General features: G+C 40.7%; 2 protein-coding genes, 2 long non-coding RNA genes and 1 other non-coding gene across 12 annotated transcripts; 2 read left to right on the top strand and 3 right to left on the bottom strand.

Annotated features, from left to right (window-relative positions):
- Positions 1 to 19770: 19770 nt before the first annotated feature.
- Positions 19771 to 35344, bottom strand: LOC114233402 (uncharacterized). Of its 3 annotated transcripts, none has more exons than XR_008555583.1 (3): positions 34614 to 35344; positions 29920 to 29981; positions 19771 to 20156 (listed from the first exon to the last, which is right to left on the bottom strand). It is a non-coding gene; the product is annotated as an uncharacterized LOC114233402 (long non-coding RNA). The 3 variants fall into 3 exon arrangements; XR_008555582.1 differs by having other exon boundaries at positions 29905 to 29981; XR_003619550.2 differs by lacking the exon at positions 29920 to 29981.
- Positions 35345 to 35958: 614 nt separating this feature from the next.
- On the top strand, positions 35959 to 217307 carry GSK3B (glycogen synthase kinase 3 beta). Of its 6 annotated transcripts, none has more exons than XR_008555580.1 (14): positions 35959 to 37170; positions 60763 to 60813; positions 98749 to 98942; positions 125316 to 125399; positions 145026 to 145136; positions 151386 to 151516; positions 153943 to 154049; positions 163657 to 163754; positions 182806 to 182901; positions 192043 to 192081; positions 195159 to 195345; positions 203862 to 203960; positions 204573 to 204659; positions 217130 to 217193. XR_008555580.1 is itself a non-coding variant. In XM_028153352.2 (14 exons), exons 1-13 carry the CDS (start codon positions 37083 to 37085, stop codon positions 208791 to 208793), a joined length of 1290 nt encoding a protein of 429 aa, XP_028009153.1. In that variant the 5' UTR covers positions 35960 to 37082; the 3' UTR covers positions 208794 to 208838; positions 217130 to 217208. The 6 variants fall into 6 exon arrangements, 5 of the variants coding, with proteins under 5 accessions (XP_028009153.1, XP_028009148.1, XP_008144863.1 ...); XM_028153352.2 differs by lacking the exon at positions 204573 to 204659 and adding an exon at positions 208789 to 208838 and having other exon boundaries at positions 35960 to 37170; positions 217130 to 217208; XM_028153347.2 differs by lacking the exon at positions 204573 to 204659 and having other exon boundaries at positions 35962 to 37170; positions 217130 to 217307.
- On the bottom strand, positions 109793 to 109899 carry LOC114233426 (U6 spliceosomal RNA). The gene has a single exon (XR_003619569.1). It is a non-coding gene; the product is annotated as a U6 spliceosomal RNA (small nuclear RNA).
- A 120-nt stretch (positions 217308 to 217427) lies between the features above and the next one.
- Positions 217428 to 221952, top strand: LOC129148588 (uncharacterized). The gene is made up of 2 exons (XR_008555581.1): positions 217428 to 217593; positions 218520 to 221952. It is a non-coding gene; the product is annotated as an uncharacterized LOC129148588 (long non-coding RNA).
- Positions 221953 to 226688: 4736 nt separating this feature from the next.
- NR1I2 (nuclear receptor subfamily 1 group I member 2) lies at positions 226689 to 236164 on the bottom strand. The gene is made up of 8 exons (XM_054711815.1): positions 235988 to 236164; positions 234332 to 234465; positions 231910 to 232094; positions 230706 to 230983; positions 228835 to 228977; positions 228562 to 228678; positions 228122 to 228227; positions 226689 to 226833 (listed from the first exon to the last, which is right to left on the bottom strand). Exons 1-8 carry the CDS (start codon positions 236017 to 236019, stop codon positions 226689 to 226691), a joined length of 1140 nt encoding a protein of 379 aa, XP_054567790.1. The 5' UTR covers positions 236020 to 236164.
- Between the last annotated feature and the right edge of the window lie 20019 nt (positions 236165 to 256183).

The following is a 256183-nucleotide window of genomic DNA, read 5'->3' on the forward strand; positions in this document are numbered from 1 at the left end:
GCCCGGGTTGTGGGCTCGATCCCCAGTCAGGGGCATGCAGGAGGCAGCCGATTGATGTTTCTCTCTTATCAATGTTTCTATCTCTCTCTCCCTCTCCCTTCACCTCTCTCTAAAAATCAATAAAAACATAAAAAACTATGTTGGAACAGACTGTCCAACCTCAGAGGGAAGGCAGGGGATGGGGGGTGGGAAGAGATCAACCGATGAACTTGTATGCATATATGCAAAACCCGTGGACACAGACAAGGGGGTGGTGAGGGCCTGGGGTAGGGGGCGTGTGGAGGCCTGGAAGAGATTACTGGGGGTAAAAAGGGAACTTATGTAATACTTTCAACAACAAAGATTTTTTTAAATCCATGTATAAATGGAATATATATATATATTTATATATATATATATATATTTCCTTCTTTTCCTACTTGAGAAAAATCTGCTTATCTGACCTGCTCTGCTCTTCAAATCCTGGTCACATCGTTTTGCATTTAAATTATTTACCTAACATGATCTTCTCACTGGTCCTGAGTCAAATACCAAGGAGAGGAGTTATGATTTCAGCTGGATTTCATATAGGAGTCATGGAATCTTTCTTCTTGATTATTTCCTGGCTCCCTGCTTGCCCCTGCACTTTCAGCTGTAGGTTGGATGCACCTAATCTATATGCTTAGGGTTACCTTGCTCCTGAGCTGATCTTGACTAAAGTAGGAGCCTAGCCCGACCAGCTGGTGGGACCTCGACACACTCTTGTCATTTGTTGTGGGTCTCAGGTGTCCCTTAGCAACCCAAGTGTCACGATGCAATTGCACACCCCAGTATACCATGGTTATCCATCTGTACTGGACCTCCTTCTGCTTGCCCAGAGTTCTGCACAGAATTATGATCCATTTGGCCAGAGCCCCAACTCTTTACCTGGATCCTAGCGGCACTTTTCCATTTTCCCCTGCACCTCTAAACTCAGACTAGTCAGGGATTTGAATAAAGAAAACTTTGAAAAATGTATGATCCTGTCCCTTCCTGATGTTAAGTGCTAGCATTGTCTGGAAACAGTTACCATTCTACAGAGTGACCTCTTGGAAGTATCAGCATGGAAGTGAGCCAACAGTCTTAAAATGATATCCCTGTTTATCTAGGCAGATGGGGTGTAAGTGGGGCTAATATCAATCTGGTGACAAGACAAGGCAGAGACAGTGACATTCAAAGTCAGATGTTACCATCTGCAGCAGAAGTTGGATTTGAGACCATCTGTTCATCCTCGGCAGGTATGAAGGCTGGGTCTCAACTCTTGGGAAAAAATGAATAAGAGTTAGACCTTACTTAATTGGGCTGGGTTCAAGGGAGATCTCCAGTTCCAATAGGCTAACAGCTGCCCAGACAGGAAAACACAAATGGGTACATTCTTCTATAAACTAGTTCAACATAGGATAAGGGAGAGGAGAGCAGAGCTTTTCGAACTGTGGGTCTCGATGAACTAGGGATTGTGAAATTAATTTAAAGGGTTTCTGCAAGCACTTTGTAATGAAATAAAATCAATCGAATAGAAAAGAACTGAAAGTATCAAAGGACATTGACTATAGTAAAGAGAATTACATTTCATGAACATTTTTCTTCAGTCCCATCAGCTTGCATAGGCACTAATTATCTCTGAGGTGATATGTGAGAAACAACCGGAGCTGGGGGATGAAGAGGGAGATTTATTTTCATTTTCAGTTTGGAGCTTTTACCACATACAGAAGATGAAAATGGAAGCAGTAGAAAAACAGTTGCAATAAATACATGAACAAAATCTTGATACCCAAAATAAATAAGTCTTACAAGAAAACCACAATTGCACTAAGATAGATATGTTGTTTATTACAGCACTAGTGGCATGGTGCACAAAATTCATACATGGGGGGGGTTGTCCCTCAGCCCAGCCTGCACCCTCTCCAATCTGGGACCCCCTCAGGGGATGTCCAACAGCTGGTTTAGGCCCGATCCCGGCAGTTGGACATCCCTCTCACAATCTGGGACTGCTGGCTCCTAACCGCTCACCTGCCTGCCTGCCTGATCACCCCTAACCACTCTGCTTGCCAGCCTGCTCGCCCCCCAACTGCCCTCCCCTGCCGGCCTGCTCACCCTCAACTGCCTCCTTGCTGGCCTGCTCACCCCCAACTCCCCCCCCCCCCCTGGCCTGATCACCCCCAACTGCCCTCCCCTCTTGGCCTGATCACCTCTAACCGCCTCTGCCTCGGCCCCACCACCATGACTTTGTCCAGAAGGTCTCCCAGAAGGTCTCCCGGTCTAATTAGCATATTACCCTTTTATTAGCATAGATTGTTTGTGATAGCAAGAAATTGGAAAAAAATGTCTATTAATGAAAAACAAAATGGTTCATACTACTTTGAACAACTACACAGTTGTTAAAAAGAATGAAGAACCTCTATATTTACCTACATGAAAAAATATCTAAGCTGTATCCTTCAACTAGAAAGTAAGTCTCAGAATGATAGGTATGCCATAGTATCAATTCTGTATAAATGACGATTTACTTATTCAGTAAATACTTATTGAGCTCCTACTAAGTGCCTGACACTATTTTAACTATTGGGAGTCTAACAAACAATAACATAGACAACACTCCTGACTCCGTGAGCCATGTGTTTTAATGATGGAGAGTGAAAATTAACAAAATAAGTTTTCTAGTATAGAGGTGAAATGTACAGTGAAGAAAAATAAATTAGGGAAGGAGAGTAGAGAGTTCTGGCAATGAAGCTCACAATTTTAAATAGAGCCACAGGGAAGACCTCCCGCAGAAGGTGACATCTGAGCGGCTGGAAGGAGCAGGGGGAACAAGCCGTTTGGGAGAAGAGCTTTCCAGGCAGAGGGAACAGCTGATCAATGGCCCTGAGGAAGGAGTATGCCTCGGTTTTTCACGGAACAGCAGAGGCCAGTGTGACTGGAACAGAATGAGCATTGCTTTTACAAACTGAAAAATATAAATACTAATATACACACATACAATAAATACTTAGACTCCATGGGTAAGTGGATAATGGCTGTGACTAAATAGTCTACATGAGAAGAAATATAACCTAAAATCAACATTTAGAGCATTTATGTAGCATCTCCAATGCAATCAAATATTCACGTCAGGCATTCTTCCCAACATGTTCCCTTGTCACAAGCCTGCCATTCAGTATGGAAGTGCCTGTATCACCTGTGAGCTTGGTGGTGTAGGAACTGTGTCTGTGTCTGCTGTGTTTACTGTTCTCTCTGTGGAGCCTAACACTGTTCCCGGCACTCATGGGCACTCATAATGGCCTGTCGTACTGAGTACTGAGGCTCAAAGAAAGGAAGTAAGTTACTGAAAGTCATATTTCAAGAAGAATTGGAACCCAGGCAGTCTGGTGCCAGAGTCCTTGACTTAAACCATTATAATGCCTTTTAATAAATATGCTCAATAAATCCATGAGGCATGAGATAAGGCTTCATATTTACCCGAATAATTAAAATAAAAGGAATAAAACTCCTTGCTGGAGAGGATAAGATCCATTCCTCAGAGCACAGTGACTTAGAATCTTCCTGTAGAGCAGTCAGTCTATACAGGCAAAAGTATGAAATCTGTTTATCTCTTTGATGTACAACTTCTTTTATTAATGCGTAAGGAAATATTTTAAAACAAAACAAACAAACAAAATGTTGTTTAAAAGTGGTATTTATAATCTGCACCATTTATAATAGGGGAAAACCAGGCACAGCCCAAAAAGCCCTGATTTAAGGAGTGGTTTTTGCAAAATGTGAAGTAAAATGTTTGCATATAACTATTAAAATGATAACTTTGTGATCTATATTTGTGTATCTAGATGTGCATGTGAAATAAAGCCAAGTGGGAAAACAGCCAAATTAGTATGTACACAGGCATTAAAGCTATGTATATTTTTGCAATGATAAGTAAGGATCAATGATAGTTAGTTGTGTAATATAATAACAATGATAGTTGTGTAATACAATCAACTCTTTGTGCTTTTTTCATTATAAATGCTAAAATGTGTAATAACAGGATGACAGTGAGATATGCCATCCCTTAATAAAGTTTAATTCATAAGGCAAGTAAAAGGCCATTTCCTCTAAGAACTAACTGAAGTTTTGGTAGCTGCCAGTATGTGCACATCCAAGCTTGAGGTTGGGATGGGAGAGCAGTTCGTTCAGCCTTGCTCCTAGGTGTAGAGAACTCGATTCAGTCTTTCTCTATCAGAATCTCCAGGAAAGTCACTCAAGCATCTGTATTTTGAGAAAAGACAACTCTAAGAAAATTATGATACACAGTTAGGTTTGAGAATAATTGCAATTATACTAGGACAAATTTATGTGTATAATATATTATTAGAACCATTCAGTGTGCCTGTTTTTCCATAGCCCTTTTAATAAAGGATTTAAGCCTTTTATTTTAGTTGATTTGATAGATATGAAGTGTTATTTCCTAGCTGATACAGTTATTGAGCATATTCATTAAAAGATACCATTAAGGGGCATACTTTTCAAAAAAGCAGTAGGAAAATGCTAGCAAAAGATTAGAAACAAACTAAATATCCATAATTTTCAAACTGGTCAAATAAATAATTGCACTTCCACACCATGGAAAACTACGCTGTTATTTAAAAAAAAAAACAAAACAACTTTATGTACAAATAGGAAATGTCTCAAAAACATATTGTTAAAAAATAAATCTTAAGTATAGAACAGTGTGTCCATTGTGTTACATTTATGATCCCACCCCCCACCTTGTATATTCATAGACTATCTCTAGATGGTAACACCAGAAACTGGTAACAGTAGTTGTTCTGGACTTGATTTATTAAAGTTACAGTGATTAGTCAAAAGGGTAGGTTGACTTTTTTTAAAAATTTCTTTATTGATTAAGGTATCACATATTTGTCCTCATCCCCCCATTCCCATCCCACACCCCTCCCCACGCATGCCCCCACCCCTCTGTTGTCCTTACCCACTGGTTAGGCTCATATGCATGCACACAAGTCCTTTGGTTGATCTCTCCCCTTTATCCCCACCCTTCCCTACCCTCCCTCTGAGGCCCAACAGTCTGATCCATGCCTCCTTGTTTCTGGGTCTGTTCTTGTTCATCAGTCTATGTTGTTCATCATTTCCCCTAGATGAGTGAGATCATGTGCTACTAGAAATACACTTATAAGAACCGAAAATGAGACAAGCAATAGTGGTTATGCTGAAAGGCAAATGAATCAGTCTGTAGTGAGTTTCTTTCTGGGCCAACAGTTCTTTTTGAGACCCAATTTCAATGTCAAACAGTTCCTTATGTGCACATGTCAGCAATGATATTTCAGTTCTGGATGGTGGACAAATGGTGGTAATGCAGGTCCGACCCTCTCTGGTTTGGTCCTGGGCAACCTGCAGTGATGCACAGCTGGTAGGTTGACTTTTTAATATACACCTCTGCATGTATTAATTCTTAACCCTTTGCACTCGCTTGCTTTTTTCTCGATTCCTTTATTCTAATGCTAACTGTGTCGAGTCACACTCGACATCCGAGTGCAAAAGGTTAAATAATAAAATATGAGCAATTAGGTACAAATGAAGTCCTACCCTACCTCAGTTTCATCCATTGTTAATTATTGTTAAACTAGTGGCCCAGTGCATGAAATTCGTGCATGGGGGGCGGGGAGGGTGTCCCTCAGCCCAGCCTGCACCCTCTCCAATCTGGGACCCCTTGGGGGGTGTCCGCCTGCCGGTTTAGGCTTGATCCCTCTCACAACTCGGCACTGCTGGCTCCTAACCGCTCACCTACCTGCCTGCTGATCGCCCCTAACCACTCTGCCTGCCGGCCTGCTCGCCCCCATCTGTCCTTCCCCAATCCCCCGCCAACCTGATCATCCCCAACTGCCCTCACCTCCTGGCCTAATCACCCCTAACCACCTCTGCCTCAGCCCCGCCACCATGGCTTTGTCCAGAAGGATGTCCGGAAGGTCTCCTGGTCTAATTAGCATATTACCCTTTTATTAGTATAGATTATCTGAATGTCAACCCAGATCTAAGTTTGATACTCACTACAGACCTTTTTCAGGCTTCATTTACTTTACCAGTTTGTTTTCCAGGCTATTATGTTGGCCTTTCTTCCAGTGTTCAGCTCTTAATTAGCTGTTTGTCCTATTTTCTCTCTGGGAATGTGCCTGTCCCTGTATTTGAAGCATTCTCATTTCAGCTACCTGGGGCTTCCTGGTGGTGTAATCAGGAAGAGGAGAGGCCTTTGTTCTCTTTCCAGGGACCTGAGGAGGTCAGAGAGACATCCCCCAAAGCAAATAAACAAACACACCCAGAGGTCAGTGCCCTCAGAATAGTCAGGACCTTCTTTTCTTATGGTCTCATCCAATCAGGGATTTCCTTTAACCACCAGAATTTCTTCTAGCAGGCTTCACAAATTCTAACAGGTACAAACACTTCTGTGCAATGGAATTTCTTTATTGAGCAGTGACGTGCTGAGGATTTGCAATGATGGGCTGCTAAAGATTCCCTGAATATTTCAAGAGGGCATCTTAAACACAATTTGAACATAAAATATTTCTGTAAAAATATAGTGGTATATCCAAACCCACAGAATGTACAACTTTGGGTGATAATGATGTCAATGTAGGCTCATCAATTGTATCAAACATACTATACTGTTGGGGGGTGTTGAGAATGGGGAAGCTAAGCGTGTATGGGGGTCAGGGAGTATATGGGAAATCTCAATACCTTCCTTGTCAATTTTTCTGTGAACCTAAAACTGCTCTTTAAAAAGGGGGTCTTTTTAAAAAAGATGGAATCCTGTTAATAAGCTAAGGAGCAAAACTACAGAAATTTTGGGTTTTAATGAACTATAGAACTTAAAACTGTCCATGCCCCTGTACCCCTTGGAAATTCTTCACATACCTGCAGGGAGAGCCCTTGTGTGTGTGTGTGAAAAGGGTTCTGGCCTGGAAGTCAGAAGACCTGGGTTTGCTTTGAGTTTTGTTTCTGTCACATTAGCTCTGGGACCTTATACCAAAGGGAGGGAATCAACATTTTTTTGAGTTTCTATCACGTGCTAGGCACGGACTAGATGCTTCACATATTATTCAATTAATACACACAGCAACTACATGAGGCAGGTGTGATGATCTTTAGCCCCATTTTCCAACAGGAAAAAGGAGGTGAAGAGCCTTAGCCTAATGTCATACAATAAGGTCTTAATGAATCTGGGATTCAAACTCAGCTCTGCCCCTAAAGACCATGCTGCAATCACTCTGTAACAACGCCTCCTTGAACAAGTCATTTTCCGGCTGTGGGCCTCAGCTCAGTCACCTCTGAGGTTGAGAGAGATGAGCTGGAAGAACCATAAAATCACTTCCAAAGTTGACATCCTATGAGTCTATGTGGGATAAAGGCCAGGGTTAGGGGTGGAAGGATCTTCCCAGAAGTTCACAACCTAGGGGATTAGAAGACAATATAGAAGAGTTCCAGATATTCACCAGACCTAGTGTAATTCCTGTAAAATCTATGTTGGCTTGAAGTTTAAAGGGCTCACCCAGTCCAGGCAGAATTAGGTGAGAACTGATCTCAAAGAAAATTGTTGGGCATGTAATAATTAGACACTTAAAAGGGAACAAGGAAAAAAAAAAACACAAGAAAATACAAGTAGCCTTATTTAGGTTCAATGAAATTTATCCATAAAAATATATTTCCATTTTTCTCTTTTATATAGTGACATCTGCTGAATACCTAGTGCAGTCATCAGGCCTATCAAGTGTCTAATTCTAAAGTCAGAACTTACAGAGAAGTGGTAATTAACCTCATATTATATTTTAGAAGATGTGGGTCATATGAATCTCATATGGATTTGTTTTTTACTTTATATGCAGTGTATAATAGCTTCTCACAATAGCAGTCTGCATTTACTGCTTTGACTCCATTGCTACTATTTACTCCTTTTTTTAAAATTGTTGACATTGTTACAGATGTCCCCTATTTCCCCCACCTCTTTGTCCCCCTCTCCCCATCCCCACCCTCACCTTTGCCACATTACTGTGTCCATGGGTTATGTATGTATGTTCTCTGGTTAATCTCTTCCAGTCCCACCCCCCCTCACCTCCACACCAGCCTCCCCTCTGAGATCTGTCAGTCTGTTTCATGCATCCATGTCTCTGGTCTTATTTTGTTCATTAGATTCCATGATTAAGTGAGATCATTGATATTTCTCCAACTGGTTTATTTCCCTTATCATAATAATCTCCAGGTCCATCCATGCTGTTGCAAAGGGTAAGAGTTCCTTCTTTTTTATAGTCATATAGTATTCCATGGTGTAGTACCACAGCTTTTTTTATCCACTCATCTACTGATGGGCACTTGGGCTTTTTCCAGGATCTTGGCTACTGTAAATAAGGCGGCAATGAACATAGGGGTGCATATATTAACAGTTTGAAACCTGGCTCCAACTTTATATTGAATTATTTTCTTCAAGATTATCAGACTACCTCCTCACTGATAAACTCAGTAACCTCTTAAGAATTTTTTGTTCTCCAGGAGCTGTGTGCTACATTTGATGTGACTGATTTTATCTTCTCCTTTCTGCAATGATGCCCAGCTTTGGCAGACCTAATATTAACCGCATCAAGCTTTCCTCATACCTCTGAGCACTTTTTCTGGGAGATTCCTCCTCCAAATACCCATTATATGTAGCCATTGTTAAAAGTTTTGTTCTTAGGATGTCTTTTTTTGGTCTAGATGATTTTCAACATTCTCATTCTTTGGGGAAAGCTTCAAGAATATCTGTTGATGACTAACAAATCTTCATTTTCATCTTTGCACTCCAAGTCCAAAGTACTAAAAAATGTTAACTTGCTTCTAGATATCCTCAGGTTTTCAAATTCAACATGTCTCAAACCAAATGCTTCATTATCACCTTTAAGTTGGTCCTTAAATTTCCTGACTCTGTTAACAGAACCACCATTCTCTTAATCATCTAGACTAGAAATCTTGCTGCCTTTAGCTTTTTCTAATATGTTTCTATACTGTAACCAGAAAAAATACATATAAAGACTTAAAAAGAGCTGTATGCTTACCTTGGAGACAGTGAGGTAGGGAAAAGCTGGGACTTAATTCTTGTGTTTTTTTTTTAATCCTCACCCTAGGATATTTTTCCATTGATTTTTAGAGAGAATTGAAGAGAGAGGGAAAGACAGAGAGAAATATCGATGTGAGAGAAACACATCGATTGGTTGCCTCCTGCACTCGGCCCAGGCTGGGGAGGAGCCTGCAACGGAGGTACATGCCCTTGACTGGAATCGAACCTGGGACTCTTTAGTCAGCAGGCCACTGCTCTATCCACTGAGCCAACCCAGCTAGGGCTGAGATTTAGCTCTTAATTCCTAAGTGGTCTGGAGGGAGAGGGACCATTGAGAAAGCGTGCCAGCAGTCATTAAATCAGTAGATTGCAAGTCCCATTGTTCATGCGTGAGGGGTGTTTCTCCCTTTGTTTCTTCCTTTCTGGCCACACTGCACTAGTTCAGCACCTTGTGTCTTTGTCCTGGACTATTGTAACAGCCTCCCAAATGTAAGGCCTTGGGCTAGGTTTTCAAAATCTACCTGCACAAGTCAAGACAGGAGAGATGTGAGCTGGCAGTAGAAACCAGCGGGCAGTGGAGGCTGTGGGGAAGGAGGGCAGTTAGCTGACAATTAGAGAAACATGAGGTGAAGGGGACCTCAACCAGCTGCCATCTTGGGTCACTCTGTAACCCAAGAGAGGTGATCTCACCTCTTTAGTTGGACGGTGTCACAAAGTTAGGGGTACTGCTTTCCATTCTTGCAACAACACGTTAAAAGAAATTGTGACAAAATGGAATTTATAGGAGAGAATAATCTGAATAGTGAAGTTATATCTCATGAGAAATTGTTGACCAACAGGAGATACTGAACTTGGAGAAAATACAAGGGGGATGGTATAGTTGTCTTCATATATGTAAAAGACTATCTTGTGGAAATCACCTAAAAATTTTATAAACGTCAGAGTTGTCCTGAGATGGAATGCATTCATTTCCACAAATATTTATTGTATGTCCGTTCCATGCTAGGCACTGATGATACATGATAGGCAAGACAATCCTTATCCTTGTGGAACTTGTGTTTTAATCTGACAGACAGAAAGACAATAAGCAACTAAACAAATAAATAAATAATTTCAGAAAGTGATGAGCTCAGCTGCTTAGGAGCTAATAATGCATCTGTTCTGGGGACTATATGAAACCTGCTTTGGTGACCACTTGGTAGGAGGTTTTAGAAGAGATTTAGGCATTGGATGAGTTATTAGATTAGATGACCTTAGGGGACCCTTCAATCCCAAGATTTTATGATTCTGCTTTTCTGCTATCATGTACCAAATTAGGATTTTCTCAAAGAAACACAAAGGCTTAGAAATACCAAACTCCTTGCTCTTCCAGGAACAAGCCTTGCACTGAGGTTAGTGAGTCAACAGTGACTCAGTTTATTTGCCTATGTGGTTCCTTTGCCTGGAATTTCTTTCTCTCACTTCTCTGCCTCTTAGAGTCCTCCTTGTCCATCAAAAGCAACTCAAAGGTAAACTTTTTAGCCAGTGTTTCTGGATACCACTGATGTGCTGTTTCCCCCGTCTGGGCCCAGTGGCACTTAGCTTGTAGCACTCTTAAAACACTTACTGTATTTTACTTGTATTGGAATTCACTATTTGTCTGTCTGCTTCCCTATCAGCTTCTGGTTTTCTTGAGAACAGGGACCATATTATCCTTCTTTTATAATGCTCCATAGTGCAACTTCTCACCATTGCTTTGCAACCAGAAGATATTCAACAAATAAAGCAATGCATTTACTCATTATTATCTGTAGTGAATTAGACATGAGCACTGCTTGAAGTAGGAAAAAGAATAACTTAGTGGTTTTACTAAGAACTCTATCTCCCAATCTCTATTGTTAGCCTCTTTAACTAGCTATATAGCCCTCAGTTTCTTTCTCTATACAATGGCAATGATATTAGTACCTACTTCATAAGATTGTTGCAAGGCCAAATACAACAATCCATGTCAAGTGCCTAGGTCAGTACCTACCCATAATGAACCCTCACTAAATATTAGCTGCTATTATTGTTATTATTATTATTATTATTACTAGAGGCCCAGTGCATGAAATTCATGCGGGGGTGGGGGGGGAGGGTGTCTCTCAGCCCAGCCTTCACCCTCTCCAATCTGGGACCCCTCGAGGGATGTCTGACTTCCCATTTAGGCCCGATCCCACCGGGGTAGGGCCTAAATGAGCAGTCAGACAACCCTCTCACAATCCAGGACTGCTGGCTCCCAAATGCTTACCTGTCTGCCTTCCTGATTGCCCCTAACCACTTCTGCCTGCCAACCTGATCACCCCTAACCACTCCCCTGCCAGCCTGATTGATGCCTAACTGCTCCCCTGCCAGCCTGTTTGCCCCTAACTGCCCTCTCCTGCAGGTTTGATCGCCCCCAACTGCCCTCCCTTGCAGGCCTGGTCCCTCCCAACTGCTCTCCCCTGCTGGCCATCTTGTGGTGGCCATCTTGTGTCCACATGAGGGCAGGATCTTTGACCACATGGGTGCAGCTATCTTGTGTGTTGGAGTGATGGTCAATCTGCATATTACTCTTTTATTAGATAGGATTATTACTAATTAGGCATTCCTGTCCTCTAATAGCTTTATGGCCTAAAAGTATGGTTTAAGAATATGAAAAGGCAAGAAATTTTGAACAGAAATTACAAAAGAAGGCAGGTGATTGACTTTCTATTAGGTAAAGTTTCCATCATCCTACCAGGCAAAGATAATTTGAGATATAAAATTAAGAAGGAAGCCTCTATTTCTTGAATTGGGAAAGAGTGTAATAAAAGACTAAATATAGTTACCAGCAAGAGCCCCTGCAGGGGATGGGCATTGGACACAACCTCCCCTTTATGGATAAAGAACTAGATGGTTCAGAAAGATTCACTGACTTGCCCAAGGTCACATAGCTAAGAGCCAGGATGGGGACACTAACCTTAATCACCCAGGTCTGGCTCCTTAGCTGCTGCTCTTTCCACTGCATCCTGCTGCCTTCCAGCTGTATGGCTGATTGGAGATGCTGCTGCTCTGAAACCTCACAGGCCCCAGTTCTTCATTGCTAACGTTCTATGCACAAGAAGCCTAATTTCAGACTGTTGGGGCTGAGGCTGCTGATCCTCATCCAGCCTTTGGGAGAGCTGACTCAGAGCCTTGGGTAGGCTGGGGCCTGCAGGTGGAGGTTATGTGGGGCTCCATCTGTGAAAGGCTGGGGGCATGACAAAGGTAGGCTCTGAGGCCTGTCACATGTGCATTTCACCCAGGAGAAGTAAGAAGACACTACGTGGTTCTGCATCTTGTGTGTCAGGAAGACAAGCTCTGAAATGAATCAAGACTCACCTAGAAATGCCAAGCCAAGCATAAAGGATTTTCAATCTATGTTAGGAACAAGAAGCAAAAATCAGGAAGGGATAGCGCTTGCCCCCTGGCTCTTTGAGAAGGGGTGTGTTGTCAGTAAAGAAATGAAAGAAATCAGTTACTTTGGTCTCATGAGAGGGGATAGTGTTCACTGCAGAGGTTAGCATAAACAGAGAGAAGAAGCCGAAGCTGTAAGAAGGAGGCTGTGAAAGCACATCTTGCTGCTTTTCTGGAGTCTTGGGCTTAAATGAACTATATACCAAGGGACTGATTGCCTAATATTGATCTCTACATTATTAGTACATTAACCTATATAATAAAAAGCTAACATGCAAATTGACCAAATGGCGGAATGACTGGTTGCTAAGATGTGTACTGACCACTAGGGGGAAGATGCTCAATGCAGGAGCTACCCACTGGTGGTCAGAGTGCTCCCACAGGGGGAGTGCCGCTCAACCAGAAGCCCTGAGCCTGAGCTGGGCTCACGGCTGGCGAGTGCAGTGGCGGTGGCGGGAGCCTCTCCCACCTCCGATGCAGCACTAAGGATGTTCCCTGAGGGCTCCCAGACTGTAAGGGGGCATAGGCTGGGCTGAGGGGAACCCCCCCCCCCAGGTGCACAAATTTTGTGCACTGGGCCTCTAGTATTTACATAGAACTCTTTAGTTACAAAGAGTTCTCATTTCAATAGTCAACAAATTCAATATAACAAACTTTTTATCAGGCTTTTGCTTATGCAAAGTGCAACCACTTTTCCTCATCGGGTGACAGGACCTCTAAAGTCTTTCCTAAATAATATAGTACAAGCAAACACTGCTTCGCACCCGGGTAATGGAAGGCTCTTGCTAAATCTCTGCCAGGTGTAGGAGAAAGGGAAGCCACGGATAAAATGAAGCACCTTCCTGAAAAGTCAGTTACTTGAGGATTTTTTTGTGTGTGCACATGTGTGTGTGGAGGGGAGTGCAAGTTTGTATTAAAACAACCATTTTCCATTTTGTGGAGCAGAGGACAAAGTCTGCTCCTTTGACCTTTGTTTGGGGCAGCTCCTAGTGCAAAAGGGGAGTGTGTGTGTGTGTGTGTGTGTGTGTGTGTGTGTGTGAGATAAAGTCTGAAAAGTACTAAATCTGAACCTGTACACTTAGACTAATGCATTTCTTTGTTGATACATTAAAACTTCATTAATTCAGGCTCTATTTATTTGGAATTTTTAATAATCTGAATAAGTACTATAGTCTATGTATTTGTAAAAATAATAATGAGAGATATTTTTAAGTTCCATGGTGATGATTTTAAAACTAAAGGAAACATAAAAACACCCTCAAATATTTTATAAGGAGTCATTTATCTTCAAATACTTAATACATACATTATAAGTATTGTTATCTACTCATCAAAGCAGATGTGGAAAGTTGATCAGTTCCATTTTGTATTACATTATATATTTGAACATTTATAAAACTTCCTTTAATTTTCTTTAACAATATTATTGTAATCAAGGCTTTTCTTCCACTTTTTCCTGCCATTCGTGATAATCAGCAAGATTTAAATTACTAACTCCCTCCCATTTTCTGCCATATAAACCTTCTGAAGAAGGTGTGGTTTCCTAGCTTCTAGTTGGGCAAGTTATAACAGGGTCATTGTACTGAGCTTCCCTAATAGTTACCCTTGGAATGACCTTGTTAACTTCAATTCAGAGGAAAAAAGTTGGCAAATAGTAATAACTCCATGGGCCATTCCCCTGAGAAACCCTGACATAACTGTTAATCATTTCTTGTCCTGAACCACTCATTCTATTTAGATAGACCACAATTGTTACAAAATTCCCTTCCAAAGCCAGTAGAACAAAAGTTTGCAGATTAATTCCCAGCTTTAGAAAATTCCCTGTTAAGAGGGTGACAAATTCTATATAAAGGTCATTTGTTGCAAACACAGTATGTTGCAAGCACATTGAGTTTTAAATTCTCAATATTGCTTCATGCATCATTTTATCCCATGCCATGCTGTTCCCTAGGTACCAGTTCTGTTCATCCTATCCCAGTGCTTAGGTCCAGAGGGACAAGTTGTGTGGGGAATGAAAAGCATGTTGTCTTGGCCACTGTGGAAGGACTGACTATGTGTGGCCTTGGAAGTGTCACAACACCTCACCTCTCTGGGTTTTAGGTTCCCCAACTATGAAATACAGGAATTGGATGAACCATCTTTTTGATGACTACCAGCTCCAACAGTACCTGCTTCTATAATGTGAAGCAAGGAAGAGATGAGATTAGGAAGGTGGTGGAGGCTGGTGGGTGAGTGGCAGGGGTAGGAAGCTGAAGGAGGACTTTGAATGAAAGACTGAAGAGCTTAGATTTTCTACAGTAGACAAGGAAATCAATTTAGGTTACTGAACAGCTGGGTGAAATGATGTCAGTGGTATGAAAGTTAGATCAATCTGGCAAGTATGTAGGATACGCTGGAGTGGATTTTGGGGCGTCACACGTATACAATAATAGCAAAGTTAAGGCAAACATCTCATTATTTTTACCTCCCAGAAGGCAAAAGATTCTACTTCTGTCATATTGAAAAGAACCAATTAAATAAGAAATTGTAAGCCTAAGGAAAATTTCAGGGCTTAACTTTTTATTTCCCATTAATCACCCACACCTATATCTCCTATATGAGTATAGGCCTTTAAAGCTTTCAAACAATTTCCACAGGTGCTGCCTCATTTCATCCCCTTAAATATCAAGTATTTTCCAAGAAATACTAGAAATAGTCCTAAACCAAGACCAAGAAGCAACTGACCACAGACTCTTTTAGGCAACCTGGCCACATTAGCATTTCATTATGGAAAGGTTTGCTCAACTGATGGCTACTCAGAGAAGGTATTCTTGGGCTGTGCGACATGAGTAATGAATGAAACATGGAAGTCCACCTCCTGGGGTTAGCCGAATGGCAAGTGGGTCCCTGACTTCCTGGACATCCTCATGAGTCTACATTGACTCAGTTTTGCTCCCAGCCTCTTGGGAGGTGAAAGCCCTCCCACAGTCAAGTGCTTTTTAAAACCATTATCCTCTCACCTGAAGGTAGACTAGGCCTCTGTCACATGGGAGCAATCCACAGGCAAAGAAATAGGTTTTATGTGCCAACATGGATGGACCTTGAGAGCACTATGCTAAGTGAAATAAGCCAATCTGAGAAAGACAAATACTATATGATGTCACTTATATATGGAATCTAGTAATCAAAATAAACAAACAAACAAAATAGCAACAGACTCATAAATACAGAGAATAGACTGAACAGCTGTCAGAGGGGAGGAGGGTTGGTGGGCTGGGTGAAAAAAAGTAAAGGGATTAAGCAAAAACACACACACACACACACCTCATAGATGGTGATTACCAGAGAGAGAGAGAGAGTAAGGGGAGACAGAAGAGGGTAAAGAGGGGATAAATGTTGATGGAAGGAGACTTCACTTTGGTGAATACACAATACACAATATAATATACAGATGATGTATTATAGAATTGTACACCTGAAAGCCATATCATTTTATTAACCAATGTCACCCAAATAAATTCAATTAAAAATTTTTAAAAATAGCTTTTAAATGACCTAACAATTCCCAATAATAAGTGGTGCCTACTTAAAGTTCCCTGTTGACTGAGGAAGACCCTGAGACTGAGTTATTGTACATATATGCCATGGATACAGAAATGGAGTACATGGTGCCACAGGTTCTCATTTTTGCTATGCCTACACTAGGCCTTAACACTTAGGGCCTAAAACCCCCACTCAAGGATTTACCTCTACCATGGTGGGTTCTGATTTGCCAGGTAACTAAGTTAGTGCAATACCAGTTCCTACTATTTTGCCTTCAGCACAGCCTTCAGCAGGTCCCTAGGGCATCAACTGCCTGGAAGGCCATCTCCCTTCTGGATTATATGAGGCTCCTTTGCTATCCACGATGGATATGTTTGGCAAATCATCATTTGGTTGTCAGCATAGTATACATCTTCTTCGTAAAGCAAGGTAATCCTAATTTTGGCAGGGAACAAATTGTTTCTTTAGGGAGCATCATGAGGCCTCTTTTGTAAGTTTTCATTTGGATGCCAATTAGTTTTGGCCTCAACATTAAAGTTCAAGGCAAGGGACCAATCATCTAAATGGGCACCTGGCCAAAGCACTGAAGTTTGTCTCAAGATTCACTGGGTCTTGGGCCAATTTCCAAAGGGGGAAAAAATCTACTAGATTGCTTGATGAGGTTTTAGCCAGTCTTTAAAATTTGCAACTTTTGAGTCATTCACCTTGGAGATAAACTTTTAGTGTGTCTTTGGTAAAATCCTATAGATTACCAATGCCCTGAAAATGTACAAAATATCAATATGAATAACATCAATTTAATTTGTACTTTTCCCATGAGGGATTTTCCAAATGACAGCATGTTTTTCCACTGTACTAGCAAGTAATGCAAATCTTCCCTTAGATAGAATTCCTGTCTTTATGCCAACTCTTAGCTTCTACCATACTGACCTGAGGTTTTTCCTCCAAGACACTATTGGGGATCAGTCAGGACAGTTTCTGTTTTGCCTCCCTCCAAAACATTAATATCTCCATATCTTCTCAGTGTACTCTTCCCTACTTCTAAACCTCTATGTTATTATCTTACATTTTCTTTTATTTATTCCAAATTGCTATGCAACCTGAACTCACCTTCATAATTTAGACTCTACATAGTTATAGAGGACTCTAATGAGTTTCTAATGTTAAATATATCATTTTGCAGTCTTCTTTTAAAATGATATAATGGTCTACTGCTTACCCTCTTGAACCATTCTTTCTACTATTTCCACATCTTCATAACCCTTGAAAGTGAGAGGGAGTCAACATCTCAACTCTCTGTTCTGTAACCCCACCATTTCTCAGATGCTTCATTCATCCTTGCAGAGTTAGTCTCACGGATAATCCTTGTCTCTTGAAACAGTTCCAGATTTCCTTTTAGGCACTGGCCATGTACCTCCTGCTGCTTTCTGGGTGTGGCAAATATCTCATTGAAATTTATTACCTAAACAGACCTCTAGTTGCTTAGGGTAACTGAAGTTTTGGTCTTCCCAGTGTGCTGTCCCAGCACTCCACCCCCCACCCCACCCCCCCGCCACCCCCCTTTTTTTTCTTTCTTACTTTTGCAACAGAATTCCTCTTTCTTGTGGGGACACTACTCTGTCCACAGGAGTAGGTGTGCAAAATGAGTATGGCCAGTACAGCATTCCATTCTCAAGTTTATCAGCTATCCCCTGAACACACACACACACACACACACACACACACACACACACACACACTCTAGTTGCAACAATACTTCATATCTGGTGGGATTCTATATGTACTATCTTTCCTTTAAAAAACACACCCTGTGATTCATATGTCAGATGCCATTGACATTGTTCTATACTCCAAGTATTGTTTTCCGAGGCATCTATCTATTTTTATACAATTATTGAACACCAATCACTATAACACATAAAGGGAGTAAATAAACTAATGAGAAAAAGAAGGTCCATGAAAATTTTATTTAAAAAAGGATGTCAGGTTATAAACTATTCTCATTTTATGAGACTTCTCTTACCTGCTCACTTTCATGCATTTTTAAAAATATTATTCCAAGAACATAATGAAATGCCATATACCTGTGGCTGCTCAATGAATATATTTGATCAGCGTGGTAAAATTGAGCCAGAAAAGCTAATTATAGTTCTTTTTGCCTCCAATTAAAAATCTATAAAATGAAGTAATATTACCTGTCTAGTCTACCTCACTGGTTTCAGTATGTGTTCAATACTATAATGTTCATTATAAACTACTAGAGGCCCAGTGCACAAAATTCGTGCATGGAGGGGGGTTGTCCCTCAGCCCAGCCTGTACCCTCTCCAATATGGGACCCCTCAACGGATGTCCAACTGCCTTCTCACAATCCAGGACTGCTGGCTCCCAACTGCTTGCCTGCCTGCCTTCCTGATTGCCCCTAACCGCTTCTGCCTGCCAGACTGATCACCCCGTAACCACTCTGCTGCCAGCCTGTTTGCCCCCAACTTCCCTCCTCTGCCTGGCCTGGTCACCCCTAACTGCCCTCTCCTGCAGGGTTGATCACCTCCAACTGCCCTCCCTTGCAGGCCTGGTCCTTCTCAACTGCCTCCCTTGCAGGCTGGGTGCCTCCCAACTGCCCTCTCCTGCTGGCTATCTTGTGGTGGCCATCTTGTGTCCACATGGGGGCAGGATTTTTGAGCACATGGGGGCAGCTATATTGTGTGTTGCAGTGATGATTAATCTGCATATTACTCTTTTGTTAGATAGGATAGAGGCCTGGTATAGGGGTGGGGGCCAGCTGGTTTGCCCTGAAGGGTGTCCCTGATCAGGGTGGGGTTCCCTTGGGGCATGGGGTGGCCTGAGCGAGGGGCCTGTGGTGGTTTGCAGGCCGACCACGCCCCCTGGCAACCCAAGTGGAGGCCCTGGTATCTGGAATTTATTTTCCTTCTAGAATTGAAACTTTGTAGCCTGGAGCAGAGCCAAGCCTGGGGCTCCCTCCTAAGCCGGCAGCCATTTCTGTTGGGGTTATAATTGAAACTTTGTAGCCTTAAGTGGGTGAACCCGGCCAGGGTGTGTGGAAAGCTTTGCTTCCCCTGTTGCCGGGGACAACCCTGGCCTGCTCCCTCAAGCTCCATTCTGCCGCCATTTCTGTTTGAATTTGTTTACCTTCTATAATTGAAACTTTGTAGCTTGAGTGGAGGCTTAGGCCTGGCAAGGGCAGGCGGAAAGCTTGACTTCCTCTGTTACCTAGGAAACCTTGCTCTCTGTGGCTGTAGCCATCTTGGTTGAGTTAATTTGCATACTCCCTCTGATTGGATGGTGGGCGTGGCTTGTGGGCATGGCTTGTGGGTGTGTCGGAGGTATGGTCAATTTGCATATTTGTCTATTATTAGGTAGGATTAAGCATTATAGGAAAAGTAAAACCCTGGAGTTTCCTCTTCGACAAGGTTTAGGGTCTAAAAACAGCATTTTAGGTGCAAATCACACACATTCAAACATAACCCTATAAAGGACCTAAAATATCAATAAATTCAGTTCAGCTAGTTTTTCTTCCAGTGTTGGAACATACCACTGTTTCTTTGGTTGAACACCAGATGAAGAATTGTATTTAACTCACATTAATGGGTCATGTTATAAAAAATATGCCTTGTATTTCAAAACAATCATCAGAGTACCCTCAGTTTTGTGAAATGCTCACACAAATAAGTGTGTGGAAATGGGAACCATTGAAGTAAGGGAATAGCAGATTCAATTCTTACATTTTATTCTTTATGAACTAAAAGCCATAATTATCAATTTATTAAAAATGGTTTAATAACCCACATTCCAATGCCTCCTGCCTTTGCCTGCTTGCTGTTGCAGGACCTCCAGCTCCTTGCAAGGTTCCATTATTTCTAAGATTCTTTAGACAGTGTTTTACATGGGCTCAAAACCAAGTCTTAGCTGCAGCCACACGGATGTCAGCTGTTGAGATGTTTTGTCTTTAAACACTTCTAGTTGATCCAGCCCCAGTAAGCCAGGTCACCTCCACCTTCTACTGGAAATTTTCATGATCTCCATCATGGCCCTCAAGGAATCAAAATGCTTATGTGTTTTCTGGAGTCTCAAATACTGCAAAATTACGTTGTATTTCCTGCAGAAGTAAAAACAAGCCCCAATCACTCATTTTTGAATTATAATTTGTGATGTAATAAAAATTTTAGGGCACTTCTATTTCTGCTTACACTGCTTTCCAAGAGGAGTCTATGAGGCTACATTAGAGTATGAATCTTCAAGACAGGTAAGGCAATGTCCTCTCAATGCAGGAGTGACATCCCAAAGGTTAATAGCTGGCATGGCATGGGCACTGACCAATCGGAACACTGGTTGATGCATTGTAGCAGTGCAAACTGACTGAAAAGTAGTCTGGCCAACCCCCCTCCTCAATGGTAGTCACACTTCTTGGCAGTCTTTCTGTAAATCACCCATGGCAGCCCAAAACCACCAATTTGTAAATGTAAAATGTCAACCCTTATGTAAATCACCTCTTGGTAGCCCAATCCCACCAATTTGCCAGATATGTCAAGACATGTTTGAACCCCAGTGGTGGACAGAGTCCATCCCAAGTTGTGATTGTGTTATATTTAAAAGCAGCTAATTTGAAAAATTTGATACCCAAATAATATTGTAGAAATAATGGAAACGTTTTAAATGTAAGAAAAAACATTCAGAAAACCAACAAATGAATAAAACAACTGTATTTTTGGACATTTCCTTATCTATATGCAAATATTTTATAAAGTTGTAATTGTAATGGTTTTAATTAGGTTTTTGCTGTTTCAGTTGCAATTACATTGTTCATTTTGCCAACATTTACTGAGTTCCTACTATGTGCCCTGCATCAACTGAGATCAAGAGAAACACTTTATATCTCCATGTAATTCCATGTAAGCAGGAAGAAAATTAGAGATAAAGGCAAACTTTGTGTATGTCCTCTTTTGGCGACACCTGTTGATATATGTATTTTTTTCACTCAATGATTTCTCTGGTGCTTAGATGTACTTCACCTTAACTCCTCTCATGCTAGATTAAAAGCTTAACCTCCTTAGAATAGTTCACTTAGAGTTCCAGTTGATTTGGCTCTGTTGGAGATTTGTTTTTAATTCTAAAAGGGTCCATAATCCTTTGACCTTGAAAATATTTTAAAATGCAGCTGAACAGGCCATAGTTAGGTTTTAAAACAAATACAGTAGTTTTTGCAATTTGCTATAAGCAAATGAGTTTCCCATCATATCTGGCACAGGTCTGGGCACATAGTAGATACACAATAAACATATCCTAGTGCAATTAGGATTATGTCTTTTCATGGATTTTCCAAAACAGTCTAATAAAATTTATGAAATTTATAGAACCATAGCCAAAGCATTTAGTGATAAAAAAAAAAAAAACACAGAATAACTAGATCACTTTTGTTATTGTTAATCCTCATCTGAGGATATTTCTCCATTGATTTTTAGAGAGAGTGTAAGGGAGGGGGAGAGAAACATTGATACTTGCAACTAAGTACATGCCCTTGACTGGAATCCAACCCAGATCTTTCAGCCAGGAAGCCGACACTCTATCCACTGAGCCAAACTGGCTAGGGCTTATTGGATCACGTTTGATAACAAGACTAAATGTGAAAACTGTATTCAAAGAGTAAAAAAAATGGCTAGAGAAAGTGGCAGAGTATATGCAGACAGGAGGATATGTTCAACTGTCTCAGACATGTTGATTCCAAGAGAAAGAAAATCTGTATGTTACATAGACTCTTGAATGCTCCTAAAATAGTAACAGTTATTTAGAGAAATGATGGTTTTCCTAAATTATTTTCATATTCAAGTACTGGACATAACTAATGCATATGCAATCCTAATATACAAAAAGCCAGGGCCGTCATGACCAAAACAACTGGATGGATGACAGAACAGCAGGCTAAGGAGCTGAGGGAGCGGGACGAACAGTCACCATGAGGGGACCCCCGCTTGGATCGGGGCGTGGCTGGCTTTCAAACTGCCGATGGCCCCTAGCCCAGGTCGGCCAGCATCCCAGAGGGGACCCTTGCCACCATCGGGGGCCTGGCCAGCCTTCAAACTGTGGGTGGCCTCTATTCCAGGCCAGCCAGCACCCCAGAGGGGACCCCCGCCATAATCGGGGGCATGGCCAGCCTTCAAACCACGGGCGGCCCCTAGCCCAGGCCAATCGGGGGCATGGCCGGCCTTCAAACCTCAGGCAGCCTCTAGCCCAGGCTGGCCAGCCCCCAGAGGGAACCCCCGCCACGATCGGGGGCATGGCCGGCCTTCAAACCACCAGCGGCCGCTAGCTAGCCCGGGGAGGCCTCCTAGCCAAGGATGCCCGAGTCTGCTCTGGACCTAGGGCCACACTCTCCCTGAGAGCGACTTGGAAGCCACCAGTGTCTAACTGCCAGTCTCCGGGAGGTGGGAGTAAGTCCACCGTCCACCAAAAAGTAGGACCATTGAACCATTCACTGTCTCAGTGCAGGCACGGGTCCATGGATGACGGGGTGGAGGCCAGACCAAAACAAAACAGCAGAAACACCCTGCCCACCTGGGCGGGTGCAGCTGCAGTCCACGTGGCCTGGGCAGTGTAGAAAGCGCTACCTTCTCCCAGGGCCTGTGCTGGCACCACTGCCTCGCTCACCCTCAAGCCCCCCTGAGTCCTGACAGGGAAGTGTGTAGGGCATCCTGAAGGAGTTGTACCATTCTGGGTTCTTTTGCCCAAAGACACCCTTTGGGATGAATTCAGAGCCACGTATCACTTCCCATGAGACTGGAAGAACCATGTAAAAGAAATTTGACAAAAGCTTTCCACATCTCTGTTTATTCTTTTGAATCCATAAAACGACCTTAAAAAAAAGCATTCTGGTCACCTAAGAGAGAATGTACTTTCTGGCCAGAGCATGCAGGATTCTTTTGCCCAATAGGTTAAAGGAAGCAGAGAGCTGGCACAGTGGAAATGGCCCTGGTGCCCTATGAGGAGACCACGGGAATGGGGTTGCAGAAATTCCACAAGCCTCTTGCCACCTTCTCCTTTGCAAACCACACCATCTAGATCCACCAGGACTGGAGGCAATTGGGAGTCACAGCCGTGGTTTGGGATGTGGTAAGCAAATCCTGGGGGGGGGGGGGGGGGGGCTCTAAAAACATCTGCAATTGATTATGAGACTGGTCTTTATTTAAAAAGAAATAAAAGGAGGAGGAACCAAGATGGCGGCATAGTTAAACAACTAATCTGCTGCCTCACACAACAATTTCAAAACACAACTAAAAGACAAAAACGTCTACCACCCAGAACCACGGGAAAGCTGGCTGAGTGGAAGATTTACAGCTGAGAAGAGAAAGGAGCACAATCGCTGAAAAGCTGAGGTACGGAGGCACGCGAATCGGGCCGGCGGGCGGCTGGGTGCGCGGCTTTTCTTCAACCCGCAGGGAGACAAGCTCCCGATCACTCTGAAATCCAGTTTCTGGGGACACTCGGGGGACCCAGACGCCTACGGGGAGAGGCTGGACTCTCGGCCATCGGGTCGGAAAGTGAGAGTGACTTTTTTGCAGTGGTGCGCCCAGCAATCATTGTTTACTGCGCTGGAGCGCGGGGCGCAGGGACTTGGAAACGTGGAAAGGCAGAGACGGCTGAGGGCAGCCATCGCCGTTGGCCACGCCCCAGCCTAGTGACGCCCTGAGACCCCGCCCCGCCCTGAGGCCCCGCCCCACACATTCTACAAACCCGCCCAGGCTCCACACAGCGGCTTTTGCATATAAATGGCCTGTTCTGTGGCAGCTTAACCAACTGCAGCTCCAGACTGCTCCAAAACCGCCCAAGCAAAGGAGGAGAAAACTAGCCCTTGCTGTAGCTCCTGCTGGGGGACACGCAGTACACAAGGGTACACCAAGAGTGTCCACCTCAAGTAACTGGGAGGCTGACCCGTTGAACCAATAGGACACCTAGTACACAAAACTACCCTACCAACTCAGGGAAGCAGAGAATATGAGAAGGCAAGGAAACAGATCACAAACCAAAGAAATGGAGGAGAATAAGCGACTGGACATAGAGTTCAAAACCACGGTTATAAGGTTTTTTAAGAATTTCATGGAAAAGGCCGATAAATTCAATGAGACCCTTGAGGATATGAAAAAGGACCAACTAGAAATTAAACATACACTGACTGAGATAAAAAATATTATACAGAGACCCAAAAGCAGACTAGAGGATTGCAAGAATCAACTCAAAGATTTGGAATACAAAGAGGCCAAGGACACTCCTCCAGAGAAGCATGAAGTGAAGAGAATTCAGAAAGTTGAAGATAGTGTAAGAAGCCTCTGGGACAACTTCAAGCGAACCAACATCAGAATTATGGGGGTACCAGAAGAAGAGAGAGAGCAAGATGCTGAAAACCTATTTGAAGAAATAATGAACGAAAACTTCCCCCACCTGATGAAAGAAATAGACTTACGAGTCCAGGAAGCACACAGAACCCCAAACAAAAGGGATCCAAAGAGGATCACACCAAGACACATCATAATTAAAATGTCAAGAGCAAAAGACAAAGAGAGAATCTTACAAGCAGCAAGAGAAAAACAGTTCGTTACCTACAAGGGAGCTCCCATACGATTATCAGCTAATTTCTCAACAGAAACCATGCAGGCCAGACGGGAGTGGCAAGAAATATTCAAAGTGATGAATAGCAGGAACCTACAACCAAGACTACTCTACCCAGCAAAGTTATCATTCAGAATTGAAGGGCAGATAAAGAGCTTCACAGATAAGAAAAAGCTAAAGGAGTTCATCACCACCAAACCAGCATTATATGAAATGCTGAAAGGTATTCTTTAAAAAGAGGAAAAAGAAGAAGAAAGATAAAAATTATGAACAACAATTACATATATATCAACAAGTGAATCTAAAAGTCAAGTGAATTAAAAATCTGAGGAACAGAATAAACTGGTGAACTTAATAGAATCAGAGGCATAGAATGGGAGTGGATTGATAATTCTCAGGGGGAAAGGGGTATCTGTGTGGGGAGTATGGGAAGAGACTGGACAAAAATCATACACCTATGGATAAGGACAGCGGGGGGGGGGAGGTAAGGGAAGAGGGGGGGTAGGAACTGGGTGGTGGGGAGATATGTGGGGAAAAAGGAGAAACAATTGTAATCTGAACAATAAAGATTCATTAAAAAAAAAAAAAAGAAATAAAAGAACAGCTTTGTTGAGATATAATTCATATACTGTACATGCCACCTAAAGTGTACAATGAACTGGTTTTTTAAAGTAAATTCAGAATGGTACAACCTTCACCATGCTCAATTTTTAAATATTTTCATGACCCCATCCCCTCCAAAAAAAAAAACACACAACTTCTACCCACTAGAATCACTTTCCTGATCATCTTTCCCAAAATAGATTGCATTTTAAGGGTGGGTAAAGGAAAGTTGAGGGAATTTAAAATACTGCACAAAGGATATTGTAAAATGACAAAGCCCAAAGTGAAGATCATGTTTTTTCTTTTTTCATTGATTTCAGAGAGAAAGGGAGAAGGAGAGAGAGATAGAAACATTAATGATAAGAATCACTGAGCAGCTGCCTCCCGCAGGCCCCCTACTGGGGACTGAGCCTGCAACCCAGGCATGTGCTCCTGACCAGAATCAAACCTGGGACCCTTCAGTCCACAGGCTGATGCTCTCTCCATTAAGCCAAACCAGCCAAGGCCATGTGTTTTCTTTAAGTTCTGCGTGGTTGTAATGGTCCCCAAATCTATACTAATAAAAGGGTAATATGCTAATTAGAGTGGACCTCTTCCGGACATCCTTCCAGACAAAGCCACAGCGGCTGCGAGGGCCAAGGCTCAGGCAGCCATGGGCAGCTGTGAAGGGCTGAGGCTCAGGCCAGTGGTAGCAGCAGCAGCGAGGTAATGGGGGCGGTGCCTTCCCCTGAACCACCAGGTCGCCTTCCACAGAGGGAGGCCAGACTGGGGGCCAAGGCAGAGGCAGTTAGGGGTGATCAGGACAGCAGGGGGCAAATTAGGGGCAATCAGGCTGGCAGGGAGGCAAGTTAGGGTTGATTAGGCAGGCAGGGGGACAAGGTAGGGGCGATCAGGCCGGCAGGGGGGGGGGGGCAAGGTAGGGGTGATCAGGCCAGCAGGCAGAGGGGTTAAAGGCGATCAGGCAGGCAGGCAAACTGGCAGTCAGACATCTCCTGCGGGGTCCCAGATTGGAGAGGATGCAGGCTGGGCTGAGGACCGCCCCTTCCGTGTACAAATTTTGTGCACTGGGGCTCTAGTATCTATATATATAAAAGCCTAAGCAACCAAATGACCGTACAAGTGGTCGACCAGTTGCTATGACACACACTGACCTCCAGGGGGCAGATGCTCAATGCAGGAGTTGCCCCCCTGGTGGTCAGTACGCTCCCACAGCGGGAGCTCCACTCAGCTGACTGACCCATCCTAGTGGCCCACCAGCCTGGCGGCAGCCACTCCCTCCCTCAGTAGTCCTGCAGGTCCAATCTCCAGAGACAGACCAGCGCCACCTGTATGATCCCAACAGTGCTGCTGGCCTCCTGGAAGTCGGTCTCGGGCACTGTGGCTGCTTTCCCTCCCTAGATGCTCTGCAAGGAAGAAATGATATTAAAGTGGCACGACCTGCCCAGAGGGCCAATCATGTCCCAGGCCCGTGCACCCCCCTCCCCCCCCATCCCCTGATGGGCACCAGACGCAGGGCTCATGGCTGGTGAGCACTGCTAGGGCATCCCGAGCCTCTCCTAATCAGGACTGACTGGGTGTGAGCCCGCAGCAGATGCAGTGGGGTCGGAATGAGTGGGAGTGGCAGGCAGGAGTGGCAGGCGGCGTTGGACTGCCGGTTTCGGCCCTATCCCCGCAGGCCATGCCGACCCACCAGTGCACGAATCTGTGCACAGCACCTCTAGTAAATTATAAAATTAAGGAACAGATGTGGTGAAATATTAATGGGCTTATGAAACTGAGCTATAAACCCTCTCCCACAAGAATCCTTTCTGGTCTGATATCTGGCACTTCCTACAACTGTCTGATCTAGATACTACACAAGAACACACATTCCTCAGGGTTTCCTGCCTTCTCTCCCATTGACTTTCAGAATTCCATGCAGAGGGCACAGAAATGAAGTCAGAGCAATCATGCATCTTTTTTTTTTTTTTTTTTTAATATATTTTATTGATTTTTTACAGAGAGGAAGAGAGAGGGACAGAGAGTTAGAAACATCGATGTGAGAGAAACATCGATCAGCTGCCTCCTGCACACCCCCCACCGGGGATGTGCCCGCAACCAAGGTACATGCCCCTGACCGGAATCGAACCTGGGACCCTTGAGTCCGCAGGCTGACGCTCCATCCACTGAGCCAAACCAGCCTCGGCGCAATCATGCATCTTGATGGCCACAAGCCAAATGAAACTGGCCTGCCTGCGGGAGACAGGCCTTCTCTGCATTCTGGAATTCCTTCTTGGATAATCCACGGGAGATCTGAAATTTTTTTTTTTCACGTTTTTTTTCTCCTCCAAGTCAAGATATTCAAGAGCCAAGAAACAGAATGCCAGTTTTCTTATATGTTCACATTCGCCATCAACATGATACAGATTAAAGACCTAAAGACTTTTGTTCTATTCTGAGAGATATGTATGAGTCCTACTTCCATGTGAAGAAAATACACTACTTCTGATTAAAATATGACTATTTCTGATTTGCTGCTGGCTAATGAGGTCCTAAAGTATCTGTTCCAATTGAGAATTTCTTAAGCACACATTAATTACATTTTAATGCACATAAAACAAGACACAAGGATCTAAAATTTGTTGTTACAAAGTATGCTTAAGTCAAAGTATATTGACTGTTTTCAACATATACTTACTGTTTTCAATTCATGTGAATTCATGTATTCAATTTAATGTGAACACATTTACACACATCTAAAAATGCCTTTTTCAAAAATGCAAATAGAAACAGTAAAAGAAACAGCTTGAGCCGAAACCGGTTGGGCTCAGTGGATAGAGCGTCGGCCTGCGGACTCAAGGGTCCCAGGTTCGATTCCGGTCAAGGGCATGTACCTTGGTTGCAGGCACATCCCCAGTAGGGGGTGTGCAGGAGGCAGCTGATCGATGTTTCTCTCTCATTGATGTTTCTAACTCTCTATCCCTCTCTCTTCCTCTCTGTAAAAAAATCAATAAAATATATTAAAATAAATAAATAAATAAATAAAAGAAACAGCTTGAAATAATCTAATCAATAGTAATACTATATTAACCTCATCTTTATACACACTTAGAAGCAAAAATATGATAAGCATAAAATACAGGATATGTCAAGCATTTGTTTTCTTTTTATCTTAGACTAGAGGCCCAATGCACGAAATTCATGCAAGGGTAGGTCCTCAGAGTCCTAGCTGCTGCCTTGGCCTTCACAGCTCCGGCTTCATCCGGAAGGTTGTCCGGACAGTCATTCTGCTGTTCAGTCTAATTAGCTTATTAGCTCTTTATTATATAGGATAAGTAGCCCTGTGCACAAATCCGTGCACCAGTAGCTCTCTGCGGGGACTGGCCGCTCTGCCCCCACTGCCCAGAGGCCAATCCGCAGCCAGGTGGGGAACGCTTGCCTTGTTGCCGCAGAGACGAAGCAAGCATTCCACCAGGCCGCTCACGTGGCCTGCTCTCAGCAGCCCCTTGCCCCCCCGCCCCGGGACTGGGGGACTCTGGTGGGGCTGAGAGGACTGGGCTCCGCCATCTTGTGGCTATGGGCGCCACCATCTTTGTGACGGAGTGACAGTTAATTTGCATATTACCCTTTTATTAGATAGGATAGTATGCTCCTTTAGATGTTAGAGTAATTAAGTGATTTGTCAACGACTTGATATGAAGCTTGTAATACAAAGTTCATTGTACACTGTCCCTCTTCTTTTTGGGTAGTCATCCATTACTTTCCCATTTGGGCACACCTTACTGGTTATAAAAAGCATGACCAAGTATGCTGTGTCTTGTTACCCTGGACACATTTTCAGCAATAGGAAAAAATACACAGCATATGTTACCTCAGAGGCTTTTCTGGGGGTTCAGAATGAGTCACCCCAAACTGCTTCTGCAGTTTTGAACTAAAGGCAATTTTAGCTTCAGGCTCAAAACAAACTTCTGCCCTTCCTTGTAACTGCCTAGAAGGACTTGAATTAGGGGCCTTGCCCATAATAAGAGATGATCAGCAATAACCTTTTGACCTATATGGCAGGGCAATCTTTTATTTACTAAATATCTGTTCTTTTCATCCTGCCCCCTGAAAGCCCTCAATGTGCATTAGCTCGTCCCTAGCTCAGAATGTCGTATGTAACTAGACTCCCTTTTCTATATTTGAACCTCTACTGCATGTGGCATCTCTGACTCTCACCTGTGCTGGGGTCCCATATGTATATATGTATTAAATTTGGTTCTTTACTCTTGCTAATCCATCTTATGTCTATTTGACTATTAGACCAGTCAGAAAAACCTTGAATGCAGAGAAAAGTTCGTTCCTCCTCCACACTTGCCTACAGTGACAATGCCTTACATCTATTAAAATACCTCCCATAATTCTCCTCTGTCTAGAAGACAAAACCCAGATTTCTTGGTGAAACATTCAAAGCTCTGTCAAATCTGGCCTCACACTACATTTTAAATCTTATATCCATTAGTCTCCTCTATCAGTTTTTGTTCTAGCCAAGCTGGTTTTCCTGAAGTTAGATGAACAGACTCACACTGTTCTTAATTGCTCTGACAGCTCCACCCACCTAAGAGTTTATGAAGAGTGGGGGTTTGTGTGATGGGTTAGAAATGAAGTGGTGGAAGATAATTTACCTCCTCTGTCCTAACTTCATCTCCAAATCCTACTACTTCTTTAAGATCCACTTTAGATTGAAGTGTCCTCTATTCACCTATTAAAAATAGGACAGCATGAGCAATTCATTTGATCATATTAACAAACGATGTTCTGCCTCACAACTTGTTTATGGATTCAAAATGTGATTGTTAATAATTATTCATTTAACTTTTCATGTGTTTATTTCCCCAAATGATAAGCTCCCCAAGGGCACAAAGCCACTCATGTTGTTCATATACTTCTTTATATCAGATAGATGTCTTGCATATGGTATGGACTCAATAAATATTGGCTAGTCTTATTAACTAATATTACAAAGGATTATCAATAAAGTGCTAGTGTTGAAAAGCTTTGCTGAGAAATTTGTTTTTATTAAGAAGTACATCTAATCAGAGGCTTTCTGAGGAATATGTGAACCACGATATAAAAATGAATTATTTGGGGAGTCAATTTTCTTTAAAATCAAACAAACAAATTTATTGTAGAAATATTAACAACATTTAAAGTGAATATTTTCATCTATAATTAAATATACCAATATATTAACAAAATTACTCTAATTTCTGCCATCCTTTTCAATCTTTTTTTAAAAATCCTCACCTGAGGATATTTTTCCACTGATTTTCAGAGAGTGGAAGAGAGAGGGAAAGACAGAAAGAAATATTGATGTGAGAGAAACACATGGATTGGTTGCCTCCTGCACATGCCCTGACCAGGGTTCAGGCTGGGGAGGAGCTTGCAACCAAGGTACATGCCCTCGACTGGAACTGAAAACGGGACCCTTCAGTCCGCAGGCTGACACTCTATCCACTGAGCCAAACCAGCTAGGGCACAATCTTTTTTTAAAATGTTTTTATTGATTTCAGAGAGTAAGGGAGAGTGGGAGAGAGATAAAAACATCAATGATGAGAGAGAATCATCGATCGGCTGCCTCCTCCATGCCTCTTACTGGGGATTGAGCCCAAAACCCAGGCATGTGCCCTGACTGGGAATCTAACATTGACCTCCTGGTTCTTGGGTGGATGCTCAACCACTGAGCCACACTGGCTGGGCAATCCTTTTCAATTTGATCCAAATGTGTGTGTGTGTGTGTGTGTGTGTGTGTGTGTGTGTGTGTGTATATATATATATATGTATATATATATATTTTTTTTTACAGACTTGGAAATATACAATCTGAAGTTCTATATTATTAAATTAGTATTATTTCTGAGTTGCTATTAGTCTTTGGCTACATAATATGGACTTAATGCAACATAATTTACTTAACTACACTTCTATTATCCAATACTGTTTTTCTTTACTTTCTCTAGGTCCAGATCTTATATGCTACATAATTTCAAACTACCCCCAGCAGTCAGAATACATTGTTACATACATTTTGCCATTGTATAACCTGTTCTCTTTGCCAGGAATGGTCTTTCCTTCAAGCATCTGGGAAATTAATCTTTATTTAAAGTAGTAGTCTATGAAATATTTTTATCTCATACCCTACTAGTAAAAAATCTTCAATATCTAGCTCCAACATGCTCTGCATATTTATAAAACATCTAGTCTTGAACAGTATGATATGCATACGAGACATACACAAGAATAAAAATGAATAAGAGGTATAATATTTTTAAAATAATATTTAATTATCTAAGACCCCAAACTTGTTTTTCTTGTCACCGCTCCCCATTATTAACAGTCACAGATGCATAGTCACATTCTGGTGTTGTCTCTTTACATGTTTCCATTCTATGAGAGTTCCTCTAAGATTGGAGCAAGGCAGTAGTTATTTCTGAATAGTTTTTTATCTTTGTGCTTCTGTATTCCTATGGCGTGGCACACTGTCCAACAAAGAGATCAGGAGATGCATAAATGCTCACTAAGTGGATTTGAGTAGTTTTTTTTATTACATCTTTTGAATGATTTTTGAAGGATAAGTTTCAATTGCTAGGGTACAAGAGTTAAGCTACAGGTTTGAACACCACATTCTAGCTGTGTAAATGTGAGCAACTTACTTCTCTTGTCTCTCAATTTATTCACCAGTAAAATAGGGAAAAATTTAATCTACTATATAGGGGGGTTATATGGCCCAAACACCTACCACAGTACCTGGGTGAGTTAACTTTTATTATTGATCAACAGATACAATTTTTAAAATGGCTCTTGATACCATTGACAAATTAAAAACAAAGCTCGTGCTGATGATTTCTATTTCTAGTACAGTCAATGGGTCACTTCATCTCCTTTACTTTGACATAATTTGACCCCTTTATATGATATACTGCATGTCAGTAACAGCCAACCTCTTTTTGGTATCAAAGCTTACCTAGGGAGGAGGAAATTTCTGCTGCTGCTTCAGAGCTTTTAAAGATGCCCTGTTTTTCTATTCTCCCTTCTGCTCAGCCCTGAAATTGCCTCCTCGAATTTTTCTGAAAGTGCCTGTTTGGCTTCAAGTTATTGACAAAGGGTGCCTCTGTAAGTTTCAGTTGTTAACTCATAATCAAATTGAGCAATTTTACAATGCTACTTTTCTTTTGGTTTTTCTAATGTCTTACTTTTTTTAAGTGTTTTGTTTATTTTTTAATTGATTTTAGAAAGGGGGGGGGGAGAGAGAGACACACACAGAGAGAGACAGAGACAGAGACAGAGACAGAGAGATACACCGATCCATTCCTCCCCGTATGAACTCTGACCAGGGATCGAACCTGCAATCTAGGTGTTATCTTACCAACAAAAAGGTTAGGTCTCACGTTATTGTGATGGTCAGGGACCTTCAAATTTTCTGAGGTATGTCAGTCCTTGTTATTACTACGTAAGCTAGTTCACGGTTCATTTTAATTTATCACTATTATCTTGTGGACACCCTCTCTTACTTTTCCCTACTATATATACTACTTACCTATTCTGTACCACTCAGCTTTCCTACATTTATCTTTTTCTAATCCTTTGGCTTATTATTACTGTGGCTCTGAATCAGTGATCTTTGCAAGGGACCATCTGGTAAATCCTGAAGGAAACCAAACTAGGGGATATATTCACATCCAGGAACACAGTTCAAGACAGAAGGCTTAGACTTTAAGATAAAGTAAAGTTCCCAGGAGAGGTGGGAACTGTGTTCATGAGAAGTATGGAGTAGAGGCTAAGACCAGAGAATATGAATCCTGGTTCTGCTCCCTTAGCTCTGTGGACCTAGTAAGTTCCTAAGTAAAGCTTCCTGGCCCTCAGTTTCTTAATCTGAAAAGCAGAGGTGATAACAGTACTTGCACCATAAGGTTATCAATTTGAGATAATAGCATGTGTGAAACACTTAAGAACAGTGTCTGGCACATTGTAAACACTCAGTAAATATTAACTACTGAAATTATTATAAACAGATAAGTGGTTGACAGCAGGTGGGAAGGTAGAGCAAGAATTTGAAAGTTTAGAGAAACAATCATTGAATGTTAATTTCATTACTTCTGTATTTTCTCATAAACTTTAAGGAAGTCCTAATTCTAGACTGAGATACATTTTCTTCCTATAAAATTTCCCAGTCTTGGTGAGATTTTTTTAAAAACAGCATCAGTTCAAAATATTTGAAGGCAGCAACAGTAAAACTACTAATCCTAGCCTTATGGTAGACTATTTTTGTACTTTATTATTTACAAAATAGCCATGTTTCCAATTTGTATAACCTAAACATGATATTCACTTTCCTGCTGGTATAATTGGGAGTAAGGATGGGGAATAAAAAGGAAGGCAGGATGTAAAGCCTTGCCTCACCAGCATTTTAAAGACCAGTGACAAAGGGCTTTCATAATAATAGTTTGGATGGAGAGGCAACATTCAATCTGATCAAGTTGCCACGTACTGTGTGTGTTTGCTTCTAACATTCTTTACTCCCCTGCATGATACTCAGAGACCTCATGCTCTCTCTTAATTCCGAGCCTCTACTGCTCTTGGGATATAAAAACCCATGTTCAGGTTTGAAATTACAAATGGATTGCACGTTGGCCACATTTGCCCCAGGATGTTTTTAGTTTGGCCTTCACTGGTTGGCAAAATGTAAAAATCAAGAGAGTTCACACAAAAATCCAGCTTTAGGGTTTCTCTTAGAGGAAAAAACACACACACAAAAACATAGACTATCTCAGAACACAAGACCCACATTCCTGAGGGCAACATTGTGCTAGAGCTGAACAGCTGCTCCCTTCAGTTACAGCATGGACACTCCAGTTTGCAACATGACTTCTCCCTCCCCATTGTCTTCCACCCGACCAGTTTCACTCAGTTGTTGTACTTTCTCACCCCTGTAGACCTCGGTCTGCAAACTCTAGCTAGACCTTTCCTGCCTCCCACCACAGCTTCCTTTCTTCTATCCCTCACCAGTTTTTCCAACCATATAGCCAGGCGATCTGACCCGCTGTAGGTATTGTCACATGTGCGTTCTGGAGATGGTACCCTCAACAGAAAGAGATGACTGTGCCGGTGGAAATTACAGGCACTACGGGATCACAATCTGGGTGGCAACTGTCCATTTTACTTTTTCTGCTATCCTGTTCCCAGGCAAACCAAAGGAGTTGGGTTTTCTGTAGAACAATAAGCACCGGCCTTACATCACCCTCGTTCCAAAAGGACCAAAAGCTATTAAGGGATATTCGGACCCCCGTTTCCTCGGAGGCTTCAGGATATCCGAGCTGAAAGAATTTCCCCTCACCTGATTTCGGGGCCCGTTTAGCGCCCGGCGGCAGTGCCCTAGGAGCGCGCGCGTGCAGCATGAGCTCATTTCTCAGGGGCGTTCCCCGAAGGCCCGCCCGGCCGCGCGCGCCCGGCCTCCGTCTAATCAATGGCCCCCGCGGCGGGGAGGGCGGGGCGCGGCCGCCCAGGGGCGCTGCTGCCTTTCGGAAAGCTTTGTTCCCCCTTTAGCGTCCGAGAACTCGCTCCCGGCCGGGGAGGCATTCTAGCATTGATCTGGACTTCTCAGGGAAGACACTGGCCCTCGGGACGCACTATCCCAGGCGGAGGGAAGTCTCGGGCGCGCAGAATTAGCCGCGCCCAGCCGGGAGCCTCCAGTGCGTGGGGAGGGGCCCTAAACCCTCCGCTCGCCTGAGCACTCCGAGCCCGGCCCCGCCGACCACAACAGTTTCGGACCGGCAGTGCGGAGAGCCCGCACTCCCTCTTTGTGGTTTCCATACGGTGTGGGAGCGGCCGCAGGCGAGCCCGTCACACCGTCCGCCGCGGCCCCAAGTCTAGCTGCAGCCGCAGGCGAGCCCGTCTCACCGTCCGCCGCGGCCCCGGTCGAGCTGCTCGGGACTCCGGGGACCGCCGGCGGAGCCTGAGGGCCAATCACAGTGCAGCTAGGTCTTGCGATTGGACGGCAGTGAGTGCCGATTGGCTACCGTAGCGGTTTCGGCCTCCCTCCCTTTCCCTTTAGCCCCAACTCCAGCTTCAAAGCTTCCAGCCAATGAGAAGGCACTTTATAGGCGCCCTCCCACTGCTTTCTTCTTTGCCCCACCTTGGCGAGGGAGGAGGCGTTCTGACTGGCCAGACTGTCCTCGGAAGCCCCCTTCCATTCACCAATCAGCGAGGGAGGCACACTCCCAGCGGAGTTTTTGGCCAATTACAAGGCGGCCACGGGCCCAGCCGAGCTGTTTCACCCAGAACCCCGGGTTTCACCGTTCTTAACTCTTGAAGCGTTTTTCTGGAGGGCCGGCGGGCTCTGATTGGCCGCTGTGGCCATTATCGAATTTCTCCTCCGAACAAGGCGAACCCACCTTCTTCTCGTTCGGGTATCTTCGGTATTTTTCGCTCTTTGGGCGTGGATTCCCAGCGACAGATTCTAATTGGTTCCTTAGGCCTATCGGCTTTTTCCGGGAGAAGCAGCTAAAAAAAAAAACGACGTCCGTGATTGGCTCTGTTCCGGCTTCGGCTCCGCTACCGAAGCGGGCGGGCGCGGGGCTCGGCCGGCGATTCCCAGACGCCTGTTACGCGGGCGTCGGGGCGCTGGGCGGTGTAAGACTGGGTGGGGGAGGAAGGAGGCGGAGGACGAGGTGGACGGGGGAGGGGTAGCGGGGAAGAGCTAGGCGGCTGCGCAGACGGCGCTCCTCACACAGAGCAGCCCCTGACCCGGGCGAATGCGGGCTTGTGTTGCCGCCGCCGCCGCCGCCGCCGCCGCCGCCCGGGCCGAGTGACAAAGGAAGGAAGGCAGGAAGGAAGGAAGGAAGCCAGGAGGAGCCGGTCCCACAGCCGCTGACAGGGCTCCGGACTGGGAGCAAAGCGCGGACACTTCCTGAGCAGGCACAGAGCAGAGGCGAGGGGCGGGAGGGCGGCCGCGCTGGTGCCGTGGACGGGGGAGGGGGCCCCGAGGGACAGAAGCGGTTGCTGGGTTCCCATGTCCCCGGCGTATGGGGAGCAGTCGAGGAGCCGCTGCCTGGGATCTGAAGGGAGCTGCCTCCGCCACCGCCGCCACCGCCGCCGCCATGGCCGCTGGATCCAGCCGCCGCCCGCAGCTGCTCCTGGCGCAATGAGGAGAGGAGCCGCCGACACCGCCCGCCTCTGACCGACTCGCGCCGCCGCCGCCGCCCTCCAGGTCGCCGGGCCCCAGCCGTCAGCCCGCCGGATCCCGCCGCTGCCCGAGCCGCAGCGTTTCCCGTCGCATCTCCGAGCCACCCCCTCCCTCTCCCTCCCTCCTTCCCATCCCCCTTCTTTTCAAGCGTGAGACTCGTGATCCTTCCGCCGCTTCCCTTCTTCATTGACTCGGAAAAAAAAAAATCCCCGAGGAAAATATAATATTCAAAGTACTTATTTTCAATCAAGTATTTGTCCCCGTTTCGCGTGATATATATACATATATATATATATTTTTAGGATTCCCCCCCCCCTTCCTTTTCTCCCCTCCAAGGAAAGGGAGGGGGATGAATTGTATTTTTTTCCCCCTAGTCCCAAATCATCTATGTTAAATACCCATACTGATCTGTCTTGAAGGAGAAATACATCGCTCGTTTTTTTTAATAGCTATACAAAAGGAGTGGAAAAAAAAAAAAAAACCCAAGAGAACGAAGTCTTTTTCTTTTTCTTGTGGGAGAACTTAATGCTGCATTTGTCATTAACCTAACATCCCAACATACAACAAAAGGAAGAAAAGGAGGAAGGAAGGAAAAGAAGGTGATTCGGGAAGAGAGTGATCATGTCCGGGCGGCCCAGAACCACCTCCTTTGCGGAGAGCTGCAAGCCAGTGCAGCAGCCTTCAGCGTTTGGCAGCATGAAAGTTAGCAGTAAGTATTGATTTTCCTTTACACCCTTCGCCACTTCATCCTTAAAATAGGAAACCTGGAGATACCAGGGTCTTCGAGTCTCAGACCTCCCGATACAGCCATCAGATGGAAGGGAAATGGGCAAAAACGTGTCTTCGAGGATGAGGCAGCTCCCTCTTTTCTCCTCCCATACCCCCTCCCCCGGTCTCATTAACCTTGAATGGAGAGAATTATGATTTTTGTTTGGATGATTTGATTTGAAACTTATTTTTCTTATACTTTCCTTGCTGTTGGTAGTCAGCTGTATTCAGTGCTGGAGGATTCCCGCGTTAAAATAGCGATGGTGGTGTTGACTTGCTCATCCTTTTGGATAAAGAGGACAAGACTTGATTCATAAAACATTCTGTATGTCGCTCATTTTATGTCTTTCGGAAGGAGGGGTATTTCAGTTAGATCAGGTCTCCGGGGGTTCCACCGTTCTGTATACTTAATAGAGAGGCTGAGTGTTAGAGTTGCCTAACCTTTCTTTCTTGCTTGTGTGTGACTATACAAAGTATTTGTTCTAAATCCTGAGATGAACTTGGTCAGTAACCGCCCTTCACGTTGGGAGGCGAGTCTTGATTCCTTCCTTTGCGAGGGGCTAGTGGGAGCTGCTGATACCCCGTAGCAGTAGTATCTCTATTTGCATTGTTTTAAATTGGACAAGTGGTTTAATATGTTACCTTTGATCCTTCCCATTTTGACGTTACCTGTCTACTACTATATAATTTATGTTTAGTCAAAAGGTAATTTGGGAGTAGGTCCAATTTTTGATGGAGGTTTGTATTGTCATGTTGCCAAATACTAAGTTGAATGTTAATTGTTACTGACTTGTCATTTAAGTTCAATTTTGGGTGCCATTGCATTTGTACTTGTTAAATGATCTAGAGGTCAGGGGTCCCCTTAGGATTATTTAAAATGCGCTTGCATTGGTTTTCTGTCACATTTAGATAAAACTATGGGTTTAGTTGTGAGAATATGGATTTAGACCTTTCCATCATAGGTTTTGCAGAACGCTGTGGTCCTGCATATAATAGGGATATTTGGGCTGTGCTCAGGGTGGCTGCTAGAGTATACTCTTGTCCCAGATTTGTGCTGAAAGTCTGTGTTCTTGAGGTGTTTGGTATACTAAGTATCCAGTGTTCTGATGTACTAGTATCTCTACTTGTGGATCTGTTTATGTGCTATTTAATGACAGCGTATTTAAAAATATTTCTAGAATTTGGCAAAAATTACAGTTTCTTATCCTACGAGGGCAAAGAAAAACTATTTTGTTGCCTAGAAGGAGAGAACTGAAGAACTGAGATTTTTTTTTAGAAGCATATGCTATTATGTGAAATTGATATATCTTTAAGCAACATAAAATGATTTTTGTTGAATTCAGGATTTCAATTCATGTTGGCTTTTGGAACTTACCTGAAACAGGGTAGCCTAAGGTAAATAGCTAAATGGAAGGTTATTTTTCAAAGTTAATTTGGGGTGGGGGTTGTGGGGTGGTGACTAGCTAGTGCAGAATGCAGGGTATGTGAAGAGAGAAGCTGATGATGCATCTTCAGGGAAGGGTCAAGCTTTCTAAGCACTTCATGGGCTCATTTGAAAGGAATATTTAAACATTCTAGGGTAATTTTCAGCTATGATGAAGCAAATCTTATAATAGCTACTTAAGAGCCTCTTGTGCTACGGGGGTGTTTGTTTTTTCATCTTGGTAATATAGTTTAAAAACCACTCAAAATCAATTTTAGGTAATTAATATATTAGATCTATTTCAGAAAGCAAAATAGAATAGCTTATAATGTTAAAACTTTGGACTTTTCATTTTATCCCCAGGATTTTCTTTGAAAATGACTTAATTCTTGATAATGTGGATGTTGACTGATGAGGTCATTCTTGTAAAGTGTAGGTTAAAATGTTTAATTTTCTGTTATTATATAGATCAACTTAACATTTAAAAAGTTGGAGTTCAATGCTAATTGTTTTTGACAGCCTTGACTTTAAGGACATTTTAGAAGAAAGGGAAATCATTAAACATTAGAGTGCTAGTGTTCAAGGAACCCTGTTCAGAAGGGAGATACATAAGAAAATGCAGTCCTTGTCCTCAAAAGCTTACCATTTAGTAGTAGAGGCAGATTATGGGACAAAATATGAAGATAATACCCAGATGACTGTAAGATTGTAAATACAAATAGAATGCTTTGTTCAGAGGGACAGAGAAGAAAGGGGTGAGGCAGATGGGATAGAGAGGGAAGACTTCTGCAGAAGTGTGTTTTAAGACAGGTGGTAAAGGAGGCAATAACCTCAATTGATACAGAAGCATAAAGGATTCTCGATGGAAAGATTGGACAGAGGCACAGAGATGGTGGTTTTTGTATGACAGGTAAATGATTTTTGTATTTACTAAGCAAGTTGGTAAATCTGAATTAATGTAGTCTAAATAAGAAAATGAGAGGTGGAATCTGATGGAGGGTAGAGGGGGCCTGTAAGAGTTTGGTTGAGCTTCAAGAGATACTGGAATTTACTTTAGATGGCTGAACCAAGATATTCAAAGATGATTTGGGCAGCTGAGTTGATGGATTAGAGTAAAGTCATTAGAGCCCTTTTAGGGATACTATAGTAAGGGTGTGTTGTGAATCATGAGGGAGTATAAAGTAAAATGTGAAAATGGGATGAAAAGAACACATTTGAGAGAACAGTGTGATTGAAGAACTGGCAGGACTTTGTATTGGATTGAAGGAATATTTGGGAAGGAGTCAGGAGTTAAAAATAAATTCTGATGTTACTGGTCTGGAAGGGTTGACTGCGAGTTAAATTGTTGGTTGTAATGGGAAAGTTGAGAAAGTTCTGAGATGAGAGGGTAGATGAGTTCACTTTTTAAAAATTTAATATACAATAGGTTCCCTTGAAATTCAGCAGACACAATTGGTTACTGGCAATGATATTTAACTTAACAGCCTATTAATTGCAGTTTCTAATTTTTCTACACTTAAAAATGTCGATTTATTTTTGAAAGTAGTAAGTAAACTAAGGGTTTTCATTTAAATGCTTTTCATTAAATTTCTAAAAACAGTTTTTAAAATGTAGATTCAAGAGCTTTGCACTTGAAAAACCTAGTTATGATAGTTCCATGGTTATTTATTTGAAAACAGTGAAAATATTTTTGGCACTAAACTGTGATTTTAAAATTTCAGATATTTTATATAGCCTTTAACCTTTGGTACAACTTAAAAACTTTTCATAAATATGATTATTTTCAGGTAAACCTCACATTTAAAATAGTGGTAATAATAATAGCAGCCTTCACTTGGTTTGTGAAGGGTCCAGCAGACATTAAAAGTTGATTTTATAACAAGTTGTTTTTGACTTTTTTGTTGAGCTAAGCATTCATTGCAAGTTTAAATCAGTATTTTAAAAACATTTCTTTTTATTTACTATGGTGAAGCCAACATTTCTTTTTGTTTACATCCAGATTCAAATGTTATTAAGTAAATGTTAATAGCTATACAGTTCCTATTGTAGAATCACTTGATACTATACTCAAAATAGAGAAAATAAGGACCCTGTCTATGGTGATTTTCGTTAAAATATTAATAATAAATCTCTTTGGTATACTATTGGTGAAAATTTAGCTAGTTGCCTAGGTTTAAAAAGAAGATTTGGAAAGAGGGAAATAAGTTGAGTATTATTTCCTCATATAAAATGTTTTTAGATTAAAGTTGTTTTTAGTAATGAGAGAATGATTAATAATACTTGTGTATTTAGTTATGGTGATTAAAACCAAAGAGTAGATGGCAACTTAGAGTTCCTGTATTCCCAAGGGAGAATAATCTCTTTGTGACACCCAAAAATTAGGTTATTAGAATTTAGCAAATTTCTAGATTATCCATGTTGATGTTGGAAAAGAGCTCATGTGAGACTGAAAACTAGAACCTTATTTTCATTTCTTTTCCAATCAAACCTTTCCAGAGTTCTTAAAACACTAAGACCTTCATATGAGAATTTCATATTATCATGTTGCATGCACTGGTAGAAATGGCTAATTGTGAAATGAGGCACAGGTACTGGGGGAAAACTTGAAGGGAACACAGAGATTTCCAAATCAATTTATGGCTGATTGGGAATTGCATTTAGAAAATGAGGTGACATCTCATTTCACTGGCATGGTTCAACTGAAAGTTAGTACTTGCATCCTGTGTTGTTTGCCCCCTGTTTTGAACTTGACTTGCAGGTATGAGATACTGGTTTGGAGAAGTTTGCAGTTTTTGGAAGTGTCAGCAAATTCTTAGGCTGAGGAGCTCTGTTTTTGCATGTGCTTAATGTATAGAGAAGGCTGTGAAACATGCATGTGCTGACACTGTTGCCACAGTTCCATACTTTTAAAAGATGAATTTGTTAGAGTGCTAGTGTGTTTATTTTTAATAAGACTCATGGAACTGTGAGACAGGGATGGGGATGGGCAGGCTGTGAGATTGTAGTATCTCTTATGCTCCACCCTACAATGGAGAATGGAGGGGCAGAGCACGTGGGTGTGACAGGAGTAGATGCTAGTACTAACAGGACCAACCTGATTTCCCTGATACTGTACTACCAAGAACATAATCACTATGAATAAGTGAATTTGTTGTAATGTTTAGCATCGTTTTCTAGCATTTTTTTTTTTTAGGGGGTTTGTGCAAAGGGAATCTTTCATGATTTTAAGTACAGAATATTTTCATGGTTTATTGATTTTAAAAAAGAGGTTGCAATCTTTGTTCCTATCTTGGGTCATACAAATTTTTCTTGATTATATAAATATCTTTGAAGTTGGTTGAATGTGATATAGGAATGTACATTTATATAAAGGCCTGTGTGAATAGAACAGCAAAGAAAAATTGACAGTAGAGTTAAAGAACAATTTGTTTTCCCAAAAGTTTGCTACCACTACTAAGTTGAAACCATAAAGTGATTTTCTATTTATTATTGAGTTTTTATTTTTGTTTTTTAAAAATGAGTTATTACTCAGCAAATAATGAACATTCAGTAAATTATGTCAATATATACATGTGTCTGTAATTTACTTGGTCTGGTACAAGGTATAAAGATAAAACTTCGTTGATTTGGAATCTAGTTTACAGTTCCCCTTCCCACTTTGCTTATGTTTTGGGGAGAAAGGTTTACTTTCAAAGGGTATGCAAGTAAAAAATTTGTAAATGGTTGAATCTTACATTCTATTTGTACTTAAAATCTTACAGTCGTCTTACAGTTTTCTTAGAAGCATTTTGGTTTGATCAGATTGAGGAAAAATGATGAATTTTTTAAAAACTAATTCTGCCAAACCAACTTTTTCTTTTTAAAAAAAATCCTCACCCAAGGATATGTTTTTCATTGATTCTGGAGAGAGGAAGGGAGAGGGAGAGGGAGAGGGAGGAAGAGAAACATCAATGTTGAGAGAGAAACATCAATTGGTTGCTCACATAAGGGCCCCAACCAGGGATCAAACCTGAAACCTGGAAATGTACCCTGATCAGAACCCTTCGATGCATGGAGTGACACTCTAACCACTGAGCAACACTGGCCAGAGCCCAGCTTTTCCTTTGGTCTCCAGGGTACCATTCCCAACAGTGGCACAAATATGAATCATTAATATGTTCCCGTATTAACATAGTCTAGAGTTGTTAATTTCTTAATTGTCCTTTCAAATCAATCTATACTAATAAAAGGGTAATATGCTAATTAGACCGGATAGACCAGACGTCTTTCAGACGTCCTTCTGTACAATGCCACAGTGGTGGGTCCCTTCTGTACAATGCCACAGTGGTGGGTCCCGAGGCAGAAGCGGTTAGGGGTGATCAGGCAGGCAGGCAGGCAGTGATTAGGGGCAATTAGGCCGGAAGTGGAGAGCAGTTAGGGTCGATCAGGCCAGCAGGGGAGAGCAGTTAGGGGCGATCAGGCCAGCAGGGGAGAGCCATTAGGGGCGATCAGGCGGGCAGGGGAGAGTGGTTAGGGGGTGATCAGGCTGGCAGGGGAGAGTGGTTAGGGGCATCAGGCCAGTAGGCAGAGGCGGTTAGGGGTGATCAGGCTGGCAGGGGAGAGCAGTTAGGGGTGATTAGGCAGGTAGGCAGGCAGGCAGAGGAGGTAAGGGGCAATCAGGCAGGCAGGCAGGCAGAGGGGTTAGGGGTGATCAGGCAGGCAGGCAGGCAGAGGGGTTAGGGGCGACCAGGCAGGCAGGCAGGCAGAGTGGTTAGGGGCAATCAGGCAGGCAGGCAGGTGAGTGATTAGGAGCCAGCGGTCCCGGATTGTGAGAGAGATGTCCCGGATTGGAGAGGGTACAGGCCGGCTGAGGGGGACCACCCCTCCACCCTTGCCCTCTGTGCATGAATTTAATGCACCTGGCCTTTAGTTTAATAATAAAAAGTGAACATTTCTGACAAAGGAGTAACTATTTTTCTAGTAACTTGTATTTCAGATGATGGTATAATTTAGATAAATTTACAGGTTTAAGATTTTTCTAGGCATGCCCTAAAGCCAGAGAGGTGGTAGGTAGTCAGGCAGGCAAATATAATAGTAACATTGGTATAAAGCAGTAACGTTAGTACTACATTTTTTCATTATCATTAATTGTAGCATGTTGAAATCGCAAAAAATAAATAGGTTACCCTAATAGTATTAATTAAAGTACATTAATTAAAGTACATTAATAATTGATTGACATGGGATATGCCTATTGAATGCTTACTATGTACTAAGTACTCTACCAAATTCTTCACTTGCATTACAACAGTTAATCATTACAATATTTCTATAGAGTAACTAATACTGTTATCCCCATTTTATAGATGAGGTAAATGAGATTCAGAGAGGTAAAGCAACTTGTCCACGATTACCTGGCTAGTAAGTTGCTGTGTTAGAATTTAAACCCAGGCATTCTGATTCTAGAGCCCTTGTTTTTTATTTGTATGTTATAGAGAATGGATTGCTGTTACCTTAACACTACGATTCCAGAGATAAGCTAAAATGCTTTTTGCTTTTAGGATAATTTAGCAATGACTTTCATTATTAGTACTGCTTTTGAAATTAGTTTCAGGAATGCCTGTTAGCAGATACAGTAATTAAATACTTATAATTACATTGGAAAAATCCTCAATTATTTTAAGATTTCAGGGAAAACTTATTAAGACAAACATTGAAAATGAAATATTAGGGCTTATGACAGCACACACACACAAAAGTAATATATACTATTTTTTTTGTTTAATGTTTATTCAGAGCATTGGTTTTTATTGAAAAATACTGATTATAAATAAATCTTGTATATATATGTATTTATATTTCTAGGTGATACTAGAATGTGATTCTCCAAATTAGCCATTATTAAGGATTATTATTTATCGCCATCTTTTCTTATATATTGTACAATGTTCTAAGTGTTCTTTTTCTTCTTTTTTGCTTATATGTACACAACCAATGAATAAGTTAGTTAAGTGGTTACTACATATAATATAAACATGACAATTACATTTAATATTGAAACCATACCAACTTAAAGCATCCCTTTCCTTTAAGAGTTGAAATAATGTGTATAGTGTCAATCTTTTGGACATTTGTTAGGTCTGGAACTGTAAACCTGCAGGGTTTTTTAAAAAATAACAGGTATGCATCAATGTGGAGTTGGAACTGGGTTATTTGAAATATCACCTTTTGGGAATCAGGAAATAAAACAAGAAAGCTTCCGAGCAGCTGAAATCCCCGGACAAATAAATGATGCATACAGTTTGCTCATAGGTTGGTTTTTAGGCTTTTATTTAAACTTCTTTATTATTATTTAACACAGTTCTAATTCATTCAGTTGTCTGGTTTTCTAAAATTGGAAATTAGAAGAGACTGAATAGATACTGATATTAAGTATCACACCTGCGAAAAAGAATAGACAGACAATTCAGGAAAACAGCATATTGGGATTACTTAGTGTAGGTTTACACAACTCCAAGGGAAATCACCGTGATAATTGTTCAAAATGTTGATCTAGAGAAGGTTAATTTATATTACCTCCACTCTCTTTTAAAATAGTAGGAGTCAGGAAAGTCTCTTTTGGATAGATGGGGTTCTGTAATAACTCTTCATTACATCAAACATTCTCTAAATTTGTTGGTCACTGAAATAATGAGGAAGAGAACTGGGTCATCTCATCTCTGTCTGGTTGACCAAGTCTAGTTGAATTTCAGTGATATGGATAAAGGTACTTAAACTCTTCAGTATGCTAGCTCATAGTATTGTTTCCAATTCTTTCTTCCATTTTCCATCTACATTTAAAAAAAAACATTTAATTGGGCTGTTGTTTTTAACATGTTTCTATTGATTTTTTTAGAGAGAGAGGAAGGAAGAGAGATTGAGAAATAGAAACATCAATGAGAGAGAAACTTCAATCAGCTGCCTCTTATATGCTCCCCACTGGGGACTGAGCCCGCAACCTGGGCATATGTCCTGAGCAGGAATCAAACCAGTGACCTCTTGGTTCATGGGTCAACATTCAACCACTGAGCCACACCAGCCTGACTGTCTATCTATATTTATTACTCAGACACAGCATTTTATCTGATTTAAGGTTTATTGTCCTAGTTTTTTTTTTTTTCTGTGGCAAAAATGGAGTTGCTGTTTAGATATTCACCTGCCCATATTTTCGGTTTGTGGAATACTTGAAGGCTCTGCATGGAGTTATTTAAGCTTTCATATGAATTATGATTGGTTATTAGAGAGTAACTTTACCAAATACATGTTGTATGGCCTATGCAATGAGAATTGAAAAGGGTAGGTATCTTTTTTTTTTTTTTTTTTTAATTGATTGGTTGCCTCCTGTACCTGCCTGATAGGGGATTAAATCCACAACCTGGGTATGTGCTGCCCTGACCAGCAGTCGAACCGCCACCTTTTGGTGTATGGGATGACACTCTAGTACCAATTGAGTCAAACTGGCCAGGGCAGAAAAGTGGGTATCTTAATTGTTGATCTGAAGAAAAAGGACAGTCTTGGCAAAGTACTTTTTTCTTTTCTGAATGTCTAAGAAATTCTTAGGGGCTTAATTGGCTAATTTAATTTAAAAGGTTGTTTTTTATTTCTTTCTAAAGAAAGCTAACCTATCTTTTAAAAATGTGATTCTCTCTACTCATTATTTCTTAAAATCAGTTAAATCATTTAAATTAATAACCACTTTTTTCATGACTTGTGTTGAAGTTACTGAGCTGCGTCAAATTACTACTCTTAGACTTCGGAGTTTGTAGAGGCAGCACCTGAATGTTTGGAGGTACTAAAGTTAATGCTTGTCATCAGATTGGTAGTATTACATTTCATCTGCTGTTCTATTGGAATTTCAGAGCTTTGACACTGTACACATTATTTCAACTCTTAAAGGAAAGGGATGCTTTAAGTTGGTATGGTTTCAATATTAAATGTAATTGTTATATTATATGTAGTAACCACCAAAATATTATTAATTGGATGTTGTATGATAAACAGTTACATGCTTACTTACATATTTTGCTTTAAAAAATAGAATTTACTCACACGATTCAGAATTTAAAAGGTATTCAGGGACGTTTTCCTTTTGCTCCTGCTCTGTAACTACCAGTTTCCTTTCCTGGAGACAGCCAGCATTCCAATTTCTTCCTTTTTCTTTTCTTTTCTTTTTTTTTTTTTTTTAAGAATAATTTATTGGTTTTTAGGGAGAGAGGAAGGGAGAAGAGAGAAATATTGATGTGAGAACCCAACATCAATGGGCTTGCCTCCTGCACGCCCCCACTGGGAATTAAGCCAGCCACCTGGCCTGACCGGAATTGAACCAGCAATCTTTCAGTGCACAGGACAATGCCCAACAAACTGAGCCAGGGCCCAATTTCTTATGTATCCATCCATAGATAATCTGAATGTTTGTAAGTTAGTTCTAGTATGGAATTATGTTTTGTGCATACATACCTAAATTGACACTGGCTTTAGCATAAGAGTGTTAGAATTAAGACAAAATTTAAATCAGTTACTCTAGAAAATTGCTGTTGTTTGTCATCACTAAATCTAAATGTTTTAGATTATTAAATCCTTATTTTTCTGAATGTGCATTAGATGGGGAGTAAGGGTGAAGTTGAGAGAATGCTTGTCATGGCAATAAGAGGTAAAATGCATTCAATGAACACTTACTAGCACGTTTAAATACTTCTCACTGTGTTTGAAAAATGATCTATAGTGTCAGGTAGATATTATCTCTGTGTTTTTTTTTCTTCTGGAAATAATTGCTTATTTTATGGTAAAGAAAAAGACAAAGGGTAATTTTTCCCTCTAACTTTCCATTTTTCTAACATCTTAGATGAAAAAACCTGTTCTCTTGAGAGATCAGAGGCGCAGAGTGCGTCAGTGTCAATGAAGCCTGTGCCTTTTACCTCTTTAAGAGCGCACGGTTTCATTCTGCTCATAAACCAAGCACTTTTTTGTCATTTAAAAATTTTATTTTTATTTTTATAAAGTAATATATTAATATTATTTAAATAAATCAAATAGTGCAAAAAGTCTTATTATGGAAGCCAGTCTCCTGTCCCCCATTTTTATTTCTCAGAGGCTGTTTCCTCTAGTAGTTTTTATCATATTTTTAATTAGTATACTCTTTGTCTATTTCTTAAAATTATTTTTATATATTTATTGTCTTTTCATTATGGTAGGTACTATTTATTGTCATTCTCGTTTCCCTTTTGCTATCATGCTAATATAATTATACCACTATTTTTAGTTATATCATTATTCATGTAAGTTATAACTTAAATGATTAATATTCAATACCTAGATAATAAGCAATATTCTTAGCAGAAGGAAGTAGTGTACAATGATCACATTTCCTTTTATAAAACAGCTTTATTGATATATAACTCACATATCATAAAATTCATTCAAAAAAGTTGTGGTTTTTAGTGTATTCACAGAGTCATGTAACTATTACAACATTTTAATTTGAGAACAGTTTTTATTACCCCTAAAAGAAACCCTGTACCAATTAGCAGTCACTCCCCACAATCCCCTTCTTCCCAGCTTTAGGCAACCACTAATTACTCTGTATGGATTTTCCTATTCTTGACATTTTATATAAATGGAATCATATAATATGTGACATTTTGTGACTGGCTTCTTTTATTTTCCATAATGTCTTATAGGTTCATTTATGGCATAGCATTTATCAGCAGTACTTTGTTCCTTTTTATTGATGAATAATATTTCATTGTATGGATATGCCATCATTTGTTTATCCATTCATTAATTGATGGAGATTTGGATTGCTATCCCTTTTTGGCTAGGATGAATAATGAACATTTGTAAACATGTTTTTGTGTGGACACATTTTCCGATCTTTTGGATATATACTTAGTAGTGGAATTGGTAGGTTGTATGGTAATTCTGTTTAATATATATTTTTAAAAATATATTTTTATTGATTTCAGAGAGGAAGGGAGAGAGAGAGAGAGAGAGATAGGATTATTGATTGGCTGCCTCATGCACGCCCTCTACTGGGGATCGAGCCTGCAACCTGGGCATGTGCCCTTGACCGGAATCGAACTTAGGGACCTTTCAGTCCATAGGCCAATGCTCTATCCACTGAGCCAAACCAGCTAGGGCCTGTTTAATATTTTAAGGAACTATGAAACTTTTCAAAGTGACAATCGCATTTCTTTGCTTTTAATTTTTTTTAAATACGTTATTGTTGCCATTTATCTTTTCTTGCACTGTTTGCAATTATCATAATCTTGGTTTTTCCCCCTCAAGTTTTATCAGGCATTCTGTAGATTCTGCCCCACCCTCTCTACTTTTTTTTTTTCCTAGAGTCCTCGTCTTACTACTGGGATCTGGCCCAGCTGTTCTGCAGGTCTCACTGTACAGCTGTCATCTTCTGATTTCTCTCATTGTTCTTTAGTGCCCACTCTCCTATTTTCCTAGATCCCATGTCTTTGTATCACTAAGTAGTTCTTACCTAACATAATCTCATGACGTCAGCCACCAGTGCCCAGAGTATTAACTACTTGGTAAATGCATCTGGAAAAGTTGTTAGTTGGTTGTTTTTTCTATATTTCCTCCGCAATGCTAGTTAAGAAGCTGACAAATTTTTTTGGTGGGTTTCTCACCTTTCAGTATCTAGATACTGAGGCATAGATGTTTTGAGATGTTACATTGTATCACTATGACCAAGTGATTATAGTGATATCAACATGAAGAAACAATGTGAAGCAAGTACATAAATCTGAACAATATTAATATTAAGCAATTGTTTAAACCAGAGCTATTCAATAGAAATATAATGCAAGCCACAAATGTGAGTCACGTGTAATTTTAAATAATATTTTGTTTAATCCAGTGTATTCAAAATATTATTTCAACATGTAATCAAGTTGAAATTTACTGAGATATTTTACTTTTTTGGTACTAAATCTTTACAACCTATTGCATATTTTACACTTACAGTCCTTCCTAATTTGGAGTAGCCACATTATAAGTGCTCAATAGTCACATGTCACTAGTGGTTATTGTATTGGACAGTGCAGGTTTAAAATACTGTCCAGGAATTATGTTACTCTGTAATACTGTTGTCTGTCTGATCATATAGTCTGTTATAAAGTGTATGTGGTTTAAAAACACTTTATTGATTTGTCTCATTGCTTTGTCATGTGCTTGCTGTAGAAGGTAATAATTTTTCTCCCATATTTTAGCACAACTGTTAACATGTACATTGAAATTCTTATTGGTATACTTGTTAGATGTTGTCATTGTCATGATTGTCCTGGTTCTGAAGAAATTTTATTAGTCTATTCTTTGTCATATGTTCTCTCCCCTTGCTGTTTCAAAGACATATCCAGCTCTTACAGTCCCAAAGGCAACCTCAGCCACTTAGTCTTCAATGCCTTACCCCAAGGCCATTGCATGGGACTCTTGTAGCACCCCCTATCCTCCTCTTTCTGTTCTACTGTGTATTCTAGTTAACTTGTTTTTGTCTCTCTCTAGGGCAGTGGTTCTCAACCTTCCTAATACCGCGACCCTTTAATACAGTTCCTCATGTTGTGGTGACCCCCAACCATAAAATTATTTTCATTGATACTTCATAACTGTAATTTTGCTACTGTTAATGAATCGTAATGTAAATATCTGTGTTTTCCAATGGTCTTAGGCTCTACAGCAGCGGTTTTCAACCTGTGGGTCGATTCATTAACAGTAGCAAAATTACAGTTATGAAGTAGCAACGAAAGTAATTTTATGGTTGGGGGTCACCACAACTTGAGGAACTGTATTAAAGGGTCGTGGCATTAGAAAGGTTGAGAACCACTGCTCTAGGGGATTATAAATTTCAATATGACAAAAAATAATATATTCAGCTTTGTATTTTTGTAGTGTGTAGCACAGTGCTTTCTGTATTGGGTCACTTAATACATATTTGAGTTAAAGGCAATTTGTTATGGTAGATGAATACTATATACTAGGTGTACCGGTTAATAATGTGGATTCTTTTTCAGTAGATGGAGTTACACATACATTGATATATATGCGATTTGATATGTATGCTATTTTGTTCTGACAACAAGCTTCAAAACTTCATATGTCAAATTTGCTGAAGGTGTTACCATCATAGATATTTTTACACTTAAAAATGTCGAATTTTGTGGTGCTCCATCTCAAGATACTTGTGAACGCTGGTTTAAATGCTTTTAAAGTAATGATTTCGATGTGAAAGACAAAGAACGTCCAGGTCAACCGAAAAAGTTTGAAGACCAACAATTACAAGCATTATTGGATGAAGATGTGTGTCAAACTCAAAAACAACTTGCAGAAAGATTAAACGTTGCTCAGCAAACAATTTCCGATCGTTTACAAGCAATGGGAAAGATTTTATTTATTTTTTATTTTATTTATTTATTTTATTTTTATATTTTATTTTTTATTTTTATTTTTTATTTAGGTATTATATGTGTACATATCTTACCATTACCCCCCCACCCCACACCCATACATGCCCTCACCCCCCAGAGTTTTGCGTCCATTGTTTATGCTTATATGCATGCATACAAGTCCTTCGTTTGATTTCTTATCTCCCCCACCTCTCCCAATGGGAAAGATTTTAAATGAAAGAAAATGGGTGCCACATCAACTGAATGAAAGACAAATGGAAAACCGAAAAGTCATCAGTAAAATGTTGTTTCAACGGCACGAAATAAAGTCTTTTTTGCATCGAATTGTGACTGGCAATGAAAAGTGGATTTATTTTGAGAATCCCAAATGCACAAAATCATGGGTTGATCAACATCGAATGCAAATTGCTTCGGAAAGAAGACAATGCTCTGCGTTGTGTTGTATTATGAGCTTCTAAAACCAGGTGAAACCGTTAATACTGATTGCTACCAACAACCAGTAATCAATTTGAACCACGCTTTGACCGTGAAAGGACCAGAATGTTCCAGAAGACACGGCAAAGTAATTTTGCTTCATGATGACGCACCATCACACACTTCAAAAGCAGTTAAAGACACGTTAAAAGATCTTGCCTGGGAAGTATTAACCCACCCGCCATATTCACCAGACCTTGCTCCTTCATATTACTACTTGTTCCAATCAATGGCACAAGCACTTTCTGAGCAGCACTTCAAAACGTACGAAGAAGTGGAAAATTGGGTCTCTGAATGGTTTGCCTCAAAACAAGCAAAGTTCTATTGGGAAGGTATCCACAAATTACCTGAAAGATGAGGAAATATGTAGCTAGCGATGGACATTACTTTGAATAAAGCACTTTTGATGTTTCTCTTGAAAATATCGTGTTTTCTTTGATTACAAAATCTGCATTATTAGCTAGTACATCTAGTACATGGTGGTTACATGGTATAGACTTGCTAGGTCATTAAGCTATCACAGATGTTTCTCGGAACATTTAAGTTTTGATATAAGAAATTATAAAGTTAAACCTAGGCTTTTGTTTAAGCATGAAAGAACAATAGTAGGAAAAGGAAAGAGACACACATATAGACACTTATACTATATGCTTAGTGCTGAGTAGTTCTGAACTCTTTGAATGTATAGCTGAATGAATGAAAGAACTTACATGCTAGGTTGCACTAGTTAATAAGCATAGTACCTTTGAAACTTTGAACCTGTCCAGCTACTACAATACCCCCAAGCCTTCCAGGATTTTATTTGGAGAGTATAGAAGAGAGATTTAGAACAGTGAAACCTGACAAATAAATTTCTTTATTTTTACTAAGTAGCTTATCCTGCAAGACATAATGTAAAGAGACAGTATTTAAATATGAACAGGCCCGGCTCCATCATTATGGATGTACTTAGACTTATAATTGTATTGTGGGGATTTATGAAGTTTTTAATTTTTACAGGACCTCTTTTTTGTGCCTCTGAGGTAATATCTACTTGATGTACAAGTGCATTTAAGTATATCAATTTAAGAGCTTTCCCATAGAGTGAGAAATATAAATAAGCAATATGGGTTCTTTTACTGAATACTCCAACCTCTTAAATAGCTTTAATTTTGCTGTTTGTATTTGTGTCTGGCTTCTTTCACTTAGTATAATGTTTTCAAGGTGCATCCATGTTGTAGCATGTATCACTATTTCATGGCTTTTTATGGCTGAATAAATACTCCATTGTGTGAATATACCACATTTTGTTTATCTGTTCAGTTGATGGGTTTTTAGCTGTTTTGAACAGTGCTGTTTTGACTATTTGTGTACAAGTTTTTGTTTGAATAATTTTTAGTTTTCTTGGGTATTTACCTAAGAATGGATTTGCTGGGTCATGGTAATTCTATGTTTAATTTACTGAGGAACTGAAAAACAGTTTTCCCAGTGATTGTACCATTTTACACTTCAGTGTATAAAGGTTCCAATTTTTCCACATCCTCTCCAAAACCTGTTCTTTTCCATTTTTTGGTAACGGATATCCTAGTTGGTGTGAACTGATATCGTGATTTTAAATTGCATTTCCATAATGACTCATGCTGTTGAGCATCTTTTCATGGGCATGTTGTATATCTCCTTTGGAGAAATGTCTTTTCAAGTCCTTTGGTCTTTTTTGAAGTGGGTTGTCTTTTTGTTGAGTTGTAAAGGTTCTTTATATAGTCTGAATACTAGACCCTTATCAGATATATGATATGAAAATACATTCTCCCATGTTGTGGGCTGTCTTTTTATTCTCTTGCTAGTGTTCTTTGATGCACAGAAGTTTTAAGTTTCAATGAAGTTGAATGTACCTACGGTACTTCTTTTTTCCTCCTTGTGTTTTTGGTGTTATGTCTGAAAAAGAATTCCCAAATCCAGTCATCAAGGTTTACCCATATGTTTTCTTCTAAGGATTTCATAGTCTTATTAGACGCCCGATGCACGAAATTCATGCAAGGGACTCAGCACTCGCAGCCACAGCAGCTTGCCTCGGCCCTTGCAGCCCTGGCTTCGTCTGGAAGGTCGTTCGGCTATCTGGTCTAATTAGCACATCACACTTTTATTATTATAGATTTCTCATATTTAGGTCCTGATCCATTTTGAGTTAATTTTTGTATGTGGTGTAAGGTGAGTAAGGGTCCAGTTGTCTAAGTTTCATTTGTGGAAGAGCCTATTCTTTTCCCATTGAATGATCTTGGCACCTTTGTTGGTAATCAGTTGACCATAGATGCATGAGCTTATTTGTGGACACTCAATTTTATTCCATTGACCTATATTTTTGTCTTTACACCAGTAGTACACTCTCTTGATTATTGTAGCTTTGTAGTAAGTTTTGAATTGGGGAAGTTTAAGTAGACCAACTTAGTTCTTATTAATGATATATTTATTGTTGTTATTATTATTATTCAGAATCCTTTGTAATGCCATACAAATTTTAGGATCCCATTTTTCATTTCTGCAAAAAAGGACTTTGGGGTTTTGATAGGGATTGTGTTGAATCTCTATACATTGTTTTGGGTAGTATTCACATCTTAACAATATTAAGCCTTCTGATCCATGAACAATGGATGTCTTTCTGTTTTTTTAAGTCTTCTTTAATTTCTTTCAGTAATGCTTTATAGTTTTCAAGTATTATACCTCCTTGATTAAATTTATTCCTAATTGATACTATTAAATTGAAAAATTTTAATGCTACCATAAACTGAATTATTTCTTAATATCCTTTTCAGAATATTGGTAGTGTATAAAAATATACGGCTGATTTTTGTTTTGATTTTATAATCTGTAACTGCTGAATTTATTGTATGAATATTTAAGTGAGAAACATCGTGAGTTCACACTAATATTTACAAATTTGATTTTAAGATTAGGGGTTTAGAATTTCTCTTTAATTTTTCAAGCTTTATATTTATAGCTCTTTTTTTTTATGCTGAAATCTTGAGAGTAGTGAATGTCTTGCTTTATTATTTACATATATCCATATGTATTATTTACATATATCTATTAGTAGTATTGCTACTTTGAAATTGTAGAAAATAGTTGCTGAAAACAATTTAAGAATTTTTGCAATTACTTTAAATTCTAGGGATTTACAGTCAAATTGCTGTCTTAAAATAATTTGAAATGATTTTTCTGAGGTTAAGTCAATTGATATATAGTTCATTTCGCTGTCAATTTTTGGCAGTAACCTATTTGCATTTTGATCTGATTTTGTTTTATAATTATTTAAAATATTTACATGGTTCCAAAATCAAAATATATGTATTTATTCACATTTCTCTCTCCTTCTTAGATAAAACTTATACTTTGTTTTTCACTTTGTGTTTTTTTTGCTAAACAAAAGTCCTGGAAATCACAGTGTATGGAGCTCTTCCTTACTGCTTTTTATACCTGTATAGCAATGATTTTTGTATTCATGCAATTCCATATAGATGGGACTTTAAGGTGCTATGTAGGGAAATTTTGATGGGCCCAATTGCCTGGTTCTTCTTTTGGCACTGAAACTTTAAGGTATTTTATTTCTCATTTTTATCATAAAGATGTTATTTTACCACAGATACTCAAACAGTATAGAAGCATACACAATAAAAAGTGTAAAGTTTTCTTGATTCCCATCTGTCCACTTTCTGCCTATGCCTATCTCCACAAATTTCTGCTAAGTTAGTTCAATACACTTTTTAGTAGTGTACAGCATTTATATATACTACTACAAATGGTTTTTAAACAAAATTGGGATCATATCAATATTCTGCAACTTAATATTTTAATGAAATATATTATCAATTGAACTTTAGATTTGGATAATGAAAAATAATTTGAGTATAAATAAGACAAAAATGATTTTGAGACTTTTTTCTTTCATTAATACTAGGTAATATATATTGTGTGTGTGTGTAACTTCCTAAATTTTCTGTATCATAATTCCTGCTCTAAAATCCAGAAAGTAGTGTGTTAGCTATATTCCTTTTTACTTTCCTTAAATTCAAAGTTATATTTGGGAAGCCATTGAGAAAAATTGTATTGTTGTAATATGTTGTGGCTTAATACTAAAAGTAAATCCAAATAAAGTCAGGATACCTATTAACAATCAGAATTCAATGTAAGCTCTAGGAAAACAGGAAAAGACCTTGCCTATCATGCTCACCACTGGGTTCCTAGCACCTAGGACAGCGACTGGTTCCCTCTTCTTCCCAATTCTGTATTAAATATTCACCATATAAATTATAACTAGATCATGCTATACAAACTGTTATGTGTTTCTTTTTCACTGTTAATATATTGTGAACGTTTTTTGTATCAATGCTCTATTCTTTTAAATAAATGTATTAATGGAGATGTTGTGTTGCATAATTAGGTAGTTTTAAAGACTTTAATTTGAACCCTACCTCCCTCTTAGACTTTGGCAGTCGTGTTTTTGTTTTTAAAATATTAGTGAAAGATGCTAACTTGAGAGTTATGGAATGAATGCATATAATTCTCTTTATAAAAGCATATTATGAAAGCAAATGTGTTTATGTAGAATGGTAGTGCATGCGCTTTAGTGAAATTTAATATATGACTCTTCTGACCATGAATATTGGAGTAATTTACTTTAAAAACATTTTTAAAATATATTTTTTATTGAGAAGAAGGAAGAGGTAGAGAGATACAGAAACATCAATGATGAGACAGAATGATGAGCCTCCTACAGGCCCACTTCTTGGGATTGAGCCTGCAACCTGGGCAGGTGCTCTGACCAGGAATTGAACCTTGACCTCCTGATTCATAGTTTGATGCTCAACTCCTGAGCCACACCAGCCGGGCCACTTTAAAATATTTTGACAATTCACATAAGGAGAAATAAAACTAGTCAACACGTGAAAGAAAGTGTTCACTTTAGTATAAATGATGAAACACAAGAATAAAATGAGATAAAAACACCCTTGCTCTCCAGTCACATTGGCAAAAATTAAAAATATAATAGTTGGTGACAGGGTTTTGGGACATGTGTTGCTGAAGGAAAATAAATTTATATATTCTTTCTGGAGGGTAGTTCAGCAGAGTTTGCGTTATACTTCTGGGGCTTTATTTTTAAAGAAGAAAAATTTAGGGTATGTGCACAAAATACATGAGTGTTTTATGAAAATTTTACCCTGGGATTAATAATAATAAAACTAATTAAGTAGTGCCTCCACCATGCCATACAGTATACTTATTTAATCTTTTCAACAATTCTATGGTATTTATGCAGTAGGATTAAAAATGATGTAGAAGACGATTTAAACATGGGAATAAATTCATAATAAGGATGAGTAAAACAGCACATTGTTAATAAGTGTGTGCAGTGTAATTGCATTGACTGCAACAATATAAAGATAAAAAAATTTCTTCAAAATATGTATATTTATACTTATCCTATTATTAAAATATATTAGTTTTATTATTATTTTATTTTTACTAAACATATATTGTCTATGAAGAAACCTAAGTTATTTTTTAAAATGTGTTTTGCAAAAGTATTTGTTTCTGGATTCTTGAACAGTAAATCCCCTAAGCACCTTTAAAATAGAATTCCAGTAGTAGCAATTTAAATTTAAAAGTAACTTGTGAACACATAAGAAAGGGATTAGCTCTGGCCAGTGTGGTTCTGTTGGATAGAATGTCATCCATTGCACATGAAGGAAGCAGGTTCGATTCCTGGTCAGGTCATATGCCTAGGTTTGTGGTTTGGTCTAAGGTTGGAGCTCTTGCTAGACACAACCAATTGATGTTATCTCTCTCACATTGATATTTCTCTCTCCTTCCCTCCATACCTCCCTTACTCCCCTCTTCCTCTCCCTAAAATCAATAAAATAGGGATTAAAATGAAGCATAGTGTTTGATTTAAATTGAAAGTGAGAATGATCCATTAACTATTGAAAAGTGTATAATCACAGCATGATTTTAATATCAATTTGCTATTGAGTTACAGTTTGTATGTATTTTTTTAAGAATTAGCATTTTTTATTATATTTTATACTCTGTACATGTTTTATCCTTTTAACATAATGCTTATCATAGCCCTGAGAAATAGGAATTGTTATAGTATCAGTATTTTACCAACAAGAAAGTTGAGTTTCAGAGAGGTTAAATAATTAAGGTTCATAAACGAGGTCTATTGATGCTAAAGTCCATAAACTTTTTGTGAAATTTCCCAAAGGAAGCTGATATTGTTATATGTTTTTAATTTGTCTGTAGAGATGTTAAGTAACAAGATGTACTGAATTTGGAAATTGTGCTGCAAAGTCCTCCCCCCTTCCCACAAGTTGAATCTTTGGCTTTTGGTATTTCAAAATAAAAATACTCTTTTTTAAAATTAAAAATACAAAGTGGGTTCATTATAGAAAGAAATACAAGATTAAATAGAAAAGAAAAGAAAAATAGGAAAAAGGTAGCTGGGGTGAGGAGATAGTTGTATTGACTTACTGTTAACCTTTCAGTGTATAGGTGGTATTTAACAAAATATAGTTTTGAGTGTGAGACCTAGAGTCAAATCTGGCCTCAATATCTAATGGTTTTGTGAGTTGAAGTTTTCATGATTTGGGGGCAAATTACTTATTTCAGTTTCGCAGATGAGAGAATGGAAGTTTAGAGAGAGCAGCCTATATCATAGAGTTTTGAAGGTTAAATGTGATAAGGCATATAAAATGCTTGGCATATAACTAAAATTCCTAGCACATCCTAGTTCTTTGCACATAGATGTGTTTTATTGAGATGAATCATCAAAATTTTAACTGCCTTTTTTTAACCTAATAAATCAAAGATGTCTTTTTATATACAACATTTAAAATCATCAGATAAGCAATCCACACAATGGAATGATATAATACATTCAGCCATCTCCTTGGTAGATATTTGTTTCTAGTTTTCTGTTTTGCAATTATAGATAATGTGTCAATGAATATTGTAGCATACTTTTGGGTATGTTTTTATCCCATCCGGATAAAATTGGAGGTTGTGGAGTAGGTACACTTTTAAGATTTCTGCTGCATGTTTCTGTAGTGCCTTCTAGAGAGGTTGTAACTATTTATCTAACAGTAATTTATTGGGACCCTTGTTTTCCTGCATTCTTACTGAATTTGGCAGTTTTTAAACACCATTGCTGATTTAATCAGATTTAATTTACATGGCTTTGATTGCTAATAAGTCCGAAATTTATTTTTCTACATGTATATTGGTCTTTGTGTATTACACTATTTTTCCATTAGTTTTCATGTCTTCGTTCCTACTTTGGTGCTTTGGTGGATGTTTGTCTTTTCCTTAGTGATACTATGAACCCATTGTTGTATGTTGTATTTCCCCCAACTTGTCAACTTTTCTTGTAATTTTGCTTATGTTTATTTTTGTATGTATAGAAGTTTAAAATATTTATGTCAACATATCTGTTGGTTGATCTTGCTTTGGGGTCATGCATACAGAATCTTGCCCTTTCCTCAAACTCTATAAATTGGCGGTCCTTGAATTTTTGGTCTCAGGATCCCTTTATACTCTTAAAAAACTATTGAGAATCCCAAAGAGCTCTTTTTCATGTGGGTTACATCTGTAGATATTTGCCACATTAGAAATGAAAACTGAGAAATGTATAAATATTTATTAACTTATTAAGAAACAATAAGTCCTTTATATGTTACAACAAGCATTTTTAATGAAAAAAATCATTATAGTTTCCCTAATGAAAAGATTATTGAGAATTTTTACAGTTTTGCAGATCTCTGGCTTAATTGAAGATAGCTGGATTCTCATATCTGCCTCTGCATTTAAACTCTTGCAGTATTTATCAGAGGACATGTTGCCTCTGGAAAACTCTATTGTATGAAATAGAAAATGTCATGTTATTATTATGAAAACTAGAGGCCCAGTGCACGAAATTTGTGCACGGGGGGTGGGGGAGGGTTTCCTCTCAGCCAGCCTGCACCCTCTCACAATCCGGGACCACTCACTGGCTCCTAACTGCTCACCTGCCTACCGGCCTGATCGCCCCCAACTGCCCCCCCGCCGGCCTGGTCTCCCCTTACTGCCCCCCTGCCAGACTGGTCGCCCGCAACTGTTCCCCTGCCCCACTGGCCTAGTCGCCCCCAACTGCCCCCCACACCGACCTGGTTGCCCCCAACTGACCCCGCCCCCCCGCCAGCCTGGTCACCCCTCACTGCCCCCCTCCACCAGCCTAGTTGCCCCTCACTGCCTACCCCCCCCCCCGGCAGCCTGGTCACCTTCAACTGTCCCCCCCCCCCCACCGGCCTGGTTGCCCCATGCAGCCTGCTGCTCGGTCGTTTGGTTGCCCCTTACTAACCCCCCTGCCAGCCTGGTCACCCCACACAGCCTGCTGCTCAGTCATTTGGTCGCCTCTCACTAACACCCCTGCCGGACTGGTCTCCCCACGCAGCCTGTTCGGTTGCCCGTTCTGTTGCGATGGTTGCTTAGGCTTTTATATATATAGATAATTTTGGCCTCATGGGCCCCCTAAAAGGGTCCAGAGATTCAGATAACACTTTGAAATGGTTAATACAGATATTCACTTAAATTCTCCTCTTGTGTTTTTATGACTGAATTTAAATCTGAAAAATGAATTTGAGATAAATTTTCATATATTCCCTGCCCCCCATTAGTAGCCAGCATCTTTTGTTGAAAGATCTATTTTCATATAAGTCATTGACTGGCTAAGATGAAACCGTACACCTATTTACAGTTACTGGGTGAGCTTAACTTCAGTTAAAGCAGTGCCTCTCTTTTGGTATTTTCTCTTAGATTCCTAATGGCTACACTCCACTCCAGCCTCCAGTTTCACAACATATTGTCCTAAAAACAAAAGATTTTTCATTCATGTTTGCTCTAAAAACACTGTTTTCTCATTGATTATGAAAGTGATATGTGATCATTATAGAAAATTTAAAATACACGTAGAAACATAAGAAAAGAATATTTTGTCACTGAATATGCAGAGTACTGCTGATATGTTATTATTGCTGTATTGTAACGGTACTTAATTATTGAAAAATGCTGGCAAGATGAACTACACATAAATTCCTACTCTACTGTTAATAAATTGTACATCTTTTGAGGTGTTACTTAGCTTCTTGGAATCACTCATTCACCAGATTTATGTTTATTACTCTTTATGTGTTCCTAGGTGCATTGGATAAAAAGAACAAGACACGGTTTCCTGTCACTAAGTTTGCAGGTTAATGAAGAAATATACATGTTATATGATAAGTATTATAGCCATAAGCAATTATAAATATTATGGGAAAGCCTAAACAAGCTAATGTTGAGGAATGATGAGGGAGTAAAAAGAAGGGAAGGGATTTGAAAATATTAATGTTTTATAACCTTACTTTAGTATTTGATGATTTATTAGGCTGTTTGGATCAAGAAAAGGAAGGAGTCAGGCATGACCCCCAGCTATTTGTCTTGAAAGACTGGGTGGATAATGATGTTAGGATAATAAAATCATTCACCCAGGGGATAATAGGGAACATCCCCCACTGCTAACAAAATAAAACTCCCTGTACATGTACTCTTCCCAACGCTCTATTCTTTGGCTTTCTAAGATCAGTTCAGTTGTGGCCATGTTGAGTTTGAGCAGCCTGGAGATGTGTGGGAGGCTTTGGAAAGTTGCCAGGGGAGTTGTGTGGGCAAGAGAGTTAGAGTTGTAGTATATAGCATGGTTGAATGGATGTTAAGATCATCTTTTGAGGATTCTTAACAGAAGAGAAGGCGGCCAGGGACCATCCAACATTTTAGGGACAGGCAGAGGAAAATGAGACCAGCAAAAAGTAGTAAGGTAGAGGGGAACAGAAGAGTGGCAATGTGGAAGACAACTGAGCAGAATTAAAAGATGAGGAGGGTAGGGGAAAAAGGGACCTGAAGTGTTAAACCCCTGCCTAAAAGGTCAAATAAGACCTGAAAACTGTTTATTAGATTTAGGAATAAGGAGACATTGATGACTTTAGCAAAAATAACATAACTGGAAAGCTGGATACAGAAGCTATAGCAAAGAGGATAGAGGTAAGGAAGTGGAAGATAATGAGTATTGGGTACTCTTTGAGAAGCTTGACTATTAAGTTGGGGTGTGAAAGTTAGAAGTTGACAGAAAACAGGGATTTGATAATGTTTATCTTCTAAGGAAGAAGAGAGAATAAGAGATTGAACTGAGAGATGGGGAAATACTATCATCCTGAGGTTTCTAGAAAAATGATTTCAAACTTTTGTAGGAATTGTTCTAAAATCTGTATTTTAGATAATGCTGAATATGATTTTTGATACCATTTTATGATACAGTGAGTTCTCAATGTTGATAGATTCTATAATTTTAAGCAAAATTCTGTATAAGGAAAGCAGTTTTACCATAGGACAATTGATATAAACAGCAGTTAAGTTCCTATAGCATCTCATTAATGTTATAATGAAATGATATTATTGGAGGAACTGCTGTACTTCAGTTGTCATGAGTATCAGGTACTTTACTGTTCTGAAAGATAGAAATAGCTGAGTTCTAAAATATAACAGCTTAGGACTATTTAATATGATAATGTAGTAGCTTTTTAATAATAAATGTCATCTTTCCTTGTGTGTATGTATCTCCCCTCCAATCTCCCCAACTCATTAATGTGGTTTGGTCCTAGCAGTAATGCCACCTGTTCCTACAAATGTGCTGCACCTGCCCCGGTTGTTGTGGCTCAGTGGTTGAGTATTGACCCATGAACCAGGAGGTCATGGTTCAGTTCCTCTTGAGGGCACATGCCCTGGTTGCAGGCTTGATCCCCGGTAGTGGGTGTGCAGGAGGTAACCGATAAGTGATTCTCTCTCATCATTGATATTTCTATCTCTTCTCTCTCTCTCTCTCTGAAAAAAAAAAACAAATGTATTAAAAAAAAGAAAAAGAAACTGTCAGATGTGCTGCACCTTAGTAACTGTGAACAGGGAAATCTATATCACCAAATTGTTAGACTTATGCTCTGAATGAGATTACTAATATTAATCAATACTGTAGATTGTAAGGAAGATCTGGGGGGTTGCTTCTTTAAAGCTTGGTCTGTAATATACCGTATTTTCCGGCATATAAGACGACTTTTTAACCCAGGAAAATCTTCTATACGCCTAGTCATCTTATATGCCGGAAAATACGGTATATGGTTTTGATTGCTTTTTCACTTAAAGAATGCAGAGCTCTGTATAGTTAGATTGCTTTAGAATCCCAATTTCAACAATTAGTAACCCTGAACTGAATAATTGACTTACTTTCAGAACTTGACTTTCTTCTAATGATAATAGTACTTACTTTACAGGGCCATTGTGGAGGTTAATGATGTAATGCATGAAAAACACAGCGTGGCACAGAGTAGGTAGAGTTAATACATGTTAGCTGTTAATAATTATTTTCTGTCTGTCTCCAGGGTTTTGATTTTCTAAGCTTGATGTTTCTAGAAGTCTTCCTTATTAGAGGAGTGTTACTGTTTTTGAGAAGGAAATAGATTAAAATAGTCATACTGTAGATTTTATGTGTCTGGGAGGGCAGTGAGAATTTGCACTATATACAGGATGGGGCTTAAGTAGATTTACAGTTGTGAGTACACAGAACACAGAGTTTATTCTTGTCTTATTATTTACTAGAGGCCCGGTGCATGAAATTCATGCATGAGTGGGGTCCTCCGCCTGACCAGCCATCAGGGCCATCTCGCCCAGTCCTGATCAGGGCCGATAGGGGCCAATAGGGGCCGGTGGCCAGGGAGGGGCCGCGGGAGGGCTCCAGGGCGTGTCTGGTCCTATCTCGCCCAGTCCTGATCGGCTGGACCCCAGCAGCAAGCTAACCTACCAGTCGAAGTGTCTGCCCCCTGGTGGTCAGTGCACGTCATAGTGACCAGTCGGTCGACCGCTCAGTCAGATACTTAGCATAGTAGGCTTTTATATATAGAGATTGTATTATTTTCCATACAAACAACTGTAAACCTTCCTTTGTCTCACGCTGTATAAACAAGGAGATTTATTTCCTGAGGTAGATTAGTTGATGGTTGTAGCTGTTTAGGAAAGGTTTTTCTTAGAGGTTTTAGAAAACACTATATTTCTTGAGGTGGTTCTGTAATCCCTTTATATTTGGATTGTATGCTAAAACATATTTAAAAAGAAGAGAGGGGTAAAAGATGAACTAGAATTATGGCATATGATTTTTACTTGTGGGGGCGGGGGGAGAGAGAGAGAGAAGGAAAAAGAAAAGGAGGGTAGGAGTTGTAGACTAGCTATTTTAGGGCAGGAAATTAATGTAACATGGTGAGGTTCATGAATATTGTATGCTTAGTATCAAAACGAGTGGGTAACCTGTAATTTAACCGAGGGAAGTACTTGGAAGGCAGGAAGTTAGGTTTTGTGCCATGGTCTGAGAAAGCCTATATTCACCTTTTTATATATGAGACTAGTGCTCTTAAAAGAGAGATAGAATGCAATTTTTCTAGAATATTTGTTAACCATAAATTTAGTCATTCTTTACTTCTTTCTATCAAATAAATTATGCTATTCTTTGAAATGTTTTAGAGTTCTATTAAGAATCTGTACCTTTTTGATATAGTAAAATGTTAATGGATGAAAAATCCTTTTTTGGTAGCTTTTATGACTGTACAAGTACATTTGTAAGATAGTCCTGGACATTGAACTTCTCTAACACACACAGACCTCATTTATAAAGGAGAAGAACATTTAGAATGTTTAAATATAATCAACTAAATTGTTTTCTTCTGAGAATTTCTCTGGATGTGTTAAATGTGTTTAAAATTTAATGCTGTTAAACCCACACAGGAATTTTCACTTGTTTTAAATGCTTTAAAAACAGATTTTACTTTTTGATAACTGGTTTAGTAGAAAGATCATGTGAAACTCAGAAATGATTTTAAAAATTAGTAAAGGTTACATTGCCTTTTTAAAAGAAGTGACTCCTATTTATGTCTGCAGTCATGAGTGCCTTGGTTCTTGCCTTGCATACAAAATTACCCTCTCAGCAATAGATAGAACTTGTTGATATTGGCAGTGATAGGTCAGTGACTTGACCATTAAAGCAGTGCTAGTTTTTCATTGAAGAGAAAAGAGATTTCTGTTGTCTATTGAAATATGTTAGATGCCTGCCAATTGAGAAAACTAGTGTACTTTTTGTGGGAGATATTGAATTAGTATTGTTTAGAATTTTTGACTTTTTGAAGTAATGTTTGATTGTTTTATATTAAAAAGTTGCTCTTATGGTCAAGTGCATCTGAAAATTAAGTCTCCATAGTAACACCTGGAACATTTAGAAGTCCCTGGAGAACTTTCTTACCTAAAAGGAAAAAAACCTAATAACTCCAATTTCAGTTGTCATAAAAATACTTCCCCTCTATGTACAGTCATTTGCTGTCATGTGATAGTTGTTTTCCAAAGGCCATGTTATAAAAAATTGCATTTATGTTTGTAATGGTTTTAAGTACTTTTAGTAAAAAGGGTGGTGGTGGCTCACCAATCACAAAGTAATGTAATAGTTAGGTTTTCTTTTTCTCTTTAGCTATGGTTGTATATTTATAAAACCTAAACCACACTGAACAAATTAGTATTTAATGCCTAGTTTTCATGCCAGATTAATGGCCCTTTTCTGTATCACTACTATCATTAGTATATGTTGGCTGTTGATATATATAACAAACCACTCCAAACCTCATTTGTTTGCTGCTGCTCTTGTGTCTTTAGATCAGCCTGGTACTAAAGCCATCTGGGCCAGGCTTAAGTGATTGTTTATGGGCTTGCTCATATTTCTCATGGCTTAGTTAGTAGATAGTCTAAGACTAGCTTATCTAGGGTGGTCTTACTCTCCTGTCTGGTGGTTGGCTGGGTGTCAGCCAGATAACAGGGTGACTGGGCCACGTGCTTCTAGGTATATAGCAGGCTGGTTTGAGATTGTTCCACAGTGTCAGAGCATATTTCCAAGAGAGGTATGCGAGCATGCAGACATTCTTGCGGCCTAGGCTCAAAACTGGCAAACTGGCATTTTCAGTGCTTTCTGTTGGCCAAAGCATGTTATCAGTCCAGTTCAGATTCAAGAGGTGGGAACGACTACAAAGTGACATTATGAAGGGTGTAAAATGTATGGAGACCAGGAAAATTGAGGGAATTTGTGCTATTTTCCAATTTTAACATTGTGCTTTTTTACATTACCCATTTATATGCTTTAAAAGACACAACCTATATCCACTCTACTGAGTAGCTGTGCTTATACCTGCACCAGCTTTTATATTTCCTTCACAGTTACACCTTCCCCACGTGATGCAAATTGGGTTCCCTAATTAAACAGTTAACTTATGTCCGATTTAATTAAGAAACCTAGAAGAGATGTCTAAAAATATCCTCTGTTATCTATTTGAATCTGATTAAATTTTTCTGCCCTTTTTAGAAGTTTTAATAATCTGGTTTCTTACAGTCTATTCTGGTTTATTTCCCAGTGTTCTCTTCTCTGGCTTGCCCACTGATTTTCTTCCTGTCACTTTTTAAAAAATTGAGATGAAATTGCGGTAACAAATTTAAGCTGTACAATCCAGTGGCATGTTTATATTCACAATGTGCAGCCACCACCTTTATAAAGTTCCAAAACCTTTTCATCACCTCAAAAGAAAAACTCTGTACACATCAGCTGTTACTCCCCATTCCCTCCTCCCACAAGTCCCTGGCAACTACCAATCCGCTTGCTGCCCCTATGGGTTTACCTATTCTGGTTGTAGATGTTTGTAACCACTGTACCCTGTTTATGTTCTTTATGCCTAGAGTATCCTAAGTCCTATTAGAACTTTTCAATGTTTGGCCCACTAATTTCTTCCTCCTCACAAAGATTGTATCCTGTAGTTTAAGTTAGCTACAGTAACCCTTAGCACTCCACTCCACTGAAACTGCTCTTCCCGCTCTCAGATTATTTCCTCTCATTCTTTCCTGCAGGGTGTTTCTTCCTTGCAAGGAGGGGTGTGTGGTGGGGTGATGGGCTCTTGGTCACTATGCTGGACTTTCTCTTGGATCATGGAATTGTTTGAGTTCACAGTTCTTGCATTTCTCTCTAAAACAGAAACTTTGGGAATTTGGTTCAGTGGGAAAAGGAAGCACTAACTAGTTAAATATAGGTGTTGTGGTGTTTTTTTTTTAAATAAGTTTTATTGATTTTAGAGAGAGGGAGAGAAAGATACAGAAATATCAATGAGAGAGAGAGAAACATCAGTCAGCTGCCTCCTACACGTCCCCTACAGGGAATTGAGCCCTAAATCCTGCCATGTGCTTTTCCTGGGAATCAAACTGGTGACCTCTTGGTGCATGGGACGGTGCATGGAACTGAGCCACACCGGCTGGGCTATTGGGTATTTTTAAAAAGACATATGTATTCCTTCTTATATTTATTGTGCACGACTAGTTATACAACTTCTTTTTAGAACCGTTCTGTTTTTATCTTTTATTGACAGTAGAGGCTAATAGTTTGTTTTTCTTTCACCCTAAATTGTGTGTATACCATAGGTGCTTATTAAATGATTGGCTTTAAGATTAGAACTATAGGGTAATAGAGGTTAATGTATTACAATTGTGAAGTTAAGTATCCTATATAATAAAAGGCTAATATGCAAGTTGTCCCCTCAACTGGGAGTTTGACCAGGGGGCGGGGCTGGCTGGCCAACCGCCTGTGGCCCCTCCCCTCGGCCGCCTCAGCCCCCAATTGGCCCCGCTATGTCGATTGGGGGCGGAGCTGGCCCACCAACTGCCTGCGGCCCCTATCCCTGGCTGGCCCCGCCCCCGTTCGGCCCCCCCACCCCTATTGGGGGCGGGGCCAGCCTGCCAACCTCCTGCATCCCCTCCCCCACAGCTTGATTTCACAGAGGAAAGGAGAGGGCGAGAGACAGAAACATCAGTGATGAGAGAGAATCATTGACCAGCTGTCTCCTGCATATACCCCACATTGGGGATCGAGCTGTAACTGGGCATGTGCCCTGACTGGGAATTGAACCTTGACCTCCTGGTTCATAGGTTGATGCTCAACCACTGAGCACAGGCAGTGGGGGGCGGGGGGGTAGGCTTTTATTTTTTAAAATTTTTGCTTTTTTAAATTTTTTCAATTATACTGTACTTTCAATATTATTTTGCATTGGTTTCAGTACAAGATAATGACTAGACAATTATATACTTTACAAAGTGTTCACCCTGATGTTTCCAGTACCCATCTGGCACCATTCATGGTTATCAGAGTATTATTGACTACTAGAGGTCCGATGCACAAAATTCGTACAAGAGTAGGCCTTACTTCCCCCGGCTGCCGGCACTGCTTCTCTCTGGCACCGGGACCCAGGCTTCCCTCGCAGCCCTGGCTTGATCCGGAAGGTTGTCTGGAAGGACGCTCACTATAATTAGCATGTTACACTTTTATTATTATATATATGTTGTACTCTACATCCCATGACTGTTTTGTAACTGCCACTTTGTAGCTCTTAATCTCTTCACGTCTTTCACCCAGTCCCCCAAGCCCTCTCCCCTTTGGCAACCACCAGTCTATGAGTCTATTTCAGTTTTATTTGTTCATTTATTTTGTTCTTTATATTCTAAGTGAAATCATATTGTATTTGTCTTTCTCTGACTGACATAATACTCTGTAGGTTCTTTCATGATATTGTAAAAGGTAAGATTTCTTTATTTTATGGCCGAGTAATACTACATCATATATATATACTAGCGTTTCCGTTGCAGGAAAAATCCTGCAATAGGGTTTCCTGCTGCACTCTACCCCACCCTGCCTGCTCTCCTCCCTTGTCCCCCCGCCCGCCTTCTCTGCCAGCCCGCCTGCTTTTCCCTTCTCCCCAGGCCCGCCTTCTCCGCCAGCCCATCTGCTTTTCCCTTCTCCCCCGGCCCCGCCTCCGCTCCTCCCTTCTCTCCCGGCCTGCCTTCTCCACCAGCCTGCCTGGTTTTCCCTTCTCCGCCGGCCTGCCTTCTCCGCCAGCCCGCCTGCTTTTCCCTTCTCCCCCGGCCCCGCCTCCGCTCCTCCCTTCTCTCCTGGCCTGCCTTCTCCACCAGCCCGCCTGGTTTTCCCTTCTCCCCCGGCCTGCCTTCTCCACCAGCCCGCCTGGTTTTCCCTTCTCCCCTGCCCCGCCTTCTCCGCCAGCCCTCCTTCCTTCTCCCCCGACCCCGCCTGCTCAACTTCCTTCTCCTCCAGCCCCGCTTCCGCTCCTCCCTTCTCCTCCCCCCGGCTTGCTTGCTTCTCCGCAGGTTTGCTCCCTTCTGCAGCTCTTGGCTTCTTTCTACGCTGTCTTGATATGCAAGTTAGCCGCCATCTTTGTTGGGGTAATTTGCATATTCGTCCTGATTGGTTGGCGGGCGTGGCTTGGGCGTAGCGAAGGTGCAGTCAATTTGCATATTTGTCTATTATTAGATAGGACTAGAGTCCCGGTGCATGAAAATTCATGCACTAGAGGTGGGGGCGTCCCTCAGCCCAGCCTGCCCCTCTCACAGTCCGGGTACCCTCAAGGGCGGGAGGTGACCCAGCGATCAGTGGAAGGCGACGCCCCCATCACACCTCTGCTGCTGCCACTGCTGGCAGCGCAAGCCTCGGCCAGCCCTGGTTACCTGAGCCTCGGGCGGCCCTGGGCAGCTAAGCAGCTGCCATCCGAGGCTTGCCTGCACCTTGGGCTGGCCCTGGGCGGCTGGGCAGCCACCATCCGAGGCTTGCCTGCGCCTCAGGCTGGGCCTGGGGGCGGGCCTAGCCATGGCGCTCACCTGCTGCCCCAGCAGGGCTGAGGGGACTGGGCGCTGCCATCTTGTGGCTGTGGGCGCCGCTATCTTTGAGGGTGTGACAGTCAGTTAGTATATTCCGTTCTTATATGCTGTGGGTACTGCCATATTTGTGAGGGTGTGATGGTTAATTAGCATATTCCCTCTTTATTAGAAAGGATGTACCAGAGCTTTTTTACCCACTTGTTTATTGATGGATTATTGGGTTGCTTCCGTAAATGGGCTACTGTATATAAAACACTGCAATGAACATTGGGGTGCAGGGGTCAGTCTTTTAGCCAACTTAAAAAACACTTAGAATTAGTATAATTTATATATAGCAGATTGCATAAAGCCTAAATCTAAAACTCAATGAACACACACTACCACTCAGATCAAGCTAAGAATAGAACATTTTTATCATTTCAGAAGGCTCTCTTGTGGCTCCTCCCAGTCAATAAATAACCCTACCTCTCATCTTGCTTTATTTTTTAAAATTGCATTTATTACTGTGTGGCATATATTAGTTTGTCTTCCCTACTAGAATGTAAACTTAATGAGAACAGGGACTTGGTTTTGCTCACTATTCTGTTACATTATTCAGCATACTACCTGACATACAGTAAATGCTCAACAACTATTTGAAACTATAAATTGAAAAAACTTGATTGTCTATTACACACAATGTTATATGGTACACAGGTGCTCTTTTATGTACTAGATGCTGAGGGTAGGTGATAATTTTTAGTTTTTTAGAATGAGACTTTTGACATTCAGCATGATATTTAAATCAATATTAAAATATGGAAATTGAACCCTGCTGGCATTGGATTTAGTATGTGCTTGTCTTTGCTCACGTGAGTGTTAGGAAATATGGGAAATTTGCTACCAGTAAGAGATAATGGCATCCTATCTATTGGATTGCCTTCTTGAGTGTATCTGATTTCTTACAGTTATCTCAGATTCTTAACTTACACTCTTTCTTTCTTTCTTTTTAAATATATTTTATTGACTTTTTACAGAGAGGAAGAGAGAGGGATAGAGAGTTAGAAACATCGATGAGAGAGAAACATCGATCAGCTGCCTCTTGTACACCCCCTACTGGGGATGTGCCCGCAACCAAGGTACATGCCCTTGACTGGAATCGAACCTGGGACCCTTGAGTCTGCAGGCTGACGCTCTATCCACTGAGCCAAACCGGTTTCGGCTTAACTTACACTCTTGCTGATCTTTTTGAATATCTCAAACAGCTGCAAAAGACTAAATGCTCTTGTTCTTGTGGGGATAAAATTTGATAGAAAAAGCATTGGTTTATTCTGTCAGATAAGACAGTTTAGCTGTCATTTGTATCACCTTAGTTAACACAATGAAAGTTCTGTTTCTATCTTGATTAGGTTTAAGATAAGTAAAGGAGTTTGTGCTTTAGAAATTATTTTAGTTCAAACTTATATTCCTATAGTTGAGAAAGAAATTTTGAGTCGAAAGTGACCTTAGTATTTGGTTCATGCTCTTATCTGTCAAGTTGGCAAGTTTGACCATCTCATTTTACATTTGAGGAAACTGGGGCACAAAGAAGTTACACTAATTTAGTACAAAGCAGCGACCAGACCAGTCTGTTTAACTCACAAGTTCCTGGCTCTTTTGCATCATGTTGACTGACAGTAGAGTCACTTGGGAACTTTTATAAATATATACTTGTTAGGGGCCTACTCCCAAATGTTTTTATTTGTATTAGATTTGGGATAGGGACCAAGAATGTATAATGACGAAGCAAAGCAGAATAAAAACTCAAACCATTCTGTTTCCTCATATCCTATATAATAAAGAGCCGATATGCAAATGATCATCACGCCCTCATGCTGTAACGACTTAGACACTCAACACTGGGGAAAGAGGAATGGGGAGCAGCCAGGCACAAATGAGCTTATGAGAGCGGAATGGGGACCAGCCAGGCTGCGGCCTGGGAGAGGGACAAGCTGCCCGCCCCACATTCCCAGGCGTCAGCGGCTGGGGCTGGGGCCTGGGAGAGGGACAAGCCTCCCTTCCTGTGGTCCTGGGTGCCAACGGCTGTGCCTGTGCTTGTGGCCCGGGAGAGGGATAGCTGCCCGCCCTGTAGTCCCAGTGCCAGCAGCTGGCACTGTGGTCCGGGAGAGGGACAAACTGCCCGTCCCACGGTCCTGGGCGCCAGCAGCTGTGCCTGCGGCCCGGGAGAGGTACAAGCTGTCTGCTCCGTGGTCCGGGATGCGAGTGCCTGTGGCTGCGGCCCAGGAGAGGGATAAGCCACCCTCCCATGGTCCCCTGCGGCTGCAGCCGGCCCAGGCGAAGCCAGCCTGGGTCCTGGGTGCCTGCGGCTGGCCAGAGAGAGGGAAGCCCGGGTCCTGGGTGCCTGCTACCAGCCGGAGGAGGGAATCCTGGGTCCCAGGGACGGGGCGAGGCAGAGACGGTTAGGGGCGATCAGGCCAGCAGGAGAGCAGTTAGGGGCGATCAGGCAGGCAGAGGTGGTTAGGGGCGATCAGGCAGGTGAGCGGTTAGGAGCCAGTGGTCCTGGATTGCGAGAGGCAGTTGGACGTCACCCGAGGGGTCCCAGATTGGAGAGGGTGCAGGCCGGGTTGAGGGACCCCCAAACTCCATTCACAAATTTTGTACACCAGGCCTCTAGTTTTTTAAAATGAATACATTTTCCAAGTAATCACACTCAATTGGCTTAGAATCGTTGTGCTGTAATGCCTTTCTTTTTTATTTACTTAATGCATTTATTTCGTAGAACAGTTTCAGGGTTACAGAAAAATTGAACAGAAAGTACAGAGAATTTTCACATACTCCCTCTTGCATTGTGTGGTACATTGGTTAAAATTGTTGAATTAATATTGATACATATTCATTAAAGTCCCTCCTTTATTATTCATAATTAGTATTAAGGCCCACTCTTTGTGTTGGATAGGTCTGTGGTTTTTTGATAAATGTATAATGTTATGTATCCATCATCATAATAGCATACATAATAGTTTCACTGCCCTAAAAATTCTCTGTGTTCCACCTGTTCATTCCTACTATTCTCCTATCCCTGGCAACCACAAATATTTTTATTACATATCTCTATAGTTTTGTCTTTTCCAGAGTGTCGTATAAGTGGAATTATGTAGTTTGTAAAGGCTTTTTTTTTTTAAGACTTCCTTCTTTGACTTACCAATCCTAATATATAAAAACCCATGGTTTGTAACATTCAAAACGACGGAAGGCTCGACTGACTGGAAGTCAGTCCTGTAGTCAGTGCTTGGTTGTCGTGGTGACACAGCACTGACTGTCGCCGGTGCGGGTGCGGCGACCCAGCACTAACTGCCAAGGGGGCTGTGGATCAGGCCCGAGAGCGGCAGGGTCTGATCCGCAGCCTCCATGGCAGCTGTTGATCAGCCATTGCCTCTCTCTTTTCGCCAGCAGCTGTGCCTCTGTTTCTCTCCGGGCCTCTGTGGGAGCTGCTAATCGGCCCCGCCTCTCTGATCAGGCCTGGAGATAGATCCCGAGATGCTGACTGGCATAGAAACTGACCAATCAGAACCAAATCTGAGTGAACTGTGAGGAGCCAATGGCTGCCTAGGAGGCGGAGCTTTTGACGCTGACTAGCATAGAAACTGACCAATCAGAACCAAATTGGTTGGCAGGGGAGGGCAATTGGGGGCAAGATCAGGCTGGCAGGGGAGGGCAGTTAGGGGTGATCAGGCAGGCAGAGGCAGTTAGGGGCGATCAGGTTGACAGGAGAGGGCTGTTGGGGGTGAGATCAGGCCAGCAAGGGAGGGCAGTTGGGGGCAACCAGGTTGGCTGGGGAGGGCAGTTGGGGGGCGAAATCAGGCTTGCAGGGGAAGGCAGTTGGGGGCGAGATCAGGTCAGCGGGGGGGGGGGGGCAGTTAGGGGCTATTAGGCAGGCAGAGGCAGTTAGGGGCAATCAGGCCGGCAGCGAGAGCAGTTAGGGGCAAGATCAGGCCGGTAGTGGAGGGCCATTGGGGGTGAGATCAGGCCAGCAGGGGAGGGCAGTTGGGGGCGAGATCAGGCTAGCAGGGGAGAGCAGTTGGAGACAAGATTAGGCCAGTAGGGGAGGGTAGTTAGGGGTGATCAGGCAGGTAGGCAGAGAGGTTAAGGGCATTCAGGCAGGCAGAGGGGTTAGGGGCAATCAGGCAGAGGCAGTTAGGGGTGATTAGGCAGGCAGGCGGGTGAGCAGTTAGGAGCCTGTGGTCCCAGATTGCGAGAGGGATGCAGGCTGGGATCGGGCCTAAACCGGCAGTCGGACATCCCCCAAGGGGTTCCTGATTGGAGAGGGTCCTGACTGGGCTGAGGGAATCCCCCTTCCGTGCACGAATTTCATGCACCAGGCCACTAGTCTATATATATTAAAGGCTAATATGCTGTCAGTCCGATTGGTTGCTATGCTGTGCACTGACCACAAGGGGGCAGACGCTTAATGCAGGAGCTGCTGTGACACGCACTGGCCATTTAAAGAGAATTGGCACCGTGGACCTGGTGTTCACAAAGCAGCACTCAGCTTCCCTAAGTGGGACAGAGGCCCTGCCACCACACCGGAGTGATAGCCCACCAAATTGCAGCCGACACTGCTGAGACCCCATGGTGCAAAACGCAGTCCACAGCCCAGCCCAGCTCAGAAATGGTCGCTGTGGGTGCCAGGTAATGACATCACGTAGCAACACCTGGCTTCCTCTCCCTAGCAACTAGCCTCCTTGCAGTTTCTTCAGCCCAGGAACACAACTTGCTTTATAGCCAGGTGGAAACATTTTACAATTTAACCAAATGTCTGTGAAGTGTTTTCCCGTGCTTCATCTCATTTCATCCTCACAGAAGTCCTGGAGTAGGTAGATAGTAGACTCAGTGGAATCCTATTTTCTTTTCATTAGCCGGAAAACGAAGATTTAGAAAGCTTAGAAACTTGACCCTGCTGAAAAGAAGTAAGAAATGGTGGACCTTGAAAATGACTTCAGGTTTTGCCACTGCAGAATATAGTCAAATGCTGCCAGAGTTAAATATTTTACCCTTTGTTCTTCTTGCATGATCTACAATAATAATCTGCCTCTTTGTTGATATTTACTGCTGTGTTGCTGAGAATTACCTGAAAGAGAAGTTGGGGTGCTTCACTGGGCTGGAGAAAGTTTAGCTACATCAGAAAGCAGGTCTAATTAAGAAGTATATTCTATATACTAGAGGCCCGGTGCACAAAATTTGTGCACGGGGGCGAGGGGTGTGTGTGTCCCACAGCCCAGCCTGCACCCTCTCCAATCTGGGACCCCTCAAGGGATGTCCGACTGCCCTCTCACAATTCAAGACTGCTGGCTCCCAACCGCTCACCTGCCTGCATGCCTGATTGCCCCTAACTGCTTCTGCCTGCCAGCCTGATCAACCCGTAACCACTCCCTTGCCAGCCTGATCGACGCCTAACTGCTCCCCTGCTGGCCCGAGTGCTCCTAACTGCCCTCCCCTGATGGCCTGGTCACCCCTAACTACCCTCCCCTGCAGGCCTGATTGACCCCAACTGCCCTCCCCTGCTGGTCCGGTCACCCCTAACTGCCTTCCCTTGCCAGCCTGGTCGCCCCTAAATGCCCTCCTTTGCCAGCCTGGTTGCCCCAACTGCCCTTCCCTGCAGGCCTGGTCCCTCCCAACTGCCCTCCCTGCTGGCCTGATCACCCACAACTGCCCTCCCCTGCTGGCCATCTTGTGGTGGCCATCTTGTGTCCACATGGGGCAGCCATCTTATGTGCTGGTGTGACAGTCAATTTGCATATTACCTCTTTATTATATAGGATGTAAAAGGCTAAGTTGACTCATGCATGCACAATACATTTAAAGCTCTCACTGGCGCTAATCGCCCGTGTGTGTTTTGATCTGTCATTGTCAATTGTGAATTTGGTTGACACTTCTATTATAGAGAAAGGGCGAATAGCAATATTAAAATATTTCTTCTAATTAATTCCTTTCAATGTGCATGAATTTGTGCACTGGGCCACTAGTATGCATGTAAGGTTCCTCCATGTCTTTTTTGTGGCTTGATAGTTCTTCTCTTTGTTTTGCTGAATATTATTCCTTTGTACGCATATACCAGGACTTGTTTTATCCTTTCACCTATTGAAGGACATCTGGGTTGCTTCCACAGTTTGTCAAATATCAGCGAAGCTCCTATAAACATTTGTGTGCAGGTTTTTGAGTGGACATGTTTTAACTAATTTGAGTCTATATCCATGAGTGCCATTGTTGGGTTGTATGCTAAGAGTGTTTAGTTTTGTAGGAAACTGCCAAACTGCCTTTCAATGTGGCTATACAATTTTGCATTCCCACCAGCAATTAGCGAGAGTTCCTGTTGCTCCAAATCCTCATCAGCTTTTGGTGTTGTCATTATTTGGATTTTTGCCATCCAAATAGGGTTGTGGTGGTATCTTATTGTTTTAATTTGTAGTTCTCTAATGACATATGATGTTGAGCATCTTTTCATATGCTTATTTGCCATCTTGTATATATTCTTTGGTGAATTGTCCAAGTCTTTTGCCTTTGATAAATGGGGTTGTTTTCTTAGTGTTGAGTTTTGAGTTCTTTGCATATTTTGGATACAAGTCATTTATGAGATAGGTGTTTAAGTCCAACTTATCAATTTTTCTTTCATGGATTGTGATTTGGTATTGTATCTAAAAAGTCATCACCAAACTCAGTTCACCTAAATTTTTTCTTGTTATCTTTTAGATGTTTTATAGTTTTGCATTTTGCTTTAGGTCTCTGATCCATTTTGAGTTAATTTTTTGTGAAATGTGGAAGCTCTGTTTCTATTCTTTTTTTTTTCTTTTGCATGTGGATGTCCAGTTGATCTAACATAAGTTTTTAAAGACTGTCATGCTCTTTTGGTGTCCTCTTTCTTTCTTTTTTTAAACTGATTTTTAGAGAGAGGAAAGGAGAGGATAGAGAGGTAGAAACATTGATGAGAGAGGAACATCGTCAATCGGCTGCCTCCTGCACACCCACTACTGGGGATGGAGCCTGCAGCCTGGGCATGTGCCCTGACTAGTAATTGAAGCGGCGATCACTTGGTTTCTGTGTTGATGCTCAGCAGCTCATTGGCCAGTCTGGTGTCCTCTTTCAATGGAGCGTGCTCAAGTGTGAATTAATTATTTATTTTTAAAAATAATTTTTATTGATTTCAGAGAGGAAGGGAGAGAGAGAGAAACATCAATGATGAGAGTGAATCATTGATCGACTGCCTCCTGCACACCTCACACTGGGGATCGAGTCTACAATCTGGGCATGTGTCCCTGACTGGGAATCGAACTGTGACCTCCTGGTTCATAGGTAGATGCTCAACCACTGAGCCACGCCAGCTGGCTGAATTATGATTAACATGAGATAAGAAACCTGAGATTGCCGAAACCGGTTTGGCTCAGTGGATAGAGCGTCGGCCTGCGGACTCAGGGGTCCCAGGTTTGATTCCGGTCAAGGGCATGTGCCTTGGTTGCGGGCACATCCCCGGTGGGGGGTGTGCAGGAGGTGGCTGGTCGATGTTTTTCTCTCATCGATGTTTCTAACTCTCTATTCCTCTCTCTTCCTCTCTGTAAAAAATCAATAAAATATAAAAAAGAAAAGAAAAAAGAAACCTAAGATTGTTACCATTATACAAAGTCTTCAAAATCTGTTATGTATTACAGCATATCTCAATCCAGACTAATCATTTTCAAGTGTTCAATTTCATTAGCCTCATGTAGTGACTATATTGACCAGCACAGGTAGAGACAGTCAATGTGACTCTGGAAGGAGGAATAATCATTTTAGTTTAGAATAGTTAGGAAAGGTCACAGAGTAGATGGTACTTGACTTTATTTTGCTCCTTCATTCATTCAGTGATTCAGTCATTCATTCACCCAAGAAATTTTGAGCTCTTACTCTACAAAAATTGGTGAAAAATGAATAGTGCATGTAATGGTTACTTATACAATTATTTAGAGTAGGTTGCTTAAGAAGTAGTTAGTAATAAAGTATAGATTTAGAGTTATCTTAGTGAAACAAAGGATAATGATAACTGCATTTTGGGATTGGTAGGAGTAAGTGAAAGATGTTATTTAACACTGTACTTTTCAGGTGTTTAATAAATACTACGTATTTTTCCTTCTCACCTCCCACTTCATCCCCTGTCCATTGTTGTATGCCTGAGTCTAGGCATGGGGAAAAGAGGCATAGGATATGGCAGAATCAGAAAATAAACTGGCTACCCAGGGGCTCAAATGAGCTCTTTCTTATTTTTTTATCCTGAACCTTTTTTCATTACAGGGTCCTGCTTCCTGGGCTCAGAACTCAGGTTTATACTATTAGTCCTGAGGCCTATTTAACCAGTGCTAAATAAAGTTTTGTGGGCTGCTTTAAGAATTAAAATGTCTCTCTGGAAATTTTGATCTGTCTCATTTCAAACATTTGTTCTTTCAGTGAAAATTTGAAATACTGCTGAATTAGTTATTGTCTGTCTTTTGTTTCTTTTTTGGACATATTTTGAGAAGTGTTGAAATAAAATTATTTCGTAACTTTTTTGAAAACCCAGGCCTCTCATTACATTTTTGAACACTCTGGTCCCTAGCCCTATACACCCTTTCACACTGCCCCCCATAAGTTACTACTTTTTTTTTTTTTGGAATGCCTGATAAAATGTTTTTTTGTTTGTTGTTTTAATCCTCACCTGAGGATATTTTTTTCCATTGATTTCTAGAGACGGTGGAAGGGAGGGAAGAGGGTTGAGAAAGATGGAAGGGAGAGAGGAGGCAGGCGGGGAGGAGGGAAAGACAGGTAGATTGGTTGCTTCCTGCATGCTCCCCTACCAGGGCTGGGAACCTGCAACTGAGGTACATGCCCTTGACCAGGACTGGAACCTGAGACCCTTCAGTTCACAGGCCAATGCTCTAACCACTGAGCAAACGGGTCAGGGCTGGAATGTTGTTGTTTTTTATCCTTGAGGTTAACCCGGATATTTGGAGCATTCTGAGTCATTTTTTTCATATCCTATATAATAAAGAGCTAATATGCTAATCAGACCGAACAACAGATGACCGTCTGGATGACTTTCCGTACAACAGTCCGGACGACCTTCTGGACAAAGCCCCCGAGGCAGCTGAGGCTACGAGGGCCAAGGCAGCTGCAGCTGTGGAGGCTGAGCCCCTGTCATGAATTTCGTGCAGCGGGCCTCTAGTATATACATACTAGAGGGCCCAGTGCAGAAATTCGTATCCTCGGGAGTCCCTCAGCCCGGCCTGCGCCCTCTCGAAGTCCGGGAGCCCTCAAGGTGTTGGGGGCCGTTCAGGGGCGGGGGCCATGGGCAGTTGTCCAGCTGGCCCGCCCCCGATCAGGGTAGCCAGGGGGGGGGGGTCCGATCAGGGGTGGGGCCGGCCAGGGCAGGGGCCGCGGGGGGTTGGCCGGCCAGCCCCGCCGCCGATCATGGTAGGGGGGCCAATCTGGGGGAGGGCTGGCCTGGATGGGGTGATTGGGGCCCAGATCAGGCTGGTTGGCTGCCACAGTGCCTGTCATAGCCACAGGTTGTTCTGGTTGTTTCGCTGTTCCTGTCTCTGGGCTTTTATATATAGGTCTTTGTACTCTTGTATTTATTGCATGTTCTTACTAAGTTCTTCTGTAGCATTAAACTTTTGGAAGTAATTTTTTCCTGCATTCATTCCTTCATTCCTGCATTTTTTTAATCCCCACCCGAGGATATTTTTCCATTGATTTTTAGAGTGAAAGGGAGGGAGGGTGTGGGGAGAGAGCGAGAGAGAGAAACATCGATGTGAGAGATACACATGTGTTTGTTGCCTCCCGCCGGCACCCCAACTGGGGCTGGGGCTGGAGCCTGTAACCAAGGTATATGCCCTTGACCAGAATGGAACCTGGGACCCTTCAGTCTGAGGGCCAAACTCTATCTACCTAGCCAAACTGTCCAGGGCTTTTCCTGCTTTTTATATTGCTTTCTCCCAAATATAGTTGTTGGTTTGACTTTTGCATGTTTTTCTGATATTGTGTTGGTATTAGTTTTTTCAACTTTCTTATGGTTAAATTGGGCAGCTCTTTCCAGATGTTTGTTTTGATATAATTTTCATCCTTGAATTCTTTCTCTTTTTCACCTTATTTTGGAGATCCTTGTCTTCTAAGAATGTGGCTGTTTTTAATTCATTTGTCTGTAGCCTTGAGGGGTGTGGTACTGAGGTAGAGAAGTCCCCTAACTAGTATAGTTCTTTCTGAACATCTTTTCCACCACCAAAGCCAGGTGTACATTCCACTTTTGTGGGCTACTTTTTCTTTCTTTTCTTTTTAAAATATATTTTTATTGACTTCATAGGGGAAGGGAGATGGAGAGAGGGATGGAAACATCAACGATGAGAGAGAATCATTGATTGGCTGGCTCCTGCACGCCCCCTACTGGGGATTGAGCTCGAAACCTGACCTTGACCAGAATCGAACCCAGGACCCTTCAGTCCACAGGCCAATGCTCTATCCACTGAGCCAGCCGGCTAGGGCTGGGCTGCTTTTTCTTCATTCAACTTAGTACACTGACCTGGAAGATGGTGGCTGTTCTGCCTTTGCGAGGTTCACAGGTGATGTATAGGGGACTTTGGAGGGGGGGGGGGGAACATTAGCTATAGACTTTTTCTGGACCTTTCTTCCCTTACCTTGCCACCCCTCTCCATAGCTACCTTTGGCATTTTCATGTTTTGCTTTTTACCATATTGAGGACTATCATAGAGAATTCTCAGCATTTTGTCCGCCATTTTCCTTCAGAATTGCTTTTGGAAGTGTTAGTAGCCATGCCATGCTGCTTGTGACTTCAACATTTAAAAAATTTTCCCCTTGACTTCCCTCTTTCGTAGTTTATAGCAAAAACTGTTCTGTTCATTGTTTGGTTGCTAATGCTGAGTTTTTGGTAACTAAAAAACAATTATCCTTTTCTTTGTTAGTTCTAGGGGAGAAATAGTGGTGACACTGATTCATTTCATTTTCTCAACCTAGAAGATAAAATTTTTTTCTCACTCCCCTCATGTTCTGCTCTCCCTTTACAACAGTCATTTTAAAGAGGATATTGGAGGTTTGGGAAAGGGAAGAGAGAAAAAGGATGATAGAGGTAGGTGTGTGTGTGTGTGTGTGTGTGTGTGTGTGTGTGTGTGTGTCTAAAGTCATGCTTATTTTAGGGTGTACTGAATAACTCACCTCACAGAGCTAGGAAACAAAAATATCCAGGGGCTGTATGATGGCCAGGTTATTTTTCTAAATATGTTGATGGTGTAGCAGAACTAGGTGTTAAACCAGTGGAGTCAGACTGGACCTTGGTTCACCAACTTGGTACTTGAGTTCTGTCTAAGAAAGAATTCAGAGCCAATACTCTAGTATATTTTCAGGGTTGTACAACCATCACCGTAATTTACTTTTAGAACATTTTTATAATCTCAAAAAGAAATCTCTTACCCATAGGCAGTCACTAATTTACCTTTTGTCTCCATAGATTTGCTTATTTTAGACATCTCATATAAACAGGATCATGCAATATGTGGTCTTTCATGATTGACTACCCTCCTTTTATTCCCATATTTTGTTAAACTCCTTCACCATCTTTCTTTTTTCATATTTTTCCTACCCCTTTCTCCCCTCCTCCTTTTCACACTTTCAAATTTCAACTGAAATATCACTTTCTGGAGAAGACCCAACCCTAATCAGATTCTAGATCTTCATTATGGGCTCCATTGCATCCTGTAATTCTCTTTTATATACTTACTCAATTTTTCCAATGTATTTCATATATTTATTTATGTATCTGTGTATTTATGTATTGATGTATTTATATAGCTATATCTATATCTACATATATAAAAGCCTAAGCGACCGTTGCAACCAAAACAACCGAACAGACGACCGAGGGATGTGGGGTGACCAGGCTGGCAGGGGGTTAGTGAGGGACGACCAAACAACTGAACAGAGGGCTGCATGGGGTGACCAGGCCGGCAGGGAGTTAGTGAAGAACAACCATATGACTGAACAGAGGGCTGTGTGGATCGACCAGGCCAGCAGGGGGGGCAGTGAAGGGCGACCAAATGACCAAGCAGCAGGCTGCGTGGGGCGACCAGGTCGGCAGGGGGAATAGTTGGGGGTGACCAAGCCGGCGGCGGGGGGCGGGCAGTGAGGGGTGACCAGGCCAGCAGAGGGGGGCAGTAAGGGGCAACTAGGTCGGTATGGGGGGTAGTTAGGGGCTATCAGGCAGGCAGTCAGGTGAGCAGTTAGGAGTCCGTGGTCCTGGATTGTGAGAGGGATGTCCGACTGCCAGTTTAGGCCCGATCCCAAGAATCAGGCCTAAACCGGCAGTTGGACATCTCCCGAGGGGTCCTGGATTGGAGATGTTGCAGGATGGGCTGAGGAGACACCCCCCCCCCCCCAGTGCACAAATTTCATGCACCTCTAGTCCTATCTAATAAAAAGAGTAATATGCAAATTAACCATCACTTCACTATACCCACAAGCCACACCCACCAGCCAATCAGAGCGAGTATGCAAATAAACCCAACCAAGATGGCTACAGCCACAGAGAGCAGGAGGGAGGCTTGGGTTTCTCAGGCAATGGAGGAAGCCAAGCTTTCTGTCTGCCCTTGCTGGCCTAGGCCTCCACTCAAGGCTACAGAGTTTCAATTATAGAAGGTAAACAAATCCAAACAGAAATGGCGGCACGGAGCTGGAAAGAGCGAGAGGCTAGGGTTGCCTGCAGCAATGGAGGAAGCCGAGCTTTCCGCACACCCTGGCCTGCCCAGGCCTCCGCTTAAGGCTACAAAGTTTCATTTATAGAAGATACATAAACCCCAACAGAAATGGCTGCTGCCACGGAGCAAGCAGAAGGCTTGGCTCCGCTCCAGGCTACAAAATTTCAATTGTAGAAGGTAAATAAATTCCAGATACCAAGGCCTCCACTTGGGTCACTGGGGGGCATGGCTGGCCTTCAAACCACCACAGGTCCCCTGCCCAGGCTGCCCCACGCCCCAAGGGAACCCCCACCCTGATCCGGGACATCCTTCAGTGCAAACCAGCCGGCCCCTACCCGTGCATTATTCATAGAGTTGCCAGGAGTTGGAGCTGCTGACACAATGGCATGAAAACAACAATTTCATCTATAAAGCATGAATATCTATTGAATGAAGACTGTGTTGTTTGGAGTATTGGAGGGACTTAACTCAGAAAAGAATACAGTGGAATTTGGTTCCTGTTATTTGCATATATTCATGCCAGAAGCATTTTAAAAATTTTTGGAATTTTATTTCTACACAAGATTTTTTTCAATTTGAGCATCCAGTAGTACCTTTTCCTGTTTTGCCTTTTCTTAGAAGCAGATTGATATATTAGTAATGGGGTTGACACTTGGAGTTAGAAGAACTCCTTTAATATGGCCCTCTTAGTAATTTATTATCTCTAATAAGTCTCAACTTCCTGGAGCCTCAGTTTCCTCATCTGTGAGATGGAGGTAATTTCATGCACTTTGCAGGATTATTATAATTATCTAAGGTATGTGAAAATAATAAATAAGGTACCTGCCTCTATCAAGTTATAGGATATACTGAACCCAGATTTTGAATAAATAATAAATCTAGATTTCATTAGTGCATTTTTCTTTGAACAAAAAGCTTTATGAAGGAAGGGGCCTTGTTTGTTGCATTCATTTATTTTTTAACCCCAGTTCATAGCATAGTACCTGTCTGTTACACAGGTAGTGCTTATTCAGCATGTGATAAGTTAATCATTAACAACAATGTACTTGTACTTGAACCAAAACTTGTACTGTTATCTTTTTTCCTTTTCTATCCTCAATATTTTTGAGAATTTTCTATCACCGAGCCTACTCTGTGACATTATTATGAGAGAATACTTACAAAGTAGAAAGGATGTGTATAGCATAAATACCTGTGAGAATTAATTTTTAATAAAACCACACAGAGATGATTTATTAAAGTCCAAGTACTCAAGGTATAGAATTGTCTCTCCTCCCCCATTTTAAATAGCACTGACTTTTCCACTGATTTCCTTTTCTAGTATTTTTGCAGATTGTGGAGATAATGGTATGAAAAAAAAAATTAGCCAGCAGTTACTCTTAGACTTATGCTGTTCCTATCCTGATTTGTCATTAGGTCAAATACGAAACAGGAAATAACAAAGATTATCTGCAAAGGGCAAAATTTGACATGTAGGTATGACAAAAGAAAGTATTTTCTGCCTTTAAGTCCTCTAGGTTTCTGATACTGTAAGTAATGAGTCAGCAATGTGGGAAGTACTCTGCCCTGGCATCAGGTGTCCCAGCATATTTTTCTGTGACCCACTAGCAAGAGCCATACCTCTTAAGCAGTGGCAGTTGAAGCCAAGTCTTATTATAGTTCCACTGTGAGTGTAGGATCATGTCATTCCAGTGGCCTTTATTTAACAGAGCCTAGTTAGCATCTCTTCCAGCAGAGCTTTGTGGGGAGAAATACTAAGTGGATTCTGCTTTGTGAATTGACCCAGTTGGTCTCTCAGTATCTCTGTGTAGAGATGGGCCTGGGATTTGCCCTGTTTGAATGGCATTGCTAAGATCTCTAAGTTTTTTCTTGTGGGGAAGAGTGTTATTTTATATTTTTTTCCTGTATATATTTTTCTCTTAGTCATATTTCTTATTAACTATAAATGTAGCATCATTACTGAGATAGTTGTAATGTAAACTAAAAATTAAATACTGTTTGAAAATGTATAGTGTCCCTTGCAGAAATGGAGTTACTGGCAGAACTCTTACTTATTATCTTGGCTATTTTATTTTTCTCAGTTAAAGAGAATCTTGCAAAGTTCTTAGAGAAGGTACCCTATGTCATTTCCACTTTAACTAGTTAATCCATAACAATTTAGGTGTATTTCCCCTCCAGGTTATGCAGAAAAGTCTTACCCTGTAAATGGATTGTATTCTAAAAGTTCATCAGTTGTTTTGGAATTTAGAACATATTTTCCATTGAAAGTTTTATAAATATCCTATACTAGAGGCACGAATTCATGCAGCAGTGGGTCCCTTGACCCGGCCTGCAGGATCGGGCCGAAACCGGCTCTCCAGCATCCCCCGAGGGGTCCCGGATTGCGGGAGGGCGCAGGCCAGGCTGAGGGACCCCACTGGTGCACGATCGGGGCTGGGGAGGGACGTGGGTGGTTGGCCATTCCGGGAGGGACTGCGGGAGGGCTCCAGGGCGTGTCTGGCCTGTCTCTCTCAGTCCCGATCGGCTGGACCCCAGCAACAAGCAAACCTACCGGTTGGAGTGTCTACCCCCTGGTGGTCAGTGCACGTCTTCTGTGCAATACTTCTTATTTAGAGTAAACCAGTGCAAAGAAAAGAAAAGAAAAAGGCAATGTTTCTTCTATTCCTGCAAAAGTAGCAGCTGTGGTTAACCAGTGGATTATTACTTTGTATTCTGATAAATCTGTTAAAGTGCTTAAATGTTTGCTATCTGTTCACTGATTTGATTTTCCTTAGAGGAATTCTGGCTTTCCTTTTATTCATTTAAAATAATTTGTCCCTCTGGCAGCCTTCTCTCTCAGGCTGAATGAAGTAGTTTATGTTAAAAGGTATTTTTGTCTTTAAATTACGTAAAAGGTTTGAGGACACTTACTTAAAATATGTGATTATATTGGACTGAGTTATTTTTACAGATATATTTTGGAATAGAAATAAATGGCTTGATTCACTTCCATTTTTATAAGCATTGGAAAGTGTATTAAACTTGGGAATTGAATGACCTGGGTTGTAGTTTTCAATATTACTGACCTTGAGCAAGTTTACTTAGATCTTGAGCTTTAGTTCTCTCCATGGTTAAGTATTGACCCTACGTCTGTCACAGGACTGTTGTCTATATCTAAACATGTTTCTGAACTATTTAGTGCTTCACAAATATGTTACTTGCTATGATGATGGGTGATGATGGTGTGAGGTGATCAAAATTGGTCCCAGGTACAATTGTCAAATCTGTGAATTTTATCTTTTCATTTTCTTCTCAGTCTGTTGTATGATTCAACCCTTTTGAGAGGTGATTATAGCGTCCTTTGTCATCTTAGAGGAAGAGTTAGAGGTACTTAGTGATTTTCAGACCTTTAGCATTTTCAAAGTATAGTGGAATCCTGTAGGAATTTGTTCACTTATAAATGAACACCGATAGGGTGGGGCAAAAGTAGGTTTATAGTTGTTCATATGGAAAATAATACAGTAAGTAATACCTGGCCGGTGTGGGTCAGTGGTTGAGTGTCGGCCTATGAACCAGACGTCAGAGTTTGATTCCCAATCAGGGCATATGCCTGGATTGTGGGCTCAATCCCCATTGTGGGGTGTTCAGGAGGTGGCTGATCAATGATTCTCTCTCATCATTGATGTTTCTATCTCTCCCTCTCTAAAATCAATAAAAATATATTTTAAAAATAATTAATAAAAAATAATACAAGAATAAACTGTTTTGTGTCCTCACAACTGTAAACCTACTTTTGCCCCACCCTGTTTATGCCTGCAATGTGCATAGGCATAAAATGGGCCTACAGCAATAAAGATGTGCTAAACATAGATTACTGCCCTCATGGATTGGCAGTTGTTGCGACATATACCTGTAAGGTCCAAACCTGTAAATAACGTTTATGAGTTTACTAGAGACCCGATGCACGAAAATTCGTGCAGGAGTAGGCCTTCCTTCCTCCATCCATCGACAGGCACCCAGGACCTGGGCTGGCTTCCCTTCGGCCCCAGCTTCCTCAGGAAGGATGTCAGGAATGACATCCGGAAGACTTCCGGTCTAATTAACGTATTACCCTTTTATTATTATAGATTTGAGCCAAAACTGATGAAAATTGCCAGGAAGCAAGATCTCAAATGCTCCAGAAAAATAACAATTTTTCAGTTCTTTTTATGCATTTGAAACTAAAGAGAAAACATAAGGAAGATTACATGAAGGTGGGAGAAAGCAGGGGTTTGAGTACAGGATAGTTAAAATTGTGTGTTCCCTTGAGGGTGGTCTTCTCTAGAGGTATTCTGGCATTTCAAAGGTGTGTTAACCTAGATGCACAGAAACAATAAGCAGGGCTTGCTTAAAAAACCTTTCACTAAAGAAGTTATAGGCCTGGGGCATGACTACCCACCATGACCTGCCCAGTTAGGAATTTATGATTTATTACAGCACCCCCTTTCATCCACATTGTTAAATTATAATCGGTAATAGGACTAACCTAGAGTAAGCAAGTCTTCTGGCAGAAAACAAATCCCATTCTGCCCATTTTCCTCTCCCTCTGTTTGCAATTCACCAGAACATTTTAGGTTTGTAACCACCTCTTTAAAATGCATGTGAAGCCCTATCCAGTTTGGCTCAGTGGGTGGAGCATTGGTCTGCAAAGATTCTGGTCCAGGTGGGTTGCATGTACCTTGGCTGCAGGCTCCTCCCCATTCTGGGCCCTGGTCAGGGCTCATTGGTGCAGGAGACAGCCAATCGATGTATTTCTTGCACATGATGATTCTGTCTTTCTCTCTCCTACTCTCTAAAAATCAATGGAAAAATATCCTCTGGTGAGGATTAACCAATAAATAAATAAACAAACAAACAAACAAACAAACAAAATGCATGTGAAAACATATGTAAGTTTATATGCTGTGCTACTGTATTGGAAAACCATTTGGGATTTAGGCGTGGGGATAACGTAGGTGCATAATTCAGGGAAAAGACTGAGTGAGCTGTTACATTTGCAGGGATTTGGGTTATCAGAAGGCAGACCAAATAGACTTTCTACATTAAAAAAATTTTGTAGAGCATTTATTTTAATATTATGCTCATTGAAGACTGGAATAAAATAGATCAGCTTTATAAGGGCTATTTCCGGGCTTTCTTCTGGATTCGTGGCTGCTCAAAGTTTGAAGTGGCCAGAAGTGTGACCACTGGATTAGTGGATCATTGTGTTTTTTAAAGTATTAGTTTAAGTTTACCATATACTCTTTTATCCATGTACTACTATAGTGTACTATTTCTTTGGTAATATCTTCATTAAGAAAAATTTAAATGTACTGTTACTCTCCCTTCATCCCAAATTTGTAAATCAAGCAGGTAAACATATTTAAAACTTAAATATTGTAATTAAAATTTCTAAAAGATGAAACTCTTTACACAAAGGTTGTAAACCTTTTAGACTTTCATGGGAAATAAACCTGTTTCTAAAATACATCTTAATATTATTTCAAGTGAGGGATTAAGACCAAGTGAAATATTTATTCATTTGGGGCTTGGGTTGATTTTATTCCAGTTAACTGGTGTTAGAAAAAAAGGAAAAATGCTTGATTCCAATTCATGGTTTATAACTAAAATAACATTTAAGTTCAGGCTGTTGAAAATTAGCATGGTTTATTCTGGTTTTTGGTTTATTTGGTTTAAAGTAAAATTTGGGTTTTAAGAGAAGATAAAAAAATTAGTCAGTTAAAATTAGTTCAAAAGGAGTATGGATATTTTGAAGTAAAAATTTGGGTCTTAATAGATACTTGAATCAGAACCTTCTGTAAAGTATTGGAAATTTTCAGTTTTGTGGGAAATACAAAGTTAATTTTTGGACCTCAATCCCTGTATGTTATTTTTATGGCATGATCTTAAGCAAAGTAATGTAGTAGAGTTAGGTTTTATAGTTAGTTAATTGACAGTTCTGAATCTTGTGGGTACACTTTATTGAAGGGGTTACCTTTTTGAACACTTCAGTTTCTCCCATTTATAAATGATTAACCTGAGTATGTCACAGGGTTGTTACAGGGACTAAATGGCGTTCTGGTTTTTCTTAAAATATGGTAGCTAGAGCTGCATTAAGAATCATTGGGGAGGGGGTGCTTATTAAAAATACAGTTTTCCTGAGCCTTACTGCAGACCTCCTGAGACTCTTGTAAATTGTAAACAGTACTTAAGAAATATATTCACATATATATGATATAAATTGAACCTCAGACCTCCCAGGTGTCCCTTGCCTAGTTCTTACCCATTGCTGCATATTGATGCTCCATAGGAACCAGAATTATTTGTAACTAACTTATAAAACAGAGTAATTCTCCTACCTGTAAATAAATCCATATGTGGCAAATTGCTTTGGCTGCTTGTTGTTGCATTTTTTCAGTAAGCCTTCTATTCTGTTTTAAAGCTTGTAAGGCTTTTCTGTATACCTTACCCCTAGAGATCTGTATCTCATCAATGCCAGCATAGAAGAAGCAAAAGCATTGCTTACTGTTTAGCATAAAGTAGTTAGTTCCCAAATCCTAACAATTCTGCTTGAGTGATTCTTACATAAATTCAATAGTAAACATTTGCAGAGCACTAGCATTGTGCTGAACCCTGTGCACTAGGAAAATATAAATGATTTGGGTAATGTCTGGCTTTCCTAAGTGCTCTTAGTCAAGTGAGGGCTGAAACTCTTAATAATTTAAAAACATATGATAAGCACTGTAGTAGGGCTCGTAAAAGGGCATAACAGAGCAGAAGAATGTTTTTTTCAGTTTCCACTGCCAATAATTCAGATTTCAGAGAAACTAATTTATTGAGCATCAGTTGTATGGCATGAACTTAAAAAAAAGATACAACAACAACCTGCTTAACCTGTTACTTTCTCATCACAACATCCTTATAGAGTAGCAGCGATTTCCACTTTATAGATACTAAATGGTAGAATGTGTAATTCAAACTTTGATATGACTTCAGAGCCCCTATTATACCATTATGCTTCTCTCTTAGGAAAAAACTTGCCTGAGGATTTTTTATTTTTTAAAGGGGAATTTTACAGTTCTTCAGAATTGATGCTTGTTAATTTCTTTGGAGTGGTATCTTACTGTGATTGAAAATGTGGTATTATTGTGCTGTAAAGGACTCTGGAGTCTTCTGTTTCATCTTTATCCTCTGCCACTCTGTGTTTTCCTGTTTCTAGAAGTGATATACAGGGAAACATCTCCAGAGCCAGCCCATGTAGAATATCTGTTCATTTTGTTTCCCCCCGTCTCTCCTTTTGTTTATTCTTCCTATCACCAAAGAAAATTTAGTCATTCTTTTGTTTTTCCCAGTCATTTAGATAGAACCATATGGAGATGAATGTTGTCTAAGGGAAAAAGGTCCTGCTAGAGGGATTTTTAATCATATCAAGGTTACATAGAAATTGCCCTAAAATTTTAAAAGTATAATATTGTTCATTAGGGTTGATATGACTGGTTCAGCTGCTTGGTTGGCATTCTCTTTTTTTCGTCTTAGTTTTGCACCAAGGTAAGCGAGTCAGGTGCACTGTGGCTAGAGCTGCAATAGAGCCTCTATTTCATGACAAGAATACGTTTATTTCAGAATTTGTACAACTGATTTTGTGGACCCCAGTTCCTTTATTTCTTGTGCTGTTTAATTTTTATGTTTTCATGTTTTTAAGCTGTTTTGTTTATTTTGGGGAGAATGTTTTGTTTTAATACAAGTTCCTTAGCCAGTTACTTAGGATAAAGAGTTGTTTGAACTTTGATTTAAAAACCTGAAAATTTGACAGCTGTCATTGTTTACCCTTCAGAAAGTCTTAATCATGCCTAAATATAATATTTTTTGGTTCTTTTGAATAATTTATATAATAGTTTTCAACAGTGTTTGCCATATTGTTGTTAAACATCTGTTAAAAATAGCTATCTGGTATTTCTCTTCCTGCTAGAGAAACAGTAGGCAATTCTATTTTCTCTACTAATACTATTGTTAGGTCAAAACCCTCATAAAAATATTTTGTATCTTATTTGTAGTCACAGATAGTGGTGTGTGGTTTCTCTGGGCTTTTGTAACAAATTTGATTTAAACTCTCTTATTTCTTCATGGAGACTTTATTCTTGAGTTAAAGCAGGGATGGGGAACGTCCAGCCCGAGGGCCTTATAAGGCCCCCGAAATCATTTGGTCTGGTTTTGCCAAGGCACTAGGGGTGAGTTAATTAAATGCTTGATCAAATATAGCAGGCTAGTTTTTAAGTTGATAATTTTGCATGGTCTGTGAATGATGTTATAAATATCCAAATAGCCCTTGGCAGAAAAAAGGTTCCCCACCCATGAGCTATAGACTCTCTATAAAACAGTCATAACTGTTCAGTTTGTATTAGTAGAGATGGCTTATTAACATCTCTAAAAGCCTCTCAGTTAAAAAATGTTAAAGTTGTTGCCTTTTTACAGCTCATGAATCTTAAGAAACATTAAATGACTAAAGTATGTTCAACTTTGGATTTATCATTCATATAAAATGAGAATCAGTACCAGGTACTGCCTAAATAATTAAACATGCTGGAAGTAGCCTTTGGTTTTTGGATGCTTGTTCCACACTTTGGATGTGGACTGTGCTTGTTATGCTGTAACATTTGTTCATCTCTGGGTGGACTGGTTTGAGGCGTGATTTCAGAAGACTTAAAAAATGTAACCACAAGGTATTGCTTACAGGCACAAACCTGTATTTGAGAGATTGAGAACTAGGCTGCACATATCGTTTGGGACATGCCTAAGACTTCTGTAAAACTTGTATTTTATACTTAACTAGTGACCCAGCGCGCGAAATCGCGTGAGACCCTGGACCCCAGGCCCCGGTGTGCCGCAGAACTCCCCCGAGTTCCGCTGCACCGTGAGACCCAGAGTCAAGTCTCGCCGTGCCACAGGACCCAGAGTCAAGTCTGTGCGTTCCTTGCCGTGCACACAGCCTCCTGGTGACCAGTCTTTGGTCGTTACGGCATTAGAGCCACTGAGTTTTTATAATATAGACGAGAGGCCTGGGTGCATGAAAATTCATGCACTGGAAGAGGGGTCCCTCAGCCTGGCCTGCCCCCTCTCACAGCCCGGGAGCCCTCAGGGGTGGGAGGCGACCTGGTGATCAGGGGAAGGCGATGCCCCATCACACCTCTGTTGCTGCCACTGCCTGCAGCACAAGCCTCGGCCAGCCCTGGTTACCTGAGCCTCGGGCAGCTGCCATCCGAGGCTTGCCTGCGCCTCGGGCCAGTCCTGGGCAGCTGGGGCGCTAAGGAACTGGGGGGACTCCAAAGGCAGGTGCGCTCCGTGTGCCTGCCACCCCGGTGGGGCTGTGGGGACTGGGTGCCGCCATCTTGTGGCTGTGTGCACCGCCATCTTTGAGGGCGTGGCAGTCAATTAGCATATTCCCTCCTTATTGGCTCTGGGTGCTGCCATCTTTGAGGGTATGAGGGTCAATTAGCATATTTTCTCTTTATTAGATAGGATAGCCTTCAATAGAAAATGGTTGTATTGTAGACCAATAGAAAATGGTTGTATTGTAGGCCATTGCCTCATGAGGAGCCTATTGTGATTTATGTATTTAAGATTTATCTATTGTGGTAAAGAGTAAGGAATTTAATTGTGTTCTAGTTATGATAGGAAATTAATACCACTTGAGTGAGTTTTAATTGAAATAGAGGATCCCAGGAGTCTTTTGGCCAGAGAGAGGGCCTGGAGCCTCCCTGGTCCCACCGTTCTGCTGTTGGTGCTCCTTGGAGACAATGGCGTTTTTGAGAGACCAATTTTATTGTAATTGATTTGAGATTCACTATACTATGTATTTTTGGAAGTTTAGTATTGAGCAAAGTGGTGACTTCTTTTAAAAAATGAGGCCGATTTTTTATGATTTCTAGCTTTTGGTCTCTTGTTAGCAGAGCTTAAAATGCTGCTTTATTGCTAAGATCCAAAATTATCTCTTTTCCAGTAGCAAATGTTAAATGATTGAATATCACAGAATCAATTGTTTTACATTTTTGTTTTTCATGTGCTGGGGCAGGGGGAGAGAAGTTTCAAAATCTAATGCTGCCAGAGTATTTTTAGAAAGAACTTTTTAGCTGTTAATCACTGAATGGTTGATGCCTAAAAACTGTAAAAGATTATTCATTTATTCTCTTCTTATTACTCTTTTTACATCATGTTTTCAGAAACATCTGCTGCTTTGGAGGCACAATAGTATATGAAGTTAGTCTTTCAGCTGTAGTAGGAAGGTTGTAAAATATAGCAGAGGCAGCATGAGGCAAGTGAAGAGTTCTGCTATAGCTTTATAATATTGGACAAGTTACTCTCTCTTAGTCTTACTTTCCTCGTTTGCATAGTAAACAATAATATATCTCTAAATTTATTATAAATATTAGAGTGGATGAAATAGTGAATTGAAAAGTTCTTTGTACAGTGAAACTTTATACAGCTGTTATTTTCTTGCTAACTCAGAAAGTTACCATGCCAAGTGATGACGTGCTTTTCCTTGGCACACTGGCTGCTGACTATCCCATGTGCTACTAATGCTCAGGCCAAGTCATCCCCAGTGATATCTTGCTATTCTGTATAGCTCTGCTATTTCAGATCTCTGATGGAGTAGTCTGATGGATTAGCTTCATGATTTCTGAATAAAAATTCCAGGATGCTTGAGGTAGAAGCCTGAGAGCCATTGTTCCTAGTATACCTAGGGATTTTATAGTAGTAGAGTATAGCCCGTAAGAGTTCTTAGCAATTTCTCTAACTACTTGAAAGAGAGTAAATCTTTTAATTTCTGCTAAGATAGTAAATTTTTAAGGTATTTTTTTTTTTTTTTTTTTACTAAATGTACAGGAAGGTGAAAGGATTGGTCCTTGACCACATCCAATCAGTTTTAAATTAAGAGGCCTCTAGAGTCTCTTTCGGTGATAGTTTTTTAGGACCTGTTTACCTTTCTACTTTGCTTTTAATATTTTTACAGAATTATCTGATTTGTGCATTTTCTTATATACAAAGCATGATGCTGGGGTAGCCGCTGTTCCCAAGTATACTTGAGGTTAAAGAGATAATAAATCCCAGGGTTGTGATGGATAGCTTTCATAGCTGATTCTTGAGGCTCTGAAACCATTTCTCTGAAATGTGAATTTTTATTTATTTTTTTTTTTTTTACAAATGCAGCCTCGGAGGAGGCAAGGGGAAAGTCATTACACAATCGTATATTGCTTAAATTCTCTTATCGGAGCAAGAACAAAGCTGTGACTGCTGTTTTGTTATTGAAATATGGTTATACAGTGGAAAAGCATAAGTTTTGGTTATATCCCAGACAGCTTTTGTTCTCAGTTAAAATTGTAGAATACAGCAGTCATTCTTAAAATCTATTTATTTAATCTTAATAAAAAATGGTAATGCTTTGTTTTGTGAATTATGCCTGTGAAGTTTTGCAAGCAACTTGTTCAGTGGGATTATTAATTCATAGTTCTTCTCTTTTTTTAAAATCTGGTCTTAAATCACTTCTGTTTGAAATTTTCTTTGGGACTATTAGATTACAAGAAAATTTATCCAATGCCTTGGATTTTAATCTTTCTGGATCTAACCTTTCTAGATCTCTTTATGAAGAGTTTAATTTCAAAAGACTATGATTCTCTCTTTAGGAGTGCTATCATACAAGTTTATTTTTCAAAGAAGAAGAAAATAACTTATCTATAATAATAAAAGTATAATATGCTAATTAGGCCAGACGTCCTCCCAGACAACTTTCTGAACGAAGCCGGGGCTGCGAGGGAAGCCCAGGTCCTGGGTGCCTGCCAGCGGCCGGAGGGAAGCCTGGGTCCCGGGTGCCTGCCAGCAGCCAGAGGGAAGTTGGGGTCCTGGGTGCCAGAGGCAGCCAGTGCTGGCAATCAGGGGAAGGAAGGCCTACTCTTGCATGAATTTCATGCATCGGGCCTCTAGTAGTATACTAGTGACCCGGTGCACGAAATTCGTGCACATTAAAAGGGGATTAATTAATTAGAGGAAATAATTTAATATTGCTATTTGCCCTTTCTCTATAATAGAAGTGTCAGAGATGAAAGAAAATTAGTAAAATGTATATGAAAACCTTCCTCCTGTCAAGAGTCTGGGGCTCACCACGGGACCCAGAGTCAAGTCCCCGCCCACCCACATGAGACCCAGACCTGGCCACCCCCCACCCCCCATTGGGCTAGATCCAGACCTGGCCAGTCCCACCCGTCAAGCCCTGCCGGGCAGGGGGCGTAGGCTCAGGTCCCCCAGCCCAGCCCAGACCAGGACAGAGGGGGTGTGCCTTGAGGTCCTCCGTCAAGCCCCGCCAGGTGGGGGACACGGCCTGAGATCCCCTGTCAAGCCCTGCTGGGTGAGGGGCATGGCCTGAGGTCCCCCATCAAACCCCGCCAGGCGGGGCGGGGGAGGTGTACAGCCTCAGGTCCCCCAGCCCAGCACTGGGAGGGGGGGGCACAGCCTCAGGTCCCCCGTCAAGCTCCGCTGGGCAGGGCCACAGCCTGAGTTCCCCCGACCCAGCACTGGGGGTGCACCTTGACGCCCCCCGTCAAGTCCCGCTGGGTGTGGGGCATGGCCTGAGGTCCCCTGTTAAGCCCCTCCAGGCAGGGAGGTGCAGCCTCAGGTCCCCTGGCCCGGTGCTGGGGCGGGGGGCGCGGCCTGAGGTCCCCCTGCCTGGTGCCGGGATGGGGGGCGTGTCCTGAAGTCCCCTGTAAAGCCCCTACCTGGAGGGGGGCATGGCCTGAGGTCCCCTGGCTTGGCGCTGGGGCAGGGCGAGCAGCCTGAGGTCCCCTAGCCCAGCACCAGGACGGGAAGTGCACCTTGAGGTCCCCCATCAAGCCCCGCCGGGTGGGGGATGTGGCCTGAAGTCCCCTGTCAAGCCCCACCACGTGGGGGGTGCGGCCTGAGGTTCCCTGGCCTGGCGCTGGGGTGGGGGGAACAGCCTGAGGTCCCCTAGCCCAGCACCAGGACGGGAGGCACACCTTGAGGTCCCCTGTCAAGCCCTGCTGGGTGGGGAGGGGGGGGGGCGCAGCCTGAGGTCCCCTGTCAAGCCTCGCCGGGTGGAACGGCCTGAGGTCCCCTGTCAAGCCCCACGGGGGCGGGGGAGGGCATAGCCTCCAGTCCCTACTGATTGCTCGTTAAGGCTCCTTATGGGAACTTGGTCTCAGCTGTGGGTGCAGCCATCTTTGTGATGGAGTGATAGTCAGTTAGCATATTCCCTCTTTATTAGCTAAGACTAGAGGCCCGGTGCACGAAATTCGTGCACGGGGGGGGGGTGTCCCTCAGCCCAGCCTGCACCCTCTGCAATCTAGGACCCCTTGAGGGATGTCCGACTGCCTGTTTAGGCCTGATCCTGGTGGGATTGGGCCGAAATGGGCAGTCAGACATCCCTCTCACAATCCAGGACTGCTGGCTCCCAACTGCTCGCCTGCCTGCCTTCCTGATTGACCCTAACCACTTCTGCCTGCCAGCCTGTTTGATGCCTAACTGCTCCCCTGCCAGCCTGTTTGCCCCCAACTGCCCTCCTCTGCCAGCCTGGTCACCCCTAACTGCCCTCTCCTGCAGGGTTGATTGCCTCCAACTGCCCTCCCTTGCAGGCCTGGTCCCTCTCAACTGCCCTTTCTTGCAGGCCTGGTCCCTCCCAACTGCCCTTCCCTGCTGGCCATCTTGTGGTGGCCATCTTGTGTCCACTTGGGGGCAGGATCTTTGACCACATGGGGGCAGCCATATTGTGTGTTGGAGTGATGGTCAATCTGCATATTACTCTTTTATTAGATAGGATAGAGGCCTGGTGCACGGGTGGGGGCCAGCTGGTTTTCCCTGAAGAGTGTCCCGGATCAGAGTGGGGGTTCCCTTGGGGCATGGGGCGGCCTGAGCGAGGGGCCTGTGGTGGTTTGCAGGCCAGCCATGCCCCCTGGTGACCCAAGAGGAGGCCCTGGTATCTGGAATTTATTTACCTTCTACAGTTGAAACTTTGTAGCCTGGAGCGGAGCCAAGCCTCCTGCTCGCTCCGTGGCAGGCAGCCATTTCTTTTGGGGTTTGTGTACCTTCTATAATTGAAACTTTGTAGCCTTAATCGGAGGCCTGGGCCGGCCAGGGTGTGCGGAAAGCTTTGCTTCCTCCGTTACTGGGGATACCCTTGCCTCCTGCTCTTTCCAGCTCCGTAGCTGCCACCATTTCTGTTTGGATTTGTTTACCTTCTATAATTGAAACTTTGTAGCCTTGAGTGGAGGCTTAGGCCGGTAAAAGCAAGCAGAAAGCTTGGCTTCCCTGTTGCTGGGGAAACCCAGGCCTCTTTCCCCCTCTCTGTGGCTGTAGCCATCTTGGTTGGGTTTATTTGCATATTTGCCCCTGATTGGCTGGTGGGCGTGGTTTGTGGATGTAGCAGAGTTAGGGTCAATTTGCATATTACTCTTTTATTAGATAGGATAAGTTTGTAGTCAACCTGAAAAATTGAGTTAAAGTTAACATGGTCAGAAACAAAAGTAATAGCATATTTTGGGGCAATGGAGCATGATGACTTGGAACTCAGCTTAGCTTAAACTGTTTTTTTTATCCTCACCTGAGGATATTTTTCCATTGATTTTTAGAGAGAGTGAATGGGAGAGGGAGAGACAGAGAGATAGGAACATTGATGTGATAGAGACACATCAATTGTTTGCCTCCTGCACACACCCGACAAGGGCCAGGGATCAAGCCTGCAATCAACGTACATGCCCTTGACCAGGAATCGAACCCAGAACCCTTTAGTCCGAGGGATGACGCAGTATTCACTGAGTCAAACCGGCTAGGCTAAACTAGTTTTTTAGCAAGTATATTTAAGATTTCTTTTACTTGGAAGTGAGATGTGAAGGGAGCATTTGAAAACCTTGAGAACTGTTATATATGTGTTGGCTTATGTTCAGGTTTATATACATTTAAAGCATATATGATACTGTTGTAAATAAAAATGATGATGTTGACAAGATTTAAGTTATTCTTTCTAGAAGTGGTATTGGACTTGTGCTAACTAAATCATACCTGTTGGGGTGGTTCACCTTGGAACTAAAGACATGTTTAAGATAACTAGCCATAGCCTGGCTTGTGTGGCTCGGTGGTTCAGCGTCGACCCATGAATCAGGAGCTCAGGGCATATGCCTGGGTTGCAGGCTCCATCCTCAGTGAGGGGGAGGGAGAGTGCAGGAGGCAGCCAATGATTCTCTCTCATCATTGATGTTTCTAACTCTCCTTCTCCCTTCCTCTCTCTGAAATCAATAAAAAAAATTAATTTAAAAAGATAGCTGGCCTTAATATAATAGAGACTGTGCCTATTATTGACGTTTGTGTATATTAATACCTCTGTGAACTTAAATGACTATAAATATTGGTTATAATATACCACTAATATTTGTATATTCATCTTGCAGTTTTATATTTGGTAGGAGGAAACACTCAAGCCATTGGAAAACTAGATTATATTTTTTAATCTAGTTTTTTATCTTTTTATATATGTACAAATGAATACTTCATAATCTTGACTTGCTATCTAGAGTTAAATATTACATTATATTTTCTTTTATTAGGTTAGCATCTTAAAAATAAAATTGATAATTAAAGTAGTAGAGGACAAAAAGGAAAATTTGTAGTTTAGTCATTGAGCCTATGAACTTATATTGTACTGAGAATTGGTTTTAGATTTGTCAGAGAAGAGAGAAGTAGCAGAAATCATAATTGCTACTTCAAATGATTGTAGTCACAAGAATCTGTGAGTATTCTGAAATCAATAACAGAATAACCTAGAGCTCTAAAATCAGGTGCTAGGTAGCTAGGATGCTTTAGAGTAGATTAAGAATTTAGAGGAAAAGGTTATTGTGAACTATGCCCAAGTAGGAAGTGGCTCTTGAGCTTGAATTGCAGAGTCTTTGGATTGTTCCTGGGTCAGGGGGTCAGGGGAAGGAAGGCATAAAAGGTAAGGAGAGGGCCATGAGTGGGCAGATACTTATGAATGAGGCTTAAGTTCAGAATAGGTTTTGCATTTCCTACCCCTAAATTAACATTCTTTTCCTATTACTTTTCTCCATCTGACCTTTCTCTGAGAGTCATTCCCCTGTTTTCTTAAAAAAGAAATAAGACATGAAGAAGCAAAAACTCAAACCCTTACCTTCCTACAGGCAGAATGGTGTGAATAGAGTAAGCATAATTTAGACATTTGCAGCTTCACATATTTTATTTTCAAGTACAATAAGGAAGCCTTGAGGAAATAACTAGGGCTTTTAGAATTGTATAGATAGGGATTCAAACCTTAGTGAGTCCACCTTTTTTCCCATTATGTTTAATATGGGAATAGTACTATTATTTTCATGGTGTTGTTTTTATTAAATAGAGAGTCACATGTATAAAGCATGGTGTGCCTGATCTATAGAATTACTTAATAAATGGTGGGAAAGAAATATTAAATTGAAACAAATAGTTGAAGTAACTCCATATGATAAACTAAGATAAACATTTAAAAATAGTTTGTGGCAAAGAATATAGTTTAATTTGTATACTTTGGCAATTTTCTCTGTTTAATTCTTTACATTTCTCATTTGTCTATACCTTTTTTCTTTTAGGAGACAAAGATGGCAGTAAGGTGACCACAGTGGTGGCAACTCCTGGGCAGGGTCCAGACAGGCCACAAGAAGTCAGCTATACAGACACTAAAGTGATTGGAAATGGGTCATTTGGTGTGGTATATCAAGCCAAACTTTGTGATTCAGGAGAATTGGTTGCCATCAAGAAAGTATTGCAAGACAAGAGATTTAAGGTAGGACCTTCAGTATTTCATGTATTTTGCTATCAATACATGATTTTAAGTTGTTTCTTTTTGCTTCACATTTCATTTATTGTGCATATTTTTGTTCAGCTCAACTATTTACTGTAGTGATTTTATTTTCTGCTATATATTGTGTAGAAATAAAATTTACTGAAGATTGCATTATTATTTTTGAACTACTGCTATGAGTGATGCATGCATTTAAAATGCTGTGAAAGGTAGATTAAAACATCTTACTTTCTACTTTTAAAAAGTTACCTCTCCTACCTTGGGTCTCACAGGTATAGGAGACCAGAGAAACATTGCCTGTAGCAGAGGATCATTTGATATTTTTGACTATGCTTCCTTTGAATGTATTATTCAACACTGTCATCTCCCATACACACACACCCCGCAATAATTTTGATCTTTCTTTACTGTTTTATGTCTCTCTTCCATCTGTCCCTAGAAACCGGCAATCCCCACAGTTCATTTTATTGTCATTTCTTACACCATTTCTTTAGGGGATCCTGTGCATGGATGTTTGGAAGTCATCTCTTTGTTATGGTATAGTGGAGAGTCACGAGACCTGGGCTATAGTCAAGGTTTTGTCATTAGTAAGATATGCAGTTCTATACCTTTCTCTACTCCTCCCACCTCTGCAACATTCTACTGAGGGTCTCCCAGGTGCTAGGAACTATGTTAAACATTAAGGGATGTAAAAAAAGAGAGGTGATTACTGCTCTGAAATAGCACACATGTTAGTGTCTGTATGCTTTAGAATGTCTCGAACATTCTAAGGTGGTTTTAATTTCTTAGGAAACAAATCTACAGTTTTTGCCATCAGTTTTCTCTCTCTCTTCCAATCACTACTCCCATGTTGCCAAATGCCCATTGGTTCTTGGTATCTCAATGTTGCGCTGTTATCTCAAATTGGCAAGGCTTCTTATACAACCCTGACTTAACTTTTAAGACCCAATAGAAATCATTTCTGTTGATTCGAATTCCTTTTTCCTTCTAATGGCATTAGTTTATCTTGTCATTCAGACTCTTCTTTTCTCTAAAATCTATTCTCTCATACCTCATATGCAATCATTATCAAACTTGATTGATTTCTTTTTTTTTTTCCCCCCCTCACTGCCTTGTTGATTTATCCCTTCTTTCCTTTCCTCATCACTACCATTCTAGTCAGGCCCTTGTCATTGTTTGGCTTAACCACTCATAAGACTCTACCTCTGATCTTCTTCCTTCTAATCCCTTCTATATACCAACACTAAAATAATCCCACAGTTCAGTTTGGTCATGTTGTTTCTCCTACATACAAATCTTCTATGGTTCCTCATAGTCTAGAAAATAAAACCTGCCCAGTTCAATTATACATTCAGGAGCTTCCATAGTCTTGCCTAATCTTCAGATACTCAGCTTTCCAACCTTTCTGTGTCATGGCTCTTGACCTATATTGGTCTTTATGACCTCTGCTTTTATTCAGATTCCCATTATTTTCCTATATCACTCCCATTCTTCTGCTATCTAAGTCTAAGACCCATGTCAGATTCTTTCTTTATGAAATTTCCCAGATGATTCCAGCCAGCCATATGGATTTTGCTATTCTGAATTCCTTGAATACTAGAAAATTTTCAAATTTTTTTCATGACAAGGACTCCATTTTTAGTATGTGTGTCTCTTGGGTACCCACATATTCAATGTTTTCTTTGGATTAGTAGTTGATGATAGCAAATACCAAGTACTTCTTATATGCACAATGATCTAACGTTTTTACATGCGTGGTTTTATTTGAGACATAACATTAGTATTATGAGATTGGTTATTATTTGGATTAGGCAAACTGTGCACAAAGACATGATAAATTGACTTGTCCAGGGTCACACTTAGCACATGAATAAATGGCCAAGTATTTAAATCCAAGCAGTCTGACTCCAGAGTGCTTTATTATATTTTATCATCGCTGTATCAAACCCATATATTCTGTTCAGAGATATTTGAGTTGGTTCTGTCTTGTTTTTTTAAATTTTATTTTTTTAATGTAAATTTTTTCCGCTAGCATAGTTATATTATTCATTTGAAATACAATTTGGTTCATCTGTTTCTGTGTGTTTCTATCCATTCTTAGAACTTTATCCCGATTCTTTTTGATTTTTAAAAAAAATCTGTGAAACACTAACCTGGTTCCAAAAGTCAGAAATATACAAGTGTTTTTCCCTCGTATTCCCTCTGTCTTGTTTGTGCTCACTCCTGTAGATGGCCAATCTCATTTTTTTTTTCTGGGTTTCTTTTGCAAAAATGAGCAGTTAAGAATAATTTTCTTGGTTTCTTTCCTACACGAAAGGTAGGGAATACATTAGAGATACTCTTTTGTACTTTGCTTTTTCTCGCTATGGTTCCTGGGAATTATTGCATATCCTTTTTATAGCTGCACTAGTGGCCTGGTGCACGAGATTTGTGCACGGGGCGGCGGGGGGGTCCCTTCAGCCCCGCCTGCACCCTCTCCAATCGGACATCCCTCTTGCAATCAACCATTGGCTCCTAACTGCTCACCGGCCTGCCTGCCTGATCATCCCTAACCTCTCTGCCTGCCTGATCGCCCCTAACTGCCCTCCCCTGCCGGCCTGATTTCGCCCCTCACTGCTCTCCCCTGCCGGCCTGATCACCCCTAACTGCCTCTGCCTGCCTGATTGCCCCTAACTGCCCTCCCCTGCCAGCCTGATCTTGCCCCCAACTCCCTCCCCTGCCGGCCTGATTGCCCCTAATTGCCTCTGCCTCGGCCCCCACCACCATGGCTTTGTCCGGAAGGAAGTCGGGCATCTGGAAGATGGCTGGTTGACCCAGTCTAATTAGCATATTACCCTTTTATTAGTATAGATAGATTATATAGGATAGGATTGCTTAAATGGGGGGGGGGCAGGGCTTTTTCAGCAGGCGGAGATGCTCTTGGCAGACAAAAATACATAATTCTTATATCTGGATTGATAGCCAGCCATATGCATTATACTGCCAAACCAGTCATTAAAAATTTGAACTGCTTTCTTACACCTTACACCAAACAGCTGTTGCCCTTAAAACCCCTCCTCAGCCTCCACCTTAGGTTCTGCCTTTGCAGTTCACTCAGATTAGGTTCTAAGTGGTCGGTTTCTATGCCAGTCAGCATCAAAAGCTCCGCCTCCTAGGCAGCCAGTTGGCTCCTCGCAGTTCACTCAGATTTGGTTCTGATTGGTTGGTTTCTATGCCAGTCAGCGTCAAAAGCTCTGCCTCCTAGGCAGTCATCTTGTGAGGGTGTGAAGATTAATTTGCATATTCTTTATTATATAGGATATTATATAGGATAGCATTACAGCATTGATTCAACCATTCTTCCATTGTGGATATTTAATTTCTTTTTAGTATTTTGTAAATCTCTGAGTGCAGTTATGAAAAACCTTTTACATACGTCCTTTTTAAATTAGATGTATATTTTCAGTGTAGATTAAGAGAAAGTAGGACTGCTCAATCAAAACATAAACACATATGCAGTTTTGTTTGATATTGCTAAATCCTTCTCCACAAGGGTTATACCAGTTTGTATTCACTCCAGTAATATGAGTGCCTATTTCCCCGCAGCTTTGACAACATGCATTGCTTTACTTTTCAATATTTGCCAGTCTGGTAGGTGGTAGTTTAATTTACAATCTTATTGTGGATGTACTTTACCATCTTTTCATCTGTTCACTGTCCATTTTATTATTTGTGTGTGAATTGTCTTTTTGGGGGGCCCATTTTTAAAATGGATTTTTGGTCTTTTTGTGTTAACTCTGAAGACTTTATTATGAATTAGTCTTTATCAGTGATATGAGTAGTATTTTTACTTTATATAGTCTATATTTTGCCATGTAAAAGTCACCCCTTCCCCCCATGTAGTCAGACTTACTGTTCTCTTACCATATCTGGATTTTAAGTTATGGTTAGAAAGCCTTTTCACTATAAAGCCTTCCCTTATAGAAAAAAAAAGCCTTTTCCTCAGGTAAAGAGAAGTTCACCCTTATTTTCTTCTAGTACTTGGTAAGATTTCACTTTTTATATTTAGATCTCTGATTCATTTGAAGTTTATTCCTTTGTATGGGGTTTATTCCTGTGTATGGTGTGAGTTATTGATCTAATTTTTATTCTTTCTATATCATTAACCAGTTGTCTTAGTACAATTTATTAAAAGCTCTATCTTTGTTGCACTGATTTAAGATGCCATTGTTATTATATGCTAAATTTCCACATGCACTGGTCTATTTCTGGACTTCTCATTCTTTTCCAGTATGTCATTTGCATATTGCTATGTCAGTACCACACTGTTTTAATTACAGTGCTTTAACATGTTTTTGTTTGTTTGTTTCTTTGGTAGGGCTAATTCACCCATGTAGCTTTTCTTTTTCGTGTTTTTCTAGCTATTCTTGAATGTTTATTTTTCTGAATGAACTTGGGTATCATTTTGGCTAACTCCATAACAAAGGTGTTGATATTTTAAATTGGAATTTCATTAACTTTATAAATTAGTAAGAACTAATCTATTTGTGTTATTCAATTATCCAGGATAAGAGGTTATCTTTTCCATTTGTTCAAGTTAACTTTTGTGACTCTCAGGAGTTTTATTTATAGAAGCTTTTGACATTTTTTTGTTAACTTTATTTCTAAGAATTTTATTGCTTTTGTTGCTATTGTATAGTTGCTATTGTTTCTTCTTTGTGTTTTTTTCTCCTACATGCTAAAAAGTGGCAAGCTGCCTTACTTGAAGCTCAGTTCTTTCCACTGTATCATCTTTCCTTTGTGGAATTAAAGTATTCTTTGTTCTCCTTGCTAAATGTTAACTATTTAAAAAGAAGTTTTTTTTTAATATAGTGATCAATTTATTTCTCTTGATTATCATAAAATGGGAGGAATTTTTTTACCTCTTAAAATTTTGTAGGTTTACGTCTTTGATTTACATACCTGCTGGCTAGGATTTCATTAAATATGTATTTCTAGAAAAAGTTTGGAATGGAGTCTTCTCCTTGCTCAATTACATAAGCCAACCTGGTGCACCTGCTAGTGTCAATGAGAGGCATTTGTTTTGGTGAAAAAATAAGGAGAGAGAGAATGGTAAGAGATAAAAGGAAAACCAAGAGTAATTATCCCTACATGAGTAGTCATGTAAGCTTTATATCTAAGACACTGAGGTGTGTGTATTTTTTGAAGGAATTTCTGTGACAAGCTTAATATCATTAATGTTTTACTTACAATTTGAATGCTCCTCCCTCCCCCCACCTCCAGTGAGCCATCATACTGTGGCAGATTACTTAAAGTAAAATTAAACTTCCTCACTTAGCCAGTCTTCCATACTATGGAAGTGCTTGTGATAGAAAATTTTAGGTACCTAATGTAGGAGACCTTTGATATTAGAGCAGGGAGAAAGTTATTCAATCCCAGAAACCACTGATGGTTGCTGAGGCGGGCTTTTCCAATGTGAAGATCAGTAAGTTGCATTTTTAATTAATTAGTGATCATTAACTATTAATTTCACTTCTCCTTTGAATTAAGTCATAGGTTTCAGGTCTCCTGCTTGGTTTCACTTGTGTGGTTGGAATGTGGGGGGTGGAGATGTGAAGTGTCACTGTTTTGTTGTGAATGGAGAGTGAATAGAGCGCTACTTTTTAAAAAAAAATAATATATTTTTATTGATTTCAGAGAGGAAGGGAGGGAGATAGAGATAGAAACATCAATGATGAGAGAGAATCATTGATGGGCTGCCTCCTGCATACCCCCTACTGGGAATGGAGCCTGCAACACGGGCATGATGTGCTCTAGCTCTACTTTTAATATATAACATTTGAAGAGTGAGACGAGATAACATCTGATTTGGATCCTTAGGGATAGCATTAATTTTTGAATGGTATTCTGGAGACAGCATAGGAGAAAGAAGACCTTTGTCCAGTGTTATTAGTTTTGCATGCTTGAGCATTTCTAGTAACTTTATGAGCCTCAGTTTCATCATCTGTAAAAGGGAGATGCTACAACTATAGCAATGCCCCAGACCTGTGGTCGGCAAACTGCGGCTCGTGAGCCACATGCGGCTCTTTGGCCCCTTGAGTGTGGCTCTTCCACAAAATACCACGGCCTGGGTGAGTCTATTTTGAAGAAGTGGTGTTAGAAGAAGTTTAAGTTTAAAAAATTTGGCTCTCAAAAGAAATTTCAATCGTTGTACTGTTGATATTTGGCTCTGTCGACTAATGAGTTTGCTGACCACTGCCCCAGACCAATGTTTATGGTACATAAAAGAACTCAATAAGTATTATTCTGCTCCCTTTTTTCTCCAATGTTGTATGTGTCAAATGAAGCAATGTATATGAGAACATTTTCTAAATTTCAAAACTTCTTATAACTAAGTTTTTATGTTTATTTTTAGGCATCTGAATTTCTACAAACTGCTATTCACTTCAGATATTTTTCTGTTTGTTTTATTTTTCTTAAATATGGTAACCCTATTTTTAAGCACCTAATTATTTTTTTTGTATAGCTATTTTAAGTCATTTATGGAAAATCTATTTCCTAATAAAACTGACAGACAACTTAAAAGAAATAGTAATCTTTAGTCATGCTATATGGAGCTTTGTCTGGATCATGAAAACTTGTAGTTATCAAGCAGAGGCTAAAGGGAAGGACAAAGGCAGGTTGGATAGGAAAAGCCTTACACTGCAGTGAAGTTCTAAGAAAGCTATAGCAAAACCAAAGGGGAATTCTCAACCCAAGGTCTAACTGTCAAAGGAATCCAGACTCTCCTGGGAAAGGATGCCATTAAATATGTCTGTCATGCCCAGTCCTTGACTAGAAACAGCCCATGGGAATCTTGGCTTGCCCCCAATGACAGAATAGCTTTGAGAGTTCACAGCTGGCACCATTGGTCAATGATATTCCTTGTAGTGAGAGATCTGCGAAGTACATTTTCATAATTGTAATACCAAGCTTCTTGAGGATTCAGAATATTTTATGCTATTTTCCCAAGTACCTTTGTAGAATGATAAAATTTTTTTAGAAACTTGTACGTAGGTTGGTGTGGAAGGGTTCTGTTGATTTTGCTCTTAGAATTACGTATAATTTAATTGCCTCTATCATTCCAGAATAGAAAAGAAACGGAGCCATTGGTATTTATGGTTCTGAATGATCTCTTTCTGGCTTTCAGTGGCTTGAATGGCTTGAGAGAAAGAGAAATAAAACTTAATATAAGGCAGCCAAGGCAATTAGGCAAGAAAAAGTAATAAAAGGCATCCAGATTGTAAAGGAAGGGTTAAAATGGTCACTATTTGCAGATGACATATTATATATAGAAACCCCTAAAGATTATAAATTAACCTCATCCTCATCAGCCTTTGGTATTGTCAGCATTTTGGATTTCAGCCATTCTAAAAGGAGTGTAGTAGTATCTCATTGTCTTAATTTGTAATTTTCTGATGATAGATGATTTTGAGCATCTTTTTATATGTTTACTAGAGGCCCGGTGCACAAAATTCGTGCACGGGGCGGGGGGGGGGGATTGCGGGGGGAGGGTGTCCCTCAGCCCAGCCTGCACCCTCTCCAATCTGGGACCCCTTGAGGGATGTCTGACCGCCCTCTCACAATCCAGGACTGCTGGCTCCCAACCGCTCGCCTGCCTCTGCCTGATTGCCCCTAACTGCTTCTGCCTGCCAGCCTGATCACTCCTAACCACTCCCGTGCCAGCCTTATCGACGCCTAACTGCTCCCTGGCTGGCCTGATTGCCCCTAACTGCCCTCCCCTGCTGGCCGGGTCACCCCCAACTGCCCTCCCCTGCAGGCCTGGTCCCCTCAACTGCCCTCCCCTGTAGGCCTGCCCCCCCAACTGCCCTCCTCTGCCAGCCTGGTCACCCCTAACTGCCCACAACTGCCCTCCCCTACAGGCCATCTTGTGGCGGCCATCTTGTGTCCACATGGGGGCAGCCATATTTGACCACATGGGGGCAGCCATCTTGTGTCTTAGAGTGATGGTCAATTTGCATATCACTCTTTTAATATATAGGATTTGTCATCTGTATATCTTCTTTGGGTAGATATCTTTTCTAGCCTTTGGACCATTTTTAATGGTTGTTTTCTTACTGATGAGTTTTAACATTCTGTGTATATTTTGGATAATGGTACTCTATCAGATATATGTTTCATATTTTTTTCCCATTCTGTGACTTGTCTTTTCATTTGTGTCTTAGAGCAGAAGTTTTAACTGTTAATGAAAAGTCCTACTTATCCATTTTTCTTTTATCGATTGTGCTTTTGGTGTTGCATCTGTAAAGTCATCGCCAAACCCAAGAACACCTAGATTTTCTATTGTTATCTTCTAGCTGTCTTATACTTTTGCCTTTTGCATTTAGGTCTATGATCCATTTGGGGTTAATTTTTTTTTTTAATTTTTATTAAATCTTTATTGTTCAGATTATTACAGTTGTTCCTCTTTTTTCCTCCCATAGCTCCCCTCCACTCGGTTCCCACCCCACCCTCTGCCTTTACTGCCCCCCCCCCCCACTGTCCTCATCCATAGGGGTATGATTTTTGTCCAGTTCTTCCCGCACCTCCCACACCCCTTTCCCCTTGAGGGTTGTCAGTCCACTCCCTTTCTATGCCTCTGAATCTATTATATTCACCAGATTATTCTGTTCATCAGATTTTTTATTCACTTGATTTTTAGATTCACTTGTTGATAGATATGTATTTGTTGTTCATAATTTTTATCTTTACCTTTTTCTTCTTCTTCTTCTTACAGAATACCTTTCAGCATTTCATATAATACTGGATTGGTGGTGATGAACTCCTTAAGCTTTTTCTTATCTGTGAAGCTCTTTCTCTGACCTTCAATTCTGAATGATAGCTTTGCTGGGTAGAGGAATCTTGGTTGTAGGTTCTTGCTATTCATCACTTTGAATATTTCCTGCCACTCCTGTTTGGCCTGCATAATTTCTGTTGAGAAATCAGCTGAGAATCGTATGGGTGCTCCCTTTTAGTTAACTAACTGTTTTTCTCTTGCTGCTTTTAATATTCTCTCTTTGTCCTTTGCTCTTGGCATTTTAATTATGATGTGTCTTGGTGTGGTCCTCTTTGGATTCCTTTTGTTTGGGGTTCTCTGCGCTTCCTGGACTTGTAAGTCTATTTCTTTTACCAGGTCGGGGAAGCTTTCAGTCATTATTTCTTCAAGTAGGTTTTCAGTATCTTGCGCTCTCTCTTCTTCTGGCATCCCCCATAATTCGGATGTTGGTACACTTGAATTTGTCCCAGAGGCTCCTTACACTATCTTCATATTTTTGAATTCTTTTTTCTTTTTGCTTTTCCGGTTGGGTGTTTTTGCTTCTTTGTATTTCAAATCTTTGACTTGATTCTTGTGATCCTCTAGTCTGCTGTTAGATCTCTGTATATTATTTTTTATTTCAGTCAGTGTATGCTTAATTTCTAGTTGGTCCTTTTTCATATCCTCGAGGGTCTCACCAAATTTGTCGGCCTTTTCTAGAAAATTCTTGAAAAACCTTATAACCGTGGTTTTGAACTCTATATCCAGTAGTTTGCTTTCCTCCATTTCTTTCATTTGTGACCTGTTTCTTTGTCTCTGGATTTTGGCTGCTTCCCTGAGTTGATAGAGTGGCTTTGTGTGCTAGGTGTCCTATAGGGCCCAGTGGCTCAGCTTCCCCAGTTACCTGAGGTGGACACTCTTGGTGCACTCCTTTGTGGGCTGTGTGCACAGTCTTGTTGTAGGTAAGCCTTGATTGTTGTTGGTATCACTGAGAGGAATTGACCTCCAGGCCAATTGGCTGTGAGGATCAGCTGTGTCTATGATGGGAGAACTTGTATGCTGTAGACACCCTTATGAGGCAAGACTTGCTTCAGTGGGGCTTTGGTGCTCACTTAGTCTGCCCCCTGAGTGTGTCCCTTATGGATCTGAGGAGTTATAATCTGGATGGTCCTACTCTGACCCCTGGGTACACTGGCTCTTGGATCTCCAAGGAGGTGCTAATTTAGCCTTTGCCTGAGGCCACCCAGAAGGAGCTACGGAGAGATCTGCAGATTCCTCTTCCTTGTTTGGGTTTTGGAGGTGCCCAGATGAGGCCCAGCTGTGAAGCAATGCAAGCTGCTGTGGGGCCTTGGGCCTTCTTTTGGATGTTCTGGGTCTCTCTGACTCAGCTGCAGTTTGATAGGTAAGTTTAGATTTCAAAGGACCAGGCCATTCATATGCAAAAGCCTCTGTGCACAGCTTGGATGGGGCTGAGTCTCAGGGCGGAGCAAACCGCAATGGCTTCCCGTCAGCCCTGCCCTAAGAGGCCCCCGGGTCTCAGTGTCCCTTGGTAATTGCTGTAAGCACCTCTGAGAGAAAGCCACCCTCGACTTCTGCCCGCTGCCAGACAGTCCAGTTTCTCCCCCGTATGAGTCTGGGTCCCTAGAGTCTCGCCCGGAACTGGAGTTCAGAGCAGTCGGGAGCTTGTGTCTCCCTGTGGATTGAAAAATCCAGCGCGTACTCAATTGCCAGCCCTTTCCTCGTGCGCGCCTCTGTACCTCTGCACTTTACTTCCGCAGCTCCTCTGAGTCTCAGTGTGCTTTTCTCTTTCCTTCTGGTTGTAGAATTTCCAATCAGCCAGCCTTCCTGTGGTTCTGGATCATGTCCGTTTTGTCTTTTAGTTGTAGTTTTGAAGTGGTTGTGCAAGGCAGCAAGTTCAGGTGTTTACCTAGGCCGCCATCTTGGTTTCTCCTCCAATTTCAAATATCTTGTCTGGGGTTAATTTTTGATGTGCCTATATTCATTTCTTTGTTGTGGCTCTCCAGTTGTTCAAGCACTGTTTTTGTTTGTTTATTTGTTTTTTAATATGGAATACTTCTCAAATTTTCATGTCATCCTTGTACAGAGGCCATGGTAATCTTCTCTGTATTATTTCAATTTTAGTAGATGTGCTGCCGAAATAAGCACTAGCACTATTTGTTGAAAAGATCATCCTTTTTCCATTGCACTGCCTTTGTTCCTTTGTCAAAAGGTGGCTATTTCTGGACTCTCTTTTCTGTTTCAGTGATCTATTTGTTTGGTTTTTCTTCAATATCATTGTATCATCTTCTTTTTCTTTCTTCTTTTTTTTGATTTTGTTTTGTTAATCCTTTCCCGAGGATATTTTTTTCCCATTGATTTCTTTTTTTAGAGAGAGAGTAGAAGAGGGGCGGTTAAAGGGAGGAGAGTGAGTCAGAGAGAGAGAGAGAGAGAGAGAGAGAGAGGGAGAGAGAGAAGAGAAACATATTGATCAGTTGCTCCCACACGCACCCCAACCAGGCTGAGGATCAAACCTGCAACCCAGGTATGTGTCTTTGACCTGGAATCCAACCTGCGACCCTTGGGTGTGCGAGCCAATGCTCTAACCACTGAACACACTGGCCAGGGGATATCATCTTATTTTATTGTAGTTTATAAGTACATCTTTTTTAAAATCAATTTAAATTCTTTATTGTTTAAAGTATTACACATGTCTCCTTTTTCCCCCATTGACCTCTCCCAACCGCTCCTACCCCGCAGCACTTGCCCTCATCCCCTTATTGTCTGTGTCCATTGGTTATGCTTATATGAATGCATACTAGTCCTTTGATTGATCTCTTACCCATCCCCCTACCCCTTCATACACACAACCCTCCCTTTTCTTCCCCTTCCCCCTCCCCTCCCCCTCCAATACAGTGTTGAATAGGAATGGTGAGAAAAGATTTTCTTGTTTTGTTTCTGTTCTTAGCAGGAAAACATCTAGTTTATTCCCGTTAAGTATAATGTTAACTATAGATTTCTTTTATCATGTTGAGGATATATTCCTCTATTCCTAGTTTGCCAAGAGTTTGTTATCATGAGTGGATGTTGAATTTTGTCAAATACTGTCTCTACATCTATTGATATGATCGGATAATTTTTTATTCTTTAGTCACTTGATGTGATGGATTATATTAATTGATTTTGAATGTTGAACCAGTCTTGCATACCTGGAATAAATCCCACTTGGTTGTGGTGTATAATTGTTTTTATACATTGCTGGATTTAATTTTTTAATATTTTGTTAAGGATTTTTGCATCTGTGTTCACGAGAGATACTGGTGTGTAGGTTTTCTTTTTGTAATGTCATTGTCTGGTGTTGGTATCAGGGTAATGCTGGCCTCATAGAATGAATCGGGATATTTCCTCTGCTTCTGTCTTCTGGAAAAGACTAGAGAATTAATACCATTTCTTCTTTAAATGTTTGGTGGCATTCACCAGTGAACCCAATTGCATGTGGTGCTTTCTGTTTTGGAAGATTATTAATTTAAAATTTTTAATAGATAGAAACCTATTCAGATCATCTGTTTCTCCTTGTGTGTGTTCTGGTAAATGGTATCTTTCAAGGAAGTTGTCCATTTAATCTAGGTTGTCAAATTTGTTGGTACAGAATTCTTTGTAATAATAATTTATCAATCTTTTAATGTCTATGAGATTTGTGATCATGTTCCTTCTTTGATTATTAGTATTTTGTGTCTTTTCTCTTGGTTAAACTGGCTAGAGGTTTATCAGTTTTATTGATCTTTTCAAAGAACTAGCTTTTGATTTTGCTGGGGGGTTTTTTGTGTTTTTTTTTTTCTTTACTCTTTTCTGTTTTCAATTTCATTTCCAATTTTTATTAATTATTTTCTTATTACTTTAGATCTAATTTGTTCTTTTTCAGTTTTCTAAGATAGAAACTTAGATTATTTATTTTGGATATTTTTCGTATTGAAAATTCCTCTCTCTCTCTCTGTCTTTCTCTCTTTTGGCTATTTGGAGTTTCTTGAAATCCTATATACATTTTAGGATTTTGTTTTTCTATTACTGCAAAAAAAATGCCATTTGGATTTTGAGAGGGATTACATTGAATCTGTAGATGGCTTTGGGTAGTATGGACACTTTAATGATATTAAGTCTTCTAATCTATGAGCATTGATTATCTTTCCAGTGAGCTAGTCCTTTTACTGGCTTGGCTAGGTTTTTCCCTACGTATTTTATCCCTTTTGATGCTGTAGTAAATGAGATTGCTTTCTTTTTGATTGGTCATTGTGAATGTATAGAATACAAATAATTTTTAAGTGTTCATTTTGCATCCTGAAACTTTGTTGAAATTATTTTAGTTCTAAAAGGCTCTAAAAAATGATTTAGGGTTTTCTACATATAAGATCATGTCATCAGTGAACGGAGATAGTTTTAATAATTGTTTTCCAGTTTGGATACCTTTATTATTTATTTTTCTTGTCTAATTGCTCTGGCTAGGATACATTGTTGAGTAGTAGTGGCAAGTGTGGGCGGGCATCTTTACCTTAATCCTGATCTTAGAGGGAAAGCTTTTAGTGTTTTGCCAATGAATGTGTTGGCAAAACATATATAATTTTTATATTGAGGCAGTTTTTTTTTGTTCCTAGTTTGTTGAGCACTCTTACCATGAAAGAGTATTGGATTTTATTTAATGCTTATATTGTATCAGTTAAGATGATCATGTGGTTTTTGTTCTTCATATTGCTAATGTGGTACATTATATTGATTGATTTGCATCTAGAACTATCTTTGCATTCCAGGTATAAATTCTTACATTGTTGGTATAAAATTTGGTCATGGTGTATAATCCTTTCAATCTGTTCTTCAGTTTGGTTTGCTAGTATTTCCTTGAGTGTTCTTTGCATCAGTATCCATTAAGGATGTTGGTCTATAATTTTCTTGTTGTGTTCTATCCCTTTACTTTAAATATATCTGTGTCTTTGAATTTAAAGTGAGTTTCTTGTAGATTATATACAAAGTAGGTTTACAGTGTGATGACATTCTTTTGAGTTAGTCCAGCTGTTGTAATAATCATAACCTGAATATCTTTTTTTATATAAGCATACTTTTGCCCACTTCTGTATAGTTGGGGCTTTTTCAACTTATTTTAATAATTATTTTTAGTTTTTCAACTTGAGATGTAACTGACATATTAATAAGTTTACTTTCTTTAATCCACTGACAGACTCTGTCTCTTATGTGGCATATTTAGGCCGTTGAAGTTTAAAGAGATTATTGATATAATTGGATTATATTTTTACCATATTTGTGATTGTTTCTATTCATTACTCTTGTTCTTTGTTTTTCTTTTGTCTTTCTTTTTCTGCCTTCTCTGTTTTTAATTGAACATTTTATATGATTCTATTTTTTTCTTCTCTCTTGGCATATCTATTATACTTCTTTTTATTTTTTTTTTTAATTTAAATTTCTTTATTGATAAGGTATCACATATTTGTCCTCATCCCCCCATTCCCATCCCAAACCCCTCGTCACGCATGCCCCCACCCCCCTGTTGTCCGTGACCACTGGTTAGGCTCATATGGATGCACACAAGTCCTTTGGTTGATCTCTCCCCCTTATCCTCACCCTCCCCTACCTATACTTCTTTTTAAACACTTTTTTTTTTAGTGGTTGCACTTGAATCTATAAATACACACAACTTTTTAAAAAATATATTTTTTATTGATTTCAGAAAGGATGGAGGAGGGAGAGATAGAAACATCAATGATGAGAAAGAAACATTGATTGGCTGCCTCCTGCACGCCCCCCTTTCCCCCCGCCCCCCCCCCCCCACCTGCCCCACTGGGGATTGAGCCTGCAACCAGGGTTTGTGCCCAGACCTGGAATCAAACCATGACCCCCTGCTTCATAGGTTGAGGATCAACCATTGAACCATGCTGGCTGGGCCACATTTACAACTTTTTGAAGTCCACTTTCAACTAACACCATACTACTTAGTGCAAGTACCTTATGACAGAGTATTCCCAGTTTCTCCTTTCCCATTTCATAGAAGATTTCTGTCATCTATAATAATAAAAGGGTAATATGCTAATTATACTGGATGTCCTTCCAGATCAAGCCAGGGCTGGAGGGAAGCTTGGGTTCTGGGTGCTGGCGGGCGGCCGGAGGGAAGCCAGCCCAGGTCCCAGGTGCCAGAGGGAAGCTGGTGCTGGCAGCAGGAGGAAGGAAGGCCTACTCTTGCTAGAATTCTGTGCATCGGGCCTCTAGTTAATCCATAAGCCATAATCACTGAATACATTGTTGCTATTATTTTGAATAAACTTATCTGTTAGATCAATTAAGAATAAGAAAAATAGCCTGGCCAGTGTGGGAGAGTGGTTGAGCGTCGACCTACGAACCAGGAGGTCACAGTTTGATTCCAGGTTAGGGCACATGCCTGGGATGTGGGCTTGATCCCCAGTAATGGGAGTGCAGGAGGCAACCAGTCAATGATTCTCTCTCATTTATGTTTCTATCTATCTCTCTTCTTCCTCTCTGAAGTCAATAAAAATACATTTATTTAAAAAAAGGATAAGAAAAACGAAATGTATATTGCTTTTGTTATTCTTTCTCTAATGCTTTTCCTTTTATGTAGATCTAAGATTTAGTTTACTTACATCATTTCCTTCTTTCTGATTAATTTTTTATTTTAACATTTCTTGGATGGGAGATTCACTGTTGACAAATTGTTTTTCTGAGAAAGTCTTTTTCACATGTGAAGGATAATTTTGCTTGATATAGAATCCTAGATTGGTAGCTCTTTTCTTTAAACATTTAAAACATTTTACTTCACTCTTTTCTTGCTTGCATGACTTTTGAAAAATAGTTTGATGTTAATCTTATCTTTCCTTATCTATGGGTGAGTTCTTCCCCTCCTCCCCGAAAGAAATTTTCAGGATTTCTTTCAAGATTTCCTTATTGTCTTTGATCTTTTGTGTTTTGATATTATATGTTTAGGTGTAGATTTACGTTTAGATTTTTGGGTACTTTTTTCCTTTTTTATGTTCTCTGCATCTGTGGTTTGGTGCCTACCATTAATTTTGGGAAATTCTCAATAACTGCTTCAAATGCTTTTAGGGTTTTTTCTTTCTTTTCTCCTTGTTCTATTCCCACTTTCCATGTCATACCTTTTGTAATTGTCCCACAATTCTAGGATATTGTGTTCTGTGTTTTTCATTCTTTTTTCTCTTTGCATGTTAAGTTTTGGAAGTTTCTATTGACATTTCCTCAAGCTCACTGATTCTTTCCTTGACTATGTCCAGTGTATTGATGAGCCCATCAAAGGCACTTAAATTTCATTACAATGTTTTTCTGACTTCCAGCATTTTCTTTTGAGTCTATCATAAGAGTTTCCATCTCTCTCTGCTTTCATTACCCATCTATTCTTGTGTGTGACCACTTTTCCATTAGAGCCCTTAGCATAGTAATTAATCATAGTTGTTTTAAATTCCTGGCTTGGTAATTCCAACAACTCTGGTATATTTTAGTGGTTCTGATGTCTGCTGTGTGCATTCGTGTTCTGATTTTTAAAAAAAATATTTCCTGTAATTTTTTATCGAAAGCTAGAGATGACATATATTCAGTAAAATTTACTTAGATAAATAGATCTTTAGTGTGAGGTTTTATGTGTATCTGGCAGGATGTAAACTGTGTTTATTTGTTTGCTTACTGAGGTGACAGAAGCTAAAATTTCCTCTGATGTCTTTTTATTTTGTCTCTCTTTGTTGTCTTTAGATTTCCCAAGAGAATTCTTTTTAGATAAAGTCTGAGACATGCATTTTTTTCCATAGCATTTACATGTTATAGAGGAGTCCTATTTATGTGGTGGTAAGGGAAGTATTGTAGATATTTTGTTCTTCCTTTTTTAAAATCTTTATTGTTGCGAGTATTACAGATGTCCCCTCTTTTATCCCCCATTACCCCCCCTCCACCCAGTTCCTGCCCCACCTCAGGCCTTCACCACCCTATTGCCTGTGTCCATGGGCAATACATATATGCATATAAGTTCTTTAGTTAATCTCTTCCTGCCCCCCTCAACCCCCTTCAGAAGTGTTGTAGTTTTAAAATTAAGAGCTTCTCAGATTTTTTTGTCCCTCACCCTACCCCCCATTAGGTGAGGCAAAGGCTAAAGGTGGCTGTTTTATAGTTCCCTGCTTCCACATTGAAAGCTAGATGAGGTTGGATTTGGGTCTTTTCCTCCCTCTATTTGGAAGTCTAGAGAAGCCTAGAATTGGGTATTTCCTTTCCCTCAGTTCAGTTAGTTATGGTAGAATAGTTTTCCTTGAGTTAAGTGTTACGGAGAACAGAAAGTGCCTAAAATGATTCCTTTTTCCCTCAGCCATCTTCTAGCAGATTTTTCTGAGATCTTCACTGTGAAAATCTAGTAGACCTCTTCAAGGTAAAACTGAGAAAAGTGTGGTTCCCCCCTGGAGTTCTTAACTCTTGAACTTGTTCACACTGCCTCTCCATCAGTTACCATTCAAGTTTTCCTTTACTGGTACTGGGTTCCTAGGCAAAAGCTCCTGGTCTTTTGTTTCAATAAGCTGTGATTTGGTATATCTGCCAGTTGGTTTCTTGTTGTTAGGACAGTGGTTTGCCCTGTGACCTCACTTCTCTGCTGGATTTAAGAAGAATTGTTGATTTCCAGTTTGTTCAGCTCTTTGCTTGTTGTGAAGATGCGAGGGATCACTTGGATCCAAGCTCCTTACATGCTGGACTGAAGACCATAAGTTCTTCCTTTTATCATTTTAAAATTGATTTGTCTTTTAATTGTTGAATAGAGTTTTTTAATTTGGATACAGATCCCTATTTGATATATCTTATATTATGTTTTCTCCAGTCTATGGCTTATCTTTCCTTTTTGTTGATGGTGCCCTTTGAAGCACAAATGTTTTTAGTTTTGATGAAGTCTAGTTTATCTATTTTTTCTTTTGTTGTTTGTACTTTTGGTGTTATACCTAAAAATCTTTGTCTAAGGGTACAAAGATTTATTATTTCTTTCAAGAGTTTTATCTTTTAAAGCTCTTACATTTAGGTCTATGATCGCTTTAGAATTAATTTGTATGTCAGATATAAAGGGCCCAAGGGGCTTTTGCAAGCTATATTTGTTGAAAAGATTATTTGTATTGAGTTTTCTTGGCACCCTCATCAAAAATATGTCTAGGTTATACTACCTGAAGTTTTTTCTTAGAGTCATTTATATAGATTTTTCAGTTGCTGGAGCATCTGACCACTTCTTTTCTTATTTTACAGATTTATTTTACCAACTCCCGTGGCTTCAAGAACTTTTCAGACCTCTTGCTTGCAAATAAGATTATCAGATTGCATTCTAGACCTTTTTACTTCTTGTCTCTCAGTCATTTCAAATTGAATGTGTCCCAAACTGAACTCAACCCTTCCTGCTTCCAAAATAGTTTCCTAAGCCAGTGAACTCTACTGCCATGTTAATAATCACGAGTCAGAAGCTTGATAGTCATTACTCCCCTCCTTGCACTTACCAAACCAATAGCAGTAGGTGATCAAATAACTTTTTCTGCCTCTCAAAGCCATTCTCTTCCTTTCATTTTCACTGGTTCCATTTCCACCTCTTTTAGTAACTTTTTTTTTTTCATACCCAAAACAAAATCTCTTGCTTACAATAATCAGTGAATACATCAGTGACTTCTATGGCTTTTTAGCACTCTATTTAAGACTTTTTACCTGACCCCTAAGAAAAAAAATTTTTTTTGATCTTGTCCTCATCGTATATAATAAACCCTAATATGCAAATCAACCAAATGGCGGAATGAGTGGTTGCTATGATGTGCACTGACCACCAGGTGGCAGACGCTCAAGGCAGGAGCTGCCCCCTGGTGGTCAGTGCGCTCAGCCAGAAGCCAGGCTCACTGCTGGCGAGCGCAGCAGTGGTGGTGGGAGCCTCTCCTGCCTCTGCTGCAGGCGGGTGGTAAGGAGCAAGGGGTCCCAGACTGCAAGAGCCCCAGACTATGGGAGGGATGTCTGACTGCCGGCTTAGGCTTGATCCCCAGTGGGATCGGGCCTAATCCCCCGAGGGTTCCCAGACTGCGAGAGGGCACAAGCCAGGCTGAGGGACACCCCCTGTCCCCAAGTGCATGAATGGCCTCTTGTTTATATATAGCACTTTTTGAGTGAGATAGACTTTTCACATTGTATTGTAACTATTGGGTTTGCTTACATATTGAAAATAGAAACTTTTAAGGACTATGAATTTTTGTGTACTTAGGGCCGTGGTTCTGACCCATAGTTGGTTTCAAATTATTTTTTGTACAAATGGAGTTATTTTGAGGTGATATTCTATCCAATTGTAGGGTCTTACGTGGTGTCTGAATTTACTGTGGAATCAAAGATTTAGACATAAATTAAACACTTTCAATTCTAGTATGATTACTAAGGATAGATGGTGGAATTTTGGATAATTTTCATTTTTTGAAGAAAATGTATTTTGGGAAAATAGTCCTTGAAGCAAAAGTTGTGAAGTGGATCCTATTTTGCTAGATTTTATGAAAATGGAGCTTTCTATAGTGGGGGAAAAGATCTCTTGGCAGAGTGAAATTCGGCAAAGAAGAAAAAATGGTAGCCATGTGCTGCCTACCCATACACCCACAGTATTAAGCTTGCTGGTTGTTACTTCACCTAAAAGTTCACTTTTCCTTTATTGAACTTTACATGGGGTACATAAAGTACCCTTTTGGGAATCCCTTCTCCAGGCTTTTAGCATCTAGAAGGAATTTTTTCCCCTTTCTTTCCCTTTTTTCTGTAAGTGTGGGGTGTCAAATGATGTAAGAATGAACAACAGTCTCCATGTCTGGTTTAGAGGGAGATACATGTTATATGTTAACAGTTATGAGTTAAAACAAAAGTATAATTTTTTTTTAAATGTGCCTCTCAGGTTTTCTTGTACTGATGTGATAGTTATTACATCTTGAGTAGTTGTTTTGTTTTTTTAGATCAGAATGATTAGTAAGAATCTAGTTTACATGTACTTTATCTTTTCTATATTGGAAAAAAAAATTGCCTTTATAATTAGATTGTTTACTACAATGGATTTCAAATTTTTAACCATGGTCCTATAGTAAAAGAATACATTTTACATTGCAGCCCAGTGCATGGAAAATAAAACAAGTTTAATGAAAAAATCTGTACTTTTACTATGTTTAAAGTTCTATTATTCTGTTTTGTTCTTTTTTCCTTCCCCTCTGGCTTCTCAGTGCTGATTAGCTAGGACCCACAGTTTGGATAATACTGGTTTACGAGTACAGCAAGTTTTAAGGTAGAAGTAATTACAGAAACAGAATTTATTTTGTGAAAGACAAAGTAACCCACTTTGAGAGCTCTATGGTGATACAGAAAGATACAAAATTCAGCTTTTGCTCTTAAGGCACTTGTGGTAAACTAGTTGGACAAGTTTTTTGTGTGCACCTGTGTGTGTGTGTGTGTGTGTGTGTGTGTGTGTGTGTGTGTGTGTGTGTATTTCTCTACAATGACTATAATGTAACACGAAATTTGTGCACGGGGTGGGCACGGTCCCTCAGCCTGGCCTGTGCCCTCTCGCAGTCCGGGAGCCCTCGGGGGATGTCCGACTGCCACAGAGGGAGCATGGAGACATTCCAGTCATAGTGTGAGCAGTGGCTTAGAATTGGGAATGAAATAATATATTCAGAAAGAGTGAGAAGTGGAATCTAGTTATAATCACATTGGTCATGAATGGAAGATAAGATTAAGTTGATAAGGAGGGTCTAGATTATGAAGTAATTAGGCTTTATCCTCTAGGAAAATGGTGTTCTGTCTCTTTAAATTTACTTTGTCTGCTAATAACATTGCTCTTCCACATCTCTTGGTTGCTCTTTGTGTGTCATCTTTTCTCACCTTTATACTTCTAAGCAATTAATTGTGTCTTTGAACCTAAAGTATGTCTACTATAGAGAGAATATAGTTGGAGCTTTCTTTCTTATCCAGCCTAACAATTTCTATCTTTGTATGCTTAGTTAATCACATTTCATTTAGTTTTTTAAATGGTTGGTATTACTTGTGCCATATTGCTCCTTGTTCTCTCTCTCTCTCTCTCTCTCTCTCTCTTTCTGTCTCTCTCTCTCTCTCTCTCCCTCTCATTGTTTTTGTTCCCCTGTTCTCATTTATTGCCTTCTTTTGTGTTTAACAAATCTTTTTTAGTGTACCATTTTAGGTTCAGTGTTGATTTTTAATATTAAAAATTTCTTAGTGGCTGCTTTAGGAATTACAATATGCATTTCAATTTATTAGTCTGTTTTAGGTTATACTGACTTAATTCCAGTAAAATATGTAGCATTTTTCCTCTAATATAACTATTTTTCTTTCATTCTTTTCGCTATTGTCATATGTATAACATCTGTTTGTTATAAACCTAATAATATACTATTATCATAACTGCTTTATACAATTTATGTTTTTCATGAAATTAAGAGAAGGAAAGAATACATACATTCTTTTACATCTTCTCATTTATATTTTCCATTTCTGGTGCTCTCATTTCTCCTCATGGATTTAAATTACCTTCTGGTGTCATTTCCTTTTAACCTGAGAGACTTGTTTTAGTATTTCTTAAAGACAGGCCTTCTACTGTAGAATATTCTCCATCTTTTTTAAAATCTGGGAATGTCCATATTTCCTTTCATGTTCGAAGAATAATTTTTCTACATATAGCATTCTTGGTTGACAGGTGTTTTTCTTTCTTTCAGCATTTTAAATATTTTTTATTGCCTTTGACCTCAATTATTCTGATAATTAGCCAGCTGTTAATTATATTGTTTTTCTCAAGTATGTGATGAATCTAATTTTTGTTTTGTTACTGCTTTCATGATTTTTTTTTTTTTCTTTGTGGCTTCAATTCAAATGTGATATACCTAGATGTGAATCTCTTTGTGTTTATCCTTTTGGGGTTCATTAAGCTGTATGGTTCAGTAGGTTAGTGTTTTTCATCAAATTTTGGAAGTTTCCAGGAATTATTTTTTCAAATACTTTTTTCTCCTTTTTCCTCTTTTTGTCTGATATGGCCTTTATACATATGTTGTTAAATATGATGTTACCCTATAGCAGGTTTCTGAGGCTCTGTTCATTTCTCTGCAGTCTTTTTCTACCCTCTTTGTTCTTTCAGTTGGATAATTTTTATTTCTCTATTTTAAAGTTCAGAGATTTTTTTTAATGCCATCTTAAATCTTAAGCTCGTAGTGAATCTTTTACTTCTGTTATGCTGATCAACTATAGTATTTCCAGGTTTTAAAAATTAATATTTCTTTATGGAAATTTCCTATTATGTAATTGTCATCATATTTTTCTTTAACTTTTAATAGGATTTCTTTAAGTCTTTTAACATAATTATATTTTTATCTTATATTTTTAAAAATATAATACTATAACTGGCATATAATATTGTATAAGTTTAAGGTGTACAACATTTTGGACTCCTGTCTGCCAAGTCCAACAGCTATGTCTACCCAGAGTCAGTTTCTACTGACTGCTTTAAAGAATCAAAACAACCTGATTATAGGTCTTTTCCTATTGTTTGCATGTTCCACCATTTCTTTGGACAATTGGACATTTTAAATAATATATTGTAGCAATTCTGGGTTCTGATTTTTAAAAATCATCCTGAACGTTGTTGTTTTGGGGTTTTTCTTTATTTTTGTGACTTACCTGTATATAATCTATAGTATTTCTCCTCCACAGTTCAAAGGCCCTGAATTCTGTGTTAAATTTTTTATTATAATTTTTATTTTTTAGCTTCTTAGGGGTTGACTCTTTGTCTGCATAGCTTAGTGGTCAGCTGGGTATTGGTTAGAGATTGTGTTCAAACATCTTGAGTTCAGAAAGCTTCCACCATATTTTGATGATCTTGTACATGTATTGCAAAGTATATTCAAAATTCCAGTAGTTTGGCTTCCGCTTTCTACAAGGTCCTTGTAGGTCTCCCCTGCCTGTGTGGGTACAGCTTCTGAGCCTGGGATATGTGGAGAGCTTATTTAGCCCCTTTATGTCTCTCTTACTTCCAGGGTCTCCCTGTTAAATTTCTTAGTGTTCTGCCAGTCTGTCATTTTACCTAGCTGAGACTGCATCCCCAAGGGTAGCAGAGCTGTGGACTTTTTTACTTTGTTTCTTGTCAAATTTGCTATTTTTACTGCCATTGCCACTGGAAATAGGTTTTTGCTCTCTTGTTTAAGTGATGATAGCCCTGTCTAGAAGCAGAATTCCTAGTTTTCATGGCCAACCCTGCTCTGGTAAAACTAACTACCCAAACTGTCTGAGCTGGGTGGTAACATTCCCTGGCAAGAAGGCTACTGGCCCGCACTGTCCTAATTCCAATATCTAGCAGCTTTTCATGAATAAATGCTTATCAACTTGTTGTTGCATTTGGATGATTTCCAGAGCTCTGAAATTGTTTTTATAATGTAGTCCTTTTTATAGGTGTTTCTGCGGAGATCTCTTCATTCAGCCATAGCTGGAAATCTCACCTCTTTTTGAACTTTGTAACTTGTTAGTCCTTTCCTCCTGTCTTCCCGTCCCACTTTAAATCACTGTAGTCAGGCTTTTGTCACAACCATTTTACCAAAATCACTCTTGTAAGAGTCACCAGCATCTTGCATTTGCCATATCCAAATCTGTTTTCTGCCTTCACCTTAACCTTGCAGTACCTTTTGACATGGTAAATGGTTACTCCCCTTTTCTGAAAACTTTTTTTTTTTTTTAACTTGGCTTCTAAGATAACATGCTCTTCTGTTTTTCATTCTACTTCATTGACTACTCATTGATTCACTACTCCTTATACCTATGACTTTTTTTTTTTCTAACTTTTTTCCTAGGTAATAGATATACCATTGGATCCCCTTGCTTTATGTCCCCAAAGAACAGTTGGCCCCCAGAAGCCTATTTTCAGCCCCAGCTTCTACATGCAGTCTCAGTATTAAAGATATATCAGATTATAACATTTTCCTGGTCAAAACGTCATTGGCTTTTCTTTACATTTAGTGTGAAATTTAAATTTAATTTCTTATCATGATTTATGAGTTTATAGGACATATCCCACCCCCCTGCCTACTTCTCTGAATTTATCTCCTACCTTTTCCCCTTTACTTAGCATGCTACATTACCCTTTAGTCTATTTTTTTAAATATTCCAACCCCACCTTTAGGTATTTACATTTGGAGTTTCCTATTACTGCACTGCAATGCTCTTCTATCTTCACATGGTTCTCATCTTCATATCATTCAGACTTGTGTTCAGATTTTACTTCATTTTTGAGGTCTGCTCTGACTTCCTTTTTTCTATCATTCTCTGTCGTCTTTAAGTGAAAATATATTGTTTATTTCTTCCTGTCCTCCGTAGACTGTAGTAAGTTTGATGAGGGCAGGAACTTTGTTAGTCTTGTTCACTGCAATATCCTTTATATTGTGAATGATGCCTGACACAGAATAGGTGCACTGTATTTGTAGAATAACAGTGTTTTCTATAGAATTGGTATGTCCTTAATGAACTAATAAAGAATAATTCTGTAAAAGTGGCTAGGCTTGGCATAGTTGTATATTTAAATACATTTCAGGCATGTACTTTGTTTGCCTAATATTGACTTGATTAATATACCTGTAAATATTGCTCTATGAATTTTATGTTTTGGATCTTTTAGGGAATTTTAAAATGAGAAAATGTAAGCCTCCTTTTTAAATGAATCTATGTTATAAAAACCCAGTGGCCCTACTGCCGTAACGACCAAAGACTGGTGCCGGTGGGCAGGGCTGCGAGCAAGGCGAGGGTGCGCAGGTGGGCAGGGCTGCACGATTTCAGGCACTGGGCTTCTAGCAGAATATGAATAGAAGAATAAGGGTAGGTGGGTATTTAGGTCCATGTACTTGCTTCACTTACATATATTTTTATACAACTTATGTTATCTGGACATTTAATAGTTCTCTGTGACATTGGCTAATGAGTGTGGAAAAATAGATAGCTTATTTTAACATAGTTGGTTGGCTATGTTTAAAAAAAAAAAGTCAATCTTAGCATTCATATATCATTAGAGGAGTGAACCTCAGCCTAATGGCAGTTCTCCCACATGTACCTAGATGCGAATTGGCAAAGTATAGATATAGTTTCAGAAATAGCTTCCATTTGGAATGGAAATGGACACAATTTTGAAATTGGCAAAGTTTCCTGTATCCTCTGAAACAGGCAAAAGAGTCTGACTTTAGTCATTATCTTTGTTAAAGCGGTTATACTGTACTAAGTTTGATTATTGCTTCAGCTATAAATGTTTTAGAAGTAATGATATGAATGATTGATGTCTTATAAAAAAACTTTAAATATCACTCACTGTACACATAAACCCAGCTCTCATAGTCAGTTTAAAGGGACAGAAGAGTCCTCTTGAGTTTCCTGTTTCCTTGAGAGAACAATCAGAATAGTTTATTGGAAGTTTCTAGAGAGGAGGAACATTCACTTCTTTCTGCTATCACCTTCTAAGAACTGGAGCCCACTCTTCTCTAGGACAGTTCTGCTTATTCAGCTGATCGTCTCCCACTCCTCCTTTCACTTTTTTCTCTAGCCATAATAGCATTTCCCTTCCAGATTTCCAGGCATATATTTTATGTTTATGTTCTGTTCTAAATCATTATTTTAACTGTAAATTTTATATGTTCTGTCTACATAACTGGTACTTTGGTGTTCTTTCTCTGTTATGTAATTTAGCCTTTATTAACTGATTTCTGACAGCCCAAGTATATTGTTAATATATACTCTTCAGATTAATACTGCAAAATTTATGGTGTTAGGAGATCATCATATTATTTTATGTTTTCTTTCCATGAAGAATGAGCATAACTTTGAAACTTCCCAAAGGGAAATTTACTTGTGTGGTCTATAAATTTATCAGTACTGTACAGTTTCTAGTATATCATATTTTAACTCTCTAAAACTTAGCAAATAAACCTTTCTAATGGGGTTAATTCTCAGATTTTTCACTGTATCTTAGAAAATAATAGAGATTGTAAGAGTTTTCTTTACATCCAAATTTATTTGGTGTGATGTTTGATATTTATTATAGTTTTAAAAATTACAGCAGTAATAACTCATTTCAGATATCTCTTATATATTAGAAAACAGTGCTTTTCAAGCTTTTTGTGGTGAAGTACCAGTTTTTAAAATTTTCAATTCATTGAGGACTGATATTTTTGTAAAATACAATACAAATGAATTACTAGAAAAGTGAAATTTTAAGAAATACAGAATATAGACCCCACTTTTTATTATAAGGTTAATTAATACAAATTATTTTGTCAAATTGCTATAAAAGATTTTAAACACTTTTAATTTCATTTGCAGAGCAGTAGTAAATAGTTCATGGACTAGTAACAAATACTTTACAGGTCAGCACTGATCTATAGACCATACTTTTTGGTAAAATATCTATAGCCTACTGCTTGTAATGTTTGTTATTTCAGAAATATTAGTCAATATGATGAATAGTGGTTATCCTTTAAAAAATATTTTTTGTGTTTCCTTTTCAGAACCGAGAGCTCCAAATCATGAGAAAGCTAGATCACTGTAACATAGTCCGATTGCGTTATTTCTTCTACTCAAGTGGTGAGAAGGTAGGTCTTGCAGAAAGTGTGTACTGAATACTGTGATAGACTTGTTATTCTTTTAGAAATAATCCCCCTTACCCAAGTAAAACAGTTTTCTTAATTGAATGGAAGAATTTCAAAATGCAGGCCCTAGTGATTCTGAGCTCAAGATATGTTCATTGATTACATGTATATCAGGAAAATGTTAATGAAAGGAATGAATTTTTAAAATATTTCTTCCTTTTTTAAACTTGTGCCTTCAGTTCTAAAGCAAATTTACTTTAAAGCCTTTTATGTTATTTACTAGAGTCCCAGTGCACGAAATTCGTGCACTGGGGGGGGGGGGGTGTTCCTCAGTCCAGCCTGCACCCTCTCCAATCTGGGACCCCTCGGGGGATGTCCGACTGCCGGTTTAGGCCCGATCTCACAATCCAGGACTGCTGGCTCCCAACCGCTCACCTGCCTGATTGCCCCTAACTGCTTCTGCCTGCCAGCCTGACCACCCCCTAACCACTCCCCTGCCAGCTTGATTGATACCTAACTGCTCCCCTGCTGGCCCGATTGCCCCCAACTGCCTTCCCCTGCTGGCCCAATCGCCCCCAACTGCCCTTCCCTGATGGCCTGGTCGCCCATAACTGCCCTCCCCTGATGGCCCGTTCACCCCTAACTGCCCTCCCCTGCCAGCCTGGTTGCCCCTAACTGCCCTCCCCTGCTGGCTTGGTCACCCATAACTGCCCTTCCCTGCTGGCCTGGTTGCCCCTAACTGCCCTCCCCTGCAGGCTTGGTCACCCCCAACTGCCCTTCCCTGCCGGCCTGGTCGCCCATAACTGCCCTCCCCTGCAGGCCCGGTCACCCCCAACTGCCCTCCCCTGCCAGCCAGGTTGCCCATAACTGCCCTCCCCTGCAGGCCCAGTCCCCCCCAACTGCCCTCCCCTGCCAGCCAGGTTGCCCAACTGCCCTCCCCTGCTAGCCTGGTCCCCCCCAACTGCCCTCCCCTGCTGGCCTGGTCGCCCCCAATTGCCCTCCCCTGCTGGCCTGATTGCCCACAACTGCTCTCCCCTGCCGGCCATCTTGTGGCAGCCATATTGTGACCACATGGGGGCGGCCATCTTGTCTGAGGACATGATGATCAATTTGCATATTACCCCTTTATTATATAGGATAGGATGTGCTTCTGTAGTCCCATGTTAGTTCATCTATTTATTGGAGGGAAGAAAATGATGTCATTTTGAGAAGTTGAAGTATTGGAGGGGAAGAGAAAGGAGGAGGACTTTAGTAGGACCAGAATGACACTTAAACATTAGGAGGCAAGTTTAGCCTATCCTTGGCTAGGGAAAAGTTGGAGAATGTATAATATTTCAGTGCTTGTTGTAAGTCAGGGATAGGGAACGTCCGGCCCAAGGGCCATATAAGGCCCACAATATCATTTGGTCTGGCCTTGCCAAGGCATTAAGGGTGAGGCAATTAAATGTTTGACTAATATAGCAGGCTAATTTTTAAGGTGATCATTTTGTATGACCCTGGAATGGCATAAATATCCAAATAGCCCTTGGCAGAAAAAAGATTCCCCACCCCTGTTAAATGGTCAGTATTTATGGTCACATTTAATTCTGTAAAAGCAAAGGATAATTAAGAAAGATTTTATGCTGTGAATTCCCCCCTCCTCCCCCTTCCCTTGGTCTTTCTCTTCAGAAGATGTAGTAACTAATGTCATTGTACACTTTGGAGTTGGCAGCATAGAAAATCAGTTTCTTCTATTTTACTGTGGTCTTTTTCTATCTGTTCACTGTCCCTTCTTCCCAAATTAAGTTGTTTTCTTACATTTTTCCCCCACTGGTTTGTGTGTGTGTGTGTGTGGGGGAAACCACTTGATCTTTTTGTCTAAATAAATATGACTTTGGATAAATTCATTTGATATTTTGGACCTCAGATATCATGCATATACTTTCTAAAGTCCTTAAATCCATAAGCCCTCTTGATTTCTAGCCCAGTGTACTTTTTACTTCATATACCTATTTCCCAATGTACCCATGTTTAATGATTTTCCATTAAATTTTATTTCGATTATTTCCTTAGAAATTCTTTTTTTCATGATAGAGCCTATAATATGGTAAGATACCTATATCTTTAGCCAGGATTGTGATATATAATTGGTGTGTGTGGGGGATGAGGGGCACGAGGAGGGGGAAAATAATATTTTAACAACCAAATGGTTTTTTTTTCTTTTAAAGAAATCTCATCTTTATTTTTTTTTTATTGATTCCAGAGAGGAAAGGAGAGAGAGATAGAAACATCAATGATGATGAGAGAGAATCATTAATCGGCTGCCTCCTACACGCCCCCTACTGGGGATCAAGCCGCAACCTGGGCATGTGCCCTTGTCTGGAATCGAAGCTGGGACCCTCCAGTCCACAGGCTGATGCTCTATCCATTGACCCAACTGGCTAGGGCCAAATTGGTTCTTTAGTGACTCTTGTTTTTCACATGCACCCATGCCTTTAAGTCTAAATTATTGCCTCTGCTTGTATTATGGACTATAAATCCTTATAAGTATTTGAGCTCTTTTGTTTCTAAAGCCAATTACTTGATTCATGCTTTTTTTTTTTTTTTTTTTTTCAATCTAGCAAACTGCCTGTTATGTCTTTAATTTTATCTGTTTTGGCATGTCTTTACTTTTTCCTGTCCCTTCCCAAATAAAATTATGGAGCATCTGTTATGTTCGCAGCACTCTTATAATGGAATTTTGCATCCTCATGGCTTTTTGTTATTAGATGCTAGACATTATAATACCCCTGGGAGGAAAGTAAATGTTGGAATTATTTGTTCCATGAACCTCTGGATTGCATGCAGATTCATTTGTAAAGGTCTCCTTACAAGGCCCATAAACATTTTCTCTTGACTACTTAATTTATATTGTTTTCCCTATGTGACATGTCCTGTTTCAGTGCTTTATAAATATTAACTCACTTAACTCTTATTAAGATAAAGAGCAAGGGAAGAATATAGAAACTTTCGAATGTAAGGCTTTATCTGTGATGGCACCTAAAGACTTAACTGTCTGGTTTTGGTTTGGTGGAAGTCCCATCACAGTCTGCCCTTGCTGTCACTTAATCCTGTCTGGGGAGTTAACAATGGACTGACCATTATCTGTCTATCCCAGAGGATGATTTTCCTCCCTGCTGCTGTGCAGAGCTGGTTATTTATCTTAAAATCTTACAGATAAAGAGCAATTGAGAAGTCATTAAGGGAGATTAGTCAGAGGACAGAGAACCTCTAAAAAAATTATAAAAATGAAATACACTTTCTAGTATTTTATTTATCTCAGAACTTTCTCTTGAGCATTGTAAACTTTCCAAAGTGAAAGACATCTCTTAGTTTTGGGATAGCGCCATTTAAAAAATAGAAAGAAAGAAAAGTGATTATTGCTGAAAATGATGAACCTTTCTTGTCAAAAGAAAGGAGGATTTTCTGAAGATGTGCAGAAATACACAGGTTCAGCACCTCCCATAATATTCCAGCCACCAAAAGGATAATGTCTTCTTGGCCTACTCATGATCTCTACTTCCATTATTCTGAATTGTTATGGCAGGACCAACATATCACTCAAGAGACTAGCTAGTAAACTAATATGAGATGGGTTCTGCTCTAGGGTTGAGAGGTCAGATTTGTTATTAGTTCTAACTTTCCAAGAGTAGGTTACTGAGAATGAACTCAGAATTGCTGTTTAGAATGGTACCTAATGTCTTATGAAATTCTTACCTCTGAATGTGGCAGTCCTATATTAGGTAGTTATTTTACTAACAGAAGCATTATGTATTGCTTATCCTATCTAATAAAGAGGGAATGTGCTAATTGACCCTCACGCCGTTGCAAAGATGGCGGCACCCACTGCCAATAAGGAGGGGATATGCTAATTGACTGTTCCACCCTCAAAGATGGTGGTGCCTACAGCCAATAAGGAGGGAATATGTTAATTGACTGCCACGCCCTCAGAGACGGTGGTGCCCACAGCCACAAGGTGGTGGTGCCCAGTCCCTTCGGCTCCACTGGGGCCGCATGCCTGCCTCCAGAGTCACCCAGTTCCCTCAGCCGCCCAGCCGCCCAGGTCCGGCCGAGGCGCAGGCAAGCCTTGGATGGCGGCTGCCCAGCCACTCAGGGCTGCCCGAGTCTCAGGTAACCAGGCCCAGCCAAGGCTTGCACTGCTGGCAGTGGCAGCAGCAGAGGTGTGATGGCAGCGTCACCTTCCCCTGAATGCTGGGTTGCCTCCCACCCCTGAGAGCTCCTGGACTTTGAGAGGAGGCAGACCTGGCTGTGGGACCCCCCCTTCAGTGCATGAATTTTCATGCACCAGGCCTCTAGTGTGTATATATCAGAAGAGTTTTGTGGGAGGAAATGATAAATAGTTTGAGATGCCTCTGAGACATGCAAATAGAGATGCCCAGTAAACAGGTGCATGTATGAATTCATAGGTGGGGTTTGGGGGAGCTAAATGGAGGGATGATATTCACAAGATTCGGTAGATAGGGTGTGTAGCCATGTGGTAGATCTCTTAGGAGTTTGGGAAGGAGGGAGAACGGATGTTGTTTGAGGCCAGGACAGCCAAGAGCCAACAGTTTGCCAGTATTGCCCTCTGGTCCTAGAATATGTGAAAGGTGAGACCAGTCTTCATTTGAGAGAGCTGCAAGGAAGTCAGTACCTTTGGGTGGGATCCAGGTTTAGTCAATGGCAAGGCAGTAATGAAGAAACCTCTATGAAGAGACTGGGGTTTGAAACTCTATGAAGAGTTTCTTTTTGGGGTTTCGGAGAGCTCAGGGAAATCTCTGGGTAGGTTAATGGTAAGAACATGAGCCTAAAGGGGAGTCTTGAGGATGCAAATAGGGGATTGAGCTGAGGGCATTGTGAGGATAAGAGAAGGATTCAATGTTTCAGGATTATAGGGATGATAGACTTAGTTAGATTCCATGGATGAGTTCAAATGTATATAGGAGTATTTTGTACTCATCTCATCATTGACTCTATCATTTTCTACCTCTTTTTCTAAGCTTTTCCTCCCATTTCTCTTCTGTCTCTACTTTCTGGGTTTCTGTCCCCTTCACTTTTGGCTCTGGATCTCTATCTTTCCCTCTTCATCTGTGTAATACCTCAGATCCTTCACTCCCCCGTTAACTCTGGCTACCTGGCTTTGTCTCTGTCTCACCCTCTCCTTCTCTCTCCTACCCCATCTCCCTCTCTCTGTTGGCTATTTCCAGTATAGATCTCTCAACCTTTTTCTGTGGGTTTCTCTACCTCTCTTTTGTTGGGTTTCTACCCATTTCAAACTTTTTCTGACTATTTAATCCTTTCTAAATCCTTGTCTGGGTTCTCACCTGTCCTTAGCCTCCTCATTCTCTCCCTTGGTATCTCTTCACTCTGAGCCTATACTTACTCCCTTCTTTTATTTTGAAAATTTAAAGAAGAAAAAATTTTCACTCACTAGCCTGACTTTTTAGTTCAGTTCTACACATTTTATTCCATATACATGTTTTACATGTTTGTGGGAATAATTGTTTATAAATTTATTAACCCTACAAGAGCTCACAATCATTCCCTTGCTGCCTCTTAGTATTTGTAGTTGTTGGTTACATAATATGCCATTGAGTTCTTACATTACATAATCCTCTTAACTATTTTACTATTATTATTATTATTTTTTTAAAAAAATATATTTTATTGATTTTTTACAGAGAGGAAGAGAGAGGGATAGAGAGTTAGAAACATCGATGAGAGTGAAACATCGATCAGCTGCCTCTTGCACATCCCCTACTGGGGATGTGCCCGCAACCAGGGTATATGCCCTTGACCGGAATCGAACCCGGGACCCTTGAGTCCGCAGGCCGACGCTCTATCCACTGAGCCAAACCGGTTTCGGCATATTTTCCTATTATTATTTTTAATTTTAGAATTGTAACTGAACTATCCCAGGTCTCATCATAATTTTTTAAAACTATCTTTTTATTGATTTCAGAGAGGGAGAAAGAGATTGGAAACATCGATGATGAGAGAGAATCACCAGTCAGCTGCCTTCCTCATGCCCCCTACTGGGGATTCAGCCCACAACCCGGGCATGTGCCCTGACTGAGAATCGAGCTGTAACCTTCTGGTTCATAGGCGAACGCTTAACCACTGAGCCATGCTGGCTGGGCTCATAATTTTTGTCCATAAGTGCTTTTTTAGCTTGGGGTGAAATTAAAGTAGGATTGCTGTAATATTTGGCAAATATTTCTACTGACCATAGTTTGAATGGTTATATCTATTTTGGTGACCTTTTTATTGTGCCCCACTCTGTCATTTTAAAGACTGTTTTTCTTTAGGGATTATAAATAATCAGTTTTTAGCCTACTTGGGGGAAAGAGTAGCTAGTGTAACTAGGAGAAGAAGGAGTTAAGTCAGGACAGAGACTAGAGATGTCACCCAATTAGTCTTAGTCTGCTGGTTGGAATCATTAGTAACTAAAGCAACATGTAGTCAATAGTATACTCTAGGTTACCCAATAGGTTTTACTAACTCTGATTTAATACAGGGTAGTAACACTTTCTCCTTGATCAGAGAAAAATGGGATTTTTGAATGTTTTGAAAGACTGGGCTTATAATATTTTTATGAATTCTAAGTATCATATAGAATAGTTTTTTCCCCAATATTGATATGTGGCAGTAGGTACCCCATCTCCCCTTAATGAAATTTTATAAAGAACCCCTGTTCTAAAAACAGCTAGAAAGGAAAGTTGCTATGCTTGAAACTGGGGCATAGCACCAGCTGACTTTGCCTTCCTTGTTCACCTCTGTAGAACCTCTGAAGGATGTACGTAGTATGTAAACCATATTGCCTTTATAGGAGCCTTACATTTTATTCAATAAACTAGTGCACATTAAAAGGGAATTAATTAGAGGAAATATTTTAATATTACTATTTGCCCTTTCTCTATTGGCCCCACCCCCATTGGATGACACCAAGACCCAGCCGGCCCCACTCCTGTCAGACCCCTCCCCTGTCAAGCCCCAGCGGGCGGGGGGGACGCAGCCTCACGTCCCAGTGCCAGGACGGGGTCACAGCCTCAGGTCCTCTGGCCCTGGCGCCAGGGCGGGTGGCACAGCCTCAGGCCCCCCGGCCCTGGCCCGGGTCACACAGCCTCACCCAGACCTGCTGCACCGCGAGACTCCAAACCCGCCGCACTGCGGGACCCATCAATGCACCTCCTGGTGACCGGTTGTTTGGTCATTACGGATGAAAATAAAGTCATGCACTTAAGCATGCACATTCATTTTCAATGCCTGATTTGTCTATGTTCTCTAAATTTCAAAATAAATAAGATTTTCAGCCAGATAGCATCATAATGCCAAGTTCTTTATATAATGACACATACCATTCTCTCCACTCAGTATGCTCCATTTGAATGGATTAAATGTATGTGACTCATATGAAAGGCACTGCTGCTTGCTCTTAATAGAGGAAGCATTAGCTCATTACCTAACTCGTAAAGTGGTTTAAATGGCATATACTGACTTGAAGAACAGAAGAAAAAATAACAAAAAACTTTCAGTGCTGTGGACGGCAGGATCCTCTCCCTTGCCCTTTGTTTTTTCTGCTTTTCCCATGAACCTATTTGTGCTCTGCCTCAAAATCAACACAGAGGACAGAATCAGATGTTGTAATCTACCTCTTATAGTGCCATGTGAGTACAAAGAGGTGTTTTTCAATCTTTACTTTTTTTTTTTAATCAATGCAGCTCAAACTTGCTCCCAACGTTCCAGGAGCCAGGCCAACATGGCTGTGTGGACACACCTTTGCTAGGTGCTGTCAGGCTTCAGGGCTGGGGCAGGGAACACGCCAGGTGTTGCTGGAAATGAATCAGCTCTCCTCTCTACATAGCAGGAGTCTTTTCATTATAAAACGCCAAGCAGCAGCCGTTTTCCTTTACCCCCTTCCCCAGCCCTCCTTGTCTGGGGGCGTAGGAAGGGGCTGGGAGGATATTTACTCTCGGCTCTTTGATTTCTCTTATTTAACGGAGCCTAGTGACAGCTGCTTCTCTGAGCACAACGCCAGCCGGCTCAGGGCTAGCCGCACCTGGAAGGCAAGCGGCAGAGCTGACCAGGGGCTTTGACCAAGTCCAGGCACGCGGGTCACAGCAACCTCGGCAGGCGGTCTGCTCCTGAAGACTCTAGGCCCCTCCCAGCTCCCTGCTCTCCCCCTTTCACCCGCAGGCACCACTGGCGTGGTGTGCCCCCAGGCTTGGTGTGCAGATGCCAGGGTTGCAGGTTGAAGATGCTCCGCCTCCTCCTGGCACTTTGAGCCATAAGCTCTGGCAGGGACCTTTCCACTCGGTCTTGGTCTTTGGTCAGTGCTGAGGTTTTCTGGACTCTCGAGGCCAGGGACAGCCAGGACCTTTGCCTCTGACCAATGCCGTGCCTGCACCCTGCCTGGGGTATTCCCAGACCTGGGAAAGCGTGGTGGTGTGGCCGGCCTGGGTGAGGGGCCGTGGGGGGGATGAGGGGTTGGCTAGCCACCCTACCCTCAATAGGGATGGGAGAGGCTGATCAGGGGTGGGGGAGGGCCTGGGCAGGGCAGCCATCTTGTGACAGCATAATGATGTGGGGGTCAATTTGCATATTACCTCTCTATTATATAGGATTCATAATCTTCTTTAAGAAAAATTTCTTTAAGTAACCTTATTCAGTAATATTTTACCTATGGTTCATCATAGATTGATTACTTGAATAATAAAGAGGTAGCCTTCCTTAAATAAAACTTTCCCTGTACTTACTTATATGAGACAATTTAAATAGCAAGGATGGCAAGTTGATTTTATTCCTCATATCAACTTATTTCATTGATGGTAACTGTGTGGAGGGCTGTGTGTAGAAGGGGGAGATTGTACCTTTCACTGCTCTGAGATCAGGGATAAGAATGCAGTGCTTGATTATGCCTGTTTGCCTCTACTGCTGGAGAGGAAAGGGTAGGGGTGAATCTGTCCTGAGAAGTAAAGAGCACTGGCTTTGTAGCTAGAAATATTTGGGTGTGCATCCCAGTTCTTCTGCTTGATAGCAGTATGATTGGGAAAAAGCCTTTGTAACCTTTTTCTCTTCTGTACAGTAGGGATTTTGTAAGGAAAAAATGTAATAACATTTAGTAAATGCTTATTATAGCACCTGGTACATAATTAACACTTAATAAACATTCATTTATTACTTATTTTACGGATTATTGTTTAATAATAGTAAGTATATATTGCACTTGCTATATGTCAAACATTATGTTTACATGTACTTTGTAACTTAAGTCTTGCAGCAGCCCAGTGAAAAATATGTACTGTTATTATTATCATCCCCATTTTACAGAAGAAACTGATGCAATCACAGTTAAGTTACCTGAGAGTCATATAGCTACTGAGTGGTAAAGTTAGGAGTCAATTCTAGGCAGACTGTCTCGAGTCTGTATAGTATGTCATACTATTTAGCCTAAAATGTAAATTTTTCCAGAAGCCATATGTTAGAAATGTAACATTAAAAAAATATGTTAGTAATGATTGCGGAACAAGGCCTTATTCAGTAATATTTTACCTATGGTTCATCATAGATTGATTACTTGAATAATAAAGAGGTAGCCTTCCTTAAATAAAACTTGGATTGTACAGTTCTTTGGAGAACTTTAAGAAGAGAGTAAATAAATAGCCTTTTGCTGCATGATAATAATAGTAGTAGTAGTATTAATCATAGCCAAAACTTATATGGTGCTTACTACTAGTATATGCCAGATAGTAATCTAAATACTTTATTTACACTTTCTTCTTTTTATTTTGAAGAGCTTGAAGAGGATTGTTTTTAATTCTTCTTTAAATGTTAGAATTTATCATTGAAACCATCTAGTACTGTATTTTACTTTCTGGGAAGTTTTTGATTACTGATTTAATCTCTACTTGTTATGTAAGTTTGTTGAGACCTTTGTATTTCATCTTAAGTCAGTACAGTAATTGGTGTGTCTCTAGGAATGTATAGGTTTCTTTTAGGTTATCTAATTTGTTGGCACACAGATGTTTATACTATTCTATTATCCTTTTTATTTCTGTAATGAAAATATTCTCACTTTTCATTTGTGTTATTTGTGTCTTCTCTTTTTTCATTGCCAGTCTAGTAAAAGGTTTGTGAATTTGTTCATCTTTTCAAAGAATCAACTTTTGATTTTCATAAATCTATTGTTTTTTTCTGTGCTCCATTTTATTTATCTCTGGTCTAATCATTATTTCCTTCTTCTGCTATATTAGTTTCCTCTTTTTCTAGTTCTTCAGGGTGTAAAGTTAGGATATTTATTTGAGATCTTTTAATGTAGGCATTTACAGCAGTGGATTTCCCTCTGAGTGTTGCCTCTACTGCCTCCCATAAGTTTTGGCATATTGAACTTTTTTTATTTATCTCTTAAATATTTTCTAAACTTTTTATTGTTGTTCAGTAGTATGTTGTTTAATTTCCTCGTTGACTTGTTGGTTGTTTAGAGTGTGTTGTTGAATTTCTAAACATTGTGATTATTATATTGTTTTTGTTTTCTATTTGTAATTGATTTCTAGTTTTATTCCATTATGGTTGGAGAAGAAACTTTATATGATTTCAGTCTTTTAAAATATATTGAAATTTGTTTTGTGGCCCAAATATAGACTATCCTAGATAATATCTCATGTACACTTGAGAAGAATGTGTATTCTTTTATTTTGGGGTAGTGTTCTGTATGTATCTGTTAGGTCTAACTGGTTTATAATGTTTTTTGAGCCCTCTGTTTCTTTTGCTCTTCTGTCTAGATATTCTCTCTTATTGAAAATGTTGTATAAAAGTCTCCAAGTATTACAATACTTAGAGGCAAGGTGCATGAAATTCGTGCACGGGGCAGGCGGGGGTGTCCCCTCAGCCCAGCCTGCACCTTCTCCAATCCGGGACCCCTCGGGGGATATCTGACTGCTGGTTTAGGCCCGATCCCGGGTATTGGGCCTAAACTGGCAGTCAGACATCCCTCTCACAATCCTGGACCGTTGGCTCCTAATCGCTCACCTGCCTCCCTGCCTGGTCGCCCCCAACTGCCCCTCCTGCTGGCCTGGTCGCCCCCAACTGCCCCCCTTTTCAGCCTGGTCGCCCCTCATGGCCCCCCCACTGGCCTGGTCACCCCACGCAACCTGCTTGTTCAGTTGTTTGGTCATCCCTCACTAACCCCCCTGCCAGCCTGGTTGTAGGCAGCCATCTTGTGAGGGCATGATGGTCAATTTGCATACTACCTCTTTATTATATAGGATGTTGTATTTGCTTTTTTAAATCTATAGCTAATCTATAAGTATTTAGGCATTTGTTGATAACCCAAAGAGAGATTACATTAAGAAAACAGCAGACCTGAGATATTTCAGATAATTATAAGTGATGGAAATTAATCCTAGTCCATTTATCATCTTGAAATGTTAGCATTCCCAGTCTCTTGAATTATCTTTTGCACAAATCTCCAAACAAAACTACTTTAGGAAGGTGAAAATGTTAGTGTTTCCTCTACTGTGATGTTGCTTCATAGGGATATGTACTCTCCACTCAGGATTATTCCTATAGCTTTTGAATTCACAGCAGAACATCTATAAGTTTAACAAGAACATTAAAGAGCATGGTGTTGTTGAGCCTTTTCATTTCAAATCAGTATTGGTGGTAGTGTTATTTGTTGGTTTTGGTTTTCAATCTTAGGACCCAATTAGATTTTTTTTTAAGTGATTTGATTTGAATACAAGCACAGAGCCCTGAAGGGAAAGGTAGTTCACAGTGCCTTCACTTATAATAAGACATCTCCAGTGTCTCAGAAAATAAAGACAGTCAAAATGGCAGCTTTTAAATGTCAAAGGAATATTTATATCATACCTACAAAACGGACAAACCTCTTCTAGGATTCTAAAGAAAATTGCAAATTTTTGATGAGTAAACAGTGTGAATAACCAGAATTTATTTGAGCAAAAAGATAGGCTTATGCTAATTTGCAAAATAATAGTTCAAATATAATTTGAGCCCTCATATTTCTCACAGTGTAGTAAATTAGAACATTCAACCTATAGCAGACATGGTTTTATTAACCTTTTTTTTTATGTGTTCTGCTTTGTTAATATTATGAATAAAATATACTGCCCCAAAAATGACTGTCAAATGAAACATGAACTGTAAGAAATAGAGTGGAATTATCTTTATTGATATGAGCACAATAGTTCTACTGTAACCCAAGTTTTTCATTAACTGCACCTCAGTGTTGATTCTTTTGAGTTCTGTTCAATTTTACCTTTCATTTATTTTTCAGATGAATTACTGTCAAGTCTTAACTGCCATTCTACATAATAAATTGATATTTTTATTTCACTCATAGGGCTTTATATTTATCTTTGTTAAATGTTATATTGTGGGTTTGGTTTAGCATTCCAGGCTATTAGAGTTCTTTAAATTTCTTACTTGGTCTTCCATTCTAAGACATTTTTCCTAGGATTGTGTCAATCTTAGGTAGTTGTGTTGAAGTCAGAAATTGTAAACTGACTGCCCAATTCCCCCTCTCGTGTGTTTTATTTGGTTAGCATATTATGTTAATATTTTTTTGAATTAGAATGCTTTTAGTTAAGTCTTATACTATATGAATTACCAGCCACTGTACCTTACTGCATTATACATTTTGGTTTCACACATTTACATTTATTACTTAGCCATTGAAGGCATTTACTTTTGCAACCCCTAATAAATGAAATCACTTATGAAAATATTGATTGGGATAAGTGAAGACAGAGTTTGTGGCCCTACCTTTCTTGTCCTTGGCATTAATTTTTTAATCTTTTTATTCTTCATTTTTGTTATCATTGTTTAGCAAATGAATTAAATTCTAATGCATTCTTACACATCTCTGGGCCATTCGTAAATATATCATGATTAACTTTGTCAAATGATTTGTTAAAATCAAGAAACCTTGTAATCAAGTAGTTAAAAAAGAATAGCTTTGACATCTGTGTTAATGACCTTTCCAAAATCCAAGATTCACCATTTCTTTCAATCTACTTAACACAACAATCTCTTTGACACCACTATAACACTCTTTTTATTTATTTTCTTTATTGGACTTCACCTTCACTCGAAACTGGTCATTGTCTAAATAAATCTTGATCTCTGAAATTTTAAGAGAAATATTCAGCATTACTCTTGCTACCCTCAGTTTTACATATGACCTCATCGCTTTGCAAAAAATAGGGTCATCAGACATTCACTCATCTTACTTACAATTCTCCCCAGCACCTAATCACTTACTTTAGATGTACGGGAAGGAAAAAAAAAAAAGGTATTGTTCCTTTCTAAAGATAATAATAGTTAAAATTGAGTCTAATGTGCTTAAAGAACTTTATATATAGATTACTTCTTATAATCTTAAGACAGTCTTTTAAAGTAGACACCATCATTAGCATTATTTTGTAGGAAACAGGTCTAGAGAATTAACTTGCTCATGGTCCCATAACTTGTCGTAGCAGAGTTGGGACTTTGTGTAGTTTTGTGTGATTCATACTAACCTTGCCTCTTAATTCCTATAGTGAATAGCTTCCCTGTGTTCTTGTTCCCTCTTCCTGTGATATTCTAGAATCTTACTTTCTCAGCTGTTCCTTTTTTATGATTTATATTCTATCCATTCAGCCTACATATAAATCTGGGTCTCTTTTGGCCGTCAAAAAATACAAACAAAAGCACATCAACAATTTTTCCTTGACTTTGCTTTCCCTCAAGATATCAGCTCTCAGCTCTCTCCTTGCTTTCACTGAAAGGCATTTTGTAAGAACAAACTAAATTAACTGCCTCCTGTTATCCACCTGCTATCTGCTATGAACCATGATATACCAGATCCAACAGGACTTTTCAGTCCTTATCCTCCCTGCCATTGAAATTTCAGCTTTGTATCACTTGATGCTAGTAGTCTTTTCTTGATTTTTTATGCTTCTTAGTTTTCTTTCTTAGTCTTTGCTATCTCCTAATGCTGTCTGCTGTTTAAGTTTATTGTATGTTTTAGTCCTTTCCCCAATCTCTTACTGTACACACAATTCTTAGGTGAGTGAGTCTGTTCTCTCATAGTTTTGGCTATTGCCTAAATCTTTAGCTGTACTCTACTGTTATTTTCTGAGTTTTGTCTTAACCTGTATTTCCACCCACCTATGGAACATAGCAGCCTAAAATGTTCTGAGATTCATTAAGTAAAAATTCAACAATCACTCCGCCCTGTCCTCCTGCACACTTATTCTCCATGCTTTCCCTGTCTCATTACCAGGCTAGTTGCCCAAGTTTAGAGACTGTTAAATTAATTCCAACTTCTTTGTTTCTCAGATTCTCTATTACTCATGTTTAACTAGCCAATTTACCTGCCCCCACTCACCTCCTTTTTAAAAAAATTTTTCTTGCCTTTGCCCTGGTCCAAACCTTAAGATCCCTATAGGTTTCCAGATGTTTAGTTTTCATTCTCATCTTCCCAACTTCCTCCTTCTCCATACCCATATTTTACATTGCGGTTTGAGTTAAAACAGACCTGTCAGATGATCATCCTAATTTTTTAATAATATCCATTGCCTCTGAACTAAAATTGATTCAACAAATATTTACTCAAATATTGGTACACGCACACATAAATGGATATCTATTATATACTGGACACTACTCTGGGTGGGGATAGAGCAGTGAACAGACAGACATAAATCTTTTCCCTCATGGAGCTTAGTCTAGTGAGGGAAAATAAAATGTAAAGTATATGGCTAGAAAGTGCTACATATCATGGGAAAAATTAAATGGAGAAGGCACATGGGAGTGTGGGGTGGAGGAATGGCTTGCAGTTTTAAATGGTCTGATTAGGGAAAGGAACACGAGCAAAGATTTGAAGGAGTTGAGGCAAGTGAGCTGTGTGTATATGGGGCGGGGGCTAGGGGGTTAGGGAGAGGGGGCATTCTAGACTGAAGGATTAATCAGTACAGGGGCCCTGAATGTGAAAGCCTGCCAAGTGTGTTCAAAGACAGCAGGAAGCTATTGTTGCTAAAGATAAGTGAGCCATGGGGAGAGCAATGGAGTAAAGAAGTAGATAGGGAAATAAGGAAGTGCACATATAGGATCTTGTAGATCATTTATAAGAATAAATCTTAATGAGGTTGAGTGGAAGAAATACAATATAACATATTTTGTTGATATTAAACTGTAAAAGGTAAAAGTGGAAGCAAGAAAACTAGGAGTATATTATAATAATTTAGGTGAGAGGTGTTAGTAATAAAACCAGGGTTGAGCATTGAAGATGTTAAGAAGTAGTTTGATCCTGGATAAATTTTAAAGGTGGAACCATTGGTACACACACACACACACACACACACACAAATAGATATATGGATATGGGGAGTGTGTGTATATGTGAGTATGAGAGGGGGGGGGAGTGGGGAATTAATGATGATTCTAAGGTTTTTAGCATAGGCAATATAAAGTAGATAGTTGGATATGTTAGTCTGGAGCTAAAGGCAGAGTGCCAGGATATATATGAACTTGGGGAATCATCAGTGTATTGCAGTATTGAGCTACTGGACTGGATGAGATCATCATATCTTCCATTCCTCAGGAATAAAATAGTATAGAAGGAACCTGAAATGGACAGCAAGAAGAGTTGTCTTTAAGGTAGGATGAAATCAGGAGAGTATAGTGTTCTAGAACCTAAGTGAAGCAGGTGTTTCAAAGAAGGAAATATGATGAAAGCCAAGTAGAAGGGAGGGATTAGATGACTAATACAGACATGGGATTCAGCAACAAAGAGATTATTGATTTTGATGAACAATTCTGGTGAAGTAGTGGTGGTGAAATTCAGAGGAGTATGTTTTATAGAGAGAATGATTTGAGACCAGGTATTGGAGAAAGTAAGTGTAGGCACCTCTTTTGAGGCATTTTGCTCTTAAAAGGGGCCTAAAAATATCAAGGTGATTAGTGTATTAAAGGGTTTTTTAATGATGGGAGAAATAACAGCAATTTTGTGTACTGATTGTAATGCTCCCACAGAGAGAGAATAATTCATGGAGAAAGATATGAAAATTACTGAAGTAATGACTGAATAGGAAAAACAGAAGAGTGTCTTGTCGTCTTCTTCTTCTTCTTCTTCTTCTTCTTCTTCTTCTTCTTCTGCTTCTTCTTCTTCTTCTTCTTCATCATCATCATCATCATCATCATCATCATCATCAGGGTTTGCCTTAGAAAGAAGAAGCTTGGTCAGTTTATCTCTAGAGAAAGAAAGAAAGAGTATATGGAGATAGATGCTGGTAGGTGGAAATATGCAGTGGTCTAAGCAAGGTCATCAGCTAAAGGTGAGAATGGGATAAGAAATATTGGAGATTGAAGAGAAGAAATCACATAGTTTGAAAAAGTGAATAGATTAGGCAAATGTAATATCATTATTGGGCTGATTTAATACCAACAGTGTATTTCACAGACCTAGAACAAAACTCTCCAAAAATTCATATGGAATAAAAAATAAAAAAAAAAAGACCCTGAATAGCCAAGCAATCCTGAGAATGAAGAACAAAGTTGGAGGTATTACAATACCAGATATCAAGCTATATTACAAAGCCATAGTTCTCAAAACTGCCTGCTACTGGCACAAGAACAGACATATAGACCAATGGAACAGAACAGCAGAACCCAGAACCATTATGCTCAATTAGTATTTGACAAAGGAGGCAAGAGCATACATGAAGTCAAGACAGTCTCTTCAGTAAATGGTGTTGGGAAAATTGGTCGGATACATGCCAAAAAAAATTAAACTAGACCACCAACTTACACCATACACAAAAATAAACTCAAAATGGATAAAAGACTTAAACGTAAGACGGGAAACCATAAAAATCTTAGAAGGTTCCATAGGCAGCAAAATATCAGACATATGTCATAGCAATATCTTTACCGATATAGCTCCTAGAAAAATGGAAACTAAGGAGAAAATAAATAAATCTGACTACATCAAAATAAAAAGCTTCTGCACAGCAAAAGAAACCATCAACAAAACAAGAAAGCCCACTGCATGGGAGAACATATTTGCCAAAGTTATCTCCGGTAAGGGTTTAATCTCCAAAATTTATAGGGAACTCATACAATTTAACAAAAGGAAGATAAACAATCCAAACAAAAAATAGGCAAAGGACCTACTAGTAAATAGACTCTTTTCAAAAGAGGACATACAGAAGGCCAAGAGACATATGAAAACATGCTCCAAGTCACTAATCATCGGAGAGGTGCAAATAAAAACGACAATGTGGTACTATCTCACACCTATCAGAATGGCTATCATCAACAAATCAACACACAACAAGTGCTGGCGAGGATGCAGAGTAAAAGGAACCCTCTTGCACTGCTAATGAGAATGCAGATTGGTGCAGCCACTGTGGAAAACAGTGTGGAGTTTCTTCAAAAAATTAAAAATGGAACTTCCATTGGACCCAGTAATCCCACTTCTAGGAATATAACCCAAGAAAACAGAAACACCAATCAGAAAGGATATATGCACCCCTATGTTCATAGCAGCACAATTTACAATAGCTAAGATTTGGAAACAGCCTAAGTGCCAACAGCAGATGAGTGGATTAGAAAACTGTGGTACATCTACACAATGGAATACTACGCTGCTGTAAAAAAGAAAGGAATTCTTACCATTCGCAACAGCATTGATGGACCTGGAGAGCATTATGCTAAGCGAAATAAGCCAGTAAGAGAAAGATAAATATCACATGATCTCACTCATTTATGCAATATAATGAACAACATAATCTGATGAACAAAAACAGAACCAGAGACATAGAAACATCGAACAGACTGTCCAACCTATGAGGAAAGGCAGGGGGTGAGGGGGTAAGAGGTCAACCAAAGAACTTGTATGCATGCATATATGAGCATAACCAATGGACACAGACAGTAGCGGGGCATGTACTGGGGGGTGGGAACGGCCGGGGAGAGGTCAATGGGGGAAAAAGGAGACTTACGTAATACTTTAAACAATAGATAATTTAAATTTTTTTTAAAAAAAGAAAAAAAGTAAATAGATTAGGCAAATGTATCATTCCTGGGCTGGTTGAATTACTTGAAGATGAATTTAATGAGGGACTACTTAGCACAATTTTAGGTTTGCAGCCATGTTCATCTTTTGGGTATAGTTAGGGAATGTGTGGAAAACTGTATTTAACCAAAGTTGTGGTTTATCGAACAAGTATGGCATAAGAGGAGGGTATGTACTACAGCAGACTGGGCAAACTTTTTCTTAAAGGGCCATATAGTACATATTTATGGTTTTGCAGGCTATGTGGTCTCTGTCACAACGACTTAAGTCTGCCATTGTAGTTCAAAAGTAGCCAGTGTTCCTATAAAACGTTATTTATAAAAACAGGCAGCTATTGTTTACTGACCCCTGTGACAGACTAAGGCATTTAAGCTGCATGTGAAAGGGAAGAGAGGAGAACATGAAAAAGTAAAGGGTAGTGAAAAGGTGGGAAGGTCAATGGTTTGCTGTCTCACCAAACTCTTTCCTGAGCTATGTTGTACTCTTTGACCCTACATCTTGACAATGGTTTTCTCTCTGCCTGAAGTGGCCCTTTCATACTCAGTTTAGATGTCATCTCTTTTATACCTGTGCCCTTACTTCCTCTGCTGTAGCCACTGACATATAGAAAGTAATTGATGCTGAAAATTGACATTCTTCACTTCTGTTTGGTACGTTAAGATGATTTCAAATTGGGAAGACAAAGTTTGTTTACCTGCAAATTTTCCCACTCAGTGGCCAATTCTAGACTTGAACACAGTGATTCTCAGCTTTGTTTTCTGCTTCAGTGTACTTATCAGATATTGTTCACATGTTCAGGATAAGAGTAGCACTCTGTTCCTCTTTCCTACTTGGTACTTAGTTGGAATTCCCTTCTTTATCCCCAATGATCTTGGATTGGTGTCTTTATGCTACTGAGAATGGATGTTTAAACTAGTAAACTTGTGAGTATGGTAATTGCTGCCTTTTAAGTTACTCTTTTACTTTCTGTTAATTGTAGAAAACAAATGATTGTTCTACTAAATATAGACTATCAGGTAACCAGAGAATCTTTTTGTAGAGGTTAGGGAAATCTTGAAGAACAACTAGTTCAGCTTTTTGTATTATAGTTGAAGAAACTGAAGTTTTGAGATTTAAGTAACTTGCACACATCAGTTAGCAGCAGAGCTAGGGCTAGAAATACACTATTGTAGTTCCCACTTCAATACTTGCTTTACTGCTATGACACCTTTCCTGATAGGATATTAGGGCATTGCTTCTCAAATTAGAAAATGTGAAATTTTGTGGTAGGTGATATCCTTTAAAATCATATAACCTAAATAATAGCTTAAATATGATTAAGAATCTTAATAGTATTGAAAAAGTGTGGTAGATGGTTTTTATTATTGTGGTTATATTCTGATTTGATTTTGTATAATTAAAATTGAACACATTCTAATTTTTTAATCTGAATAAGTGAGTATATACTCTTATTGAATATTTACTCTAATTTGAATAGTTAAAGACTAGTTTCTAATCTTGTTATCTTGTTTGTTTTTAATAAACTTTTTCAGAAAGATGAGGTCTATCTCAATCTGGTGCTGGACTATGTTCCGGAAACAGTATACAGAGTTGCCAGACACTATAGTCGAGCCAAACAGACGCTTCCTGTGATCTATGTCAAGGTATGTAAAAATGGAGCAGTTTTCCATTTTAAAAAGTACTTATCATGAGCCAGGGAGAGGGCTATGTGTTTTAACTACATTATCGCATCTAATACTAAGGGGGGAAAGCTGCAAAGTAGTTATTGCTAGAGCTTCATTAAATTCTTGTACAGTTTTAAAGTGTGAAGCCTTTACTTTTTAAACTTTAATGACTCAGGTATTAAAGATACTTGTCATCTCTCTGACAAGTGAATTTTTCACAGACAATTATGGACTTAATTTTGCTAGGCATAGCACCTTTTTATTTAATTTCTGTTATACTTATTGTACCACAGACTAAAATAAGAGCAATCATACCATGAAATTATAAAATAGTTATAAGTATGATCAGATTCAATGTTTTATTGCCACTTACATATACATTGTGTCTGTAGTTGAAGTTTCAACTTTTGATAATTTTAAATATGCATAGACTTTTAAGGTGTTATTTTATTTTTGGTACCTAATACCAATGTCATCTTTTTTATTTTATAGAACTCATGACAGAGAGGCTAGGAATTTATCCAGCATAATTGTGATTAAATATCCACTTATTTATATTTCCAGTATATCTTATGTATATTTTAAAAATTTATTTGTTAGAATTGGGATCCAAGTAAGGCCCCTATATTGCAACTGGCAGATGTGCTGCTGCTGCTTCTTTTTTTGTTTTTAATTGATTTGAGAGAGAGAGAGATCGATTTGTTGTTCTACTTATTTATTGCAACCTTGGCATATGTGCTTCTTAATGTTTCTTTTAATCTCTCCCTTTCCCCTCTCCCCTCATTCTCTCTCTCCTCCCTCTCATTCTCTTTCTCTCTCTCTTTCCTCCCCACCCCCCTCCAGTTTTTTGGTCTGGATTTTGTGTTTGGATTATTGCAGTACAATGTAGTATATTACTCTTCTTTGTATTTCCTGTACATTTGATATTAGATAATTTTTTTTTGTAGGAATCAAGACTATTTCATATATAGTTTTAGGTGCTTTCCTAAGGAAGAACATAATATCTTTTTGTGATGCTTGTAGCCATTGATGATAATTGCCTAAATCCATTAATTCACTAATGGTCATAAAATATTTTAATGTTATTATTCCTTCTTAATTTATAAGCTATAATAGTTCCATAAATAGAAACTTTCCATGTCAGCTATTTCATTACCCTGAAGTACAGTTTATATAAGACAGGATATATATTTGATTATTTCCCTTTATTTATCAAAATTTATAATAATTTATTGGTTCCATAGCACCCCCAAAGGTGACCAAAATTCCATTTTTTAATGGCAGTATAATTACTTACTTGTTCTGTCCCATACTATACATATAATAGTCTTAGGATAGCAATATCAGCACTACCAATACCAGCTGAAAATAATTTAAGATCTTTTTGCAGCTTTTATTCCCATGGTACATTCCATTAGATCAGTGGTTCTCAACCTTTCTAATGCCGCTACCCTTTAATATAGTTCCTCATGTTGTGGTGACCCCCAACCATAAGATTATTTTCGTTGCTACTTCATAACTGTAATTTTGCTACTGTTAATGAATCGTAATGTAAATATCTGTGTTTTACGATGGTCTTAGACGACCCTGCTAGTGGTTCTCAACCTGTGGGTTGCGACCCACAGGTTGAGAACCGCTCACCCCTAACTGCCCGACCTGCTGGCCCGGTCACCCCAACTGCCCTACCTGCTGCCCCGGTCACCCCTAACTGCCTTCCCTTGCCAGCCTGGTCGCCCCTAACTGTCCTCCCCTACAGACCTGGTCCCCCCAACTGCCCTACCTGCTGCCCCGGTCACCCCTAACTGCCTTCCCTTGCCAGCCTGGTTGCCCCTAACTGTCCTCCCCTGCAGGCCTGGTCCCCCCAACTGCCCTCCCCTGAAGGCCTGGTTGCCCCCAACTGCCCTCCCCTGCAGGCCTGGTCCCCCCCCAACTGCCCTCTGCCGGCCCAGTCACCCCTAACTGCCCTCCCCTGCCGGCCCGGTCCCCCCGCAACTGCTCTCCCCTGCAGGCCTGGTCCTCCCCAACTGCCCTCCCCTGCAGGCCTGGTTGCCCCCAACTGCCCTCCCCTGCAGGCCTGGTCCCCCCCAACTGCCCTCCTCTGCTGGCCCAGTCACCCCTAACTGCCCTCCCCTGCTGGCCCGGTCCCCCGCAACTGCTCTCCCCTGCAGGCCTGGTCTCCCCCAACTACCCTCCTCTGTCAGCCCAGTCACCCCTAACTACCCACCCCTGCTGGCCTGATTGCCCACAACTGCCCTCCTCTGCTGGCCATCTTGTGGCAGCCATCTTGTGTCCACATGGGGGCAGCCATCTTTGACCACATGAGGGTAGCCATTTGTGTATTGGAGTGATGATCAATTTGCATATTACTCTTTTATTAGGATTATAGATTGTGTTTTAAACTTTTTTAAAGTTAATTTTCCATCAAAATAGAAAACACATAGTTCCAAAGTAAAATCTACAAAACAAGATATATGCAGTTTAAGAAGTTTAGCTTTTATCCATTTTCTCTACCCTATTCTTCCCCCTCCAGTAATTGAATATTCAAAAATTTTAAGTAAATGTATATAATTGTTTTATCGCTCTACCTCCCTTTTATGTAAATGGTTACATAATGTATACATTCTTCAACCATGCTTTTTAAATTAAAAATGTAAAAAATAATAAATAAACAATAAAAATGTATTCTGGAGAGAGAGAGAGAGCGCGCGCTATTTTGCCTTTCTTTTTTACAACTTTACATATTAGTCTGTTGCATGGCTATATCCTAATTTATTCAGCTGGTCACTTGTTAATGCACATAGTGTTTTTTCCTTTAGTAACTTTTGCCGACTGACCTCAACATTTAATAAGAACTTACTTGGCATACATGGTACCAAAATGGCAATTGTACGTTTTTTGTGACTCTTTAACTTTCATGTTTTCTGGGGGAATTGAGTATGTTTTATGAGTTTATTGCTTCAGACCTCTTTCTTCACCCCTTTTATAGTACTGGTCACTTTATATATAGTTGATGATAGTTATATATAAGTTGAGTTTTTGAGCACCTTTGCTTTTTTGATTAACAGCTTTCATAATTAAGTGAATGTTTAAACACAATTCTAAAACAGATACCTGGCAAATCATTGATCTTGAAATTTTTAAAATTAATAAATACATGTTTAAGGATAGGGCCTGGGTACACAAGAGCTGGATGCATTTTTGTGAATCATGAATAAAATTGTTATTCTATTAGTTTTAAACAGGTTTAGTAGCACAGAGGAGAGAGGACATTGGACTTGAAGTTAGATTTGATAATTTTGCAACTGTGTTCAGATTGTGTTCAAACTGCTAATTGGGCCTCGATCTCTTGTAAAATTCAGGACAAATGTGTATATCACAGAATGATTATAATAATTAAATAAACAAATGGTGAAACACTTGGTTTTACAGTACTAGTTAAATAAATCTCAAATTTCAAAATGTACTAGATATCTGAGTTTCTAAGAGTTTATCATTCTAGTCTTTTTAACTTCGTGATCAAGCTATTTAATAATTATGTTTTTGCACTTTTAGTTAATAGGATAAGAATAAGGCAAAATAAAGAAATAGTAATTAAAAGAGGCATACTTACCCAAGACTCTGCAGAATATTAAGTATATGATACTGGACAAATCGCTTAACCTATGTGCCTCAGTTACTTTATATGTAAAATAGAAATAATAGTTGTACCTATTACATAAGGGTTAAATAAAATAATACATGTAAAGCTCTTAGTATAATGACCAGTTGTTTATCTTGTTATTGCTTTCTAGTAGTAAGCCTCTCAGTTATCCTATAAATATACTTTTACAGACTGAAATAAAAACTCAGTTATCCTATAAATATACTTTTACAGACTCAAATAAAAATATAAAAAGTCATTTTTTTATATTGACTTTTCAAAATATAAAGTGAAGAGAATGGGAGTTAGGGTAGATCTTTCAGATGAATGAATATAGTAAAAAGATACTTTAACCTCATTTAAACTCTTAAGCAAATTTAGCAAAGAAAACATTTTTTTTTCCATTGATTCTTGCTGACCTAGATATCAGTGTCTTTAATAAAGTCTCTCCTTTAGTAAATTAATGTCTGTGAACTCAATATCTTATGGGGACCTTTCTTTTTTTTTTAAGTGGCAGTGAAGTAAACTTAAAACTCTGAGAGTAAGCTTTAGGACTTGGAGGTTGATGCTGTGAACAATGATACAATATTAAAATTATGAAGCTTTTAAAAAGTTACATGAATGACCTAGTTGGTGTTGCTCAGTTGGTTGGAGCAACGTCCTGAGCACTGAAAGGTTGCAAGTTCAATTCCCTGTCAGGACACATACCAGGTTGCGGGTTCAATCCCCATTTGGGGTGCATAAGGGAGGCAACCTATCGATATTTCTCTCTCACATCAATGTCTGTCAGTTTCTCCCTCCCTCCTTCCCTCCCTCTTCCTTCTTCTCTTGCTAAAAATCAGTGGGAAACATGTCCTTGGTGAGGATTTTTTTTTTAAAGTTATATAAATATCTAAATTCCTTAATTCTAACTTTGGTGGCAAAATGTTGACCTAATTGAAGATCTTATCTATACATTTTAGATTATGCTTCATTTTAAAGAAAGATTAAACTTTTCCAGCTGTAGTTCAGTATAATGTTAAGGATACACTGAAATTACCTGTCTGCAGTTTTCATTATGGCCTGTTGGAAGGAAAGCAGGTCTCATGTTAACTTGAATTAATAACTAAGTCTTAACAGTAGCCTCTAAATATGGTGCCTTGTGACAATGCTCTAAAGTGAACCAGAACATGGACCTTGGGATAAACAGGAGGTTTAAGATACACTTGACCCTTTAATGCAGGGGTTAAGGGTGCTGACACCCTCCCCTACTTCCACTTCTAGTAAAAAATTCACTTCTATCTTTTGACTCCCCCAAAACTTAGCCTATTATTGACTAGAAGCCTTACTGATAATATAAATAATTGATTAATAACATATTTTGAATGATACATTTATTATATACTATATTCTTACAATAAAGTAATCTAGAAAAAAGAAAATGTTAGTAAGGAAATCAAATGAAAATACATTTACAGTACTACACTGCATTTATTGATACTCTTAAGTTTGCATCATCTGTTTACATAAGATTTATCATCTGATAAATCGTTTTTCAGTACCTGTATCATCATTTTCTTGTATGATCCAAAACATTATAGATATTATATGTAATACTAACACTAAGCATAAATATTGAAAAGATAATGTGAAAAAGAAGTTCAGTTTATTTACAGTTATAACAATTCATGCATTGAAAATAAAGCAACAATATAACTTTAAGGTGGCCTTGTGTTATAGATGTGGTTGCTTCACAGTAATAAGGAAATTTCCCCCCAAAATTATTTAATATATTTGTTGAACAAAATCCACATATAAGTGGACACATGCAGTTCAAACCCATGTTGTTCAAGAGTCAGCTGTACTCACTTTCTTTATAAAGTCTCCCTCTCTTCCCCAGGCAAGAGTCTGATTCTTTCTTCCATGCAGACCCAGTTTCTTGGTGCTTTTTTCCGAGTAAAATTTGAATAAATATTCTTTTAAATTATGTCAGTAGTCAGCTAGAATCTGTTTTTAAATGGCATTTTAAAGTCTACTTATTTTTGAAAGGATATTAATAGGAAGCATAGTGATGCTATTAATGGGGTCACTGTTATATTGATAGGCCATTGATTATAGATTTTCTCAGTTCACATGTGAATTTTTCCAGGCCTCTGTATCGATAACATCTGGGACTGACATCTCAGAAAAATTATTATTCTGAAGATGAAATTGCAAATTCTTTTAAAGAATGATGAACTTAAAAACTGAAGACTTGGCTTTTGGTCTAAACTTTATTAGTCACATGATTTGAAATATCTCTCTGAGCTTTTTATCCATTTAAAAAAAAACACATCTTGGATTTGTTTTGCAATCTTAGTAAAATAAAAAATTATAAGGCACATTGTAAAATTTTCTTTTTTAAGTTAGTAAAGGATGGTGTAAATATATTATATGGTTAATGAAACTTTAATTAGCTAATTAACATAGAAATGACATGAAACTTGTTAAAGGAAGATTGAGTACTTATAATCCCCAGCATTTCACCTTATCTGTTACTTTATTTACTGCTTAAGGATTCTGATTATTAGGGAGAGAAACTATTCAATTAATTTTCCTATTTTTTCCAGTTGTATATGTATCAGCTGTTTCGAAGTTTAGCCTATATTCATTCCTTTGGAATCTGCCATCGGGATATTAAACCACAGAACCTCTTGTTGGACCCTGATACAGCTGTATTAAAACTCTGTGACTTTGGAAGGTAAGCTAGCTCTCCTTTCTTCTCCCTTCCCTCTTCTCCCACCTCACCCTTACACTCCATATGCTTTTAAAAAATATATTTCTTTTATAATGTCAGTCTAAAAATACTGTAATGCTTATTCAGGGACTATAGACTAGTGCAGCTTCAGGTAGTTTGGGTAAATTCTGTCAGAATTATAAATGCATATAGTCATCTAGCAATTTAATTCTTCAGAATTATTCCCTTAGAAATACAAAACAGTGTATATACAGGGATTTTTGTCACAGCATTGTTAATCAGTGTCTGTCAGTAAGAAAATGACCAGATAAATAATGGCATGAGGTAGCTCTCTATAAATTGAAAAGGAATGATCTCTGAGAAATTCTGTCTTTTTTATTGGGTATTGAATGTTTAGACAGTTAATAAATTGACTAAGATGGCGGAAAAATAGATTGGGTCTGTAAATCTCAGGATATTCACTCTGAAATCAAATTATAAAAGAGTGGCCAATTTCTTACCCTTAAAAAAAATTGGGTAAAAAGTATTCATTCTTATATTTTACTAGAGGCCCGGTGTACGAAATTCATGCGGGGGTGGGGGTCCCTCAGCCTGACCTGCACCCTCTCCAATCTGGGAGCCCTCGAGGGATGTCCAACTGCCAGTTTAAGCCCGATCCCTGCAGGGATCGCAATCCGGGACCTCTGGCTCCTAACCGCTCACCTGCCTGCCTGCCTGCCCTAACCACTCTGCCTGCCTGCTTGATCCCCCTAACTGCCCTCCCCAGCCAGCCTGGTTGCCCCTATTAACTTTTTTTAAAATCTTATCCCCTTCACACACAATTGTATTTGACTTCCTTATTGGCTTCTCCCTCTCACAGAATTTTTCTCTCTCCTTTATGTAACACTTTCTCCTACTGTCTCATCATTTATAAACTTTTCTTTCCTCATTTCCCACTTCTGTTCCATCATCCTTCTTCCCATCTTTCTCCTACCCTTCCTTCCTCCCCACATCCTTTCTTTCCTTTATCTTTACCCCTCCCCTCCCTCCCCTTTTCCTTCCTTCCCACCTTAATTTTTTTCTTCACTTCCTCCCTCAGACCTGCTTTGCTCCCTTCCCCATTCCTTCTTCCCATTCTCCTTTTAAGCTCTACTGGCTCCCCTTTAAAACTTTCTTCCCTCCCTCTTTCTCTCTCATCCTACCTTTCCCATACATTCTTCTCTACTTACTTCCACCGTTTTAATATCTATCTTTCTATCTACCTGCCTAATTATTCACTATCTTTTATCTTTTTTCTTTTCTGACTTCTACTTTTAAAATCTGTCCTCAGAACACAACTATACTTGGTTTTCATTATAACTCCTACAGTTCACTCATACATCCTCTTTCCTTCTTTAACTCTGCTCTCTACTGACTCCTTTATAAAGTTCTCTCCCTCCCTCCCTCCCTTCTTAAAGCTTCTGTTCAGCGGCGGGGGTGTGGGGGAGGGGTCGTTAACCCCCAGCCCAGGGCTCAACCCCAGCCAGGTGTTCACCACTCCCCCTTCCCTGGCCTCCCCGCTGCCATCCTGCTTCCATTCCCTGCCCAGGACACAGCCTGGGCACTGCTGATGCCGTTGCGAAGCAGGAACACCTCTGCCCAGAAGGCCTCAGACCATCCACCACTCCGTCCCGGACCCGTGGGCACCTCCCTGCCAATGGCCCACGCCAGGGGCCGCCACTCTCCTCCCGCATCTGGGCGGGGCTCCTGCCCCGCTCCTCGCTAGGCGCATCTGCTACCCACCCCTCCCCCCCCTCCCTGCGGTCGCCACCCCCTCCTGCGTGCAGCCCTGCGTATCCTTCCCTTTTCCATTCCTGCATCTTTTTCTTGTTCCCTTTCTGTATTTCTGTTTCTCCTCTCGGCCTGTCTGCATGCAAGCCTGCCTCCTCTCCCTCTCCTTTCTTATCCCCTCCTATCATATCCTATCTACCCCAGGCCTTGCAGCTGCCTGAGCAGAGGGTGGGGACACAGCCTCCTGATCTGGTCATGACTTGACTCTGTAATGGATAATTTGCATATTTCTCTTATTATTAGTATAGATAATCTGTTGCTATGCTTTTTGGTGGGGATGGATACTTCTTTTCAACTCTTTCTTTGTATTTCAGAGGTGGAATTTAGGGAACCAGAGGATCAGAAGAAATTAAGCATTTATCCTTCTGGGACTTTTTATCTCTTTTTCCTTAGGTGACAGTTGACAAATGTAGTCTTTAAAAATTACTATTATTTTTAAAATTAATATATTGCTAAAATTATGTTTCTTTTGTCTGTAATAGTTATGGTTCATATTTTCTTTTTCATGTATGACATGATTGGAATTACATGAATCTTAAATATAAACATTTAGTTTTGTGCATGATAGCAGTTTTAAGGTTTAGATTATTTTAAATTTTTCTGCTTTTTATTTTTGTTAGTGCAAAGCAGCTGGTCCGAGGAGAACCCAATGTTTCGTATATCTGTTCTCGGTACTATAGGGCACCAGAGTTGATCTTTGGAGCCACTGATTATACCTCTAGTATAGGTAAGTACCAAGTCTGAATGTAAATGACTTGTAACTATTAATTGAATCTTGTTTTCAGCAATTTAGTATTAGTAATCTATACTTTCACTTAAATATAAACTTGGGTACACCCTAAAATCTGTTTTTTCTTAACATATGCAAAAATGTGTATAGTATTTAAAATTTTAAATATATTTACTATCAACTTTTAGGTTTCTTGGATTTTTCAAATAAATAATCAAGTTATTTATGGTTGCATGATTTCATGATTTTCTTTCCTTTTTTTTCTTTTAACCTTTTGCACTCGGATGTCGAGTGTGACTCGACACGGTTAGCATTAGAATAAAGGAATCGAGAAAAAAGCAAGCGAGTGCAAAGGGTTAAATTCCCCTGAAGTACTTCTGAGCTTGATCAACAGTTGGAGAATTTGCATTCATTATTTATGATGAAAGTAATGGAATGACCATATTGTTGACATCCTACTATATGCTGTCTCAATTAGTTATTTAATTTTAATTTAGATATTTATAAAATAACTCTGACCTTTTTTTTTAAATATATTTTTATTGATTTCAGAGAGAAAGGGAAAGGGAGAGATAGAATCATCAATGATGAGAGAGAAAATCATTGATCGACTGCCTCCTGCACGCCTCCTACTGGGGATCGAGCCTGCAACCTGGGCATGTGCCCTTGACCAGAATCGAACCTGGGACCCCTAAGTACACAGGCCGATGCACTATCCATTGAGCCAACCCAGCTAAGGCTCTGACTTTTTCTTTAGTAGTTTGGCTAAACCCACTAAGTCTGTAGAAGTCTTCATGAAAGATTTTTTAGTGACAGAAAGAATTGAATAGAGACAGTTGAATTGAATAGAGATAGTTTCCTCCAATCTTTACTGACTTCTCTTCTATCCCATTTTTGCCCATTAATAGGAGTGAACATGGAGAGTATGATCATGTGGGCATGAATAGGAAGCTAAGGAAGAAGGTGCAACCTTAGGCTATGTGCAAGTGGAGGTCAAAATTATTTTATTGTTATATATTGTTTCAGAAGAGAATTCCTTAGTCAGAAACAGAAACAAAAGCTTACAAGTACCAAGCAAACAAACAACAAACAAAACCCAAACTTCAGTAACAGAAATCTAGGAAAAACCTAGAACTTGGACAAGTTTTGTCTTTTGATACAAGTAGAAATTCTCTGATATGAACAATGACCACTAAACAGAAATACACCACCAATTTTATAATGCCAAAGAGCAAAATGACAAGGGAGCAGCAGTTTTACCCACCATGACAGGGCTCAGTAGACCATACTTGAGACCTGTGACACTCAAGGATAGAGTATAATTGTGTTTTTGTGTGATATGTAATGTTCAAAGTTTCATCACGGCTATGTTATATGACATGTTAAGGAGCACATGAGAAATAGTGAAAAGGATATTTTGGTTGTAGTAGAACTAGATTTGAGTTCCAGATTTATTACTATTACTACTTAGCTAAGCTATAACGTGGAGATTCCTGACAGTTCTGCCTACATTTTTGAGTGGTTATGAAGATTTAATAAGGACTATAGAAGTGTAAAGTACTATTCTTTTTGTGGTATTTGCTAACTTGACTCCCAGAGACCAAATTTCAGCACTTTATTTTTGGAGATGTCATTGTATTTTCCAGCTGCTTTATATTTTATTCAAGTATACACCAATCATCTGCATACCAGGTACTGGGATGAGATGTGCCTAAGTAAATGCAATTTGCTTTTTTCAGAAAGTTATGACTATATCTTCTGACACATGAAGGCATGTTTATATAAAACTTTGACCCTCTTAAGTGCATTACTTCTATAAATGTCCATGTGCCCAGTAGTTCTTTGGAATCTTCTCAGACAAAAAAAGGACAGTGTAGTCTGTTTTCTCTATTAGAAACCAATTCTCTGGATGTTTGGAGTACCTGTATTCCATGAGCCTCCTTTGCATGGCTAAAGCCAGATTCTAACTTCAGGCTTTCTAGGCTTGGGACTCTCCATATGCCACTGACTTAAGCCTGAGGCCTTTTAAACCCTAACAAGCCTATATTTGGACTCCCTTTTTATACTTAGGACACTTGCCTCTTAACACTCTGGAATACTTGTAAACAGACAAAAACAAAGTTATTTAGAAGTGTACTAATACAAGTACATTTTAGAAATATTTTAAACTATGTTTAAAGTGAAAGAGTAGCTGGTTCTGACTAGCTTATTGTCATATTTGTATATAACCAGAGCTAAGACTGATGGCTCTGATTATATTGTCTTACTAAGAAATGGTAGAATGAAAACAAATGGCTTCTTTAAGATAAGGAATTGAGTTTACAGACCTGTGAAGAAACAGGTATTCTGTGGTGATAGTGACATCAAAATTGGGATCCAAGCCTAGTTCTACTACTCAGTAGCTTTACCTTGGACAAGTTACTTAACTTCCTTATCTGTGAAGTAAGTTTGTTAAACTAGATAGCCTTGAAAGATTGCTTTTAGCATGAATTAAAGTATGAAATAGAATACTGTTTTGGCTTAAACTCCAAATAACCAGAAAATTCAGTGTGCCAAAGCACTTTACGTTTTTGTGCCTTTTGTTTGGTTCTGTTTTATTCTTTTGGAGAATATCATCCATTTGTCCTCTGAAGTAATAAAAACAGAAGAGATTTTGGTGTCTGCCAAAAAGTGAATGATAAATATCTTGATTTTGGTAATTTGCCTGAGTTAACATGTATTGAAGACCACTAGTATAATTGCCACCTGAATGTTTTGATTTAATCTTCTGTGACAATCACTAAGCAATAGTATTCCTTTTTCTTTTTAGCAATAGTATCCCTTAATATTTTACTCCTTGTCTCCCATATTTGTACCTGGAATCATGCCTAAGAAAGTGTTTCCCATTTTTGTTTTTGTTTTATGAAAGTGTAATTATTTCCCTGCAATTTTTCTAGACTTGTCTTCTGAGGTGAATTATTCTGTATTAAAGAGGAAAGGAGTTAATGCATATTACCTATCATCTAATTAGCTACGTAAAGGGATATTTTTAAACCTAGATAAAAATAAATCATTTACATTAATAAGGAGATACATTTTCCCACTTGATTTTAAGAGTTAGTATTACTATAGGCTTTGAGTAAACATTTCCTAGCAGATTCATATTTCCTTTACTTAACAATTACCTAATATATCAAGGAGGCCCTTTTTTTTGGTCTGTGGTTACAAAATAGGTATCTTTGTTGTCATTACTTGGAACTGGACAAAATCAATTTGAATTTCTTAAATGAATTTAATATCATTTTTCTAGGTTAGTAAAAAGTAGTCACTGGAGTAGGGATTTTCAATTCTCTCTTCATAGTGCATCTTACCACTCTTAAATTATTTGTTGTCCTGTGCCATTTCATTATTCTTCCTCCCTGTTGGTAGATGGGAAAGCCCAGCAATGATTATGTTCATCTGTCTAAAGCACTTGATTGTTGGTTTATACAAAACCCAGCAATCACAGGCATCCAGAAACTGAAAATTAGCTTAACCTTGAAGGAAGACTTAATGGTGGGCTATATGTAGAGTGGCCATATAATTTCTCTTCCCATTTGGAAATACTTTTAAAGAGAAAGTATATGCTGTTAGTAATTATTCCAGGGCAATAGATTTAAACCAGGACTCTTTTGGGTAAGCCAGAATGTATGCTTTAAATTATGTTTTAATTTATTAATTAAATTTTTAACAGTTTTCCTCAGGGATTGAGGTTTCCACTTTGACTTAAAAATGAATTATTTTGTTATTTGTGAAATAAAGTATATTCTGCTGTCTTTACATTTTAAAATGGTAATATATTTAAGGACTTTTTTTCTATCAATATTTCTGGCAACATAAACATCAACCATTTAAAGTCCTAAAATTTTTTCTCAGAATTTGCATTGGCTTAAAACTCTGTGTATAGGATATTGAACCCTAGGTTGTTGCTACTCTGTAAGCACCTGCTAATATGCAGAGATTGTGTCACTTTGCCTTATTTTTAAGTATGATAAGTAGCTAATCATGCCCTATGTTTTGATACTGTAATTCCCTGTCTTGGTTGTTGAAGATTCGGACACCTGATATTTGATGACAAATAGACTTTACCTTTTGGGGGAATATTATGATTGTTCTTGATTTCCCCATTAGTAAGTTTAACACTTAATTTTTAAAACGCATTAAGAATAGTTTGGACTCTTTTTAGAGGCAGACATTAGGGACTCACTCAAGGTAGCAGGCTCCAGCAGAAAAATTGTGGAGGGTGACAGATTGAGTCTGGGAGAGGCCATAACTGCATGATCGGAACCATCATGTCCCTGACCAACTAGAGGACTCTGTTACCTGTTAAAAGGAAGCTTTCTAGATTAAGGAGAGAACTACATAACCAGACACCTGGAGAAGAGAGACCATGGGGAGACAAAGAAACAGCCCGCATATGAAAGAAAAGCAGGCATCACCAGAAAAGGAAGTAAAAGAAATGGAGGCAAGCAGCCTGTCAGAGAAAGAATTCAGAGAAATGATCATAAGGTGGCTGAAAAGAATGGAAGACAAATTCGACAATATGTGTAAGAACCAAGAGGAAATGAAGAAGAACCAAGAAGAAATGAAAAATGACATTGCTGCTGTAAAGAAGTCAATAGAAAACATCAAGAGTAGACTAGAAGAAGCAGAGGACCGCATCAGTGAGCTAGGAGACAAGGTGGGAAAAAATACCCAAGTAGAGCAGCTTCTAGAAAAAAAAATTAAAAAGCAGGAGGAGAGCCTAAGGGAACTTGGGGACAACACGAAACAAAACACCATCTGCATAATAGGGGTGCCAGAAGGAGAGGAAACTGAGCAAGGAATAGAAAACCTGTTTGAAGAAATAATGACAGAAAACTTCCCTGATATAGGGAAGAAAAAACCCACACAAATCCAAGAAGCTCACAGAGTCCCAAGCAAAATGAACCACAAAAGACCGATGCCAAGGCACAGTATAATTAAATCAGCAAACACCAACGACAAAGTAAGTATCTTAAAAGCGGCCAGAGAGAGACAGAAAGGATCCCCCATCAGACTAGCGACTGATTTCTCAACAGAAACACATCAGGCCAGAAGGGAATGGAATGAAATATACAAAGCCATGCTAAGGAAGGGTCTGCATCCAAGAATACTTTACCCAGAAAGGCTATCAATCAAAATTGAGGGTGAAATCAGGAGCTTCATAGACAAAAAAGGACTAAGGGAGTTTATTACCACCAAACCAGCAATGCAAGAAATGCTAAAGGATCTGCTGTAAAAAAAAAAAGAAATAGGAAGCAAAGAAGAAACACAGGGATAAAGAATAAAAATGGCGACAAATAAGAACCTATCAATAAAAACTTTAAATGTAAATGGATTAAATGCCCCAATCAAAAGACATAGGGTAATGGACTGGATAAGAAAACACGACCCATATATCTGCTGTCTACAAGAAACCCACCTCAGAAAAAAAGACGCACACAGACTGAGGGTGAAGGGATGGAAAAAGGTTTTTCAGGCGAATGGAAATGAAAAAAAAGCTGGGGTAGCAATACTTATATCTGACAAATTGGATCTCAAAGTGAAGGATATAAAAAGAGATAAGGCAGGCCACTTCATAATACTAAAGGGAGCAATCCAACAAGAAGAAATAACTTTGGTAAACATATATGCACCCAATACAGGAGCACCCAAATACATAAAAAAACTCCTGGAGGATATCAAGGGAGAGATTGAAAGCAATACAGTCATAGTAGGAGACTTTAATACCCCACTATCACCATTGGACAAATCCTCTAAACAAAAAATCAGCAAAGAAACATCAATCCTAACTGACTCACTAGACCAGATGGAATTAATTGACATCTTCAGAACATTTCACCCCAAAGCTACAGAATATACATTCTTCTCAAGCGCACATGGGTCGTTTTCAAAGATAGACCATATATTGGGTCATAGGCAAAGTCTCTTCAAATTCAAGAAGATAGAAATCATATCAAGCATCTTCTCAGATCACAGTAGCATAAAACTGGAAATCAACTAATATAAAAACAATCCAAAAAAAATCAAACACATGGAGACTAAACAGCATGCTATTAAACAATGACTGGGTTACCAGAGAGATCAAAGAAGAAATAAAAAACATCATGGCAACAAACGACAATGAAAACACAACAATCCAAAATCTATGGGACACAGCGAAAGCAGTCTTGAGAGGGAAGTTCATAGCTCTACAAGCCTACTGCAAAAAAACAAGAAACAATGGTAATAAATTACCTAACCCTACAACTCAGAGTTAAAAGAGGGCAACAAGAAAAGCCCAGTGTAAGCAGAATGAAGGAAATAATAAAGATCAGAGCGAAGATAAACGACATAGATACCAAAGAAACAATACAAAAGATCAACAAAACCAAGAGCTGGTTCTTTGAAAGGATAAACAAGATTGATGAACCTCTAGCCAGGCTCACCAAGAAGCAAAGAGAGAGGACCCAAATAAACAAAATCTGAAATGAAAGAGGTGAAATAACAACAGACCCCACAGAAATACAAAGGATTGTTAAAAAATACTACGAACAACTTTATTCCAACAAACTAGACAAGCTGGAGGAAACGGACATATTCCTAGAAAAATACAACCTTCCAAAACTCAATCAGGAAGATTCTAAACAGGTCAGTAGGCCAATAACTATGGAAGAACTTGAAGCAGTCATCAAAAAGCTTTCGGCAAACAAAACCCCGGGGCCAGACGGCTTCACAGAGGAGTTTTACTAAACGTTGAAGGAAAAACTAAAACCTATCCTCTTCAGACTATTCCAAAAAATTCAAGAGGAAGAAATACCTCCAAGCTCCTTCTATGAAGCCAGCATCACCCTAATACCAAAACCAGATAAAGACAACACAATGAAAGAGAATTACAGGCCAATATCCCTCATGAACATAGATGCCACAATCCTCAACAAAATTCTAGCAAATCGGATCCCGCAGTACATCAGAAAGATCATACACCACGATCAAATAAGATTTATCCCAGGGATGCAAGGATGGTACAATATCTGCAAATCAATAAACGTGATACATCACATAAACAAACTGAGAGATAAAAACCACATAATCATATCTATTGATGCAGAAAAAGCATTTGACAAAATCCAACACCCTTTCTTGATAAAAACTCTCAACAAGGTGGGAATAGAAGGATCATACCTCAACATAATAAAAGCCTTATATGATAAACCCACAGCCAACATCATACTCAATGGGCAAAAACTAAAACCATTTCCCCTAAGAACAGGAACAAGACAGGGATGCACACTCTCACCATTCCTGTTTGACATAGTACTGGAAGTATTAGCCATTGCAGTTAGACAAGAAGAAGAAATAAAAGGCATCCATATTGGAAAAGAAGAAGTAAAGCTGTCCTTATTTGCAGATGACATGATATTGTACATAAAAAACCCGAAAGACTCCATCAAAAATTAATAGACTTAATAAATGAATTCAGCAATGTAGCAGGATACAAAATTAACGCCAAGAAATCTATGGCATTTCTATACACCAGTAGTGAACTTACAAAAAGAGAGACTAAAAAAGCAATCCCATTTATCATTGCACCAAAAAAATTAAGATACCTAGGAATAAACTTAACTAAGGCGGTAAAAGACCTATACGCGGAAAACTACAGGACACTGATAAAAGAGATAGAGAAAGACGTAAACAGATGAAAGAACATACCATGTTCATGGATTGGTAGAATCAACATCATTAAAATGTCCATACTACCTAAAGCAATCTATAGATTCAATGCACTCCCCATTAAAATACGAACGGCATATTTCACAGACCTAGAAAGAACTCTCCAAAAATTCATCTGGAATAAAAAAAGACCCCGAATAGCCATAGCAATCCTGAGAAAGAAGAATAAAGTAGGTGGGATCTCAATACCAGATTTCAAGCTGTATTACAAAGCCACAGTTCTCAAAACAGCCTGGTACTGGCACAAGAACAGACATATAGACCAATGGAATAGAATAGAGAATCCAGATATCGACCCAAACCACTATGCTCAATTAATATTTGACAAAGGAGGCATGAACATATAATGGAATCAAGACAGTCTCTTCAATAAATGGTGTTGGGAAAATTGGACAGTTACATGCAAAAAAATGAAACTAGACCACCAACTTACACCATACACAAAAATAAACAAAATGGATAAAGGACTTAAACTTAAGATAGGAAACCATAAAAATACTAGAGGAATCCACTGGCAGAGAAATCTCAGACATATGCCAAAGCAATTTCTTCACTGATACTGCTCCTAGGGCAATGGAAACTAAAGAGAAAATAAACAAATGGGACTACATCAAAATAAAAAGCTTCTGCACAGCAAAAGAAACCATCAACAAGACTATATGGGACAACATATTTGCAAATGTTATCACTGATAAAGATTTAATCTCCAACATCTACAGGGAACTTATACAACTTAATAAAAGGAAGATAAATGATCCAATAAAAAAAATGGGCAACAGACCTAAATAGAACCTTTTCGAAAGAAGACAGAAGGAAGGCCAAGAGACATATGAAAACATGCTCAAAGGCACTAATTATCCGAGAGATGCAAATAAAAACGACAATGCGGTACCATTTCACACCTGTCAGAATGGCAATCATCAACAAACGACAAGTGCTGGAGAGGATGCGGAGAAAAACGAACCCTCGTGCACTGCTGGTGGGAATGCAGACTGGTGTAGCCACTGTGGAGAACAGTATGGACTTTCCTCAAAAAACTAAAAATGGAACTCCCATTTGACCCAGTAATCTCACTTCTAGGAATATATCCCAAGAAACTAGAAACACCAATCAGAAAGGATATATGCACCGCTATGTTCATAGCAGCACAATTCATCATAGCTAAGATTTGGAAACAGCCCAAATGTCCATCAGCAGATGAGTGGATTAGAAAACTGTGGTACATCTACACAATGGAATACTATGCTAGTATAAAAAAGAAGGAATTCTTACCATTTGCAGCAGCATGGATGGACCTGGAGAGCATTATGTTAAGTGAAATAAGCCAGACAATGAAAGAAAAATACCACATGATCTCACTCACTTATGGAAAATAAAGAACATTATAACCTGATAAACAAAAAGATAGATACAGAGGCAGTAAAGCACCGAACAGACTGTCAAGTTACAGTGGGAAAGCAGGGGAGTGTTGGCGAGGGCGGGGAAAGAGATCAACCAAAGGACTTGTATGCATGCATACAAGCACAACAAATGGACACAAGACACCGCTGGGGGGTGGGATGAGGGCATGTGCCAGGGGGTAGGGGAGGCTGGGGGAAGGCCAAGGGGGGGAAAAAATGAGATATATGTACTACTACATGTAATACTTTAAACAATAAAAAAATATTTAAAACAGGAAACATAAAGAAAAGGAACAGTTTGATGACTTTTTTCCTTTATTCTAGATTGTACAGTCTTTTGCTTGTGATATTTTTCTGTGATCAAAGTAAAATTAGAAAATTTATACAAATACTTTACAGCTCAACTTAAGCTACACAGTATTAATAAGCCTTTGTTTTGTTTTTCTCTTCAGATGTATGGTCTGCAGGCTGTGTGCTGGCTGAACTGTTGCTAGGACAACCAATATTTCCAGGGGACAGTGGTGTGGATCAATTGGTGGAAATAATCAAGGTGAGGAGGTTGAATTGGAATTTTGAATTGGATGGAATTTTGCTACTATATTCTAAGAATGCATAACACATACACACACACACACACACACACACACACACACACACACACACACACACACCCATGGAACACTTAAAAAAATGGAGAAGGTGATTCAAGATCACATAGCAAGTTCTGCTATCGAGGAAGTATAAGAACACAGCCTTTTGGGCTCTAACTGAGTTATTCTTCTGTTGTATAATCCTGGAAAAGCCATTTTGGATATCTAATGCATAGAAGGGATATATCTGTTATTTAAAGTACTTAAAAACTAGAAGATCTCTAAATGAAGGAAGTGATCACTATATAAAGTGAATAAAAGTAGAAGCTATGTTTGTTTTTCCTAACCATGTACTCTCTCTTCCTGGTACTTTGCTGAATACATAGGAGATGCTTGTATCTGTTCAGTATATAAATATTCATAAAGCAGAAGACTGAATATCTACATTTATGAGTACACAGATGAAAGCAGAATTTTGATCATAGGTTTAATATAATTTTATTTATTAGGTCTATCAACACTTTCATTAACAACACTAGATTCAAAATATTATAACTTGGATTAATGTTTATCTTAAGAACAGTAGGGGTGAGATTATAATTGAGTTTTTAAATGTAATTTTAAAAAGCTTTTAACCCTTTGCACTTGCTTGCTTTTTTCGATTCCTTTATTCTACTGCTAACCGTGTCGAGTCACACTCGACATCCGAGTGCAAAGGTTAATATTTGAGCTCTTAAAGAATTTCCAACCCCTCTTTTTTAAAAATCTAAAATGTATGTATTGAGATCACTTGATTGGTTCATTCTAAGGTTATGGTTTGACAAAAGCAGCAACTCCTACTGTCTTTTGGACTTTATTATTGACTAGAGGCCCGGTGCATGAATTCATGTACCATGGGGTCCCTCAGCCTGGCCTGCGGGATCAGGCCAAAACTGGCTCTCTGACATCCCCTGAGGGGTCACAGATTGCGAGGGGCCTCTACCGGTGCATGATCGGGGCTGGTGAGGGATGCAGGAGGTTAGCCAGCTAGGGAGGGATCATGGGAGGGCTCCAGGGCATGTCTGGCCTGTCTGGCTCACGCCCGATCAGCCAGACCCCAGCAGCAAGCTAACCTACCGGTTGGAGCGTCTGCCCCCTCGTGGTCAGTGCATGTCATAGCAACTGGTCGACCGGTCGACTGTCTGCCCCCTGGTGCTCAGTGCACATCATAGCAAGTGGTTGAGCAGCCTTAGCATATCATTAGCATATTATACTTTGATTGGTTGAGCGGACGACCGGACTCTTAGCATATTAGGCTTTTATTATATAGAATTTTCTAAATGTTTCTTAGAAGTGAAAAATTGAAAATCTCCTTAGAGGTCATAGTCCAGTACTCCATCCAATGCCAGAACTTTCTTAGTTACATTCCTAACAGATGGTTTTTCAGTGTTTTCTTGAACTCTTCTAGTCATCTGATGGCTACTTTCTGTGTCTGCACATCTGAATTCAGTTTTATTGTATTGAGCCATAACTCCTTGGTAGCTTTTACCAGTTGTACACAGGATGGTGATTAAATTACTTTGAAATCCTTGTACTTCATTCTATAAAAATGTCACTTTGGATAAGGTGATTTTGTTAGATACCATTTTATGCAAGTGTGGTTGAAAAGATCAGTGTATATTCAAGAATCTTCTTTGCTGTCCATGTAATTTCTTATAGTATGTACCTGAGACCACTAAGATATTTGCACTCTTTTTTTGGATAACTACCTCTTACCTTTGTTCAACACTTGTATTTCCTTCTGAATTCCCATATTATACTCAAATCGAAATTCAAATATTTTGATCTTTTTGTTTCCTTATTCCTCATTATCCAGATTAATATTCTAATGCAGGGGTTGCAAACTTTTTCTTTAAAGGGCTAGGTAAAATATTTCAGGCTTTGGGGCTAAAATGCAAATCATAGAGAGCTATAATGAGAGAAAATAAGTTTCCACAGATTTTTTTATTGATAAAAATTAAAAATCTAATCTAATAATAGACAAATATGCAAATTGACCATACCTCCGACACACCCATAAGCCACGCCCACAAACCACGCCCATCATCCAATCAGAGCGAGTATGCAAATTAACCCAAACCAAGATGGCTACAGCCACAGAGAGCAAGGTTTCCTAGGTAACAGAGGAAGCCAAGCTTTCTGCCAGCCGTTGCAGGCCTAAGCCTCCACTCAAGCTACAAAGTTTCAATTATAGAAGGTAAACAAATTCAAACAAATGGCAGCAGAGTGGAGCTTGAGAGAGCAGGCCAGGGTTGTCGCCGGCAACAGGGAAGCAAAGCTTTCCACACACCCTGGCCGGGCCCACCCTCTTAAGGCTACAAAGTTTCAATTATAACCCCAACACAAATGGCTTCGGGCCTCAGAGGGAGGCCCAGGCTTGGCTCTGCTCCAGGCTACAAAGTTTCAATTGTAGAAGGAAAATAAATTCCAGATACCAGGGCCTCTGCTTTCGTTGCCAGGGGGCGTGGCCAGCCTGCAAACCACCACAGGCCCCTCGCTCAGGCCACCCCACGCCCCAAGGGAGCCCCACCCTGATCAGGGACACCCTTCAGGGCAAACCAGCTGGCCCCCACCCCTGTACCAGGCCTCTATCCTATCTAATAAAAGAGTACTATGCAGATTGATCATCACTGCAACACACAATATAGCTGCCCCCATGTGGTCAAAGATCCTGCCCCTATGTGTACACAAGATGGCCACCACAAGATGGCCAGCAGGAGAGGGCAGTTGGGAGGCACCTGGCCTGCAAGGGAGGGCAGTTGAGAGGGACCAAGCCTGCAAGGGAGGGCAGTTGGAGGTGATCAACCCTGCAGGAGAGGGCAGTTAGGGGTGACCAGGCCGGCAGAGGAGAGAAGCTGGGGGCAAACAGGCTGGCAGCAGAGTGGTTAGGGGGTGATCAGGCTGGCAGGCAGAAGCGGTTAGGGGCAATCAGGAAGGCAGGCAGGCAAGCAGTTGGGAGCCAGCAGTCCTGGATTGTGAGAGGGATGTCCGACTGCCCGTTTAGGCCCAGGGATCGGGCCTAAACGGGCAGTCGGACATCCCTTGAGGGGTCCCAGATTGGAGAGGGTACAGGCTGGGCTGAGGGACAACCCCCCTCCGTGCACGAATTTCGTGCACCGGGCCTCTAGTATAGTAATAACTAAGTACAATTTTTTTGTAAGACAATCTACTAATTAGTATAATGGAGTTCTTTTTGCAGACTGTATCATTTAATTGGGATTAAAGTTAGTGTTCACTATCATCAAAATGATTGCAAATGATTATCCAGAACCCATTAAGATTTCTTAAATGTTAGTGTTTTTTAAAAGTGACCACAAACTAAAGGAAACAGCCCCTAAATCTTATTGTCATGAATATACAGGGGGTTGGCAAAAATAGGTTTATAGTTATAATACAAATAGATAATAATACAAATAACTATAAACCTACTTTTGCCAACCCCGGTACAAATCAGTTTGACATATCTTTGTGTTTCATCTAAAATAGTCAAGATTATTATGGTGGATCTTTGCTTTTAAGTACAGCTCAACCTTATTTTCACCCTATTTTTTAGCAAACACTTTTAGATTTTCAGTTACCTTATCTCTATATTATGGTTTGTTCAGCACCTGTGTGCCTATACTCTCCTTTTCCAGCTTAACATTTTTATTATCAAATAGTCTCAGAGAGATTAAAGATATTAATTAAATCAGAGTTTAATAAGTATAAAATACATTTTTCCTAAGTTTTTTGATAGATCAATGACGTTATACATGCGTTTGGAGTTTAATTATATGTTACCTGGTGACATTTCTTCTGCTGTCATATTATAGAGCTCTTGTGTTATTAACAAATTGCAAGGACAACATATTAAACTTTTTTCTATCTTTTCACTCCCCAGAATGTGTATGTACACACCATTACACATAGTGGTACTAATTTTTACTTGTAATGTACACTGAGTGGCCAGATTATTATGATCTCTGAACGCATAATAATCTGGCCACTCAGTGTGTGTGTGTGTGTGTGTGTGTGTGTGTGTATACATATATATATATATTAGAGGCCCGGTGCATGAATTAGCCTTTTATTATATAGGATATACACTGAGTGGCCAGATTATTATGCATTCAGAGATCATAATAATCTGGCCACTCAGTGTATATCATATGTAATATATAAACAAAATATTTGATTGCTTCATTCTTATATTATTTAAAATTTTCTATGTTTATTACTGACTAGAGAAAGCAACTTTTAATAGCTTTTCAATCATGGGCCACTTTGAAAATCTATTCATAACATGGATTCTCCTCCTGAAAAATGATACATGCCTGAATTTTGCATAAGATGTGAGGTGATCCTTGGGCTTTCTGAAGCTCATCCAGGAACCCTAGGTTAAAGGTTAAGTTTTAAAAGCTGTATAAAACTGAATTACTGAAGTTTGGCGACCTCTGGTGTTGACCTATTGAAAAACAAGGCTGCTAGAGAAATACTTGTGTTTATTTCATAGCTTTTGTCAGATTCTTGGCTTTGTTTTCTTTCCTTGAAGAAATAAATCATAATTCCCAATTTGATATTATTTAGTATCTTGATAAGTTGTAACTAAATGAATGAAAAAAATGTTAAAACAGGTGTGGGTAGGACTGTGTACAAATGAAGATATTAATTTAATCACAAGGGGTGAACAGCACCCCCAAAAGGATGTATAGGCTGATCTCTGATTCTCTGGTTTTTTTTTCAGCACCTCTCCTCCACAATGATTCGGGATAGTGTTTTTTTTCTTTTTCTTTTTTTTCAATAAATAGGTGTTTTTTTTTCTTTTTCGTTTTTTTTTTCAATAAATAGGAAGGTCTTATTTTATTATAGATGATTGAGAATAAATATTCTTCCCAATGGTGTGATGATTTTAACATCTCCTCTTCCCTTTAATTGTGTGAGATATCATACTTACAGAAAAGTACATAAAACATTTGTGAAGTTTTATTTCCTGTAAGTCATAAAGGAACTCAGTTTTTTAGGAAATCCAGAAATAACTTGTTTTGTTTTAAATCTCTGTTCAAGGATGTTTATTGATTTTATTTTTTAGCGAGGGAGGAAGGGGCGGTGAGAATGAAACAAGACCTTTTGGTGTATGGGATGATGCTCCAATCAACTGAGCTACAGTTTAAAAGTTTTTTAAAAATTAGTTTTCTATCTCTTAAACTAATTATAAAACCAGAAGGTATACTCAAAAGTAGAAATAGGGTAGTCTGTTTAAATGTCTTATGTTTGTGGTATTGATGGCATTCAGAATCTTTGTTCTTTATAATCCTTTTCAGTCTTTTAAGTTTGCTATCTATCTATTGATCCAGTCCTTATTTTCTGAATTAACAACTCAGCTGTTACAGTTACCCAAATCATGCTGTTTTCCACTTCATTTCAGTGTGCAGAATGTGCTTCTAATTCATTTGCTTCCCAGATTCCTTAAATAAAATCAACTCTTTGCTCTCCTTCCAGAACCCTTCCTGAATTCCTGCCTCACTCCAGTTCAGTGTGGCATTTTCACCTCACACATAATCTATGCTTATATTGTTGTATTGGTTTTGGCTCATTGTAGTTGTTTTATGTACAAGTCTCTCTGCCCTAGAGCTCCTTGAAGATCTAAATGTTTAGACTAAATGAATGAGTTAAGAAGCTGAAAAAAATGTTTTAATGTCTCTCAATTATGTCTTACCTTTGCATTCTTACATTCTTTTGCACCTTAGATCATATCTTTGCTTTCTCAAAGACTACATATATTATATATAAAATAATTCTGATTTTAGGGTTTGATAGACTGATACTTTTAATGCTAGCCTTAAGACAAGAAGGATAAACTTCTGGTTGTATTTAGTTTAGAAAAGGCATCACAGATTACATAATGGTCTATTTTCCTTTTTAAATTAATTTCATAGAGAGGTCATTTACATGCAATAAAATGGAGCTGCTTTAAGTATATAGTTTAATGAGTTTTGACCAATATATATAACCACCATCCTGGTCAAGAATAAAACCATTTCCATAACACCAAAAATATTTACATTAAGTCTAGGTAATCAAATATCCTATTGTGCCAGAACTTACGGATTTGCAAGGATAGTACCAGGTACACAAGAATAGTTGATCACTCTTTCATTCCCCATTATGTCAGTCTCCCATCTTCTGTCTCAGGTAACTATTGATCTTCTTTTTGTCAGTACAGATTAGTTTTTCCTATTCTAGAGTTTCATATGAATGGAATCATATAATATGTTTCTTTTGTATCTGGTTCAAGATCGTGTTACTGATTTTCATCCATGTTGTTGCTTTTATCAACTATTTTATTTTATGCTGAGTTGTATTCTATTACATGAATACGAGAGGCCTGGTGCACAAATTTGTGCACCAGTGGGGTACCTCAGCCTGGCCTGTGGGATTGGGCCAGAACCGGCTCTCTGACATCCTCCAAGAGGTCCCAGATTGTGAGAGGGTGTAGGCCAGGCCGAGGGACCCCCACAGGTGCACCATCGGGGCCGGGGAGGGACGTAGGAGGTTGACCAGCGGGGGAGGGCTCCAGAGTGTGTCTGGCCCATCTCACTCAATCCCGATTGGCCGGACCCCAGCAGCAAGCTAACCTACCGGTCAGAGCATCTGTCCCCTGGTAGTCAGTACACAGCATAGTGAGCAATTGAGTGGCCTTAGCATATCATTAGTATATTACACTTTGATTGGTTGAACAGATGACTGGACACTTAGCATATTAGGCTTTTATTATATAGGATACCATACTCTGTTTATCCATTCACCTGTGGACAGACATTTGACTTATTTTTGGTTTTTGGATGTTATGAGTAAAGCTTCATGAATGTTTGTTTACAGTATTTTTGCAGACATATGTTTATATTTCTCTCTGATAAAGAACTATGGCTGAAATTGCTGGTCATATAAGTATATGTTAGCTTTATAAGAAATTATCGTTCTTATAAATTGTTCTCCAATGCAGTTTTACTATTTTTTACTCCCACCAACAACATGTGAGAGTTCTACATTCTCAACAACACATGATATTCACAATAATTTTAAGTTTCATCTTAAAATGACTTTTATCATTAGGAAATGTCCCTCTTTGTTTTTGTTTAATTCCCTTGTCCTGAAGTCTACACTTTCTGATATTAATGTAGGTACTACATCTTTCTTATTTGTATTTGTATGGTATATCTTTCTGTATCCTATGAGTCTTTATATTTAGAGTTAATTTCCTGTGGCTGTATATACTTAGGTCTTTTTTTTTTAATTGAGTCTGTCAATATCTACCTTTTAATTAGAGCATTTATACCATTTATATTCAGTACTAGTAGCCCGTTTGCACGAAGATTCGTGCAACAGACCTTCATTCACCTGGCTGCCTGCACCAGTTTTCTGCCAGCACCGGGGACCCAGGCCTTGGCTGTGGCCACCGCCTTCTACCTTCTTTCAGGGTCCCGGCTTGGCCCTGGGCGGGATCTGAGCAGGCACCGGGCTGGCGCCCAAGGCCGGGAAAGCCCCGGGCGGCGCTCCGGGCCTTGGGCTCCGCCGCACCCGAGCCGGGTCCCTGCGACCCAATCGCAGGAGCAAGCCAAACCCCCAGGTCGGCTCGCTCCTGAGATCGGAGCAGGCACCCGGCTGGCGCCCAAGGCCCGGAAAGCCCCGGGCGGCTTTCCGGGCCTTGGGCTCCGCCGCACGCCAGCCGGGTCCCTGCGATCGGAGCAGGCACCCGGCTGGCTCCCAAGGTTCCGGGCCTTGGGCTCCGCCGCACCCCAGCGTCCCTCAACGGCTTCCTGGTGGGCGTGGTTGATGGGCGTGGCTTGGTTGGTGGGCGTGGCTTGGGCGTAGCGAAGGTGCGGTCAATTTGCATATTTGTCTATTATAAGGTAAGATAATTATCAGTATGGTTGGGTTTAAATATTCCACCTTGACATTTTCCTTTTTATTCCTTTTTTTATTTCCTCTTTTACTGTCACTTTATGGATATGAGTATCCCCACTCCCCCTTATTGGCCTTTTAAATCTATACCTCCTTGGATGTATTAGAGGTTGTTCTAGGATTGAAACTTTGCATCTTTACTTTGTCATAGTCTACAAATAATATATCATTTCACATATAGAGTAAGAACCTTACAACAATAGATTTCTGTTTTCTCTTCCTGTCCTTTGTGCTACTGTTGTCAGATTTGACTTCTACACCTTTACAACAGTACTTTAAACACTTTCTTCTAAGAAATTTAAAAGCAAGCGGGAAATGTCACACATTTAGCCACATTTACCATTTTTGGTGGTCTTCATTAGTTTGTATAGATATGAATGTTCATTTGGAATACTTTTCTTTCATCCTGAAGTATTTTCTTTTAGTATAAATCTTCTGGTGACAAACTCTCTTAGCTTTTCTTTGCCTAATAATGTCGTTTGAAGGAAATTTTCATGGATGTAGGATTTCTTAATTTCCAGATTTTCTTTAGAAAGGCATCAGTTTCTTTTGGTTTGCATTATTTCTGATGAGAAGTCGGCTGCCAGTTTTATTGTATATAATGTGTCTCTTTTTGTTTGGGGAAATATTGTCCCTTTATTGGTGACATTTATTGGTTGATGATGATTTGGTGTGGTATTTAAGTTCACTAATTGTTTTTCTTCTGTGGTGCTTATCTGTTGTTGGGTTTCCAGTGAAGTTTGCATGTCACATATAGTATTTTTCAACTGCACAATTACTTATTTGGTACTTTTTTATCTTATATGTCTCATTAACACTGTTTCAAAGTTTTTATTTTCTAATTCTGTCACCTTTGTCATTTTTGGATCTGTGTCTGTTGATAGATTTCTTTTTTCCTCTTGTTTTTGAATCATATTTTCCTTTTTCTTTAAAGAGTATTTTGTTCATCAGTTCTCTATTTGTTTACACGTGGAGGGAATTTCTAATATCAGTTACTTCACAATGACTGGAAGCAGAAGTCCATAATAGCTTTTTTTTTTCAATAATGCAAGCCTTATATGGAATTTTAAATTTATTGAATCACTGATGCACAGTTATACAAAATTGTACTACTTTATATAAAGCTTTTAGTTTACAATTGAGACCTGAAAGCAATTATGGCTCCCTGTTAGATACATACAATATTTATACCCAAAGCAATTGCGTAACAACAATAGTTTCTGCAATTGAGGCCTTGCTGTAGCAGTACTTATGCATATTAATAGTATTTTCCCACCATTTACATTTCAACCATGTGAACCAATCTCTAATAGACAAAAATAATAAACTTGTATGTTTGGTATTGCAAATATACTTAAACATGAGTAAGCCTGGAATTTCCTTTTTCCTTTTTTTTTTAATACTTTTAATTATAGCCTCATAATCTTATGTCTATATCCTGCACAACTCACAATGACTCTGGTTTCATTATATGGCATAATCAGTGGAGTTTAAGAAAGTGATATTTTGAGAACCAAGATGGCAGGGTAGGTAAACACTGGTACTCGCCACCTCCCACCACCACATCACAATTACAACTACAGTACAGAATAACCACCATTTAGAACCGCCTGAAAGCTGGCTTAATGGAAGTCCTACAACTACAGAAGTAAAGAAGAAAGCACGTTGAGACTGCTAGGAGGGGTGGAGGTGAGGAACAGGCTGGTCCAGCACCCATGTGGGCTATTTTTTTTAATCCAGAGGGAGATAATCCCTGCAGAGGCTGCCCTGAAGAGCAAGGGTTCCCAGCCCCACACCAGGCCCCTCCACCTAGGGTCCTAGAACTGGGAAGAGAAGTCCCTGTAACTTCGGGCTGTAAAAACCAGCGGGCATTGTGGCTGAGAGACACAGAGGCTGCCATAGACCTATGTGTCCCTCTTAAAGGGCCAGGCACAAACTTACTCAGACTCGTTTCCTCTGAGCTCCAGCGCCAGGAGGTGTTGGAGGAACCAGACACATATGGGGAGGAACTGGATTGTCTGGCATCAGGGCAGGAACTCTGGGGCAGCTTTCTACCAAATGGAGGTACATGCAGGGGTCATTGTTCCTTTGCCAAGACCTCCCCTGTCCCAGGGCTGACTGAGTCCCCATCAACCTGGAGCACACTGTTTTCTCTGCCCTGGTGATTCCCTGAGACCTCTCCTCATCCAATTTGCAGCCCTACCCAAGGTGTTTGCAGCAGCTTTTCCATATGAATGGCCTGTCCTGGCTCAGGCTTCAGACTTTGCTAGTCTCTCAAACAAACTGTAGCCGGTATCAGCATACCTCAAATCTATCAATAAAAGGCTCAAGACTTGAGACCAGCACCAACCTGCCTTGCTTCACAGCTGGGCCTCACTTGGGCACTTCCAGACCCGATACAAATAGGAGGAATCTGCAGATCTCTCTAGCCACTGCCAAGTGGCCCCAGGCAGTGGCTGACTTTGCACCTCCCTGGAGCCCCTACAGCCATTGCACCTGGTGGACAGCTTCAGACCACACCAGATTACAGCTCTACACATCCACAAGTGACACACTCAAGGGGCAGACTCAGTGAGCACCAAAACCCCACTGAAGCAAGTCCTACTCCATAGGGGTGTTTCCTGCACAGCAACTCTCCCACTATAGTTGCAACTGGTCCTCACAGCCAGTTGGCCTGGAGGTCAATTCCTCCCAGTGACATCAACAGCAGTTAAGTTTCATCTATAACAAGACTGCACACAGCCCACACAGGGGCACACCTAGAGTGCCTAACTCAGATGACTGAGGAAGCTGAGCCACTGGGCCCTATAGGACACCTACTACACAAGACCACTCTACCAACTCTAGGAGACGCAGCAGCTCTACCCAGTATATAGAAACAAACACAAATGATAGAAATGGAAGAAAGCAAACTACTGGATACAGAGTTGAAAACCACGGTTATAAGGTTACGCAGGGATTTTCATGAGACCTTCAAGGGATTTAGTGAGACTTTCAAGGATCTTACTGAGAATGTCAAAGACATGGAAAAGGACCAGTCAGAAATTAAGCATACACTAACTGAAATAAAGAATAACTTACAGGGATTCAACAGTAGAGTAGAGGACTCTGAGAATCAAATCAACTATTTGAAATATAAGGAAACCAAAAAAACAAAACACCCTACCAGAAGAGCAAAAAGAAAAAATAATCCAAAAATATGAAGATAGTGTAAGGAACCTCTGGGACAACTTCAGTTGTACCAACATTCATACTATGTGGGTGCCGGAAGGAGGAGAGAGAGCAAGATATTGAAAACCTATTAAGAAATAATGACAGAAAATGTCCCCTACCCATTGAAAGAAATAGACTTACAAGTTCAGGAAGTGCAGAGAGCCCCAAACAAGAGCAACCCAAAGAGGACCACACCAAGACACATCATAATTAAAATGCCAAGGGCTAAAGACAAAGAATCTTAAAAGCAGCAAGAGGAAAACAGTTGGTTAGCTATAAGGAAGTGCCCATATTACTGTCGGCTGATTTCTCAACAGAAACTATACAGGCCAGAATAAATTGGCAAAAAAATATTCAAAGTGATGAATAGTAAGGACCTACAACCAAGATTACCCAGCAAAGCTGTCATTTAGAATTGAAGGTCAGATAAAGAGCTTCACAGACCAAAAAAAGCTAAAGGATTTCATCACCACCAAACGAGTATTACATGAAATGTTGAAGGGTATTTTTTAAGAAAAGGAAGAAAAAGAAAAGATAAAAAAAACCGAACAATAAAAAGGCAATAAATACAATCTGTCAACAATTGAATCTAAAAATCAAAATGAATAATCTATTAAACAGAATAAATTGGTGAATAAAATAGAATCAGAGGCATGGAAATGGAACAGACTGATGATTCTCAGAGGGAAGGGGAGTGGGAGGGATGGGAAGAGATTAAACCAAGATCTTATCCTATACTAGAGGCCTGGTGCACGAAATGCCTGCATGGGAGCGGGGTGTCCCGGCCTGCACCCTCTCCAATCTGGGACTCCCTCTCACAATCCGGGACCCCTGGCTCCTAACGGATCGCCTACCTGCCCAATTGCCCCTAATCGCTTCTGCCTGCCAGCCTGATCACCCCCTAACTGCTCTCCTGCCGGCCTGATCGACGCCTAACTGCTCCCCTGCCAGCCTGATCACCCACGACAGCCCTCCCCTGCAGCGACCTGCCTCCTCCGCCGGGACTGGCCTCTTCCATGCCGCACATAGCTGCGGGACTCCCAGGCCTCACTGCGCAGAGCGGCTAACGGGCCCTGCCTTCGCTTTGCGCGCAGCCATCTTGTGACAGTGTTACACGAGGGCATGACACTACCTAGGCTTTTATGCAAATTGTCCCCTCAACCGGAATTTGACCAGGGGGTGGGGCCAGCTGGTCAACTGCCCACGGCCCCTTCCCCCAGCTAGCCAGGCCCAATTGGTTCCGATCAGGGCAGGCCGGCTGGACCCCACCCATGCACGAATTCGTGCACAGGGCCTCTAGTATGTATATATGCATTACCTATGGACACAGACAATAGGGTGGCGAAGACCTGGGGCAGGGATGGAACTGGGTGGATGGGGGAAAAGGGGGGGAGGGAGAGAAATATCTGTAATATTCTCAATAGTAAAGATTTTTTTTGTTTTTAAATTTTATTTTTAATAATTGTGTGTTTTTTTATTTTATTTTATTGTTAAAAGTATTACAAATAGTAGTACATATATCTCTTTTTTTCCCCCATTAACCTTCCCCCAGCCTCCCCTACCCCCTGGCACATGTCTTCATCCTCCCCCCCCCACTCCCCACCCCACACTCAGTGTCTTGTGTCCATTGGTTGTGCTTATATGCAAGCATACAAGTCCTTCGGTTTATCTCTTTCCCCCCTTCCCCAACACTCCCCAGCCTTCCTGTTGTAATTTGACAGTCTGTTCGATGCTTCACTGCCTCTGTATCTATCTTTTTATTCATCGTGTTATAATGTTCTTTATTATCCATAAATGAGTGAGATCATGTGGTACTTTTCTTTCATTGCCTGGCTTATTTCACTTAGCATAATGCTCTCTAGTTCCATCCATGCTGCTGCAAATGGTAAGAATTTCTTTTTTTATAGCAGCGTAGTAATCCATTGTGTAGATGTGCCACAGTTTTTTAATCCACTCATCTGCTGATGGGCATTTAGGGTGTTTCCAAATCTTAGCTATTATAAATTGTGCTGCTATGAACATAGGGGTGTATATATCCTTTCTGATTGGTGTTTCTAGTTTCTTGGGATATATTCCTAGAAGTGGGATGACTGGGTCAAATGGGAGTTCTATTTCTAGTTTTTTTTTGTTTTGTTTTGTTTTGTTTTTTTAAAAATATATTTTATTGATTTTTCACAGAGAGGAGGGGAGAGGGATAGAGAGCCAGAAACATCGATGAGAGAGAGACATCGACCAGCTGCCTCCTGCACATCCCCCACCAGGAGATGTGCCCGCAACCAATGTACATGCCCTTGACCAGAATCGAACCTGGGACCTTCCAGTCCGCAGACCGACGCTCTATCCACCGAGCCAAACCGGTTTCGGCTATTTTTAGTTTTTTAAACAGTAAAGATTTTTCAAAATGATATTTTAAAAACTATAATCATTTTTGTTTCTGTACTAATATTGGGTAGACCATTTTAGGGAGTCCGCTGCACATGTATTTGAATCCTATATTTATCACTGACAAATTATAACTTTGAGAATTTGGTTTTCCTCAGTTAACTTCTTTTCGATGTGAAATGGGGTAGTGAAGTGTCTATAAAGTTTAAATGAGAAAAGAAAATTGACATACATAGCACAGAGCTTTTACATACTAGATGCTCAATAAGTATTTCTTCTCATTGTCCTCTCCTTTCCCTCACTGATGTACCTTTTGAAAGTACTTATGTACGCTGTTTCCACTTACTCATTCCAGCTGATTATGGTCTGCATGTTCTTATTACTGACCTCACCAAGGTCAGAAAGAAAGTCTCCATGGCCAGCTGCAGTGAACACCTTTTGGGCTTCATTTTAATGGGCTCACTGTGTCATAAGATACCCATCTCTCTGTCCTTTAAGTGTTCTCTTTCCTTGTCCTCTGTAGTATCTTTGTCTGTGGGGCCCCTTTAGATTTCTTGGACATCCGTCTCAGCCTTCTTTTTAAATTTTCTTTTTTTCATATATTTGTGTCACATGGGTCTCCGTATGTAGCATTCTTCTCCTTCAACATGCCTTGCCTATTATACACTTAAAGCCACCTAGCACCTGTGCATCAGGAACTACCCAAGATGTTTTTTCTAGCCTCAAGCTCTCTTCTAGATGATGTACCTAATATTCACCACTTGGTGGAGAACTCCCCTGGGTTCTTCTTAAGTGTCTTAAATATTATTTTCTCTTCCAACACTATTCCTTCATGTTTAATATCATCAGCATTTTTTTACAACTACCAAAATTAGAAACTGAAATTATTTGTCCTCCAACAAAGTCTAGTAAACAGATTACTTGATATTATCTCCTAAATCAATTTGTCACAATGAGATTTAAATTATGTCCTAGCTCTGCCTCTGATTAGTTCTGACCTCTGAAAAATTGCTCCTTCTGGGCCTCAGTTTATCTGATCTCTGAAAATGTTTGGTGTAGGTCAGAGGTCAGCAACTAGGGCCTAGGGTTCAAATACAGTCTTCTTCCCATTTTTGTAATAAATTTATGTTGATGGCTGCTTTGTGCTACAGTGACAGAGTAGTGGCAGAGGCTATATGGCCCACAAAGCCTAAAATAATACTTTAAGGCTCTTTATATTAAAAGTTTGCTGACCTCTAGAGACCAGAGACTCTCGCCTGTAGTTTCCATTTCTAAGAGCCAGCCTGGTGAGAACCTGGCTTTAAGATTATAAAAAATAAGAAGAAAAAGATTAGAAAAACTGATTACAGTAGTTTAATATTTGGCAAATTAAACAGAACAAATTATAATGTTAGAACCTATATTTCCTGATCTAATAGCCTTAGTAATTCAAGAACAGAAATAAAAATCTCCGTTGCCACTTTATGGTGACAGGATAATTTATTTGGTTAAATTACTTTTAAATGATAGTGAATAAATCAATGATTTCACTTATTAACTTGTAATTAGCATCTTAAGTCACAAAACCGATTTTGAAAGTAGATAATACAGTTAGTTAAACTCTGATCATAAATTAGAAGTGTAATTAAGAGTCTTTTTTATGTCATCACTATTCATCAAAGCAGATTATTTCCATTCTGATAAAAGATTTTTCATATGAATGCACTAGTGTATATTGAAGGGGCATTATAAGTATGTAAAAATGCTTAGATAAAAATATAAATCTAGCACCCATTTCAGTTTCTAATTTTTGTAGTTGTAAAAAAATGTTGATGATATTAAACATGAAGGAATAGTGTTGGAAGATAAAATAATATTTAAGACACTGAAGAAGAACCCAGGGGAGTTCTCCACCAAGTGGTGAATATTAGGTACATAATGAAGACCATATATGTAGGGCCATCCAATAGCATACTCAATAGGCAAAAACTGCAAGTATTTCCCTTAAGATTGGGAACAAGACAGGGATATCCATTTTCACCACTCTTATTCAACATAATACTGAAAGTCCTAGCCACAGCAATTAGGCAAGAAGAAATAAAAGGCATCCAAATTAGAAAGGAAGAAGTAAAACTGTCATTATTTGCAGGTGACATGATGTTATATAGAGAGAACCCTAAAAATTCCACCAAAGTACTACCTTAATTGACAAATTAATTCAGTAAAGTAGCAGGATACAAAATAAATATCCAGAAATCAGTTGCATTTTTATACACCAATATTGAACTATCAGGGAAACTAAGAAAACACTCCCATTTCCAATTGCATCAAAAATAAAATGAAATACCTAGGAATATATTTAACCCAGGATGTAAAAGACCTGTACTCAGAAAGTTATAAGACACTGAAGAAAGAAAAGAAGATACAAATATCCATGTCCATAGATAGGAATTAACATCATTAAAATGAACCTTAGGTTCAGTGCAATTCCTATCAAGATACCAATGAACTATGGAATACTATGCTGCCATAAAAAAGAAGGAATTCACATCATTTGCAGCAACCTGGATGGAATTGGAGAACATTATGTTAAGTGAAATAAGCCAGTCAATGAAAGAAAAATACCACATGATCTCACTCATTTATGGATAATAAAGAACATTATAAACTTGAACAAAAAGACAGATACAGAGACAGTAAAGCATCAAACAGTCTGTCAAATTACAGGGGGAAAGTTAGGGAGAGGTGGGGGAGATAAGAGATCAATCAAAGGACTTGTATGCATGCATATAAGCATAACCAATGGATGCAAAACTCTGGGGGGTGAGGGCATATATGGGAGTGGGGTGGGGGGTGGCAATGTTAAGATATGTACACATATAATACCTTAATAAAAAAATTTGGAAAAAAAAAAAAGATACCAATGAACTAGAATAAATATTTTAGAACTGTATGGAACTACAAAAGCCCCAGAATAGCCCTAACTGGTTTGGCTTAGTGGATAGAGCGCCAGCCTGTGGATTGAAGGGTTCCAGGTTCAATTACAGTCAAAGGCACATGCCCTGACTGTGGGCTTGATCCCCAGTAGGGGGTGTACAGGAGGCAGCCAATCAATGATTCTCATCATTGATGTTTTTACCTCTCTCTACTTTTTCCTCTCTGAAATCAATAAAAATATATTTAACAAATAATAATAATAAAATAAAAAATAAACAAGAGACCCAGAATAGCCACAGCAATCTTGAGAAAGAACAACAGAGTATCTGATGTCAAACTATACTACAAGGCCGTAGTAATCAAAACAGTATGGTGCTGGCATAAAAACAGACATATAGATTAATGGAACAGAATGGAGAGCCCAGAAATAAACCAATGCCTTTATGGTCGATTAATATTTGGCAAAGTAGACAAGAACATACTATTGAAGACCATCTTCAATAGTCTAGTCCAGTGGTCGGCAAACTCATTAGTCAACAGAGCGGCAAATTGCAGCTCGCGAGCCGCATGTGGCTCATGAGCCTCAGTTTGCCGACCACTGGTCTAGTCAATAAATGGTGTTGGAAAAATTGGACAGATAAGTGCAAAAAATGAAACTAGACCACCTTACATCATACACAAGAATAAACTCAAAGTAAAGACTTAAATGTTATGTGGGTGCCTCTTCCTGGCCCTGGTGCTCGGAGCTGGGGAGCCCAACTTGGGGTTTTGACCCCACATTTATCGGGGGTTCCCCCACAGTTGAGATACCCCTCCAGAATTTCAGCTGCCACCCAGGAGGCAGGGCCAACCCTTTTCTCATCTCCGCCCTTCTTGCCAGTCTCAGTGTAGCTTCTTCTATAAATCTTTGGTTATAAGACTTCTCTTCATCTCGTCTCCAGTTGGTTATTCGGATGATTGTTCCATAATTTGTGTGTGTGTGTGTGTGTGTGTGTGTGTGTGTGTGTGTGTGTGTGTGTGAGATAATTTAGTTGTAATTCCAGTTTGGTCCTATTCTACCACCATCTTGGATCATCATCTTGTTTTTTAATGATTAGAGTCTTTTGTGTATTCTAGATTTAAGTCCTTTGCAGAATATATGTTTTAGTCTGTAGCTTGGCTTTTGGCTTCTTAAGAGTGTCTTTTGAAGAATAACACTTTTAAGATTTTGATTAAGGCCTGAAAGTTTTAAAGAAGTCTAGAGTATTGGAAGCAACAAAAAATAAAACAAAACTTTATTTCTTACTTTGCTCTGATTATTCACTGGTTGCCACCAGAAATCAAGTATGTATTGTACATTCCACTTTTTTTGTGCAGTTTTCCTGAATTGTAAATGGCTTAATATTTCAACGAACTTGTTTTGTACTAGGCCCTAGAGTTTATAAAGATGAGTTATAGATGTCATTTTTCTTCAGAGTGCTCATTTTTAGTATTTAGTGTTTCTTCCCATCATCTGTTTGTGGAGCCAGGACAACATATTTTCCTTTGTTCAGTCCCGAATGCAGCTCTAGAGACAATGAAGTACTCAGTAAATTTTTATCTTGTATTGTACTTACACTTTTTCCACACACAAATATGTAATTTCATCATGCAAGAAATTTATTGTTTTTTTTTTTATTATCTTCCATATATCATAGCATAGTTTCTTATACACAGGGGACAATCACTAAATATTCAATGATTAAGTAGAATTATTGATGACCATGGTTAAGTATGGCTCTTCCAATTATCCTATAAAATAAAATGCTAATACGCAAATCGACTGAACATAACAACCGGTCGCTATGACGTGCACTGACCACCAGGGGACAGACGCTCAACAGAGGAGCTGCCCCCTGATGGTCAGTGTGCTCCCACAGGGGGAGCACCGCTCAGCCAGAAGCCCTGAGCTGGGCTCACGGCTGGCGAGTGCAGCGGTGATGGCAGGAGCCTCTCCCGCCTCTGCTGCAGCGCTAAGGATGTCCAACTGACAGCTTAGGCCCACTACCTGCAGTCGGACACCACTGAGGTCTTCCGAGAGAGTGTAGGCTGGGCTGAGGGGCGCCCCCCACCTCTAGTGCACGGGCCTCTAGTTGATAATAAAACTTTGAACTATACTTGACTAAATGAATAAGAGCTATTCTCATTTCAGATGCCATCATTGCAATAGCTTGTTTTCTAGATAGAATAAAGATGCCTGGTTATTACTTGAGTATTTTTGAGTGATCTTTTTTTACAACCCTGATATAACATCATCATCATCATCATTATTATTATTGTAAAAGCCTGTTGTTATTATTATTATTATTTTAAAAGCCTGTGTAGGGTAGAATAGCATGAGTCAATAAATGAAACATTTTTCACAAAGTTTGCTCTATTTAATGAGTTTTGTATTTTATAACTTTGGAATTCCTTTTCCAATGAAACCAATACATTGAAACATAAATGTTCTATTTGTAAGTATATAGAAAGTTATGGTAATAACTTGCTTTCTCTGTCTAGGTTCTGGGGACACCAACAAGGGAGCAAATTAGAGAAATGAACCCAAACTACACAGAATTCAAATTTCCTCAAATTAAGGCACATCCTTGGACTAAGGTGAGTCAAGTAGAGTTTTTATAAAAGCACATTAACAAGTTAACTAAAACTTGGGTTTTTTATTGTTCTTTAACTAAACCATTTTGAGACTAAATAGCTGCCTGAGTACAAAGTACACAGCAGTTCTGCATGTAAAGATAGTTGGGTAGTTGTACTTCATTGTTTCATTGACTGCATATAGTTTTGTCTCCATTGATTTCCAGTAAATTGTTTCCATCCTGGGTTTTTATTTGTAGGGTGAGGACAGTGTAGCTATATCATTAAGATATATAATTTTATAGGAGCAAAATTCATGTATAAATTTTGACTACTTAAAATTCTGAAGTTAATTTCTTTACATAGTTAGAGTTGCTTATTAGTTTAGTATCATACACTATTGAAAATATATTTCACATGTTCCTTTTATAAACTATTAATATAGAGACATTATTAGAGATGGTAATGGTATATTTTTCTTCTCTTATTTACTTTCCTATTGGTGTTTTGGGAGCAAGGATAAAAAGCAGGTTTGATCTTGCTAGGAGTATACATTGAAAGCAATAGATGTTATAACAGGATGTCACTGGCTATTGGAAAAATCCAACCTCAATATTAGATGGAACCAAGTCTAAGAGCTTAAGTACTAACTTACTGGAAAATGTTATTTTTTGCTTTGACACTTATTATAAATTATTTTTAAGAGAGAATTTTTTATTAAAAGTGTTGTGTTTTTTTAACCTCAGTTTAATTTATGAGATTAAGTGTACAAGAAAAAACATGTCTCCATAGGATTTATAGCTAGAGTGAATCTCTAGCTTCCTCATTTTACAGATTCAGAAACTCTGGCCAAACATACTAAGTCACTTATCCAAGATTTAAATGGGTGGCTGTTATAAAGCCAATAAACTTATTCGTGTGTACACATGTGTGTTTAATGCCAGATCTTAAAACTTCTAGTTATGTGCTATGCACTCCCCCTTCCCATTTACTTATATTTCATTATATATTTTTGTGGGTTAAAAATGTTCAACTTTTTAATCTGTATTTAAAGCAGAGATGTTCTGTATTTAAAACTGTATATATAACAATTTGTTTTGAATGTTGGTGAGTTCACTTAATTGGTTTTAGATCTTTTATAATGAGATGAAGTAATTTAGGGCTGAAGTTGAAATAACTTACCTTCCCAGATTCAAAGTATGTGTCTTTCTCTCACTAAACTGTATTATAATTCCAGTTGCTTTCCTTCAAGTTCTCATAATCACAATACCTCTCTTCACTTCAAAAAATCCTCTTGTTACTGATTATATGTTATTTAGAATCAAAGACCTCAGTAGTATTTTAGTGCCAAAATTATAGGCTATAGCTTTCACTGACCAAGATGTTGCCCCCCCCCTTATTAATTTATAACAAACACTAAATATTCTGAGATAAAATGTTCTTTTGTCTTTGTATTTAAAGTTTATTTTGAATCTGGGTCAGAAGATATCTAGGGTCTCTCACCTGACTCTAAATTCAGAGAATCCCAGGTGGTCTCTTTGGGTTTAGAGGCTGAGTTGAATCCAGGAAAATTATTCCAAGTTAAAATGCTTATAAAGTGGTTTGTAGTGTACTCAGATTTCAACCATATTAAAGAAAAACAAACAAACAAACAAAAAAACAAAACAAGAATTCTGTCTATTGAGTGCAGGTGCATATTCCAAAATGCTAATAATAGTTTAGGTGAGAAGAGTGTGGGTGATTTTCTTCTTTTTCTGCATTTCCATATTTTCTTTAATAAGCAAGATTTTTTATGAAGAAAGAAAATTAATCTTAATATAGGGCTTCTAAGCAATATAATGCTGAAATTGAGGTTATGAAATCTTAACAGTCCCGTCCTCATTTTTTTTTTAAATCGAGACTGCCACCAATATTAGTATGTGTCACATTCTGCACTTTTTCCCCTGTATTATAGCTTCTTAATTCAAATATTAGCCAGGACGGAATGTGAAGAATGATTGATTATAATTAAAATGCAGCCAACAGAAGATTTGTCATGAATTTATTTGCTTTATCCCTTCCTTTGCCCTTGTGGGTTCCGGATGTTTCTATATTTTACATTAATGTTTTTCAAACTTTAATAATCTATATAAAGCCCATCCTTTTATTTGTTTTATTTAGGTTTCCATTCTATACTGTGTGTAGAATAATGACTCAATTTTCCCCATTTTGTCTGTTCAAACTACTGTGAACTCTTCACTCATATAGTGTGCCTTGACATAATTTGGTTTCATTTGGTACAAATGCATTTATTATGTAATAAGGATACTTATGTTAATTTCTCATTAGTGCACATAACTAGGTTGGTGTTACCTTGGTTGTAAATAAAAAAACAAATTCTGACACAGAAATTTTATGACACTGCTCTGTCATCTAGATGAATCTAGATGATCCAGGATATTCTTATATTGATTTTTAAAAATAGATTATTATCAATATTAAAGCACAAAATTTTAAGTTTGTAGAGGAAATCTGTCCCTTCTACTCTCCATTATGATAGTAGACACCAACTTGAGAAGTGCTCTCCCACTATGCAGCCAATTGAGTTATTATTATTCTTTTTTAATACATTAATGTGTATTAATGTATTAAAAAAGCATACAGTTTTCTAAAGAGAAGAGCTTCTTGTCCTTAGAGGTCAGGTAAATAGTCTGGAAACAAAAGCTGCTTTATTAGAATGCACTTTAGCCCCATTTCCTGAAGCTTGTGGATATCCTGATTTCTTGTGCTGCAGTATAGTACAGCTGTCTCACCAGGATTCGGAGCCAGTGTTCTCAAAAAAGTAGGTAGATATAAAAATCAAGAGAGAAAATATCTTCCATGGGAACACTGAGGTGAGAGATTCAGATATGTAGGAAAGATAACAAACAGAAGAACAAGACCACGAGATGATCACGGTGTGTTATATGGCAGGAATCTTGAGAATTTAGAAATCCAGTAAGTTGCCCTTGCCTATTACTTTATAGCCAGAGCAACCTAATTCATTGAGAAAGCATTTGTGGTTTAAGTAGGAAATAGGAAAGGAAATAGGTGCTAATGTTTTGAAATAGGAATATTCTTGGGAGTAGGGGTGAGAAAGATAAAGACCTCTGCATTGGTGTATGCTGTACACATCAAACAATAAAAGCCAGATGGGAAGCAAAAGGAAGTGATGCAAAAGTAGATTGAGAATTAAGTAGAAATGGAAATTGGTTGGAAGAAGAGAATAAGCTTAGATTCTGCATTTAGAAAATGGAGGTCTGGTCAAATTATATTCTTTTTAAAAAATTCTACTCATTTTTATGGGGAGGGGGGAGAGAGAGAGAGAGTGAGAGAGAGAGAGAGAGAGAGAAGAGCAGAGCAGCACATCGATCTGCTGCCTCCTGCAATCCTCCTACCAGGGATGGAGCCCGAAACTCAGGCACATGCCCTGACTGAGAATCAAACTGGCAATCTTTCGGTGCATGGCACTATGCCCAACCAATGGAGCAATACCAACCAGGGCAAATATAATAGTCTTTTAGGTATGAAGTGGGGATCTAGTTTAAGCACTGCTTCTTTGTTCCTCAAGTTTTTTCTTTTGTTAAGATAACAATTAGCTGTTGTATTTTTTCTCTGGATTCTTTTGAAAATGTTGTGAAAGTATGCATATAAAGGATTATTTCATTTTAGTTCTGAATAAATGTAAAGATTCTACTTCTGTTATAGTTCTGTGATTTGTCTTATCTATCTCCACTGCCCTGACTTTAACTTAGGCCTTCACAGAATTGTTAAAACAACCTCCTACCTCCTAACCAATTTCCCTCCTTCAGTTTCACATACGTCACATTTTCCTCTCTGTCAAAGTTAGCTTTCTTAAAAGCACATGATACTGCCACTCCTGTTTAAAATTCTTGTCTGACTCCTCATTGCCTTTAGGAAAATTTGACATAATATAGATATAATGATAAGTGATCATAATACCCAATTTATGCTTGTCAATGTAATTATTAAGTGCATGGCCCTTTACTCTCAAGTGCCCCAGTTTGGATGACAAGTATACATTTACTCTGCTCCTAATCATTTCTACCTTTCCTGTCCAAAATAATAAGATATTTAATTCTTGTCCTGCTCTTAACTTTCCCTGAAGCATCAACTTGATAGAACCCAGGCTTTTTCTCAAGCTTTCTAGCTCCTTCACCCTTAAATGCATATAGTTAGGTAATAAATTTAAAAGTTAATATTTAGTTAGGGTAGGTTAGGGATTTCTAATAAGGTTATAGTATAACTAGAGGCCTGGGCTGGTCCCTCATCCTGGTCTGTGTCCTCTTGCAGTCCAGGACCCCTCAGGTGATGTCCACCTTCTGGCCTAGGCCCGCTCCCCGGGGATCGGGCCTAAGGTGGCAGTCAGACATCACTCTGGCAGCCCCCGATCCCTCCGGTGATGTTCGACTGTGGCAGTCGGACATCCTTAGCGCTGCCGAGGAGGCGGGAGAGGCTCCCGCCACCACTGCTGATCGCCCGGCTTGTGGCTGAGCAGAGCTCCCCCTGTGGAAGCGCACTGACTACCAAGGGGCAGCTCCTGCATTGCGCATCTGCCCCCTGGTGGTCAGTGCGCATTATAGTGACCGGACATTCCACCGTTAGTGTCAATTTGTATATTACCCTTCTATTATATAGGATTGATGTGAGTCCTCCCCCTCCCCCATTTTGAGTGTCCAATTCAGTTAACTTTTGTCTAAGTTATTTAAGAAAAGTATTCCCTCTTTATCCCAGTAGTAAATAAACCTATGAAATCAGTTAGGTAACACAGATATCTGTATATTCTTTCAGATTAATGAAATTCATAAGTGATATAACTGTTTAGTGAAAGGAAGTAAATTAGAATCCCAAGGGCCCTGATCTCTTTCAATTGGATTAGGGCTTTTTAATATGTTAGCTACATTTTGAAGGGAGCATGCAATCATGCTGAATTTTTGGGTCTAATCAAACTGGTCTCCTAATTGGATCCCGGAGAAGCCACAGTCATTTCTGCCTCCTGCTATTGTCTTTTTTTTTTTTTTTTTTTTCACATTTAGAATGTTTTTCTCTGCTTATAAGTTTTAATCTTTTCTCAAGACCTGAAATTTCACTTCTCCTGTGAAATATTTTCTGATTACTCAAGCTCTCCATGATTATATGTACCAAGTCATATGATATGTATTATAGCATTTACAAATTTTTCTTTCAAAATGGTAATGACAAAATGAGTCCAATTACCTAAAAATGTTTGTTGCTGTTTTTGGCATACATGGTAGCTTACTTAATAGTTAAGTGTCTGTAGGATATGTGGGACCATAGATAATTTTTATTAAGTATCCCAGAATATATTATCCACAAAAATTAATCCTTGCATACTTGATTTCTTAGAATATTGTTCATATGTTTTAAAATGAATGAATACTGACATTTCCAACTAGCTAACAGAGTAAGCAGAAAATTGGGTTCTGAGGTCATTTCAGCTATCAAGGAATCAGACTGGACTAAACAATTATATTTAATTACTCTTTATGCTTAAAGCTATACTTATTTTTTAAAGACTTCATAATCTTACAATTTTTTTTTGAGCCTTTCAGTGCAGTATTTTTCACTTAGTAAGCTTACCTGTTCCAACTATAGTTTAACACGTTACCAAAAATACTTCCAGGCAGGGCATGGAGAGCACAAAACAAAAATTGCCTTCAGAAACTTTTTTGCAGGTCTACTTCATCTAGCTCTTCTAGTCTCTTTACCCTAATCATTTTGCTCACATGTATTACAGAAAGCATAAAACTATGTTGGGGATTTCTGTTGATTTCTATGATTGCCACTTGTCTGTTTTACTCTATATTATTACTTAACCCCATCTGCCCTGAACATTCTACTATCCATTATCACTTTTCTCATTAATACACTATGTTTTCTATTGCATTTGCTACGTATATCTTTTATTAGTGCTAGGATAATCACTTTTCTTTTTTAACATTGTTTCCTATATGAGTATACGTCTTCATTTTTCCATTTACACTGGCTATGCTCCCATTTCTTTGCTGGTAACTAGTAGGCTTCCTAGGGTAGTCAGTCAATACGGGAGAGGAATAATATTAAAAAGAAGAATATTTTTTAATTTATCATTTGTTTTTTAAAACCCATATATCCTGTGTAACCCAGTGCTGTGCTGGATGCCATAAAGAATGCAAAAGATGTAAAATATATAGTCCTTGTCCTTGAAAAGGTTACAGTTGACACAACTGACTCAGTTGAAGCGAGAATCAAATAAATATACACTAATATATAACCATATACTTGATTGTATGTTCTAGATGTTCAGAGGTGTTTCACATGTTGCAGGCTTTATAAGACAGATCTCCCGTGAGGGTGGTGGAGGGAAAAGGGTGATGGAAGGACCCAGGAAGGTGGGCTGTTGAAGGGGGATTTGGATTTCCTTAGTGTTCGTAGGTTAGAATTGTTGTACCCTAGGGGACTCTCCTTTAAGATGAGGAAGTGTGAATGAAAAAGAAATAGTTCCCTATTCTGAGGAAGGTCAGCCTGACTACAATAATAATTTCATGAACAATGAGCGATTAAATTGAATAAGTGGACATTTTGGTAAATGATAATTCTGTATAAGCCTGTAGTACTGTTGATCAGTGAATGATGTTAGAGGGAGAAAATAGCATAGTTAAATGCTGATATCAAAACATACATAGAATGCAAGAAAGCTCAATAAGCCTTTTAATTAGCACAGATGAAATTTATTAATGCTAGCTCTATCATGGCTAAGGAAAGGATGTTTGTGTTTCTTATGAATTATGTACTATATGTGAGCACTTAAGTAGATTTAAGTTTTTATCTTAGTTAATTAGCTTGGTTAATCATCATAATTAACTGTTGAAAAATCCATGGCATTCTCTCAGTTTTAATCCTATATTTACATTTATAAATTGCAAATAATTTTAACTGATTAATAAATTACTTGAGAGCCAATACTTGGGTTGCCCTTTAGGAATGTTCAGAGTTTACCCATTTTTAACATTAGGTTCTTGTGTATTTTGTGTATAACCAGAGAATAGTGTCTGTGTTGTGCATTTATCACAATCAAAACTAGGGAGGAGTAGCTGTTCAGAATAGGCATGGCACTAGTCCTATGTTCTACTTAGATTATCACTGCCCATAGGCATTTTTACATTGCTCTGGTTGGCTGTTTAATGCAGTAGAATTATTGAGAGTTAATGCTCTGAGAATCAACAGTAGGCTTTGGTATGGTATATATGACTGTTTATAAATGGTAATCTTGAAGTGCTCAAGGTTCAATCATAACATTTAGCTCCAGGTTGAAATTTGATATTTAATGACAAAAGTCTATTCTAGGACATGTAAAGGAAAATTGCCTCTATCATTTTTGAGTTATCCAAATGCAAATTTATTTTGAATAATTCTTTATTTAAGGACTCATTTGCATTTGTTCAATATCTCTGAGACTTCCTTTTTGAAAAACTTAATTTTTTCTGTTAGTTTCTTCTATGGATTAGTATTTGTGATGAGAGTTTGTTTCAATTTAAGAAAATGCGTTGCTGCACAGGTGAGGTAGTATTTGAATCACTTGAAAGTTCATGTCAGTGTTTTGATTCCTTTCAATTTTTTCTTTTTCTTTTCTTTCTTTCAATTATTTATTTATTTGCTTTGTTCTGTTTTGTTTTATTTATTTACTTCTGTTTTTAGTTACTACAGGGGTGTTTTGGGCTCTTCGTGGCCTTGCTAACATACTTGGCTGGCCATATTTAGTCTGCGTACTAATTGTTAGTTGGCCCAGTTGAGTCTTACTTTGTGCTCTCAGTTTTTTTAGTCTGGTTTTCTACTTTTGTCCACCTGGTTGTGTTTTAGTTCATGAGAGATTTCTATTCTGATGGGCCGGATTTTAATCCGTGTACTAAATTTTAGTCTGCAGACTAAAAGTAATCCGCGGATTATTTATTTTTGCAAAATATTTAATTCGCCCACTGGAAACTATCCTAAAAGAATGTTAAATTCTCTTAGAATAGCCAAGGGAATTCACAGCTACTGGTGAGTTCTGCCATTGTTTGTCCTCAATACCTAGACATAATAGACCCTACCACCTCCCTTGCATATTTGGCTCCTTTGTGCCTAGGTGTTGGTGTACATTATTATGCATGTCACCTGTAACTGTGACTGTCCCTTAGTTGTATTGTTTATTGTATATATTTTTGTTTAGCTTTTGGTGGGTGAATTGGGCATATTTGCAGATGGAACTGTGTTGAGTTTGTAGTGCTCAAAGATAGAGGATTTTTTTTTTCCAGTGAGTTTTTCCAAAAAGGAAAGAATGTTATATATTTATATTTCCTAAGTAATGGGTGCAAGGGTATGAGGGGGCAAAGCCCACAATAGAAAATGTAAGTTTATACCCGCACTCCTGAGGTGATAATGTCTATTCCTGAAGAGTCCTAAGATAATGAGAATGTCAGCAAATATCTTTTAGCAGGGAAGTCAATCCAAAATGGAGAATAATCCGCGGTGGCCTGATCCTTCTTAGCTCACACAAATTGGAAATATTTGGCTTGAAATCTATAGTAATACAAATTAAATATATTTATTACTTTCTTCTCGTCACTAATAATTTAGCAAGAAAAATGTTTATACTGTATAACTGGAATATGTTAATAGAGGAAAATTAGCATATTGGGAACATATCTTTAAAAGCAATCTTAAATGCCCCCTCCCAGCCATGTCAATGGATGATGAATCCAGGTCATAGAAGACCAAACACTTTACTTTGGGAACTTTACTTCTGGATTTCATTTTGATTTTAACTTTTTTTGGTTTTGTATTTTTTTAATAAATGCACTGGCATTGGAACATAATATAAATTAAAATTAAAATGTTTCTTTACTGTGCCTCACCATTGCGCAATCAAAAAAATTTTTTTGCATACACTGTGGTGAAATAATTTTTAAAACTTGGACTTGCTACTGTGGAGACTGATGTTTAAAGTTTATAACTGTATAAACATTTTCTATGTCCCCCCCACACCTTGGATTTCTTATAACATTGGATATATTTTTCCTTGCTGGACTATTCTCTTTTGGATTGACTTCCCCTGTTTGGATTATTTCACTGCATTATCATCTTTAGGATTCATCAGGAACAGGACATTTCAACTCAGGAGTGCGGGTATGTACTTAATTTTTTTTTCCCAAAATTTCAGGGCAGGTCTATGAAACTAGGGGGAAAACTTTTTGAAAGGCTAAACAGTTATTCATTCTTGGAATGTAATAGTAAAAACAATGTAGGTAGCTCTGATTTCTGTTTTCATTCACTGTATGATACAGGTTTTGCTTATAGATTGTCAGTCTTCTGAGTGATTTATTGACATCTAGACTGAAGTTTAGGAATTATGGGATTTGAAAATTGTTTTTACAAGAATAAACATTGATGAAGGTCCATGGAACCAAAGGTTCTGAATGTTAAGCAATTGCAGTAAGTGAAGAATGAAGCAGAAACTTCTTTATTAAAAGTCAAATTTCAGTAGTTACTGGTGTCCTTTCCTTTAGACACAAAGATAATTCAGAAGAGTTGTTTTCTAGTTTGGAATGCAATTTTTGGAAGTTGCTTGCTACCACACCCTATATTACGGTTAAAAATCTGAACTTTAGGAGACACTGGTTTTTGCCCTCACATAAATGTCCACTTAACCTTTATAAAGTATTGAACCAAAGGTTTTCTCATCAGGAATCTTTCAAAGGGCTGTAAGTAATAATGGATAGTTTTTTAAAAGGCAGGTTAAGTCTTGATTTTAATGTCGTTTCTTGGAATGAATGCCTTTATTTTTTTTTTAATCTGATTCCATAAGTTAGGATTCCCTGGCAAAATAGGCTAATATGTGTCTTAGTGCTAACATGATGGTCCCGTATAGCCTGTAAGTTACCAGAAAGATGTGGGTGACTCTTTTTTAATAACCAGAGATAAGATTACAATAGTGATTTATTAATAGCTTTACAAAATCTTCATTAATATAACAGGAAGTTTTTTAATTTAAAATACACTCACTGTCCAGCTACCCGACATTTGAATGTTAGCAGGAGATACTTATTTCTACTTTTAATTCTACTTATGTGCCTCCCATATTGGTGCAGAAGCATTTTTTATTATACTAGCTAGCAAAATAAATCCATATGCTGTCAAATAAGTGTAAACTGTACTCAGGGATAAAATATGTCAGTAGTGCTTAATATTATTATTAAAAATTTTTTGAATTTTCCTACTGACTGTTTTCTTTTACATGTGAGTTTGATTATGGTCCTGGCTGGGAGCATGTGAGGAAAAAACGACCAAGAACAGTAGAAAATCTAAACGTTTCAAATAATACAGTAACGTTGGGTTTTCTTGATTGAGGCAAGTCAGGTCACTCAAAAGAATAAAAGATAAAGTAGGTTGTTGTTTTTTACCTTACAGAGGGTTTTCTAACATAGCCAAATAAATTACCAAGGCCTTCACTATTCTAAAATAAATCCATGAGATCCTGCTTAAATCAGTTTCTCAGTTTCCATGGAAAATATATTTATTAATAATAAACTTTTTGTGAAAACGAGAAGAAAAAAAGGTTTTCTTTGTACAAAGTACTTTTTTTTTTTTTTCTGGTCTCTTGAAATCTAATGAGCCCTGTAATAGTAACTAGTTCTCCTGCCTTTAGTCTAAGTGAATGCCCAGATTTACATGAACCATTCTCATTAGGAAACCTTAGCCTCCCAGGCTCCTCCATGCCATGTCACAATCTACATATCCTTTGCTCACTTGTGGGTCTGTTTCCCTCCATTTATACATTTCTGCATTTTTTTTTTTTAATCTTCACCTAAGGATACTTTTTTCCTTTGTTTTTTAGAGAGAGTGGAAGACAGGGAAAGAGTGGGGAGAGAGAGAGAGACACTGATGTGACAGAAACACATCAATCGGTTGCCTCCTGCACACACCCGACTGGGGCTGAGGATTGAGCCTGCAACCCAGATACAATGCCCTTGGCCAGGAATCAAACCCATGACCCGCTGGTGCGAGGACTGATGCTCCAACCACTGAGCAATATTGGCCAGGGCCCTTCTGCTTCTTTTTATGTCTGTTAATTCCACCACTGCTTCTGTTTGAGTCTATGTTCTTCCTATCAAGAGATATATGTTTCATTTTTTTAGCGCACTTTTTAAAAAATTTATTGATTTAGAGAGAAACAATCGGTTCCACTTATTGATGCAATTCACTGGTTCTTTGTTGTATGTGCCCTGACTGGGGATTGAACCTCCAACCTTGGTGCTCAGGACAAAGCTCTAACCACCAACTGAGCTACCCGGCCAGGGCCAATGTTTTTTTTTTTTTTTTTTAAGTTTTATTTTCCCCTTTCGTTTGTATTCTCTGTCCATAATTTAAGATGAAGTATATTTTCATAGTTTTATGTATTGATTAGGGATTTTAAGACATAGGTAAGTAGAAAGCTTTCTATTCCTTTAAGCAAATTAATTTATTGGCATTTTGCTTCAATTGACTTTTTCTGTGAGTTAATGGCTCTTAATGAAAACTGCATTTCTCTCTTCATGATTAAAAAAACCCTAGAGTATTCATACAATTGAGGGTAATCTGGCCATGTTCATAAGAAATAGCTACTTGAGAAAACAATTTTTGGAAATTTTGTCAAATTCTAGATATTCAGGAATTTCTTCAAATAATGATAGGTTCCATTTATTAACAAGATTATATAAAATCATTGACATTTATAGACTTAGAGTAAATAGCTTTTCTTTTTTAAAAGATATTGATCGCCAGATTTGAAATGTGCTCTCTCCATTATCAATAGTTGTTCTACTACAAATCACACAAAAGAGGCAAACTTTTATCTACTGTCACTGTAGTCAAAACTTAAAAAAAAATTATATTCCTTTAAAATTTTTTTTATATTCTTTTGTGTTTTTGCCTCCAGAATTGACCCTTTCTCTTGTGCCTGTCATATTTGGTGTGCATGTTAAATTGTTCTGCTTTATGACTAGCATATATAGATTTTTTTCCCATTTCTAGTTTTTTCTCTGAGCTTTTCTCATATAGTCTTTAATTAGCATATAGTTTTTAATGAAGTTAACTCTTTTCATTCTAGAAGGTTACTTTCACAAATGCAACCATGTTTTTGTATGTGGTGAGAATTCTCAGTAATCTGGATAAATTGCTAAGAATCTTAAAAAACATTAATTGTTTTTTCCCTTTGTTTACTGCAGGTTTTCCGACCCCGAACTCCACCAGAGGCAATTGCACTGTGTAGCCGTCTGTTGGAGTACACACCAACTGCCCGACTGACACCACTGGAAGCTTGTGCACATTCATTTTTTGATGAATTACGGGACCCAAATGTCAAACTACCAAATGGGCGAGACACCCCTGCACTCTTCAACTTCACCACTCAAGGTAATTTCAAACACTTAGCTCTTTCACCATTTCTGAGAAAGGGATACATGGTTGTGAAGTGACACTCATGGTTAAAATCTGTAGGACAAAAATGAACATTCTAAGTACTTATGCAGGTGGGAAAGAACCTTTCTAACCACTTATTAGACCACTAGTATGTTAGATAAAATTTTTCAAATAGGCTTACCTTCTCTAATTTTTAGCCGATTATAATAAATCTTGGCATATGACAAGTTATAGAGATTTCACTAATGTGATCTTCAGATTTGTATCTGAAACTTAGAACATGTAGCATTTCTTGCTTCCCAAGAGTTTTTATATCAAGTTTTATAAACCTAGAAACAAATTGGTGGCTATATTTTTTTAAATTGAGATATCTTAACGGGGAGAACTAGAGTGCTATAACTCTTTCTTAAAACTGATATAAGTGATACAGAGAAATTCCCATCCTCTCTATAGCTTGGCACCACTGCTGCTGCTGAGAAAACAAATGTTCAAAGGAAAACTTTGGTTTTTGCATTGTTGGTTTCTAAAAGATTCAGGAATAAACACTATTTCTTCATCACTTCTATGTTCTCTCTTCTTTTCTCTCTGATTAAGACCGTAAGTGATTCATTTAATTAACCACACTGCCTCTAATGATGTGATTTTCTTCAGAACTGAACATTAAAAGAGTACAATTTCCCATAGATAAAATAAGCAAAAAATAAATGATTGATTGGTTGATTAGTCTGCTGCTTAGTCAAGCTAAAAATAGAGATGGGGAGCTTTCTAAGATGAGGAAATAGATACATCTCCTTTATTCTAAGGTGAATTTTTAGCCCATATTTATTTATCTGGATGTGAGGAAAGCAGATGGTGAAATAGAAAGGGACATCCAGAAAGTAAGTAAAAAAAAGGACACTAAAAAAGAGAAAGAACCATGAAAGGATCAGAGAAGGATTTTTAACAGTGTAGGAATGTGTCACAGAATAGAAAGTGATGCAAACAGGATTGAGAACAAGTTGGGGATAGGCAACTAAAGCGGAAGCCCAGCTCATCTAAAGGTGATACTTTTTTCATTTGAAATCAGTAGACTACTTATTTACAAAACTTACGCAACTCATTATTTATGATAATTAGCAGGTTCTGTGATTTTTGTAGTAGTAATTTTAAATCAATTTTCCTGTTATAAAATAGTGATTCACATAAATATGATCAGTCCACCTCTTTACCTGCCTTTCTATGTCCTAGGCATCTTCTTCTAGCCTGGCTTATCCTGAGCCACATAGTAGGCACAATATCTCAACCACCTGAAGTGATGAAGTACCTTCCAACATTATTCTTAAATTATTATAAGCCTTAATTTAGAACTTTTCGGGTTTTAGCATATCTTATTATTACAATTTACAATGGCAAGGATAAATTGATGTAAAATAGGAACTCTTTCAATCCTCACATGAGGACACGTTCATTTATTTTAGAGTAAGGAAGGGAGAGAGAGAAATATCGATGTAAGAGAGAAACATACGTTCCCCCAACTGGTAATCAAGCCTGCAACCTTCGGTGCATGGTACGATGCTCCAACCAACTGAGCCACACCAGCCAAGGCAAGATAGGAACTTGACTTTTATGTAGGATATGAATCAGATCATAAAGTGAAACTCATAAACTGCTCTAATTTGCAGTGCCCCTCCATTTAAAAAAAAAATTAAACTGTAAACCTTTCCTGTGGCTATCCCTGTTATCTATTGTGTTCTTTTGAGTGACTATGGCTATAAAAAGGTTTTTTTATAAGACAAAGAACTTGAGAAAACTTTGGGTATAAATAAATGGATTATTCTGTAAGTAAGTGAGAGGTAGAGCTGTTCATACTTAAATTGATGTCAGAATTATTCTTTAATAGTTTATAAGCAGTCCAGAAGAGCATATTTTCTAGATAAGCAAGCTGTACTCTTCTAGGTATTGAAATGCTAAATTGGTGGAAATGCACTACAGGAAGAGCTTGAGAAAATTCATGGGTGGCCTTCAGATTGGTAGGTGGCAGGTTAAATAAGCAAGGCAACTTACCAAACTTGTATTGGGTGACAAGACAAGTAGATCTCAGCAACCGTCTGCCAAATCTGAAAAGGTTTCATAGAGGCCCTAACGAGGTTTAGTCACATACTTAGGGGCCATAACCGGGGTCAGTCACATGCTCAGTCCCAATAATCTCAACACCACATTTCTACCTTCAGGCTGTATCTTTGGAGCAGCTTCTGGGAGCAGGGAAAGCAAACAGTGCACATTCCAAAGCACAAGGGGAGGGCGGGGGAGGAGCCTCCAGTTGTGTCCAGCTGGAAGGTCCAACAAGTGGCCATATCTTCCTGATGACCTTCCTCAACAGGTATTCCATATGAAAAGAAGTAAGTCAGACCTAGCGTTAGTTTCTAGTCTCTAACTAGCTGTAGACCTTGGCCAAGGCATTAGTTTGGAGTTTCCTCACTTAAAAAAATATATTAGTAGGAGTAAAGAATATTCAGGGACACTTCTAGCTCCAAAATTCTGATTATAAAAATGAATTGACTCTACAGAAAGACAATGAAAATAAGAAATAAAGCTAAAAACATAGGCCATGCCAGGGTGAGATGTGTAAAGTCATGGTATAAAAATGGATACAGAAAAACACAGACTGATTTCCCCAAAATTCAAAATACTAGCAGTTTTATTTTTAAATGCTCAAAAATTATTAGTTGGATAGAAGAACTCATCTCATAGTAATGTTACGTTTATTCAACTTCATCAAGAATGGAATTCTGAGTATAAGAATTTTAGTTTGTAAAGCTTATCCTTGTAATCACCAGAATTTTTAATCACTAACATTTGCCACATATAATTTCTAAAATATATTACTACTGTAAATGTAGTGCACTAAACACATTCATGCATTTTGGGGTGACTAGTGTAAGTTGTGATGCTCCCTCTTGGGCAGTTCTGAGGCAAAGTAGTTATGGGTTTTACAGATATCATTTTGTCCTCACGTGAAACATCACCAGTATCACCAAGCAGCAGGAGTAAGAGTAAGCCTTGTGACTTTTATGCATGCATTGCATAAGAGCAAAACCAATGACACAGATGGGGGGAAGGGGGAGGGCATGTGCTGGGGGGTGGGGGTGGCTGGGGAGAGATCAATTGGGGGGAAAAGAGACTTATGTAATACTTTAAACAATAACGAATTTAAATTTAAAGAAGAGTAAGCCTTGTAATATTTGTTAACTATTTGTCTGATCTTCTAATTAGTATTTATTTTTCTGAATGAGTATGGAATATAGTCAGCATTTGTAAGTTGATCAGGGATTTCCTAGGCACTTTGAAATTGTTAGGGGAGGAGAAAAGCAGTTTTGAGGAGGTTTCTTGTTTAAAAAAAAAAAAAGTTCAGTAATGTGTAAGATCAAGGTGCATCATCCTAGCATTTGAATTACTGCTCAAAAAAGTACGCAAATGAAATGAGCACACCATTGTTAAAATCATTTAAACCTGTATGACTGGAGAGAAAAAATAGCTTAACTATGTAGCCCATCATTGCCAGTTTTCATGTATATAAGAGTACTGATACACACAAAGAAAGTCTGACTCTTTTAATGTTTCCTTTCTGGGGATCTGCAGGGTTGAGCTCCCTCAAAGCTAACAAAGGAAGAAGAGTCCCTTCTACTTTATGACTGGTATTTTATTACATCACTGTGAGAGTAGGTCTAGTTAACAAAGGAGTTATTTTATCTCTTTCCTCTGGTTAACACATTGATTGTGGCTCTCAAATTTATCTTCAGTTTTTAAACTACACAGTTTGAACAAACATATATGCCCCCTCCCCCCAACAAATAAGAAAGTTTCTTACCTGCTTCTTTTATCATTAATTTTTGGAATCTTATATTTGGAAGAATAGACATTTCAGATTAAGGGAAACTTCAGGTTTTGTCAGATGATTAGGTGTGGTTGAGTTTATCCAGTTTGTCTTTTCATGGAAATTTTTATTCTGTAGTTTGCAATATAAACAGCAGTGCAGCAAAATTTAGTTAAATAAACTTGGTTAACCTTTTAGTTGATTGATATCTATGTTGGTTGGTTTATTGATATCTACTTAAAAATCATTTTGCTTTTCTTTAAATTGTGCATGCATTAAATGTTTGGTTATGGAGCACATAATTACTGATATACCATCAAAACATTCTTAATATTTCCTGATAAACTAAGTGGCTTTTTATTTTATTTTATTTTATTGATTTTTTACAGAGAGGGATAGAGAGTTAGAAACATCGATGAGAGAGATACATCGATCAGCTGCCTCTTGCACACCCCCTACTGGGGATGTGCCCGCAACCAAGGTACATGCCCTTGAACGGAATCGAACCCGGGACCTTTGAGTCCGCAGGCCGACGCTCTATCCACTGAGCCAAACTGGTTTCGGCTAAGTGGCTTTTTGATGAATAGTTTCATGGCATGTGCAATTGGTTGAAGAAATCCTTATCATAAATTAACTTTTCTACAAACTTCTGGAACTTGTTGACATGTTGTTTTGAATCATGTCTCTGAAGTAACAGTCTCTTATTCTTTCCAAGAATTCTGCCTCTTGTCCAAAGCTAGTTCCACTTCAATATTATGGACCTCTTTATTCCCTTAATTATCTTCCTACTCTCAAGCCTAGCACACATATTTAGTAAATAAATACTAGCTTACTTTTTTATTTTCAGTCTCTTCTACACTCTTTATTCTCTATATTTAAGAATACATGCACTCTCCTGATCTTGAAAAGTTCAGTTGCTCTGCTATTTCTGTCCTCCAAAATGTCATCCTTTTTTGCATTCTTTTACTGCAGTTTGAGTCCACACTTATTGTCTCAATTTCCTTACTAACGGCCATAGATAGACAGATTGGGAATAGATAGTAATTGCGAGCAAAAAAACAAATAAAAGCATATTGGACTAGTTGTGAAATCCCCATAGAAGCACCCACAAAAGGGACAAAATTGTAGTGTAGAAAGCAGGACAATAACAAGAGTACAAGGAGGCTTCTTCATTCGCACAGACAGAAGCTGTGACAGTTAACAAGCTCTCGGAAGTAGGAAAGAGCTAATAGGTGGAAAGTGATGGGCCTTAAGGAATGCCTGTACTTAAGGAAGAGGACAATAGATAAGAGTTTGGAGGGAGATAGAACTATAAGTGATTGTCCAGTTTAGAATTCTTAACTTTTAAAATGTTTGACTCAAAAAAGTTTACAGAAATGTTCCCCATCCCACCCACCCAAAAAGTGCATTTACTGGCAACTGTAGATTAAAAACTAAGTCTTTTTTCATTATTTTGTGGACATTACTTATACTCTCCTCTGTGTTTTTGGATGTGGCAAACCCTCCAGGATTTCATAGCTTCTTCTTTTTTTAAAAAAAATCCTTTTTTAAAATAAATTTATTTTAGAGGAAGGGATGGAGGGAGGGAGAGACAGACAGACATCGATCGGTTGCCTCCTGTACCCAACCAGACCAGGATTGAATTTACAACCTGGGAAGGTGTCCAGACCAGAATCTAAATCGCCACCATTCGCTATGTGGGGATGATACTCCAACCAACTGAGCCACACTAACCAGGGCAGCTTCTCCCTTTTTGCCTCCTATTTTCTTCACTTTTCCCCTTTCCCTTCATTAGCTACTACTCTTCCTACCAAAGACCAAATGACTACTACCTAGGGAAAAAGGAGGATTGTTTTTTCAAGCCCTGCGCACATACCTACCTATCTTCTCCCTCTCCCTCTCTCTCTCCCTCCCTCTCTCTCCCTGTCCCCCCCCCCCCCCCCCCGTCTCCTCTCTCTCTCTCTCTCTCTCTGTATGTGTGTGTGTGCGCGTGTGTGCGCCCGTGCGCGTGCACCCTTACCCAAAATCACACATAAAACCACCGTGGCCCCTCAAGTAGGCATACAGATACACAGAAAGATAGGTGATCTAGTAAAAGAGGGTAAACAAATGGGAGCAAATGGGCAGCATGGACCATGAGTAAAGTGACCACAAACCCTGATAATGAGTTTATTTTAAAGATTATCTTAAAAGCAACTTTGTCCAAAATCTTATATTAAAATCCCTGGTCATATGTTCTTATTTTTAGATGTTGGGCATTTGGTCATAGAAATCTTTTCCTTTAAAAGTGCCTGAATCCTGAATAGGTTGAATGCCTTTCTTGCCAACTTGTTTGTCTAGTTGTCTTTCCATTTTCTATTTCTGTTGATCAGACATAGACAGTTAACGTTTTCTCTCTATGTGTATCCTGGGACCTAACACACTGTTTCATGTTCAGTATTGTTCAATGGATAGATGGATTTTAAAGAAGCCTTTCTATTTTAGCAGATTTTTATCTTAATTGCGATGATAAATCTGACTTTCTTTTCAGTTACTGAGAATACCACATCCTGTATTCACTTTTATTCCATTTTCATCCCAGCCGTGGCACCTAGGGTTTTCTTGCTTTGCTAGGTATAAGATTTCTGTTAAAATTGAACTGACATGAAACAAAACAGCATAGGATTTTCCTGTTCCTTAGTAAGAACCAAAACAGCTATTAAAGCTGATTATGAGAAAACAGCATCTCTTCGAACCTGATCATTAGGGCAGTGGTTTTCAACTGTCTTCTGAGGGAAGAAAGACAGTTATTTGATGAGCTGACCTAAGTCTTCTCATTTAAAGGGGAAAAAAATAATCACTTTCTCAGTTGTAAGCTTTTTCACCCACTTATTTTTATAAGTCTTGGCATCAGCTTATTTCTTGTTGAATCTCGTGTATCATTTAGTATCTAATTTAGTACAAAATTTAGTTAGTTAGATACCAAGTTGATTAAGTCAATATTAACAGGGGCTTTGTACCGAAAATATTTTTAATCTACTGAATTAAAACATTATTTCCTGCCCTAGCCGATTTTGCTCAGTGGTTAGAGTGTCAGCCCTCAGACTGAAGGGTCTTGAGTTTGATTCCAGTCAAGGGCATGTACCTTGGTTGCAGACTCGATCCTCGGTGCAAGTCAGGATTCATGCAGAAGGCAAGCAATCGATGTTTCTCTCTCTCTGTCTCTCCCCCTCCCTTGTTCTCTCTCTAAAAATTAATGGAAAAAATATCCTCGGGTGAGGATTAACAAAAAGAACAAAAACATTATTTCCCTTGCTACTTGCTGGAGGGAGTGATAAATGGGAACTGCTTAGAAGTTTCCTTTTGGGGTGATGAAAATGTTTTGAAACTAGATAGAGGTGATGGTTGTACAAGATTGTAAATGTACTAAATTTCACTAAATTATACACTTTAAATGGTTAATTTTTATGTGAATTTTATTTTATTTAAAAATCACTATTTCATAACTTTTAAAATTTCATACCATATCTGTGAATTGTCAAAATGTATGCTGCAGCTCAAAGGATAACCTCCTTCTGTAGCTAGTATAGTCTTATAATTATTCCTTTAAATTGTGATATTTATTAAAGTGAAAATGAACACTCACTGGTTAAATGCTGGGGGACCAATCTGAAGCTAACACCAGATACTTATATATACAAGCTCACCACTACTTCTTGCTGTCTACATCATTAGATTCAATATCATCTTTGAATTACTTCTTAAGGCTTATATACACAACTTGATTCTTTAAAGAAAGCTAGTCTGTATACAGTTGACAGAAATAAACTTTCCACATGCAGGTAAAAAGCCTATTCCGAACTTTTTTTAAAAAAGTTTTGAATTCCTACTGAATTCAAAGCAAAATAGAATTGAATAAAGACATTCTTATTTTTTAGTAAAAGCAGTGAGACTTCAAAGAAATGCTTATTAGCCCAGCTGGTATGGCTCAGAGGTTGAGTGTCAACCTATGAACCTGGAGGTCACGGTTTGATTCAGGTCAGGGCACATGACTGGGTTGCAGGCTCGATCCCCAGTAAGGGGCGTGCAGGAGGCAGCTGATCAATTATTCTCTCTCATCATTGATGTTTCTATCTCTCTTTTCCTATCCCTTCCTCTCTGAAATCAGTAAAAATATATTAAAAAAAGAAATGCCTATTAAATCTGTTTCCACTAACTTTTGGATAACTGGATCTTACCTGCCCTTGTCTTACAGACAATTGCGTGCATTGTTCTGTGCATGCAGTTGTGTGTTCAAACACATTAACTATAGTCATTGTTTTTTCCTCTGGCACCGTCACCCTCAATTCCTTCGTCAAATATTATCAGAGTAGTTTGGGAAAATCTAGTATATTTAAGTTATTAAATGATGGAAATAGATCTTATTAATATGCTTAATCTCAAACTTTTGGCCAGTGCTTCTCCCAGATATCTTGAGTTCTCAGGCATATTCTAATTTTAGCAGATAGTGTCTTGGTTTCTCTGTAGCTCATTTAGTTTTAGATGTTGGTTTATCACATCTTTTTTTTTCTGTTAAACCAGTGTTTCACTGTAGTATCACATATTGTTACCAATAAAGTAGTTTCACATACAAAGTTAAAAGTGAGCTCTAACCTATGTTTTCTTACTATTTCTCTAGAACTGTCCAGTAATCCACCTCTAGCTACCATCCTTATTCCTCCTCATGCTCGGATTCAAGCAGCTGCTTCAACCCCAACAAATGCCACAGCAGCCTCAGGTGAGAACTTATAAATCTCTTCTATAAAAATATATTGTTTTTTTAAAAGACACGATTACCTCCATTTTATTTCTTTTGATACATGTGAATATTTAATATCTTCTTAGTATCAATAGCACAGCCAAAAGAATAAATGTGAATAAAATAGTGCTCTATTTTCAAAAAGCACAAAAAAAACCCATAAATAACTTTTTATATTAGGTGTAAATATCTTACTATGTTAAAATTTTTTGTTATTTTTAAAGTCATACTTTCCATATAATTTCTTGATTATATATCAAATGAGATGCCAATAGCAGAAAGCAATCTGTACAAACATAAATGTCATTGAAGATAATTCACTTTAGTTCCAACACCCTGAATGTAAACTATATTAGTATACTAGAGAGGCAAAGTTTTAAGAAGTATAAAATATAGATTGGTGAGTTTAATCATTCGACAGGACTAAAACTGCAATGCAGGCACATTTAACTAAGATTTAGATCAAAACGTGACTAGATCTTCTATCAAAATAAAGCCCTCATGGTCTCCCAGGGTACAGCTTAGTGTACTGCCGGTCCCTTAGGCAATTAATGGTGTGGCCTGATTTAGTACAAATCACTGTCATTACAGATATGCTGAAAATACCCAACCCTTGTGTGAATTGAAGTTCTGAAGAATGGCTGGATGCTGTTTAAAATGAAGTTAGAAATATACTAGGTAGCATACTTAGGCTCGGAATTTGATATCCCTTCTTTTCTTACAAAAAGCAGATGTCAGAAGCTGACTTTATTTTCATTAAATCATTTATTACATTGAACTAAGTTGGATCAGACCCATTTTTGCCTAAGGGCATTTATGCTGCAGGAGATAAAATCTTTCATTATTAGTTCCCTGCATTTAACAGTAAAGTCAGAATCCATCTGTTGTCTGAAACAAAGTTGTTTTTGTCCAATTTAATCTTTTGCGACATTGCTAGTAAAGATTTAAAACATTTCATGCTAGTCCATGTCCTATCTTCATTCCAGAAGTTTGGAAAGTTCTCTTTTTCACTTCTAGTTCTATTAGCACATGCTACCTTGAGAAAGGCATTAAAATAAAACTTTATTAGTTTTAATATGTCTTGCTAGTTTTCTCATTTCTGTAAAATAAGTGGCAGTGCTCTCCTAGAGAAATTTTATAAAAACAAATATGTACTGAAATATGCTTTAAATTTTTTAAATGTAAAATACAGAGTTTTTAAAATATATATATGACCTATTTATTTAAAACCAAGATAGATTGCTTAGATGAACTATTAATAACTTACCAAATCACAGGTTAGGTTATGTTGATTGTTCAAAACCTGAAATAGACCCTAACCCTGAACTAAATGCATTTGCTTGTTGACAAGTTTCCAGAGTTTTATCAGAATTACTTTAGACTATGAATAAAAATAAGAATTATGATTGGAAAGTTTTGAATAATTTTAAATGAGTTTCTTTACATACATATATTTTTTTATTTGATTTCAGAGAGGAAGGGAGAGGGAGAGAGAGATAGAAACATCAATGATGAGAGAGAATTATTGGTTGGCTGCCTCCTGCACGCCCCCTATTGGGGATTAAGCCCACAACCCATGCATGTGCCCTTGGCCGGAAATAACAGTGGTAAACTGAGTGCTGGAGTTTCTAATATGCCTGGAACCTTCAGTCCATAGGCTGACGCTCTATCCACTGAGCCAAATCGGCTAGGGCTAAGTGATTTTCTTAATGTGAGATACTAAACTAAGGTTTTTAGGCAATTTGCCTAGTAGGAGTGTAAGGTTATTTCTACATTTGATGCAGGTTATAGTAGTTACCAAAAAAATATTTTCATTGCTTTATGTGTATACACACACACACACACACACACACACACACACACACACACACACACACATATATATATTCTTATAGCTACTAAAGTCAGATTTCCACATAAATATGGAAACTGGCACTGGACGGTGATCCTTCAAGTTTACTTCAAAGTTGAAGTAAATCAGGGGATGAGGAACTATTGTAGGCTGAGAGCAGAGCTAAAATTAGTTTAGAAAAATGCATGCCTTGAATAGCTTAATAGTTACCAAAGAGGATTTCAGATATTGCTCTGAGCTTCCTAGTGGCTAAAGTAAATAAGTGATATCTGTTAACATTTTCCACTGTTCATTAGATTAAAAGTACACTTGTGGCTTAGGAGAAGCAAAGTGTTTCTGGCCCTGCTTCGAAAAGTATTTCTTCTCCCTCAGGGCCTTGGGATTTGGTATTGTAAGAGATACAATAAATGAAGTTCTCATCACCATTTCAACAATAAATGTAATAGTGAGTTTCATGTGGATACTTCTAAGTATCCCTCATGTAAGCTAAAGGAATAACACTATAGTATAGTTAAAGGAAACTAGTTTCTTTGGGGCCAAAGTAGTGAGGGCCAAGTATGTTATCAAATATATCTCAGGAAATGCTGATCTAGATGAATGGATTGACTGTATGACATGAACAGCTGCCTGTATTTAAATAAATATATATGTATGCTTATATATTTTTTAAAAAGAATTTGATGGTGTGAATTATATTTTTTAATAAGACCTTAAAAATATACATGCTCTCTGTTGCCTCCCTTAGCTTCAGTTTCTTTAACCATAAAACAGGAATAGTAACTACCCACTGCAGAGTTCTGAGAAGTAAGGTACAAAATGTACAGAGTGCGCAGCTTGTGTTTTGTTCAAGGTCCAAGTAGTGGCTACAGGTGAATTGATTAAGACCCATTGGAAAGCATTACTGTGTATAGCAAGAACCATTAAAGTTCATACTTTTTAGTTCACTAATTCCACTTTAGGGATTTATCTTCAGGATACATCTACCATGTACAGAGATAGGAATCTATAATAATAAAAGCATAATATGCTAATTAGACCGACGTCCTTCCAGACAAAGCCGGTACTGCGAGAGAAGCCTGGGTCCCGGGTGCCAGAGGGAGGCCGGTGCTGGCAGCAGAGGAAGGAAGGCCTACTCTTGCACGAATATTCATGCATCGGGCCTCTAGTAATTACATAATAACAAAAAGGAGAGCCCGTCTGATTTGAATGGTCAGCAGTAGGAAATCATTTTAATACATTATGAATCTCCATTTTTATTAACCATGAAATGATTATGAAACTTAGTGGAAATAAATACTCAATTTATGTGGAGAAAATCTTTAAAAAATCTTATGTACCATGTTGATAATTCCCAAAATGTGTGCTTACATGTGGATAGGGACTAGATAGAAATATGCAAAAAAAAAAAAAAAAGTTATGTTAAATTAATAGGTGTGGATTTTTTTCTCTCTCAAAAACTTTTGCATTCTTTTTAAATTGTTAAAATACCTCAGTTTCTGGGAGCATTATAGTTGATCATGGCTCTGACATGACAAACTCTTGAAAATTACAGGTACTACTAGTCTCAATCCATAAAGTATATTCTTTTTTTTTTTAAATATATTTTACTGATTTTTTACAGAGAGGAAGAGAGAGGGATAGAGAGTTAGAAACATCAGCTGCCTCTTGCACACCCCCTACTGGGGATGTGCCCGCAACCAAGGTACATGCCCTTGACCGGAATCGAACCTGGGACCCTTGAGTCCGCAAGCCGACGCTCTATCCACTGAGCCAAACCGGTTTCGGCCATAAAATATAATTTCTTATTTTGATACGTGTGTATATGTGTGTGTGTCTATGTTCTGATTTTCTCCACATCCCCAACAGATCCTCTCTTTCACTCCTTTTGTGAGAGAAATTTGTTACCTAAATTATTTGGGTAACAAATCTTGAGAAACCATAGCTTTACTAATCAGAGATCACCTGATCTAATTCTAGAATAGTTAAATGTGAGATGTGGTAGGGAATTTTAACTACAGCAGTTTTTTTTCCCTCTTCACTTGTTTTGTATATCAGTCTTCAGGGCAATGGTTCTTTAATTAAAACTAATTTGAAAACTGATTTCAGTTCACCTCTCATACCTTCTAAGAACTAGTTGTATATTTCATGCTTATGTATATTCAGTAATTGGAAACTCATTACTGGAAGAAGGAGCACATTCCATCTTTATATCACTCTGTTAGGAAGCTTATCCTTTTTTCACCCTGAAATTTGTTCCCCTATACCTTCTTCTACTCAGTGATTCTACTTTGGGGTTACAGAGAACCAACCCATTCATTAAAAAAATCCTTCAAATTTTAGTAATGGCTAACATGCCCTTCATACTAACGAGGTTTTTAAAACTAACCCTGTTCTAAAGTGGCAGGGTGTTAGGTTTTCTATACAGTTGTATATCACCTGTACATTTTCATAAACACATCAACTTCTTGTCTATATTCAAGCAACTAATAAAATCTATCAAACAGGACAAGGCAGGGCTTTCTAGAGGTTTTTTTTTCCTTTGTTGATATTACTGATAAAATAAGTTAAATGGGACCAGGCAAGGCTTACTAAAGAATATTCTTCTGGTGGTCTTCTGGTGATTGGTTAATCCTCTTGTTTGCTTAGCTACAGACCAACCTTACATATATATAATAATGTTATTTAAAACTTTGTGAAATGCTTTGCTGTTGTCAATAAAACATTCATATTTCTTCTGTCAAAAAGGTATAATTGTCAAAGATGAAAATAAAACTTTTTTAAAACAGGGAAATTTCTAGTGCCTAAATGTTTATAAACTGCATTTCTGTAGTCCATGTTAAGAATTTGTTTCTTGGACTATAGGCTCTGTGTTTAATGGCATTTACATGTGTAAATTGCCCTCAACTTCCTTGGGCTGCATTTTGTTTATTAGGATTTTTGTTATATCCTTTCCAGGTTGAAAACCCTTCTAACAGAAAAGGGAATCATGATAGGAGTTGGACAAGGTCTGTCTTCTCTGTCTTTTTACCTGGTCAGGGTATTTAACTTTTCTTGATCTTGCTTTGAAAACCTTTTGCTGTTACCTAATTTAAACCAAACCTGGCCTATTCTTACCGGTTCACATTGTTATTTTTATTCTTCCTTGCATATGTGTCCTCCTTCTTAAAGTTATATATTTTTTAATATGAGCTCATATGAGAAAACCCTTTAAGCTGGTTTATTTGGTTCTTTTCCCTCTACTTTGCATTGATATTATTTGCAGTTGATTGGTCAGAAATTTTTTTTCTAATTTTCTCTTGTCAGTTATTAGCCTCTTGAAGACTCTAGCTACAAAATTATACTTGTTAATTTTCTGAACTTTTTGAAATTAATTTTGCTAAAGTCACGGTTCAGATTTAGCCAGAGCCAGTGATCTCATTTCCTTAATTATTATAGTTACTTTTACCCCAGAGTTTCTGTCACCTGTATCATCTGCCAGTTCTTCCTAGTTGGACAGCATTAAACTCAGAACAATTTCTCGCATTTTTTTGTTTCCACTGATATTGAGAGATGAAATGTTAAATTAAGTCAATGTATTAAATTCTCATTTAAACAAATGACAATTACCATTTCTTCTCCCACTCCCCAAGTACTGTTTTTCTATGCCACTTTCACACATGCACTGGGACAGCTGTACCCATATCCTGTCTAGTTGTAGAATCTGCAGTATATGCCCTCAGGTGTTCCTCTTCCTAACCTTGTCCTTTCTGTTCCCTTTACCTTAACCTAAATGTATGTGAAGTTTCATTAAAGTATACAGCTTTAAAAAAAAAAAAAAACATGGGTTTTTCTCTATTAATTACATAATATATAGTTATTTTAGGGGTTGGGGAGTCTCCCATATTCTCACTTCCATAGGTAATCAAAGGTAACATTATTTTATATTTTAAGTCTGTATATGAATGGACAGAGAGACATGCTTTTATTAAATGGGCTTATGCTCTTAGGGTATGGGAGTATATGATTGCATTGTATTCTAGACATGTATCATAATTTATTTAACTAATTCCTTATTCTTGGACATTTGGGTTGTGTCCCAGTTTTTAGAAGTAGAGTTGCTGAGTCAAAAGGTATGAAGAATCCGATACATATTGTCAAACTTCCTTCCAGAAAGCTTGTAGCAGTTTACACTGCCCACTGGCAGTGCACATTTTTTCCATTTCTCCATTACCTTAACATTAGCCATCTCAGAGTTAGGGTAGGGGGAATAGGGTACACATGTTTATTTTTAGGTGTTACCAACTTCGTAGCCAAAGAACATGGTTGTGTTTTTTAGGTCCAGTATTTTACCCATTTCTTTCTATTGGCTCTGTGTTTGAAATAAGACCCATGCACAATGCCAGTTTGACCAATTCACTGACACCAATGAGGTTGTATCTATCCTGTGTCAAGGTTTCAAGTTCACCTGGTGAGTTAATACACAGGGTGAGGCAAAAGTAGGTTTACAGTTCTGAGTATGTAAAACACAGAGTTTATTCTTATACTAGAGGCCCAGTGCACGGATTTGTGCATCGGTGGGGTCCCTCGGCCTGGCCTGCAGGGATCAGGCCGAAACCGGCTCTCCGATATCCCTGGAGGGGTCCTGGATTGCGAGAGGGCGGTTCTCAGGTGACGTGCCCCGGAATTGGGCTCCCTCCTCTCTGGTTCTGGTTGTGTCACCTGAGAACCACAGCTTCTACGTTCAGCGTCTGCCCCCTGGTGGTTATTGCGCGTCATAGCTACTTGGCCAGATGGTTGCTTAAGTCTTTATACATATAATTTATTAATTATTGTACTATTTTCCATACAAGCAACTGTAAACCTACTTTTGCCCCCACGGTGTATATATAGATACTTAAAGTCAGGCCAGTTTAGTCATTCTTTCACCATGTTTTTATGCAAAATATGTTCTGTCCTATTAAGTCAAAATTTTTACCTGTGTTTTCCCCCTACCTGCAAAAGTAATGTAAAATCTTTTTGAGTTTGTGAGTGTCCTAGCAGACCTTTCAGGTGTTCAAGTGCTCTTTGGTTCCTTGCCTGAAATCACCTAGTTAAATTCATGTGCCTTTTCTTATTCTTTATTCCTAAATTGTGGGTGTTTTGTTTGTTTTTTTAATTTAAAAGATGAAAATGTTTCCTGTGTTTTCATGGCCTTCAGTTCCCTATTTTGAACAACCAAGCCTCTTAATTAAAATGTGCTCTGCCCCTGAGCTCAGAGCAACTAAGACCTCTCTGCTGCTAGCAAATCAAATATAAGCAGTCTTGTGGACAAGCCCTCCAGGTTTGCTGGTGTATGGCTGGCTCACTGGTGTCTGGATTTCAGTTCTGTTTTTGAAATGACTAAAGCACCTTGGTGTCTTATGCCGCACCTTTTCCTCGGGATGATATGAAAAGAAAAGTGATGATGCTTGCTGAGGAGGACCCCCCTCTTCTCCCAGTTGTTACCCAGGCAAAATTGTCAAAATCATAGTAACATTATGAGTTCATCTTACAGGTGATACTTCCATTTCATTAGTGTACATTATGATATAAATGTAACAGTAATATTAGGGTACACCTTTTATTCTCTGTAATGATCTTGCTGCCGGGCCAGATCACTAACTTGTAGAAGGCTTTAACTTTTATAGAGCCATAGCTCTAGAATACTGGTGCATAGTGGCACAGCTTTTGCCATAAACAGTTTCTATGTTTATTTTCTGTCCTTTCCTCCCAACCTGTTTCCTTGTTTTCTATTCTTATTTAAACCCTTTAACCAATTTATAAGTGATCTTTCATTTACTCTTTCCTCTGCATTGGCACATTTGATCAGACTTATTTGGAGGGACAGGACTTGCTGATGTGTTGGGCAGGGGGGTGGGGGGGTATGAAGAATCTAAGTAACAACTTTAGGATTATGACCTGGGCAACTGGGTGGGCCAGTAGGGACTCTTACAGATCTCTGAGAATCAGGGAGGAAAATGTGTCCTCTCCTAGAAAATTGTTTATGTATCATATATGGAATTTTGTATGTAAAAAATTTACTCTAGAACAAAATCACATCCTCATGGACTCTGTTGGGAACCTGATACCTTAGGGCTTCACCCTTGGTTTTACTGTGGGGTTGTCATTTTTACCTCTGAATTTACACAGAATAAAATCGGTTTTAGTAAATACATGCACAAATTCCCCTTGTCACATCCTACATAATAAAAGGCTAATATGCAAATGACTGAATGGTGGAACAACCGGTTGCTATGATGCACACTGACCACCAGGGGGCAGACACTCAATGCAGGAACTGCCCCCTGGTGGTCAGTGTGCTCCCACAGGGGGAGCACCGCTCAGCCAGAAGCCAGGCTCATGGCTGGCAAGCACAGCGGCAGTGGTGGGAGCCTCTTCCCACCTCCATGGCAATGCTAAGGATGTCCAACTGACAACTTAGGCCCACTAAGCCATCAGTCAGACATCCTCCCAGGGCTTCCGGACTGCTAGAGGGTGCAAGCCAGGCTGAGGGACGCGCGCCCCCCCCCCCCCAAATGCACAAATTTCATGCACCGGGCCTCTAGTCTAGTATAAAAGCCATGGAACCATCAGCTTCTCTTAGGGTTAGGGAAAAAACAGTTGATCATATGATGCAGTCTTTCTGTGTTGTACAGTTTTTTAGGAGCATTCCTGATTTTGTAGAGGGACTTGGTCAGTGGTGCTCTCATGGGCTTGTGAGCATAAACCCTAACTGGCATTTAAGTTCTTTGACATATATGTATGTGTTGGTTATCTGCTGCTACATATCAAGATACCCTAGTAAAATTTAGCAGCTTAAAACAAGAGTAAACATTACCCCACATACTTTCTGTGGGTCAGGAATTCAGAAGCAGCCTAACTGCTGGATGGTTCTAGGTCAGGGTCTCTCGAGGTTGTAGTCACAATATCAGCCAGGGCTGCAAACATCTGAAGACTTGCCTGGGGCTAGAAGATATCCTTGCAGGATGGCTCATTCATGTGGTTGGTGAGTCCCTGCTGGCTGTATGTCACCAGGTGTACCTCTCCATAGTGCTCCTTGAGTGTCTCACATGACTGCAGCTAAGACCACGCGATCCAAGGAGGAGGACAAGGTGGAAGCCACACATCATTATTTCTGAAATGATTGACAAGCCAATGCCATTCACTGGGGGAGGAGACTACATTAGGGCATAGACACCAAAATTCATGACTTTTTAGGACTATCTTGGAAGCTGGCTACCACAATGTGTAAGAATGATGTTATACTTTCCTTCCCAAAGCTCATTATTCTCTCTGTTCCCCCTGAAGGCCATCCTCGGTTGGTTGGTTGGTTGGTTGGTTGGTTGGTTGGTTGGTTGGTTGGTTGGTTTGGTTGGTTGGTACTGCGGCAGCATCAGAAGGGTGGTAATGGGCATTGGTTTCTAGGAAGCGAGGAAGTCAGTGAACTGTCAGTTCTTTCCAAAACACTTGTATCTCTGTATACCCCATACAGACTTTGAAATTAGAAAATAAAATAACTATACCTTTCATTCTTAACGTAAATTCACTGATCTCTTTTAGTGTAGTTACCCTTTCAGATAATAAAAGTAGGCTTCTAGAAATCACAGTGGATCGTGTAAGGGTTAGGCCTGAATGAAATTAAGTTATTTTCTCCCTTTGCTAGGAAATCTTTGCTGCTGCTCCATGCTACCCATAAAAGTCATCATCCTCTTATTCTGTGCTCAGCTCTCCCACTTGTTAGCCCTCCAATGTTAGGCATAAACTTAATCTCTTTGTGCTTCCATTTTGCCATTGCAAAATGGGGCAATAATTTTTACCTATTTCTTGGGGTTGCTGTGTGGGCTAAATGACATCCCTGCAATGTGTACTTATTACAATGTTTGGCACATTGGTAAGCACTCATATATTAACTGCTGCCACTTATTTATTATGGTGTGATGGTGGATATTGAAGCCACACTAAACCATTTTAGATGCCTGTTCTACCTTCCCATGTATTAAACAATTACTATAAGCCAGGTGCTACGCTAAGCACTTCGTAGACCTTATTTTGTAAGTAGGTAGTATTATCGCCATTTTACAGGTGAGGAAATTGAGGGGTAGAGAAGTTTAAGTAACTTGTTCCAAAATTACACAGCTATTAAGTTGTACAACTAGATCTCATACTCAATAAATGTTTGTGGAATTGGACTAGGTTTAAGAAAGACTGTCAGTGTGAATATCAGAAGAGCATTTCTTAAGACTAAAAACTAGTAACTGTACACTCAGTGTTTGGTGATTCATAGTTGGATTGGATATTTGGGGATGAAAAGATCTTAGCCCACCCTGTAAACCGTAATGCCGAGTGGCGTCACTTTGCCAGTACGAATGTAAAGGGGAGGGAATGCAGGAGAGCAAATGCTGCTTACTGTTTAAATGCTTCAGAAGAAAAGTTACAGAAATCACCATACGTATTCAAATCAAGTGACAGTTTATCAGAATTTTAAATTAATGAGCATTACTATAATAAAAGTTCCATATTAATTTAAATTTGTAAAATAAGTTTACAGAATTGACAGTGGGAACAAAATAAGTATGTACCAAGAAGAATTTACGAAATGTAGTTTCGTTCAGTCAGAAAGCCAAGTGGTCTGTTGGAGCGGTCATTGAGTTTGTAGGACTTCACTTTTTATTTTGTTTTCCTTTTCTCCTCCCTGTGCCTGGTCTTCCTCGGGACGGGAGACTTTTCTTTTCCTCAACAAAGACATGTATAATTTGATTTTTAAGTGCAGTTCATTGCATTAGATAAAAGGGTTTGGGTGTAGGTGTGTTTTAATATATTTTTATTTATTCCCAAGAGGAAAAGAGAGGGAGAGATAGAAACATCAGTGATGAGAGAGAATCATTGATCAGCTGCCTCCTGCATGCCCCCTATTGGGGATGGAGCCCGCAACTCGGGCTTGTGCCCTGACTAGGAATCGACTGGGAACCTCCTGGCCATACCACTGAGCCATACCAGCTGGGCTTTTTGTTTTGTTTTTTATTGATGATTACAGTGCTATGACTTGGGTATCAAAGATATTTGTAATTAAAATAATTAGCTGTTAAAATTTTACTCATCAAATTATTTGGAAATAATTCAAAGAAAAAATAAGAGATCATTAAATTACAAATCTGAGGAACATGAGTGTGTTTTCAAATTTTATTGTTCGGAAGGTGAATTCATTTTTGGTTGTGTGCCCACTTAAAAGGCTTGTGCTTTTTATTCTCATGCAAGCAGCCTCTGGCTTCATCCAAGGAGGGTGGGACTCATGTGGGGAATGTCTTAAGCTCACAGGTAATATCCACTGAAAGAATATTTGCTGATTAATAGCTAATTATGATTTTGCCAAAGAGCAAATTAACATAATGGGCTGGATGGCAGTGTAGTTAAGTCTTCGTGGGTGTTGGCTGATGCTGATGGCTGTCCTGGCCAGAGCTGCCAGCAGTGCTGGTACATGTGCTGATCAAGCCAATAAATTCCCGGTGATTAGTGAGTCTCTTAACTCCTGGGGAAGATCAGAACGTGACAGTTTCACCTGTCATGTTCACAAACTGACAGGGGAGAGAAGTGTTGTCTGATGCTGATCCTGCAGAGGTACTGAGTGTCATACAAAGCACGCGCGATGCACAGTGAGCTTGGCTTTGTGAGAAACATCATTAACAGCTCTGTGGCCTCTCGGCTTTCTCTGGACCGTTGTTTAATGCAGACTGTGCCTAAATTACGAAAATGGGTGTTTTTCTGGGAAAGGCTCACAGGAACCTGTGGCCTGGACAAGAATTGTTGTTCGGTTATTATTGATGCACAGAATTTGTGTGATCATTGAGAGGAAAACTGCTAAGCAAGGCATAGCCAGGAAAAACCAGGAGTCATGAATGAAGTATTAGACATGGGTACTAACTGACTTTTAGAAGAAAGGTTGTGTGCCTGCCTTTGGAGAATAGGTTCTGTGCCATGTACCCTCTCCTGCACCCGTCCTTGCGCCGTGCCCGTGAGTTCATATGAATCCATGCCGTCTGCTAAGGCCTGGTAACAGGAGGAGAAGCATTTCTTCCCCAAAGTCTGATTTAAATGTATAGAGGGCTGATTGTTTTGAGGACAGGAAAATCACGAATTTAGGAAAGAAGTATAGTTTTCATAGAGTGGCCACTGAACTTATAAAGTGAACAGCTAATTTTTAAGAATTCCTGTGTGTCCTTGGGGTCTTTTGTTTCTCACTCTAATTAAAAAAATTCAAAGTAGAAAAGTCTGAAGACCAAATGTTGCTTTCGCCATGACCTTGTTTACTGTATTCATCATGGGATATAAGAGAACTGTGGTTTCTAGAGAGAGAGAACGTCCGGGTGTCACCAGCCTTGACGGCCAAGGGAGGTGTGACTTCTGGGGAGATGGCTCTGGAAAGTTGTCCATCCCAATCAAGCCACCTCTCCTGTTGCTCAGGGCTTACTATGAAGTGCTTGGGAGAAAATTTGCCCAGCAGGATATTCCCAGTCATGTGTGAGATGACAGGGATGCGACTTAATTAAACTAGTCACTGAAATAGCAGTGTATGCCTACCGAAGACTGAGAGCCAATCTGGACACAAATGCCCGCTTAAATGTTAATGGATATTATGAAATAATGGGCCTTTAAAAGAGGGAGGCGGGGGTTAACGTTAGTTATAATGTTACACATGTTTCCAAAGCATTAGGCAAAGTAAGCGTGGTGCCAGGATAGTTACTACAAGACACTTCATTGAATTAAGTGAATTGGTGGCTGTTCCTTTTTTTGCTAGTTGTCCGTCTTCCATGTCTGTGAATAACGAAGACGGCCTGTACTTAGAAAGCAAGCAGTTGAGTTTGATTTACACACAGCACTTCTGCCTGTCACGCTGGCCCACAGTACTTTCACTGCCTCCACCCCTTTTACTCTCCTAGGCAGATGGCATGGTTCAGGACTTCTAACAAGTTTCCAGCTGTGCATTTTCAGATGCGCTAGACTCCAGATCCTATACCATTGATCCAGGCTAGAACAAGAGCTTTGATAGACATGGTCTCTGGCTACCTGAGTCTGTAACTTATTCAGAGACAGTATTGTCCTGCATCAGGACCAGGCCACAGCATGGACTTAGCTCTAAGCAGAAAGAAATCCAGATTTCATAGTATTGGCCATATTTAAAACAACATTTCAGATACACTTGGAAGCAGGCCGCACAGCTCAGTCTGCAGTTGAGACAGCATGCTTTTCTCTTTGAGGCCTTACAGCATCACTCATGCTCTCTCTTGGGACTTTTGATTTGCAGATGCTAATGCTGGAGACCGTGGACAGACCAATAACGCTGCTTCTGCATCAGCTTCCAACTCCACCTGAACAGTCCCGAGCAGCCAGCTGCACAGGAAAAACCACCAGTTACTTGAGTGTCACTCAGCAACACTGGTCACGTTTGGAAAGAAAATTAAAAAGAGAAAAAAACCTGTTCATTTTAGTGTTCAATTTTTTTATTATTGTTGTTATTATTTAACCTTGTAAAATATCTATAAATACAAACCAATTTCATTGTATTCTCACTTTGAGGGAGACCCAGGGGGGGGAGGGTTGGGGGAGGGAAAGCGGAGCACCAGAAAACCATCTCTCCCACGACAATCTCACAGAAGTCTGCTGTTGGATACTTAAAACTGAACTCCTGCTTCATGCCCCTTCCAGAAAAGAAGAAAACTTTGTTCTGTGCTGAAGTTTTTTTGACCTTTTTTTCTTTTAAAGTCAAATGTAAGACTTGGGATAGTGCACAGCTTGAAATTGGTTGGGAGCTTAGCAGGTGTAACTCCATGGGGACTTAAATGTCACTTGTAAAATTAATCCATATCATCGGGCGTTTGAAGACTTGCCTTTGGCATGTTGGTGGCAGGTGTGGCAGACAAAAAAAAAAAAAAAGGAAATGTGTATCGTTTGTAACCCTGGGGGGTCAATGAAGTTAGAAGCTGTAAGGGAAAGATTCTTAATTGATTTGTTAAAGTTCCGTTTTGCTCTTAATCATGCTAGTGGTGGGGGGAACTTGTGTGAGAGGCTGTCGGGGAGGAGCACGCCTGCTCTTCCTGTGGGTCTTTGTTTGCCTGGCCAAGTGTTCTCGGCAAACCTGAGTACGGTTGTAAACCAGTGACCGAGGAGAAGGCTGACAAAGCGTTGAGCCGGCCACTCTGGCTGCAGAGGTCAAAAGCCGATGAACCTGGAGGAAGGGACTGGCCAGGGCAGATCTCACCACTGTGAATGAAGTAGTCCAGATTCTTTTCTAAAGTCGCTTCCCTTGGAAAGATACACTTGAGAGGACATTATAGTTAAATAATGTGAACTGTAACAGTCTACTGGTTTATTTTCATATTTTTTAATTACAGATTGAGCTTGCAGAAATTGCCACATTCTGCACATAGTTCTAATTTTAAATCCAAATCTAGAATCTGTATTTAATTTCAGCTTTTTTTAACCTCATGCTTTTTAAATTTTATTTATTGATGCATGTGTCAGGCCATTATGATTCTAGATGATAGGAATATTAAAAACTACACATCCAAATGATATAAACAGTCACTTGTACCTGCTGACTTTATAGGAAAGTGGATTACATAAATGTGTGTATATGTGTTATATATGCATAGATTCAGTACTGCCTTTTGTTTTTGTTTTCATTTTGTCCACAGTATCAACATTGATGACTGCTTGAAGAGTGAGAAGAAGGATGTTTCCCTATACCCAGTTAAGAGTTTTGTTTGTTTTCTTTTCTGTATCAGTGATGGTGTAAGAACCAGTCTCTGTTTTTGAAGAAAAAGCAATATTCCTTGGAAAGCAAGGAGGATTGAAGGATTATGTTTGCAGTGAGGAAATAGATTTTCACAAAGAGTTTGTTTTACACGTTTAAGGTTGACATCTATGTGGGCCTTATATACTCTTAAAATGAACCTTAGTCACCTTGGTGCTTATGGGCCATTACTTGACCTAAGAATCTTTAAGGCACAACCAGTTGTACTTTACATGTAAAGATTACTTGAGTGATGGCCGCCTTTCCCTGTACCCGCTCCTTCCCCACACGCCTTCTGCGGTTCACTGAGAGCTAGGGCTGCAGAGCTGGGCCCTAGGTTGTGTGTAACCTACCTTCCCCTTCTCATTGCCACCTTAGGTCATGTTAGGGGTCTCGCCCTCCAGGCGATTTGAAAGTGGAGTCTCTTGACAGCCCTCATGCAGGTCCCCAGAGCCTGTACTACTTCTCGCCCGAGTGACTCCCAGAGAGCCGACTGCCTGCTGACGGGAACCAGTGCCAGAAAGGCAACTGTGAGCCATCGCAGTTTTCACTCACTGTTTAGCTAAGCTCTTAGGCCGCAAAAGGGGCTTCTCAAACCTCCGGGTATATCAGAGTTCATGAGAAAGGAAACATCCAGTCAAACCAAATCAAACATATTGAATTTTACTTTTCATAATGAGCATCTGAGAGCTGATTAAGATTGGAAAGACATCTGAATGAAAGTATTTGGCAACATGATACTAAAGGAATGGCTTTGATAGGCCATTTTCAGAAAAGATTTATAATAAAGAGGCCGAACAGCAGGTCTGTGACAGAAATGGACCTGCTTTCAGACCACTGCCCAGCCAACATCTGGACAGACACTACTCTGGATTTGGTATATCTGCTAGAGTCCATAAAAATCTGTGCTTATTTTACAAAATACCTTCCCCCCGATAAATGGGTGAGAAAAGAGAAGTGTCTGATGCTTTCCTCTCATGTTGTGTGTGCGTGTGTGAGGGCTGAGTTGCGTGATTTTTTTCTTTCTCAAGGATCATGGCGGGATCACAGAGCTCTTTTATACAAGTGAGATCCAGGTCTCTGCGTATCTTTTTGTAAATAATAAAATAATAATAATAAAAGCTCCTCACCAAATTCAAGCTTGTACATTATATTTTCTTTCAATGTTTTTAAATTTAAGTTTTATTGTTTTGTATGTAAATATGTGGACCCAGGAACTGTTATTAATGAGCAAAAAGTTACTGTTCAGGGCAGTGATTCTGTTTAATAATCAGACAAAATGTAGACGAGCTTTTTAAAGCCATATAGTTTTAACTCTGTACAGTAGGTACCGGCCTGTATTATTGTAACAATAACTCTAGCAATGTATAGTGTATCTATATAGTTTGGAGTGCCTTCGCTTCCATGTGTTTGTTTTTTTGTTGTTTTTCATTTTTTAAATTTTAATTGGTTTCTCTCTCTATCCATGTCTCCCTGTCCCCACCCTTTTCCCTATGAAATAATAATTCACTCATAACACAGTGTCTGTGCCCCTTCACGGTGAATTTCAGTGATACCATGCTCAGGAGTGGAAAGAGGAAACCATGTTCATAATCTCCTGTCATGTAAGCTCTGCCTTTGTTTTGGTTCTGAACATACGTCTTCCTCAGTAGCAGTGACCGGTTTCATTTCATCCTTAGGCCATCCAGGGACTCAGCATAGTGCCAGGGAGCCCTAGAGCTGGAGGGTATCAATTAGATTTTGCTCGTCTCTTCCCCAAACCCTAACCATGGGTCTTACAGTCCGCAGATTCCATGCTCACTCTCCTCATTTCCTTCCCTCACAAATGAGAGGGGAGAATTGGTTTTTGTAAATCAGAATTCCGTCACAGCGTCAGGTTTTGCTAATCAGTGGTCTGAAATGCCACAGTGCGCGTGAGGACTGTGGCTTAACAAGGGGACTCCACCTGTCCGTCCTCTCGCCACCTCCACCACCCCTTTCAGCAAAATCTCATTTAATTTCTTTTTTCAAAAATCAGTTCAATTCTTACTGTGTGCCCATCATGAAGGCCTTTTTTGAAAGAAAAAAAAAATCAAAATTACTTGTTTTGCCTCCAAGTACTCCATATGAGATGTCTTGAGTAGAAGAAAAAAACAAACTTTACCAAACCAAAGGTTCCTATTTTTGAAACATCATGTGTTTGTTCCAGCAAGGCGGAAAACTGCACCTTCTTTCCAGTGACATGTCGTTTTTTAAAGTCCTCTTAATTTTTAGATACATATTTTTGGTGTGTGTTTTAATAAAGCTCCTAACCAGTCATACGGTCTGCACCAATGCGAAGGTTTCTGAGAGGACTGTTGTATTCTCTATCCCTGTGGATATAAAGACACTGGCTTTTTATTTCTTTTTCCCTTTCCTTTTAAGGGATTTAACTTTGGAATCTTCCAAAGGAAGTTTGGCCAATGCCAGATCCCCAGGAGTTTGGGGTCTTTTCTTTTTTAAAAAATGAAAATTGTAACTGATCCCTGTTGTTCTTAGTGATCATCTAATCACAGAGCCAAACACTTTCTCCCGTCTATAGAAAAATAAACTAAGCATGCTTTACAATAAAACCTGTCTTTTCTGATAGAAACCTGAGCCACTGAAGATAAGAGAGACAACTAGAAGCAGAGTAGAGTCCCAGACAAAGGTCTGCGTTTGAGAGGCTTCGAAAGTAATCCCTGAGGTTTGGGTTATTTTCACAAGGGTTATGACGTTTTATTCAAGTTTGTTGCTCCGTTTTGCACCTCTGCAATAAAAGCAAAATGACAACCAGTACATAAGGGGTTAGCTTGACAAAGTAGACTTCCTTGTGTTAATTTTTAAGTTTTTTTTTTTCATACTATATCTGCTACAGGCAGATTCAGATAGATGTATGAAATGTGCTTGCCTGTAAAATTGCATTTATAAATGTGTTGCCGATGGATCACTTGGGCCTGTACACATACCAATTAGCGTGACCACTTCCATCTTAAAAACAAATCTAAAAAACAAAATTTATTATATACATATATATATATATAAAGGACTGTGGGTTGTATACAAACTATTGCAAACACTTGTGCAAATCTGTCTTGATATAAAGGAAAAGCAAAATCTGTATAACATTATTACTACTTGAATGCCTCTGTGACTGATTTTTTTCATTTTAAATATAAACTTTTTTGTGAAAAGTATGCTTAATGTTTTGTTTTTTTTCCCCTTTCCCCATTCCCTTGTAAATACATTTCGTTCTATGTGACTTGGTTTGGAAATAGTTAACTGGTACTGTAATTTGCATTAAATAAAAAGTAGGTAGCCTGGAAATGAAATTAAAATTCACAAGTGTGTGGTCTTTATTTCACTACCCAGCCCTCTTCTTCACCCGGCCAGTTTTGCCACTGCAATATGTAGACACATCGCCACCTCTTTTCCTCCCATTAGAGAAACATGGATCTTTGTTATAAAAATTGAGATATGAACATTAGTTCTCGTTCTTTCAAATGATCTTATTCCATTGTGTGGCCGAGAGGTGCAGCTTCCGTCTTGGAAACCTTTGGATTTGATGCAGAGGAAGCTTTGCAGATACTGCATTGAGAAGAAAGAAAACATCCCTGAAAGGGACAAATCTTAAAAACGTGTATAAGCTGCTGTCTTCTGTTACTGTGTTCATGGTTTGGTGTAGCTGTATTTTTTTTTAAGTTCCATCCCATTAGTAATGGTCTTTGGGAGTATCTGTAAAATAAGTGAACACAAACAGTGGGGCTGTACCTCCCTGGTAACCAACACATGTGTTTGAGTCTATCATTTCCAATACTGGATGCTGTATGTAAACATGTAATGTCTATTAGTGCAAAAAGAAACTTTTTTTTTTAGGGCTGGCTCACTGTCAGGCCTAATCTAAAGGCTAGATATAAAGTCATGTGACTGCTGCTTCAATAAAAACAAATTTATATTGGATAAAGTCTGGTCCTCTTTGTTCACTTACGTTTTTGTTGTGGTGAGACATATAACAGTGGAGGGGCAGGGAGTTAGGATGTCCCTTGTGGGATAGGCCGGCCTCCTGATGGCACTGAAGTGCTTTTGTTTGGGATTCACTAATATTTCCTGCCCCGTTTCAATGGGGGTTGAGCAGGATGCCCTTTTAACTTAAAATCCTGCAAGTCTGCATTTCCATTCCTTTGGGATCACATTTCTGGGGGAGCAGTGACGATGCCATTTGAGGCTCGAAAAGGGTAGTGAGGAAAGGGAGGGGTCAGGCTGCAGGTTCCCTTCAAGGAGAAGGTGGTGAAAGGAAGTGACCACGGTGATGGATGGTCACCCAGGCCTCAGGTGCAGGGATATTTGACTCACCCACTAGCACCTTGGGATTTAGGAGAGTTGTGAGCGCATTCCAGCAACGTGTCCGGGGAAAACGAGCTGTTGTGGAAGGTGGGGTGATGAGGCCTACGAGTTGTCAGAGCTGAGGGGACAGTCAATCAAATGTCCATTTCTCTTTCTAGCCTCTTCTCCACAGAAGAGAAGCTCTGGGCCTTCCCCAGAGATGTGGGATCCTTCAAGTTTGGGGCAGGTAGGGATTGGCTGCTGCGTGGCTCTGACCCGTGGGGGAGCCAGACGGTGAACATAACTTCCTTGAAAGGTCTTTCTCCCGAGCTCTGGTGTCAGACTTCATCCTCACCTGACTGGGGCAAGACCTAGAAAAAGAACAGCGGCCACGGAGACGCCCAGAAAGTGACACTCGGTTCTAATGCTCAGAGCTCGGGAAGGGAGTAATAAGGAAATCTGGATGCTTGAGAGTAGGGTCTGGCGTCTAGCCCTCTAAACTCGAGACCACAAAGCCGCTGAGAGGAAGGGTCCTGTGTGAGCTCTTCGGTACACCTAACCTTGACTCTTAACGCACTTGGACTACACTTACTTGTTCACAGTACTCACGTCATTAGTATTCATTCATTGTTTGGGGGATTGCCCAGGTACTTTTAAAATCAATATGTCCCCTTTCTTTATTTATTCAAATTGTTCATTGTTGACACTCTGGCAGATGTCCTGCATTTTCCTCCTCTTGGCCCACCTCCACCCAGCCCCCGCTCTTGGCCCTGCCCATTATTGTGTGTGTCCATGGACTAGGCATATATGTTCTTCAGCGAGTCCTACCTCACCTTCCTTTATCCAGTGTTCCTCACCTCCCTGCCCTCTCACATCTGCCAGTCTGTTTCATGTATCCATGCCTCTGGTTCTATTTTGTTTGTCAGTTTATTTTGTTCACCAGATGCCTCATATTAGTGAGATCACATGGTATTTGCCTTTCTCTGACTGGCTTATTTCCCTTAGCATAATAATCTCCAGGTCCATCCATGCTGTGACAAAGGGTAAGATTTTTATCATGTAAATGTACCACAGCTCTTATCCACTCATCCACTGATTACATCCCGCCTCAATCTCACCTTGCCCTCACTTAACTGTAGCCTGCATTTGAGTGAATAGCACACTCAAAATTATTCCAGTCAGGAAGAGGAGAAAACCATTTGATTTATGGATACAGTTGAATGGAGTTTATATTTCCAAAAGAAATTCCTGGGGGCAAAAGCTGAAGTCCTTGCATTTGCAGAGAGAAGCTTTCCCCCCTCCATTCTTTCTAAAAATGAGGGTGTTTATCTCCTTGATGCAGAGAGGCTGGTGCACCTGGAGGAATTCGGGGCGTAGGTTTGCTTGCTTTGATATATAGTGTCGATTTCTTATGTTCTGAAAGTTTGGCCAATTTCTCATAAAATGGTAAAAGCTAAGCAAGTATCTGTTCCTTAAAATTCAGTTAACGTGTAGCTTCATTTGCATCAACATATTACACTTTTGAAATTATTTCAATTACTACATTTTTAATTATAGCATAAATATATTAAATTTGCCGAAACCGGTTTGGCTCAGTGGATAGAGCGTTGGCCTGCAGACTGAAGGGTCCCAGGTTCGATTCCGGTCAAGGGCATGTACCTTGGTTGCGGGCACATCCCCAGTAGGGGGTATGCAGGAGGCAGCAGATCAATGTTTCTCTCTCATCGATATTTCTAACTCTCTATCCCTCTCCCTTCCTCTCTGTAAAAAATCAATAAAATATATTTTTAAAAAATATATATAAAATTTTTATATGGAGCAATCATTTTATGAGGAAGCCAAGTTAATGCATTTTTGTGTTCTTTCACCAACCGTCTTCAGATATGTAAAGGGCAGTCCTATGTAGTAAAAGGCTAATATGCAAATAGACCAAACGGTGGGACAACCAAACAACCAGCCGCTATGATGTGCGCTGACCACCAGGGGGCGCATGCAGAACGTGGTGGGCGTTGGCTGCGGCGGGAGGGTGGAGCAGGTGAGCGGGGGCGCCAGACCAAGGCGGGGCGCTGGTCACTGTCATCGGGGTGAGCTTCTGGTGGTTACTGAAAATCCTTTGCTCCTGCACGCTGTGGTCCTGCCCAGCACTTGCACCCACTGCCAGTGCCTGGTGCCAGTCCGGATCACTCGGTACCATCAGCTGGTGCAAGCGGCAGCTGCAGGCCCTGATCGCCCCTGAGGGCTTCTCTACCTCCCCCTGCTCCTGAGGGTGATCAGGGCAGTAGCCACCACTCGCACCCACTGCTGGCGCCGACCCCAATTGCTCATGCCATCAGCGGGTGCAAGCAGGCCTGGCGCTGTCAGCATGTGGGAGCGGTGGGAGCGGGGCTGCAGACAGGGAACTGAGGGTCACGGGGGAAGGGGCGAGGGAGGGCAGGGAGGATGGGCCAAGACCCGCCCCTGTGCCTACCACAGCCTTGCAGCCCACAGTTCCTTTCCGAATTCGTGCACTGGGTCCCTAGTAGTAAAATAAGTAGTAAAGAATAGAAACAAATTTATATATTATATACAAGACATTTCTGTTTTCTCACCCCCACATCTATCTCCCAGAAAAGAAGGCGAAAAAAAGAAAAAGGTTTAAATATCTAGCCAAAAGTTAATTATTTAAGTCAGCTTGCCTTAATTTGACAATAAACTCAGGATTATATTTGCTAACTAAGCCTTAGGTGTGGAATGCATTATGTAAAATTAGTTAAAATGTAATAGGCAAAAAGCAAAAATGTTTTTACTCAAATGGCTATAAACAAAGCAGACACTTTCATACCCTTTAGCTTTGAAAACAGAATTGTGACCGGGAACATACGGTGCATGCATATCTAGCACATTTATTAACTGCCTGTCGACACCCCAGCGTTCGGGCTCAGGAGCAAGCCCCAGCCCCAGCTCAGATGGGGAGCAGACCTACACCAACTCACACACATGTGTACACACATGTTGCAGGGATCCCCAACACAGCGTGGCACCCACACAGATTTCTTGTGTCACTTCTCCTCTTGACTGAAGTTATCTGTGTTTCTGCTTTGTTTTCTTTACTGAACTCTAAACTCTTCGAGGTCAGGATCCCTGTCCGGTTCAGCGTGTATACCACACAGCAGGCTGCGTGTTGTTGGTCCTTAACGTGTTTGAGTGGATGCCGAGACCCAGAAGGAGGGAAGAACAGACACACAGAGTGGTCATGACAAGCTGCTGACACGTGCAGGCTTTCCGGCCTCTAGACTCCCAGGGACACTAATGCTCCTGCGGATGGACAGGGGCCTGGAACTCACGAGCAGCTCAGGACAAGAGCGAGTGCAAAGTAGGAGACAGGGTACTAGTAACAGCAGTGAAAAGACCCACGAAGCTAATGAACGTGGGCCTAGACCCTCAGAGGGCCCAGCCGCCATCGTCCTTTCCGCTTTCCTACCACTAAATCCCAGGCCGCAGGGCCTTTTCTGAGGGGGTGGCGGCCTTGCCTCTTCATAGGCTCTACCTTCAGGCCCAGGCTCTCTCATATGAGGGTCAGCGGCTTTACTCTCCACAGACTGAGCTGGGGCTGAGGGCCTCTGTCCCCTTCCTGGGGAGCTCTAGCTAGCTCCCTCAGAGCTGTCCCCAGTTCCCTGAGAAGGCAGGACCTGCAGGGCCTGGTCAGCTGTCGGCCGTGTCCATCTGTCCAGCCCCAGGAGTGGGCCCCGAGGGCTCTGGTTCGGGCAGCCCCTCAGGCATCCGAGATGCTGAACAGCTCCTGCATGAGGGGTGTGGCGAAGGGGTGGATGTCGTGGATGCGCAGCAGCCGCTGGGTGTGCTGGGCGTTGATGCTGCGGAGCTCGGTGAGCCTGGCCATGATCTTCAGGAACAGGAACCTGCAGGCCGGCCAGAGGGAAGGTTGGGGTGCAGCCCACCCTGGCCCCACCTACTGCCCTTGGACCACTCTGAGGTCGCCCAAGTTTGGGGGTTTTAATCTCAGAACATTTCGGGTCAGCCCAGGGAAAGGCTCAGTTGAATGACTTAAGCTTGTCTCTCAGCCTGTGGGAGAGAACGTGGGGCAGCCTGGGGGACCTGAGGTGCTACACCCCCACTGGCACCTCTTGGTCTGTGTACGGGCGATACCCGTGGGAACACCCAGGTATTTCAGGCACCAAGTGCATGGGTCAGTCTGTGGGGGAATCTCTGCCTTGGCTAACGGCTGGGGTGAGGACCGTGCAGGGGTTATGGAAGCAGGGGTTGCAAGCAGCGATCCCTTCTGAATCTAGTCTGGGATCTAGTGACTGAGCCACATCTCGTGCCTCAGTTTCCCCATGATGCCTCCTAGCTCCGCACAGGGGAGGGCTGAGCAAATGAAGACACAGCCACTGCAACACCCCAAGATTCTGAGCTCAATAGAAAGCTGGAGCAGGCCAAGTAGAGGCGGGGCTTGAGTTGGCACCAGCATACTCCGTGCTGGCCGTCAGCCCTCGTGGCTGGAGCCTGTGGACCGCTGAGGCTCCGTGGAGGGTGGAAGCCGCTGTCCGGCCAAGCCCTTAGCAGCCTTCCTCCCTTGGGTGGTAGAGAACAGACTAAGGATTTCCTGCCCAGTTTGCTTGTCTTTGTTCTGGGAGGCCGTTAGGCAGTGCTCACGGGAGTAGGCTGTGGACTCGGGCCACCTCCAGCCCCACCTGAGCCTCAGTCCCTGCAGGATGGCGGTAGCACCACTTGGTGGGGCTGTTTTCATGACTAACAGTGATAGTTCCTGTAAACTGCTTGGCACGAGGGCTGGCACTTCTCAGTAAATGACAGCTATTATAGATGTAGTATTATCGTCGGTATTGCCATATCTTCATTACCAGGTGGTCATTGCTGGCTATTGCTAGAGACCCTGTGGAGCCTCAGGAGACTGCCTGGCTGTGCCGCCCTTGACCACAGACGTGAGCTGTGCCTCAGCAGCGATGTCCCGGGCGCGGGGCGTGGCCTCGGGCCCTTCTCCACTGCTGGGCTGGGGCCCAGGCTGGCTGGTCAGGAGCCCTCAGCGGAGGTCCCAGCACAGGGCCCCAAAGCCCTGGCCCTCAGGGCCCGCCCCGGAGAGTCTCCAGTCTGCTCTCCCAGGAGACCCAGAACAGTGGGCCTGGCAGGCAGGGAGGGGCACCCCTCACACCCGCCCTGCTTGCTGCTCACCGGTGGCCGGGCTGGGGACGGTGGTACTCGATGTAGGCCTTCAGGGCGATGGCGAAGCGCTCCTGCAGCTGGTCCACCACGCTGCGCTGCACCACCCCAGGCCGGTCTGTGAGGAGGGAAGCAGTGTGGCTCCAGCAAGGCCACGGGGCAAAGCTCCCAGCCCAGAGAGGGCATGTTGCCTGGCAACACCTTCCAGAGCAGAGACCCCGGGGAAGGGAACTGAGTGGAGCGCCAGGAGGACTGTGCATCGCGTACCACCCCCCCAGGGTAGGGCCCAGGAGAAACCAGCAGGGCCCTACCCTGGCTGTGCAGTGAGAGGGGCAAAGCCACTGGGTAGGACCTTCCCTGGGGAGGGGAGGGGAGGTAGGGGTGGGCTAAAAGCTGAGGGGATGGGAGCAAGCCTGGGGGACAGGGAGGCCGGGCGGCCGTGGGGTCCCCACCTGGGGAGAAGAGGGAGATGGCCTGCATGAGCACGTACTCCTCCTCGCGCAGCCGCAGCTCCTTCAGCATGTAGTGGAACTTCAGCACGGGCTCCAGCAGGAGCTGCTGGAAGCCCCCTGTGGGTGGGTGCGGCATGAGGACCAGGCCCAGGCCTCCCTCACCAAGGCCTTCTGCCCTGCGGGCCCAGGACACGCACATCCTGGCGTGGCTCCTCTCCCCCTCCCGGCTGATTCCCTCCCTCTGCCCGGGGCAGGCAGGAGGCTCTTGGGCACCTGCAGGGTCTTCCAGGCAGTAGGACAGCCGGCCGCACTCCCAGGTCCCGGTCTCTGCGTTGAACACCGTGTTGAACCTCAGCTGGCACAGCTCAAAGGCGGCGCCCTTCAGCAGGGAGATCTGGTCCTCGATGGGCAGGTCCCTGGCAGCGGGGATGGGAGGGGAGGCTGGGAGGGGAGCGCCACTGGCCAGCCCCACTCCCACAATCCAGAAATCGGGGGAGAGGGCAGGGGGAGGATGGGCTCCTACCGTGGGGATTACGCCAGCTGCTTTTGGTTGCCTCCAATCTCTGTCCCTCACAACCCAGCCAAGCAGGTCACCTCTCCCTACCCCCTTCTCCAGCCTCCCCTACCTCAGGGACTCCCCACGGAAAGACGGAGCTTGGCGTCCCTTCCAGCCTAGCTCCCTCTCCTCCAACTCCCTGCACAGCCACTGACCCGCAGCCGATGCCTTGGCTCCTGGTCCCTGGCCTCATACTTCCTGCCTCGGTTTCCCCACTTGGAGCGATCGCCTCTTTAGCTTCGCTTGAGTAAACCCTGCTAATCCTTCGGGCCAGGCTGTCTTTACGCCTCCTAGAAGTCTGTCCAGCGTCCTTCTGCCGCTGCCACTCCTTTGGCATGAGTTCCATGCACCCTCTTCTTTCAGATCCATACCACTGAGCTACAGATGCCGTGAAATGTGAAACTGATTGTACTCGCCTGCTCTCCCCAGCCCCCAGCCCGGGACCCCGCAGGTAGTAGCCCTGAACGCTGTACTCTGTGCTTCCGAATCTGGCCACCGACGAGCCGTGAGCCTGTGCAAGTGCCTTTGCCTCAGCGAACTCTGTTTTCTGTCTGTGGAATGAGGGTGACAGCAGTGCCTGCTCCTGGGCGCTTGTGCTCAGAACTGTGGCCACGGGACCGGGTGAGCGGCCTCCCATCCTAGTGTTAGCCCGCGGGCCGCTGGGTGTCAGTGGGGACCGTCTAAATTCACAAGCGTAGCTAGGCCTTACTCCTGCTCCTTTGACCTCAGTGCCACAGTCTGACCTCCATTCCAGCCCGTGGCCACCTCCCCTCCCTAAGTAAGTCCTATGTGTCACCCCTGGGCTCCTGGAACAGAACTGCCCTCTGCCTGCTGAGGAGATCAGGCTCTCATGTGCGTTATTCGGCTGCACCTGAGCAGGCCTGGCAAGGCCAGGTGCCACCCCGGAACAGGTATACCCAGTACCATTTCCAGCCCGGACAGGTTACGTGTCACGGGGCAGCGTTTGCCACACAGTAGGAGGATCCGGGGTTTCTCGCTGCCCCACTGCCCCATGGCTGTTGCCCCGACACCTTGCTGTGGGGAGTCCGGACCCTCTGGTTCTTAGGATTGCCCTTCATCCTCGGGGCCTTCTCAACCACCTCCTGACAGCGACTGCTAGAGACCCGGCGTCTGTGCCTGCCTCTCTCCTCCCTCCGGACTTTCTTCCCTTTCCTTCCACCTCTTTGTTCTGGAACTGCCAAGCTGTGATTCCTGCCCGTTTGGGGAGAAATAGGGGAGGGCATGACTACTGACTGTCCATCGTGTATGAGCAGGATGCTCATCAGATATTTTCTTATTTCATAGGACAGCCCAGCAAGTGGGCATGGTTAGCTCCTTCTATAGATGAGGGGGCTGAGACACAGTGAGATTAAAGGCAGGCCCACCGTCCCCCAGCTAAGGAGCCATGCAGCAGGGGCTCCAGTCCCCCACAGTGCCAGGTCCCCAGAGTTGGGGGGCAGAGACAAAGAAGGGTCTTTGGGCACCAACATCCCCCAACTTGAGGAGGATCTATCCCAGAGCCTTTGAACCTGTTGGCCATTTTCTGCTCCTTTCCATACCCATCCTCCACCCAGCCCCTAGGTCCCACCTGAAGTGGGAGATGACTTTGGCGAAGTTGATGATGCCTTTGAACATGTAGGTTGACATGTCAGCCATGTGAGGCAGCAGGGAGAAGATCTCTTTCCCACTGCCCTCGGCGGGGGGCTTGTAGTTCCAGATGCTGCCGTCTTCCCCCCGCAACTGCAGAGAGACCACCTTCAGGGAGGACAGATCTTCTCTGATCTTGCTCCACTTGGTAGCTTCTTCCCCAAGTGGAGTCTGTGGAGATTCTGGGAGCTCGTGGCCACTGCTAAGCACCTCTGGCAGCTGGAACCGAGAGGAGGTGGAGAAAGGAGAGGCAGACAGCATGAATTCTCCCCAACAGGTTCCCACACAGGCCCCAGATGGGCACCCACACCAGCAGGCTTGAGAGGATGCAGGCAGAAGCCGTACGAACACACATGCGCGTGCGCGCGCACACACACACACACACACACACACACACACACACACAGCACTTGTTTCTTCTCCCTGGTCTCCTATCAGGTGGTGCACTTTCTGGATCTGTGAATTAATGGACCCTCACATCCCTGCCCCATCAGACATGGGTTTGCTTCCGGCCCCTGGGGAGGGTGAGAGGGCCAATACCCTTAGCTATGCCCCACGCATCCCCAGCCTTATAGTTGGGAGACTCAGAGAAGGGTCTGGGTCTACAGATGGAAAGGACAGACTCCTGGAGACCCTGACTCCCAGTTTTCTGAGCCAAGCAGGTTACCCGGGACACTGTGAGCATCGAAGGGGAGAGGGCACAGAGCTGAGACATGGCTGACGGTGCTGAGATCACTAACGTTTCTTAAATCAGTAAAACCAGTTCACAGATGTCAGACCCCCAGCAGGCCCTGTTCCTGTTTTCATTAAGCCCTGAACCCCAGCAACCCTGGGACAGCTCAGTTTCTAAGACTCCATTTATGGCTCAGACCCGGTTCCCACCTGTTGCAGAAGGAGGAAGCAAAGATTCTCAAACCTAAGCATGTGTCAGAACCTCCCGGGGCGTCTTGTCAAAATACAGACTGTGGGCCCAGCCTCCGGTATCTGAATTGGAGCCCGGGGGCATCTGAGAACTTGCATTCCTAACTAACAAGTCCCCGGGTGCGGCTGCTGGTTGCAGGGGCCAGTCTTTGAGGACTTCTGGGAATGGGATTGGGGTTTGGAGGAGCTGGCATAGCCTCTGAGCCAAGTGTAAAGCCTCATACCCGGAAGTTCTTGAAATGGGCGAAGGTGGTGTCAAAGGTTTTCATCTGAGCGTCCATCAGCTCCCTGATCATCGCCCACTGCTCTTCAGTCAGACCCTTGGCTCCCAGGGGCTGCGTCCCAATCCGTTCTCGCTTCTTCCTGATCAAGGCCCGTCTCTGCTCCACGGCTGCGTCAGACATGATCACTGCAGGGACGGCCAGGGCAGGCTCAGCTGCCTGCAGGAGCGAGGCCGCCCTCAACCCGCCCAGGCAGCAGCAGGGGAAGAGCTGCTGATGGGAAACCCAGACTCGTGAGGACGATGGCTCCTCTGGAGAAACACTTGGGTAAGGACAAAGGGATGAGGTGCGGCTGGTGTGCTGCCCACGACTTCGGGGTTTGTGACAGCTTTGTGGAACAGTGGGAAGCGCTTGGCTTCAGAACTAAAAGGTGCTGGGTTTGGTGACAGCTGGGTTTGGTGACAGCTGGGTTTGGTGACAGCTGGGTTTGAGTGACAGCTGGGTTTGAGTGATAGCTGGGTTTGAGTGACAGCTGGGTTTGGTGACAGCTGGGTTTGAGTGACAGCTGGGTTTGAGTGACAGCTGGGTTTGAGTGACAGCTGGGTTTGGTGACAGCTGGGTTTGGTGACAGCTGGGTTTGAGTGACAGCTGGGTTTGGTGACAGCTGGGTTTGAGTGACAGCTGGGTTTGAGTGACAGCTGGGTTTGGTGACAGCTGGGTTTGGTGACAGCTGGGTTTGAGTGACAGCTGGGTTTGAGTGATAGCTGGGTTTGAGTGACAGCTGGGTTTGGTGACAGCTGGGTTAGAGTGACAGCTGGGTTTGGTGACAGCTGGGTTTGAGTGACAGCTGGGTTTGAGTGACAACTGGGTTTGGTGACAGCTGAGTTTGAGTGACAGCTGGGTTTGGTGACAGCTGGGTTAGAGTGACAGCTGGGTTTGGTGACAGCTGGGTTTGAGTGACAGCTGGGTTTGAGTGACAGCTGGGTTTGGTGACAGCTGAGTTTGAGTGACAGCTGGGTTTGGTGACAGCTGGGTTTGAGTGACATCAGTGACCTTGAGTAAACTCCTTAACCCCTCCCGCCTTCAGTTTTCTTCTTTGTAATCTGGAGTGGCGGTGCTCACCTCCTACTGCTATTCCGATGAGTCATTGCATGGAAGGTGCTTAATGTAGCTCCTGGCTATGTATGTAGGAACTATATACACACACACATATGTATACATCAACATGTATACATATACATACATCTATATGAATATACACTGAGTGGCCAGATTATGATTATCTCTGAACGCATAATAATCTGACCACTCAGTGTATATCCTATATAATAAAAGGCTAATATGCAAATTGTCCCCTCTACCAGGAGTTCGACCAGCAGGCAGGCTGGCCAACCGCCCATGTCCCCTCCCCCTGGCCAGGCTGGCCGGACCCCACCCATGCACGAATTCATGCACCGGGCCTCAGAGATCATCATCATAATCTGGCCACTCAGTGTATATATAGAGAGAGGAGAGTGGGCAAAAGTACATTTGCAGTTGTATTAATGATACAACAATAAATAAATGATAGCCTGGCTGGCGTGGCTCAGTGGTTGAGCATTGACCTATGAACCAGGAGGTCACAGTTTGATTCCTGGTCAGGGCACATGCCCGGGTTGCAGACTCGATCCCCAGTGTGGGGCGTGCAGGAGGCAGCCAATCAATGATTCTCTCTCATCATTGATATTTCTCCCTCTCTCTCTCTTTCCCTCTCCCTTCTTCTCTGAAATCAATAAAAAATATTTAAATAAATAATAGAAGAATAAACTCTGTTTTCTATACTCAAACTATAAACCTACTTTTGCCCGCCCCTTTATATTCCCACCTACACTCCCTGGAATGTAGTAAGTGCTCAGTAACTGGCACCTGGTAGCATGTATTCCTGTCCACTGCATTAGATATCAACAAGACTCCTCAGAGTCGCCCAGGTTCTCCGGGTCTCCAAGCCCTTGGAAATGCCAACCCAACCACTTCCCAAGGAGCCTCTGGCTTCCCTCTCGCAAGTTCACCTCCCCCAATTTGCCTAAAACTCTACAAGGGCAATTACAAAGGGGACAAAGCGTCACAAGGGCACCTGAGGGCAGAGAAGGGCATGACTCTGGCCGGAGATGCCCACCTACCCAGAGCAGAGGGCAGAGGTGCCCGCCATCTGTCCTGTCCCCCAGAGGGCCGTGGTGCGGGCAGATGGGCTGCAAGCTCCGCTCCGTGTGCCTGCCCGCGGCTCCCAGGCCACGAGCTGCCCAGGGACCTGTGCGCGGGCACACACCTCCATGGTGCCCGTGTGCACACCTGCGCACACACAAACCCGAGGCCACTCCTGCTGCGCCCCCGGCTCGCGGTGCCCGTGCACCGGCCCCAGCCCGCCCGGGCACACCCCGCCACTCACTCTCCTTCCTCATGCCGCTCTCCAGGCACTTGCGCAGGCGGCAGGCCTGGCATTGCCGCCGGGTCTTCTGGGTGATCTCACAGGTGCCCTTCCGGAAGGGGCACCGCAGCCGCGCGTTGCGTTTCATGGCCCTCCTGTGCGAACAGGGCAACAGGTGGGCGGCGGGGCGCAGGCCACACCTCCCTTCTCCCTGCCCCTTCTGTCACCGACCTCTGGGCCTGGCTGTCCCCTGGGACAGGCCGGGTTCACAGGAAAGGAGGGGGGTCCCTCCATCTTCCCTGAGGCCCCTGCCATGTCTGGGTGCCTGGGCTCCAGGTCCGGCCCATGTCTCCACCCGCCCATTCCCTTCCCTTCACACCCTCTGGCCTGGCCCTGGGCACCCAGAGGAGGACCTGGGCGATGTTTCTGTGGCTGTGGCCTCTTCCCCGATTCCTCCTTCTTGGAAGAGGGAGCCCGAGGAGACCAACCCCACAGGGTGAGACATGTAGGAAGCCCTCTCTCTCCCTAGCCCCCACTCCAGATTGGGGGCGGGGGGGTGAGGAGGCAGGCAATGGCTTCCCCTTTGGAAAGGTGGCTCCTCCTGATGGGCCTGGTGGAGCGAAGAGGCTCACAGCCCTGTGAGAGTGAGTGTGCCAGGCAGGGGAAGGATGGGGCCACAGTCTCTTAGAGACCCCAGCACAGCCGCCCTCTCCCCACAGCCCAGCCCTCCGGCACTGCCCACCGAAGCCCAGCCAGTGGGGCCTGACTTCATCCCCCCACCCCGCCCTTCACAGCTGAAGAGAAAGAAGGCAGTTCCTGCCTGGCCGGCCGCAGGCTCTGGTCCAGGGTGTGGGAATGAGGGACGGCCGGCGGGAACATGGGCTCAGACAGGAGCGGCTGCCCACGGGCCCTGGGGCTGAGCCGGGGCTGAGTCACACTCAGGTGACTGGCAGGTCAGCCCAGGGAGCAGGTGCTTCACAGGCACCGCCCCCTTCTGCCTCCCCTGCTGGTCTGGGTGAGAGACCCCTCATCCTGCTCGGAGCACCCAGAGGGGTAGAGGGGAAGGCGCTCAGGTTTAGTCACGACACGCGGTGGGTCAGATACTGGGCTAGATGTTTTGCAGAGCTTTGCGCATTTAGTTCTCACAACTCTGCAAAACACATCGAGTCATCGGCCTGGCACGGGTGCAGAAACCAAGTCAAAGTAAATGGCGGGTGCGAGGGGGATCTGGCTGCGACATCTGTCACCCCATTGATCGCCCGGGTTGACTGGGCTGATCCGGCTGGCTGGGCTGTGTCCCCGCCTCCCTCACCGCTCCACATGCGTCCCTCCCGAAACTGCCAGCTGTGTGCTCCATCATTTTGGATTTTCACATCCTTTCCTCTTTTACAGACTGAATTTCTATTTTACTCAGAATGTATGGAGAATCAAAGGGGTGTCTTAATAGAAGAAGACCTTTCGCAGGAAGGAAGATGGAAGATGGAAGACGGATTCCTCTGGGATATACATGGTTCTCCCGAGACTAATTAGGAGGCCTTCGGACGGCCCCGGCCCACACTCTGAACCTGGGAGACGGTCCAGCTGCAGCCCTGGTGCCCAGTGGTCTGATGGCAGAGCCCCAGTCGGATGGGCCCAGGGCGTCAGGGTGGCCGGTGGGGAAGGTGGCAGGTACTCTACCTGAAGAAGCCCTTGCATCCTTCACACGTCATGACATTGAAGTGATAACCAGTGGCCTTGTCCCCACATACACGGCAGATGTGGGGCTCCCCACCCCCCGCCTCGCCATTGGCGGCGGGATTTCCAGGAGTGGAGTCTGCTTCTCGGCGGTGCTCAAGGTCATCGTGGTTCCAGCTTTCTTCTGGTCTCACCTCCAGGTTGGCTTCCGGCCCTCTGGCACTAGGAGTAAAACAGCCTCAGGTCAGGAAAGGGCTGGACAGGAATGGGCTGAGGCTGTCCCCACTGGGGACCCAAGAGCTGACCTGTCATGAGAGAAAGGGGGTGGGGTGGGGTTGCTATAAAGAGAGATGTAACCATCTACAAAAGCTGGAAGTCATTTCCATGGCAGAAATCCAGGGCCTACTAAAAAAAAACCCCACTACTCAGAGTCACGGAGAGTGTTCCACAAGCAAAGACTGTCACAGGAAGGGACCTTTTATACACAAGGCATTGTTTCAGAGTGCACATTGGAGGAAAACAACCTGCCTTCCGTTTTCAGCTTCATTCGGGAGCCAATAGGAATAGCAGGATCTGGGGCTATGGAGATGGTTGGCAGACATTCTGCACGTAAATGATCAACTGTGGACAAAGGAAAAGTGAGATGACACTCCCTCTGCGATCAATATAAATGCCGGTCCCTAGAAGGGAAGCGGTACATAATTACAAGACGCATGAATCATGGAAGCTCAGTAGGTGGCACACACCAAGAAGATAAAGAATGTCTCTAGCCCAGCCGGCATAGCTGGGTTGAGTGTAGATCTATGAACCAGGAGATCATGGTTTGATTCCCAGTCAGGGCACATGCCCAGGTTGTGGGCTGGATCCCCAGTGTAGTGCGTGCAGGAGGCAGCTGATCAATGATTCTCTCTCGTCATTGGTGTTTCTATCTCTCTATCCCTCTCTCTTCCTCTCTGAAATCAATAAAAATATTTTTTTAAAAAGAAATGTCTCTAAAGGGACCGAAGAGAGACATCTACTTAAACTGTGTCTGATTAAACATTTCCCAATTCCTTAATAAGGAGGCACTAGAATTAATGACAGAATCCCACTCCCTAATATTGGAATGACTTTTACTTGGTTTTGCCCATAAGTTTTCTGTTAAATAACTTCCATAGTCCATTCTCTCATATTATGAAGCCCCAAGTAGAGAACTCTGACATATTCTTCAAAGATGGTCCCCAATAAACCTCACGTCCCGAGCCCCACCCTCGTGCAGTCCCCTCCCAGGATGAGTCTGGGATGGTCTTGGACTTGCTTGAAGCAATAGAATGTGGGGAAGTGACACTGGGTCAGTCCCGGGCCTGAATCATAACAAGGCCTGGGAGCTTCTGCTTCTCCCCTTTGGGGAGCCCGACATCACCATGTGAGAACGTCTGGCTACCCTGCTGGGGGGACCTCGCAATGAGGCCACGCGCAGAGAGAGGGAGCCCTGAGATGACACACATGAGAGACCCAGCTGCCCCAGGCTCCCAGCCATGCCCCCCGAGCTCGGGACATGTGAGGGAGCCTTCTGGGACATCCCAGCCCAGGAAAGCATCCACCTGATGCCATGTGGAGTGGAAGAACTCCCAACTGAGCCCTGTCAACACACAGAATTGTGAAGAAAATAAAATGGTGGCGGTTGTAATCCTGTAAGTTTTGGGGAGGCTTGTTGCACGGCAAGAAATAATGGAAATAGATGGGGTTCAGTTAGAAATAGATCTGAACTGGGTTGGGGGATGCCAACTGACACCCCCAATTCTGATCCTGTCCCACGCTTACATCAGTCCTCCTTATAGAACGGGGCCCGGTGGGCAGGAAAATGGCAGTGAGTAGGTGACTGGTGTGTGCCAGCCAGGTCTCTTTTTGTGTGAATTTCATGACCAGTTAGGCTGTGCTGACCTGAGGCGACGCCTGCCCTCGCTGTGCTGGGTGGCAGCTAGACACTGGAAAGCCCTGGGAGCGGGTTCCCCCTAGAGCCTCCAGAAGGACCCAGCCTGGCAACACTCCGAGGTTAGCCCAGGGACCCTGGCTTTGGACCGCGAACATCCAGAACTGCAAGGCACTGCATTTTGTATTGTTTAAGCCACCACGTGTGTGGTATGATTTCGTAAATGTCATATAGAGAACAGATAGATAAATCTTTCCTCTAGCATTGTTGATCAAAATTTACTTTTTAGCCCAGCCGGTGTGGCTCAATGGTTAAGCTTTGACCCATGAACCAGGAGATCACGGTTCCATTCCTGGTCAGGGTGCATGTCCGAGTTTCGGGCTCGATCCCTAGCAGGGCACGTGCACGAGGCAGCCGATTGATGATGTTTTTCCCATCATTGATGTTTCTCTCTCTCTCATGCTTCCTTCCTCTCTCTGAAATCAATAAAAACATATTTTTAAACATTTTTGCTTTTTATTGTGATAATGGAGAAAAGGGTCATCTTCACAATTGTTGAGGATTGTTGTCAAACAAGCACACCTCTACCAAGATTCTTTCACATGCGTCTTCTTATCTGGAAGAATGTTCCATAGATTGAGTTCTGGCTCCACACATTTCAAACCTTGTTCCCCTCCTTCAGCCTGGACACCTCCGGGTGTGCTGATGCTGTGAGGCACCTCGGGCCCCGCGTCTCCCTGTCATGACGGCGGATGACCAGGTGGAGTGGGCCATCCGGGAGCCCGTTTCTACACTGGATGGCTAGCGGGAATGAGCTCTACATGAAAGTAACTGCAAGCATATGTAAACACACAAGCTAAATGTACCTCCAGCTCAGCTACCTTTAGCCTGATGCCCAGTTGCCCATGGCCATCCCACCGCAACTTGACAGTGGAAGTAAAAATTAATCTAAAACCCACTGTGGTTAGCTATTGTACTTTTTAATATTTTATAAAAGTGTATGACCCTGGGAAGGAGCCTGTGTAAGTGAGGGGCCCAGAGCCTAGGCTTCGCTCGCGTAAATCCATCTCTGCCCGGGTTCTGTTGTGCCTATTCACTGAGCCACATGAGCCGCCGGAGTCTCCAGGGGAGGTGCCTGCTCAGACCAGCAGCACAGCCTTTCCTGCTCAGACTCCTCTGTGTTATGTTTGATGTCAGGCCCAAATGCCTGATGAAAGGGGCAAAACAAGAAGTCTTTACCATTTGCAACAGCATGGATGGAACTGGAGAGCATTATGCTAAGCGAAATAAGCCAGTTGGAGAAAGATAAATATCACATGATCTCACTCATATGTGGGATATAATGATCAACATAATTTGATGAACAAGAATAGATCGATCTAGAGACAAATGGTAGGGGAGGGGGAGTTAGAGAGCAACCAAAGGACTTGTATGCATGCATATTAGCATAACCAATGGACACAGACACTGGGGCGTTGGGGACTTGCCCAGGGTGGGAATGGCTGAGGGGGCGTTCAATTGGGGAAAAAGAAGACATATGTAAAACTTTAGACAATTAAAAAAAAAATAAAGAAGTCTCCAGAGAGGCCTTCCCGCTGATCTGCAGGACAGGATTGTTGGCCCTGCCCTTAACCGTGTGCTGCCATTGACCCTGCCCTGCCTCTCGCCACACTGGCAACTCTGTCATCCTGATTGAGTGGCAAGGATTGAACCTACTTTTCCCTCTGGCAGCTCTGAAGAGAGAAGAGTGAACTTTGGCCAGAAGAGAATGGTAAAGTGAGATCTGGGATTTTGAAAAGATACACATCAAATAAGCTTTTATTTTTAGCACAGGAAATGAAAGAAAGCTTTTGATAGAAAAGCTATTACTCCCCCCTCCATGGTATCTATAATAATAAAAGCATAATATGCTAATTAGCCTGGACAGCTAAACAACCTTCCAGATGTCATTCCAGACGAAGTTGTGGTGGCGGGGGCTGAGGCAGAGGCGGTTAGGGGCGATCAGGCAGGCAGACAGAGGTGGTTAGGGGCAATCAGGCAGGCAGGCAGGCATCTCCCGAAGGGTCCCGGATTGCAAGAGGGTGCAGGCCAGGCACGAATTTCGTGCACTGGGCCTCTAGTAGAGATATAAAAAGAGTGGAGATCAGTGTACGACAACCTAAGTATACATAACATTACTGAATAGTACACTTAAAAATGGTTTAAGTGTACAATGTTATGTGCTATTTTACCACAATTTAAAAAGTAAATCACTTGTGACTAAATAAATGTTGATAGAGTATTTAAAGAATAATATTAAAAGGGAAGCTAAAGTGTTAGTGCTGTGAGTGCCCACACGTTTCCGCCTCGCCTCGCCCAGGAGGTCTCACACCCACGGAGCGAGGGCGGGACGTGGAGCGGGAGAGCCACGAGGAAGCAGGAGCCCGAGGCAGAGAAACAGCAGAGAGGAAAGCAGCAACAGCAGTGAGAAGCACTTCTGTGAGGAGTAACCTGTGACCAGGCCAGTTAAGCTGCATCTGATCCCACTTGACCTCAGTTTTTAGCCACAATTGAATCCCTGTGAGGCTGTGCCCATGGCAGTGGTTGACTGTTGCCTTCCTTCTCCCGTGTCTGCTTCAGAATCCCCATGGCTGTGGGGCACCCAGAGCTGCTTACAGCCCGAGACAGGGATTCTCCAACTCGACTGTGTATACACGTCACCTGGGGCTGGTCAGACGCACATTGCAGTCCCTAGGTCTGGGCTGGGCCTGAGCTCCCACCTTTCCAACAGGTGCTGACGCTGTGGTCTGGAGGGCCCACTTGGAGTAGCAAGGATCTGGGAATCCAGCCGCCCATCAGGGAACCGGCCACACACAAAAAGGTTGTGAGGGAGATGAGCGAGGGCGGGCAGAGGGTACGGCCATAGAATCATCTTGAGGATCCGGGAAATAAAGTGATCACACAGGCATGTGAAATGACTGGCATCACAAATTGTTGTTGAAAGTCAATATACACCTGGGGGTGACAGAGACAGCCCTTCCCAGGAAAGGGGTGTGCAGGGGAGATGCGGGTAACATTTGATTCTCAAATGGGATAAATCAAAAGGCTTTGGGCCCAGGTCACCAAGATTAGGGGGAGGAGAGAGTGGGCAATTTGGAGTTGAAGCAACAAAGGGCCTAAGTGGAAGGGGGAAAATGGTAGAAAATAATGATTTTAGTGATAGAAACTATTGGATACAGCAGGATTATAATATGTACCCTAAATATGTTTTATATATGTCTTATGAGTATATACATAATATGCATATTTTATAATATGTATATATCTACACACATATCCATATATATGTATGTGTGTGTGTAGCAGAATGTCTATATTCATATAATAAATATGTATATCAGAGGATGAAAAGGAAGAAAAGCAGGTAAAGGGAAATTACATTTGAATTGAATTTCTAGAAGTCAACAGTGAAGCTTATAAAACTGTTGACTTTGTTTAATGAAGGGAGAAGCTTGGTTAATTCATTAACTCGCATTACACAGGTTTTGATGTTTACAAAATGATTTCAAAATCATCATTTCCTCGTGAGCTGCCTGTGAGGTCGTCAGAGCAGGCCTATCCCAAGCTGAGCAGGGCGGGGCAGGTCTGATTTCCCCTCTCACACAGGAAGAAACTGGGGCTCTGATGTGTGTCCACATCAGGAAGGCTCTAAGTGATAGAACGTCTTTTCTTTTTCCTTTATTGTGAGTCTTCCTACAATGCATGTCCCATGTCAATTAAATTTCTGTCACAAAACTCATGGGGATAAGATGAGGTCATACATTTTAAAATTTTTTGAAGTGGGTCAAATATTGTGAGCAAAAGTCTCCCCTCCTTGGTCCTGGCTGGGAAAGACCCAGAGGGAACTGGGAGAGCAGGAGTCACATTGTATGAATCCAAACATGAGCGGCCAGCTGTTACCTTCAGGTGGCCATAAAGGAAAGTTGGCCTTTGTGTTTCCCGGGACGCAGTCATCAGTTCCAAGAGGTCAGAAAGTTCATTCCTAGACTGGATCAGGGTTGAGAGCTGGGGTCAGCCCAGTTCTAAAGTACACTCTGTGCCCTCTCCCAATATGTAACAGGGTGCACTGACCGCTGACTGAACTCCCTGTCTCTCACATGCCTGTGTAGTGCTCTTATTGCCTATGGTTTTGTAGTTGGACTCCTTGTTTGGAATTCATAGAGACCAAGGAGGATTGTTTCCTATCTATATTTATAACAAGCAACCAGAAAGACCAGAACGATAGGAACGACTGGTTGCTATGAAGCCCAATCGGGGACGAGGTCAGCCCGCCAACCTCCTGTGGCCCCTCCCTCCAGCCAGCCCTATCCCCAATTGGCCCCCACACCAGGGGTGGGGCCGGCTGACCTCCCTCAGGACCCCCTCATCCCCCTGCCAGGCTGGTCCCGATCAGCCCCGATCAGCCCCGATCAGGGCAGGCCAGCTAGACCTCACCTGTGCACGAATTCGTGCACTGGGCCTCTAGTATTACATAAGGGGTTTAAATATGTATCTTCATCTTAATTTTCATTTGGATATTTAGTTTGTTATTTCAATGTTTCACAGATGTTCAGGAGGTATGAGAGATGGATGAGCAAGTCCTGGGTGCAGTCCCCTTCAAATTACACCACCTAGAAGGTCCCTGTATGCAAGAAGAGTCCCACACACATTTATATGTCCTTCCCAGGTTGTGACCAGGGCACAACCCCAGCCTCAAAGAACAGTAAAACTATGATGGATATTAACTCAGGAATCGAAAATAAATACAGAAGAACAGATTATCCAGCAACAGACATGTAAAAGTGAGAACACCCAACTGAAATACATGTCAGAGGTGGCATTTCAAATGGACAGGAAAAGGACAGACATTTCAATAAATGGCTATTGGGATAATTCAGAGAAATAAGTTCCAGGTAGACTGATGACCTATTTTTTTAAATGATAGAAGTATTAGAGGAGAGTATGCCAAAATGTCATCAGAAGCTTGGAAGTTGGAATAGCTTTTTTCAATAAGATCCTAAGAGAGTGTGTGTGTGTGTGTGTGTGTATCTATCTATCTATCTATCTATCTATCTATCTATCTATATATCTGCATATCTTACCTTATAATAGACAAATATGCAAATTGACCGCACCTTCGCTACGCCCAAGCCACGCCCACCAACCTCGCCCACCAGGAAACCGTTGCTGGGTGCGGCCGAGCCCAAGGCCGGGAAAGCCGCCTGAGGCTTTCCCGGCCTTGGGCACCAGCAGGGTGCCTGCGCCGATTGCAGGAGACCACTGGAGGTCGGCTCCTGTGATCAGTAGCAGGGACGCTGGATGCAGCCGAGCCCAAGGCCACTACCCGGGGCCAAGCCCAGACCCTGAAAGAAGGCAGAAGGCGGTGGCCACAGCCAAGGCCTGGGTCCACGGTGCCGGCAGAAAACTGGTGCAGGCAGCCAGGTGAATGAAGGTCTATTGCACGAATCTTCGTGCAAATGGGCTACTAGTCTATATATATCTATATCTATCTATATCTATCTATATATCTATATCTATATCTATATCTATATCTATATCTATATCTATATCTATATCTATATCTATAATTTCAGAGGGGGAGGGAGAGGGAGAGAAACATCAATGATGAGAGAGAATCATTGACTGGCCGTAGGGGGCCGAGCCTGAAACCCAGGCATGTGCCCTGACCAGGAAATGAACCGTGACCTCCTGGCTCATAAGTCCACAGATGCTCAACTACTGAGCCACACTGGCTGGGCCTTGCTCAGAATATTTTAGACTCTGGTCATATCATTAGAGACCAAACGCCCACCCCAAGGGGCCCTCTTGTTGGTGACCATTGGCCTTCCCAGCAGCAGAGGGCATGACTCTCCGTGTGGGAGGGGTCAGTCCTGCCACAGCCGACCTACTGAGTCAAGGTCCAGTGACCTCAGAGGTGTCTCCTCACCATCCAACGCAGAGGTGACTGAAAGCAAGGCACCTGGGCACAGCCTGTCACAGGCCGGGCTGTGACGTGGGGAGGACTCGGACTCGGGGGAGCTGAGCACAAGAAGGACAGGCTCGGGTCAGTGGGACAAGGCTCCTCTCCTCAAAGCTCGCTGGTCCAAACCGCCTCTGCCCCCAGGATGCGGCAGAGCTTCTGAGGGTCCCCTCCCGAGGTGTGAGGCCTGCGACTGTCACGCTGCCATAACTCAGCGCTGGTTCCAGAACTGCCCACGAAAACCCAGAGGACGAGAGGAGCCAGGGCCGAGGGGTTCCCAGCTCCCAGGCTCAGCGGGTTTTCTGGGTGAGAAGATTCCAACTCGGCAACATCGAGGGGCTGACTGTATGCGTGACTCCCAGCAGCTCCCGCACTGAGGCGGCCACCAGGACTGTTTCTCTAGGAGGCCAAGGCAGGGTCAGGGCGCCTTGTTAATGGGACTCAATAGTGAGTGACTGTCCTCGTGGCCTCCTGCATCCTGTGGACAGCAACAGGGCCACTGGGATGCTGGCCTCCAACAAGATGCATGTGTGTGCCCACACTTCTTTTGCATGGAGCGGGGCTGGGGCGGGGGCAGCAAAAGAGGAAGAAACAAAAACCTTACCTGCTTGGTGGTAACTTCTTTGTTCTGACTTCTCCTTTGGGGTCCACTTTGAATAATCAGGAACAAAGGATCAATCAGAACCCCAAGACCCCCATTCGCTTAGTCCTTTGCTTTTCGCAGGGGAGCACTTCCCTGGCAGGGAGAGCCTGCGGCTCCGGTGAAGTCCGGCAGTGCGTCCCGTCCTCGCCCCAGTCACAGGTTGTGTTCCCCAGGATGTGAGCCAATCCCGTCTCTCACCTCCATCTCAGGGCCGGTCAGATGTGGCTCCAAGTGGACCCGTCGGGCACTCCTAAGTCCCAAGTCCAGCACTCCAACCAGCAAAGGAACAGATTACCGTATTCACTCTCACGATGTGCCCGCGCTTTTCTCTCTCCCAGGTCTTCACTGTGAAACACAGCAGAGGGCTGGGAACGTTGCTGGCATCTGCTTTGTCTAACTAGTTCTGAGCAAATTTTGTGCTTCCAAGGGTCTCTTAACTTTAGCCACTGTGGCAGAGTTATTTTAAACTTCGATCTCCTAGCCATTTTTCCTCCCTTTAAGCCGCCTTCCCAGATAGTGTTACTGCACCTGAAAGTGAGCAGAGTATTGGATTCTGCTGGTGCCAGGGGGCCGCATGGGTATGAGAGAGACAGGCAAGGAGGAAAGAGGGAGTGCGGTGGGGGGACTGAGCGCAGTTCCCTGTGGCTCTCCCGCAGGACAGCTGGACAGCTGGCCGCTGCCTGGCCGGGAGCAGGGAGAGCGGCCCTGGGGGCAGCATCTAAGGGTTCTTCCCTCCTCCGAGTGCCAGCAGCCCCCACTCTTAGCCTGATCCTTCCTGCTCCCTGCCAGCTGGTGATGGCCCTTTTACCTCCTGGGGGAAAGGTGGGTTTCCCCAAAATTATCACAGCACCTTCCATGTGAAAATTTGGACTTCCTTACACTTATTTCCTGATTTAAATTGTTTTTATTTTGAATTATATATTTTAATCGAGCCCTTCTGATGCAAACAGCAGGACTACTGAAGTATGTTTTTTTGTTTTGTTTTGTTTTGTAATTAAATTTCTTTCTTCTCTTCCACTCAATTTGCCCCTCCCTCGGGGTGGGGAAGATTTGAGTCTCACATTTCCTAGGGGGTCAGCGTTGTTCAGGTGGTCACTTGCTGGCCCTTCCCAACCGGATGCAGGACATTAGATGGCTGCACAGCTCACTGCCAGCAGCAGGGGCTGGGACCCCTGGTCACGGGCCTCCTTCTTTTCAGCAAGTTTCTGACCGTCCACGGGGGATTCTGCGAGGGCCGGGTGGCGCTGGATTATAAATCCCCTTGGTTGGGAGATTGGTTTGGGCCTTGGGCAGAGAGGACCCAGAATAAGTGAAACATTGGACTTGGGTCCCAGTGGAAACAGCCTGTCGACCATGCCCGGGAGCTATCTGCTGGGGTTGGCGGCACCTCTGAGACCCCCAAAGCTAGGCCCAGAGGGCCATGACCACAGCCACAGGGGTTGGGAAGGCTGGAAAAGGTTAGAAACTCACCCAGGAAACTCATTTCCAGGAAGAAAAGTAGGCCTTCCTGGGAGCGCAGAGGGTTTGTAGGGCAGGGAAAACACCCTTGTGTGATACACAGTGGCACTTTCATGCCATTACACATTTATGTAAGCCCATGGAATGCACACCACGAGTGAACTCTAATGTAAACTAGAGACTTTGGGTAATTAGTATGTGTCAGTGTGGGCTCATCAATTGTAACAAATGCACCACTCTGGTGGGGGGGTGTAGATAATGAGGAGGCTGTGCATGTGTGGGGGCAGGGAGTGTATGGGGACTGTACCTTCCCCTCAATTTTGCTGTGAACCTAAGACTGCTCTAAAATAATATAAAATCTGCCAAAACCGGTTTGGCTCAGTGGATAGAGCGTCGGTCTGAGGACTGAAAGGTCCCAGGTTCGATTCCGGGTCAAGGGCATGTACATTGGTTGCGGGCACATCCCCAGTGGGGGGTGTGCAGGGGGCAGCTGGTCGATGTTTCTCTCTCATCGATGTTTCTAGCTCTCTATCCCTCTTCCTTCCTCTCTGTAAAAAATCAATAAAATATATTTTAAAAATAAATAAATAAATAAATAAAATAATATAAAATCTTAAAAATAAAAGTAGACCTTTTTGTAGAGACAGGCATTTCTGTGTCCAGAAAAAAGGCAAGATCCCAGCTCAGAGAGGGCAGCTTGCCAGAGTCCTTGGGTCATGGATAAAACACACAGCTTTCGTCATCTCTCAAATCTCTCCTGGCTCCCACAAGCCTGGCCTTATCTCTCTTATAAAAATGGTGAATTATTTACCCCAGAAACAGGGAACAGAGAGCAGGTTATAAAATCACTAAGGCAAGGAAACTCTTCTCTGGTTTTTGGAGGGATCTCTGGATCTGCTGTGTGGTGTCACGGACCAGATGGCAGGAGAAAGGCTGTAAGACTGCCTGGCCTCTCGAGTCTCTACGTGCAGTTTTAAGGTCAGGCCTGGCTCTCAGCTCAGAAAATGCACTGCAGTTATGAAGAGAGCTTATCAATGTCCCGGACGAGGGTCTGAGTCGACCACAAGCACAGCTGGGAAGTTGTCATTTGCAGCCACCAGGGTACTGAGCTCCTAAGCCACTCCTAAGAGAAAAGCGGATCTGATAAACCCAAGGAGTCTCCTTAGTGTATTCATTTAATGTTTACCTCCCTCCAGGAATATTTGCATTTTGAAAGAGCTGAGAGAGTCAACTAAAGGGTGATGTGCTAACCGTGTAAAATCAGGGTAAGCCTGAGGAAAATAGGTGTTTATCAGCCAGTCAGATGGTCCTTTTCAAAAATCTCTTAGGATTCCTCTGGAATGGGCTGAAGCCAGCCCCTGGAAAGAGGTCAGCCAGGGCAACACGGCAGGTGAGGCTCTGGTCCCCGGAGGCAAACTTGGAGGAACCCACGCCCTGTGGTCCTTGGGTGCGGGCAGTAGGTGCCTGAGACGAGGGACAGGACCCTTCCCTTGGAAAGGGATCCCATTTTATCACAAGTTGGAAGCAGTGACAAGACTCTAACAGCGATAGCTTTGCTTCACAATATTATATAGGAAATTTTGAATAAAATGTAAATTTAGGGGTCAGATAAGGAATACCTCCAGCCCGTGAGATGGATAATCACTTGCAAAAATTGTGCTTATTCCATGACTAATAAACAAACACTTTTATTTATCACAATTGAGGTTGCTTAGCCAGTCAGCCGCAGCCAAGTGGTTGCTTAGACCTTTATTCTCTGTAAAATGTGATATGATTTTGAATTCCTGGAGTCGGAATTCAAGAAATCATTCAAGTATTTAAGTGTCTTTAAATTGCAGGTACTTTTATTTTAATTTATTAATATTATTTTTAAAAATTTTAAAGTACAATTTGCCAGTCTTTAAAAGTATTTATTATGGAGATTATGAATATATGGACTTGGCCCATTTCATCTAAACTATCAAATTTATTGTCATAAGTTTTCAAAATATTCCCTATTATCCTTTTAATGCCTGTAGGACCTGTAGAGACATTCCTTCTTTCAGTGTAGTGATGTTAACCTCTCTGATTCTTGACATAATTCGTGTTTTTCCTTTTTAAATCCGTCTTTCTAGGCGTTTATTACTTTCATTAATCTTTCAAATAACCAGATTTTGGTTTTGTTAATTATCTCTATTATTGGTAAGTTTTGTTTCATTGATTTCTGCTCTCACCTTAAAATATCCCTCTTACAACACCTTCTCTTGGTGAGAACTTAGATAACTGCTTTTAAACTTTTTTTTCTAATATCTATATATATAACATATATAAACAGGTAATATGCAAATTAGCCAGGCATCACTGCTCAGGAGGAGCTGCATGCGCAGATGAGCGGGAGGGGACTGCATGCTGTCCCCACCCCAGCGGACACACACCAGGGGAGGGGGCGTGCTCCAAGCGGTGCGGCGTGGTTCAGAGCATGCCCCCGGTGGGTGGCGGCAGCTGCCGGAGCAAGCAGCCCCCGTCCCAGAGGCCTGGCGGCGGCTGGAGCAAAGCAGCCGGGGTCTCGGGTGCCAGAGGGAAGCCGGTGCCAGCAGCCAGGGGAAGGAAGGCCTATTCTTGCACAAACCTTCACGCATCGGGCCTCTAGTGATTATATAAAGTTACACATTTCTCTCTAAGCACTGCTTTAGGTGCATCTCAAATTTCAAAGTTATATTTTCTCAATCATTCTGATCGAAGTACTTTCTAATTTCCAATGTCATTTCTTCTTTAACACAAAGGTTATTTAGAAATGTATTGTTTAACCTCCAAATATTTGCGAATTTTCTAACACTATTTTTTTCTCCTGATTTCTAATTTAATTATTTCTGTGGCCAAAGAACTTATTCCATTATATTTCAGTCTTTTGAAATTTGTTGACACTTGTTTTATGGCCCATGATATAGCCTGTCTTGATAAATGATCTATGTATGCTTGAAAAGAATATGTGTCCTGTAGTTGTTGGGTGTAGTGTTTTGATTAGGTCAAATTGTTCAAACTTTCTATAACCTTACTGCTTTCTTGTCTAATTGTTCTATCTATTATTGAGAGAAAGGTGTTAAATCTCCAACTATGATTTTAGATTTGTCTTTTTCTTTACTTCTGTCAGTTTTGTCATGGATTTTGAAGCTCAGCTATTAGGGGCATAAATATTTAAGACTGTTCAGTTTTCCTGATGAATTGATCCTTTTATCATTATAAAGCATTCTTTTAAAAATATGTATTTTTATTGATTTCTGGTATCGAGACTGCAACGTAGGCATGTCCCCTGTCTGGGAATCGAATCATGAACTCCTGGTTCATAGGTTGATGCTCAACCACTGAGCCATACTGGCTGGGCTAAAGCATTTTTTAAAACATCTCTGGTAATACTTTTTAAAAATTTTTTATTTTTATTTATTTAGTTTTATTTATTGATTAAGGTATTACACATGTGTCCTTATTCCCCCCACCCCACCCCCACTCATGCCCTCACCCCCCTGGTGTCTGTGTCCATTGGTTAGGCTTATATGCATGCATACAAGTCCTTTGGTTGATCTCTTCCCTTACCCTCACCCTCCCCTACCTTCCCTCTGAGGTTTGATGGTCTGATCAATGCTTCTCTGTCTCTGAATCTGTTTTTGTTCATCAGTTTATTTAACAAATGAGTGAGATCATGTGATATTTATCTTTCTCTGACTAGCTTATTTCACTTAGCATAGTGCTCTCCAGTTCCATCCATGCTATTGCAAATGGTAATAATTCATTCTTTTTTACCTCAGCATAGTATTCCATTGTGTATATGTACCACAGTTTTCTAATCCACTCATCTGCTGATGGGCACTTAGGGCTGTTTCCAAATCTTAGCTATTGTAAATTGTGCTGCTATGAACATAGGGGTGCATATATCCTTTCTGATTGGTGTTTCTGTTTTCTTGAGATATATTCCTAGAAGTGAGATCACTGGGTCAAACGGGAGTTCCATTTTTAGTTTTTTGAGGAAACTCCATACTGTTCTCCACAGTGGCTGCACCAGTCTGCATTCCTACTAGCAGTGCATGAGGGTTCCTTTTTCTCCACATCCTCTCCAGCACTTGTCATTTATTGATTTGTTGATGACAGTTATTCTGAGAGGTGTGAGATGGTACCACATTGTCGTTTTGATTTGCATCTCTCGGATGATTAGTGACTTTGAGTATGTTTTCATATATCTCTTGGTCTTCTGTATGTCCTCTTTCAAAAAGTATCTATTTAGGTCTGTTGCCCATTTTTCTATTGGGTTCTTTATCTTCCTTTTAAGTTGTATGAGTTCCTGTAAATGTTGGAGATTAAACCCTTATCAGAGATAGCATTGGCAAATATGTTCTCCCATGCAGTGGGCTTTCTTGTTGTTTTGTTGATGGCTTCTTTTGCTGTGCAGAAGCTTTTTATTTTGATGTAGTCCCATTTGTTTATTTTCTCCTTAGTTTCCATTGCCCTAGGAGCTGTATCGGTGAGATATTGCTTCGGAATATGTCTGAGATTTTGCTGCCTGTGGATTCCTCTAATATTTTTATGGTTTCCTGTCTTACGTTTAAATCCTTAATCCATTTTGAGTTTATTTTTGTGTATGGTGTAAGTTGGTGGTCTAGTTTCTGTTTCTTTTCTTTTTTTCCGCATGTATCTGTCCAATTTTCCCAACACCATTTATTGAAGAGACTGTCATGACACCATTGTATGTTCTTGCCTCCTTTGTCAAGTATTAATTGAGCATAGTGGTTTGGGTGATTTCTGGGTTCCCTATTCTATTCCAGTGGTAATACTCTTTGCCTTCCCATTTTCTTTGCCAGGTATGTCAATAGAACAACTCTGTGGTAACTACTGTCCTGGTGTGCCTTTTTCCATTTACTTACTTTCATTCTTTGTTTTTATATTATCAGTTTCCCTTATAAATGCCATATAGTGGCTTTTGCTTTTAAAAATCCATTTTACAACCTGTGTTTTTTATTTAGAGTGCTTGAACCACTAATACTTAGTGTATGTTATGGTTGGGTTTAGGTGTACTGTGTTGCTATTTGTTTTCTATTTGTCCTGTCTGGGTTTTGTTTCTCCATTCCTTTCCCTGTTTGGGCTAACTTGTAGTATTCTCAGTCAGCCAGGCATGTATAGAGAACTTATCTCAACACTCCCAGGATCTCCCCATTAAATTTCTGTTTGGTCTGCTGCTCACCTCAACTGGGCCTGCATCCTTGGGCTAGCAAAGCTATGGGCTCTTTCCCCCTCCTGTTTATTTCTAACTGAGATTGCTACTTTCAGCCTGTAAAATCATAAGATTTCGCCCCACCTCCCCACCCTACGTCCAGTCTCCCCTTTGGCAGCACAGCTGCTGGCTGGAAAGCTGCCATCCCTGCTGACTGAGCTGGGTGGAGGTTGAGGCGTAGTAGCCGATTTCTGTTTTTACCTAAATCTCTAGCAGGTTTTCAGTTTGCTGTCCACTGCTGGTGCCCTAAAATGGGTGTTTTTGACCATTTTGTCCAGTTATATACTTTTTTTAGGGGAGAATTGCTGACCTCTTCTTTCTGTCATAATTGGAAACTTACTTTATTGTTATGTTTAAATATGACATCTTTAACCTTTATTGAAAGTAAAATAAACAGTGAGAAGAACATTTCTGCATTTAACTACAGTGCTTATGTATAGCTCCTTTAGTCTTCTAGTCTCTACTCATTTCCTAAGTTACTTGGGTAAACTTCCCCCACTCCCCTCCATGAAGTTGTGTCATATAGCTGTAACACAGATTCCTTAATAAAATCAATGTATGTCCTTCACCCACTCCTCCCAGCCCCCTTCCTTGCCTCTGGTAACCACCAGTCTGTTCTCTGCATCTGTAAGCTCCAGGGGTTTGGTTTGGTTTTAGATTCCACATATAAGAGAGATCATATAGTATTTGCCTTTGTCTGACTTATTGCACTTATCATAATACCCTCAAGGGTCAACCATGTTGTCCCAAATGGCAAGATTTCATTCTTTTTATGTTTGAATAACATTCCATTGTATAATATACAATCATTTCTTTATCCATTTATCCACCAATGGACACCTAGGTGCATCTATCTTTTCAAGTTAGTGTTTTTGTTTCTTCAGATAAACATCCGAAAGTGGACTTGCTGGGTAATATGGTACTTCTACTTTTAATTTTGTGAGAAATTTCCATACCGTTTTCCGTAGTGGCTGCACAATTACTCCCACCAATAATGCACAGTGTTCCCTTTTCTCCATATGCTTGCCAACATTTATTGCTTGTGATTTTTGTTAACAGCCATTCTAACGGGTGTAAGGTGATATGTATCATGTGATTTTGACTTGCATTTCCCTGATAATTAATGATGCTGAGCATCTTTCCGCACACCTGCTGGCCATCTTTGTATGTTCTTTGGAAAATGTCTATTCAGATCTTCTGCCCATTATAGTAGGATTATTTGGGGGAGATTTTGCTATTGAGTTGCATGAGTTCTTTATATATTTTGGATATCAGCCCCTTATAAAGATTCTATCTTAATTGGTCTGGAGAGAGGTCCAAAAACTAACTTTTAAAGTACTGAGATGACTTTAACATGCGGCCATGATTGAGAACCACCATAGCCCTTGCTTCTGGTTTCTTCAACATTTGGCAGTAAATGTTGCCTCATAGTAAAAGATGCCTCGTTTTTCAATGTTTTCTGGGAAATCCTTCTTCATGATACTTTCTTCTGCTGCTTTGATGTCCAGTCAGAGGGAGCCTTTATTGTAAACTAGAGGCCCAGGGCACAAAATTTGTGCACAGGGGGATGCGGGTCCCTCAGCCTGGCCTGCACCCTCTCACAATCCAAGATCACTGACTCCTAACGGCTCGCCTGCCTGCCTGATCACCCCTAACCACTGTTCCTGCCTGCCTGATGCCCCTAACCACCTCTGCCTGCCTGCATGATCACCCCTAACCACTCCTCTGCCTGCCTGATCACCCCTAACTGCCTCTGCCTGCCTGCCTGCCTGATCACCCCTAACCACTTGCCTGCCTGCCTGATCGCCCTAACCGCCTCTGTCTGCCTACCTGATTGCCTCTAACCACTTGCCTGCCTGCCTGATCGCCTCTAACCACTCCCTTGCCTGCCTGATTGCCCCTAACTGCTCGTCTGCCTGCCTGATCGCCCCTAACTGCCTCTGCCTCGGCCCCCGCTGCCACAGTTTCATCGGGGAGGATGTCCGGAATGACATCTGGAAGGTCGTTTGTCTTTCCAGTCTAATTAGCATGTTATGCTTTTATTATTATAGATACTTCACGCTTCTACAGAACATGGGGCAATCATTCCTCTCCCTTCCCCACTTGTGGGGAGGGAAGGGTGGGAGACAGCACATCCACATTCTCCCTCTTACTCTCCCCAAGTGAGATGGAGAAACTCATCTGCTAAAGACTGACATCCATTGGTCCACTTTTCATGAAGCAATAGGTGCAGCTATTTTGCCTTAAAAGCAAGAAACATGCTCCACCTATCTCTCTTTTGCTTCTATCCCAGAGTGACAGTAAAATTAGCGAATTGGTGCTTATTGGGTGCTCATATGCCAGTTGCTATTCTAAGCCTTTTACATGGATTAATTCATTACATCTTCATTCTACGATTATACCATTTTAGACACTGGGAGGCTAAGGCTTATTTAGGTCAAGTAACTTGTCTGAGGACACATTGTCATTGGACTGGGACTTCGATTCAGACTCCAGAGCCCACCCTCTTAACCTCCATGCCACTGCACTGCGAAATGCACTAGCTTGGCTTTTGCTTCATAGTAAGCACAGTTGAAGGCCATTCATTGCCATTCATGTGCTCACTGGCATTCTCCATTCTACTAGTAACTGGGTCTGTGAGCCTCTGTGCAGCCTGCTACATAAACGTACTCCAAGTTTTATTAGTAGATGCAACTCTATTCTCGAGTGGGTACCAGGGTCTAGAATTGAGGCAGGGATGAGAGTTCATAGTGGGAGCTCCCCCTGAACTAGCATATACTCAGACTTCAATGTAATTTATCTGGGAGCTCTGCACTTCAGAAATTTGGAATATCCAATAATTTTGTGCTAATAGTTTCTCATCCCAAAGTTTGTATTAACACTACATACTTCTTCCTTGGATTTTACCTTGCCTATTTTTAAGCATTTTGAAGAGAAGCAATGCCTTTGTTAAATGGCACAAGGATTCACTATTATCTGATTATGTATCCATGAAAAAGACATTTTCAACCTCAGAAATTCATTTATTGGGATTGTGTATTGCTATCCTATATAATAAAAGCCTAATATGCTAAGTATCCGGTTGACCAGTCAGCCCTTCAACCAATCAAAGCATAATATGCTAATGATATGCTAAGGCCACTCAACCGCTCGCTATGATGTGCACTGACCACCAGGGGGCAGACGCTCCAACCAGTAGGTTAGCTTGCTGCTGGGGTCTGGCCAGTGGGGACTGAGCTAGATGGCTGGACACGCCCTGGAGCCCTCCTGCAGTCCCACCACGGCCCCGATTGTGCACCAGTGGGGTCTCTCGTCATGGTCTGAGCCCTCTTGCAATCCAGGACCCTTTGGGGGGTGTCAGAGAGCCAGTTTCAGCCCGATCCTGCAGGCCAGGCTGAGTGACCCCACTGGTACATGAATTCATGCACCAGGCCTCTAGCTGACTATATTAGTTTAGCCTCAACCCACTGCATAGCTCTGGTTGCCATGATAACATGGCTTTACACGTAAGTTTTGCCCATCGCTCAGGTGATTTATTTTCAAAAGCAAAGGTTATCAAATTTGGGTGTTTAAATTCCAGTCATTATAATTAGAGTGTTGCCAGTATCAGCAAAAGTTGTCCTCCCCTGGTAAACTTCAGTTAGCTAATGGGAATTCTGTAACACCTTATATTTTTCTTTTTGTCTAAATACAAAATAGTTTTTGGAAGACTACATAAAGTTTTTTAAGAAAACATTCTAGTTTAGCCTTCGCCAGTTGCTCAGTGGTTAGAGCATCAGCCTGCAGATGAAAGGGTCATGAGTTCAATTCCCAGTCAAGGGCACATACTTGGGTTGCAGGTTCAATCCCAGGCCATTCAGAACACACAAGAGGCAACCAGTCAATGTTCTCTCTCACATCGATGTTTCTCTCTCTCTCTCTCTCTCTCCCCCTCTCTCCCCTTCCTCCCTTTACTTCCACTCTCTCTCTAAAGATCAATGGAAAAAATATCCTCAGTTGAGGATTAAAAAAGAAAGAAAATATTCTAAGTTTCTTGTTCTTTATTAGAAGCCATTTAAATCCTTTTTAAAAGTAGGTATTGATTTTAACTTTAGTTCATCGCTATAGAGAAGGAATGGGCAAACTATGGTCCATGGGCCAAATCCTGTTTGCTGCTAGTTTTTGTAAATAAAGTTTTATTGGAACACAGCCACATTTACCCATTTATGTGTTATTTATGGCTGTTTTCACTCTACAACAGCAGAGTTGAGTAGCAGCATCAGAGACCATCTGGCCTGCAAAGCCTAAAATAGTTACTTTAGGCTCTTTACAGAGAAAGTCTGCTATTCCCACTTTCTATCCTATCAACCCTAACTCGATTCTTCTCATTTTGTGTTCCCGATTTTTTTTTTTTCAGGATTGACTAATATAACCTTTACCTAGCTCAGGTTAGCAATTTTAAAGGAAAAAAACAAAATTCAATTGCTTCCTTACTTGTGCAGTACTTACCTGTTTGTGATTCTCAGGAGGGGGGGGAAAGATGCCAAATCCTGGCTTTCTTTTTTTTTTAAATATATATTTTATTGATTTTTTACAGAGAGGAAGGGAGTGGGATAAAGAGTTAGAAACATCCATCAGCTGCCTCCTGCACACCTCCTACTGGGGATGTGCCTGCAACCAAGGTACATGCCCTTGACTGGAATTGAACCTGGGACCTTTCAGTCCACAGGCCGACACTCTATCCACTGAGCCAAACCAGTTAGGGCCCAAATCCTGGCTTTCCAAGGACAAGGTAAAGCCTTTCAAGTTTGTATGATCAGGTATTTTTCCATCTCAGAAAATCTTTGATTATTGTTTCCATTTTACATGTTTTGGTTCCTTTGTCCTTTTCATATATTTGCCCTTTCCTTCCTACCCCATAATGGACGACTTAACAATTTTGTCAGCTACATACCAATTTTATTCTCTGC

This window comes from Eptesicus fuscus, chromosome 3, assembly GCF_027574615.1.
Source record: "Eptesicus fuscus isolate TK198812 chromosome 3, DD_ASM_mEF_20220401, whole genome shotgun sequence".
NCBI lineage: Eukaryota > Metazoa > Chordata > Mammalia > Chiroptera > Vespertilionidae > Eptesicus > Eptesicus fuscus.

What these genes read in the sequence shown, in the direction of transcription:
- NR1I2 (XM_054711815.1), bottom strand. Translation starts at nt 236,019, where the DNA reads ATGACGTGTGAAGGATGCAAGGGCTTCTTCAG. An exon ending in CCCATTTCAAGAACTTCCGG is followed by an intron (nt 230,984 to 231,909) that starts GTATGAGGCTTT and finishes TCTCGGTTCCAG; the next exon opens with CTGCCAGAGGTGCTTAGCAG. An exon ending in CATCTCCCTCTTCTCCCCAG is followed by an intron (nt 228,228 to 228,561) that starts GTGGGGACCCCA and finishes CCCTCCTCACAG; the next exon opens with ACCGGCCTGGGGTGGTGCAG.
- GSK3B (XM_028153347.2), top strand. Translation starts at nt 37,083, where the DNA reads ATGTCCGGGCGGCCCAGAACCACCTCCTTTGCGGAGAGCTGCAAGCCA. An exon ending in TTCCTGTGATCTATGTCAAG is followed by an intron (nt 145,137 to 151,385) that starts GTATGTAAAAAT and finishes TATTTTTTCCAG; the next exon opens with TTGTATATGTATCAGCTGTT. An exon ending in AAACTCTGTGACTTTGGAAG is followed by an intron (nt 151,517 to 153,942) that starts GTAAGCTAGCTC and finishes TATTTTTGTTAG; the next exon opens with TGCAAAGCAGCTGGTCCGAG.